Here is a 288,358-nt window from a genome sequence, read left to right as displayed (position 1 = left end):
GCGTGTGAGGAACGTGTTGATCAGATGTACACTGCATGCATTGGATGTAACTGGGGGCACAGTGGAAAGACTGACTGCAAAGGCAAGAGAAAGGAAGGCTTCTTGGTGGTAATGGCTTTGGAACAGATTTTGAAGATGGGTGGGGTATATACAGAAGGAAATGGGGACAAGGGTGCTCACGGAAGAGGGAATTGCCTAAGCCACGGAATGAAGGCAAGAACCCTCTGGGGGTGCTGCATAGTCCCACATGGCCCACAGGTAGCCATAAGTGGCTCGAGGTAGCTGGTTTTGGCTCTAGGCAGACCTAAGGGCCCCTTCCCCACTCCCACAGCCCCTCCCCACCCTCCTTTGCAGTGAACGGGAAATTGTGCTTCCTCTTCTATCTTTCTCCTAATCTGTGAGGATCTTGAAGGCAGGGAAACAAACCTTGTCACCTTTCCATCCCCAGTAAGGACTTCAAGGCTTGGCCCAGATGGACCCTTAAAATCGATAGAGCTGACAGTCCTGTCTGGAGGAGAGGAAGACTGAGCAGTGAGGCAGTAAAGATGGACCAGGTCCTCTGACTATCCTCTCCCTGTCCTCCCTTGCGTGGCTCACAGGCAACCTGAACCCAGCTCACCCAACCTCGCTCATCCCCTCCCCACTGCAAACCTGCAGCATCCCCAGCGTTTCTGTCTCTGGTCTCGGGCACGGGCACTGGCTTCTTCCTATTATACCATTAGAAACCAGAGACCCCTCCTTATCCCTCACCCCCAAGTCCAATGCATCACCAAGGCCTAGCAAACTTACCTTCTATATTTTTCTCAAATCTGTGCACCTCTCCCCACCCCGTCATCATCTTCCTGAGCCAGGCCCCCTCTGGCCTGGCCTAGTCCTAATCCATTTCCTTTCTTCCCCTCTTCCCTCCCTCCAGTCCTTTCTCCATACTAATCTAGGTTGGCATTTTCAAAATGCACACACCACCAACTGCTCCTCTTCTTAGTTACAACTCTGGTTTCAAGACTTCAGTGCCTGTCATTGGCCTCAGGATGAAGATAAAAACAAGGCCCCAAAGAGCCTGACCCTACTTTTGCATCCACCTTCATCTTTGGGCACTTTCTCCCTCATTCTCTGAGCCCCAGGCTCCTGGTCTTTTTCTGTATTATTTTATTTGCTTGAATCTGTCTTCCTCTTCTGTTGCTCACTGTTGCCTAATCATCCCCCTCTCACTCGTAAACATCACTTCCTCGGGAAAGTCCTCTGTAATTCGCGGACAAGGCCAGGCCCCACTGGTGTAGACTCCGGTTACAGAGGCTCTTTTGCTTTCCCACCCTTCATCGTAGGCTCTGATTATATGTATTAGAGTCACCTGTTTAACTGGTTTCTGTTTCCACCCAGCCTGTAAGCTGCAGGAGGCCAGAGACTGAAGAGTTCATGGCGCCCGGCACAGGCCTGGCCCAGAGCAAGCCCGAAATAGATATCTGTGGAATACGTGATTGAACTGTGGCCAGCCCCAGCTGCCTGCTGAATGATGTAAGCTTTATCCTGTTGGCTGTGGAAGACTATTGGAGGGAATCAGGGTTTTAGGACTTTGGGACGATGAATGGATTGGAGGGGAGGAGAATGTGGAGGCCCTGTAGAGTCGAAACTTAAGCAGAAACTTCAAAAGGTAAAAAGAAGTATAATTAGCCCCATCTTCCAGATGGAGAAAGCAAGGGTCAGAGAGGTTCAATAATTTGCCTGACGTCACACACCTGGTGAGTTGGCAGAGTCAGTTCCTCCTCCCAGGTCCCAGCGTCCAAGCTCTTCATCACAAGCCAACCTGACTCTGACCCTCATGGCACAGACAGCTTGTCAACAGTGGTCCATATGTGGGTGAGGGGCAGGCCTGGTGCCTGGGTAATGTGGATGCCCAACCCCTATCAGAGGGCCTGACCTATCATAGGCCTTCAGGTGGTGCCTTTGGAATGGATGGATGGGGCCTGTTAACAGAAACAGCAGAGGCAGGAGAAGCAGCAAAGCTTTGCACCCAACTCATTGTCCTGGGAGCAGCTGCCAAGCAGTCTTTTTTCCACAGAGAGAGAGAAGCACCTTGAACACAAGCGCCATATTGCATTACTCAGGGATATCACCCTGTAGGCCAAGTTCCAGGACAGAGTGTTCTCAGGTTACTCATCTGACCAGAAGGCACGATGTCCAAGCCATGAGGTGGCTGTGCTTCATCACTGTCATCATTGTCACTATTCTTTGTTAGCCAGAGTGACAGCTTTGAAGACAATAAGTCTGGAGTTTATGGCTTGGAGGGAGGGATGTGGTGAGTGAGAAGAAGGGTATGATCACATTCCCTCTTCACCTGACTGTCCCCAGAAGACCAGAGCCACGAGCAGGGACATGTCTAGAGAGGCAGGAAACCTGGCCTGGGTGACTAAGCAAAGGGAAACGGCCACAAGTCAGAGCCTTGCCTGGCGCTGAGGAGGTTATGCAGGACACCTGGTGGCCAGGGCAAAGGCCAAAGGGAACCTACGGGCGATTTGATTTAGGTCATACCTGAATGGTCTAGTGGTTTTCCCAGTTTCTTCAATTTAAGTCTGAATTTGGCAATGAGGAGTTCATGATCCCAGCCACAGTCAGCTCCTGGTCTTGTTTTTACTGACTCTATACAGCTTCTCCATCTTTGCCTGCAAAGAATAGAATCAATTTGATTTCAGTGTTGACCATCTGGTGATGTCCATGTGGAGAGTCTTGTGTTATTGGAGGAGGGTGTTTGCTATGACCAGTGCATTCTCTTGGCAAAACTCTATTAGCCTTTGCCCTGCTTCATTCTGTACTCCAAGGCCAAATTTGCCTGTTACTCCAGGTGTTTCTTGACTTCCTACATGTGCATTCTGTTCCTGTATAATCTAAAGGATATGTTTTTTGGTTATTAGTTCTAGAAGGTCTTCATAGATCTCTTCAACTTCAGCTTCTTCAGCATTACTGGTTGAGGCATAGGCTTGGATCACTGTAATAATGAATGGTTTGCCTTGGAAGTGAACAGAGATCATTCTGTCGTTTTTGAGATTGCATCCAAGTACTGCATTTCAGACTCTTTTGTTGACTATCATGGCTACTCCATTTCTTCTAAGGGATTCCTGCCCACAGTAGGAGATATAATGGTCATCTGACTTAAATTCACCCATTCCAGTCCATTTTAGTTGGATGATTCCTAGAATGTCCATGTTCACTCTGCCATCTCCTGTTTGCCCACTTGCAACTTGCCTTGATTCATGGATCTAGCATTCCAGGTTCCTATGCAATATTGCTCCTTACAGCATTGAACCTTGCTTATATCACCAGTCACATCCACAACTGGGTGTTGATTTTGCTTTGGCCCCATCCCTTCATTCTTTCTAGAGTGATTTCTCCACTGATCTCCAGGAGCATATTGGGTACCTCCCAACCTGGGGAGTTCATCTTTCAGTGTGCTATCTTGTTGCCTTTTCATACTGTTCATAGGGTTCTCAAGATAAGAATACTGAAGTGGTTTGCCATTCCCTTCTCCAGTGGACCGCATTCTGGTCTGTGACATTGTACAGGAGACAGGGATTGAGACCATCCCCATGAAAAAGAAATGCAAAAAAGCAAAATGGCTGTCAGAGGAGCTCATACAAATAGCTGTGAAAAGAAGAGAAGTGAGAAGCAAAGGAGGAAAGGAAAGATATACCCATTTGACTGCAGAGTTCCAAAGAATAGTAAGGAGAGAGGTAAGGAAGCCTTCCTCAGTGATCAATGCAAAGACATAGAGGAAAATAATAGAATGGGAAAGATTAGAGATCTCTTCAAGAAAATTAGACTAGAGATACCAAGGGAATATTTTAGGCAAAGATGGGCTCCATATAGGACAGAAATGGTACGGACCTAACAGAAACAAGATATTAAGAAGTGGTGGCAAGAATATACAGAAGAACTGTACAAAAAAGATCTTCATGACACACATAATCATGATGATGTGATCATTCACCTAGAGCCAGACATCCTGGAATGTGAAGTCAAGTGGGCCTTAGGAAGGGTCACTACGCACAAAGATTGTGGAGCTGATGGAATTCCAGTTGAGCTCTTTCAAATCCTAAAAGATGATGCTGTGAAAGTGCTGCACACAATATGGCAGCAAACTTGGAAAACTTAGCAGTGGCCGCAGGATCTGGAAAAATTCAGTTTTCATTCCAATCCCAAAGAAGGGAATGTGAAAGAATGCTCAAACTACCACACAATTGCTCTCATCTCACACACTAGTCAAGTAATGCTCAAAATTCTCCAAGCCAGGCTTCAGCAATATGTGAATCATGAACGTCTAGATGTTCAAGCTGCATTTAGAAAAGGCAGAGGAACCAGAGATCAAATTGCCAGCATCCTCTGGATCATTGAAAGAGGAAGAGAGTTCCAGAAAAACATCTATTCCTGCTTTTTTTTTTTACTATGCCAAAGCCTTTGACTGTGTGGATCCCAATAAACTGTGGAAAATTCTTAAAGAGATGGAAATATCAAACCACCTGACCTGCCTCTTGAGAAACCTGTATTCAGGTCAGGAAGAAACAGAATTGGACACGGAACAACAGACTGGTTTCAAATAGGAAAAGGAGTACGTCAAGGCTGTATATTGTCACCCTGCTTATTTAATAGATATGCAGAGTACATCATGAGAAACGCTGGGCTGGATGAAGCACAAGCTGGAATCAAGGTTGCTGCGAGAAATAACAATAACCTGAGATACGCAGATGACACCACCCTTATGGCAGAAAGCCAAGAACTGAAGAGCCTCCTGATGAAGGTGAAAGAGGAGAGTGAAAAAGCTGGCTTAAAGCTCAACATTCAGAAAACTAAGAACATCGCATCTGGTCCCAACACCTCATGGCAAATAGATAAGGAACAGTTGCAACAGTGACAGACTTTATTTTGGGGGCTCCAAAATCACTGCAGATGGTGACTGCAACCGTGAAATTAAAAGATGCTTTTTTGCTTCTTGGAAGAAAAGTTATGACCAACCTAGACAGCATATTAAAAAGCAGAGACAGTATTTTGCCAACAAAGGTCCATCTAGTCAGGGCTATGGTTTTTCTAGTAGTCATGTATGGATGTGAGAGTTGGACTCTAAAGAAAGCTGAGCACTGAAGAATTGATGGTTTTGAACTGTGGTGTTGGAGAAGACTCTGGAGAGTCCCTTGGACTGCAAGGAGATCCAACCAGTCCACCCTAAAGGCAATCAGTCCTGAATATTCATTGGAAGGACTGATGCAGAAGCTGGAACTCCAATACTTTGGCCACCTGATGCGAAGGGCTGACTCATCTGAAAAGACTGTTATGCTGGGAAAGACTGAGGGCAGGCTGAGCAGGGCACAGAGGGGTCAGTTAAACACATCCAACCCCTCAGGGAACTGCCCTACCCACAGTTGACAGACATAAGCAAGTATGTCTGGAGTGAGCTGATAGGAACACTGGTACCACAAAACACAAAAGAGGCAGCAATGTGTTCATCCTGGAGTGGAGTGGGGGCCGTGTCAGGGAAAGCAACAGAGAAGTGACACTGAAGCAGGGTCGCAAAGGGTTTGTAGAATTTCACCTGGGGAGCAGGAGGGAAGGTGTTCGGCCCGCCTGAGCAGGGGCATGGAGGCGTGCCGCACATGCTGTGTTTGCTGTGCCCAGAACTTCTGGTCCAAGTCAGTGTAACGCCAGATGCCTGGAGCCCAGGCTGAGCAGCATCAGGATAGGGAAGGCCCATCCTGGCCACCTGGCTGGGGCGAGGTAGGGGAGCATGTGCTGATCCAAGCTGACTCCCCTTCAGGGGAAAGGTCGAGGCCATTCACACAGACGATGAAGGAATTGGACCCTGTCCCAGTTCTGTGTTCATTTTTTTATTTTTATTTTTTTAAATAGAATTGGGTATCTGGAGAATCAAAAATAAACCTTTCCCATTGAGACAGGAAGTCTGGACCCCAGGGTTTCAAGGGAAGGGTTGGGAGAAGAGTGAGGTAGGAACTGAATTGAGGGTCATCCAGAAAGGAACAGGACGGGAGGGAAGAGCGGCAGGTGGTCTGGGCCCTGCGCTAGCTGTTCTGGAGAGCCACACATGTCCTGCCCTGCCCTCCCCAGGCCAAATCCTCACCTCATTCTCTGCTCTCTCCACAGCTCTGGAGGCCTGTTCTCTGAAAGGTGCTAGAAAGAAAGCCTGTGAGTGTGGTCCGGACTCCAGAGCCCCTAACCCACCACCACCATGGTAGGAAAAGGTGCCAAAGGGATGCTGGTGAGTACAGGGAGCAGGCTGCTGCAAGGGAGTGGGGGTCATGAGCGCCGTCCGTCCCTTCTGGGGCCTGTTGTGAGCTGCTGGCCCCGACAGGAGGGCCGAGGAGGCTCCATGGGGCCCAAGTCTGGCACTGCCAGGACTCCTGAGTGCTAGGGCTATCGCAGGCTCAGGCAGGCAGCCCCTCACCCAGGAGGTTAGATACTAGTGTGGTTTGCAGCCCACAGCAGGCAGATTCTGCTACAGAGCCCGAAAGTCATGCTGGGAGGCAGGAAGCACACTCCCCACCCTCATCACAAGATACCCTGGAGATCAAGCTGCAGTGGATCCTGCCGGGAGGGCTGTCCTGTAGCTGACACCCGGACATCCTCATCCTGTGCTCTGCCTGCTGTGGGGGGCATTCAGTAGGGGCTGATCAAGGAGTCCTCAGAGACTGATTTTTCTCTTCTTCCACTCGAAAAATAGTATAGAGCATTTCATGTTGAATCCTCTAGTGAGGTCTTTCAGGAAACATCCCTCTCCCCTTTCCCCAAGACACGGCTCTTCACTGCCCACTGCCTCAGAGCACAGGAGAGGCGGTGCGAAGCAGAGGGCAAGAGCAGGGCCAGCTCATGGATGGATGGCTCATGGATGGACAGAGCTGGCCAGCTCTTGATTGGGAAGCCAGGAAAATACCCCAAGGGTGGTCGTTGTATTCCTTCTCTGGGGATACTGCCTAAGAACCAGCGAGACTGGGCAGCTGCCCGGAGGAATCCAGTGGCTAAGCATGGCCCTTCCCTTGGCTCCTTCCTTCCCCACAGGGATTCTCCTATTGCTGTTCTGATTCAGTGAGTCTGATTGACACAGAGTCTCTTGCTGAGCCCTCCCCAAACAAGTCCTGTCTCTCACCAGGGATTTCTGGGACACTGAAGTCCTTGGTCCAGAGAAATGCTGTTGGGGAGGGAGCCAAACAGTTGGGCTCCAGGCTGAGGACCCTCTCTCCTGCCTGGTCCTGAACTTCTAGCAACCCGCCCCTCAGGCCTGCTCAAGTCTGGCCCACTCCTGATTGGAACAAGTCTGAATGAATTAGGCTTCTCAAAGTATTCCTGAGCCATCTTGAGCTCGTGAGTGCTCAGATGTGGGCAGAGACAGAGGTCTCCAGACCCACATACTTGCTGGGGGGAGTAGATGCCATGATAGTATCAAGACTGGCTTCCTTCATGCCAGAAGTGTTGGAATTGCCATGGGCCTGTAGCAGAAAGTGGAGTGTGGCTCTGCTCCTCCCTCCATGGAGATTCTGAGTTCTGTGAAACCTAAGAAACCCTCTGAGGACTCGCTGGCTGCTCTGCTTTCTTTGGAGTGACCCTGAAAGGACTGGGGCGGGCAGGCAGGGGTGATGTGGGACCCACGTGGGGAGCACAGACAGCCTGAATCCCAGAACCCCTAAGAGGAGTGCCATCCCTCTTAGCTGACCTGGGCAGCTGTACCTGGAGTTCATTAGCTGCCCGTGGTCCCCTAAGGGCAGATCATGAAGGATGCTCCTTCTCTAGAGGCCACGGTGGGGCAGAGCAGAGGGAGCTGAGGGCCATGCGTGTAAACCAGGGGCACTTGGACCCTCCAGGTGTGTGGCTTCTGTCGCCATTTGTGTCCTGGTATTGGGAGCAGGCAGCTGGCCCTGGCCACGAGGTCCTCACTTCCATCTCCCTTTGCCCCAGGCTTGGGTGTGAAGACATGGGCCCCCTGGGGCTGCTCAGTGTCTACCAAGTGTCACCCTTGGAGCCTCTGCTGGGCTCTCCATGCGGCAGGTGCCCCGTGGAGGGCAAGCCACTTCCCAGCCTGTGCCCAGGCCCACTGCCTGCCGCACGTGTACCTCCCCACCACTCCCAGCCCAGATGGTCTCTGCCAGGCCAGCTCAGCTGCCTCCCTCATGCCTAAGCAGCTCCTAGGACAGGGCCATGCAGGAACCCAGCTGGCCAGGGCACTTCCAAGCCTGGGAGCAGCTGGGATGCTTGGCGGCACCAGGGGTGGTGCGGGGGGTGGTTCCTTTCATGGAGACCTAGTGCCTCTATTTATACACATGTAGGGCCAGGTTTCCTGGGGCTCAGAGGACAGGGAGCTGGTAGAAAGGAGCCCGGGACAGGAGAGCCCCACTGCTGCTGCTAAGTCGCTTCAGTCGTGTCTGACTCTGTGCGACCCCATAGACAGCAGCCCACCAGGCTCCTCTGTCCCTGGGATTCTCCAGGCAAGAATACTGGAGTGGGTTGCCATTTCCTTCTCCAAGAGCCCCACTGGATCAGCTTTAACCCCGCAGTCTCACACGAAGTCCAACTCAGTCCCCTCCCCTGTGCCTGCTCCCCACGTGGATAGCATCTTGGGCAGATAGGCCTTGGTGAGTCTTACCGGTCTCTCCCCACATCTCGGCTGCCTTGGGTGCCTCTGCTACTGGGAAGCCTCATGATGAATAGAGCAGAGTCACCCAGGCCAGGGCTCCAGGTGCTGGAGCATCTAAATCGTCCTAGAAGGCTTTGAAAGCACCACAGGCCCCCTGGGGCTGTTCCATCCTGACCTGTTTTGTTATGCTTTGACACAAGTGTTTAGATACTTCTTGTCTGCAGCAGCCATCACAGAGCCTGGGGCACAGTGGACGCTCACCCAGCCCGGGTCCTGGCATGTGGCAGGTGCTCAACCAGTAGGACGTGGCACACACTGGGCACTCACCTAGCACAGTGCCAGGCGCACAGTCCATGCTCACCCTGCTCAGGGCTGACCATTTCCTGGGTCCTCACCTGGCCCGGAATTTGACATACATGGGGCACTCATCTAGTGCAGGACCCAGGAAACCACCGGGGGTCCCTGGCATGGGGCTGGCACACAGTGGGTTCTCTTCCAGCACTGGACTTGGGACACACTGAGCACCGTCTTAGTGTGGTTTGACACACAGTAGGTCTTCTCCTATCTTAGGCACCAACACGCAGTGGGCACTCTCCTTATATGACAAGGACTAGCACAGAGGAGGTGCTGTCCTAGCCAGGCCAGCCTGCACAATGACTGGATGATCCTAGACTCACAACTACAGCCTCCCCAGTGAAATGGACAATATCTAGATCCAGAGCAAAAGGCCCAACCTCCTCAGGCTTCCTCTCTGGACCTAGGACCTACCCTCCATTCCACTTGGCCTCCCACCCCACCCTGGCCCCCCTGGAGCCCACCGACTGAGCTCTGTGGCCTCCCCTCCCCTCACACAGCTTCCCGGCAACCCCAGCACCCCAGCAGGTACAGTCCTGCCTCAGCAGGACCTTCCGTCAGAGTCACAGGTTGCAAACAAAGCCCCTCGACTCCTTGGCCCTCTGGAGGAATGCCAACTCTTATTAAGAAAAGTCAGAGGCGGGCTTGGGGGAGCCGGCCTCCCTGAGTGGGGCTAGAGCAGCTGGATCCCACTAATGAGGCCTCATAACGGCCAGGACCCAGCAGGGCTGCTGCCGTCTGCTGTCCCCATATGGCCAGAGCCAGAGAAAGCTGTCCAGCCAGGGCTGCCTGTTCTAGGCACCTGGTCCAGGCCAGGGCAGCCAAAGCCCAGAGCCCACCCTGGGTGGAAGTGAGCATTTGGGCATCATGGGTGACTGGGCCTTCCTGGAGCTGGTGGCCCAGCCAGGGGCTTGGCCCTCAGTCTGGACTCTCAGGAAGTCAGCAGAAGTCAGCAGAGCGTGTCTGGGCACCCTGCTGCATGAGGCTGGCCTGGAAACAGCTCAGTCGCTAGGGTCCGAGGCCATTCTCTTGGGAGACTTGCTTGAGCCAAGATCACTCCCCATCTTCTCTCCCAAAATGAGCATAGTAGCATATCCACCTCGAGGGGCTGTTGGGAGGATTAAATGAATTAATTTATATTAATATGAAGTGTTTAGGACAGCATCTGGCTCACAGTAAGCACTTCATATATATTATCTATTACTATTATTTATAATGCTTACTAGCTTCAAAGATGGGTAGATATGATGCCCATTTTAGAGATAAACTAAGACCGGACAAGTAAAGTAACTTGCCTAAGGAGATACAGAGAGGGAGATCCACCAGCGCTGGGGTTTGAATCCAGGCCTGTCTGACTCTAAAGACTTTGCCCTTTAAAAATAATGATATTGGGACTTCCCTGGTAGTCCAGTGGCTCAGAACCCACCTTGCAGTGCAGGGGACATGGGTTCGATGCCGCTGGTCAGAGAACTAAGATCCCACATGCCACGGAGCAACTAAGCTGTTGCACCGCAACTACTGAGCCCGTGCACCACAACCCAAGAGCCCATGCGCTGCACTTAGACCCAAACAGCCCAGTAAATATTTTAAAAATAATAATAACAAAAAAGGTTAAGATAGTGTCATCCTTCCATGTTCCCACTGGCGTCAGCACACTTACCAAACTCACAGGGAAGCTGTCCTTTACATTAGAATTCATGCTTGATCTTAGGTGACTAAGATCCTACTTTGTACTAAACCCTTTGGCCACCCATCAGTTTCTAAAAACTGGAAGTTGTGTCCTCCCGACGACAGAACACTCGTGCCCACCGTCCTGGTCACTGGTTTCTGGTGTCCCAGCACCCACTGGAGACTGACCAGTGAGTGTGGCCTCAGAGAAGAGGGATGGAGGGTCTGAGTGACAGTCTGCCCAGACCACTCAGCACGATCTTCCAGAGGGACCGCCTCAGGTTCCAGGTGACACGGTGCTAATCCTCTAGTCGTAGTTCTGCAGCTGCCCTCTTGGCTAATGCTATCTTTCTTCAGACAGGTGACAGCGCAGTTCACCAGGCCACAACTCTTGCACAGTCAGTCACATTCTTCTATGAGGACACACTCTACCTTCTTGGCTGGCTTGGAGATCCCCAAGTCCCGGGCGGATTGCGCCAGTGCCCATCACCCCTCAGGCCATAGCACTCTGCGAAGCCTGAGATGCTCTGGTAGTGCCCTGTGGCTACGTCCCCTTCTCCCTGCCGTTCACCATCTCTAGTGCCCAGTGGTACCCAACCTCTTTACCAGGAGCCCACCAAGTGCCAGGCCTGTATGCTCAGAAGCATCTGGGCCCCAGACCCCACTCTAGAATGGGAATGAGCCGCCCCCCCCCCCCTCTTCTGTGCCTGCTCTGCCCCACCCTGTGGTTGTGAGTGTGTGTGTGTTTTGTTCCAATACCTTGCTGGGAACAAAGGAGAAACACAACAAGCCCCATGCCTCACTCTAGCTGTGGAGCATCCGCGCTGGGCTGCATGGGGACTGGCCGGAGGGGGCGGGCCAGGGGAGGGGGTAGGTAGAGCTTCGGGAAGAGATGAGGTGAAAGCGACTGATGCTGCCCAGCAGGCCGTGGAAGAGGCAGGGGATGCGTCAGTGTCGCCCGGAGCTGGCAGACGTGTGAATGAGCGGAGGAGACGCACGCTCTCCACTCCAAGTGTTCACCCTGGGATGGCGGCGGCTCAGGAACCTGTGGACGCCTCCTCCCCAGAACAGGTCAGTCGTTTTCCAGGAGGCTGAGGCCGCTGTCTGGTGCCAGGCAGACTGGGAGGCAGGACTGGGGGTGGGGAGAGGGGCTGAGTGGTCTGTGCCAGGGAGGGGCAGGCACAGCCAGCCAGAGAGACAAACAGCAGCAAAAGTGACACAGAAAGTTGCACCTGTGCAAAGGAGCAGGAAGAGTTAGCTGTGTGGCGGGGGCGTGGGGGAGGAGAATGGGGGTGTGAGGGCTCCCCCAGCCCAAGGACCTGCCGAGAATCTGCTCTGTGTATCAAAGCTGCATTGTCCTCGCTCCCGGGGAGACGGGCCGGAGGTGCCCAAGAATTGTACTAATCGATTCGGCCCCACTGTCTGTGCCACGGCAGTTACTCCTATGGGGAGAGTGGGTGAGTTGGCAGGGGGACTTGGTACAGGGGCTGCGTGGTGAGGATGGCAGAAGAGGGTGGGCAAGCATCTCAGCTGGGAGGCGACAGACCCTGCGGAATGTTTGCCAGTGTCCAGGACTAGGGCCCGGGTGGGGTGGGCACCACCAGTATGCCCTAATCCCTGGAAGCTGGGGATGGGCGGGGATGGCAGCAACAATGTGGCTGATGGCAGTGGTGGGGGGGTGGTGGTGACTGGGACAGCCACCTTCTTTCTCTGTAGCGCATCCTGACTTGACCTCCAGCAGGCAAGAGAAGGCATGTCCTCTAGGGAGACCTGGGTTGGGTTTGGGAGTAGCATTATGCAGGCTGCCCTCCACCCTCAGGACTGCCAGGGTCAGCAACCAAAGCCACTTCCAAAATGCCAGCCCGCTGCCAGCCGACTGGGGCAGAGGCTGCTCACGGCTGCCACCGTGCGGGGCAGGACTGCTGGGCTCCAGAGCAGAGACAGAGGCCACCCAAAGGTCGCATCACTACTCCCAGGGAGTAGAGCCTGGAGTGGAGCCTGGCAAGCCTGGGCTGCATCTCCTGTCTGCCATCCACAAGTCTGGTGGGTCAATACTGGCAGAGCCCTCTGCCAGTCAGGGCTCTGGGATGAAACAGCACCAGGCACGTCCTTGCCTCTCTCACCTCCCTATGAGGGTCTGGTCTCCTGAGAGGTGCCGTGAGGTTTTCCTTGAGGCAGGAGACACTAATAGCCCCTGCATGCGCTCGAGTCTGGGGTAGGTTTTCCCATGGTCCTGCTCCTCCAGCCCGGCCTTGACTCTTTCCCGTGTCTGGATCAGGAAGCCAGCTGAAGGATGGAAGGCTCTGTCATTACAGGGCAGGTGCTGCCTCAGAAGACAAGTTGGGGAACCAGGAACCAAGGGGTGTGAGGTCCCGGGCTTTCCCGAGGCAGCCACGCCCTACTGTCATGGCTGTGCTGCCTGAATTCCTGCTCTGGAGCTCAGAGCAGGCTGCCAGGGATATGGGTTTGGCGCAAGGTCAGTCTAGGATGTAGGGTCTTGCCTGTTCTCTGCAAAATTTGTCTTGGATAGGACTTCATCCCTTGAGCAAATCCTGGGGCTTCAGCGTCCTGGACAAGAAGCCTGCCGGCTCCCAGCAGGGCCTGCCCGCCTGGCCTGCTCTGCCTGGCCTGCTCTAGGAGTCCTGAGTGTCCACCGCAGGCAGAAGAGAGAGCTCTCAATCCACAGAAATATCCAGTGGACACTGCTCCTGGAGGGTGGGAGTTGGCAGCCTGGGCACAGCTATCGCCCAGAGTAGAAACCTGGGCTGCCTCTGAGTCTGGACGCGGAGCAGGGAGGGGCACCTCTGCGGTGCGGGTGGGGATGTGGGGCTCTGTGGTGTGGGGTAGGGGGAGCTCTGGTTTCTTGGAGCTGAACTGCCTGAATTCCAGCTCAGCAGAACAGTGAATAAACAGAGGGCAGAAGGCTAGGGAGAGGACTTACATAAGCATCTGCTCAGTGTGGCTCACCCTCCTGGGCAGGGATGGGGTGCGAGGTTGTGAACCCAAGACAGGTCACAGATCTTGTGCAGGCATGGACAGTGCTGCCTCAGTGACTTCTTCTTAGGACAGGGGCGCTGAGGGTCTTACGTGTGTATGTCTTTGCATGGGAGATGTCATGGAGGATGATCAGCCAGCCCATCCACACAGCCGTGGAAGGCACGTCCCATAGCCTGCATCCTGCTGAGCCTGGGGAAGCTTGGGCACGGAGTGAGGCAATCCCCACCCCGGACACCACCCATGAGGCCCATGAGGACGAGTCAGAGGTGAGGGTAGGGGCTATCCAGGGAGCCTGAGGAGGAAGGACCAACCCAGAAGGGCACCAGGCCACTCTGGTTTAACTCACCACCCAGGTGTGAGTGAGGGAGGGACGTTGGGAGGGCAGCGAGGGGCAGCAGACAGTGGGAGATGGGTGATGGGCAGCAGGAGCCTGGAGCCTGGCCAGTCGGCGGTGCTGAGCTGGGTTAGGCAGACAGACGGGCCAGCAATCTGGGCCAAACCCATGAGCGCAAAGAGATTCTTTTGTGGGCACCTCAGAGCCAATAACCTCTGCAGGGACTGTTACTATCTGTGACGGGCCTTCAACCCAGCCGGTAAAAAAGAATGGAGGGCTTAGAATGAGGAAAATTATGCAAGGAGAAAAACACGTGTGCAGCATTAGAACAGTCTCGCCGGCTTTGGGCATTGCTGTCCAGGAAGGAAGTGGAGGGGAGTCCCCAGAGGAGGGCTGGAAGGGAACTAGAGCCCCCAGGAAGCCCCACAGAGGGACCCTTCCCTCCAGTGTCCTTGGAGGAAGGTGGGCTTCCTCTGTGCTTTGCTGAGCGCCATGCCCTCACCAGTCAGACTGCCTGCACATAGCTTGCACTGGAATGAAAAGTCGGAGGCCTAGCTGTGGAGCAGGCCCCCACCGCAGCATTCCCTCTACACCTCCTGAATGGGGCACTGAAGGGCTGGGAATCAGGGCCAGGGAGCAGCGGCTGCTGTTGCTTCTGCTGGAGCTCCTCCCAGCGCTTGCAGGGCCTCATTGCACCTCCTCCTGCATAGCGGACCCCTTGTGTTGTCTGTTACTTCCTGCCACAGTCCCATCCCCAACTCCAGGCCCCCAGGCTCGGGCCTCCAAGGGGCACAGCCAGCAGGGCTGAACTGCTGAGCGCAAGGCTCAGTAGTGTGCTGCTCATCAATGCCACCCTGACTCCCGAGGGCTCAGTCAGCCTGCGACTCGCTGCTGGCCACCCTCCCGGGCCCCTCCACACCAACGGAGGAGCAGAGACCTCAGAGGCCCAAGTCTGGTCCCAATGCACTTGGTCAGGCCTGGAACATCAAACTTTAGGACCTCGGTCTCTGCAAGAGGCCTTGCCCTTGCTCTACCCGTGAGGCCGCCCTGGATCCTCAGTTGTCTCTCTTAGGGCTGTAACTGCTGCTTCGTGACCCCACCCATGTACTCTGCAGCTGCTACAGTCCTCCATTGTGCCCCTAAGTAAACAAGCCTCAGACAGAATAAATCTGTTATTGTAGGATCAACATATAGGAAGCCTATTTGGCTGGGCTTTGTTTGGGAATGGATAAACTATGCCAGGCAGGCCTCATGCCCTCTGAAAAAATGCCCCCTGGCCCCCACGCTATTGCTAGGCCTGTCCCCAAAAAAGGTCCTAGGAGGTGGTGACAGGCTTAGCCGGGCTTCTGTAGGGACCTGTCACACCAGGACTAGGAGCTGTCCTCTCCCAGGGCCAAGGTGGCCTTCAAGCTTCTTCATCAGGGCAGCCTTCTGTGACCTCACCCTGCTCCTACCCCAACCCTAGTCATCCTTTCACGTTCTCGTTGTGGTCACTTTGAAGTTGCATGTAAAAATTATGTGTTTATCTCATTAATGGCTTACTTCCCCCTAGACTTCGAGCTCTGAGTGGGTCGGGGTGTGTTTTGTTCCCTTCTGAATTTCCTGAGCCTGAGATAGGGCCTGGCACATAGTAGGTGCTTGTAAACCTCTGTGTGCGAATGAATGCACACAGGCTCTGCTGGTCGGCTCTGGGTGCTCTGTGCAGGGTTCCTGGTACTGGGCCCCAAATGTCCCAGGATCATGTGAGGCTCAAGGTCTCCTCTGGGCAGTGCTGGGTGGGAGGTGACACCTTTGGCAAGGACAAGGGTGTCTATGCAGTAGTGCCCACGTGCTGTGCAAGCCCGGAGCAGCCCCCCAGATGTGCCCTCTGAGAGCAAAGAGTGCGTGGCTAGGAGGGCCACCATCAGGTGCGGGGGCCTCTGGGCCTGCCTTCCCAAATAGGCCTTCCTGGAAGGCGCAGGCCCGGTGAGACCATTCCCTCACTCCGTGCCTGTCGGTCAGTGTCAGAGTCCAGCAGCATGGCAAAGCACCAGGCCCATTTGTTTGTTTGTCTGCGTGCCTTGAATCTGTCTCTTTCAAACTGAGGGTCAGTGTCACTACTGCGACGTACCTCATGTAGGTCAAGCGGCTATGTCTCTGATCCAATGTCCTCAGGGACCCTGGCCATTTCTCTCAGGAGAACAGCCCACCTCTGGGAGACTGTCTGTGTCACTCAGGGAGTATCTGGGCTTCTCTGTGGGTGACTCTCCGGGTCCTCCCTTGCCTCTGAGACTCCTCTGACCCCGCAGGCTCCGGTTCAGGGTGGCTGACTCAGTGGGAGGGGTGGAACAGACATGGCATGGGGGGATGGGTCTGCTCACACTTACAAAGGGACTTACTGGGTTAATCCCAACTGTGGGGTTGGGGTCCTCAGTGGGGCTTCAGGCCACCCAGCCCAGCCCCACAGCTCCCCAGGTGAGCCCACATCCTTCCTTTGGAGCAAACCCCCTCATCAGCCCTTCCTGACCAGCGCCCTCTTCTGCAGCCCATGCTCTCTCAGCTCAGAGACCCTTTTCCAGAGTCACTGCCTAGTTCCCCTGAGGGAACTGGAACTAGAACTCCCCAGAGTCTGTCCTCCAAGTCTGGCACGGTGCCTACAACTCTGGTCTCCTCCCCCAACTCATGGCCTGCAGCTCCCCCGCCTCTGCCCAGGTCAGCTTCCCCAGGGCTCCCCTCCCCAGTCATGGGCAATTAGCGATGGCTCCCCTGGCCCTCCCATCCGGAGTTCCAGAATGCCTTCCTCAGGTCTGGCCTAGCTCAGTTGCTTTCCCCTTCTTGTACCCTACAGCCCTGACCACCAGGTGCCCCCTGGAAAAAGCCTTCAGCTGGGGAGGGGCCCAGTGTCCCCTCCCCACAGCCACCTGCCATGGGCAGCATGCTCAGCCTGGCGATATCATGGCGGCGGGTTGGGGGGCTGTCTGGACACAGGTCCTTTTGTGCCCAACCCAGCTTGGCTGCTTGGTATGAGGCTCAGCTGCTCCCAGATCCTCACCCAGAGGGGACAGGGGAGGCTTTGGCGGGGCTGGGGCTGGGGGGCTCTCAACTCGAGCTCCCTCTCAGTGTCCCACCTCTCAGATGCTGGCAGCAGCTCCTCAGGTGGGCTGGTTCCCCCAGCACAGGCTGCTGGGGTTTGGTGAGGGAGGCCCCGCTTGGTACCCTCTGGCAGCCACTCTTCCGTCTGTGCTCCTCTGCCAGGCCTGCCTGCAGCTTCTGCCAGCAGAGGGGAAGCCCAGGGTGGGGGTGGGGGCCTGGAGGGTCCATGGTGTCCCCACTAGGGGAGGCCTGAAGCGTCAGGCACCTCATGCCAATGCCTTGCTGATGTGGCTTTTCTCTTGTCTGCACAGAATGGTGCTATGCCCAACGAGGCCATCAAGAAGGACCACAGCCTCCAACGGGGCAACTGGGGCAACCAGATCGAGTTTGTACTGACGAGCGTGGGCTATGCTGTGGGCCTGGGCAATGTCTGGCGCTTCCCATACCTCTGCTATCGCAACGGGGGAGGTACCCAGTGGACACAGGGCAGGGACCACCCACGTGGATAGAGCCCAGCCACCCCCTCTGGCACAGACCCCACTCTAGACAGGCTGGCCTCTGGCCCTGGTCTCCTTTGCCACCCCCCCTCAAGCTTAGGTACCCTTTACCCCCTGACCTTGGCAGCCTGATCCCTCGAGGGGAGAAAAGGTAGAGAGGAAAGCAACCCAACCTCCCAAGTCTCAGTTTTATACCCCCAGCATTTCAACAGCCGCCCCAAAATGATGCGGGGGACAGTGTGGGAGACCCGGGTTCGATCCCTGGGTTGGGACGATCCCCTGGAGAAAGAAATGGCAATCCACTCCAGTACTATTGCCTGGAAAATCCCGAGGACAGAGGAGTCTGGTAGGCTACCGTCCATGGGGTCGCCAAGAGTCGGACACGACTGAGCGACTTCACTTTCAGCTAATGTATGTGAAATTGCTTGGTTAAGTCATCAATTCCCACCCAAACACAGCAGCTCTAGGACCTGGGTTCAACTCAGAGCAGATTTCCTGGGAACCCCTGTCAAGTTCAAAACCAGGCCATGAGCAGTGGTGCCTCAGACTGAGGCTCCAGTCCAGGGCGTGGCGCACCCTCCTGGAAGCCCAGGTTCCGCTGTCGAGTTCTGAGCAGGAAGAGGGTGGGATTCCCCCAGAGCCGGCCCTGAGCCAGCCCTCTCCCTGCCCACCAGGAGCCTTCCTGATCCCCTACTTCATCATGGTCACCTTCTGTGGGATCCCTGTCTTCTTCATGGAACTCTCCTTCGGCCAGTTTGCAAGTCAGGGCTGCCTGGGGGTCTGGAGGATCAGCCCCATGTTCAAAGGTGAGGCCCGGATAGGGTACACACACATACACACGGGCCCCTGGGGGCTGTGCTGACTCACCCATCTGTACAAAGACTGCCAACCCCTATGGAACCTGGGTGTTGACCCAAGGTCCACATCAGTGGCCAAGGCCAGGGGCACATGCTGGGATCCATTGTTTACTTGGCCTCCACCCTCTCCTCCTACCACGCACATACACAAAAGCCCTTCAACTGCTCTCCCACTCAGCCCCCAGCTCGCTCCTGCCAAGGCTTTGACCCGCCCCTTCTGTGGCCCTCCACGAAAGCCTGCCTCTTAGGCCCTTCAGAATTAGCTTCTCATCCTTCAGCTAGGTGTGTGAGGCTGCTCCTGCCCCTCTCCCCCAGGTGTGGGCTACGGCATGATCGTGGTGTCCACGTACATCGGCGTATACTACAACATGGTGGTCAGCATCGCCTTCTACTACTTCTTCTCGTCCCTGACGTCCGTGCTGCCCTGGACCTACTGCGATAACCCTTGGAACACTCCCAGCTGTGTGAGCATGTTGGATAACCCCAACATCACTAAGAGCGTGCAGCCTCCTGCCCTGCCTGGCAACGTCTCTCAGGCACTCAGCCAGACCCTCCAGAGGACAAGCCCCAGCGAGGAGTACTGGAAGTGAGGCCCCCATGGGAACTGGGCTTCTGGGGGGTCACCCTGGGAGCCTATCTTCAGCCCTCCCTCTTCGCCAAAGGGTAGTGGTCTGCAGTCTAGGGAGGGTGCCAGGAGTGGAGCCCGGCAGCGGTGTGGGAAGGAATGTAAGGAGCTCGCAGCCCACTTCAGGAGAGGCTGACGCACGGGCTCTGTGAGTTTGTGAGCATCCTTACACAGCAGCATTGAGGCCCCAGCAGTCAGGCAGGTCAGATGAGGAGGGTCAGGGCAAAGAGGGGTGGCTTCCTGGTAAGCAGAAGAGCATGGGCAGAGGCCCTTAGTTGCAGATGAGCCTGAGGGAAACCCATTGTGACGAAGGGTAACAGGTGTGTGGGGAACTCACCAGCCATGTGGTAGCCTACAGGGAGTACGTGACTTCGTGGAGGGCTTATAAGAATGAAGCATAGACCTAACCCTGCAGAACCAAAGAAGAGCTGTGGAAGTTTCCTGAGCCCAGAGCTGTCATTATCAAGCTGTGTTGGGAAGGGCAGCCTGGCACCCCTGAGCTCTGTGCTGACAGAGAAGGAGTCCCCAGGGCTGGCTTGAAGAGAAGCTGTTGCTGGGGTTGTTTGGAACATCTTGTCCCAGCTGGGTGGGCATGAGGGCCCAGCAGGACATCCTGGAGGGAATTCCCCACGTCCTGTGGGGAGCTCATGGGAAGAGGGCTTGGTGGGCTGGTAGGCAGGCCTCGTTCATTCATTCCACAAACATTTATGGCGTCCACTCTGCCAGGCCCTGTGTGCCCATGGGGTATGAACGGCCCTGAGACCATGCCCCGAGGAGGTCACAGTCTAGAAGGGAGATGGGCAGTTAAAGCTATTTGGGGCAGGGGCCTCAGTGCAGGTAAATGCAGGGATGTGGTGAGGGCAAGAGCAGGTGGTCGAGGATGCTTCCCCTGGACTTCCCTCAAGGTCCAGTGTCTAAGACTCCAAGCTTCCAGTGACTCCACTGCAGGGGGCACAGGTTCAATCCCTCCTCAGGGAACTAAGATCCCACATGCCAAGCATGACCCGGTCAAAAAACAAATCATAAAAAACCCAAGACTTCCCAGAGGAGGGAGAAAGGAAGTATAGAAGGATTGGGAGACATGGACAGGTGAGCTGCAGCCCGGAGGTGGCAGGCTGGAGCTGGGGTTGGGAGCAGGTAGGACAGAGGATTAGGACAGAGGAGGCCAGGACATCAAAAGGCACAGGGCTTCCCCTGCCGGTCAGAGGGTTCGAGGCCTTCTCCACGCTGTGATGGAGAGTCAGGGCTGAGCGGTGGAGGTCCCAGTGTCACTCATAGTCCTAGCAGGTCCACCTCCTCTGAGCCGAGGGCCAGCACTCAGAGCCTCAGGGCCCAGTGTCCCTGGGCTGCTGCTGATGCATACGTGCTCAGTCGTGTCTGACTCTTGGCAACCCCGTGACTGTAGCCTGCCAGGTGCCTCTGTCCGTGGAATTTTCCAGACAAGAAGACTGGCATGGGTTGCCATTTCCTACTCCAGGGCACCTCCCTGACCCAGGAATTGAGCCAGTGTTTCCTGCACCTCCTGCATTGGCAGGCAGATTCTTTACCACTGAGCCACCTGGGAAGGCCCTGTGCCGCACTGTAGATGTTCAAAGACGGTTAAGATGTGGTCACCGTCCTCAAGACCCGTGGTGGAGACCATAGAGCCATTGCCTCCCAGTGAGGTTTGGGCAAAATTAGCTCTGGGCAGATCCAGTTGTTCAGTCATTGGATGGGCCATTTCCTGAGCACCAAGTAGGGTGCCGAGGACTGTACTCAGAGCAGGGACAGAGCGGGGAGTAGGAGACTCCTCCCACTCAGGTATTGTGCTACATTTGGGGCATAGTGTGGACTGGGCAACTTGATCTAGAGAGAAGCTTCTGGAAGGTTCCAGAAGCACAAAGCCTGGAGAGGCTCCAGAAATTATCACCCCAGGGGCTGTCTTCCAGGGTGGGGCTACTGCTTGGCAAAGCCCAGGAGATTTTATCTAGTGCAATTAGAGGGGAATTTCCCTCCAAGAGAACTAGCCACGGGTCAGGAGGTCCACAGGATGGCCCGCTGAACTCCACTCCTTGTCTGAGGCTGGAGCCAGGCCTCCCTAAGGAGCCACAGTCCCAGGCAGGATTCCTTCGCTTCAGGGTGGCTCGCTCCCTGCTGCCCTCTCCTGGAGAGCCTAGGGGAGTGACCTTTGAGAGGGCTGCCCAAGCTGGCTTCCGCAAGATGGGGTGAGCAAGCCCCCCATTTCTGGGCACCTACTATGTGCTTATTGTTGTTTCGTTGCTCAGTCGTGTCCAACTCTTTGGCAACTCCGTGGGCTGTAGCTCTCCAGGCTCATCTGTCCATGGGATTCTCCAGGCAAGAACACTAGGGTGGGTTGCCATTTCCTTCTCCAGGGGATCCTCCCAACCCAGAGATCAAACCCAAGTCTCCGGCATTGGCAGGTGGGTTCTTTGCCCCTGATCCACCAGGAACTATATGCTAGGCATATTATATGACATCACCCCCGTTTTCAGATTCAGAGACTGATTCCCCGATGTTAAGGAACTAGGCCGCAATGCTGTGTCAGGATATACATATGTCAGGATATGCATGCCCCACTGTGCCTGGGGCCTAGTGAGAGTTAGGCCGATGATACTCTGCAGGCATTCTGGGTCCATAGTCTCCAGCGACCCTTTGGAAAGCTGCACAATCTCATTTGAGCCCCATAGCAACCCTATTAGATAGTGTGTGCCGGTTGTATAAAATATTCCCATTTTACAAGTGAACAGAGCAAATCAAGAGAAAGATGGACTCCTCTAAAGGGAAAAGAGTTCCCAGGACAGATTTCTGAGCCCACGTCTGCCTTTCACCCACCCTTTGGCCTCCAGCCTTCCCTGTCCTCACCGCATCTTTACAGAATTACCTTACAGTCCTCTGAGAGCTGATCTGATGCCTGCCAGGCAGGCCCTAAGCTCAGGACCATGCCCTCATCTCCCCAGCAGACACCTGACATCCAATGGGACTTGGATCCCAGCACCCCTCTCTCAGTGTCTTCATGCCAGCTCTGGAGCCACCCAGCCCTCACTCAAATCCTGGCTGTGCTACGTACCAGCTTGGCCTTGTGAGGTCACCAAACCTCTTTAAGTCTCAACTGTTCATCCTTTAAGTGGGAGTGGATGCAACCTCATTCTTGTTATTATAAAGAGGTAGCAGAAATCACTAAGAACAGTGATGGGGCTCAGGAAGCACAGTGATAGCCACTGCTAGAGATGCAGTGAAATAGATGAGAGTGTCCTGCTCTCAAGGCATTTACCATCTGGTTGGGGAACTTAAAAAATAATGCAGAATAAGTCAAGAGATGTTATGTGAAAGCCAACTTGTAAATATGTGTGGTTCCAAAAGTTTTTCAGTTAGTTGCTTGGTCTCAAAAGCGCATGGTCCAAAACCAAAACCAAACATTAAATATGGTGCCATAAACGAAAGACAGAGTTCAGCAGATTAGCCTTCCAAACTCTTTAAACCCTTGTATTGTATGCAATAAGAAAACAATACAAAGCACTACCAGTGTAACATATGTAACTAGACAAAGTTTTTAGAGAGTCTTTTGAGCAAGGAATGGGTTCTTTACTTTGAATGCTGGTGCTTGACCCTGTGGCTATTCTGGAAGGCAGAGGCTCCCAACACGATGTGTCCTAAATACTGTGACAGTCCAGCTGGGCTTGGGCAGCCCAGAATCTCCAGCCCTGCTACCTTCAGCTTTGAGTGACCTTGTCTATTTGCCCCATGTGCCCAGATTATTTTTCTCTGCATGTCCCAAAGGGAAAAGATTGGAAAGCACAGCCTCAAGAGTCCAGGAGCCACTCCTGGGAGGAGGGGGTGGATCTTATTCATCCCTTTATCTTTGGTTCCCCCATGGACTGAGAGCCTGGAAAGTTTCTGACCCTGGTGCCTGTTGAGCAAACCAACACAGAGGCAGGAGTTTGGCAGAAGAGGGATGTGTTGGTCAGCGCCCTCTGCAGGTCACAATATGAAGGGCAGCCTAGGAGAAGATGGAGGCAGAGAAGGCCTACTCAGTTGCTTGCAAGTCTGACAGTCCGGTGGGTTGAGCAAAGAAACAAATCTCGGACCTGGCAACATTGTCCCATGAGACCAGGGTGACCACCCATCACATGGTATTAAACATGTTTTCATGAGGTTTGATAACTGAGTTAGAAAAAAAAAGTAAAAAGAGCTAAGATTAGAGGACAGCCTATGAAGCTATGCTGAGAAGTTTTCACTGAAAGAGGGGAAAGAAAGGAGCCTGTATTTTTCTAAATTTATCTACAGATTATCTTAGGTTGAAGTTATGATGCCCATTTTAAAGATGAGGAAACTGAGGCTCAATAGTTTGTGTCTTGCTCATTAGTTCTAGCCTGGACAACTCCAACAGCCAAGCCAGTTGCCCTCCAGATACTCCCCTTTATACTTCCCAGTCCATTTTCCATGATGTTAATTCATTCATCCATTCAGCAAATGCTTATTGGGCATGGCTCTGTGCCAGGCACTTTGAGAACCACTGGAGGGATACAGGAATGAACTAAACAGACAAAAACCCTTGCCTTCATAGAAGGCAGATAACAAACTGAATAGTAAAATGTACAGTATGATAGAAAGAGACGTACTCTGGAGGAAAATACAGCCAGGAATGGGGTAAGGTGAGCCAGGCTGGGGCTAGGGTTGCAGTTTTAATCTGGGTATCCAGAATAGGCCCCTTTGCAAAGAGGACACCCAAAGAAAGATTTGAAGGAAGCAAGGAAGGAAGCAACTATGTCGACAAACCCAGCTGTGTAATTTGTGGGGCCCAGCGCAAAATGAAAAGGTGGGGCCTCTTGTTCAAGGGTGTTCAGAATTTCAAGATGGCAATGGCAGGACATTAAACCAAGCACAAGGCCCTTCAAAGCATGGGGCCCTGTGTGCCTGCACAGACCTCACACCCATGTGGACACGTGGAGGTCTGGGGAAAGAGTACGCCAGACAGGGAAGAGCATGTGTGAAGGCCCTGAGGTGGGAGAGGGCCTGGCACATTTAAGGAACAACAAGGGACCCCATGCAGCTGGAGCAGCGAGTAAGGGGGGAGGGAGCCGGAGGAGAGGAGACCTGAGAGACGGCAGTTAGGAGATAGTGGGTCATGGAGGGCTTTGTAGCCACTGTATGGACTTTGGTTTTTCCATGGCCAGAGATGGGAGCTGCTACAAGGTTTTGAGCCAAGGAGAGGCCCTGAGAGACCTCTTCTAAAAACCCTCCAGAAGCTTCTCATTGCTCTCAGAATAAAATCCAAACTTCTGCATCTTGACTTCACAACTTCTCTTGACCTTGTTCCTTCCTGTCTTCATCCTTCTCTGCTCCCTTCCCCTTCTCCTCCAGCCTTCATGAACTGCTGACATGCCAGGCAGTTCCTGACCCTCTCCTGCTGCGTCATGACCTGGCCCTGACCCGTGCCCTTGGCCTGGCATGTGCTTTCATTTCTCTTCACCTTCTTTCTCCCCATCCTTCCAACTTTGGCTCAAGCCTCCCTTCTTCCAGGAATACTTCTAGTGTGTTCCTCCCCATGGGGTTAAGACGCTCCTGGCAGGGCCCACAATACCTGATTTAGGTCAATATGCCCAGCATCCAGCAAGGCCTTGGCACATCAACATCCAGTAGGTTGAAGAAACAGAACTGGCACGGCAGAGGGCTCCAGAGAGTCATGCACACTCAGGAGAGGAATCCAGGTTCAAGTCTAGGCTTGTGTGCTCCAGTGTGTGTGCTAAGTCACTTTAGTCATGTCCAACTCTTTGTGACCCCATGGACTATAGCCCTGCATGCTCCTCTGTCCATGGGATTCTCCAGGCAAGAATAGTGAAATGGGTTGCCATTTCCTCCTCTAGGGGATCTTCCCAACCCAGAGATCAAACCCATATCTCTTACGTCTCCTGCATTGACAGGCGGGCTCTTTATTACTAGTGCCAGCTGGGAATCCTCCGTCTTTTCTCAGTACTCCACTGCCTCCTTCTGTTCATCAGAGTTGGAGGACTAGTGTTTGTGAAAAGATCACAGAAGGCTTCCTGGAGGAGGTGACACGAGACAGGGTGCGTCCAGTCTGGAGGAGAGGGGCTTCCTAAAAGAAAGGCCTAAGCCGGGTCTGAGCAGGGACAGGGAGATCTCCACACCCCAGGGGCTGAGGAAGCTAGCCCAGGCCTGGGGTGTGGCCTGCAGGCACCCTCGAGGATCCTGGGAGAGGCAACAGGCAGAGAGGCCTGGGCAGGCTGGGGCTCGGGCCTCACCAAGGCTCCCATCCCAGACAAGCCAGCTGCTGGGCCTCCGTGAGAAAGGAGGGAGCTGCCAGGCTGGGCCCTGGGCCTTGGGAATGTGTTGCTGGATGGTGTGGCTGGCCCTCAGTGCCAGAGTATCCCCTTCTAGGTTCTACGTGCTGAAGCTGTCAGATGACATCGGAAACTTCGGGGAGGTGCAGGTGCACCTCCTCAGCTGCCTCTTTGTCTCCTGGGTGGTCGTCTTCCTCTGCCTCATGCAAGGGATCAGGTCTTCAGGGAAAGTAAGTCCCTTCCCTCCAGGATCCGTGCCCACCCAGAAATAGCCTGCCTCCCTGCCTGGGTTTTATGTGTGGAGGGGTGGGTGGGGGCATGATGAAAGCATGTAGGAGGGAAAGAGGGACCAGAGGACCCATGGTGGTTGAGGGGGCAGGATGAGGGGTGGAGTGGGAAGAGCCCACAGGAGTCCAGTGGGGCCCCTCTCACCCACAGGTGGTGTACTTTACGGCCACATTCCCCTACGTGGTGCTGACCATCCTGTTCTTCCGTGGCATGACCCTGGAAGGAGCCTCCACGGGCATCAAGTACTACCTGACTCCACAGTGGGACAAGATCCTGGAGGCCAAGGTGGGCTGTGGGTGGAAGGTGACCTGGAGGGACGGGGAGGGGCAGAGAGGTGCCAGCCTCTGACTACAGCTCCTCCTGCAGGTCTGGGGGGACGCCGCCTCCCAGATCTTCTACTCGCTGGGCTGCGCATGGGGAGGGCTCATCACCATGGCTTCCTACAACAAGTTCCACAACAACTGTTACCGGTGAGAGTCTCCCCACCAGCGCTGGGGCTGCCCCCTGTTCCTGCCCTCTCTGCAGCCTGACCCTGCTTCCCCCAGACCCACCAGATCCAGTGCAGCCTTCTGGCCCGCCAGCACCCTCCCTTCCACTCACAGCCTGGAGATGCTGGCAATGCCGGGTTTGGTTCCAGTCACTGCAGAACAGAGAACACTTGGGCAGAAGAGAGAAGGGGTGACAATAGTGATGCCCCAGGGTCTGTAAGGACTCAAGACCCTCACACCTACTTAAAGAGGCCCAGAACAGACCAGAGAGGAGATTGGGGGTACTTTTGTTCCTAGAACTTTCCCTGTCTTCAAGTCTGCTGGCCCAAATTGGGCAGGAGGAACTAAGCTGTGTGTCCTGTTCATGTGTTTCCCTCCCCATTAGAGACAGTGTCGTCATCAGCATCACTAACTGTGCCACCAGCATCTATGCCGGCTTCGTCATCTTCTCCATCCTGGGCTTCATGGCCAATCACCTGGGTGAAGATGTGTCCAGTGTGGCAGAACACGGCCCAGGCCTGGCCTTCGTGGCATACCCAGAGGCCCTCACACTGCTGCCCATCGCCCCACTCTGGTCCCTGCTCTTCTTCTTCATGCTCATCTTGATGGGGCTGGGCACTCAGGTATGAGGCACGTGACCTGGGCCAGTGGCTTAGGGTGGGAGGAGGCAGGGCCAAGGGTAGGCCCTGCTCTGATGGCCGTGTCCTGCAGTTTTGCCTCCTAGAGACGCTGGTCACAGCCCTTGTGGATGAGGTAGGGAACGAGTGGATCCTACAGCGAAAGATTTATGTGACCTTGGGCATGGCTGTGGCTGGCTTCCTTCTGGGTATTCCCCTCACCAGCCAGGTAAGAACCAAGGCAAAGGCTGGGCCGAAGTTGCCAGGGTAGGGGGTAGGGGGAAGGAGCAGAGAAAAGGGGCCCGTAGCCTCAGGCACCCCCGACTCAGCTGCCCACTGGCCCATAGGCAGGCATCTACTGGCTGCTGCTGATGGACAACTACGCGGCCAGCTTCTCCTTGGTCATCATCTCCTGTATCATGTGTGTGTCCATCATGTACATTTACGGTAAGTTCCCAAGCTTCCACGGCCTCCCGTGTCCCAGCCCTTTGCTTGCTCATGGTGTCCTGTGGACTGCTGACCTCCCTCTCTCCAGGGCACCAGAACTACTTCCAGGACATCCAGATGATGCTGGGGTTCCCACCGCCCCTCTTCTTCCAGATCTGCTGGCGCGTAATCTCACCAGCTATCATCTTTGTAAGTTCCTCGCTGGTCCCTCCCCTGCTGTCCCTGTGGCGAGCGTCCTTCTCTTGGGAACCAGCCGAGGAGGAGCACAAGCCCAACCATTAGGCCAGAGCTCCCCCTGGGGCTCCACACCCACAGCTCTGGTCACTGGAAGTCTGAGCGAAGCTGTACAGAGTCAGACAGGTGTGGAGACTCAGAACCACCTAAGCCCTGGCCTTGGGTTAGGAAGGGAGCACAGGGCCCTGTATTTGACGGAAGACAGTGCGAGCTTCAGAAGGGGAAAATAGGCTGGCAGCAGCTGAGAGCCGGCCCTCCCTCCCTGGTATTTCCACCTGGCATCTCCCCAGAGGAGCCTCGGGAATCATAACTCACCTTGGTGTTGCCCTCTGACAGCTTCACTGAGCTCGTGTCTCTAGTCCCTCATAGCCGAGGTGCTTGGAGTGCTCAGGGTATGTGGTGTGAATGTATGTTCCAGAAGCAGGGTGTGCAAGTCAGGTATCAGCTCAGGATCTGGGACACCCTCCCAAGCCACCCTGGGATAGGATAGCTTGGGAGGGGGAGTTCTGGGTTTCCACCAGTATTCAACACCTGGAAGACAGACCCCCCAGCAGGGAGTGGAAGTGCTGGAGGGAAAGCCCACCATGACCAGGAACAATATTCTAAGTCTTGTGATACAACTCCCATGGTTTCATTATTATCCCCACTTTACAGACGAGGAAACTGAGGCCCTGAGATGCTAAGTAATTGACCCAATGTTACATAGCTTCTAAGAGTCAGAGCCCTCATGTAAAGCAGGTGGTCTGATCTGGAGCGTGTGTGCTGGCCCTGCTGCACTAGAAACAAGTTTAGGAGGAGGAGTGGTCTGTGGACTACAAACCTTCTGATTTTGTTCCTTTGTGATTAGGGTGAGAAGTCGGGGGCGGGGGCGGGGGCGGGGGTCGGGATTTGCTAGTGTAATGGTCCCTCCACAGGGAAGAGGCAGGGCTGTCTCTGAGTGACAGAAAGGTCAGCCTGATGGTCAGGGCAGTTTCTGGAGTCCTGCCCCCACCCCCTCGTGCCAGTTCCTCTGTGCCCTGGAGAGGTCAGCACCGGATTTCCACATTGGCTCATATTCCTGGAAAAAAATTAAAAAGGCCCCTGAGGGCTGAGGCCTCTATCACATGGGGTGTGGGATCTTCCCAAGCCTGGCACTGGCACCAGCTCTGGCCACTGGCTCAGCTTCGAAACAGGAGAAGAGGAAGTATCCTGTAAGCGGTGGGAGGCAGGGGAGGGCAGACACCACAGCCAAGTGCTGTGCCCTTGGGGGTTATGGCTTTGGCCCAGGACCTGCCCTGGGGGAGTTCATCCTCCAGGGCTCCCAGGAAGCTGCCACCCTGTGGGGAGACCCAGGGCACCACCCAGGCAGGGCAGGAGGAAGGAGGCAGCCTGGGTCCAGTGTCTCCAGGAAACTGAGGCAAAGCCTGCACCAGCCTCTCTGTGCTCAGAAAGCCAGGCTGGAATCCCCTCAGGTCAGGTGCCAGGCTCTGTGGACCATGTGCTTCTGGGCTGTTAGCTTTCTTTTGGAGGCTTTACTTCTTTGTAGTGCTGAAAAGTTTTTTTTTTTTTTTTTTTTACAAACTCCATGCTTCTATCAGTTCAAATAAAGAATTTGTCCACACATTAGATCAGGCTCTAGTCCCATTCAGGAAACTTGTTATAAGCTCCTCTAAGTGCGCCATCCCCCGGGTGTGGGTCTTGACTTCTGGAATTTAGTCCCTAAAAAGGCTGGTGGGGCCTGAGCTCCATGATGCGGCTGAAGGCTTGGGAGGTGTATGCTGAGGCTTCCTGCCAAGCAGCACCCATTGTCCCAGGCCCTCCAAGTGGCCCATGAGCCACCTGCCCATCTTTCTGCTTCCTGTAGTATTTTTGTTGCTGCAACCCTAGGCTTTATCTCTGGTGTCCCTCGGCTCTTTCCAAAGCGTTTCCAACTGCTGTCTCTGCAGCCGTAGACTCACAGGACTTCTCCCTTTCTTTTCCCCCATTGCTCCCACCTCCCTGCATAAGTCAGTTCAGATCAGCACATGAGATTGTGCCAGGCGCTGTGCTGGGCGCTGGAGACCTAGAGCTGATACAATCCAGGAGCTCCCAGGTCTGGAGGAAACATTCAAAAATGTTTCAGCTCATGAGTGGCTCAGTCATGTCCGACTCTTTGTGACCCCATGAACCGCAGCACGCCAGGCCTCTCTGTCCATCACTAACTCCTGGAGTTTACCCAAACTTATGTCCATTGGGTCGGATATGCCATCCTACCATCTCATCCTGTCATCCTCTTCTCCTCCTGCCCTCAGTCTTCCCCAGCATAAGGGTCATTTCAAATGAGTCAGCTCTTCGCATCAGGTAGCCAAAGTATTGGAGTTTCAGCTTCAATATCAGTCCTTCCAATGAACACCCAGGACTGATCTCTTTTAGGATGGACTGGTTGGATCTCCTTGCAGTCCAAGGGACTCTCAAGAGTCTTCTCCAACACCACAGTTAAAAAAATGCTTAGTAGATGGAAAATGCCACTAAAGCCTTAAAAGCCACGGATTTGGCTTTACTTCAGCAGGCAGTGGGGGGCTGCTGCAAGTCTTTGAGTATAACTGACTTCCAAGGGCCACGGCAGCTGAACAATTTCTTGCCTGCTTCAGGATTCTCCAGAAGCCAGACCCCTCCCCTTCCGCAGTGCCCACCTGCCCATCATACCCTGGACCCCTGGTGCCATCAGCTTCTTCTGCTATGCAAACGTTGATGTCACCCCTGCCCTCCCTGAAATGCCTCTTTCTAGTCTGGGAAACTGGAGAGGGAGGGGAGCAGTGCTGATAGGAGGCCTAAGGCCTGCGTGGGGCTGGGCAGGACTCACGCCCACTCCCAACCCCCACTCTTTGCAGTTGATTCTCATCTTCCTGGTGATCCAGTATGAGACAATCACCTACAACGAATACCAGTATCCAAGCTGGGCTGAGGCCATTGGCTTCCTTATGGCTCTGTCCTCTGTTATTTGCATTCCACTCTACGCCCTGTTCTACTTCCGGAGAACAGATGGGGACACCTTCCTCCAGGTGAGGGGTGGGGGCAGGGGCAGCCAGGTGAATCAGAAGGGGGTGGATGGATGGATGGATGGCGCTCCAGGGCTCCCTCCTGATGCACTCTGCCCGCCCGTCCCTCCCTCCCCCATGCCTACCTCTCCTGCAGCGTTTGAAAAACTCAACAAAGCCAAGCAGAGACTGGGGTCCCGCCCTCCTGGAGCACCGAACAGGGCGCTACGCCCCCACCATCCCACCCTCCCCTGAAGATGGGCTTGAGTTCCAGCCGCTGGACCCGGACAAGGCCCAGATTCCCATGGTGGGCAGTAATGACCCCATCCGTCTGCAGGACTCCCAGATCTGAGCACAGCTGCTGGGGCAGTGCCCCACCCCCACCCTGTGCTCCCAACTCAGAGCCTGGGGAGACAGTGGAGAGGCGTCACCACCTGCCCCCACCACGCCCTGGCCAGGGGTGGCCCCTGTCACCTTGGCCACCACTGCTAGCACGGTCATTTGTGCTCATGTCCCTAGTGTTTACAGGTCCTTTGGATGCCAAGATGGCAGCTGGGGACTGTGGGTGATGTGGGGGTTGCTGCGGGGCCCAGTAGCACTTTGAAGGGGTCTCAGGTCAGGTCCCCAGATGCCTGCTGGGCTTCACATGGCCTCTGATGCCCCCACACTTTGCCCTGAGCTGAGGTTCTGGGTGGGTCCCCTACCTGTCCCTGACCCTGAATCTTTGGCCTCCTGACCAGTGTTCCTGCCCTTGGGGTGGACCCCAGTCTCTGCTCAGGCTAATTCAGATCTTCCTACCTGGAGGCAGGGGGGTGGCGCTCTGAGTGTTACGTACGGGTCAGGCTGTGTGGCCCGGCCCTTTTATCTTATCTGTGGTTGCTACCCCCTTGCCTTGGCTTCGGGCCCAATCTGTCTTCCAGGCCCGCCTGCATGTCACTTGGCAGCTCTGAGGTCCCTGAACCTCCTTCCAGCCCTGGTTGTCAGGGCCTGCCCAGCAGAGGCCCATGACCCAAGAACCCACCCAAAGAATTCATTTCTGGTGGGTAGGGATGGGGTGATGCTCAGCAGGAGGTTTGAGCCCAGAGCCCTGGGGAAGTGGACTCTAAATGACACCCCGCTGCCCTACCACCACCAGGCTAAAGCCCAGTCTTCCCGAACTGGGCTACCCTTGTTCACGTGCTAAATTGCCCCAGCCCGTGTGTCCCAACCACTCTCTGGAGACAAAACTCCTTCCCCTAAGCCCTGCAGTGTCTGTGTGTCCGTCCTCTGTGCCCCTCTGTGCAGTGACAGTCCTGGAAGAGCCGCCTCTAATCCTCTGTAGCAATAACAGTGTGCCTCCCACCCCCAACCATATGTGTACCACTAGGATTTTAAAGTCCATAGGTTTTAATGAAATTTCTATTCCTGTTTCTGAGCTGCTGCTGTGCTTTGTCTGGGTCCTCCAGGGGGACATGAGTCAGGGTTGGGACAAGACCTCCTCCTGCCAGGCCTTTGGGGGGATGCCTGGGAGGAGAAAGGCCAGAGGCTGTGACAGTCAGGACCGGACACTGAGGTCCTGGTGAGAAGGTAGGGTGGGGGCCAGACAGACAGACAGACAGCAGTGGAATCCTGGGGAGGGCTCATCCTAGACTAGATCTGAAGTGGGCTGGACGCTGGCAGCTGAAAGAGAGCAGTAGCAGACAGGACGAGTTCCATCGGAAGCTGAAGCCTCCTTCCTGAGCAGCCCTTCAGGTTGGGGCCTGGGGCGCTGCACTGGACATCAGAGTATAAACTGGCCTTTTCCTGAGGAGGCACTGACTCTTCCATCCCCAGTGGCAGGTTTGGGGTGGCGCTCCAGAGGGGGAGCAGGCAGGCAGCACTGGAGAAGCCTGGCCCAAACTCCAGCAGCCCCATGGAGGCAAGGCAGGAGTCGGGTGCCCCGGCTGGAGGACTCCAAGAGCTGTGGCCTGAATGGGAGGGAGTAGCTGTGAGGGGATTGTGGCCTGCCCTTCAGCCTGCCCCATCCAGCTGTCTGTCTGCTCTGGGTTACCTCTGCCTGGGGGAGAAATAGGAAGGCCTCAGGGGTGCCTGAAGCTGCTGTTGCATGGCTGCCTTCTGTCCCTTTAGCTCTGGAGGAGAGGTTCTGCCTGAGACACAGCACCCAGTCTTCCAGGCTGTGTTACAATAGCAAGGTGGGACGGGGTGGGGGCAAGTGGGAGTGGAGCGCTGGGTGCTCTGGGGCCTGCTAGGGTTCTCACCTGCCAGGGTGGGCTCTAGGTTTGCCTCAGAGGGCTGAGGGGCCCCTGAATACTCATCTTCCAGGCAGTGCTGCAGGGAGAGCTGGCTCAGTACCTGGCTTTATGGCAGGGACAGGGCAGGACTGGGCAGGGTGCCCAGGCCAGAATCCCCATGGTGGGGTGCAGGAACCAGCCCGTGCAGTCTCTTCCTCCCAACCACCTGGGGGGACTCCTGAGAGGAACACCAGCCTCTCCCTGAAAAGCTGAGCTTGGCAAGGGAGTGGCAGGCCTGAACCCAGACTTGGGGAAGAGAAGGAGGCAAAAGACCTAGGCAGACCCAACAGTTGATCTAAAAGTGCTGACCTCGGACTTAGGGACTCAACTGGAATATGGGTTCACGTACTTAAGGATCACACACGTAAGTGTACACACAGGAAAAACGGACCCAGGGTTCACACAACCTCTGCAGGCAGAGACACACAGAGACACATGTGTGTGAATCTCACACCCTGGGTGAGACACTGGGGCGTCTATGCTCAGCAGAAGGGCTGGGGGCAGGGTGGCCCAGGATTGCAGCTTACCTGCAGGATGGGAATCTCCCTCTCTAGAGCATGGCACTCTTCCTCTAGGCGGGCCCTGGGACATGGACAGTGCAGCACCGGAGGCAGCGCTGCAGACCCGGGTCTCAGCGGAGCCCTGCATGCGGTCCCCACCCCTGGCCTCCCCAGGAGCCTCCTCTAGGCCCTCCTATCTCAGTCCAACTCTGCCTCTGCTCCCCGCATGCTGTTCCAGCACAGCCTTGCAGCCCTGCCAGCCTCTTCCTGGGCAGGGTGTGTCCTCTCTCCTTGCCCGCCTCCCAGGGCCCACCCTGAGGAGCAGCATTCTCTCTTCTACACGATAGGACTAGACTTGTGGGTCCTCCTGCCTCCATTCTCTCCCGCATCACAGCCCTGCCCCTGCTTTAAAAACTCTTCTGTGTGTCATCTCTTCCCTACCTCCCAGGATAAAAGTCCTCAGGCCAAGGCCCCTGTAGGCATCTGTACTTGACTGATTCCTGGCAGCAACCTCATCAGCATCCTGCCCTTTCCACCTCAGCTCCACTCTCCTGGGTCTCCCAGCCAGGTGTGTTCCCTCCCTTCTCCTCCCAGTAGTCCCAGTACATCAGGGTCCATCCACAGTCCCACCCTCCCTGTCTCCACCCTCACTGCACACACTTGGGGGCCTCACCGCAGGTGTCCAGCAGCCTGGTCAGTGTGGGACACGTTCAGCTGGTCCTTGATGATGCTGAGGTCCCAGTGACAGCTGCTGGCAGATGAAGTGAACCTCACTCTCCCATGCTGCTTCACCCCAGGCCTTCAGGACACAAACGCCAGTTCTCCTAGACAATTTTGTGCTTTCTCACAAAGGCAACACAACATGGCACTAAAAGGAGATCTGGAGCCTGGGATTGCGCATGGGTTCTGCCACCTTTTCCTTTGTGTGAATCTGGGAAAGTCAATCATCCTTTATGAGCTTTAGTATCCTCATCTGCAAAATGGGACATCACCCCCTTCATAAGGACGTGTGAGACATAAGTTGCTACCATTCAGTGATGAACACGCTGCTGCTGATTTATCTCATTCAGTCCCTGGCCCTCTTTAACCCAGTCCTCACAGCCTGGCTATCCCAGCCTGAGGGACACCTGACCCCTGGATGAAGTCCTTCCTTCCACTCATATCTGCGTGTACTTCTCCCTCTTCCTGCAAAGCGCTTCTCTTTGTATCTGTCTGGAAATCTGTTCCTCGTACTCTAAAAGCCAGCTCGAACCAAGCTCCCAGGATTGACACGTGTTTCCTGGGCCTCTGCAGCCCTCATGGGCTGACTTCTACCACAGGTGGCTGTAGAAGTGTCAGTCCCAGACCAGGAACTCCTCCATGCCCGCAGGTGGGACCTACCAGCTGGCTGGGGTCCTTTGCCCAGCAAGGACAGATCCCGCCTCTCCTACTACTATACCTGGGTTCACCAGCTCTCATCTGGAATATCTCCTGTTCTGGCAAATCACACCTGGGCTCCTCCAAGGCAAAGCGCAGGACCCTGGGGCTATACTGGACCCAAGCTTGAGTCTGGTCCCTGCAGAAGATGCATAAAGGCAATTCAGGGGCTCCTTCCAGGGAACCACAGGAAAGGCGACCCTGGCCCCCAGTTGCCAGGCTAGCCCATCTGAGTTCTGGAGACAGGGCCCAGACCCAGGTCTGGAGCTCCAACCTGCCCTCACAGATGGCCTTCCGGCGGAGACCTTGGAGCAGCTGCCGCAGTTCCTGGCACACAAGATCTCTTAAGAGGGGCGGTGGTGCCAGAAGGGAGGAGAGGTCAGAGGTGGGGCGCGATCCAGAGGCTTGGATAGATCACTACCTGCAAGGAGAGCTGGGGCACCTCGGTGACTGCGGAGGGAAGTGAAGGGAGGCAAGGAAGCTGGGGGAATGAGGGGCCGGGCAGTTAAATTGGAGAGGACTGGGCGGACAGTGAGATCCGACAAGAGCTCGAGAGTTACTGGGCAGGACTAGGGACCCCTAGAAGGTGAGAAAAGCATCCGAGTCGTGGGACAGGTCTGCCGTGGGGCCCACCTTCCTACGCCCCGCCTCTGCCCGTAGCTCCAGGCTCAGATCCACTGTCGTCTCCCCTAGAATCCTCTTCACTTCGGGCCGCTTCGGGAGCGGAACATGCTCTTCCACCAGCTCCCACAGCGACTGGGAGTCCCCAGGCATGGCCCGCCAACGCCGCTGCCCCCCAGACGCGCGGTCGCACCTTGGACCTGCGGGACCCACAGCTCGGAGCGCTGGGTTACTGGTATACTACTGGTCGCCCAGGGCCGGGCACACCCCCGACGCCTCGCCAGCTTCCGGGTCTCACAGGCCAGCCTCCAGCCTGTCCCTCGGACCGGCCTCTCCCAAGCCTCATTCCGTTCCGTCGCCCGTCCCCACGACTAGAGTTGCTCGGTCCGGAGCCGCTGGCCTCTGGCGCCCTCTTCTGCTCTACTACTGATCGACTGTCGGAGGCCCTGGTTTCAGGTCGCGGCCCCGGGAGCCAGGAGGCCCTAGCCCCGCCTCTTCCGCGCGGCCGTCTCCCGGGAAACGGGGCCCTCAACTCAAGCCCCGCCCCCAGAGGGACCCGGCTCCGCCCATTCCAGGGCGGTGCCGGCTGGCAAAGCCCAACCCACAGCCGTGGTAGGTGGTTTCGCAGTCTCAACCGTGCACCACCCAGACTCCAAGCACCTTTCATCCCTGGGCACCTTTAGACTCCAGGGCAGGTGAAAGAACCGAGAAATATGAGCCCGGTGGGTTTATTACTTCCGTGCCTTTTCTGGGGCAGGAACGGACTAGGCTGTTCAAGGAAGACAAATAAAGGGGGGAGTGTGGGAGAATCCGGAGCGGGGGAGGAAGGCGGTAGGTCCAGGGGGACCAGGGGCCAGATGAGCAGCGTCTCATGGAGCCCCCGTTGCTTGAAGCCAGGGTTGCAGTGTGAAGTGCAGGGAAGCCTGCGGTGAGCGCCTTGGGGTCTGGGCGGGCTCTCTGACCCTCGACGCCCCGCTCCCCCTGCCCCCCTGCCCGTTCCCCCTGCCCCAGCGCCCCACTCGGTCATTTTCCTGGCTGCTCCTCTGCACTTTTCCTACCTGGTCTGTTTTCCCCGGGAGAGCTGCAGAATGGGTTCATTTCCTGGGCTTTCCTTTCCTGAGGTCTCTGAAAACAAGCACTGAAGTTTGTATAAAAAAGATAAACACAGGGGCCCAAAGCAGGTTCCCCAACAACATGGATGACAGGAGAACGCTGTAGCTTTGCCAAACACTGAGACCCCAGAGTGCTAGTGCTTGGAATGACTGGTCCGGACTGCTGTATCAGGGAGCAGGAGGAGGCTGGTCTCCTCTCTGACTCAGCCTCAAGCCCAGGACCGAGACTGTCCAGAGCCACCTCCTCCATAAAGAAACTGCCTCCCAGTTGCCAGGACCTACCATTTTCCAAGCGTTTGAGTCACGGTGACCAGTAACAGCTGTTGTTTCAGCCGCACTTAGGAGCTGGCCCCCAGGTTGGTCCTGCAGCCCTCGCCGGTCTGGCTCAGGCCCCCGCGAGTCTGGTTCAGGGACAAGCAGCAGAGCAGGCACGTGTGACTCTGCCAGGGGTTCTTGCAGCCCCAGGAGTGAGCTCGGCCCACACACTGGGCAGGCTGGCAGTACTGGGGCTCTGAGAGTGGCCCTCATCTAGAACGGTGATGCCCAGGTGCATGGACTCCCCAGCTCTCTTGCCTCTCTGTTGGGACCACCCGGAGGCTTGTTGTACATGGTCTCCAGTGGGTGTCAGCTGCAGATGCGGGTGGAGAGACCCACTCATCCCTGTGGCCCAAATGGGACCCCTCCTCTTCTGTCCCACTGCCTACTTCCCTACATAAAGATGATTCCTTCCAAATAAATGACTTGACCTTGACTCCTGTGTCAGAGTCAGCTTCTGAGATGGCTGGTTGGCATCTGCCCAGCAAACACCCCTCCCTCCCCACTGCTGGGCGGGGGCAGCCCTGATCTTGTCCTGAGGAGCTGCTCCTTCACACAAGTTACAGCCCTGATCAGACCCACGAGACACCCCGCCTTCCTCTCACTGTGGGTGGGCAAGTGTCCCAAACCAGACCCACTGTTGGAATAGGAGATCCAAGTCCAGTGGAGCCAAGATGAACATGAAGGGGCCGCCCTGTGATCGGGGAGTCCTGATGTGGTCCCCATGGTCCGCACTATGCCTCCCGGTCCTGGGGCTCGCTACAGCCTCTGTCCCTTTCCAGGCTGGTTCAGGCTGGCTCTTTAGGCTTCCCTTCAGTTCTGAGTGCTACACTGCCTGTTTTGGACATGCAGCTTCCGTGTCTTTATGAGTCAGAGTTCGTTTCTGTTCTTGCAACCCCAGAGATCCCCAAGAAAACCTCCAGTGAAGGAGGTTTGGTATCAAGGTGGGGATTCATGGAGGTTTCAGTTAGGTGGGATTGCCCCCAGGCAGACCCTAAACAAGATCTCAGGTGCTGGTGGTTTATAGAGTGGTGATCACAGGGCCTGGGCATGCTATTAGAAAGCCCCGGCTCTTAGTGCCAAGCCAGCCTGTCTATGCTCCGGTGGGTGCCAGGGGTGTGGAGCTGCAGTCTTATCCCTGATATGCCATCATCCCCCTGGTAGGGGAGAGGGAAGGCGAGAAGAGAGAGACTGTGGTCCTCATTTGCTACTTCATCCTGGTCATGGCACTTCCTTCCCTGAGCAACAGCTGAAGCCAGTTCCCAGTCTTTCCAACATCTGCAGAAGCGGCCTCACTATAGTCTCCTCAGAGGCCTGGCTCTTCCAGGGCGTCCTGCCAGGGATGCTCACGCTCCACCTCTGGGTGGCACCCCCTGCCAGGGGTGGTGATGTCTGTCCCCCACATCCAGCAAGCCTGCTTGTTCAGTGCAGGTGCTTGGTCCATGTGGTGCATTAGTGGTCTCTTCTGCTTTTCTAATTAAGAAGATAATGCTTCTCTATACTCTGCTTATAGTGCTTTTGGAGAAGGAAAAGGCTACCCACTCCAGTATTCTTGCCTGAGAAATCCCATGGACTGAGAAGCCTGGTGGGCTACAGTGCATGAGATCGCAGAGTCAGACATGACTTAGCAACTAAACAACAGCAAATAGTGCCTTATACTCAGTTCTGTCTGTTAATATCACCAGTGGTGTTTCAGGCTGCACTAACTTCAGGCTATTGCTTTGTGCTCCACTTGGAGGGAAGAGGCCAGGTAGAGCATCATCAGTCATCCCTACAGGAGATGAGGAAGCTGGGGTGTCTGTGGACCAGCTCCCCCTCCTTCTCCAGGTGAGCATGGCTCTGGGGCACTGATTCTCTGGCTTTTCTGCCTATTGCACGTGAGGTCCTGTGCACCTCTGCAGCCAGAGGACACCCCCAACAGAGAGAGCATGCTTGGTGTGAATGGTGACCTATGGGGCTGTCCGAGGAGAGAGATACAGGGTAAAGGTTGGAAAACTGTTTTTTCTTCTGCCAATTATAGGCTGTTCAGGCTCTTTTGCATTAATAACTACTCAACTCTGCCATGTTAGCCTCAAAACAGCCACAGACAACACAAAAGCAAATAGATGTGATGGCTTTCAATAAAACTGTATTTGCAAAACAAGAATATTTACATTTATATACCAGGCAGGGGGCTAGATTGAGCCCTGGTCTGTAGTTTGCTGATCCCTGCTGTAGGGCACACGCACCAACAAGGTCTCATAAAAAAGTCAACTTGCATCAGAAGATACGGCTTACCTGGCATTGCTGCTGGTTTTGTCCCTTTCTTTTTCATGTTGGAAAATTCCATTTAGGTCTCTCCTTGACTTGAAGCTTTATCATAAGAAAGAATCTCCAAGCAACCATTATGATCAAGTTTATCCTAAAGTACTGCATCCTGGACTTGTAGTTGGACCGTTGGTGGTGAGTAAAGTCACCTCAAAGCTTGTATGGCACTTGGCACATTGATGATGAAGAGCATCGTTCAAGTACCACAGTTACTGCAAATGCTTGGCTCTGATCCCTCGTGCTTGGATGAAAGCAAATAAATGCCACAGAGAAACCATGCGGACCTATGTTTTACTCACATAAATGGGGTTTTGAGTGGAGATGTATATTCTATCAGGAGATACATCCTTCGTCAATAACTCACCTTCACCTGCATGCTAGCGTGCTTGTGACAGGGAGTTACCTGGCAGCTTATCTGTCACCTGTGGCCAGTTCCAGGACATAGGGTCAAAAAAGAAAAAGAGAAGTTGCAGTCTCTGTCTTCCATCCAGCTTGGAGAAGCCCATGGCTGTCCTCTTGGGTGAACCAGGACATCTTTCAGGGCACTAGGACCTGAGACTGCCACGCTGGGATTGTGAAGGTGGGGTGGCCTGAAGCCATCCAGGTGGGAACTGGTGGAACTTAGTTCACTTTAGAACTAAGGAATTCCCAGCCTCATTTGGCTGTTTGGGCATCTAAAACCCTGTGGGCTGAGATTTCTAATCACCGCCATCCCATCCCAAACTGCCCAGGACTGAATATTAGCGTCTTCATCTCTGGGGCTGGGCGCATTTCTCCATCGTCAGTTTATTCTATCCCCAGATTGACAGTGCATGTCTTCTCAGTTCTAGAAGAAAAATGAAGCTGGCAGGCTAGCTTGGGAAATTTACCTCAGGTCAGATTTTGATTCCTGGCCCCTTGTAAGCTCAAAACCAAATTCAACAGAGAGGTGCTTGAACCCAAGGAAAGGAACTCTTGGCAATGAAATGCACAAGAGACCAGTGGACCAACTCAAGTAGGAGTTGATTAATTTGTAAAGCAAAGAGGGAGCCTCTTTCCTAGACGTCCAGGTGCTGGTCACCCTCTCGCCCGGTGCCAGTGTCCTTGGGAAGCTGAATAAGGTGTTGGGAGGCTGTGCGTGGGCTTGGATTCACCGTTGGCAGGTGGAGGGGTTTCCAGGAGCTCGCCTAGGGCTGGCCTCCCTGTGCCCGGTCCTCAACTGACGTCAGTTCTTCAGAGGCTAGAATCCCCCTTTATACCGGCCTCTGTGTTCCCCTACACTGAGCACTCAGATACTGTCCCCAGCTTCCATCATGACTCTGCACTTCCCAAGCTCTCACGTGCTGCATGCCCGCCGCTCCCCCGCTGCTCCCCTGCCGCCCCACCGCAACTGCAACTGGTCCTTCTTTGACAGAAGACCACATGGCAGCTACAATCAAATCACCTTCGCTGGCCCAAGACCCAGCCTGTGCTTGTGTTTACGGCAAACTCCCAGTGTTTTACAGCCCCCTTGTCCTCTCTCACTGCCAGTGTCTCTAATCTTGGCATTCTGAGTTCTAGAAATTTCTATCAAATTAGACTCTTGGCATCCAAAAACTTACTCTGGCTATGAGTTCACCAATCCTCCTGATGCACTTTTCTCTCTAAATAGGAAATGCTTGGCTGCGTTTCCTAAAGGTTTTGTAACGTGTGGTTCTCAGGTGATGCCAACCCATGAAGGCATCGCTCTCATGAAAACCACTCTTCGTAATTTGTAAGTGACAGCAACAATGATGCATGGTAGTAAGTCTGTAAGAATTATCAGTCTTTTAAAAAATATTTTTTGATGTGACTATTTTTAAAGTCTTTACTGAGTTTGTTACAATATCACTTCTGTTGCATGTTTTGGTTTTTTGGCCCTGAGTCATGTGTGGTCTTAGCTCCGCAACCAGAGATTGAACCTTCAGCCCCTACACTGGAAGATGAAGTCTTAACCACTGAACCACCAGGGTAGTCCCAAGAATTATCAGTTTTTAAATTTTATCTTTGGAAAATCATTCTTTGGACTTAAGTGTTGAAAAGCAGCATTCAGTCTGACAAAATATCAGATTGAATTTTATGCCTTTCAGTATGAAATTAAAAGGCACTTACTCCGTGGAAGAAAAGTTATGACCAACCTAGATAGCATATTCAAAAGCAAACACATTACTTTGCTGACTAAGGTCCGTCTAGTCAAGGCTATGGTTTTTCCTGTGGTCATGTATGGATGTGAGAGTTGGACTGTGAAGAAGGCTGAGCACCAAAGAATTGATGCTTTCGAACTGTGGTGTTGGAGAAGACTCTTGAGAGTCCCTTGGACTGCAAGGAGATCCAACCAGTCCATTCTGAAGGAGATCAACCCTGGATTTCTTTGGAAGGAATGATGCTAAAGCCGAAACTCCAGTACTTTGGACACCTCATGTGAAAAGTTGACTCATTGGAAAAGACTCTGATGCTGGGAGGGATTGGGGACAGGAGGAGAAGGGGACGACAGAGGATGAGATGGCTGGATGGCATCACCGACTCGATGGACGTGTGTCTGAGTGAACTCCGGGAGTTGGTGATGGACAGGGAGGCCTGGCATGCTGTGATTCATGGGGTCGCAAGGAGTCAGACACGACTGAGTGACTGAACTGAACTGAACTGAACTGGTGTGTTTTTAGCCACAGGTTTTTTTAAAGATTTTACTAATTGGGTTTTGTAAGTAGTGGATCACAGGACAAAACTGAAAATTGTTTTTACAACAAATATGATAAATGTAAGATGTTTGTATTTTTATGAATAACTCTCCAGATTTGCTGGAATAGTGTGTGGTCACATGGGTGGAGCCATTTGAGAGACTTTTCATGAACAGGTTGCCATGTAAATCAATATGTAAGAATATGTTTTAAGGGATTATCAAGTCCTCTCTGTGGTAGAGACCCCGGTGCTCACCGAGGATTCTACTAGTTGTCCTGTTATCTCTCAGTTGCTTCCTGTGTAGCAGCGTCATTGACCAGGACTGGCCAGCGCACACTATGTCAAATGACTTGTGCGTCTCCTCCATACTGAATGTAGAAGAGGGTGTGAGTGTTCATGGGTTCTTTCTCTTGCTCACTGACCGTCACAGCCTTGTGCTGTTATGCCAAACCTAAGGGTGAAGGTTGGAGCAGCCTGAATCTCTGAGTCACTCCATGGCAATCTATGGTCTGGGGGAGTTACCCAGATCCTCCTTGAAATTTATGTAAATGTTAAACACACCTTTGTTGTGTGAAACCTCTGAGATCTGGGGCTGTTTTACTATAGTAGAACTGGTCTAGCTTGGCGAATATATTCTAGAAGAGCGTTCTGAAAGATCTTCGGCCATGACTCCAATAAGAAATGTAGTACAAATACACTCAGACACACACACACATTTCTGGAAAAAAAATCAGGAAACAATTGTTATCGTTAATATGCATATCTGTTATTATGCTATCCTACTCTACTCCAAAATGCTGGTTTTAACTTCCTAAATTTATATGACAACTGCCAATGTGGTATAACCTGAGTGTGAAAACTGCTGCTGTAGATCATAATTTGTGTATGGTTTATTTGCTAATTTTAAATCTTTCATGCATATTTATGAAAGCAAGCTTCTTAGCTCTTTCTCTGGCAACTTTTAATTTTCTCTCCCAGAATGGATGGAAGTGTTGTTATGTAATACATATCACATCCCACATAATTTCTGGAAGGTAATGTTTTATTGTTGAATCTCCTAATTTATATCATGTATTTTTAAATTTGCTTATAAAATGTTGTCACAGGGAATAACGATGTCAACGTTGAGTATTATTCACTTATTTTCTTTTTTTAAATAAATGACTATAAATAACTATCTCTTGCATTAGAATCAGGATATCATAAAAACCTCACTAGCTGAACATATTTTAGTGTTAATACTGATGCAAAAAATGGAATAGAGACCAGATATTTTTAAACAGCACTATATATATTTTATGTACTGTATACTCATATCAAAACTTGCCATATCTATTAAGAAGCTGATAAGTTACTCTCTAATTTCATAAATTAGACCACAACTGTGAAAATATGGACAACCATTTTGTATCTGTGCTGCTATATAAGATACTTAAAGTTTATACAGAAAGGTGCAAAATCACAGAGATGAAGTAATGGGAATTCATGAACATTTCACCTGAATTTCCACTGGCCTTTTTCTTCAGCCAGAATCATTTATTATCCTCTGAATATGCTTTTAGAAATGAATGTGTTTCTTCAGTAAATACACATACACACTTTAGGTATAGGTGTGTATATACAGTTATACAAGTGTATATAAAGATATATACACATATATACACACATATATTAGTCTACATATGTATATATATTTCTGTGTGCACTTAAACATACATGCACACTTAATGTCCTTTGGTTTATTTTTAGACTGTTAATGAGAAATGAAATTTTGATGATTTCCATTTATTTTTGCTTTAAGTCTAAACTGGTTTAAAAAGACCTTTGCAACATGTAATAAATTTCTTTTAAAAATCATAAATATTATTACATCATAAAGCATTCTGTAGAGAAGATCATATGGTGTTAGAGAAGGTAGAAATCCATGCCAACATGGGAGAAAAGAAAGAACATGGGTTTTCCAGGCTTTTCCGCCTTCAAGCAAGGGCCCTCCTGCTCTGTGTTGCCAACTTAGAGGTGAGGAACTCCAGGCTGCTCCCACGGGAAGGGAGAAATGTAGCCAGAAGGGGTGGATCAGTTCTTGGGAATCAAATCAAACCAACACATCAGTTCTGGGGTGTCGGGTGGGTACTGGTGAGCTATTCCTTGGGTAGGAGAACAAAGTGACAGCCTCTAAGAAAGCCTTTCTACTTGGTGATAAGATGCTGTCTCTGGGGGTGACCGGGGGAAGGGGGCATGTCACCTTTGGGTTGCAGGTTAAAGCCCTCCTGGACTGCTTGGCTGCCACAATTGTAGCTGACTGTAGTGGTTTCCGTGCGAAGGGCTTCTGCCTCCTTTGGGTCTCAAGTTACGGGGAGATGAGCTGGTTTTTCCCCCTTCTGTGGGAAGGGGCTCCATACAAATGGGGGTTCCTGTGAAGTGGCTGCCCACCTCTCCAAACCTGACCCCTTGCCTTCACATACCTCTTCCAGAACAGAGGCCATTTCCCCATCTCATCAACTGCAGAAGCTGTTTTCCTCCAATTATGTATGGAAAGCTCTAGAAAATGCTCACCTTCTCTCCCCTCCATCAGATTAAGAAGCCCCAGAGCAGCGTCAGAAAGGAACATCCCTGTGCTAAGAACTACTAAGCTACTCTTTCCTGGATGTGTCTCCATCCTGCCTTCCTTTTTTTTTTTTCTTTTGCATAACTATGGGAGGAGCCCATAGTTATGGGGGTGGAGAAAGGCTAGGCACATGGAGAGTGAAGGGGGCATCTCCCAGAGTTTACCATAACTCAGAGCAGCGGCTGATGAAAAGGCAGCCAGGCCACTGAGACCTTATGCCTATTACACTGGCGAGCGAGACAAGCTACAGTGCTGACTGTGGTGGCGCGATTTCCTGTGTCCATGCTTTTGGACTCTCTCCTCCCCATCTGGTAACTAGGGGACCTTGTGATTCACGCCACCTTCATTTACATCCCTGGAAAATCTTGCTAAAAGTCAGCACATCTTTCCCCGAAGGATTTACAGCATTTGGGCTTGAAGAGACTCAGAGCTCACCTCTGTCATAAACCTGGCTCCTCCTTTTACATAACGGGTCCTCCCTTGAGATCGTGAATAAAACATCCTTGGAGTCCCCAGGCCTGGCTTATTATTCTCTTCTCTTCTATGAAAGAAATGGAGGGGGAGAGCTGTCCTGGGTTGGTTGGCACAATATCACCTATCTGAAGGATAGAAATGAAGACCTTGGAGTCACAAACAGGACAGAGGTGTGGGTGGGAGCACTGTATTTAGGGCACAGAATAGAAAAGGTTGCTTCCATGGGAGTGAAAAGAATCACTGACAGTGAGCAAAGCTTCAGATCTAGACGTGGGCATCGCTGGTGTAGGGAGAGGGTGACTGCTAGGCGCCTGGAGGGGGCGGTGGGGACAGGGGAGGGGGCCCGGGAGCTAGTCCTTGCCAAGGATGCTCTTCAGGCTTCTCTGCACCGCCTCGTCCAGCTCTTCCTCCAGCTCCTCCTTCTTGGACATGGCCAGCTTGGACTGGTAATCCCGCACCACCTGGTCAATGTAGGGGGCACTCTGCGTGCCGTGCAGCATCAGCGTCCACTCCTTCAGCACCCCCTTCTGGGGTGCACTCCCCACAAAGCCCAGCTCTAGGGTCCAGGTGCCCCGGGCATCCTCCCCCCAAGTGTGGGTGGTCATGAAAGGCCACTTGTCAAAGCCCACCTTGGCGTCGTCGTCCCGGGGGCGCCGGCTCAGCAGGATGGACTTGGTGCCCATGGGGGACGTCATGTTGATGTTCAGGTCCCCTCTCCTGGTTGCGTTGACCGTGACAACTGCTTGGACATGCTCCAGGTAGCGGACAAAGTTTTCCTTCCCCTCGCATGCATCGGTCGTGAGCGTCAGCACCAGCTTGCCAGTGGTTGGAATTTTCCTGAGGGCAGAGTGGTGAGGGGACACAGTGAGGGGTGGGGACACTATTCCAGGGTGTTTTGTTGTTTTCTAAAAAAATTTTGGCTGCATCCTGGGGCATGTGGGACCTTAGTTCCCCCACCACGCCCCCTGCATTGGAAGTTGGAGTCTTGATCACTGAACTGATTGGGGATTCCTAGGGGTTTTGAAGGCCTCTCTGAGCAGTGGGGAGAGCAGGGACTCTGGGGTTAATTAAAGTCACCTGCAGTCTCTGATCTGTTTGGATGTGGGATGTGGCCGATGCAGTTGAGCCCCTTCCCACTTTTCCCAGGTCTCTGCTGGGTTCTCTTGCAGCCTAGGCCCCTGTGGACCCTGATGGCAAAATGTCAGGGATTTGATCTGGAAGGGAAAATCCTAACGAATGATTGACAGGAGGCGGTGAGTCAATATAGCCTGCGTTCCTCACTGCTGGTGGGGACAACTCAGTGTCCCCAGTGGGGGGGAGCCTAGTTGCCCAGGGCAGCGAGGTGACAGTTAGTACATCCTCAGTGTCTTCTCTATTGGGTTGCGCTCTCTCCCTGTCTACATCACCTCCTCCTCACCTGTGTCTCCTGAGATCATCTCTCCAAGAAAACAAAAACAACTGTCAGAACCTAAGTCCCACCAGGGCAACTGAGAGTGAGACAGGAGCTCAGAACTCTTTCTTTCACAGCACTAAGTACTTTGATAAAGAGAAATTATTGCTCAAGTGATTGCTATGATTAGCACAACAATGTGACTGCGGCTCAGAAGGGGCTGGTCATGGCCACACCTGACTGGTATGCGGTTCAGCATGCCCTCCACTCTCTATAGAGCGGCTTCTGCTCTTCAGGTTAACGCTGATTTCCAAACTCACTTAAAATTCAGAGTTTGTTACGACCTTCAGGGGCTTCCCTGGTGGCTCAGATAATAAAGAATCTGCCTGCAATGCAGGAGACCCGGGTTCAATCCCTGGGTGGGAAAGATCCTTTGGAAAAGGGAATGGCAACCCACTCCAGTATTCTTGTCTGGAGAAATCCCATGGACAGAGGAACCTGGTGGGCTACAGTCCATGGGGTTGCAAAGAGTCCAACACCACTGAGCAACTAACACTCTGCTCAAGGAGCTGAGTGGGCAGGGGAGGGTGGGGGCTGAGCCGGACAGGGTGCTGGGGGAACATGCTGTTGCGGGGGCGGGCCAGGCTGCCTCTGCTCACTGACTTGGATGGTCCAGCACAGATGCCTCACAGCCAGTTTTATTTTTCCCTTTTATTTTAGTCAAGCACTTTTCATGGATTCTCCTGATAAAGTCTCTTTAGAAAATTGCTTTTCGAGTTGACTGCTTCTCTGGGAAGATGAGCGCTGAGGAGACTCATAAACCCGACAGTTGCCACTCAGTGGCTCCCAGACCGTTTCTGCACAGCCCAGTGTAGACTTGGCTGCTGCCGGGAGTAGGGGTGGGGGTGGGGTGGGGGATGGTGGGGGTGGGGTGGGGGGGGTCATGGAGCCCTGCGGCTGGCCCCAAAGAAGCTTGATTCCTGGCAATAAGGGCTGCTTCTGCCAGAGGCCCAGCTGGCCTGGGCGCTGCCCTTGGAACCTCTCTACCCAGCCTCTGAGTTCTTCCAGCATGGCATCTGCCCCAGACCTTGCTCATCAGCCCCTGAGATCAAGTTCAGGTGGGGGGCAGGTGGGCGAGGGGGCAGAGGGCACCCAGGAGACCAGAGCCCTTCCAACAAGGCCCGATCTCCCCCACCCCAAATTTCCCTGGCTGGTCTGACAGCCCTATTGCCTAACACCACTGTTTAGATGCCTTCCTTGTGCCCAGGTGAAGCTGGCTGAATAGTCATTCATTCATTCATCCCACAAATATTGATCCCATGACTGCTAAATTCCAGGCGCTGTTCTAGGCCCCGAAGACACACCAGCAAACAGGAAAGGCTAGGCTCCTGTCCTCGGGAAGCCCAACTGAGTTCATGGTGAAAGTGCTCTCAAGGGAGGGTATATATATATATATACATATATATATATATGTATATATATATATATATGTATATATATATATAGTTATGCCTGACTTGGGGCTTCCCTGGTGGCTCAGATGGTAAAGAACCTGCCTGCAACGCAGGAAATGTGGGTTTGATTCCTTGGTGAAGGGAATGGCAACTCACTCCAGTATTCTTGCCTGGAGAATCCCCATGGACAGAGGAGCCTGGCAGCCTATAGTCCATGGGGTCTCAAAGAGTCTGACATGACTGAGCGACTAACACTCACTTTTCATGACTGACTTGCCTTGATGTATGGCAGAAACCTACACAACATTGTACAGGATATATTCTCCAATTAAATAAATTTTATAAAAAAGAGCTCTCAAGTTTCCTTTCATTAAAATAATGCTTCTGAGACCACCCACCAAATTCAGTCTTCTGGACCTTATCCAAAATCTCAGAAATCAGAACCTCTGAGGAGTAGGGCCTTGAGAGATGTATTTTACCACACAAACCGACACATTCCTATATACTTTCTTTTTCTATTATTTGGGCACACTGTGTGGCTTGTGGGATCTTAGTTCCCCAACCAGGGATTGAAACTGGGTTTCCTGCAGCAGAAGCGCCAAGTTCTAACCATGGATGACCAGAGAGGTCCCCCTTTTTTTTTCTAATAAATTTCTATATATTTTAAAGTTTAAAATTGCTGTCATAGTATATGTGTACATGTGTATTTTGCTGAGAATAAAACTGTCTCAACAGAAGATCACTTGGGAAAGGTAAAATTCTTGATGAATTCGTATAAAGCCCTGTAAGAAACATATACGCAAGAACATGTGTATATTTAGTGAGATGAATTTAACCTGAACAACTGAAACATAATAAAAAGACTTCCAAATTAAAACAAATAACAATAATGCTGCTAACACTGGGTAAGCCCCCAGCTGGCTGTGAGCCTCTGGGACAGTCACACTTCAGGGCTTCAGATTCCTTAACTAACATGAGGGCATTAGACGGCCTATTTCCAGTGTTGCTTCTGGCTCCAAATTCCAGAAAGTATCTGAATTAGGACAGAGCGCTCAGTGCACTTGGACCTGGGAGGGAGACGGTCATTCATCCTGGCATACGCTCTCCGTCTCCCTCCCCCCTCTCCCCAAAAGCACAGAGTGCGAGGATCAACAGAAACCCAGTCTTCCTGTCCGGGGCCATCGCCGAGAACAAGGTCTGATGTCAACACAAACCACGACTAAGTGGAGCCCCAGTGCTCACTCTCCTCGACACTGCGGTTGTGCCACCTTTCTGCTAATTGGGAACGTAAGCCAAGACGCAGCAACTGCACCCTGCTCTCCTCACGCTGCCCACGGCCCCCACCTGCTGTGGCCCAGAGCCTGCAAAGGCACAGATGCTGCAGGGCTTCCGCTTAGCAAAGTCCCTCTTTGTAAATCTCTCCCTCTTGGCAATAGGGATGGAAGTTCCAGGCCCTAGGACTCTGGAGACTAGATACTCTGAAACTGCCCAAAGCTACAGCTCTGCCTGGAAGCTGGCCGTCCCCGAATCAAACCCAGTGCATCTTGGGAGGACACAGAGAGGGCATCTGACACAGCCGCCAGCGCGCTGGCAGCGTCTCCGGGGTATTTTCCACTCACTCTGGGTCCTGCACGGAGCCGCCCACGCAGTGGAACCTCTCGGGCACCGTCTTCCAGTCTCTGGCCATTTTCACCATGGCACCCGCGTCTAGGACCCCATAGCCAAAGAGGTGGTTAAACTCCAGGCCGACCCCATTCCTCCGCCACTGATGGACCTCGTCGTGAAGCTGGTTCCGCTTGGAGGTGAGCACAGTCAGATGCTGCATGTCTCTCCAGGTCAGACCCAGGCTGTGGACCGGAGGCAGGGAATTCAAGGACAAGGGCATGGGACAGGGGTGAAGGGAAGGAAAAAGAGACGCAATGACTAAGAGAGCACGTAGACCTCCAGTAAGAGTTTGGAACATGTATGGACCCCCAAGTCAAGGGAGGAGTATCCATGTATTATTTATAATATAGCTATAGCTGTACATCAATTAAAAGTCTTGCCTTTCTTACTTAAATATATTTCCAGTGCAAAAGCTGACACACACTGGGATGGCTAAAATGAAAAAGGCTGACAGTACCAAGTGCTGACAAAGATGAGGGACAACTGAGTATTTTGCAGAAGGGAGTGTAAATTATTGCAAATACTTTGGAAAATAGTTTGACTCTATCTTTTAATGTTGCCCACATGCTTAAGCTGTAGCACAGAAATTCCATTTCTAGGTATGTAGCCAACAGAAATGTGTGTATATATTCACCAGACTATATGTACTGGAAATGTCCATAAGCCCGAACTATGAAGCCCCCGAATGCCTATCCGCAGTAAAGTGAATAAGCCCACTGAGATGTACTTATTGGACATGGAACACTGCACTGCAGTGAGAAGGAACTACAGCTACTCAGAATAACTGGGGGGAAGGGAATGTTGGCCCAGAGAAGGCAGACACAGCGGAGAACACACGAGATGATCACAGTCACTTAAAGAAGGAAACCAGGCACAACGAATGTGTGCTGTCGGAAGTCAGGTTAACGGTGGGTCTTGCCCGGTGGTGTTTGGAAGGGACACAAGGGGCTTCTGGGTGCTAGCTGAGCTTTGTTTTTGGACCCGAGTGTTGGCTACTTGCAAGCATTCCATATGGGAACAGGGGCTGTCAGTTCTTCAAGAGCAGAGACAGCAGCCACAACATCTGTCTCCCCAAGGCCCAGGATGGCCCTCCTTGGCACACTCTTCATTCAGCAAAAAACAAGTTGGCTTGCAGAAGTGTCTTTGGAAATTAGTGTCTACTATTACTCAACGTCTGTGTTTTTGAAAATATCAGCCAGACTGACTGCATGGGCTATGTATCTGGGTTGCACAGTAAAATCATTTGTGGGACACTTAAGACCAAACCACTCTGGCCACATCTTAGACTAAGTAAATCAGAATTTCTGGGCAGGGGACCCAGGCTTGGGAAATTGTTACTACTTCTCAGGTCATTCCAGGAGACAGCTGAGGTTGAGAATCAGGTTCTTTATGAATGAAGCTGTCACGAGTGGAAGAGAACAGAAAAGAATGCCAGTGTGACTGTAATATGGGGAAAGTGTGTGTGTGTGTGTGTGTTATGTGTTGGGTTGGAATGCAAAACGTATTTCTCACTGACAGTCACGGTCAACAATGTTGGAAAAGCCTTGCACTACAGTTCTCCTCAGAATCAAATGATTCAAAGAACATCACTCATTTGATAAAATCTCATCACGGGCAGATTTCATTGGTTCAGAGCTTTGAGTCAGAGCCAGAAGACACTAGTGATTCATACACTCTTGAAATGTAGACTTTCAGGTTTTAAGGAGAAAGTTTCAAGGAAAGTCAATGCTTATTTGAGAAATTTAAGAACATATTTATTTTTGGACATATGGTCCCCTGGACATGTGGACTAGGTTAATAGTGTGAAATTTCCTGATGTTGATTGTGGCTAAAAGCTCAGTGCTTTGGTGGAACAGGATTCTGAATTCATTTAACCCAAAAATGTTGATAAACCCAAAAAGTGTTGATAAACCCAGAAAGTGTTGATAACCCCAAAGTGTGGGTAAACTGCTAACTTCAGGGTGATCAGAGGGCTGGCTGGCAGGTGGAGTAGCTCTCACCTTGGCAAGGGGTTCTGCCACAGTAATGTGCTATGCTTCCTGAAGGACCCCGTTAGACCTTTCTCCGTGCATTTACTCTCATGGGGCACATGAGAGAGAGAGAGAGAATGTGTTAGAACAAGGATGTTCTCATGTCTAAACTAAATCAGAGTAAGGCCCATACTCCAGCGTCAGAATTTGTGACACCGGTTGAACAACCATTTGCTTATGCCTGAAAAGTAACACTGAGTCCCTCCTATTTTTGCATTCTGAGCAACTTCTGAACTGACAGGCGATATGCATATATGCTAAGTTACTTCAGCCGTGTCTGATTCTTTGTGACCCCAGGCTCCTCTCCATGGGATTCTCCAGGCAAGAATACTGGAGTGGGTTGCCATGCCCTTCTCCAGGGGATCTTCCCAACCCAGGGGTCAAACTCATGTCTCTTATGTTTCCTGCATTGGCAGGCGGGTTCTTTATCACTGGCACCACCTGAGAAGGCCTGACAGAGACAGTGTGTTAGTAGCTTAGTTGTGTCCAACTCTTTGGGACCCTGTGGACTGTAGCCTGCCAGGCTCCTCTGTCCATGGAATTGTCCAGGCAAGAATACTGGAATGGGCTGGTAGTCCCTTCTTCAGGGGGATCTTCCTGACCCAGGGATCGAACCCGTGTCTCCTGCTTTGCAGGCAGATTATTGACTGTCTGAGCCACCAGAGAAGCCCCATTGTGTAAAACAGGGATCTCACAACCTGCTTCAAGCTTTAATCCTACTACAGCAGCTCAAGGGTTGTAGGTGACACCTATTAACTTATACAAAATAAATGTACAGAATACCTACAGTATGGAAGTCACTGTGTTCAGTGTTATAGGCAAGGAATGGTCATGCTTTTAAATACTTTATGTAAGAGTTGGAAAAGTAAGGCAGACCTACGGAAAAGCACTGCACAGTGAAGTGATTCTATGAGCATCTATTGAGTGTGTATCATGTCCAGGCTCTGCACTAGTTCTGAGCAGGCTGTGGAAAGGTCTCAGAGCCTATAGGCTGGGGGGCAGACAGACAGACAGCTCAATATTTAAAAAGGAGGGAGCTGAACTCCCTCCCTGTCATGCCGAGGGAGCCAACAATGGGGTCCCAGAGTTATCCCAAGGAGAGCATCTCACAGAGTGTGGACCAGCTTTGGAACCATGTAGGGGCCTGTGACAGACATGGATTCCTGGTCTCAACCTCAGGTCTCTGGCATCGGACCTCCTGGAGGCTGTGGGCCTGAGGATGCACACTTAGGACAGCACCCGGGTGATGCTTCTGTACACGGGGTTTGAGAACACGGGTCTGAGATGGTGGTTCACAGCCTTGGCTGCACGTGTGGACAGCGTGAACACAACAATGACGTCAGACAGGACCCAGAATTGTTGCTTCCGTGGACCTGTCCATACATCTGCCAAAGGCTTGAAGGATCCAGAGGCGGGAGAAGGCAAGCATTACTCAGGTGATAAACTTTAAGAAGCACAGGAGGTCAGGAGCCCCGAGTGTCAGGGAGGGAGAGCCAGGGACTGAGGCAGGAGAGAACCACATGTTAGAACATCAGAACTTTATCTGAGGCACAGATATGAAGGCAGAGGCGCTTGAGCCGATCTTTAGAAACATCACCCAGGGAAGGAATTAAGATGTGTGGGACTGGAAGGAAGTAATATTTAACAGCAGTATGGAGGAATCTCTCAGACATAATGTTGAACCAAATTGCCCAGACTGATACTTAGGTGATTGTCTGTTTCCTAATTTGGGTGCTGGTTACATGGATGTGTAAGGCCTCCCTGGTGGCTCAGATGTTAAAGAGTCCGCCTGCAATGCAGGTGATATGAGTTCGATCCCTGGGTGGAGAAGATTCCCTGGAGAAGGAAATGGCTACCCACTCCAGCCTGGAGAATCCCATGGACAGAGGAGCCTGGTGGCCTACAGTCCATTGGGTCTCAGAGAGTCAGACATGTCTGAGCGACTAACACCAATACTACATGGATGTGTTAACTTTATACGGAGTCTTTGAGCTTTCCCTAACATGTGTGCACTTGCCTCTGAGTCTATTATACTTTGATGGGGCTTACATGAGAAAATCATTCCTTGGAAGTCACTTTCGGAAACACTGCTCTAGCCGGGAACATGGGCTGCTTTACTATTGATGGTTCTCCTGGGCCATAATTTTGCCTCCTTATGATCCCCTCAGAACCCCAAGTAAGTCTGGGGTCATGGAGAGAACCCCACAAATGGGAAGGTAGCTGTGTGTGTGTGTGTGTGTGTGTGTGCTATGTCACTTCAGTTCAGTTCAGTTCAGTCACTCAGTTGTGTCCGACTCTTTGCAACCCCATGAATCACAGCATGCCAGGCCTCCCTGTCCATCAACAACCCCCGGAGTTCACTCAGACTCACGTCCATCGAGTCGGTGATGCCATCCAGCCACCTCATCCTCTGTCATCCCCTTCTCCTCCTGCCCCCAATCCCTCCCAGCATCAGAGTCTTTTTCAATGAGTCAACTCTTCGCATGAGGTGTCCAAAGTACTGGAGCTTCAGCTTTAGCATCATTCCTTCCAAAGAAATCCCAGGGCTGATCTCCTTCAGAATGGACTGGTTGGATCTCCTTGCAGTCCAAGGGACTCTCAAGAGTCTTCTCCAACACCACAGTTCAAAAGCATCAATTCTTCGGTGCTCAGCCTTCTTCACAGTCCAACTCTCACATCCATACATGACCACAGGAAAAACCATAGCCTTGACTAGATGGACCTTAGTCGGCAAAGTAATGTCTCTGCTTTTGAATATGCTATCTAGGTTGGTCCTAACTTTTCTTCCAAGTAGTAAGCGTCTTTTAATTTCATGGCTGCAGTCACCATCTGCACTGATTTTGGAGTCCAAAAAAATACAGTCTGACACTGTTTCCACTGTTTCCCCATCTATTTGCCATGAAGTGATGGGACAAGATGCCATGATCTTGGTTTTCTGAATGTTGAGCTTTAAGCCAACTTTTTCACTCTCCTCTTTCACTTTCATCAAGAGACTTTTGTGTTCCTCTTCACTTTCTGCCATAAGGGTGGTGTCATCTGCATATCTGAGGTTATTGATATTTCTCCTGGCAATCTTGATTTCAGCTTGTGTTTCTTCTAGTCCAGTGTTTCTCATGATGTACTCTGCATTTAAGTTAAATAAGCAGGGTGACAATATACAGCCTTGACGTACTCCTTTTCCTATTTGGAACCAGTCTGTTGTTCCATGTCCAGTTCTAACTGTTGCTTCCTGACCTGCATATAGGTTTCTCAAGAGACAGGTCAGGTGGTCTGATAGTCCCATCTCTTTCAGAATTTTCCACAGTTTATTGTGATCCACACAGTCAAAGGCTTTGGCATAGTCAATAAAGCAGAAATAGATGTTTTTCTGGAACTCTCTTGCTTTTTCCCTGACCCAGTGGATGTTGGTAATTTGATCTCTGGTTCCTGGCCTTTTCTAAAACCAGCTTGAACATCAGGAAGTTCACGGTTCACGTATTGCTGAAGCCTGGCTTGAATATCTTTGAGCATTACTTTACTAGCATGTGAGATGAGTGAAATTGTGTCATAGTTTGAGCATTCTTTGGCATTGCCTTTCTTTGGGATTGGAATGAAAACTGACCTTTTCCAGTCCTGTGGCCACTGCTGAGTTTTCCAAACTTGTTGGCATATTGAGTGCAGCACTTTCACAGCATCATCTTTCAGGATTTGAAAGAGCTCAACTGGAATTCCATCACCTCCACTAGCTTTGTTTGTAGTGATGCTTTCTAAGGCCCACTTGACTTCACATTCCAGGATGTCTGGTTCTAGATGAGTGATCACACCATCGTGGTTAACTGGGTCGTGAAGATCTTTTCTGTACAGTTCTTCTGTGTATTCTTGCCACATCTTCTTAATATCTTTTGCTTCTGTTAGGTCCATACCATTTCTGTCCTTTATTGAGCCCATCTTTGCATGAAATGTTCCCTTGGTATCTTTAATTTTCTTGAAGAGATCTCTAGTCTTTCCCATTATGTTGTTTTCCTCTATTTCCTTGACTGGGGATAGAAGCAAGGTCCAATGCTGTAAGGAGCAATAAGTCATTTCAGTTGTGTCCAACTCTCTGCAAGCCTGTGGACTGCAGCCCTCCAGATTCCTCTATCCAAGGGATTCTCCAGGCAAGAACACTGGAGCGGGTTGGCATTCCCTCCTCCAGGGGGTCTTCCTGACCTGGGACTGAACCTGCATCTCTTGCATCTCCTGCATTGGCAGGCGGGTTCTTTACCACTAGCGCCACCCAACCCCCACTAGAGATATCCTGTGAAACTTCTCTAATATTGGACTCCCTGGGAAATGTGAGCAATGATCGCTGGGGAATCAAGAAGGTATTTTCTGGCATTTGACAGAAAAGCATTTTATGAGATTAAACAACAAGGTGATGACTGGTCAGGACAGAGGACTGGGTTCCCTTTGTCCCCTGGAGCCACAGAGATGGTCCTTCTCCCTCTCTCATGGTCCTGATGGGCAGATGTTTTAGACAGGATAATTTGTTTTCTGCTTTCAGGTTGTTTTGGAAAAGCTTTCCCGTTGGCCCTCCGAGTGGGAAACAGCCCTGACTGCTGCCACATATGTTCCCAAGGACTCCCAGGTGCCTCGTCTGAACACAAAGAGAGGTGAGCTGCAGGAAGTGTTCACAAAGAGAGCCTTCTGGCCTCCTTCCTCTGGGCTCTCTCCCGGGGCTATTTCATGCTGATCAGAGGTTTTAACTCCTGGCTTTGTTGTTGTTCAATCGCTCAGCGGTTTCTGACTCCTTGCGACCCCATGGACTGCAGCACGTCAAGCTTCCCTATCCTTCACTATCTCTGGGAGTTTGCTCAAACTCTTGTCCACTGAGTCCGTGATTCCATTCAGCCATCTCATTCTCTGTCGACCCCTTCTCCTCCTGCCCTCAATCTTTTCCAGCATCAGGATCTTTTTCAATGAGTCAGCTCTTCGCATCAGGTGGCCAAAGTATTGGAGCTTCAGCTTCATCCTTCCAATGAATATTGGAGTCCTTTTGCCCACTGAAAAGTCTTGGGATTTACCACCCCAGGAAGGGCTTATGCAGCCCACTCCCTTGTCTTGATTTGGAATAAACTCTGAGGCAAGATTTGCATTCCCGAACTACCCCCTGGAGTCAGGCTGAGGCCAGAACCTTTGGAATAGCATCCTTGCTTAGATCCTTTCCCATCTCTAACTTGCTTCCTCTCTTTCCCAATGGTCTCTGCTGGGAGCCCATTCTTAATGAATTGCACCAAACTCTATTCTCAGGGTCTCCAACCCAGGTGGCTGGTGTTCTAAGAAATCTGAGGACTGGCTTCCAAGATGGGTTTGAACCACCTACTACCAGGTATCATTTTTTCCCCCTGTTTATGGCAAGAGAGTGCTCAGTTGATGACCACTGCTCCAAAATGAAGTATGCCTAAGCAGCGACTGCATTCTTTTCTGTAAGGAAAGCTGCCCAGTGTGGTGAAGAATGAGGAATAACTGCTGCAGAGCCCACAGATCTGTTGAAAGGTCCAGCAGCCTGCTCAAGCACGTTGATGGATCTGGATGTCACTTGGTTGGCATATAGGATTCCTAGGTAGCTCAGTGGTAAAGAACTCGCCTGCCAATGCAGGAGACATAAGAGATGTGGGTTCGATCCCTAGGTCGGGAAGATCCCCTGGAGGAGGAGGGCATGGCAACCCACTCCAGTATTCTTGCCTGGAGAATCCCATGGACAGAGGAGCCTGGTAGGCTAAGCTGTTGGCATATATGCCTGGGCAAGTGCCTTTTTGCTTGTCAGAATCCAGGGAGACTTTAAGGCGAGTTCTACCCTCTTCGATTTAAGGGGAGACAAGAAACTCCTTCTTATTCCCTGTCCTCTGTGAGACTCTGTGGCAGGAGCAGCCTCCCTCTGCTTGTCTGCTCCCAACCAGAGTGAGCGAGACCAACTCAGACTTTAGGACCCGGCAGGTCCTGAGAAGAAGAGTTTCATTTTTAGGAAATGCACATAATATATAAGTTTTTTTTTTGTCTTGGTGCTTAATAGGAAGAGAGTGTCCGTTTCTTCTTTTTAAAATTTTCCACCTGAGTTTTGTTAACAGAATCAAAGTTTGGCTTGGCCCAAAGACAGAAGGCATCCCCAATTTGGGGCCCAGTTTGTAAAAGGAGGATAACGATGTCTTTTTCTGCTTGAAGGCATGGGGGTTGGACTAGTTAATCTTTTGAAGTCCTTTCCTATTCTAGGAATCAGCTCTACCTCCTTTGCAAGTCAGAAAAATGCACTGAAACTGTGGAGAGTCAAGCAGGGCTGCCTGAAGATTGATGCTAGAAGTTCTGGTTGCCTAGCAACAGCCAACAGGGATGGGAACTCAGCTTCCCTTTCCCAGGAGCCAGAATCCAACTTCTTACAAGTTTCTGGTTCTATATTCTCAGATAATTCCTTGCACAGTGGGCATCTGCACTTACACCACATGGATGTTGCCTGAAGCCACAAGTTCATTGCTCATACCAAAGGCGAGTCTCTGGTGTGCACTAAGTTAACAAATCTGGAGCGAGAGCATCCTGTTTCCATGACATGTTCTGAAAACCTTGCTAGATAACCAGCTTGGCAATGATCTTTCATTTAGCTGATTGGGAGGAGTATTAGAGTGAAACAGCCATGAAATCCACAGATGAAAGAAAATATCTCTGTGCCCCCATGTGTGATTGGGTGTTGGACTCTTGTGCTCTCTAGGGATGTAGTTTTGTGGGATGTATGTGTGTGTGTGTGTGTGTGTGTGTGTGTGTGTGTGTGTATCATTAGCAACACCCAGCAGAGTTCATTGGCCCTGACTTTTTACTGACTCTCACACCCACTTTTGCCTCCATGGACACTTGGTGTTGGGTTGGCAGACTTGTGTTAGTTCACCCTGCAGAGCTGGCCCTTGGTCCCGAGCTGGAAACATACTTAGCCTCTAAAGCCAGTGCGAACACTCCAGCTGCTTCGGGAGCAGCCGCAGATGTCCCAGAATGCCTCAGGGTGCAGTTGCCATATAAATCTGTGGTTGCCTGGAGGGGAAGAGAGTGAGGAATGAGTGAAGAAGCCCCACTGCTTTAAACCCAAAACAACACAGAGCAGATCTTCTGTTTCTTTTACTTAAAGTCTCCCTTGTTCTGAAGATGATTTAGATGGAGGCAAGAATAAGCTTAGCACTCATGTATTTATTTTGCCAGACGTTTTTATCTGAGCTTCCTAGTAGCCTATGCAAAAAGGGAAACACAATAAGTTATAGTTACAGTGTCCATAAGATACAAGCAAGTCAACTGTTTAGAGAGGCAACTCTGCAGCTATTCTAATAAAGAGATATTTATTTTCTGGACCCTAAAAGGAAACATTATAGGTGAAAAGTGACAAGCCAATACCACCACCATACTCAATACAATGGTGCTGCTGCTGCTGCTAAGTCACTTCAGTTGTGTCTGACTCTGTGTGACCCCACAGACGGCAGCCCACCAGGCTCGCTTGTCCCTGGGATTCTCTAGGCAAAAATACTGGAGTGGGTTGCCATTTCCTTCGCCAAGGCATGAAAGTGAAAAGTGAAAGTGAAGTCGCTCAATCATGTCCGACTCTTAGCGACCTCATGGACTGCAGCCTACCAGGCTCCTCCGTCCATGGGATTTTCCAGGCAAGAGTACTGGAGTGGGGTGCCAGTGCCTTCTCCAATGGTGGGGTTTGTTAAAATGAGATTGGCTCAGAAAGCTCAGGGCCACTTCATCAACAAATTATTTTCCCTTCAGGAAAAAAGGGTGGCATTCCTAAAGAGGAAAAATGAAACAAGTTCAGCTAAAGTTTGCCTAGAGGGACAGCCATTAAAGAGAAAACGGTACATTCTCTACATCTAAAATCCACCAAGAGATTCTGGAACACAGTGAGCAAGACCACTGCTACATCAGTGATTACCCCGAGTGAGGAGGCTGATCAGCTGAGTTTTAAAGGATTTTACAGAGAAAATCCTCATCTTCGATGTTTGTGAGAGACAGGGTTTTCATTAAGATTGTTTATAAATCATGCGAATACTCATTTCTCCTGCTTGTCTGTAGGCTCCTTGAGTGGGTCTATTATTTTGGGGACAAAGCATCAGGGCAGTTTAAAGTCGTCTCCTGGGGAAAGTGACTATATTCAAAGAGAATTCAGTGCTCCTCCCCAGCTGGAGTGGAGTCACAGACATGGGTTGAGGACAGAGTGATACTCCTGAAAGGCCCTTGGGGCAGGGAGGGGAGCTTCTGGGGGAGGGGGTGTTTGGGAGAAGGCTTACAAGCAGAGCAAGATTGGGGCCACCCTTGCTTGTCCCTTTCTGCCCACACAGCTCAGAAGATGAGAAAGTGAAGCCTCTTTCCACTTGGGAGGAGCTGACACATTTTCCATCCTCCCCAAGACTAAGGGGAGCTGACGGGGCTCATGGGAGAAGTCAGGGGGGTTCATGGGGGAGCTAGGCTAAGGTCTGGGTCTCTTGCAGGGAAAGGACTTCTGCCAGATCAGGTGAGAGCTGGTCGGGTGGAGCCCAGGCAGGACCTTGGGACTGAAGGGCTGGCTGGTACTGATGACTGCATTCTTGTTCCTGCCTTTTTCCCAACCCTGGAGGAGGTGGTGGCCAGGCAGAATGTAGCCCAGCCCGACTACCGAGTCACCCACTAAATTCCTAGCTTGGAGGACTGAGAAAAGGCTGTATGCCCAGCGGACTTGGAAATTCACTGTTAAACCTAGGTGCCCAGGAAGGAAGAGTTGCTCAGAAGAGTGCAATAAATGTCTATGATTCTTAACCTTTTGGTTTTCTCAACTGTGGACCCGGTTTAAACACACTACTCTTCCTTTGCAAAAACACACATGTGCCCACTTCTGGGGAGGTCTAGGGACCGGGAAAAGTCCATCCCTGGATGCCATTTCTAAATTACACTAAAAAATGGATGTGTTCTTGGCTCAGATGGGGTGCAGGTGTGATGCTCCAGTTCTTAATATTAGTTACCTTACAAGCAACGTGCTGGGGCAACATCTTGGTAAACTAGAGTTCATCATCATTTGTAAGCCAGAACAACGAACAGGAAAATCTATGGACCATGAGCGGGAAGGAGGTCACGGTGCTCTTGTTTTTCGTGAGGCCTCGACCTTGATAACAAAGCATCACCAGCCTAGAAGAGGGGTGCATCTCCCCTCGGAACAGGGGCTGACTCTTTGAAGGAGGGCCCTCCTTCCATGACGCCACCGTGTCTGTGTGTGACGTCACTAATGTCCTCGCGCACCCCTGGCCCTCACTCACCACGCCGGCCTCGGGGTTCCGCTTGCGCCCGTTGCTGAAGGTGGAGGCCAGCGTGGAGGAGCAGCTCTCATCGTAGAGCGCGGTCCTGCCGTCGTTGATGGCGGAGTTGATGGAGATGGTCCACATGCTCGAGGCGTAGCCGTCGCAGTTGCAGTCATCGTAGCTGCCGCCGTCGCCCGAGGCCCACACGTAGATGCTGCCTTTGCCCCCGCGGCCCTGGGGGTGGGGGACAGAGAGGGATGCGTGGGCTGCAGTGGGGTCCACCTGGCCTCTTAAGCAGTTGAACCCAAGGACTGGCTTGATTTCTATCTGGTTTGAAATCCACTGTCCTTCTGGACAGGCAGCCTGAGAATTTTTCTTTTCAGGAAGGATTCAATATAAAGTCACCTAAATTTACATTTAATCTGGGAATAACAAGGTGGGAAAGACTGGAAGAATCTCTTTAAAACCGACAAATGGACTGGTTTTTAAACGTTGATAATCCTCATGGTAAAAAGTCAAAGTATATGGAAAGGAAAATGAAGAAAACAAATCCTTCTGCATGTAATTCTTACATATTCTTTCAGACATTTTTCAGTAAAAATGCAAATGTACCTGTAAATTTATACTTATCTACGTAAGATGTAAAAGATATTTATATAGAGCTTCCATTTTATAGGTATGTATTTTTACATAAGTTTACATATATATATTGCATAAGTTTACATATTTATATTGGAGAAGGCAATGGCACCCCACTCCAGTACTCTTGCCTGGAAAATCCCATGGACAGAGGAGCCTGGTAGGCTGCAGTCCATGGGATCCGGAAGAGTCGGGCATGACTAAGTGACTTCACTTTCACTTTTCACTTTCATGCACTGGAGAAGGAAATGGCAACCCACTCCAGTGTTCTTGCCTGGAGAATCCCATGGACGGGGGAGCCTGGTGGGCTGACGTCTATGGGGTTGCACAGAGTCGGACACGACTGAAGCGACTTAGCAGCAGTAGCAGCAGCAGCACATATATATATATAGATATTGTGAGTACAAAATACACATTTACTTACAGATTATATATATATATATGTATATGATACCGATCTCTGGGTTGGGAAGATCCCCTGGAGGAGGGCATGGCAACCCACTCCAGTCTTCTTGCCTGGAGAATCCCATGGACAGAGGAGCCTGTAGGGCTACAGTCCATAGGGTCGCAAAGAGTCAGACAGTCTCAGCAACTGAGCACGCACACAGGCCAGAGGAAAGGAGATGTCTGAATTACCTCCAAGGTCTAAGTGACATTCTGATTGCTTCTAACAGGACTTGGAGTTAATTAGCCTGTGACTGGCTGAGTTGATACATCAACAAAGATCGATTTAGCCACTAGCTGAGAAGTGTCCTCAGTGTCTTGGTAAATCTGTCCTGGAAAACTCCATCCAAACAGGCAACTGCCTGCAGAAACCAAGACACAGAAGGAACCGTAGCATCCTTACAACTGAGAGGGTGCGAGAGGGTGCAACCCTCTCAAGCAGACTCAGATTTGGGCTCAGTGTCAAGGATGCCGCCCTTGGAAAGTGAAACAGACATGAATCAGCATCAGTGAGTGAGGCTACCCACTGGGGAACCTTCCCCTGAACCAGCCCACAGGTGGGCTGCTAGTGAGACAGGCAGCCTTTGCTAAAAGGAAACCAATGCTAAAAGCATTCTCACCTTGATGTGGGGAGACTGGTTGTGACTCTAACCTGTCAGGTTTCTCTGTGTTCATGACCCCTTTATATTAGAGTTTGTAGCCTTGCCCACCAAGGGGAGGGGCCTGTTTCCCACCCTTGAGTCTGGGTTGGCTTCCTGTCTTGCTTCAGCAAACAGGATGTGGTGGACAGTGGTGCTGGGTTGATTCTAAGCATGAGTCTTAAGGAGCCCAACCCATGTCCACTTTCCCTCAGAGACCATGGGAATCAACCTGAGTTAGCGTGCGGCTGATGACAGACAGCCTGGTCAGGTTCACTGCCACAGCTAACAGTGACCCCACATGGGAGGCCACCCTAGACCAGGCGGTCTGTGGCTCACCCTCCAGCTGACCACAGATGCATGAGTGAGGCCACCTGAGATTCCCCACAGATGGTCCAGGTTGGCAGAGCAACCCAGCTGACCTGTAGATCAGAGTTAAGTGGTTGTTACTTACCGAGTTTTGGGGAAGTTTGTTATGTGGCTTTGCTCCCTGATACACAGAGAGCAGTATCAGCATGCTTCTGAAGAGTCAGCAGCAAACATTAGCTTTGTTTTGGATTGTAAGACTTAACCCACAGGAATATTTTGATTGCTAGGAATTTTAAACTTCATTTTCCTAAGCTGTTTGTGTATGTGTGTTTATAAGGGCGATAATAATTATATTGTTGCTTCTAATGATTGGGTATCAGTAGCAAATAGTCCCTGACTTCTGGGCAAGATGGGCCACTAAAGAGAAGCCCCTAGTTCTGGGAGCAGTTGAGTGGGGAAGGGGCATCTATAAGACGGCTGAGAGCTGACTGTGGGATGGGTCTGTCACTGGCACACCACACTGTCCTGTTTAAACGACACCCCAAGATCCAGTTCTGCTCCCCAGCTTCACCTGAACCACAGCTGGGATGAAACTGAAACAGAGCAACTGGGACTCACATTCAAACAATCAGTTGGCAGGTACAGGGGAGAAATTAGGATGATAATCCCAGCATACGCTTCTAGGGCACTTAGTGTGAAGCAGGGACCACTCTGAATACCTTACATTGTCATTCACTGCATCCTTACAGCTGTCCTGTGTGGCGATACCGTTCACACCAGCCACGGGGAAGACAAAACACGTAAGAAGAAACACAACAAACAAACAAAAGAGCTAAGTAGGACTTTGAAATTCTGCGGAGGGACACAGATGAGACTATGACCAGTGGAGAGAAAGACAGCATCACAGGGTTGTTGGTTTTCCCCAAGTTAACTTACATATTTAACTTGGTCCCGACAGATGCACTGTGTCGTTTGGGACTTAATCACAGATTCTGCCAAGCTGGGCAGGGAGTAAGTAGTACTTACTACTTACTAAACCCCAACTGGGGTGTGAGGGTCACCCAGAGATTAGGCAGGAGGTGGCCTAGGAGCCTGCACTGCGCAGGGTGGGCTGCCTGCCGGGGTCTCCCGCCCTTACTCTGCAGCACGTGCTTGGAGGAGACTGGCTGTCTACCTGCCTCCGTGTTTATCTGGTTTAGGCTGGAATTATCTTCTCTGCCTCTCCTACCCCTCTGCTCTTTTTTTTTTTTCCCCTCGTTTTTTTTAAGGCAAGTGCATTTAGATGAAATTTAAGATGTGGTGCAACTCCACTTTGAATTCTCTCTTTGTATTAGTCTTTGGAGGTTAGTGGGATTCATCTCTCTTAAAAGATTTCACGAAATGAGAATTTGTCACCGAGGCACTATTGAGGGTATTTCACCACTGATGTTCTCAACCAGGGGTGATTTTGTGTCGCAGGGGGCATTTAGCACAGTTGGAGGCATTTTGGTGCTCACTACCAGCATCTAGTGGGTGGAGACCAAGGATGCTAAACTTTTAACGCAGAGGACAGCCCTCTGCCTCTCCCCCTGCCCCCACCAGCTACAACTAAGAATGAGGGGGACTAAGTGTCAACAGTACAGAGGCTGAGTCTTTGCTCTAACCTGTTGGCAAAGGCAGTGATTTTAAGAGAATAGCCTAAAGCAGCCTTTCACAGGGCCCAGTTTCTTAAAAGTTCATATGGATTCTGTAGTGTTTGAGAGAGTCACAGGCAGGAAGGCTAAGGGTCTCCAGCCAGAGGGAATAGGCTGCAAGTGTCACACATTTTTTGTCTCTCTTAAGCGGCAGGCATTTTTATCTCACTTAATCTAGTGTCAGATTTTTTCCCTTCTCTATACAAAATTAAAACGGGGCTTCTCTTAAAATTCTGTGTTGCCACGAAGATACCTGGTTCCACCTGAACTTAACTTTTCTTAAACCTTGAGCTAACTAATGGGTTTTAAAGATCTTCATGACCCAGATAATCATGATGGTGTGATCACTCACCTAGAGCCAGACATCCTGGAATGTGAAGTCAAGTGGGCCTTAGGAAGCATCACTATGAACAAAGCTAGTGGAGGTGATGGAATTCCAGTTAAGCTCTTTCAAATCCTGAAAGATGATGCTGTGAAAGTGCTGCACTCAATATGCCAGCAAATTTGGAAAACTCAGCAGTGGCCGCAGGACTGGAAAAGTTCAGTTTTCATTCCAATTCCAAAGAAAGGCAATGCCAAAGAATGCTCAAACTACTGCACAATTGCACTCATCTCACATGCTAGTAAAGTAATGCTCAAAATTCTCCAAGCCAGGCTTTAGCAATATGTGAACCATGAACTTCCAGATGTTCAAGCTGGTTTTAGAAAAGGCAGAGGAACCAGAGATCAAATTGCCAACATCTGCTGGATCATGGAAAAAGCAAGAGAGTTCCAGAAAAACATCTATTTCTGCTTTATTGACTATGTCAAAGTCTTTGACTATGTGGATCATAATAAACTGTGGAAAATTCTTCAAGAGATGAGAATACCAGACCACCTGACCTGCCTCTTGAGAAACCTGTATATAGGGCAGGAAGCAACAGTTAGAACTGGACATGGAACAACAGACTGGTTCCAAATAGGAAAAGGAGTACGTCAAGGCTGTATATTGTCACCCTGCTTCTTTAAGTTATATGCAGAGTGCATAATGAGAAATGCTGGGCTGGAGGAAGCACAGGCTGGATCAAGATTGCCAGGAGAAATATCAATAACCTCAGATATGCAGATGACACCACCCTTGTGGCAGAAAGTGAAGAGGAACTAAAAACCTCTTGATGAAACTGAAAGTGGAGAGTGAAAAGTTGGCTTAAAGCTCAACATTCAGAAAATGAAGATCATGGCATCCAGTCCCATCACTTAATGGGAAATAGATGGGGAAACAGTGGAAACAGTGGCTGACTTTAGTTTTCTGGGCTCCAAAATCAGTGCAGATGGTTATTGCAGCCATGAAATTAAAAGATGCTTACTCCTTGAAAGGAAAGTTATGACCAGCCTAGAGAACATATTGAAAAGCAGAGACATTACTTTGCCAACAAAGGTCCGTCTAATCAAGGCTATGGTTTTTCCAGTGGTCATGTATGGATGTGAGAGTTGGACTGCGAGGAAAGCTGAGCACTGAAGAATTGATGCTTTTGAATTGTGGTGTTGGAGAAGACTCTTGAGAGTCCCTTGGACTGCAAGGAGATCCAACCAGTTCATCCTAAAGGAGATCAGTCCTGGGTGTTCATTGGAAGGACTGATGTTGAAGCTGAAATTCCAATACTTTGGCCACCTGATGCAGAGAGCTGACTCATTGGAAAAGACCCTGATGCTGGGAAAGATTGAGGGCAGGATAGCATCTCCGACTCAATGGACATGGGTTTGGGTAGACTCCGGGAGCTGGTGATGGACAGGGGGGCCTGGCATGCTGTGGTTCATGGGGTCGCAAAGAGTCGGACACAACTGAGCGACTGAAGTGAACTGAACTGAATGAGCTATGTATTTACCCTAGACTCTGTCTTTCTTCAAGTTGGTTCCGCTTAAGACTTAGAATCGATAAGGACTCCACAAACCAGTTTGTTTTACTCATACATTTTTCTCCTAATCTATGTTAATGAAACTATATGTCTACTTGGAAACCTGCCTTTCTTCAAGATTCATGTCAATAGTTTTATGGCCTGGGATGACTCACCTTGTGCCAATGTTATTCTCTAAATGCATGTTGTGGGTGAAGGGCCTGGTTCCAGCTTCTGAGTTTTGAGACATTCCCTTTCTCTAATTAGCAGACTGCTAGTAGCTAATGACTGAAAGTTGCTCAGTCACGTCCGACTCTTTGCGATGCCATGGACTACATAGCCCATGGAATTTTCCAGGCCAGAGTACTGGAGTGGGCAGGCTTTCCCTTCTCCAGGGGATCTTCCCAACCGAGGGATCAAACCCAGGTCTCCCACATTGCAGACAGAGTCTTTACCAGCTGAGCCACAAGGGAAGCCCAGTAGCTATAAAACATCTGGCTAAAGACTAGCAGGGGAATACTCTTCTGCCCTCTTCTGATGTCTGTGTCAGAAACTTTATCTCTTTTATACTTTAATGAAATTCTATTACACAAAAGCTCTGAGGGATCAAGCATTGTCACTGGCCCCGGCTTGAATTCCCCTCCTCCAGAGGCCAAGAATCCCAGCGTCTTTCATGGCTCAGTAACAAGCTTTAACTTTTAATGTAAAAATATCCAATACAATATTGTAAAATAATTAGCCTCCAATTAAAATAAAAAATAAAATAAAATAATAAAAATTTATTATTATTAAAAAAATAATGGCACAAATTGCTTACCATTGGCTAATGTAAATTTCCAGCTCAAGGCTGGTACATTGGCTCCGTGTACTCTCAGCACATCACCTGTGCCAGGAGGTGGAAATCCTGCTCTGAGAAGCTTGAGGCTGAAGTGAGTTGGTCCCTTCATCCTACCCAATGCCTAGTGACCTGGAGGAATGACTACCCTCCGTTGTGGTCCCCCACCGCCCCCGCCAGGCCCTGGCCCAGTGGTGGTATCTGCTTGCAGATACTGACGAAGCCAGCCTGATACAGCTTGCCTTTTCCCAGACACTTAATTACACTAATTTTTATTTTCCAGTCACCTTGACATCTTAATAGAACACAGATATACTTAAAAAGTCATTGTATTTGTATTATGAAAATCATATTCTTTGTAGAATGACTGGAATCTAGACTGTGAAGAAGAGAATAAAAATCCTATGTAATCTTCCATGAATATAAAATCACTGGTAATATTTGGTGGATTTCTGCCAGTTATATATATATATATGCGAAGCATAAGAACAGGTTTAAGAATGAAAATGGGATCATAAAATCCATCTATCTTTGTGGCCCTGCTTAAAATATATTTCTCACTTACAATTACATTAACATTTCCTTACATAATTATATACCATAAGTTTTTATTAGTCTTCTTAGTTTTTATTAGTCTTCTTAGATAGCCATTCCATAGTTTACTTACTCTTTTTCTTAGATATACATAGAAGGCTGTTTCTAAGTTTTAAAGTGCTGATGTGAACATGATTCTATATATGTCTTTGTATTTCTATTTATTTCCTCAAGCAGAGTCTTTAAAATAGGGAATGTAGAGTGAAAAGGAACAAATGTTTGAAGATTTTTGACCCTTGGTGCCATATTATTGGTTTTATAAGGCTTAATAATAATCTATATTTTCATCAGTACCGCATAAGAACTCAGTATTCAGCCCATCTGGGTCAAGATTTAGAATCATTAAAAAAATAGTTTTGCCAACTTAGTGAACAAAAACAAAACTCACTGTTTTGAGTTTTGTATTTTTTCACTATCAGTTGAGTTTTTCTTCCTCTACATTTACTGCTCATTTGTATTCTTTATAAATACCTTAGCAAAGCACCATGTCTCCAAAGATAATGTCCTATGCATATCTTTTCTTTCATATCTTTTTAAAAATTGATTTGTTAGAGCTCTTCCTATATTAAAGAATTTAACGAAATTTTTGTCATCAAATATTGCATATGTATTCATATACATATGTAGATGTACTCTTTTCTTTTGTATTTTGCCTGCATTTTGACTTGTAGAAAATGTTCTCTTTAATTACTTTAGTCTGTTTTTTCACACCTAATTTAAATAACATAAAAAATGTATTGATTTACAAGTACTGCTTTTTTGTTCTCACAGTTCATGGAAGAATTATATTCAAACTACTCATAAATACCTTTGACATTTGTATGTTTCCTCACAAGATCACTGGTTACATCTTGGGTCACCGAGCAGTTTTTCTGGGCACATTATTGTTCTTTTGAATTGATTGCCAAGTATTTCTAGCTGCCTGCTGTCTGGGCCCATGATAGCATCCCCTTGTGGTTGGATGGGATCCTGTAAGATATCCTGAACCATTTACTGGCCAATGCCAGACCCACAGAGCTCTTCCTTCCCTCTGCACAGTAAGCAGCAATGTTTCAGATATCAGCTCTGACCTCCAGGAGACTGTGGTGAGCAAAGCCTTCTACTGACTGATGGATGAGTCACTGATTGAGTAAAAACCTGTGTGCTTTCAAACCTCTGAACTTTGGGGGCTGTTTGTTATTGCAGCATCAGAGAGCCTCTCCTGACTGATACAGTTAGCCAGTTTATATAGATGTAACATTAAAAACATACAGCATTTAAAAAACTCTCTGGGGACTTCCCTGGTGGTCCAGGGCTCAGGAATCTGTGTGTCCAGTGCTGGGGGTGAGGGTTCCATCCCTGGTTGGGGAACTAGGATCCTGCATGCTGTACAAAAACAGGCTCCCCCCAACTGAAAAACCCATCTGTATAATGCAGTCTCTGAAAATTTTATCCTGAGCCATAAGTAACCATTTGTATAATATTAGCACAGTTCCTATTCTCACTTTTCCCTAGATGTATATTCTGACTCTTGACAACTTAACCACCTACTGAATTGCCTTTTTTTTCTTTTTAGTGTGAATAAAAACCTTTTAATCTGAAAAACATTAAGCGTCACAAAAATTAGAGTACCTAGTATAATGAATCCCCATGTATCTATTGATCAGCTTTGACAATAACCAGACTTGCAGAAATTTTGAAAGGTTTTATGAGTAATATTTATTACTCTTTATTGGGGGTAAATATGCTCTCTTGTATGTTCAGAAAGTCCCTCTCTGGCATAATATCAGGGACTGAATTATATTTCTGTGTAGCTGTTTTATGTTTTCATACTTTGTTCACTTCCTTTCTGTACATGGAGTGTTGGGGGTGTGGGGTGAAGTCACACAGTGCTTTAAATGAGGATGATGGATGAGTGGTCCCCTCCTGGGAGCGTGGTTAACTTCCAGAGAACAGCAGGCCATACCTATAGGGAGAAGTGGTTGGTCCCAATTTATGTGGCTTCAAAATCAGCTGCTGAGACCAGGACTTGGGGGTGACCTCAGGAAGCACACATGAGTACAAGGTGGGAGTTGAAGGAGTGGGAGAAAGGCCAACCACGGGTGAGCTGATAAGGAGCCCCCCCCCCCCCCCAGCCTCTGGAAACCCCTGAGAACCTTCCCCCATGATCTGGGCTGTGTGCACGGGGCCTGGGACAGCCCCCACAGTGCTATCAGGTCCCAAGTACAAGCAGCACTGGGAGAGGCCAGCTAGTGATGGGTAGGAAGCCACACCTGGGCAGGTGCAGCCAGACCACAGGACCCTAGTGTCTGCATGGTGCCCCATGGGTTCCTCGGAGTTCAGCAGGAGTGGGTGGGGTATCTGAGTCCCAAGAAAGCCAGACGAGGATGGCACTGTAGCCTCTGCTTGTAGCCGTCACTCGAGCCTGTGTTTCACTGCACCTGCGGTTGCCTCTAACTATGGCTCCTCCTGCTGTACGTCCACCTTGGAGGTCAGGCTCCTAGGCCATCCTGTCTCTTTCTAACAAGATCCAGACACACTGTGATGAGCCTTTCTGATGTCATGGGGGCTGTCGAAGGCTGACATTCACATCAGTCTGTGAAGCAGGTAGTTGGGTTTCTCCCTGGGTGCAGGTAATCACCACCATCAAGAAGGCTTATTTAAGGGGAGTGGTAGCCGCCTTGGTTTGTCCAGAGTTGGGGAGTCCCCAGGAAGTGGGGCTCTCAGTGCTAAAACCCGGAAAGCGTTGAGCAACCAGGGTTGTTGACCACTCCATCTGAGGCCGGCTGGCACTTAGGAAAGCTCACTAGAAACCCACCAGCTTCTGCTCCCGTTTCTCCTTCTCAGAAATGAAAGGAGGGGTTGTAACTGTGATAAGCATTCCACACAGCAGCAGCTGCCACTCAGTTGGAAACCTCTGTCTGAAACCTTCATTTCAGAGCCTTAATCAGGGCTTGGGGAGGAGTCCTGAGAGCTCCTTGGCACGAGGCGTCATTGTGGCCAGGGGCCCGGCACTTGCATCTCCATGTCCACCCGCTGCTCTGATTAAATTTCAGCAGGGTCACCAGGCTGCTCCTTGCTCATCCTGATTAAGCACTGTCTCCCTGGGAAGCTGGCCCGCACCCCACCACCACTTCCTGGAGGGTGCCTTTCAAGCCAGGGTCTTGCAAGTGACCCCATGTACAATTCAGTTCCAAGATCTGGGACCTGTGTCTGTGCTCTTTGCAACCCTCCTTGCCATGCTCAGGAAATAAGCATTCAATGCTTTGCCTCATTTGGGCCTCAGACCTTTTCTGTGGCTTCATCTTTAAATATTCCTAAGGTGTTCCCTCTGGTAGCAACCCTGAGGTGTGATTAATAAGAGGTTGGGGTATAGTCATCAGAGCCAAAGATGGGCCAGGGTTGCCCTGGGTACATTTCCTTAAGATGAGAAAAGAAGTTCGTGAGTCAGTTGTCACATTCGAGAGCCTCCAGTGGTCTCTGAATTCCTCTTCTGGTTGTCAGAGTGATGTCACATGCTGTGCTCTGTATCCACAGCCCTTTGTTCTCCACCAGTCTCTCTGCAAGGGCTACACCCTTTTCTAACCAACAAGTGCATTACGTTGTTGGTCCTTTATTACCCAGAGAAAGATGACTCCAAGCTCAGCTAGGCTTTGCCCAAGCTGCACTCTGGAGATTGTGGTAGATGGTAGTGGTTGTCGCCCACAGTCCTTCTACCTTATGGCTTCTTGCGCACTGGGGGTCTGCAGATGTCAGCGCAGTCAGGTCTTGGTGTAAGGGATTTCTCCCAAGAGGCTGAAGGCTGCCTTGCACACCTGCCTCTGGGCTGAAGGTACCACTTGGGAACCACCTCAACCACTGACTTTTCTGCCAGCTACCGTGCTGCTAGCTTTGGCGTGTGTTATGCAAAGTTTCCCAGTTTTCCCGTGGGATTAAGCTCCAGTTAATCCAAGCTGGGTCCCAGCTTCAGTGGTAGCTGACTCGAAGACAAATCCTTTATTGGCCCCTTTCTTCCAGGTTACACCTCGCGCTCACTTCTGGCGTCCCATTCACCTCCCAAAGTAACCACTTGAACTCAGCTGTTGTCTCAGGGTCTGTGTCTGAGTTACCCTGAACTGAGAAGTCAGTTCCTGGCTATCATAATTCAGGGATCTCTGTCTGTCACCTACTCTCATATGTAATGTGAAGAATGTCTTTACTGGAAATTCAGCATGTAGACTATAAAGAGGAAAGACGGGAAATAAAGGGGGAAAGGCTTCCCTCTCTTCCTCCCTGCCTGCTCCTTGCTTCCTCCCTGAAGTGTTTACTGAGCAAATTTAGGAAACACTGACTTAAATCCCTAAGGAGCCAGGTAGGTGATGTGCATGTGAGAAGAAGGTATCATATGACTGGGAGTGGTGTGGTTTGTGGCACATGGTACATTCCTGAAAAGTTCTCTTATCCTCTGTTTCCTGTTTTTTAAAAAACAAATTTTTAATCTATTTTTGCATTTGGCCGCCCTATGCGACCCACAGGATCTCAGTTCCCCAACCAGGGATTGAACCCACGTCCACTGCAGACTCCCACCAAACCCCGGGGTAAGTCCCTCTTCTTGCTTTTCATCATTACGATATTGGTGAAACAAACCTGTCTGTAAGATGCTAAAATTCAAAGACAAGCATCAGAACTGCTTTAGTGGAACAGGTAATTGTCTGACACCTTTGTTTAGGTCCAAGTGAAAGTCGCTCAGTCATGTCCTACTCTTTGCAACCCCATGGACTATAAAGTCCATTAAATTCTCCAGGCCAGAATACTGGTGTGGGTAGCCGTTCCCTTCTCCAGGGGGTCTTCCCAACCCAGGGATCGGACCCAGGTCTCCTGCATTGCAGGCAGATTCTTTACCAGCTGAGCTACCAGGGAATTTGTTTAGGTAGAGATCATCTTTCAGAGGGTGCTTTCCTTTAGACTGGACCAGACAGCTGAGTAAGCGGGAGAAAGGCTGTGCTCATGTGTAACACCCCGTTGCTCACACAAGTCTGTAAACTTGTCCAAAAATATTTTTACCTTGAAACAAGAAAAGAGTCTTTCCCACAGTTTGAGGGAGATTCAAATGAGAAGCTGTGTGTTTTTCACCACTCTCCACTTTGTAAAATATTTACATGCTGTTGTCTGACGGTAAGTCATAACAATCTTTTTTCTCTAAGTTTCGGCGTACTTGGCATGCTTTGCAGAAGGATCACACTTGAAAGAGCCTCTTTAATTGCAGCAGGGGACATCGCAGATGGAAGAGAGAGAACTCCCCTGCCCGGGGATGTGATGGAGCCATTCAGAAGCTCCTGGAGAATGACAGGAGCCGCCCCAGGAGGTATCCCACTGAGCCCATCTGCGTTGTAAATTCTGACTGAGGCCAAATGTCACCTCCTCCTTGACTCTCTTGGCCTCTGGGTGTCAAAAAAAATGCTTCTCAGTGAAAATCCATGTCTGATGGGGAGGGGGGTCTGTTCCCCTGGGTCCCTGCTGTCACCTGATCCTGGGCTTGATGGGCAGCCTTCTCTCTCCTTCACACCGTGAATAACTCAATAAGGAAGTAGCTGTCTATATGTCAGAAGTCTCACCCTGTAAACTCCTAAGGGTCTGGGCACTGAGATGGGGTAGCGGCATCACTTCCTGCCCCACTACCCAATGCTATCAGTAACCCCCTCTGTATACTACACTGTGCCATTCCAGTGTCAGGGACCTTCGTGGCGTCTCAGGCCAGCCAAGAGCGGGGACAGGGCACCACATCAACCCGAGGGCAAGTCCAGTCCTGGGAAAAGACTAAGATGACTTAGACAAAACGATCAAGTGCCCTGAGGAGCGGCTGCAGTGGGATCAAGGGTGAGTAATCCAGTCCCTTTCAGGGACAGGTGGATACACCTAGTCTGAAGATCCAGTCCCCTGCCTTCTAGCCAAGGCCCAGGGATTGGAGCGGAGACAGTCTCTCCCCACGATCCCATCTGAATTCTCGGACCACAGAGTCCACAAGCCTAGGGAAACCTGCTGCTTTATGCCTTGGAGTTTGGGGGCAGTTGATTAAAGGTCCCTAATGACCCTGACAAACTGGTGGTTTGCAGGGCACCTCCCAGGGCCCAACACTTTCATGTCTATCTCACATCTGATGGTGACCCCAGGAGAAATGCACCATTGTCACTATTTTACAGGCAGGCACACTGATACGCTGTGAGGTCGGGTCACTTCGGACAGACACTCAGACCCTGAGCAGCAGGCCAGGGGCCTGAACCCAGGGAGACTCTGCCCCGGTGCCTGGCTATGTTAAGAAGCAGTGGACTCTGCCCTGAGATCCCAGAGGTCACCTCCTTCCCCTCCCCAGGGGCTGCTGACCTGCTCAGTGACCCCAAGGCTCTGGCTGCCTCCCTTTGAGATGCTGCTTTGATCCCTTCTCCGTGGCTCTGTCCATTCCTGGGCTGATCCCTGGGATGGATGGCTGAGTCCAGCCAAGGGAGCAGCTGGATGCAGCTCCCCTGCTGTGCCCTGAAGTCCCCTGGTTTGCACAAAGATCCATCTCCTGGGGCTGCTTCCAGCTATGCCTGTACGGTGGGGGCGCTAACCCAGCCCCTCTGCGACACCCTTGTTCCCCACTCCTCTTTGCAGGGGCCAGGGTAGCCTCGCCCTCTGAAGGGCCTCATAGCCCCCCTTTGTCTTTCACAGGCGACTCCTCCAATAAGTCTGCACCTTGAACCCCATTTGGGGGTCTGTTTCTCAAAGGACCTGAGCGATGGCACAAGGTGTCAATTCCCAGCTCCACCCCCACCCTGCCCCTTGTTCCACTCCATCATTACTTCCTCTCCATTCCCCACCCCCACACACCTCATCCCACCCGGTCCTATTCTGCCCCATTCCCGTGAGGACACAGGAGTGATCTTACCTTGTTCACGCCATCCGCCATCGCTTGGAGCGTGAGCTCCCGGGGCCCGTCCACCGTCTTCCCGTTGTCGGTGGGGCCCCAGCTGGCGCTGTAGATGTCGATCAGCTGAGGCATGTGGCTGATGGAGGAAGCCTCGATGATGTCTGTCATGAAGGGCTGGTCCAGCATCCGGATACCTGTGGACACGCGGGGGCAGGGAAGCACTGTGGGCGGGTCCTGGGTTCACAGGAGACAAGGTGGGGAAGGGGGCTAGGTCCTGGATGTGGCTGAGGGGTCTGCCACAGGTCCCTGTGCCCTGGAGGGGCAACCCTGAGTGCAGCCTCACACAGTGGGGTGATCAGGGGGTCAGGAAGGTGCACAGAACCACCCACCCCATCTCCTTGCACCTCACCCACCCCTTTTCTTATGTTCCTATTGGGAGGCAATTTTTTACCCTTGACAAAGGTTGCTAGAATTCCTAAACGAGGCCAGTTTCTAAGTGGAAGCTTGCTCCAAGGGACTGGGGGGCTGATGGAGGACACCTTTCAAAGGAGAAGTAAACCTACTGTGCATGACAGTGTGGCAGGAGGCAATTGCTCTCAGATATTTGAGGACAGATTCTAGAGGGCAGAGGGCAGAGTTCAGGGGACAGGGGGCAGAAGAGGGTCAGGTCTAAGAGGAACTCTCAGTTGCATCATAACTGAGAAGGGGCTTTGGGGTGACAGAAATGTCCAAGAGGTAATTCTAAAGTATATTTGAAATGGGTGCAGAAGACACCCCTTTCCCCCCCGGGTCACCTTTGTAAAGTTTGTGCTACCCAGATGCCTGGAAGGAGTGACTTCCTGCTGGGAGCTTTTCTTTGATTGTGTGATTGTGTGTCTGTGTGTCCAGGGACTCTGGAGGAAGAGGTCCTCTGTTCTCAGGCCTGAGCATCTGGGGAACTGGGGTTCACAGCACCCTCCCTCTCTGGGACTGCTTAAAAAATACCTCTTGGGGGTTCACTGAGCAGCAGCCAGCAGAAAGGGCTTTTGTTCCTTCACCGTTACCCTCAGAATATCGGCTGTTGGAAGCAGTGTTGTTCTCTGCTCCATACACTGTTTCTAGTCAAGGAGCCTAGAGTGTTGGTGAGTGTTGGTCAGTCTTCTCACTGGAATTTGGAGTGAAGGCCTGAGCTGTATACAGGCGGAGCCTGGCTTCCCACAATTCTTACTTGTCCCCAGTGGTCCGAGGACTTTATTACACAAGGGCCAGCCTGAAACGTGGTGTGTGCACCAACTTAAAGAAGGAAGAGTCATGTATGTTGGCTACCTGTGTACATGACACCACTTCCTAAAATCGACAGACAGTTCCTGAGAACTAACTGCTGAGAGCTGAACAAAGTTAGAGGCCCGCCTTGATTTTCCTTTCTAGTTGCAGGGAACAGCGCTACCTATCTTAAAGCCAATTACAGGGTCATCTGGAAAGTATTTCCTAAACACCGTGCCTGGGCCACCGTTTAGTTGATTTTCCCCCAAACAGAGATAACAGGTCCAGACTTTTCCATCCCCTACGCATAAATCAGGTCACCATTTTTGCCAGCGTTAACTAATTATTAGTTAACATTCTTTCTCCTGGAAAAAAATCTCCTACAGAATAAGCATAGTCTTTGGTTTGAACTTTCCAGAAGCTAAGTTTTACGGTTCATTTCACTAGGGATAGAAAATCCAATATTCCACATTTTGCTCTTGGTCCAACTATATTCTGCCCATTAGGAAAAAAAAAAAAACCTATTTAACAAAGGTGGCCAACAGTTTACGGAATCAACTGAATAGCACAGCTTCTTCTCCTAAGTCATATCCACTTTGTGAAGGGGGAGACTTTGTAGGGAGACGGGATTCACTGCCAGGAAAAGGCTCAGATGGTCTTGAAGTCATCCAGTGCCCAGATGACCAGCCCTGAGCAGCCTGCTTCCACAGAAAGAGAGAAGTTCAACTCCGGCCAAAGTGGGCCTGGACTGTCCCCCCTGAATCTTGTCACCAGCTGGTGCCCTTTGCCCTCTCTCTGCAGCTCCTGTCCTTTGCCTCTTTCCCTCTTCATCCCACCCTGGCTGCCTTTGTGCCACCCAGAATGCCAGCCTGTTGTGTGTTCATCTTCTGACTGCTTGGCATCTAGGCAGGGATGGCCACAGGCTGGGAGCCAAGTTCTCATTTGTATTCAGGGGCCAGGGCCTGGGCATTCTTTTAATCTCATTAAGCCTGGGAGGAATGAGGTATGCATGAATTGAATGAGATACAGATTAATGTTTGCAGGCAACAGCAGCATTAGGGGCCAAGACCAAGGCTCAGGGTGACCCAAGGGTTTTTAGGGAGGGACTCTGTCCAATGGTCTAGGAACTACCGAGTCCGGGCCGGGGGAAGGGAGAGAAACAGGGAAGCCCAGGGAGCCAGGACTCAGCATCCTAGCATCTGCAAAATGCTCTGCTGGCTGATGCGACGTGATGGCAAGACGACAGGCACGTCAGCATTTCTGTCCCCACCATCATGACTCGTGGTGACTCGGCGGTTCCCTCCTCCCTTTCAGAGTCTGAGCCTCTTGCCTGCTGCACTGCTCAATTGCAGTCCTGGGCTCTAGGGCCTCCACAGCCCAAGGATTTGTGCTAAATCCTCTGCCTCTCCTCTTGTTATGGAAGGTGAGCTTGTACGGAGACCACAGCAGGTGCATAAGCCTACCTGCTCTGCCTTCAGAGGAAGGCAGGTAAGGCCAATGCCACCTGGCCTGGCCCCCTCCCGGGGCTGCTCTGAGGGGCTCCGCAGAAGTGATGCTACAGGACTCACCCTTGAATCATCCCCCTGGCATCATGATCTGATATTATTGTGTCTGTTTGCTCCTGGTCTGGGTCTGCCCCTTAGACTCGAAGCTGTGTGAAGGCAGGCATCTTGTCTGCTGGCTCATGGCTGCATCCTCCCACCCTCAGCAGGACTGGCATCTGGTAGACCCCCTGGTCATGACTGCTGAGTCCTGGAAGGGACTGGAGGCAAGAGACAGTATCTCCCAAAAGGCTTGATGCAGTTTGAGCATGTTTAATACTCCTAGAAGTAAATATCTGACAAACTTGCAAGAAATATCAATTGAAGAGTTCATTATATTTCATGTCCATTTATTGGACTTTGTGAAATCGTATAAGACTTTTTCAGTTTTGATTATTTTGTCTCGATCCCTTTGACTGAAGATGCCAAACGTTGGTTTAAATGCTGAAACTAAGGAAAGAAATAGGCTGTCTTCTTAAAGAGTTACTTTGATAAGTGCGTTAGTCGCTCAGTCGTGTCCGACTCTTTGGGACCCCATGAACTTGGGGTCCTGGTGGAAGCCCCACCAGGTTTCTCTGTTCATGGGATTCTCCAAGCAAGAATACTGGGGTGGGTTGCCACTGCCTTCTCCAGGGGATCTTCCCGACCCAGTTATTGAACCTGGGTCTCTGGCATTGCAGGCAAATTCTTTACTGTCTGAGACAGCCATGTTTAAAATTTTAAAAAATGGAAATTAACTTTACTCTTCAAAATTTATAAAGTAAATAAGTGGATAAGAAATGTAAATAATTAAACTTAAAAAAAATTGAAGTTGGACAGCATCGCTGACTCGATGGACATGAGTTTGAGCAAGCTCTGGGAGTTGGTGATGGACAAGGAGGCCTGGCACGCTGCAGTCCATGGGGTTGCAAAGAGTCAGACATGACTGAGTGACTGAACTTTGGGGCATCTCAAATGTACAGGTCTGCATGTTACAGAGAATGTATAGGAGTTGGACTGATTGGAATTTTCCTCCCTTCCTGCCAAGTGTTACCTAGAAGAGGTGGAAACAACTGTGCTCATGGAATAGGCAACAAAAATCAAAGAGAGAGCTCATCTTCAGGAAGACGTTTCTAAGAGTCACACGTGCAAAGGCAGAACAGACTTCCTTGTGAGGGAGTGGCTTCCCCATCACTGAGGGCATGCAAGCTGTTGCTGCATGTTAATGCAGGGGCCCAGGCTGCTCTGGGTGCTACGTTGTTCTACAGTTTACTAGCTGTGTGGCCCCATGTTCAATAGGGATAATAATAGATAGTAAACATGTTCATGTTCTACCAGGTGGTGCTAGTGGTGAAGAACCCGTCTGCCAATGCAGGAGACCTAAGCAATGCAGGTTTGATCCCTGGGGTGGGAAGATCCCCTGCAGGACGGGGTAGCAATCCATCCCAGTATTCTTGCCTGGAGAATCTCACGGACAGAGGAGCCTGGCAGAGGAGTCCATGGGGTGGCGAAGAGCCATGCAAAGAGTCAGACATGACACAATCATGCAAAGTCAGACATGACGGAAGCAACTTAGCAGGAACACATATATAAAATACGCAACAATGTGCGATAAAGTTGCAAAGAGAGTAAAGTGAGTAAAGGGTTTTGCATCCTGCCTGACTTGTTGAAAGAGTCAAAATGCTATTACTGTTGTTGTTATCATTATGTAAATGCCAGTGGGTCTTCAGGATAAGGCAGCTTAGAGCCCCTACAAGGAAATGACAGTCTACCTCAATATTCTTGCCTGGAGAATCCCATGGACCGGGTAGCCTGGCAGGCTACAGTTCATGGGGTCGCAAGAGTCAGACACGACTCTACAGTCCATGGAGTCGCAAGAATCAGACGTGACTTAGCGACTACGAGAGAGAGAGAGAAAGAGAGAGTAGAGAGCAAGCGCCAGAGCCCCTACAGTCCAAAGGGTCGCAAAGAGTTGGACACGATTGAAGCAACTTCGCACACACAGAGGTCCTTCGGGACGTTGCCCCGATAACTCAACTCCTTGAGACTTGTGGTGATCTTGGTTGGCCACCAGGTGGCGCCCCAGACCCCAGCTCAGAAAGCTCCTGAAAAGATTCTCTAGAGGGTATAGCTCATTTAGAATGAAAAGCAGCCAGCTTTCGGAATTGATTCCTTATTTAGAATGAAAACCAGCCAACTTTTGGAACTGATAGCCAGGATGAGCAAAATGTTTCCCCAAGTCTGAAAGGCAGAATTCTGCTTCTGCTGTGATTCCTGAGTACCTAGGGGTTCGTCAGCAAGTATTCCTTCTGCTCCTCTAGCGGAGTCCAGAGGTCCCTGGGATGTCTAGATGCACACAGGATGGGACTAGACCTGCCTGGCTCTGAGCACTTAGGACCCATAGGAATGGATACAAAGGAGCCAAGCTGGGTTAAGGGAGTGGAAAAAGGCGGCTCCTTTGCTCAGGGTCTCTGTGTGGCTGCAGTGCCTCCCACTGGCTCTGGGCTTCGTTTCTGGATTTTCAGAGCATTGTTGTGAGACCTGTGAGCTGTCGGGGTTCACAGACACCAGTCAGGTTCTGTCTTTGAGGTGCCAGGCTGCACTCACTTGCCTTGGGGATCGGAGGTCAGTCAGAGGCTGGCACACCCCACCTGGCCCTGCTGGCCCCCTCTGGGGTGAGTGGAGGGGGGGCTCTTTGCCTGGGCGTGTCCTCTGCCTTGAGGATGGAGCTCAGTCCATGTGAGCTGCAGGCTGGAGAGGCCAGGGGTTCATGGCTGAGGACCCCTACCTCTCCACTGAAGACAGATGGGAGTTGATGGTTAAACTCCCAGCCTCTTCCCCTCAGGGAGGGCAATGCTGAGGGGGTGTCCCCACAGTCCCCTGAAGCCCCAGCTCACCTACACACCTTCTGTTGGTCCGTCTTCCCACTATCTTCCTTTCTCTTTCCCTCACTGGCTTCCCGGGATTGCCTCCTAAATAAATTCCTTGCACCCAGATCCTTGCCTCAGGTTTGCTTTTAAGGAATTCAAACAAAAAGAGCCAGAGAATTAGGTACTTTGGGGCTTCCCCGGTGGTTCAGATGGTGCAAGAATCTGCCTGCACTGGAGGAGACCAGGGTTCAATCCCTGGGTCAGGAAGATCCCCTGGGGAAGGGAATGGCTACCCACTCCAGTATTCTTGCCTGGAGAATCCCATGGACAGAGGAGACGGGTGGACTACAGCCCAGTAGGGTTGCAAAGAGTTGAACACAGCTGATCGACTAACACTCAAATGCTTTCAGAGCACAAATTATGAGAGAAAAAGAAGCCAATGGAGAAACAGACCCCAGTGGATCCCCGAATGCCGTGAACTAATCGCAACTCTTCATTTTTGCAGTAAGTAGTTTTAAGAATCCCTTGTTCAAAAACCCAGTTACTGTGGGCATGAAGAAAATTTTAAAACTCTTTGGAAAACCTCCCTGTGAGTGAGGAATCCAGGTTTGAAATTTTCCATTGCTTCCACCCTGTCTTGTGAATAGGAAACCGCCCCTCCCCCCATTCAGATAGCAGCCGACGTGTGAGCCTGGCTTATCAAATATTAATTGGGTGCTATATTTTTCCCTGAGCTCATAGCAGCCTCTGACGTTTTGCTGCCAGCTTTTTGGAGGCTCACCAAACACAGATCGCTGAAACCCGAGGGGCAAAGCCTCCCTAGTTACATTTCAGAATGCTCCGGATGTATTCTTCTGTGAAATTCAGCACCCACCTCAGGCAGATCTTAGCAGACAGTGCTGAAGGAGGTTAATGATGGATTTGAATAGGTTTCTCTTGCTTTATTTAGGTCCCTGGAAATGCAAGTGTCAGCACAAAGTATGTTTATGGTTCCAGTAAATCACCAGGAAAAAAAAACACACACACACACACACACATAGAGCTGGTTGTAAAAAAAGAAAAATAAGGTTGGATGACTCAGCCTGAATAAATTAAGAATCAAATTTGATGCAAAACTTGGAATGAATGAGGAGCCACTTCCTTCTCTAGCATCTTATCCCCTCATTCGTCTTCTCTCTCCCTTTCTTTTTTGGCAGGGGGAAGGTGTTGCTTTCTAAGTTTCTAGTGAACTGCCACCCTCGGTTTCTAAAGACCCCATAAAGGGGAATTTGTTAAACATCTTTCCTGTAGAACTTAATAAAAAGATTCTTCTAGGTAGAGTATTTTCCCTTAAAAATGAGATGCTTGGTACAAACAAAACAAGCCACCAAAAGCATTTTGAAGAGTTTGGAGTATGTTTGCAATAATTTGTGCATTCCTCCTCATTTTCTACCATCTTTATCTGAGTTCTATTTACATCTTATGGATACGTGGACAAAACTATACTTTGAAAATATAGGGAGCCCTCTTCCACTGTGGGTGGGAATGTAAATTTGTGCAGTCATTATGGAAACAAACTAAAACTCAAACAACTAAAACTAGAGTTGCCATATGATTGAGCAATCCTACTCCTGGCATATACCCAGACAAAACTATAACCTGAAAAGATACAGGTGCCCCAGTGTTCATAGAAGCATTATTCACAATAGCCAAGACATGGAAACAAACCTAAATGTCCACTGAAAGTTGAATGGATAAAGAAGATGTGGTGTATACATATATATACACAGACATACACATAGACGGGACTACTACTCAGCTATAAAAAAGAATGAAATCGTGCCTTCTGCAGCAACATGGTGGACCTAGAGGTTATCACGCTAAGTGAAACAAGTCAGAAAGAGAAAGGTAAGCGTAACATGGGATCACTTATATGTGAACTCGAAAATAGAAATTAACTAATTTATGAAATAGACACAGGTTCGCAGACGTAGAGAACAGACTTGTGGTTACTAAGAGGGAGGGTATTGGGAAGGGGAAGGACTGGGAGTTTGGGATTAGCAGATGAAACTATTATATATACAATGGATGAACAACAAGGTCCTGCTGTATAGCACAGGGAACTATATTCAGTGTCTTGTAATAAACCAGAATGGAAAAGAACATGAAAAAGAATATATGCATGTGTGTGTATATGTATATGGGCTTCCCTGGTAGCTCAGATGGTAAAGACCCCACCTGCATGCAGGAGACCCTGGTTGGATTCCTGGGTCGGGAAGATCCCCTGGAGAATGGATAGTCTACCCACTTCAGTATTCTTGCCTGGAAAATCCCCGTGGACAGAGGAGCCTGGTGGGCTACAGTCCATGGGGTCGCAAAGAGTTGGACACGACTGAGCAACTAAGCGCTCATGCATGCGTGTGTGTGCGCGCGCACACACACACACACACACACACACACACACACACACATATGTGTAACCAAATCACTTTGCTATACATCAGAAACGAACAAAACATTGTAAATCAACTACACTTTGATAAAATTTTTTAAACGATATTAAGGATACTGATACACAAATAGTACAGACAGGACAATTCCATTCACATAAAGTTCAAAAACTGGGAATAACCTGTGTTTGCTGTTAGCAGCCAGAGTCATGACTGTTCCTGTGTGTATGGGCAGCAACTGAGGGGTGCACAAGGAAGGCTTTGGGGTGCTGATAATGTTTTGATTCTTGATGGTTAAGTGTGTGTGGTTGGCTTGTGAAACTTCATTGACCTGTGGGCTCATGATCTGTGCACCTTAAAATTTTTAAAGTTTACTGATATTACCATACAGTTTAAATTAAAATATATTTTTTTCACCCTTGCTAAATTGTACCAACTCTGCTCTCTTGCCCCACTGGGAGTTTTTGCTGGGCCCTGGGCAGACGGAGACTGGGTGTGACGCCTCCTGGGGATGTCTGGCAGGGATGGGCCAGCCTACCTGCGACCTTGGAGCCGTAGGCCACGCCGACCCCGCAGATGTTATTGTTGGCAGCCGCAGAGACCTCCCCGGCACATCTCGTCCCGTGGCTGCGGAGAGAAGTGAAGATGGGTCAGACAGAGGGTCAGACGACTTGGAGAAGGTTTCTTAAATTGTCAGTTGAAGCAGTTTGATGCTTTTGAGTGGTTCTGTTAGCCTGGAGCTAGTCCAGGCCACTGCCTCTTCTGTCTGAGTCTCTCCTCTCACCCTTTCCACCTCCCAGCCTGTGAAGAGTCTCCTCGGAACATTTCAACCTTGAAAGGTGATCTCTACTTTAAAATCTAAAGTGTCTTCCTGCAGAAGGCAGTCATAGGCTTTCTGCGAAAAGGGAACATGAGATTCACAGATTGGTGCTGGTCTAAATACCTGACTTTGTTTTTTTTTTTTTGAACAGCTTGAATTGTGGGCTAGTGTTTATTTTCAAGGCTGGTTCTGGCCACCAGGCAGTGAATGCTGCCTGTCAGCTGTGGGACAAAGATTATTTACTTTGTTGGATTCTAGCCTCCTTTAAAGCTTCCTTGGTGGTTCAGACAGTAAAGAATCTGCCTGCAATGCGGGAGACCTGAGTTCAATCCCTGGGTCGGGAAGATTCCCTGGAGAAGGGAACTGCTACCCACTCCAGTATTCTTGGGCTTCCCTGGTGGCTCAGACGGTAAAGAATCTGTTTTCAATGCAGGAGACTGGGGTTCGATCCCTGAGTTGGGAAGAACCTGTGGAGGAGGGCATGGCAACCCACCCCAGTATCCTTGCCTGGAGAATCTCTTTGGACAGAGGATCCTGGTGGGCTACAGTCCATAGGGTCGCAAAAAGTCGGACATGGCTGAGTGACTAAGCACAGCACAGCTCCTTTAAGATATGTGCTACAGACCCCCACCTTCCTCTGGGAACCAAAAAAGCACACACCGGCAACATTTCACGTTCAATTTCAAGGGCTCCACAGAAACTTTGAGGCTGACCAGATTAAGAACCCGGGACAGTCATTAGTTCCATCTTTCTGAAGTTTGCTGGCCTGCTTACAATTCTGAGCAAGGCCTTCTTAGGGCTCATGTTCTAGACACTGTCATATGTCCAAAGGCAGAACAGACTTTGTTGTGAGGGAGTGAGTTCCCCATCACTGAAGGCATGCAAGTTGTTTGCTCATGTTAGTGCAGGGGCCCAGGGGGCACTGGGTGCTACATAGTTCTGCAGTAGGCACCGTAATTTCATTAAGCTTCTCCCTTCTGCTCCCTTTTCCATTAGACCAACGGGATCCAAACAGTTCTCCCTTCTGTGAGCACTTCCCCTCCACTGAGCAAGGCCACATGGTGGCTGGCCTGGGCCCACGGGATGCAGTGGAGTGCACAGAGGAGCTTGGGCACGGACAAGGCCCCGAGGGGAGCATGACCGGACAGCACCTGAGGGGAGGCCCCTGGAGGTCTTCTTCCTCCAGACCCAGCCAATCGCCCCATCAGCAGCACATGGAGAGAGACAGCTGCCCCACCTACGTTAACAGCATGATGAGCAAGCAAGCGTTTGTTCTCTTTTAAGCCACTAGGTTTGCGGGCCTTTTGTTAAATGGCAACAGAACCAAGCGTAAGCTTGAAGTCAATCAGAATGTGTGTTTGGACTCCCAGCTGTGGAGGAGCCTAGTGTTCATGTCCTTGCAAGCCACCAGCCCCAACCCTGCAAGGCCCTCCTAACGCTCCAACAAGCAGCCAAATTTGAAGTCAGCTGGAACAGCATCTGCTTGGCCTGTGGAGGTGATGGCAGTGAGGGCTGCCTGCTTGCTATTTACACGGCGGGTGCAGGAGGGCACGTGGGGAAGGGGCTTATTGCCTGCATAGCCCAGAAAGTCCTGATTTCTGCAGTGTAGACTGGTTGCTACATTCTCCTGGGACACGCAAACCTACCACATCAGTCCATTAAAAGAAATCACATCTGAGGATTGAAATATACATATTTTCTTTCTCTACATGAACAAAAGCAAATTCTGCCTCCATGAAGGTTACACACCACAGGGACTCCGAATTCCCTCGGGAACAGAATGACTGTGGTGGAGGAGACCTCAGCATTGCCATGGAGGGAGCCCAGCTCTGAGGGGTGAGAGGACGACCAGCCCCTGCCGTGGACTGAGCGTGATGTGCTCACTGCCTCTGTGGCCTCACCGCCTTTACTCCTTGCGGGGGCAGGCACTGTTCTACTTCGCAAATGTCCAAGTTGAGTCTCAGCGGACCTGGGCCAGGTCTGAGACCAAGGCTCCCTGAAGCAGTGAGACTGAGACTGGACCCCCCACCACCCTCCCACCCAGGAACAAACCTTCTCTGCCCTAAAACTGCTCATGGAAACCTGGAGGACGAAATTGTGCAAACTTCCTTGAGCAGACTAGAGACACTGAAGGCTTCTGTGTCTTTAATTTGGCTTTAAAATGGGGAGATGCCGGTCATGGTTCCTCCACAGGAACATTTGGGAAGAAACACGTTTGACTGCTTGTGACCCCGTGGACTCCAGCCTGCCAGGCTCCTCTGTCCTTGGGATTCTCCAGGCAAGACTACTGGAGTGGGTAGCCATTTCCTCCTCCAGGGGATCTTCTCAATTCAGGCATCAAATCTGCATCTCCTGTATTACTGGTGGATTCTTTACCTGCTGAGCCACCGGGGAAGCCCCCTGGATACACAGTCCATGGAATTCTCCAGGCCAGAACACTGGAGTGGGTAGCCTTTCTCTTCTCCAAGGGATCTTCCCAGCCCAGGGATTGAACCCAGGTCTCTCGCATTGCAGGTGGATCCTTTACCAACTGAGCTATCAGGGAGATCATTGCTAAATTAGGCGATGACAATTAATTACAAGTGGCTGTGGCTCCCTGTTGGTGATACCAGGCCTCTTCACCAGGCCCCGGGCCTCTGTGGACTTCATTCCCACAGCCTCAGATGTCTTCCCCTCAGTCCTGTTTTCCTGATCATCTCAGGCAAACATCTTCGCTCCCCTGAATGTTGGGAAAATCATTTTCCAATTCCATATTCACCTGGCCCCTCGGCTTTCAAGAACATTCAGTAGCTCCATTTTGCCTCTAGAATAAAACATGATCTGTCAAAAGTGGGAATAGCTGTTGGTGGGGGTGGGGGACACCTATGGTGGCTTGTTTGGCCTCCTCTGACAAAGGTCACTGGGGGGCAAGTGACAGGAGTCAGGGGTATGTCATGTTGCCAGAGTAGCCCGTTCTTCTGCTCCCCCATGTCCAGGCCCCTGGCAGTGTGGTCTTCTTGCTCCTTCATGAAGAGATGAAGCTCATTTCTCTCTTGAGTCTGGCCTCATGACTTGTTTTGTCCAAAAGGATGTGGTGGAAGAGATGAGCCTGGCCCTCAAGAGGACCACAACTGTTGTTTCTCCTGAAACTGCCCAGGTGCCATGGGGACAAGCCCAGGCTGCCCCATTGGATGATGAGAGACCGTAACCCTTCATGCTGGTCACCCCAGCTGATAGCCAGCCATCCCCCAGAAATGTGAGAGGCCAATCTAAGCTGGCCAGTCCCCAGCCCACCTGCCATCCGACCGTGGATGCACAGGCAGCCAGATCAGCAGACCTGTCCAGCTGACCTGCAGACTTGTGAGCAATGTCGGTGCTTATTCATTTTGGGATTTGTTATGAGGCATTATTAGGCAATAGATAACTGATACGCTGGACAAGCAAGGCTGGAGGGATAACTGATTTAGCTCAGTTTATTATTTTAAAAACAGGAAATATTGAAAAAGTATAGACAAATTTGGTGAATAACAGAATGAATCCCAGATGGCCAACACTCAAGTCTATCAAAGTCAAGGGCTTCTCATAACTTAGATTTTTTGTGAGTATACTATGGTTTATTCATCAGAACCCTATTAATAATAGACATTTGGGTGTCTGTTTTCTTCTGTTTGGAGAAGGAAATGGCAATCCACTCCAGTATTCTTGCCTGGAGAATCCCATGGACAGAAGAGTCTGGCGGGCTCCAGTCCGTGGGGTCTCAAGAGTTAGACAAGACTTGGCTACTAAACCATCACCATTCTTCTGTTAAATACAAATGATTAATGTTGTGTATACAAGCACGGTCAATATTTTACCATATTTGATTAATCATTTTTGTGAACGAGTTTAAAGGAAAATATAGATTTTCCCCCAAACTGTTTAATATACATCTCTAAAACATGATGATATCCTGAATAACCACTAGAGCATCATCACACACATAACACAACTGACAAAGTGGCAGTTGCTTTTCTGGGAGAGCAAAGAGAGAGTCATTCACAGCAGAGACTTCTCTTATAGACTGTTCATGTCTGCTGCCTTCATTTACATTTTATGTATCTTCAAAAAAATTGTTCTGAATTCTGTAACTGGTTCTCTATTTATCCTCCGTGTTGCTGATTCAGTAGTCTGTTCTATTGCATCTGCTTTCTGATGCTTCAAAATTATTTTGGCTAATGTTTTGATTTTAAACAGAATGTGCTATTTAATCAATAAAATATTTTCTTTTCTTTTTTTTTAAAGATGAGAAGGTCATTGCTGAGGTGCAAAGGATGAAAACTAAGGCAATGGTGGTGTGCAGAGAAAACAGGAAATGGATTCAGAGGACAGTTAGGGATGTTGTTCAGAGAACTTTAACTTATAACGAGCACTTCTACTGTGGCTCTTTTAACACACCTTCAATTCTCCAGGGAGGGTAAATGAGCTCTTTTGATCATGTACCCACCTGTATCCTATTGTAGTCCATATGGTTTTAATTTTAAAGCATATGCCTTGAGGAAAATGAACCCTTGAGGGAACAAAGGACAGGTAAAGAATATTTACCTTATTTGTCATGGAGACACTGGTCACAGAAGAAAGTTAAACAGCAGAGCAAATATGTAGTGAAGTTATGGTCCACAGCCCAATTCCCACTTTCCTGAGCAAAGCAAAGTGTGTGGTTCTGAACACAACCCGTTAGGGCATCCTAGACTTCATTGTGGCCAAAGGAGTCAGTAATTACAAGGGCACATCCCTCTGTCTTATACTGGCAGAGATTTTTTAAAGAAAAAATTTGGCCTTGCTGTGTGGCTTTTGGGATCTTAGTTCCCCAACCAGAGATTGAACGCACACTCTTGGCAGTGAAAGTGCCAAGTAAGTCCTAACCTCTGAACCTCCAGGGAATTCCCTAGATTTTTTATTTTTTATTTTTAAGAAATAACAAACCTCAAAAGCTCAGATGAGAGAATGGATGTCTGAGAAAAAATGGCAGGAACATTCATTTATCCCTTTGGCATAAACTTTCCTCACTTTCTGTCTAGGTGGAGAACCTCTGATTTAGATCCTATAGAAATTCTCTCCGTGAATTTCACAGTTACATTTTCTGGAGCTTAGAGGATGCCTACCATTTGCCACACTGTATCAAGTCTGTATGCATATCCTAGTACCTCAGGCAAACCTTCAGGGTGGAGTTTAGTCGCATTTTACAGATAAGAAAAACTGATTCAATTCAGGGATCTCTTATTTCATACCAAGCAATTAATAATATACTACTGCATTTGTCCATTATAATCTACTGAATTTTTCTCTGTTAAGAATAATTACCACCTGGGGACCATAAAATCCCCCTAATATGGTAAAGAGTTTCCAAAGCAGAAATGATTATTCCGATATATCTCTATTGCAATCCATATCACTCTCTCCATTACTCCCAAATCTGCATTGTGTCTGTTTCTTTTAGTTGAAGGGGAAAATTTAAATGATGAAAACTCATATAATCCTGGTAGGGGAATAGAAAAAGAAAAACTTGGAACTTTGTGGTACTTCTCCAGTGACTCAGAAAGTGTGAAATTATTAGTCGCTCAGTTGTGTCCGATTCTTTGCGACCCCATGGGATGTAGCCCACCTGGCTCCTCTGTCCATAGGATTCTCCAGGCAAGAATACTAGAGTGGGTTGCTGTTCCTTTTTCCAGGGGATCTTCCTGACCTAGGGATCGAACCTGGGTCTCCTGCATTGCAGGCAGATTTTTTACCGTCTGGGTCACCGAGAAGTCCTAGTGGAATTTCTTCAGTGGCTCGGAAGAGCTCTCCACATTAAACTGTGTTGGATTTCACTGTGCTTTGGTTTGGATAGAGAGAGGGTTGATTACAAGCAGCAAACTTTGAGCTAATATCAGCTTATGAGGTAGTCTCAATGCTCACATGAAAGAAAAACTTAGATTAGGTCTTTGAAGGCAGTTTGGATTTTATTATCCAGGAGGTGATTTCAGAATTAGTCCATGAAGATGAAAGGGAAAGATGTTCATCTATTTCTAAACCATTAGATGTCACCAGGGTCAAGTATTGGTTTCTATTACTGTGCTAATAGCCAACCAGAGAGGACATTTTTCTCACATGTTCTTTTTTGGCCTGTCGCATTGGGTTCTTCAAAATGAAATATGACTTTTAATTTAGAAAAGTTAATCACTGAAAATCGTTCTTATTTGAAGGTTTAACTAATGCTATCAATCAAATACATTCACCTAGAGATAGACGATCCTTCTCATCCATTTATCCTTCCTTCCCTTCATTTTGGTTGTTTGAATAATAAATATCTTCTCTCTTCCTGAATTTATAGTAAACTTTTTGTAACCAGGAATTGCATCAAATCCAGAATCTCTTACTCTTTAGGACGTAATGGATAGAGCACGCTGCACCCGGTGATGCTCCATAAATATTGCCGATGGTGGGGATGACATTTCAGTGGTACACGCCTGTCAAAGAAATGCTATGCAAGAGAGATTTTTATGGACAGCAGCATGGTAATAGACTTCGGATCTGCAATGCATCACCAAACACTGACCTAAAACCCAGCAGGGTTGGAAGATTATTGACAAAGCATGGGCTGCAAGCCTAGGGAGAAGCTGGCAGCCCTCAGATGGACAGATGTCAAGGCCACTCAACATCTTGGCCCGGCTGAGAAGGTGTGCCACCCATCCATCAACCAGCCAATCAATATTTATGGAATGCCAGCAAGAAAAAAATGTGATGCTGGATCCTGACCAATCAGCTGTAGCTGGGTTGCGTATTATGGAGGCTTATTAAATGTGTTATTTCTGCCTTCTTGCGGTTCGGGTCATTGTTGCTGTTGTGGCTACTATTATTATTTTGCTTGGCCCAAGTCTGTATTTCTCTGACTGCAAGCGAGGAGGAAATTATACTCCTTTTCCAAATTCCTCAACTGTGTTTCAAATACATCCCTGGAGCGCAGATGCCACATGTAATTATTAAATGGTTTGCAGTAGAATAAATACACTTTCTCTGCTGAAAAAGGAAGAAACCAACAAAATCAAATTAAGCACAGGGCAAGGGGTTCTAATACACATCTCCTCTAAAAGCTGTCCTGCACATGTATGAAGTTTGCCTTCAGAAAAAGTCCTTGGCTGTAAATTCCCACTGGCTATCTATTTTACACGTGGTCATGTATATGTTTCCATGCTACTCTCTCCATTCGTCCCACCCTCTCCTTTACTTTCCACGGTGGTGAGGAGACCGTGATGGAGAGCATGAGCTTTCCTGGGCAGCTACTGCCTCGGAGTTCTGACCAGCCTCTGTGGCCAGGGGGTTTGGCTGGAGCTGCGACAGCAGCAGCAAGCCCATTGCCGGTCAGTACCTGTCAGCCCTTCGTGGCCGTTTTGATGCTGAAACTGTCTTATCCAAGAGCCCGAGTCTGCAGAACAAAGATGGGGTGTTGGGTTTTATGCCCACGCCCAGAAGACAGCGAGTGAGTGAGTGATAGTCGCTCAGTTGCTTCTGACTCTTCGCGACCCCATGGACCATGGCCCATCAGGCTCCTCTGTCCATGGGATTCTCCAGGCAAGAATACTGGACTGGGTTGCCATTTCCTTCTCCAGGCCCAGAAGAGAATGCCTGAAGAAACTGGCAGGTCTCCGGGCTGCACAGCTGACCAGAGGCTCATGCCTCCTGGACAGGAAACATTGCTCTGGCCAGAGACAAGGGCTCAAAGCTCTCAGAACCTCAGGCAGCAGCATGCCTGGAGGGTCCTTTTCTGTGCCCACCCCATGCAACCACAAGAGCTCTTCTCTTCTCCTAGCAAACCAATTGTCCAAACCTCTCATGCCTGCCTCCTCCACAGAGCCTTCTCGGATTGCTAACCTGTGCGCCTCTAACTCCCGGACCAGTTATCCAGCTACTGAACACATCTGTACCCCTTGCCTCTGCTTCTTTGCCTAATTTCTGTTAATACCCTATTCACGCCAGAATGCACTCACCCCTCCTCCAAAGTCTGCCTAGTACCTTCGTTTAGATCCGGGACCAAAAGCCACCTCTTCAAGGAGGCCTGTCCCCATTTCCCCAGGCAGAGATGACAAGAGTTTTGCATTTCTCCACACTCTTCTTTACTATGAGGCAGTGCTTGTAACCATCCCCCTCACTGGTGGCAAGTCCTGTCTCCTGTCTCACCAGTTGTGTGACCTTGCACACATGACTTAATCTTGCTGTGCTTCAGTTTCCAAAACGGGGATTATAATGTCCACACTTATTTCAGGAGGTTAGGTTGAGAATTAATACACACAAAACATGAACACAGTGCCTTAAACACATGTGGGTGTTAGTCATTCAGTCGTGTCTGACTCTGTGCAGGCCCAAGGACTGTAGCCCACCAGGCTCGTCTGTCCATGGGATTCTCCAGACAAGAATACTGGAGTGGGTTGCCATGCCCTCTTCCAGGGGATCTTTCCAAACCAGGGATTGAACCCAGGTCTCCTGCATTTCAGGCAGATTCTTTACTGTCTGAGCCACCAGGGAAGCCCAAGTGACTGCTTAACAGGCGTTATGCTTCCTTGCGTTGTATCAACCTTGGGTATACTTAGCACTCAGTGATTCAGGCTTCTCTGGCCTCCTCACGGGACATTGCAGGCTCCTCAGAAGCTTATCCACCAAAACTAATAGCTTCATGAGCACCACACTAAAGCCCCAGTTCTCTTTATCTCTTTTTATGCCCTGTGACTTAATTTTAAAACTTTATTACTATTTTTAATGTTTTTTATTTATTTGGCTGTGCTGAGTCTTAGTAGCAGCAGTGGGATCTGGTTCCCTCGCCAGGGCGAGCCCTGGGCCCCCTGCATTAGGAGTGCAGAGTCTTAGCCGCTGGACAACCAGGGAAGTCCCTGTGCCCTTTGCCTTTAAAATCTGCTTCTTGCTATAGGAAACATCAGAATACACAAAACTAGAGTGAAATCTCTTGTAAATATCATCATCCAGCTTCTACGATTATTAACTCATGGCTAGTTTTATTTTCTCTAATCCCCCTTACTCTGTTCTCCTCTTCCCCAGGCCCCTAGCTATACTGAAGGAAACACTAGGCATAACATTTCTCCCAAGGGTGACTTTTTAATGAACTTATCCTATACTCCTGGGAAGGATGATATATTCACATTCTCCTTCTGCCAAGCAGGAATCACCTCCAGGATTCCAGCACCCTACTGTTTGGACCACAGACCCTCCCAGTGCTATGGGCCTGAACTTTGACTTGCCTTCCTCCCATAATCACTCACAATAGTAGTTTTTATTTATTATTTTTAATTAATTTTTTAAACTGGTTTTGTAAACCAGTAAGCAAAGACCATGATCTGATCTGTGGTACCATCCAGGCTTTGTAATAACAAGCCATGATGGATGAGGATTTTTGAAAATCACTTGATAATTGTGAAAAATCTCATTTACTAGTCAGTGTCCACTGTGTCTTGAGTCACTGGTGCCTTAGCAGGCAAGGACCATCCTTGCCTGACTCACGATGACTGTGCCTGAGGCAATTGGACACTTGGGGATGTCACCGCTGGCAATGAAGAATTTCATTACCCTGAGCACTCATTAGTCCTGGAGGACTTTAGCCCATTTAAAATTGAACTTTCAAGAACAAGTTTGCACATGAAATTATTTAAGATAGAGGACACCTCCACTTTGCTTTTGTTTTTGTTTAAAGAATATTATAGCTCATTACACGGGAAGACTTACTTGGGAGGGTGGTCGTGTTCAGGTTCAGAAAATGAGTTGGGGGGAAACCATTCTGTTGTTTATATTTTTGTGCTTGGATCAATCCATCAAGATGAATTTAGTATCTACTAGCTGTAGAGGTGGAGAAGGCAATGGCAACCGACTCCGGTATTCTTGTCTGGAAAATCCCATGGAGGGAGGAGCCTGGTAGGCTACAGACCACGGGGTCACTAACAGTCGGACACGACTGAGTGACTTCACTTTCACTTTTCACTTTCCTGCATTGGAGAAGGAAATGGCAACCCACTCCAGCGTTCTTGCTTGGAGAATCCCAGGGACGGGGGACCTTGGTGGGCTGCCGACTGTGGGGTCGCACAGAGTCAGACAGGACTGAAGCGACTTAGCAGCAGCAGCAGCTGTAGAAGGGGAGGCAATAGCTGGCACATGTAATGCTACTGCTCTTTGTTTTTTTTAACTTCTTATTTTATATTGGAGTACAGCCCATTAAAAACATTATGATAGTTTCAGGTGCACAGTAGAGCAAGTTAGCCACTCTCATACTTGTATCCATTCTCCCTCAAACTCCCCTCCTGTCCAAGCTGCCACATAACATTGAGCAGAATTCCCTGTCCTATATAGCTACTGCCTTTTCTGATGGCTTGTGGACAGCTGGTGACTGACAGTGCAGAAATCAGGCCCACGCTCATGGTCCTTCTTAGAATAAGGTTCCAGGCACCATTTATAATAATGTCTTGTCTGTGGTTTAGTGACTTCTATTTGGTGACTTCACATCCCTGTGTCTGAAAGTGGTTTATTAGCAAGGATCTAGGGTTGTAAGTCACAGGGAGTAAGAGACACTTCAAATCAAAAGTTCTCCAACCTTTTAAATACATCCTCCCTAGTAGTTCATATGGTAAAGAGTCTCCCAGCAATGTGGACTCGATTCCTGGGTCCCGTTGATCCCTGGGTCAGGAAGATCCCTTGGAGATGGCATGGCTACTCATTCCAGTATTGTTGCCTAGAGAGTCCCATGGACTGAGGAGCCTGGTGGGCTATAGTCTATAGGGTCACAAAGAGTCGGACATGATTGAGTGGCTAACACTTTCAAGCTCATACACTTTTACCAATCCTAAACACACACTTACCAATTCTGCATGATGACTTTAAACTGCAAGTAAGGTTAATAGAGAGTGGGGACTATGCTTTTGCATATTAGCAATGATCTTTTTAAAATGTTCCAAATTGGACCCTTTACTCTTTTCTGCCTTTTCTGTAATTACCAAGCCCTGTGTGCTTTGTCTATGCCCCAGACAGTCTCTGGTCAATTCAATAATTGTAGGAACACAGTCTAATCTACCTGGTCCACTCAGGACCTGTCCCTGGCCATTCTTTGTTCTTTTATAATACACTTCTGTCCTTTATAATAAAAACGATGCTTATAAAATAATGGTACAACTTGGACTCAGACACAGAGCTTGGGTTCCAGTGTTGGCTTTGAGATTTACTGGTTGTTTGACTAGGTAAGTCAGGCAATCTTTCTGAGCCTGTTTCCTTATCACTAAACTGAGGAGGACAGTATTTATTTCAATTACCGTAAGTTTGTCATGAGAAGTAGAAGAGATAAGTAAAGTGAATAAAGAAGCAGAAGTGATTAAAGTGAGCTTCAGTCATTAATTGAAGTTCATATGGTCTATCAAGTTCACTCAAAAACATCAATAATGGGGAAGTATTAGGTTTCAGACTTAATTGATATTGATTGACAAGCCACTTGTCTCAATTTCTTGATATTTCTTACCTGTGAGAAATTAGGCATGAATTTTACTTGGAGAAGAAAGAGCCTATGTTTTCATGTTTAGTAGCAAAACAGGTTGAAGAAAAGCCATACTACCATTGGGTAGTGTTGCTTGATAGTATATCAAGCAGAGCATCAGACCTAGAATTAACAATAGTGTATTATGTATTTGAAAACTGCTAAGACAGTAAATCTTCATCACAAGAAAAAAATTTTTTATGTGACTATGGGTGGTGTCAGATGTTAACGAGCTTATAGTGGTGATCATTTTGCAGTATATACAAATATGGAATCATTATGTTGTATGCACGTGTCCGATTCTTTGCGACCTCATGGACTGTAGCCTGCCACTCTTCTGTCCGTGAGATTGTCCCGGCAAGAATACTGGAGTGAGTTGCCACTTCCTCCTCCAGGGGAGCTTCCCGACTCAGGGACAGAACACGGGTTTCCTGCATTGCAGGCAGATTCTTTACCACTGAGCCAGCAGGGAAGCCCTGTTATGTTGTACACCTGACACTAATTATGCCTTAGTAAAAAATGCTTCCAACCTATGCCAATTACATGTACGTTTTGTCAAAAGGGACTACATGAGCTGTTATGAGGTCACAGCAAAAACACTTTCCAAAAACATACAGACACAGACCGAGGGGCAAAAATGTTCTCTGCAACAGTTTCAAGAGATCAAGTGAAACTCATATGTTTACATTCACCTTGTGGTGTGTTAGAAAGGATTTCTTATTACTCCTATTTTATCTTTAATAAGGTGGCAAGTAATTCCTATTCAACTGAACAATATGGTTGAAAGAAATTTCTAGAATGTTGCCATACTAAAAAAATTCGAGAATTTAAAAAATATAGCCACAATAAAGGAAAAAGTCACGGTATAATTTCGTGGAGCACTGAGATTATTTTTCTGGTGATATTCAAGCCTTAAAACACAGAAGAGAGTGAACTAAAACCCCATGCCTGATGTCGCAGACATCCCCAGAGGCCCAGCTTACCTGTTAAACCAGTCATCTGTGTATCTAGGATACGGATAGGGATCGTTGCTGCTGAAGTCGTAGCTCGCCTCAGCGTTCTGCAAAACACAAGGTGCGTTATTAGGTCATAAATCCAGAGCACGGGCATGAGAAGATGCTAAGAGGCGCGACTGCCTTCCGTGGGCGGCCCCTCACCCAGGGCTATGGCAGCCTGCTTCCTGGGCCAGCCCTCGGAGAGGTGACAGAGCAGGTGCGCGTCCACGGAGGCTTCTATCCTCTCCCGGTATCCTCTTTTCCAAGCTCCCTCACCCCAGCCTGTTCCAGGTTCTCAAAGTGTTAGCAAATTTGGTGCTACCCAGGACCATCTCCATTTTAAGTTGAGGGACTGCTGTGGGTCAGTGGGGCTCACTTGGAGTCAAGACTCACATTAAGCTTCCCTGGACTGATGGCCAGAAGGTTCTATTTCTCATGTCGCAAGTGAGGAAGCCTGTTGCTTTATGTACAACTCATTCCCAGCTCCCAGCTTTGGGCCGACAGAGGCTTGCCTCCTTTACGATTATGAGTGTTAAACCCAAGACCCAAACACTGGCCACAATATCAACCTCATTTATTTACTCAACACATATCACTGAGTGTAATATATACCAGGCCTTCCCTGGTAGCTCAGCTGGTAACCTGCAAGGCGGGAGACCCCGGTTTGATTCCTGGGTCTGGAAGATCCGCTGGAGGAGGGATAGGCTACCCACTCCAGTATTCTTGGGCTTCACTGGTGGCTCACACAGTAAAGAATCCACTTGCAATGCAGGAGACCTGAGTTCAATGCAGATCCGCTGGAGGTGGGATAGGCTACCCACTCCAGTATTCTGGCCTAGAGAATTCCATGGACAGTCCACGGGGTGGCAAAGAGTTGGACATGACAGAGCCACTTTCACTTTTCATTTTCATATATCAAGGACCTTTCCAAGGATGGGAATACAGGGGTGACATCCCTGCCCACATGTAACTTACAGCCTAATTGGGGGGACAGATATCAATCTAACAAGTAAATACAGGATTGCAAACAAGGGTCTTCTTAACCCTACAGGTTATAATGAAGAGTTTAAATTCTATGCAGTCGAGCACCTCCATTTTTCCCACTGAGAGTCTTGCCCCTCAGAAGTCAATTATGTACTCACTTAATTTGTCTCTAAGTAATTTCATGTTTTAATTTTTTCCATCTCGGTCTTCAACTGATCAGCCTTTTGTTTTGGTCCATGATGGGAGATAGTCCCCCACCACCGGGTGGCTAATCCCTTCCTTCCTCCTCTCTGCCTTGTAGGCTGCCCAGGGATGCGCAGTTCCACGAGGCTCCTCTCTTTTCATCCCACCCTCCCTCCTTTGTTTTTGAGGTCTGCAACCAAGATCCCAGAAGGTTTCCTGGTCCACAGTATCCACTTGGCTGGGAATCACTGGGTTAGGTGCGTATTCCAGCTTGGAGATGTCTCAATTCCAAGGTACTCTGAGACATTTTCAGGAGTTGTGCTCTTTTATGAGACAAAACACTATAGTTTGTAATAGTGTTACATGACATTTGCATGATGTTTTTAAGAGCAAATTGACCAGTTCCATGAGTCTGGGTTTCCATTTGTTGGGTGGCAAAGGGCCATCAGTAGCTGGAACGACCTGAATTGTAATACTAATGTATTAAAATAAATGTGCTTGGGGCAGAAGTCACCTTGAAATTTGTTTAAAATTTTTTCATTTAAAAGGTTTTAGCTTTACTGAGGTATAACTGATACACAAAATACCCCATACATTCAATGTGTGCATCTTGCTGAGTTTGGACATGTGTATATACTCACGACACCATCTCCACAACCGAGGTACTCGACATCCCCATTACCTCTAAGAATGTCCTTGTGCTCTTTTTTTTTTTGGTAGGAACATTTACCATGAAACCTATCCTCTGAACATATTTTATAGTATATAATACTGTATTGTTGACTGTTACATGACAGAGGTCTAGAATTTATTCATTTGTATAACGGGAACATCATATTCATTGAAAAACAATTCCTCATTCCATTCAAAATTTGGACCAGTCATTGTATATTGGGCACTGAACATGGCTGTGTTCTAGAATCTAGGTCTTCCTTCAGTTCCTGGCTCTAGAGAGGATAACGTCCTGTCTCCACTGGTCATAATTATTGGCAAATACCCAAATCACCTGCATTCACCATTAATATAAGCCCATCTTTGGAAGATCCTCTCAGATTCCGCGTTGTTTTTTTTTTTCTTGACTTTTCTTGAGCTATTTAGATTCAGTTCTTTCAAGGGATACTATCTTAAAAGTAACTTCTTCCTCTTCCCTAAGTATGTTTGGTTACCTCTAAACTTCCCTGAATTTTTGAGACAAGAGCATCCTTAGGTAGGGTTGGTGGAGTAGGAATATCAAGAGGAATACAATCTTTTGGGTTTCAAAGCTGAGGTTGAAACTGTAAACAGTTGATTTGGAAGATTATTTGCTAAGCTTCGTTTGTTTCTATGTAAAAGAGATTAAAAGGCCCCATTCTGAGGTGAGCTGAATGGAAAATTCATGGACTAGCCCCCCTGAGGCCCTCAGAGGGGACCCTGAGTGCTACCTCTTTCTTCTGAGCTGGGTTCCTGGAGTGGGAAGGGGATGCACTGGAATGTTGAACCTCAGAGAGGTCTGGGACTCATCCTAGGACAGTAGCTGAGGACCAGAAGCAGCTCTGTGGGGTGTCTTAGCTGAGGGACCTGGGGTGGCCCCCCTCTGTGCTGTGTGATGCACAGCACCAAGCAGGAAGCAGCGGAATAGTCTTGGGAGGCTGAGATTAGTGAAGTCCAGGGGTGAGGACAGTGAGGATCCAGGGTTCAGAGAGAATATACGAGCAGGGATGACTGAGGCCCATGGGGGTGAGGCTGCAGCTGTTGGTTCTAAGGTGGAGAGGTGATGAGACATGAGCTCTAGGACCCCACCCCCTCTGCTTGATTCTGTGCTAGTCTTTTGAAGCTTGAGGGTGGAGGCAGGAGGGTGGGGGCACAACTTGAGCAAGACAATGTCAAATTTCTACCATCGGTAGAGTAGCTTGTTGGATAGAAATTAAACAGTGGAAAATTCTGAAAGAGATGGGAATACCAGAACCCCTGACCTGCCTCTTGAGAAATCTGTATGCAGGTCAGGAAGCAACAGTTAGAACTGGGCATGGTACGACAGACTGGTTCCAAATAGGAAAAGGAGTATGTCAAGGCTGTATATCGTCACCCTGCTTATTTAACTTCTATGCAGAGTACATCATGAGAAATGCTGGACTGGAAGAAACACAAGCTGGAATCAAGATTGCCAGGAGAAATATCAGTAACCTCAGGTATGCAGATGACACCACCCTTATGGCAGAAAGTGAAGAGGAACTCAAAAGCCTCTTCATGAAAGTGAAAGAAGAGAGTGAAAAAGTTGGCTTAAAGCTCAACATTCAGAAAACGAAGATCATGGCATCCAGTCCCATCACTTCATGGCAAATAGATGGGGAAACAGTGGAAACAGTGTCAGACTTTATTTTTTGGGGCTCCAAAATCACTGCAGATGGTGACTGCAGCCGTGAAATTAAAAGACGCTTACTCCTTGGAAGAAAAGTTATGACCAACCTAGATAGTATATTCAAAAGCAGAGACGTTACTTTGCTGACTAAGGTCCATCTAGTCAAGGATATGGTTTTTCCTGTGGTCATGTATGGATGTGAGAGTTGGACTGTGAAGAAGGCAGAGTGCCGCAGGATTGATGCTTTTGAACTATGGTGTTGGAGAAGACTCTTGTGAGTCCCTTGGACTTCAAGGAGATCCAACCAGTCCATTTTGAAGGAGATCAACCCTGGGATTTCTTTGGAAGGAATGATGCTAAAGCTGAAACTCCAGTACTTTGGCCACCTCATGCGAAGAGTTGACTCACTGGAAAAGACTCTGATGCTGGGAATGACTGGGGGCAGGAGGAGAAGGGGATGACAGAGGATGAGATGGCTGGATGGCATCACGGACTCGATGGACGTGAGTCTGAGTGAACTCCGGGAGCTGGTGATGGACAGGGAGGCCTGGCGTGCTGCAATTCATGGGATCGCAAAGAGTCGGACACGACTGAGCGACTGAACTGAACTGAGCTGAGAGGAAAAATAATATCAGGATTTTCTGTCCTTTTGTGTTTGCTGCCTAAGCAGTTGACCCATTTCTCCAGGTTTCTCATTCACAATTGTCTCCTGAGGTCTGGGCTGAGGTCTTTGGCTCTAAGTCCTTGTCCTGTAGGAAATGGCTTGCAGTGAGGCGGGTTTGGGGCAGAGGGAGGAACTGGAGAATTCTGACAACAGAGTTTGGTTCTGAGAAGCCACAGACTCTGAGACCACTTTGATAGCAAGAAGAAAGACCATGTATTGTCTGAGGTCAGCTTTACCTCTGAAGGTGGGAATGGATGACAATAGAGGAACTTTAATTTGTTGTCTTTACAATTAATTTGATGACTAATGCTAACTCCTTGTATAATAGTCTATGCTGAGACTGTGTATTAAGGAAGGCAAATGGTTGTTTTTGTTTGGTCATATATTTTCTGGCTAAAAGTCAAATGGTTTATAGCAAGAAAGGATGAGCAACTTTTTGCAAGGGTTCTGTTTATAATTTTATAGCCCAAATTGAATCATTTATTGATCTGAACTACAATGCTGTCATCCATAAAATTGTCTGTGTACAGGAATAAATTAAAGTGGCCTTGGATTATACTGGAATTTTCTAAAATATCCATTAACATGGATGTTTGGGAGGAAGTAGAGTCTCTGTAGATTTAATACTTGGGAATCCAAGGCTAAGCCAGAAGCTTGTTTTGGTTTGAATTCTGTAACATTGTCCAAAAATACATTAGTCTATTTTCCTTTAGAAACTACTAGCTGTTTAGTGAACATTGATGATTCAGGGTCAGGCTGATTCAGAGTCACCATTAAGAGTAACATAGCAGAGAAAGTTGGAAGATTGGGTTGAATCCAAAATGACCTCAGGGCATCTCTGCAAGTTATTTCTGGAAGAAATTTCTGATAATGGCTCATTTTTTCTTTAAGAGATGAGTGCAGGGAAAAAAATACATCCAGTAATTAGTTATCTAAGTCTTAGTTTCTGAATAGTTGAATGCATAGTCAGAAAGCAACGCTAGATTGCTGAGATGCTTGTGTCTGACCCTTCGCGACCCCATGGACTGTAGCCCACCAGGCTCCTCTGCCCAAGGGAATTTTCCCGGCAAGAATTGGAGTGGGTTGCCATTTCCTACTCTATGGGATCTTCCCAACCCAGGGCTCTAACCCTCACCTCGTACATCTCCTGCGTCGGCAGGTGGCTTCGCCACCACCAGTGCCGCCTGGAGAGCCCCAGTACTAGACTGCTGTTGGTGCACAGTCGCTGAGTCGTGTCTGCCTCTTCATGACCCCATGGACTGCATGCTGCACACCAGGCTTCCCTGCCCTTCACATCCCCCGGAGCTTGCTCAAACTCATGTCCATTGAGTTGATGATGCCATTCAATCATCTCGTCCTCTGCTGTCCCCTTCTCCTCCTGCCTTCTATCTTTTTCCAGCATCAGGATCTTTCCCAATGAGTCAGTTCTTTGCATCAGGTGGCCAAAGTATTGGAGCTTCAGCTTCAGCATCAGTCCTTCCAATGAATATTCAGGACTGATTTCCTTTAGGATTGACTGGTTTGACCTCCTTGCAGTCCAAGGCGGGGACTCTCAAGAGTCTTTAACACCATAATTTAAAAGCATCAATTCTCTCTGGCACTCAGCCTTCTTTATGGTCCAACTTTCAAATCTATACATGACTACTGGAAACATCACAGCTTTCACTATATGGACTTTTGTAAGCAAAGAAACGTTTCTGTTTTTTAATATGCTGTCTTGGTTTGTCAGCTTTTTTTCCAAGGAACAAGTGTCTTTTAATTTTCATGGTTGCAGTCACCATCTGCAGTGAGTTTGGAGCCCCAAAAATACTAGATTAGCTCTCAGAAAAGAAATTTAATAATTACCAGTTTGCCTGTTTACACTGTGCATTTCCCATAAATTTGGTTTGTCTGCCCTCTTGGCTTAGTAAGGACAAGGGACTTACAAATTTTCATAAAATCTTCTGACCCCATTATATCTGAGGTACTGCCACTAAAGGCATGTCTGATGCTTGGGCGGGTCTCACTGTGGAAGCTGGTGGTGGGCCTGGCAGCAACCATGTCTGAATAGCTTTAACATTTTCAGAGAAGCTTCTGAGACCTTTGAGACTGAACTCAGTTCTGGCATGGCCACCCTGATCTCCCAATCTGGACTCTGCCTGCTCTGGGACCACTGGATTTTCCTTGCTGGGTTGTACAAGTGGATGTGTCTGCAGGTGTCAGCTTGGAGTAGGGAAAGGAAAAGAGGCATTAAATCAGACAGATCTGGTTTTGAACCAGGCTATTTGGTCTTGGCAATATTCATATTTTCCGGAAACTGAAATTTTCCTCATCTTTAAAAGGCAAATGACAAAATGGTAACTGTTTATTGCTATGAGGGTAAAAGGGAGGAAGGAAGGGATATGAACCAGGAAGCACTCTATGGATGACCTCGCACTTCTGCTTTTATCATCTGCTTTACCTTCTTTTGGGAGAAGGCAATGGCACTCCACTCTAGTACTCTTGCCTGGAAAATCCCATGGATGGAGAAGCCTGATAAGCTGCAGTCCATCGGGTTGCTAAAAGTCAGACATGACTAAGTGACTTCACTTTCACTTTTCACTTTCATGCATTGGACAAGGAAATGGCAACCCACTCCAGTGTTCTTGCCTGGAGAATCGCAGGGACGGGGGACCCTGGTGGGCTGCCATCACAGCAGCAGCAGCAGCAGTTACCTTCTTTTATCATCTACGTCAAAAGTCACAAAATATGAGTCCTGAGCCACATTCAGCCCACCACTTGTTTTTCTAAATAAAGTTTTATGGGAACATAATCATGTTCTTTTGCTTATGGGTTGCATATGGCTGTTTTCACACTGTAACAGCAGATTTAAGTAGTTGTGTCAGAAGCCTACAAATCTTAAAATATTTACTATCTTTTACAGAAAGAATTTGCCTGCATGGATCACAGTCTTGTCATGGAGAAGGGATTGTGTAATTCAATGAAGCTATGAACCATGCTGTGCAGGGCCACCCAAGACAGATGGTCATAGGACCATTCTGACAAATCGTGGTCCACTGGAGGAGGAAATGGCAATCCACTCCAGCATTCTTGCCTGGAGAACCTCATGAACAGTATGAAAAGGCAAAAAGATATGACACTGGAAGATGAGCCCCCCAGGTTGGAAGGTGTCCAATATGCTACTGGTGAAGAGTGAAGAGAAATTACTAACAGCTCCAGAAAGAATGAAGCAGCGTGGCTGAAGAGGAAGTGATGCCCAGTTGTGGATGTGTCTGGCAATGAAAGTAAAGTCCAATGCTGTAAAGAACAATGTTATATAGAACTTGGATTGTTAGGTCCACGAGTCAAGATAAATTGGATGTGGTCAAGCAGGAGATGGCAAGACTGAACACTGACATCTTAAGAATCAATAAATTAAAATGGATGGGAGTGGGTAAATTTAATTCAGGTGACCATTGCATCTACTACGCAGACAAGAATCTCATAGAAGAACTGGACTAACTCTTATAGTCAACAAAAGAGTCCAAAATGCAGTCCTTGGATGCAGCCTCAAAAATGACAGAATGATTTTGATTCATTTCCAAGGCAAACCATCCCAACATCACAGTATTCTGGGTCTATGCCCCAACCACTGATGCCAAAGAAGCTGAAGCTGACCAAGCTGACCATGAAGGCCTACAACATCTTCTAGAAGTAACACTAAAAAAAAGTCTTAAAAAAGAGTCCTTTCATCATAGGAAATTGGGATATAAAAGTAGGAAGTCAAGAGATACTCAGAAGAACCAAGTTTGGCCTTGGAGTACAAAATGAAACATGGCAAAGGATAATCGAATTTTGTCAAGAGAACATCCTAGCAAACATGCTTCTCCAACAACTCAAGACATGACTCTACACATGGACATCACCAGATGGTTAATACCGAAATCAGATTGGTTATGTTATCTGCAGTCAAAGATAGAGCTCTATACAGTCAGCAAAAACAAGACCTGGAGTTGACTGTGGCTCAGATCATCAGCTGCTTATTGCAAAATTCAGGCTTAAACTGAAAGTAGAGAAAACCACTAGGTCATTCACGTATGACCTAAATCAAATCCCTTATGATTATACAGTAGAGGTGAAAAGTAGACTCAAGGGATTAGATCTGATAGACAATGTGCCTGAAGAACTATGGACACAGGTTCATAAAACTGTTCAGGAGATGGTGACCAAAACCAGCCCCAAGAAAAAGAAATGCAAGGCAAAGTGTTGTCTGAGGAGGCCTTACAAATGGCTAAGAAAAGAAGAGAAGCAAAAGGCAAGGGAGAGAGGGAAAGATATACCCAAATGAATGCAGAGTTCCAGAAAATACAAAGGAGAGATAAGAAGGTCTTTTTAAATGAACAATGCAAAGAAATAGAGGAAAACAATAGAATGGGAAAGACTAGAGATCTCTTCAGGAAAACTGGAGAAAACAAGGGAACATTTCATGCAAGGATGGGCACAATAAAGGGCAGAAATGGCAAGGACCTAACAGAAGCACAAGAGATTAAGAAGAGGTGGCACGAAAGAAGAACCATACAAAAAAGATATTAATGACCTGGATAACCATGATGGTGTGATCACTCACCTAGAGCTGGACATCTTGGAGTGTGAATTCAAGTGGACCTTAGGAAGCATCACTATGAGCAAAGCTAGAGGAGGTGATGGAATTCGAGGTGAGTAGTTAAAATCCTAAAAGATGATGCTGTTAATGTGCTACACTTAATATGTCAGCAAATTTGCAAAACTCAGCAGTGGCCACAGAACTGGAAAAGGTCAATTTTCATTCCAATCCTAAAGAAGGGCACTGCCAAAGAATGTTCCAATTACTACACAATTGCACTCATTTCACATGCTAGCAAGGTTGTGCTCAAAATCCTTCAAGCCCTAGCTTGTACGTGAACTGAGAACTTCCAGATGTACAAACTGGGTTTTGAAGAGGCAGAGGAGCCAGGGATCAAATTACCAACATTTGATGGATCATGGAGACAGCAAGAGATTTCCAGAAAAATATCTACTTCTGCTTAATTGATTATGTTAAAGTCTCTGACTTCGTGGATCACAATAAACTGAAGAATTAAGAGATGGGACCAGACGACCTTACTTGTCTCCTGAGAAATCTATCTAGGGATCAAGAAGCTATAGTTAGAACAGGATCTGGAAGAATGGAATGGTTCCAAATAGGGAAAGAAGTATGACAAGGCTGTATATTGTCACCCTGCTTACTTAACTTCTATGCAGAGTACATCATGCAAAACACTGGGCTGGATGAATCACAAGCTGGAACCAAGATTGCTGGGAGAAATATCAATATACTCACATATGCAGATGACACTCTTCTAATGGCAGAAAGCGAAGAGGAACTAAAGAGCCTACTGATGAAGGTGAAAGAGGAGAGTGAAAAAGCTGGCTTAAAACTCAGCATTCAAAAAATTAAGATCATGGCATCAGGTCCCATCACTTTATGGCAAATAGAAGGGAGAAAAGTGGAAGCAGTGACAGATTTTATTTTCTTGGGCTTCAAAATCACTGTGGACAGTGATTTCGGCTATGAAATTAAAAGATACTTGCTCCTTGGAAGGAAAGCTAAGACATACCCAGACAGTGTATTAAAAAGCAGAGACATCACTTTGCCAGCAAAGGTCCCTAGAGTCAAAGTTCCCCAAAAGAAGGTGTTGTTTTGCAACTCACTCATCGGTAGGGGGAGCTTTTTTTTTTCTATTTCACAAGAAAGCAGGTAAGGACTAGCATGTGTTTGAGCCACAGAAAGAAATACGTCTGTCTAGTTACAGTCATGTATGAGCCAAGACCGCAGAGGAATTGTACCAGGGAGACAATGTGTCCCTGTGAGATGTCAGGTAATTCCAGACTCAAATAATACCTCACGCAGTGAGAGTTTGTGCTAATGGTACATCATGGCATGTGATTAGTCGCCAGTGTAATTTCACAGCAATAGGCACTCAGAACAAGAGCGTAGGTTGCATTTGTCCCTTTATTCTGGCTTGCTCTTTTCTCTCAAGGCATTTAACCACATAACCCAGCTAGGAGCTGGTAATAGTATCAGCTGAAATTGCTCTGTGCTTAGGGACTAATGAGACAGGAGCAAGCTTCCCAGATAGACTCCCAAACTGCAACCTTATCGTCCTAGAACCAAGCTCATCTGTATGGAAATTGAGCAGAAAAGTGCCCAGGCCACTAGAGTCTGAAGAATTTTGCTCTGCGCCTTCTTGCATCTGATGTGGTCATGTTGGAAAGTTTCCAACGGCGCATATTTGAATTTTCCTCAATTCATTCTCCCACATGCACTGGTTTAACGATCATATTCAGCTCACTTTTGACTGAAACCAACATTAAAGAGATTTATGTATATCTTAAGTCTAGCAGTAAAACTTAATGAAATTTAACATTTCTCTAGCACTCAAAATTTTTTTTTAAAGATGAATAGTCAGAAAATTGTTGGAAATCTTTCTTCTATACTCCGAAGATTTCCAGAGTCATGTGTTTTTCCAGTGACAGAATGTTCTCTGTGGATTGGACACTTCCTACTATCACCAGGAGATTTCAGCAGCATGTTAAGCTAGTCACTGGACTATGCACTGGAGATGGCAACTCACTCCAGTATTCTTGCCTGGAGAATCCCGTGGAAAGAGGAGCATGGTGGGCCACAGTCCATGGGGTTGCAAAGAGCTGGACACAACTGAAGTGAATTAGCATGGCATGGACTATGCTCCAGGTAAGAGGAATGTAGGTCCAAGCCATGTCTGGACCATTGTGCTTTTTAGTTTCCAAAGCTGTTCAGTTCCATCCTTTGGCCCTAATGTCACTCTCAAAAAAATTTTTTTTTAAATTATTTATTTATTTGGCTGTGGTGGGTCTTAGTTCATGCAAGACCTAGCTCCTTGACCAGGGCTCAAACCTGGGCCCCCTGTGTCGGGAGTGTGGAGTCTTAACCACTGAATCACCAGGGAAGTCCCCCTAATGTTACTCCTATTGGCAGATGTAAGGGAGGTTCTGGCCACCAAATATTCTGTGCTGTGCTGTGCTTAGTTGTTCAGTCTAGTCATCCCCTCTGTCCATGCGGATTCTCCAGGCAAGAGTATTAGAGGCGGTTGCCATGCCCTTCTCCAGGGAATCTTCCCAATCCAGAGATCAAACCCAGGTCTCCTGCATTGCAGGAGGATTCTTTATCATCTGAGCCACCAGGGAAGCCCAGGAATGGTGGATTGGATATCCTATCCCTTCTCCAGGGGATCTTCCCGACCCAGAAATTGAACTGGGGTCTTCTGCATTGCAGACATATTCTTTACCAGCTGAGCTACAAGGGGAGCCTGCACTAAAGATAAGAAGAGATAATCATAATATTAATTCCTAATGGCTAACATAGCACCCTAAGTTTATGCTGCTGCTGCTGCTAAGTCACTTCAGTCATGTCCGACTCTGTGTGACCCCATAGACGGCAGCCCACCAGGCTCCCCCGTCCCTGGGATTCTCCAGGCAAGAACACTGGAGTGGGTTGTTATGTCCTTCTCCAGTGCATGAAAGTGAAAAGTGAAAGTGAAGTCACTCAGTCGTGTCCGACTCTTAGCAACCCCATGGACTGCAGCCTACCAGGCTCCTCTGTCCATGGGATTTTCCAGGCAAGAGTACTGGAGTGGGGTGCCATTGCCTTCCCCGCCCTAAGTTCATAGAGTGCCTTTAAGTTTTTCAAAGGACTTTAAGTTCTCTTACTTTAATGTGCTCCAAAACTCTGTACAGTAGGGGAGCAGATATACTGACGGCAGAAGTGGGTCTGTTACTATCTCTACGACACACTCAAGGCAGCACCTCTGGATGGCCCTTTAGCAGTGTCTCCACCTGCTCATGCCTGCTTTCTCTCCTCTCAATGCTTTAGAAGGTCTATGAAGCCTGTCTCAGGCTAGATTGAGGCTAGCTCCCACACATGAATTTTAATAGCTCCCTAAAAGCAAGAATTCCTGGGGCTGACCCGAGGAGAAGAAGGGGAGGAGAAGCTGCCACTCATTGGAATAAGTCTCCAAGAGCTGACTCTGCCCAGGGCCCAACACTTGTTTGGAAAAAAATGACATCTTTTTTTTTTCACCAGCTGTCAACTCAAAATTAGTCTTTCCTTCAATTGTGGGTGTAGACTGTGAGTCACAATATTACTAGCAGGACCTGCGAGTTTGTTACCAATATGTACTTTCCTACCAGGTTATAACTGTTGTAGATTTGCTGAAATATCTTTTCTACTCACTCCTATCTGGCACTAGATTTTTTTTTTAATATAGTACATATATAAAGAAGGATACACAGTACCTTGTCACAAAAGTGTATTTTACATCTTTTGATAACTGTTTCAGTATAATTGCTTTTCCTTGATTATCCTATGGATTTTATCTTATGCATTTAAAATATTCCTGAATATGAGAAGAAAGACACACTGTGTACCTCGGTAGGTGGTATGCAAATGGGTGTAATCTTTTTGAAGAGAAATTGGCAATTTCTATCAGAATAAAAGATGCACAGACTTTTTGATCCAGAAATCCCACCTGTAAGAATCTATCCTAATTTAGAAAGATGACCCTATATGTGAGACAGTGAAAGAGATACAGAGATAAAGAACAGATTTTTGGACTCTGTGGGAGAAGGCGAGGGTGGGATGATTTGAGAGAATAGCACTGAAACATGTATACTACCATATGTGAAATAGATCCCCAGTCCAGGTTCGATGCATGAGACAGGGCACTCAGGGCCGGTGTACTGGGACGACCCTGAGGGATGGGATGGGGAGGGAGGTGGGAGGGGGGCTCAGGATGGGGGACACATGTACACCCATGGCTGATTCAGGTCAATGTATGGCAAAAACTACTACAATACTGTAAAGTAACTAGCCTCCAATTAAAATAAGTTAATTAATTAAAAAAAAAGAATCTATCCTAATGGTATGAAGTGAAGTGAAGTGAAAGTTGCTCAGTAGTGTCCAACTCTTTGCGACCCTGTGGACTGTACAGTCCATGGAACTCTCCAGGCCATAATACTGGAGTGGGTAGCCTATCCTTTCTCCAGCGGATCTTCCCATCCCGGGAATCAAACTGGGGTCTCCCACATTGCAGGCAGATTGTTGACCAACTGAGCTATCCGGAAAGCCCCGGATGTATATACCCTAATGCTATACTTGTATGTTTATAAAATTCAAATTTTTTAGTGTGTTCATGGCAGCATGATTGTAAAAGTGAAAACCCAGAAATGGCTTCTGTCCCACATGAGGGATGAACTACATCAGCAACGGTGCAGCCACACAATGCAAAACTGCAATTCCAGCAAAGAGCAAGGGAAATGACCTGCAAGGCATCATTCCTTCCCATGATATGCTAAGTCAAAAAGGCAATGTGGTGAAAAGAGTGTGTGGTGAGCCCCCATGAGCATAGAAGAGGAAAAATATACTTGATAATAAATGCATAAATAAAGATAGATAAAAGCTTTTTTATTCTGTTTTGTGTCTAGAGGGAGGCACAGGGGTGGAAGACAGATTTCATTGCATAACCTATTGTTCTGTGTATTTTGGGGCATAATAATAACAATACGAAGGTAATAAGAAAAAGGTAACACATGTTGAGTGCTTGTTTTGTGCAAAGGACTCTTTCAGATTCTTTACTCTTCCTGTGATGTCCTCAGGTGGTGGTACCCTTGTTATCACTCACATCCTCTGAGCAAGGAAACTGCATGAGGCACGGAGAGGTTGAGTATTTCACCTGAGGCCACACAGATGGAAAGAGCGCAGAGCAGGGACTTAGACCAGGCAGCCTGGTCCCAGAGGCCTCCCTGCTAACTTCTCTGTCTTGCCTCTGCATTAGAATCATAATGTCGCATTCTCCATGTGTTGTTTAAAAGAAAAGCAACCCGCAGATAAAAATGAATCATTTAGTGGGTTTATTCCCTAAAATGTCAATGGGTCAACCTGTCAAAATCCAAGTGTATGAACATAACAATTTAACCCCCACCCTGGGACACCCCTCACTAGAGAGCTACATTGTCTGATCCATTCATTCGATAACAGCATGATTTTATTTAGTGAATTTTTCTTATCCAAGGCTTTAAGCCAACAAATATGCCTTCAAAGAGAAAGCTAATTCCCCTGATTTTGATAGCAAGGTCCAACCTGTTTTGAATTTCTCTGTTGATTATATTGTTCCTCTTGGAAGTAGGAAAACAAACATCACGTTATGTACAGACAAATCAAATTGATGACTCGATTCCCCAGAAACTGAAATCTTGGAAATACTTCCTTTTATCTCCCAGAGCCTCTTCAGCACTAGTTGGTGGCCCTTGCATTCCTGGGCTCAACTTGAATATCATTGGCCGAGGTCGGTATTCTTTGAGATGCTTGTGCATGGTGGCTTCACTAACATGGCATTGCAGAATTTGACTGTGACTCCTTGCAAAACACTCCTTCGATCCTTCTTACCACGCCAGTGACAAGTCTCCATGAAGAGTGCCCTTGTCTTTAATATCATCCTATTCCTGGCTAATCCGTCTTCTTATCTGGCAGAGGCAACCGTTGGCAGGCAGCAACATCCTTCTTGAGTTGCTCTCACTGTATTTATTTTGACAGATACTTCTATTTATGTCGAGGGATATTGGTTGTTTTTCTATATATTTGAAATAGTGATTTATAGTTTCCCTTTAAAATACATCCATTTGTGAAAAAAGTGAGTCAATTTAAGGAAGAAAGCTAGGTAAATAATAGCACTGAGAGCAAAAATTGTGCAAGTGTGTTACGACTAGTGGATGGTTAGGAAACACTGGAATAAAGCAAAGGTGATATTTATGGCTTGGACTTCTCCAGTTGTCAGCAGAGTCATCCTTAGGAGTGGCCGGACAATTGAGTGTCTGTTTGGGGTATTTGAAGGAGCCATGGAAAAAACTTCCCGTCTTTAAATTTCAGCCTTGTCAATTTTCATTTCAATGAGAATTCAATCCTTGACATTTTGTAGACTGTCGGCATTCAAAGGTCTTCAGTCATTCATGCATTCAGTTGGTCATTTATTTTTTCATGGGACACACTTATGTCTATTGAGTACCAACTGCTGGTCACCCTGCTTATTTAACTTATATGCAGAGTACATCATGAGAAACACTGGGCTGGTTGAAGCACAAACTAGAATCAAGATTGCCGGGAGAAATATCAATAGCCTCAGATATGCAGATGACACCACCCTTATGGCAGAAAGTGAAGAAGAACTAAAGAGCCTCTTGATGAAAGTGAAAGAGGAGAGCAAAAAAGTTGGCTTAAAGCTCAACATTCAGAAAACGAAGATCATGGCTTCCGGTCCCATCACTTCATGGCAAATAGATGGGGAAACAGTGGAAACAGTGGCTGACTTTAATTTTTTGGGCTCCAAAATCACTGTAGGTGGTGACTGCAGCCATGAAATTAAAAGACGCTTACTCCTTGGAAGGAAAGTTATGACCAACCTAGACAGCATATTCAAAAGCAGAGACATTACTTTGCCAACAAAGGTCCATCTAGTCAAGGCTATGATTTTTCCAGCAGTCATGTATGGATGTGAGAGTTGGACTATAAAGAAAGCTGAGCACCAAAGAACTGATGCTTTTGAATTGTGGTGTTGGAGAAGACTCTTGAGAATCCCTTAGACTGCAAGGAGATCCAACCAGTCCATCCTAAAGGAGATCAGTCCTGAAGATTCGTTGGAAGGACAGATGCTGAAGCTGAAACTCTAATACTTTGGCCACCTCATGTGAAGAACTGACTCTTTTGAAAAGGCCTTGATGCTGGGAAAGATTGAAGGTGGGAGGAGAAGGGGACAACAGAGGAAGAGATGGTTGGATGGCATCACTGACTCAATGGACATGAGTTTGCGTTAACTCCGGGAGTTGATGGACAGGGAGGCCTGGTGTGCTGCAGTTCCTGGGGTCACAAAGAGTCAGACACAACTGAGTGACTGAACTGAACTGAACTGACTGAACCGCTTGCCAGGCATTGTGTGATAGCAAGCTCCCACTGGGGAGGAAGACGCCCTTGACTGGGGTATCATGCCTTTAGCCCTCATGAGCTGAGGGTCCAGTGAACTTATCAGCTAACAGTGGTTCTCAACTCAGGCTGCTCAGCAGAATAGCTTGGGGAGCTTTCAGGAATATAAATACTTGAGTGATCCCTAGATTTTTATTTAATTGATATTGGGTGGAGCTCAGGCACCAGTAGTTAAAAAAACATGTTAAAACTCGTCAGGTGATTCTGTTGAGCCAAGATGGAGAACCACTGAGCTGACACCTTGTTCACCATTCTAGTTCCCGCTTTCTTGCTGCGTAAAGTGCTGTGGACCAGAAGTACTGACATCATCAGAGAATGTGTTAGCATTGCAGAGTTTCAGGCTGCACCCCAAACTGGCACAATCTGAATCTGCATTTCAGCAGGATCTTCGGGCAATTCATGTGTGCGCATTGATTCTTTTGTTTATAAAATACTTGCATAGGGACATGTTCGCCTTTGGCCCATTCTTCCCCCTTAATAAACATATCCATAATTTCCTTGTTAGAATCTTCTCCTGCTTTCCTTCCTCCCTCTTCTGCCTAAATTCTACAACAGAAAGAAACTGAATTTGATAAGCCATTCAGACTTCAGTATGGATAAGTATAGTACATGGCCCTTCCCAATATAATTTGCTTTAACAAAAGAGAATGGACACTGGAAAACGCTACAGGTCTCAGTCCCTAATAGCAGAGATTGAAGGGTAGGATTTGGGAGCATCAGGAGAAGCTTCTTGGCATCTAGACTGAAGTTCTTCCAATGGAGAAGATCAGTTCTAGGAACAGAGTTGTTGCTACGGATTCCTTTGGTTCTGAAGGAAGGACCCGATGAACCAAAGAAAACGAAGCAAGATAAAGTGTGTGGCTGGGATGCACCATATTTTTGGATTCTCTGTGCTTCTGGTAGGTGAGAGCTCTTGAGGGGGGTGGTTGATTTTGAAAGAAAGAATGAGTTCAGAGTGAAGGGTCTCCTGCTGTTAGATACATTTTGATGAATATTAACATTTGAATTATTTTTGCCTCCTGCTGCTTAAAATACAGTTCCTGTCAAAACTTAAAAAACATATCCAATTATAGACAAACTAAATGCTAAGCTGCCTGAACAGCAAATAGGAGTTAAAAACTTTAAGAAATGTGTTTGTATCACAATGCATGCTTATCTCTATGCCCTGCCTCTGTTTCTGAAAAGAAATGATATGTGTTTCCTGGATTCTAACACATGATATAAACAAGCTAACATGAACAGTGTTGTAAGATCTAATTTGGATTTAGTATAAAAGAGGGCACACATAGATAACCACAGGGGTGCAGACAGTCTGTGCTTGGTCCTTGCTTGGCCTCACAGTCCAAATCTGTGCTTGGATGCAGCTCGAAGCTCATTTGAGCTCCTAACTGGTTTCACTCAGGCAAGGGCCCTAGCACCGGTCAGTCCTCCCAGCTGTGGACCAGCCCTGCTGGGTTCCCCATGGCCTTTACTGCCGAGGTCTCTGTGCCCCGCAGTGACGAAGGTGACCTTGAGCGAGGTGGATAAAGCAGCTCTGGGTCACGCTGGGAGACTTTATACTTCAGGAGAGGCAGCCACAGAAGCAATGAATAATTTCAGGTGTAATGAAAAGATGGTTTTCTTTGATGGGTTTGAGAAAGGCAGCTGAATTTAACAGTAATGATATCCTAAGAGGATAAGGACAACAGTTAGGTTCTGGGACAGAAAGGGGCAGCCAACAGTTGGGCTCAGGTAGCTGTTCTCATGGCTTCCCAGGTGGGAAACTGGTGGTAAAGCACCTGCCTGCCAATGTAGGAGACCTAAGAGCCAAGGGTTCGATCCCTGGGTGGGGAAGATCCCTGGAGGAGGGCATGGCAACCCACTCCAGTGTTCTTGCCTGGGAAATCCCACGGACAGGGGAGCCTGGCGGGCTACAGTCCATGGGGTCGAATAGAGTCGGACATGACTGAAGCAACTTAGCACCCACACCTGCTCTCACCACTTTCCTGGGTGGGAGGTTGCAGGGCTGGCAGCGTCTGGCTAAAGGCGGTTCAAACCCGTTTGCTCAGTTCCACAAAGACTGAGTGTGCTGTCGAGGGCTTGTGACAGCCACCCTAAAAATCAGACAGAGACCCAGTTTTGAGCAGGGAATTGGGAGATAATGTAGCCGCCGGGGTCTCGAGGGCGAGGTACAAGGCAATTCGTGTCTCCCTCTCCTCCTCAGACCGGGTCTCTACAGAGCTGCCGAGATGCTCATCGTGGCCACTCTGCTTCCTCTGTGAAGGGCCACCGAGGTCAAGGCCACCGCTTTTGAGAAGCCGCCCTGTGTGACTGGTTACACAACTTCAGCACCACCAGCCTCTCCTTTTCCAGCCCTAAAAATAGCAGAGATGAGTTCACTGATAGCTGAGTCACCTCTTCAATGGAGTTGTTCTGTCCAAATATTATTTATTGGAGACTTTGTCTTAAACACACTTACACAATGTTTTTCCTTCTGTCAGAAGCATAGCTCTGTGAATAATGACTATACCACACAGGCGTCTGTTGCTATTACACATCACACGTCAGTTTTACGTATAAATTAAGGCGTGTAGAATTCAAAACAAATTGAACTCAGTTGAGCCTCAGGTGTGTGTGTGTGTGCTCAGTCGTGTCTGACTGTTTGGGACCCTGGGGACCGTAACCCACCAAGCTTCTCTGTCCATGGGATTCTCCAGGCAAAAACCCTGGAGTGTGTTGTCATGTCTTCCTCCAGAGGATCTTCCTGATGCAGAGATCAAACCTGTGTCTCTTGCATCTCCTGCATTGGCAAGAAGATTCTTTACCACTAGTGCCACTTGGGAAGTTTATTTCTTTTTTGATAAATTTTTGTTGAAGAATAGTGGATTTACAATGTTGTGTTAATTTCTGCTATACAACAGACTGACTCAGTTATACATATATATATATATATATATATTCTCTTTCATATTCTTTTCCATTATGGTTTATCAGGGTATTGAATATAGTTCCCTGAGCTGTACAGTAGGACCTGGTTGTTGCCTCACAACAGTTTTGAGAACTGAGAATAGTAAGTTCAGTTCAGTTCAGTCGCTCAGTCGTGTCCGACTCTTTGCGATCCCATGAATTGCAGCACGCCAGGCCTCCCTGTCCATCACCAACTCCCGGAGTTCACTCAGACTCACGTCCATCAAGTCCGTGATGCCATCCAGCCATCTCATCCTTGGTCGTCCCTTTCTCCTCCTGCCCCCAATCTCTCCTAGCATCAGAGTCTTTTCCAATGAGTCAACTCTTCACATGAGGTGGCCAAAGTACTGGAGTTTCAGCTTTAGCATCATTCCTTCCAAAGAAATCCCAGGGCTGATCTCCTTCAGAATGGACTGGTTGGATCTCCTTGCAGTCCAAAGGACTCTCAAGAGTCTTCTCCAACACCACAGTTCAAAAGCATCAATTCTTTGGCGCTCAGCCTTCTTCACAGTCCAACTCTCACATCCATACATGACCACAGGAAAAATCATAGCCTTGACTAGATGGACCTTTGTTGGCAAAGTAATGTCTCTGCTTTTGAATATGCTGTCTAGGTTGGTCATAATTTTCCTTCCAAGGAGTAAGCGTCTTTTAATTTCATGGCTGCAGTCACCACCTACAGTGATTTTGGAGCCCAAAAAATTAAAGTCTGACACTGTTTCCACTGTTTCCCCATCTATTTGCCATGAAGTGATGGGACCGGAAGCCATGATCTTCGTTTTCTGAATGTTGAGCTTTAAGCCAACTTTTTCACTCTCCTCTTTCACTTTCATCAAGAGGCTTTTAAGCTCCTCTTCACTTTCTGCCATAAGGGTGGTGTCATCTGCATACGTGAGGTTATTGATATTTCTCCTGGCAATCTTGATTCCAGCTTGTGTTTCTTCCAGTCCAGCGTTTCTCATGATGTACTCTGCATATAAGTTAAATAAGCAGGGTGACGATATACAGCCTTGACGTACTCCTTTTCCTATTTGGAACCAGTCTGTTGTTCCAAGCTCTATTTTAAAATGAGAAAACTGAGGCTCAGTGAGGTCATGTAATTTGCTCAAGGTTTTCAGCTAGAAGTGGTTGAGTTAGTATTAAAAGTTAAGTATTCTGGCTCAGACTCATCCTCTCCTTTCTTTAGTACATGGCATCAACAGCTCTTTCTCATGATGAAAAGTAAAGAAAAAAAATTATGAGACTTAGCACTTTGTTTGTCCCAATGCCCTTGGAGCTGAGTGGGAGCATTAAGACCTCAGACACATGAAATGGTAGAGAGATGAGGCATGGGAATGCAGGACGCTGCATTGTCACACAGCTTCAGATCCACAATAAATCAAACTCAAAAGCTTGTCAGCAACCTTCTTGCTTGTCTCTTTTTGCTTCAAAACAGCTAATCTCTGCTTTGGTGATTCTTTTTAGGATAACCTTGCTAAGAGGAGGAGATGGAAAGAGAGCACCTTGACCTTGGGAAATAAGCAGAAAGGGCGGCATGGCACGTTGCAAGTATCTCTGTTTATGGATGAGAAAAAGGCCAAGCGGATCTGTTCCCTTTCATGAAGATGTTGTTTGAATCTTACCTTTGAATGAGACCAGGTTTATATTCCCAGTTGATGTGAAATGTGACACACACAAAAAAAGGACAGATCCCCAACCATTCTGGAGAAAGATTAAATGTGCTTGTTGTTCCTTTCACAGCTATTCATCATTTTAATTGGTTTTGAAACCAAAAAACTTTGACAGCATTTGTGATGGGAATCCAACTTCATAATTCATAAGCTATGGAAAAGTGATCACAGCGTTTATTCGGAGTCTGTGCACATACCTTTGTGAAGTTGCTACAAGGGTGGAACAGCACACTCCATGTTAATCATGCAGTCTGTGCACGGGGGTTGCTGCAGTTGAATTGTGGACACTGGTCACTTGGAAAGAAAATACTCTGCTCTGGTCCTTTTGAGGACAACATGCCCTTGACTCATGTTCCTCTGACCATCCCTGTTGCCGGCATTTCTAAGAACCATGGGGGTGTTCATGTGGCCTCCTGGCCTTCCAATCTCGTGGCCTCTCCCCCAAGCTCCAACGACTCCCCTTCGATTTCACCCCAGCACCTTCTTTCATCTTGTCATAACCTAGAACAGTGACTCTGTTGAAATCACAAAGCCCTCATTTCATTCTCCGCCTTCTGCTGTCTGTCCCCTCCTTCACTTCTCCTCTAATCATCCAGCAGTCTCTCAGGGCCTGCAAACCTCTTGCCCACTCCACTTCCTTCTTGCCCTATCTCCGTCTCATTTTGCATACTTCCTATCAAGACTGGACTGCATCTCCCAGAGTTTTGGGGGTCAAGTTCTCACCCCTTAGTTTCACCTCCAAGGCAGATTATAATCAGTGCTTTACCAGTTTCTCTCTAGCTCAAGAGTCACCAACCTTCTCCTGGAAGGACCAGGTGATAAGTGTTTTAGGCGTTATGGTCTTTGTGCCAAAGACCCACCACTGCCTTTGAAGGGGCAGGGCTCCCTCAGGGATGTGTAAACTGGTGGGTGTGGCTGTGTCCCCATAAACCTTATTTACAAACAACAGCAATCAAAAGGAGTGAGTTGGCTGTAGTTTGCAGAGCCCTTCTTGTTGTGAGTTAAGCATGTCTCCCAAAAAGGTAGTGTTTATTGCTCAGCTGTGTCTGACTCTCTGTGACTCCATAGACTGTAGCCTGTCAGGCTTCTTTGTCCATGGAATTCTCCAGGCAAGAATACTGGAGTGGGTTGCTATTCCTTTCTCCAGGGGGGATCTTCCCCACCCAGGATGGAATTGAGGTCTCCTGTATTGCAGGCAGACTTTTTACTGTCTGAGCCACCAGGGAAGCCCCTCCCCAAAAGCTATGCTGAAGTCATAACTCAGGTATGGAAAACCTAACCCCCTATCTCCACCATTTCCAAATAAAGTCACATTCTTTTCTGTAGTGCCTAGCATCTACAACTGTTTTCTATGATAAAAAGAAGAAATTATGAGATGAGCACTTTGGGTGTCCCATGTGAATAAGACTTTATTTAGAAATAGCGTCTTGGCAGATGTAAAGAAGTTAAATGAGGTTGAGCTAGATTAAGGTGGACCCTAAGTCCCAAGGCTGGTATCCTGCTAAGAAGGTCAGTGTAGAGACTGTGTCACAAATATACACACACATGGAGGAGGATGGCAGGGTTAGATGGGCCCCTGTGATGCTGAAGTGATGTCTCTCAATTAAGAGCTGGCCACAACCACTGGAAACCAGGAGCGAGGCTGGGGACAGACTCTTCTTCAGACATTCCAGGAGGACCAGCCCTGCTGCCAGCTTGATTTTGGACTTCCAGCCTCCAGAATCTCCAATGCGGTTCTCAGTTGGTGGTGTTTTTACAGTAGCCCTGGAAGCTCACACATGGCTGTAGTGTCAACTTCTCCGTCCGTGACTGAGCTCCATGCTGATCATGGCTGGAACTCTCTCCTCCCTCAATTATGCTCACCTAGCAGCTCAGATGTCACCTCATTTAGGGAGAGATCCCCTGCTACACGACACTCTGCTGTAGGTGGAAGTCCCTCCACAGCCCTCCTCTCACTTGCCACCCCCTCCAGTTCATTGTAAGTGGTTCAAGGAGGCGGGTTCTTTTGGTGCTATTGGACAAAGAGCGAACATTCATTACATGTTGAAAAGTGAATGAACTAAAGACAAGAGGGCTTCCCACGTGGTGCAGCAATTAAAGAATCTGCCTGCAATGCAGGAGACCTGGATTCGATCCTTGGGTCAGGGAGATTCTCTGGAGAAGGAAATGGCAACACACTGCAATATTCTTGCCTGGGAAATCCCATGGACAGAGGAGCCTGGCAGGCTACAGTCCATGGGGTCTCAGAGTCAGACATGACTGAGCATGCGCACACAAAGACAAGAACTGTCTAAATCATTTTGTTGATCCAGTATGGTTTGACATCACAGGACTAATCAGGTGGAGTATGCTCAATTTCTGCACATAAACAAAATGATTAAAATAAGATCATTTGTTTATGGAATTGGACAAAATAGCACAACTATGCATCCAAGGGTTTCTAAGCCTTTAAATAGTCACCTTTTCTTTACTTGCATTTTTGTACATTAAATATTGATATTCCCAGACCTCCTTTTGTATGCAGTGTCATACCACATTTAGCAATGATGGTGTTGTTAGCAGCACTATTTGCATATTTTAATTGCATTTTGCCCATATTATTTTAGAAAAACAAGTGGAAAATGGAAAAATAAAATAAGCTGATGCTAGAGATAAAAATAGAGGTCTCATAAACTTAATTCAATTGAAGCCAGATAGAAATCATTAGCTGTGCTACAAACAGCAGAACTTCAGTAAAACTTTAGCTTCGATTGAGCCTTCACTGGATTTAACTCAGTGAGCCTTCACTGTGTTCAGTTGTGACAGAAAAGAAATATTTGAAATACTTATCTTTTTGATGACAAACCATCAAAAATTAATGCTTAAGAGATGAGATATAATAACGATTGTATAATTATGGTGATTTAGAATTTTTTTAGCTTTCTGGAAATATATGGCATAAATTCCCATTTACTGTTCCAATTTAGGGAATGCATATATTAAAAAATTGACCAACTTCTATTTAAATTTATTTCATTCAGTTAAAAATTCCAGTATATGTGTGTAAATCTTAATGAAACTTTTAAGATACAAATGTTGATGGGAAAAAGAAAGGAAATGAAAGTGTCTTGGTTTAGCTTGACATAGGGCCTAAAACAAGAATGGGCAATTGATTTTCTGAACTAACTGGACTGCAGGCATCGGAATTCAGATCCTAGGTTCTTTATCTTGGCTGGAATGGATGTCCACCCCCAGACCCATGCTATGTGATGGCAGTTTTCGTGAATAAGAGAATGCTCACCCCAGAGGTAACTGAATTGTTTCCAGGCTCCTTGCAGTCTCAGGATAGTGATATTTTCTAGAGATTAAATAGCAGTTGGGTTAGCATATGACACAGCAATCTCAAGATAAAGGCAGTCTTAGTTTTGTACAAAATTCTGTATGTGAATGTATATGGTGACTTGATTTATAATTGCCAAAACTGGGAGGCATCCAACTGTCTCACAAGTGAAGACTGGATGAACAAACTGTGGTACAGCCACACAATGGAATACTACACAGTGATAAAAAGGAACAAATGCTGAAATACACAAGTGTATGGATGGATCATAAATGCAGGAAAACAACCAGACTCAAAAGACTTATTTAAAAAAAAAAAACAAACTGTAGAATTCCTTGTATATGACATTCTCTAGAGAAGACAAAACTACAGGGACAGAAAATAGATCAGATCTGTGACTGCCACGGGCTGAGAGTGGGTTTGCAGTGGACTGACCAAAAAGGGGCAGCATAAGGGAGCTTTGAGGGGTGATAGAAGGGTTCTATCAATGGTTGTGGTGGTTACATGATTTTATGCATTTGTCAAACTCATAGGATCGTGCACCAAAAAGAATAAATTTTATTTTCTGTAACCAAAAAGTGAATTGGAAAAAATAGCAATTGGCTCCCAGACTAGAGTGACTTTAAGTGATAATAAGTGAACTGCTCTTATGCTGGTGGAGTATACAATATGACTTGTAGTTATAGCTTTGGAATGGACCAGTGTTTCTCTCAAATATTTTTTTCCCCTATTCTTTATGTTTTAAATATGTAAACAATTCTTTATTGTAAGGTTGTTAAAAATATATGGTATTCTCAATCTCATATGTTTACTTTTAAAAATTTATTTGATTGAAGTTTAGTTGCCTTCTAAAGTTTTGTTATTTTTTGCTTTAGAGCAAAGTGAATCAGCCATACGTGTACTTATACCCCCTCTGTTTCAGATTTCCTTCCCCTTTAGGTCACCACAGAGCACTTAGGTCCCTGAGTGATCTAGTCGGTTCTCACTAGTTATCTATTTTATAAAGAGCATCAGTAGAATTGTTTCCAACATGATTAACTGGGTGGGTCGTGAATTCACTCTGACGGCGTGGGCAGATGTGGAAGTGCTGCCTCTGGTGTTTCCTGTTTATGCATTTCATCACTGAAACAGGCTCCATTTCCTTCAGGGTCATATTCTTTCGGGTTCAGAAAGAGTTCAACTCTATTTTAGGAAGAAAAACACCTTGGGGATACAGCCAAGAGGAGTTTATCACCTGAAGGGCTAGCTGTATGAGATGAGGGTTCTCTGGGAAGCCGAGGTGGGATGGAGCCCTGTGCTTCTGGGAACCCATAGTACATTTTGGGGAATGAGAGCCTCATCCTTTTCTCAGCTGGTCCAGTTCTGGCCACTCAATCCCCAACAGCAGCTCATTACTCAGCATTTAGATTGAGGTTTGGCTGGCAAAGGAGGGTCCCTTCAATTCATCTTCATCTCTGATTAATTACTGTAATTGACGCAACTGTGTTTCTATCTCTAAATCTATTAACCAGCAAATGTTCAAGTCATAGCTCTCAACCCTCATTAATCTCATAGATTAAGAGTTGTTTTTAAATGATGTTTAATGTCCTCATTATGGAAATTTCAAGTCAGCAGTGAAAACAAAGATGTGCTGACCTCTGCATCACCTTTGTTTTCCAAGGGTGTTGGAGAGCCTTTCAACACTGAAAATATTCTCCTCACTTGATTTTCCCTCTCTTAGAGATCAAAACAAGAAATGATCCTCTTGGGAGGATTGTAAATTCATTCAGTCTTTTCAGAGGATAATTTGATAAGCTTTATCAAAATTAGAATCGCATATACTACTTGACCCAGAAATTTTACTTTTAGGAATTTGTTCTACAGTGATATTCACACAAGAATTCAGAGATCTATTTCAAGGAAATATATTCATTCCACAGTTTATCAGAGGCAAACATTACAGGAGACTCAAAAAGACAATTTTTTAGGGGATTGATTAAATAAATTATAGTATATCCATTCTATGGGAGAGAAGATATTGGTACATTAACATTGGACTGCACAATAGGATATACGGTGATTCCAGTTTGAGGGAAAGAAATCTAGAAGGATCCACATAAAATAGTAACATCACCCAAACTGAGAAGTGAGTAGGCTTTATAGAGGATAGATGGGGGGGAGAAGGGAGAGAAGAGGAACTAAAGTTTAATTTTATTTACGCTTCTGTACTGCCTGAATCTTATGATGAGCAAGCCTCCATCTGTATTAAAAAATGCAAATATGGAAAAAAAACAAGAGTGATGCAGTTCTTTTTAAATTAAAAAAAATTATACAATTTTAAAGGTTACTTCCATTTATAGTTAATACAAAATATTTGCTGTATTTTCTGTGTTGTACAGTACATCCTTCAGCCTGTCCTATACCCAGTACTTTGTTTGGGTACCTCCCACCTGTCTGTTTGTTCTCTATGTCTGTGTGTCTCCTTTTTCATTTTATTCACTAGTTTGTTGTATTTTTTAGATTCCCCATATAAATATTATACAATATTTGTCTTTCTCTGTCTGACTTACTTCACTAAAGCATAATGCCCTCCAGGTCCATCCATTTGCAGCAACATTTTGTTCTCTTTTACGACTGTTCAGATGCTCAGGCATGTCTGACTCTTTGGGACCCCATGGACTGCAGCACACAGGCCTCCCTGTCCATCACCAGCTCTTGGAGCTTGCTCAAACTCATGTCCATCGAGTCAGTGATGCCATCCAACCATCTTATCTTCTGTCATCCCCTTCTCCTCCTGCCTTCAATCTTTCCCAGTATCAGGGTCTTTTCCAAAGAGCCAGTTCTTCACATGAGGTGGCCAAAGTGTTGGAGTTTCAGCTTCAGCATCTGTCCTTCCAATGAATATTCAGGACTGATTTCTTTAGGATGGACTACTTTGACCTCCTTGCAGTCCAAGGGACTCTCAAGAGTCTTCTCCAGCACCACAGTTCGAAAGCATCAGCTTTCTTTATGACTGAGTAGTATTCTATACAGTAATGTTCTAAGAGTGATCATTAAACTGCACCCCTTGCAGTCTGTGTATCGAATGGAGGATTTCCAAGTGTCTTGGCATGTGTTACTCTCTGCTGCATCTGAGATGACCTGGGGAGGAGGCGGGGCATGCCACCTCCCAAGGGATGACCTCTCTTGGGAGGCCAATGAGAAAGCACATCTCCTAGGAGACGAGCAGCTTCCCCTCGGCTTCTTTTCACATTCACTAGACATTTTCAGTAATACCTCATTTATACATTGACTCTTTTGCTAATAGCTAATTTTAAAAATTGAGGTATATTTTACCTCTAGCAAAATATGTAACGTTAAATACACAGCTCAAAGAGTTTTGGCCACATATGCCCCCATGTAATCATCGTGGCAATCAAAACCCAGAATATTTTCACCTCTTTGGAAAGTTCTCCGAGTCTCCACCCGCCTCGGTCCACCACCGTTGTGCTTTCTATCTCTGTATCTTAAGTTTGCCTGTTTCAGAACTTGATGTAAATGGAAACAGAGAGCATGTACTTTTCATGTTTGCCGTCTCTACCTGACATAACATTTGCTGTCTGTATCAGTGGCTTGTTCATTTGGTTGTGTGGAACCATATTCCATTGTATGACCATGTTTCAACTTTATTTGTCCTTTCACATGGGCATTTGAATTATTTCCACATTTTGCAAAGATGAATAAAGCTGCTGTGAACATTTTTGCACATGTCTTTTAATGAACATATGTTCTCATTTTCTCTTGGGTAAATGCTTAGAGTGGGCTTGCTGGTTGTACGGCAACTGTGTGTGTGTTTAACCTGGTAAGAAATCACCATGCCTCTTCTCAAAGGGATTGTCCTATTTGACCTTTCCACTAGCAATGTGTGAAGTTGAAGCAATGTTTTGCCCCTGAAAAAGCCTACATTTATGTACATTTGTAAATATTTTTTAACACAGTAAAGGCTAAAGGAAACTTTCAGCAGCAGTAAACACGACCCTGAGCCCCCGCCCATTTCTGTCCCTGCCTCCCCAGACAACTGAGTTCTGGTTCCTGGAGGTGAGTCCAGAAGACCCGTTTCTCTCTGTCTTTTAGCTGGTGCTCCCAGGAGCTGCAACAGATCTTCACTTCTGTTCACTTGAGAAACTGTCCCCTTCTCCTTCGTTATCCCTTCCTCGTATCACCTGCTGTGAGTGGCAGACTCACACAACTGTGGAAACACATGACCTTGGCTCTTTATTCTGAGTTCCTTTGCTGCAAGCCCATCCCAGCCCAGCAGTTCTTGGGGTGTGGCACACCCACCATGGGCCACACTCAGGGGATTAGGGGTGGACTGTATCTGTTTTTAAAGACTGTCCTATTTGCATGGCAAGTGAGGTTTTCCATTATAGTGGAAACATAAAATTATCCTTAAAAACAATCTAATAAGTGAGTCAATTAAGTAAAGATGGTTAAATAAATAATAGTAGAGTGGGTCATATTTAGAACACCCCAGCTCTGGTCCAGCTCCTCACTCGCTGTTAAAGACACTGAGCAATGTGGTTAATCATCACAATCAAGAGAGATTTGCTAAGCATCCACTGTCACTCAGGATATAATGAGCCCTAAAGTGGATGTGGGTCTCTGCATGCGATGGAGCATCAGTGATGCTGTTACTAAATATATTCCTGTCAAAATCTTTGTAATATCTAACTCTCCACAGTGTGTGAAAAACCCGAGCATCCAATTAATTTCCAGATCAACGCTGCATGCTTGCTGATTAAGGATCATAAATGCTATTCAGAGCTCTCTGTGGGCTGGTCCGGGTTCCTGCTGACAGTGGAGCAAGGCGTTCCAATTGCTGCTGAATTCTGTTCCCTGTTTCCAAGACAAGGCTCCTTCTGGACCCTGAGCTTCCAAGGTGGCTAGTGAGGCTTTCAGCTGAATGATGGTTTTGTCCACTATTTAAAGATAGCTGTCTCGCAGATGGGCTTCCCAGGTGGTGCTAATGGTAAAGAACCCATGCAGGAGGCCTAAGTGATGTGGGCTTGATCCCTGGGTCAGGAAGATCCCCTGAAAGAGGACATGGCAACCCACTCCAGTATTCTTGCCTGGAGAATCCCATGGAGAGGAGCCTGGTGGGCTATGGTCCATAGAGTTGCACACAGTTGGACACGTCTGAGTGACTTAGCATGCACACACAGGTCTTGAAGATACCACCATATTTTAAATGCTCCCAAGCTCTTTGTTTTTTAAGAGGAAGAGAGAGGTAACATTTGGTGAGTGTCTCCTAAATTCAGAGTATGTTACATTTTCTTTTGCTCTCTCTTTAAAAAACAAAAAACACGACAGCTTTTTTGCAAATAACTTATCCTAGAAAGGTCCCCTCATGCGGTCTCCTTGCTTCCATTCCTTCCCACCTCCAATCCATTTCCAAAGCAAACAGATCTTTGAAAAATTTCAAACCCAGTCATATAATTTGATGTCACACTCCCATCCCACACTGTCACCCAAAGGAAAAAAAATTTCCTTTGCTCTAGGATGAAGCAGAAAATCTTTACAGCTCTTGAAGTCCACATAATCGGGCCTCTTTTTATGTCTCCAGTGTCACTCAGGCTGTTTCCTCCCTGGATTGATATGCTCCTGTCTTCTCCTCCTGCTTACATACACACTGGCTTTCCTCAGATCCTTGAAAGGGCGGGGCACATTTCTGCCTCAGGGCCTTTACACAGCTGTTTCCTCTGCTGCCAGACACCTGACTAACTCCTCCTCATCCTTAAGGCATCAGCCTAAGTGTCTCTTCTGCAGGGAACTCTTCCCTCGCCCAGCAAATGAGGTCAGATTCTTCACATAAAACACATTTTCAGGGCTTCCCTCATGACTCAGTGATAAAAGAATCTGCCTGCCAATGCAGGAGACATGGGTTTGATCCCTGGTCTGGGAAGATCTCACATGCTTCAGAGCAACTAAGCCCTCATTCACAACTATTGAGCCTGTGCTCTAGAGACCAGGAGCTGCAACTACTGAAGACCATGTGCCCAGAGCCCGTGCTCAGCAACAAGAGAAGCCACCACAATGAGAAGTTTGCGCACTGCAATGAAGAGTAGATTCCACTCTCCACAAATAGAGAAAAGCCTGTGTGCAGCAATGAAAACCCAGAACAGCTAAAAAAAAAAACCCCACACACATTCACAGGACCTAGGGCTCTTGAATCATAGGAAAGTACCGCAGTCGTAAATAAACAGTGATTTCTGTATCTATTTGGAGTCTATCTGGGGAGACACTTTCCGTCAAAAAGGTTTTTGAGGGTGGGGACCACATCCACTGTATTCGTCAATGTATCCAATTGGCCCCCAGGGATTCCTGCCTCTTGGCATCATGACCTAGCACACAGACTCCCACAATGAACAGAACTGACACATACGACGCAGAGGATTCTGCGAGGTGGCAGTGGGTGACTTCTGAGGCTGGGTCATGAGAGACAGACCTCTCAGATCACTTGCTCCAGGGAAGGTGAGCTGCCCAGGCGTGAGGATACTCAAGCAGTCCACAAAGACCCACACGGCGGCGGGGTTGGGGGGGGGGGCGGGGTTGGCGGGGGGAAAGGAGGTCTCCTGCCGGCAGCCCCATGCCATGCAATCCATCTTGGAAGCAGAACCACCAGCATCAGTCAAGCCTTCAGATGACACAGCCCTGACTGCAGCCTCATGAGAGACCCTGAAACAGAGCCATCCAGCCAAGTTGTCCCAGGATTCTTGACCCAAAGATACTGCATGTCCAAGTTTGGGGAGTAATTTTTTAAGCAGCAAATACAATATAGGTGACTAACATACCAAATATTATAGACTAAATATGACATCATGAGAATTGGACCATAAAGAAAGCAGAGCATGAAGAACTGATGATTTTGAACTGTGGTGCTGCTGGAGAAGACGCTTGAGGGTCTCTTGGACAGCAAGGAGATTAACCGAATCAATCTTAAAGGAAATCAACCCTGAATACACATTGGAAGGTCTGATGCTGAAGCTGAAGCTCCAATACTCTGGTCACCTGATGCAAACAGCTGACTTATTGGAAAAGACCCTAATGTTGGGAAAGATTGAAGGCAGGAGGAGAAGGGGGTGACAGAGGATGAGATGGTTGAATGGTATCACAGACTCAATGGATGTGAACTTGGGCAAACTCTGGGAGATGGTGAGGGACAGGGAGGTCTTCTATGTTGCAGTCCATGGGGTCACAAAGAGTCAGACACTACTTGGTGACTGAATGACAAAATATTACATTAGGTAACAATATACCACAGATCTTGTCATAGTATGCTGCTGCTACGTCACTTCAGTCATGTCTGACTCTGTGCAACCCCATAGACGGTAGCTCACCAGGCTCCCCCATCCCTGGGATTCTCCAGGCAAAAACACTGGAGTTGCCATTTCCTTCTCCAATGCATGAAAGTGAAAAGTGAAAGTGAAGTTGCTCAGTCGTGTCCGACTCTTTGCGATCCCATGGACTGCAGCCCACCAGGCTCCTCCATCCATGGGATTTTCCAGGCAAGAGTACTAGAGCGGGGTGCCATTGCCTTCTCCATGTCATAGTATAGCACTCAATAAATAGTTGTTGAATGAATAAATGAAAACCCGTTACTATCTTTCTTTTACATTTGAGGGATGTATTGAGGTGGCCAAAAGTTTGTTCTGGTTTTCCCATTACATCTCATGGAAAAACCAGAACAAACTTTTTGGCCAACCCCATACAACTCAGAGAGGCTGATTAACTTGCTTCAAATCTTAGTAACTAAATACTAGAGGTAGGATTGGACCTGGTCCCCCTGTTTGCGTGGACCTCCTCAGCATCGCTTCTTTTGTACTCTTTTATTTTGCTTGAAGAGAGAAATCTTCACATCTAGCTGACCAATGGAGCTTTCTCCCCATAAATTTATTTATTTATTTTTGGCTGTGCTGGGGCTTTGCTTTGCAGCCTTTCCCTGGCTGTGACGACCGGGGGCTGCTCTCCAGGTGTGGTGAGCAGTTTTCTCATTGTTGTGGCTTCTCCTGCTGCAGAACTTGGGCCCTAGAGCCAGCGGGCTTCAGTAGTCACGGCATGTGGCTCAACGGTTGTGATGCACGGGCTTACTTGCTCCGCGGCATGTGGGCTCTTCCCAGACCAGGGATTGAACCTGTGTTTCCTGCACTGGCAGAAGGATTCTTCACCACTGAGTCAACCAGCAAAGACCCCAAAGGAGTTTTTATTCAGAAGCTTTTACTGACCACACTGTGGACTGTTGAGTGCAATGTTCTTCAAAACGGGCACACCCAGCACAGAGGATGTGCAAAAAGATCCTCTGTGGGGAGAAATATAACTTCCTTATTTTAGCCTGGTTTTAAGTTATGTATTTGTCTTCAGTTATGGCAAAAAAAAAAGGCATTGCCTAAATGAATCATCTTAACACTTGCATAATAAACAGTTTAGCAGTGTTAGGTATATTTACATTGCTGGGCAACCAATCTCCAGAATATTTCATCTTCCAAAACAGTCTAACTATTAAGCAATAACTTCCTATCCCCAGTTCCCTCAGCTGCTGGTTGATATTCCATCCTATGTACAGACCACTTTGTGTCCATTCATTCTTATTCTTTTGTTGATGAACGCTTGTGTCACTTCCACCTTTTGGCTATTATCACCAGTGCTGTTATGAACATGAGTGTTATTTATTGTTATTTTATCTTTAAAAAATTTCTGTCTTGAATATGTTTTATAATGTACATGCATGTGCTATGTCACTTCAGTCATGTCCGACTCTGTGCAACACTATGAACTGTAGCCCGCCAGGCTCCGCTGTCCATGGGATTCTCCAGGCAAGAACACTGGAGTACATTGCCATGCCCTCCTCCAGGGGATCTTTCCAACCCAGGGATTGAACTCACGTCTGTTATGTCTCCTGAATTGGCAGGTGGGGTCTTCGCCATTACCACCACCATACACAATTAGGAAAAGGAGTACGTCAAGGCTGTATATTATCACCCTGCTCATTTAACGTATATGCAGAGTACATTATGAGAAACGCTGGGCTGAATGAAGCACAAGCTGGAATCAAGATTGCCGGGAGAAATATCAGTAACCTCAGATATGCAGATGACACCACCCTTATGGCAGAAAGTGAAGAACTAAAGAGCCTCTTGATGAAAGGGAAAGAGGAGAGTGAAAAATTTGGCTTAAAACTCAACATTCAGAAAACTAAGATCATGGCATCTGGTCTCATCACTTCATGGCAAATAGATGAGAAAACAGTGGCTGACTTTATTTTTTGGGGCTCCAAAATCACTGCAGATGGTGACTGCAGCCATGAAATTAAAAGACATTTACTCCTTGGAAGGAAAGTTATGACCAACCTAGACAGCATATTAAAAAGCAGAAGCATTACTTGCCAACAAAGGTCTGTCTAGTCAAAGCTATGGTTTTTCCAGTAGTCATGTATGGATGTGAGAGTTGGACTATGAAGAAAGCTGAGCATCGAAGAATTGATGCTTTTGAACTGTGGTGTTGGAGAAGACTCTTGAGAGTCCCTTGGACTGCAAGGAGATCCAACCAGTCCATCCTAAAGGAGATCAGTCCTGAGTATTCATTGGAAGGACTGATGCTGAGGCTGAAACTCCAATACTTTGGCCACCTGATGCAAACAGCTGACTCATTGGAAAAGGCCCTGATGCTGGGGAAGATTGAGGGCACGAGGAGAAGGGGATGACAGAGGATGAGATGGTTGGATGGCATCACCAACTCAATGCATGTAAGTTTGAGTAAACTCTGGGAGTTGGTGATTGACAAGGAGGCCTGTTGTGTTGCAGTCCATGGGGTCACAAAGAGTTGGACATGATTGAGCGACTGAACTGAACTGAACACAGTTAACTATTACAGTAGCACATACACTGTGTGAATAAATAACTGAATATATTTGGAGAGCCTACTTAAAAGTTTTATAGATGGGGATGCATGATTGGAAAGTTTGGAGACATGGTTTGTGTGAGCAAATGCTGTTGGAGATCCCATTCATGACTCTTGCTTTTAGCTTTCCAATGCATATTGACTCAACCTTCCTCTGTCACATTTTCATCTCCGTATCTCCAGAGCCCAATCTACCATGACTGTGGCAGCCCCGAAGAGGAGACTACTCTCCTCCCAATCCTGGCAGCAACCTGCAATCAGTGACTGATGGGAGCTACTGTATTAATACCCCAACTCTTCCCCTCTCAAGTTCTAATCTGCAGCTCAGCATTTCCCAGCATATCTGAGTTCCACGGTGGTAACTAACTTGATACACACACTGTCTGGACTCCTTCTCCCACCCCTGCTTCCTTGGACCATGATAAATAATCCAAGCCTCAGGCTGGGTTTCCAGAGGAAGCCAAACTAAGATAGTAAATGAGTGCAAAACTCTCTGAAATCACTCAGGCACAGTGGGGAATGCAGACAGCGTTATGCGTGGGAAAGGAGCATAGCTTTGACTTTATGTCTGTCATTCTCAAAAGCAAGTTAAGGAGATTCAAACTACTTGACAATTTCATTTCCTTAGAAAACCAATTCAGCTTGTTTCTTAATCAGTGATTTTATTGGAAAGGGGGAGAGTGTTATAAGATTTTAGAGTTATAGCAGGCAAGAGTCCAACTTTCTCAGCTTACAAATGAGAAGGTTATGCTTCCAACACAAGTAGCATTTTGTCAGATTCCCCACAGCTAGGAAGTGGAACAGCTATGATTGGTCCCTCATTGCAACTCACTGGACTGGTGCTTCTTTAAAAAAAAAAACAAAACTGTTGATACACAGCTAGTTCCATCAGGGGGTTTTGGCAGACTTTTCCTAAAGAGTCAAGTAGTAAAAATTGCAGACTTTGCAGGTCGGATCATCTCTGTCCCAACTCTCCCACGTGGCCGTTGTACCATGAAAGCAGTCCTCAATAATCAATCAACAAATGGGTATGTCTGATAAAAGTTTATTTGCCAAAAGAGGTGGGTGATCTATGGATGGTAATTTGCCAACCTCTAGATGCGATGGTAGAGGAGACAAAGGTCCTTTTTGTTTTAATGTTTAAGAGAAAGATTTTAATTCTTTAAATTTAGCTCTTTAGTATCCCTGGAATAATTTATTCTTAAATATCATGTAAGCGGGAATTCCCAGGTGGTCCAGTGTTTAGGACTCTGTGCTTCCACAGAGACACGAGTTCCATCCCTGGTTGGGGAGCTAGGATTCTACATGTTGCATGGTGTGGCCCGAACAAAATAAAATAAATGAATAATAAAAGCAAGAGTGTGTGTTCTTTGGATCCAAGAATAGCTAAAATGTATCCTTGCCATGTGTCTCCTGCCCCTCCTTTCTGTTGTATTAATCCCACAGATTAGCCCTGCCGGGCATTGCTCACAGCGTATACAGCAAACACAGACAAGTCTGCTCCGCTTCAGAATATCGAAATAAGTGTATTTTTTTTCACAGTGTCAATATTAATTAGTCATAATTTAGTGTTCAAAATTATTTTCTATATTAATTTCAACACAATAGAATGAGCCTCATTTGGAAAGATAAGATTCATTTGCATTTAAATTGATATTTTAAGCATTCCCTGTGAGAAACAAATAGCATCTGTGATTATAATTATGAGCTCTGTTTCTAGGGCAGGTTTGTTTTCCTTTGGACGGCTTTGTATATAAGGTGCCTGGAGTTTAATATTAATAATGAGAACACGTGACACCACATATTAATAGAGTCCTGCGTGTGCTGCTGCTGCTGCTGCTGCTAAGTCGCTTCAGTCGTGTCCGACTCTGTGCGACCCCATAGACGGCAGCCCACCAGGCTCCCCTGTCCCTGGGATTCTCCAGGCAAGAACACTGGAGTGGGTTGCCATTTCCTTCTCCAACGCATGAAAGTGAAAAGTGAAAGTGAAGTCGCTCAGTCGTGTCTGACTCTTAGCGACCCCATGGACTGCCGCCTACCAGGCCCCTCTGTCCATGGGATTTTCCAGGCAACAGTACTGGAGTGGGGTGCCATTGCCTTCTCTGAGCCCTGTGCGTAGCATTCCTATATTTCAGAATTCCCTTCTCCTGGTGGAATGGTGGATAAGCAAAGTTGTTAGCTAAGAACGTGTCCACGGACAGCTTTGTTTTCCAATTTTCAAAACCTTTAAGATACTTAACAGAGTAGAAAGAAGCTAGGTTGATTTTTTTTTTTTTTTAGCTTGAAAATGCATGCTTGCTGAAGTTGATTGGCTATGTTCATTGCCTAAAACAAATGGATGAGTTAAACATCAAGACAATCATGGCTGTCCCTTTTTCTAGTTCCTCTTTTAAGAAACATAAGTCAGCCTGGATAGAGGGGTCTCCTGTGGCTGGGATTGTGGCTATGAAGATACAGCAGTTCTCCCCAGAAGCCAGCAAGTACTAATGCATGTTTATTTGCTGTGTAGACCACCCTCCTGGTGGTCCTGGCTAGAAGCTTCCTGTCACGGTGTTTATGAAGGTGCACATAAATAATTTCTACTATAAGCAGGACGGCAAGAGCCTAACAAAGCCATGGAGAGGCGTTTTGTGAGGGGAAGGCATGGCCAGAAGAAATTAGGGATGAAGGCTAAAGAAAAGGAAAAGGAAAGCATTTCTTCTTTAGCCTGTCATCCAGCACATACTGGTCATGGTCGTGGTGCCTTGTTGAAGACGAAGAGATGAATGAGACAGAGAAGGTCCCCTTGCTCCTAGAGCTGACATTCCGGTGGAAGGCACAATAAACAATCACTGCTTCCCTAGTGGCTCAGCTGGTAAAGGATCCGCCTGCAACGCAGGAGACCTGGGTTCAATCCTTGGGTTGGGAAGATCCCCTGGAGGAGGGAAAGGCTACCCACTCCAGTCTTCTGGCCTGGAGAATTCCATGGATTGTATAGTCCACAGGGCACAAAGAGTCAGACAGGACTGAGTGACTTTCACTACAAATGGCTTTAGGAACTAGGAAGGGACTAAACCAGAGGTTGAAACAGACTCAGGGTATGAGCCTTCTAAGTCTCGAATCAGGGCAAATCCTGCAGTTGTAGAGTTTGAGAAATAGCGAGGGAGGAGGAGACAGGTTGGAAGGGTGGCTGGAGCTGGGAAGGAGGGGTGTGACTTCCTGGGTGCAGGAAGAGCCTCCAGATGGTCTAACTGGGACAGTGACATGGCCTCTTGTCAGTTTTGTCCTCTATAATAACTCCGGTGATTTGGGGGCGAGGGCACTGTAGAGGGAAAAGTGGTGGCAGGAAGCTGGGGCATCTGTGAGGTCCAGGAGGCAGGTGATGCTGGCCTGGTCCAGGATGCCTGTGGTGGAGCAGAGAAGCAGGTGTGCTGCAGAGTGTGGCTAGGAGCAGCTGATAGGAGACGGGAGGAGAGAAGAGGCAAGGACCACTCTCGTGCTCAGGGCTTTCATCACTGGGTCCAAGGTGGTGCCATTTGCTGACTGGTGGGAGACTGGAGGGGAGCTAAGTTGAATAAAGTTCAACGAAGTCGCGTGACAGATGGTAAACTTCACATCTCACTCCTTGCCGACTGTGTGAGCTAGGGCAGATGACTAACCTCTCTGACCTTCAGTTTCCTATCTTTGAGAGGTGGGTAAAAAGTGCCTGAAAAAAGTGAAAGTGTTGGCTGCTCAGCGGTGTCTGACTTTTTGCGACGCCATGGATTGTAGCCCACCAGCCTCCTCTGTCCATGGAATTCTCCAGTCAAGAATACTGGAGTGGGTTGCCACTCCCTTCCTGAGGGGATCTTCCTGATCCAGGGATTGAACCTTGGACTCTCACATTGCATGAAGATTCTTTTACCGTCTATTCTATTATTTTAACATGCAGATTAATTGTGATAATACATGTAAAACACAAAGCCAGGCACACAGCACTTTCTAACAAATGCTGGGTGGAGAATCTCTGCAGTTCAGAAGAAGCTGCTCAATACCAAAGGATGGACATGTGAGGACTGAGGCAGCGAGAAAAGAGGGCTCTTACCCTCTCTTACCAAGAACCAACTCTCCAAATAAGGATGTGTGAGCCAAGATCAAACAAGCACGTGTCAGGCAAACGTAAGACCACCACACTAAGGAAACCACATGGAAATAAGTAACAGTGAAAACTCCCAAACCAAACCATCCTGTAGGACAGAATAATTGCAATAGCTTGCAGGTGACTCGTTTTTGAAGTGTTAATGAACTTGAGCTAGTCTTATTCACAGGAATATGAATATATATATATATACATATTTGTAAGGTGCCTGGGAAGAATCCCAACATGGTACTGACTGTATCCAGTGACTCATTGCCTGCCTGGTCACCATGCTGGCACCCACAGGCACTGGCTCCTTCCTGCTGAGTCTTCTGGAACATTTTCTACAAGTACAAGAGAGAACATGTGTGCGTGTGTTTGTGGGGGATGGTGGAGATAGGCCAAGGTTCAGCACCAGATGGGTATCCATGCCTGCAGCAGCTCTGAGGAGTTCAGTGTATACTTTTGGATAGATGGGCAAAGACCCACTGTTCTTATCAGTAATATGGACAATCACTATAACCCTTTGATTCTGAAGCAGGGAAGATGGTCACCCCTGATTTACAGAGGGTGAAATGGAGGACCACAAAGATCGAAGGAGGCATTATTTGCTCACAGTGATTCAGTGGGATCCCTCAAGCTGGGGTTCCTTGAATAGCTGAGATTTACACTAAACCTCTTACTTTAAAAAATTGGCAACATTTGAGCTATAAAACATAAGCCTCCTATTTCCATAGCTTAATGAAAATATCTCCCACACACTGTAGTACATCCTATTCTTCCGCCCAGCAGAGCACTCATGTGTGCCCGATGTTCAAGGTACAGACCTCCCTGCCGTCCAGGGGACGGTGGTGAGCAACACGACTCCAAGCCAAGCCCGGCGTCCTGCACTTGGCTTCAGGTTTTAAATATCTGTTAGTAATTACTGGTTCTTTCTTTGTGAAAAATAATTTCCCATAGATCAGGAGCCAGCAGGGTTACCATGGTTGAGAAGCTAATCTTATTGCTACGTCAGAGATTCCCTCTGCCTTGGCCATGCAGGATGGAAAATGCTGTTTTGCCTGAAGCTCCAGACTGTTCAAATGTAAGCAGGTCAGGATTCCAACACAGACTCTGAGATGAAGGCTTGTGGGCAAGTGATTTATTAAAGATGTGCTCCCAGGGGAAACCAGTGATGGAGAGTGGGAGTGGGAAGCAGCCTGGAACAGGCGAGGAAGCCAAACCTGGGTGCGATTTCAGGCGCGTCCAGCAGGGGGCCCCGGAGGGTTGGTTACAGCCCAGCGTTTTCCCAACCTGAGACCAGGCCTTTAAGCTCCTGTAGGCAGCTGAGGATTAACGGGTGTGCCAAGACCAGATGGACGGACATTCCCGGACTCACCAGCTCTCCACGTATGAAGGGCAGGGCAGGTTCCAGGAGCCCCGGGGCAATCCTCCAAAGAAGAGCAACAGGTACCGGAAGCTGAGGCAAGACCAGACGGCTGCCAGGGTCAGGGCACGCAGAAATCAGGTTCAAAGGGTGGGAGAGGCAGACTCTGCTCCCGAGGGCCCCCTCGGGTGGCTGAGGCAGGGGCGGCAGTGGCAGAGGGTGGGGCAGGAGGACTTGGCAGGGAAAGACTTGGCTGGGAGGGGCCGAGGGCCTTGAAGCTCCAGCAGAGGGACTCAGAGGGGCTTCCCCAAGTGGGGCCAGATTTGGCCGGATGTGCGCCTTGGCCATGCGGTGTGAACTGTGAGGTTCACAGCATTGGGGCCCGAGTCCAGGACTAGCTCTTCTTGAACCTGGTGTGTGGCCTCTGGCCATTCACCTTCATCCTGGGCCTCAGTTTCCTCCTGTAGTAAGTGAGGAACTTACACAAACACCTCTCAAAGCCTAATAATATTAGCATCTATCCATCCAACCATGCATCTATCCACCCACCCATCGATTCAGTCATTCATTAACAGAAGAGTTTCTATTAATGATCTCCTTGGGGAATGAAGCCTTTAGTTGAGTCTCTCATGAACAAAAGAATAAGAACATGTCTTGTTCTTAAAGTCACTTACATTTAGTTGAAGAGGCTGTCACAGGCCTTTAGGAAATTTGGGGATAAGGAAATGATTTTAACAGGTTACTTATAGTCTAGGCTTCTTGGTAGAAACAGAACTCCAGATGAAAAACCAATTAGAAGCCAATGACCCTTTGCTCAGTATCATGTAGATAAAGCTTCTAGATGAGTTCTCATGCTATATCGACTCAGGAAAACAGTCTTTAAATGCATTCAAGCCTCTTCCTGCCTCTTGCTTTCAGGGCCCACTTGCTTGTTCTCCTTTCTGCTTCCCCACTGTGGGTGGTGTTTTTCCTTCCGGGTCAGCACTGCACATGTCATGATGTCATGATATCATGTCACATGTACAGGTGTGCCTCTCACACTGAACTTTGAGCTCCCCAAGGGCTGGGACCAGATTTTTCATACAACCATTCAGGCAACTTGCACAGTATCTTCAACACAGTAGAAAGTCAATACGATTCTTTTAACCTTTGACTTGGTTCAATGGAAAAAAACTAGTCAACTGAGCAATACAGGAAAATTAACCAGATTTTTTTTCCTCTTGGCTTTTGCCTGGAGTTGGAAATCTAGGTCCTAGTAAGTAACTTTATTTCTATTAATCAAGATTCTATTTTCTCCCATTTCTATGTCAAAGTCTGTTCCTGTAAAAATGGACAGATTCCTCTAGTACATGGGTTGAGTCAGATCATATTCATTTGACTGATGGTCTGTCCAAAGGACTGAAAAAAAAGGTTCTTACCCCCCAGTATTCAGTCTGGCCTCTTGGTGATTGAGTGCTCATGGTAATCTGGCCAGCATTAATGAGTACATCAAAAGAAACCCAGCTCCTTCTTCCAACAAGGTTGTTTCAACCTCAATTGCATATGCAATATTAATGTGCTTTATTTAAATATTAATCAGCCTAAAAGCCTGAAGTGATGCATGCAATCAATACTTCATAGCATCTGAGTCATTCAGGACTGAGGCCTGGTCACTTCCGGCCGCCACCCTTTTATCATGGCGGCTTCCCAGCAAGCACAGGGCCCGAGCTCAAAGCTACCTGCTGCAGGCTGCGTTCTGACAGCCCTTCAGGGCGCTCCAAAGGCCCCTCTTCAAAGCCAGTCACAGTCAGGAGCCCATCAAAAGAGTGGAAAAGTACAGGTCCTAGGGGGTGGCCTCTTTTCTTTTCCAAGAACTTCCGTTGGTGAAATTACAACCCTGGAGCATAAATAATGTTCCAAATTTTGAACTGAAACAAAGAGCATAATTTGTCTTCTCCCATCTGAGAACTTACTTTCATTCCTACCAACCTCGAGAGTTCTAAGCATTACAGAAAAGAAGGAGCTCTTGGTTATCTGTAGGTGGATTATCCATGCTGAGAATCACATTCTCTCCAGGTCTTCAGCCACGGGGGTGGGTGGGGGGTTGGGGGGAAACCTCAGTTAACCTCTGTGGTCCTCTGTGCCCCTCACCAGTGACACAGGTGATGCAGCACGGGGTGGAGGTGGATGAGAGCTGCATACCAGGGTTCCCCATCACCACTAACAGAGGCCCAACACATGATTGAGGTCCTGATTTCATTTGCAAAAGGATTGATTCATTAATATGCAATTGTGATTGATTAATATGCAATGAAATTTGACACAGATTTATTAAATGCCCGCTCAGTGCTGTGCTAAACGTTAAGAAGGACACAAAATCGAAAAGGTACTCACTTCCCTACAAAGAGCTTGTGATCTGGTTGCAATAGGGTCATACATTTGTTGGAAATAGCATTGTTGAGTAAATAACTGGATTTGTAAATAAATGAATGAGGAAAGTGTCAAAACAAATGATGAGGTGAACCATCAGAATCTGGCCGTTGTTTAGTCATCGTGTCTGACTCTTTGCCACCCCATGGACTGCAGCACACCAGGCTTCCCTGTCCTTCACCATCTCCTGGAGCTTGCTCAAACTCCTGTCCATTGAGTCGATGATGCCATCCAACCATCTCATCCTCTGTCGTCCCCTTCTCCTCCTGCCTTCAATCTTTCCCAGCATCAGGGTCTTTTTCAATGAGTCAACTCTTTGCATCAGGTGGCAAAAGTATTGGGGTTTCAGCTTCAGCATCAGTCCTTCCAATGAATATTCAGGGTTGATTTCCTTTGGGATTGACTGATTGTATCTCCTTGCAGTCCCGGGACTCTCAAGAGTTTTCTCCAACACCGAAGTTCAAAAGGATCAATTCTTCAGCACTCAAAATCTGGGAATATTGTCAAAGAAATACATATGATGAGGCTTATTCCTAGAGATTTTGTTTCTGTAGGTCTGGGATGGGGCCAGACAAATCTGTTTTCTCTTAGGCTGGGATGGCCTCGGTCACTGTGAGAGGACCTGGAAGAGAGTCTAGCGTGGGAAACTGTAGAGCTGCTGCATAAAAATGACCCTAATATGTCACTGGGACCTCTTCCTTCCATCTTGGCTTCAAGCAAAGGGTCCTCTCTGCCTGTTTCTTCTGTTGGCTTGGATGTTCTTTTTCAAATCCATCTCTGAGATTGACTTGGGTAACCTTCACCTTTCACCCTCTGCTTTCCTAGCCTCACAGTCTTACTTTGAGTCTGGAGGCGCCCTGTTTTCTCTTTTAATAACACTAAGCTCGTGTCCCTGTTTATCTATCAGGACCGGCTGCCTGTGTCATCTCAACTTTTTTCAGAAAGAAATGGACGTTTATTGAGCATCTGTTATCTTTCAGGGGCTTCCCAGATAGCTCATGATAAAGAATCCACCTGCAATGCAGGATACTTGAGTTTGATCCCCAGGTTGGGAAGTTCCCCTGGAGAAGGAAATGGCAACCCACTCCAGTATTCTTACCTGGGAAATTCCACGGATAGAGGAGCCTGGTGGGCTACAGTCCATGGGGTTGCAAAGAGTTGGACACGACTGAGTGACTGAGCACAGACATTATCTATCAGGAGATACACACACAGTCTTTCAACGATACCTCACAGCACACCTGCTGGGAAATTAAAGTTCACAGAGGTTTACTTGGTGAGTCTAAGTTTGCACGTCTGTGAGCCGGGAAGCCAGGAGTCGCGCTCAGGGTTCACTCAGTTTCCACGCTGGCCTTGGGGGTGTGCTGGCCACTGCCCCAGTGTCAGCCCCACGCCCTACCTGGCCCTGTTCTGTGTGGGTGGCCAGCAAGTTGGGGAGAATTGGCCGACACCCACTCTGGTCTCCTCCCTGGTAAACTGCTTGCCTTCAAGTCTTTGTTTCAGGTCTGCCTCTGAGAAACGCCACCCCCCCAAACCCCCGCCACAGATGGAGGCCCTTTCTGGATTTTACAGAACTGCCAGCCATCACTTCACCCCATCAGCTTCAGCAGAGCGGGCTTGGGAACAAAGTGGGAGATGCTTGGCTTCACCTGTCCCGCACCCTGAAAGCTGCCACCTCGGTCACACCTGCCTGTCCTTAAACCAAAGTCTCCCTCTATCCTGCAGGCCTGGGAGGACCCCAGGCGTGGACCTGCACTGTGAACACATGATCATTGCTGCAGGGGACCACCCAGCACAAAGGCAGCGACCCCCGCTGCCTGCCCACCCCTCACCTGCAAGTCATGCCCCGGGCCTATGTCATTACAACCACAGGCTCCTCTGAAGGACCTCTGTGTCTGGTTTCTCTTTCTTGGGGCTCACCACAGTGGGCCCAATGTATGGCCATCTGATTGAGTTGGAGCCCATATCCAGACTGTTTCTCCAGAGAGGCTGGTAAAGGAACACTGATTTCAGCTTGGTCTGAAATAGGGACTTGGCCAAGACTCATTTCATGTTGTTACTATTGAGATGAAGAGAGATAATTTATTTATTTGGAATAGTGAGCGTTTACCAGGGAGAGTGGATCCTCAGGTTAAATTCAATCATAGAACAACAGAGCAACAGTGGAAGTGGCCACTATCATTTCTTGCTCCTAACACTCAACAGATCAGGGTGGAGTTGTTGAATTAAATTAACACTAACGACTTACATTTATATATTAATTTTCAGAGGATTCAAATTCTCAGTTTAAATGGAAAGAATGCTGGCCGACCAGCCTACCTTGAGTCTTGTCTTTCGATACACAGAATAAACAAGCTTTGATAGTAATTCTGCTCTGGGAAACGTTTTTCCTGGTTTGATTATGAAGAAGTTTTTGTCCTTTTGTCTAAGAGCCTCTGATAGGGGCTTTTACTTCTTCCTGAGCACGTTTCTGTTTATTTTAACCTTTAATAAGTTGCCAAGTCACCCTCCCTCAGGCAGATGTTGCCAGGACCCAGCCTGTCGTTTCCACACCCTTGATGGGCTCCAGCTGCCTGTTCCCACTTCTGTTTGTGGAGGGCTCTTCCCGAGATGTTGGGGAGGGCAGAGGTGGTGGGGTCTTAACGTCCCCTGGGAGCAGCCCTCAGCAATGACTGATGGGAGCTGCGGTATAAACACCCCAGCTTCCAGGTGTCCCATCCCGTGTGGGAGAACTCTGGTGCCCAGCATGTGCTCACAGATGCCGCAGTGGGATTAAGTTCCAGCTGGTTTGCCATGGTGACTTGCTTGAAATGCACCTCCTGCCGGCTGCCTTCCCTCTCCCATCTCATTCTCCCTGTCTCTCGTCTTGCTTCCTAAGGTCACCTCCCAAATAAACCACTTGCCCTCAAACCCTTCGGCTGGAACCCAAACGTGGACCTCCCCAAAGTTAGTACATTTCTCTAGAAGAGCGCTGGCTAGCTCTCGGATCCACGCCATTAAGTCACCTAACAAGGTGTGAAGCTGCCCGTTAGTCCTTTGCTCAAACAATTTTCGAGTTTATCACCATCCGCTGACTTCACTGCCCTCTTCGGCAGGTCTGCTCCACTTGCCATCCTTATTCTGTTAATTGTAGTGTAAAATTTTTAATTAAAAATAAAGAGGATAAATCTGGCAGCATTAAAGTTGCTTTAAAGTAGCTTTAAAGTTGTCACTTTCAACTCTACCCAGAGTGAAGGAGACGCATGACTAACTGGTGAAAACTAGCTGGTTCAAGTTTTCCGCTGAGGAGGTAAGGATAAGCTCTTTGGGTGTTCAGTTTTCTCACTTCTACCAAAGACAGAGGACATGTTCGAAGGCACGTATAGTTAGATATACTCACTCCATAAAGTTAAAAGCGTTTTGGTGAGTGCTGAAGACATGGACCCTTCCTCTGGTTGGAAGTTGTTGAATCATGCGGTTCTGTCCAGAGCTCACAGTTTCCATTTGGGTCTTAGATGTCATCTAGTTTAAGTCATTTCTTCAACAACCCTGCCAAATGGCCATCAATGCTCTTCACGAACATTCTCAGGTAAGGAGACTCATTACTTCCTGGGAGAGCTACTGCTTTTTATTTCTTCTTTAATCATTAGTTTTTGCTTTAACTGAACTGAAATCCTCCTGCAATTGGTCACTCATTGGTGGGAATTTTCATGGGAGAAACTGCTGAACAGGTTGAATGCCTCATCCATTCTAGAAAACTGGAAATATTTGGAAATGTATTTAATGTGCTTCTTAAGTTGTGTGTGTGTGTGAGTGTGAGTTCCAATTCTTTTCACTCTCCTTAGCCTGTTGTGGTTTGGAGACCCTCAACCACCCTTGTCACCATCTGTCACTACCTCTCTAAGAGTGAGATGCCCATTGGAGGCAACCTAGTTGTCCAATTATTGGGGATGGGAGAGTTTAAGTAAATTACCACATGAGGCAATACTATATAGCTTTTATAATCAGGTTTTGAAGATTATTTGATAATATAAAAATATGACATAATGCATGGAAGGGGGGATATTGTATATGCAACAAGAGCCCAATTTTATTAGAAATATACACATAGAAATGAAGTCCAAAATATGTCAAAATGTTAAGAACAGTAATATAGCTAGTTCTGAATCTGTTTTATGTTTTTCTGCATGTTCTATAGAGGACATGTATGTATTTTCTAATTAGAAACATTTGTTTTGGAAAGAAACAAAGGAAAGAAAAGGAAAAAAGAAAATGGCACTCAAAGAACTCATAGACTTTTCAGATGTGTTCTGACATTGCAGATTTGAGGGGAGCTGACACCCCTCAATGTGTATCTTTCACTTTCCCGATTTCAGATGAGGGTTTTTGGCAGGTGAATGACACTGTCCACTGGCATTATTCCTACCATTCACCAGAGCCCCAGAAGACTTTTTTTCCCACTTGAATTACTGTCTCTTTTTAATCTGGTGATTGGTGTTGAATTACTATCTCTTTTTAATCTGGTGACCGGTGTTGGGAACAGCTGTCACAGAAACACCTGGGCTGAGCAGGGGTGGCCAGGTCAATTTCCAGTAAGGGCAGTATGTGGCCTTAGAAAGAGAGAGGCATGTACTGTCTGCTGTCCAGCCTTACTGGCAGCCACCCCGCACTGATGCTCTACACGTTGCAAGAGGAATTCATTCAGAGAGGAAAATAGAAGTGCCTCAGTTGCAAGGGCAGCCCTGAAGCCGAACCTCCGCCTACAACTGGTTGTCCCTACCATTTCTCTGTAAGGAAGGGCTTCCAAGATCAGAAACTGGGAGAGAACAAGGCACATGCATCTCCCCACCTCTCCTTGGCAAACTCTCCATGGTTCTGCATTTCTGGGGGAGGCAGGTCTTTGGAGTAGTCCAGGTGGCAAAAGTGGTAAAGAATCCACCTGCCAATGCTGGAGATGCAAGAGATGTCTCCATCCCTGGGTGGGGAATATCCCCTGGAGGAGGAAACGGCAATCCACTCCAGTATTCTTGCCTGGAAAAGTCCATGGACTGAGGAGTCTGGCGGGCTACAGTCCATGGGGTCGAGAAGAGCTGGACACGTGAATGCACACACGAGGCTTTCAAGGAGACAGACAAGGCCCTGCGTGGGGCGGTCCCTCTAAGGAAGTGGAGGAACAGCCAGGCAGTGGCTTCATGTGCCAGCAGGGAGGCTGGAGAGGAGGAGTGCCTGCTGTCCTTAGACTCTGCAGATGGTTGGGAGTCTGAATCTATTGAAACAGCTCTTAGACAGTTCTTTCCTTTTTTTGATCTATTTTTTTAAGTCTTTACTGAATTTGTTACATTATTGTTTCTGTTTTACCTTTCGATTTTTTGACCCCAAGGCATGTGGGGTTTTAGCTCTCCGACCAGCGAATTGAACCTACACCCCTCGTGTTGGAAGGTGAAGTCTTTGCGACTGGACTACCAGGGAAGTCCCAGTTCTTTATTGCCTGATCTAGCAGAGTGGATTCCCATCCATCCAATGAGCTTTGGATTGATGCCTGTTGTTTCTCTCTGGAGGCACATTGGCTGGACAATGCCAATGATTAATTTAACTTTTTTTTTCCATTAAAAAAGATTCTCAGCCCGGTGTACTCTCTTCTAGGTTTATAAGACCCATGAGATCAATAGAAACCCAGCATGTCTGTGTTCTGCTTCCTGATTTCCTGTCCACCGCACGCATGTAAAATCTCCCTTCTTGTTTTGCTGTGTGGACACATACCTTCCAGGAAGAACGTGGATCCCCAAATATTTCTTCTTGTTAATCATCTTTCCTCTATTTAAATCTATATTCTCTAAATATATGAGTCTTTTCAGCAACCAAAATACTAAAAAGAAAAATACCCAGATCTGGAAGTTGTAGGAGAAATAGAGCTTAGTAATAGTTTGGGTTATTTTAAGTGACTACACTGATGCTTTAATGGTATACTCCCTGGGTAAAGTGATCACATAAGTTTAAAGGGTTTGCAGATCTTATCAGAAATCAGCAGGTGACTTGCTGGGTCAAGAGTCAGAGCCCAGACATTTACTATGATTCCCTGTTAATATTTCTCCTCTGTCAAGGGATGCTATACGCCATATTTGGATTTGTGGGGAAAGTCATCAGGACAAAGATAATCTTAAGAAGGTGGCGTGCTTGCTCTCATAAAGCTGTGGGTTTTGTGTGAGTTGCTGCCCTTTGGGCTTTTTGCCATCGGTGTTGTCCAGCAAGAACCCAAATGGCTCATTTCCATCCTCCAGTCAATGTCCTCAGCTGGAGCTGATTTTAAACTTTGCCAAGGCTCTCTCTCCCTGCTCCCTCTACCTTTTCTTTCTTGACACTTTATCCTTTCAGACCTCATTTCCTTGTTTTTCTCTCCAAAGTCACTCACCTTTGCCTGCTCCCGGCCCCACGCCTCGTCTGTCTTTGACTCATGTGCAGGGTACCTGTGTGCCCTGGGTGTGGCCTACGTGCAGGCATGTGTGTGTGTGCGTGTGTCCTCCCACCACCAGGGGCATCAGAGCATTTAGGACACGTGCGATTCCCCACACAGGGCAGCTTACACTTACGTAGTTCGAGGCCAGATCCGGGTGGAGATAGTCAATTCCTGCGAAAAGACAAGAGCACAGGAACAGAGGGTTAATACCTGCCATGCATCCTCAGGAAACCTGCTCAAGAAGGTGCCTTCTGTGCGGTGTTGGAAGATGGGGATGGGGTGAACGCTGGGCCCCTGCTTCATGTACCCCTGGGGGAGGGCATTGCCCCCTCCCCCCAAGATGCAGAGCCAGTGGCCACCGGATGTGTCAGAGGAGTGAAGCCAGTTACAGCTCGGGGCCCTAGCATAACACTTCTGACACAAATGTCAGCTTAGTGGCTCCAAGATGGATGTCTCATCCGAGAAGTGATCTAAGAGATTGTGGAAGTTCTGACATTTCTAAAGCATCAGCTGGCATTTCTTCTGCAGTGAAGCCTGCCCTGGGGAGGAAAAGCAATGATTATTTAACGGGGCTCAGACAGCAGTGGATTAGGAGAGCATTGCCAGGCACAGAAATAACAAGAGAAACATGGCTTGGCAAGAAAAGCCATTAGGCAAAGGGCAAGTGGCTTCCTGGAGGTGTCCCAGGTGGGAACTACTTCTTGTTTTTGCAGAAAGCTTTCCAGGGAGCCCGAGACCATGAGTCTTCTGGTGGGAGTCCTGTGCTTTCTCCTGCCTGTGGCCTGTCTCATTGTCCAAGGGTCATTGCAGCGGTAGGATTATGGTCCCTGACGCTGCTGGCTTCCATCAACATGTAGATCTCAGAAAGCACTGTGGAACTTCAAAGGGCAAATTGCAAAGCTCTCATCCAGGTCTGTAGTATCATCTAATCATTGAAAAGCAGCAACAACATCAGAGCATCCAGCCCTTTCAGAAACTGGCTGGGTTCCTGCACTACCTAGTATCATGGTTATGAGTGTAGACTTTGGAGTCAAAGACCAGAGTTTTAATTCCAACCATGCTGCTGACTGGCTGAGTGACTTCAGGCAAGGTACTTGGCCTCTCTGTGCTTGCTTTCTTCTCAACCCGGTAGGGGTGAAAACAGTGCGTCTTATTCCAGAGGCATCAGTAACTTTATTGGGTTGCAATATTTGCAAGCCAGAGGCATCATTAAGTCTTGATCATCATTAAGTGTCGATCATCTTTGCTACATGCATAACAAGGCCGGGCCACCTTGTAGCTTTGTCCTGCAAAAAAGAACTTGCATCCAAATGTATATTTTTAAAAAGAAGTTTTCCTTTTTTTTTTTTCTGGTTGCACAAGTAATTCCTGGACTGGGAGTCACTCATCTACTGATGTTTTCACATCAGAAACAACTTCTGTTGTTACTCTGCTTTCTACAGTTTGGGAGACGTTAGCCAGGCCCTTCTCTTTCACCTCTTTACCCTGCTCCCCAGAGCTGCAGGAAGACAGGGGGAGGAAGATATAAAGGCTAATATTTTTAAAGTTTCAGACCCTTGTTCTGGACCCTGATTCAGAGATGTCAGTGTAGGCTGTGGGATGGAGCTGGGGATAAGCACAGGCTGTGAGACTACCAGATCCAGTTCTATCCGGGCTCAGGCACTGAAATGTTTGTGTGACTCTGGCCGCATAGATTCAGAGTCTCAGCTTCCTCATCTTTGAAACGGAAGTACTGTTCTCCTCGAAAAGCGGTTTTCGAGGTTGGAGCCAGTTCATTGAAAGTGTTCAGCTTACAGTAAACACATAACCAATTACATTTCTTGCATCCTCATCAGTACCTCCATTGACCACATTACTAGAGTTTTGTGGATGGTGCAGAAAGAAGAAATAATTCAAAAGTCTACAGGCTTTATTTTCTTGAGCTCCAAAATCACTGCAGACTGTGACTGCAGCCATGAAATGAAAAGATGCTTGTTCCTTGGGAGAAAAGCTATGACAAACCTAGACAGCATATTCAAAAGCAGAGACATCACTTTGCTGACAAAGGTCCATCTAGTCAAAGCTATGGTTTTTGCAGTAGTCATGTATGGATGTGAGAGTTGGACTATAAAGAATCTGAGTGCCAAAGCATTGATGCTTTTGAACTGTGGTGTTTGAGAAGACTCTTAAGAGTCCCTTGGACTGCAAGGAGATCAAATCAGTCAATCCTAAAGGAAATCAGTCCTGAATATTTACTGGAAGGACTGACGCTGAAGCTGCAGCTCCAATATTTTGGCCACCTGAGGCAAAGAGCTGACTCATTAGAAAGGACCTTGATGCTGGGAAAGACTGAGGGCAGGAAGAGAAAGGGGTGACAGAGGATGAGTTGGTTGGATGGCATCACCAACTCCATGGACATGAGTGTAAGCAAACTCTGGGAGATAGTGAAGGACAGGGAAGCCTGGTGTGCTGCAGTCCATGGGATCACAAAAGTCCAACACGACTGAGACTGAACGACAGCAACAACTTGGTTTTAGAGTGTTGTGTTGAAATTAAATTGTCCTATATGTTTGTTGAAATTGGTAACATTTTGTGCACTCATTGTTAGGCAAAACATGTTGTTACAAACAGATAAGTTTAAAAGAAAAGATATACACACATGCAGAGAATAAGTTTCTTTTTCCCTAACAGTTAATTTTTAAAATATGGCTTCCTGTTCTGACGATTCAAGTTACTTAGGAGAGGAATTTTCTAAGATGCGGTAGTCTCATCTCTCTGATGGGAAAATATTGAAGCCAAGAGATAATTTGAAGACTGAAGGAAATCAGAATTAAAACAAGATAAATTTAGTGCAATTAAAATAAAGGATCTTTAATTAGGTTAAGTAGAAGACTGAATGTTAAGTTAGAACAGACACAGACTTTGGTCTGAGGAAGAGGATTATTGACAGATGGATTAAGGATGACAGACATGATCCAGAAAAATAATGAACTAAGCATGAAAATGATAACCTGGTAATTAAATAGTATTTCAATGTTTTGGTATATTTGATTATCTTTTGAGGCAGAAGACACTGAATACATCTTCTTAATCAGCTTATTTATTTTTCAATTCTTGTATTATTAATGGATTCATTCTTGTTTTTATTCACAGGTTTATGTTCAGCAATGAATGCCAGGTGCTACGCAGGTCTTGGAAAAACACAGACCATTTAGATAACAGAATCTGAGCTGAACAGCCACCTAAGGCTTGCAGTCTACAGGGGGCGCTGACTCATCGCCAATCATGATGCAATATGGTGCACAAATGATAAATATTTGGTTATACTTTTGTTGAGAAACCATTAGTATCCTGTCATTCGTTTGCAAGTCTATGCTGCTGCTGCTGCTAAGTCGCTTCAGTCGTGTCCGACTCTGTACAACAGTCCAAATCCTCAGGAATCGCTGGCAGTTCTGCAGCCCTCAGGGAATCAACAAGGGGCTGCATGTGCATATCCTTAGTTACAATGTTAACAGTTCAGTTGAGACTTTGGAGGTTTTGCACGAGCAAGGTGCCTGCCTGTGACCACTTTTAAGGGTGCTGCTCTGATCCCCCAGATGCTTAGTGATGAAATGGTGATTCCAGTATAACCTAGGCAGGTTCCCCCCAAACCTACATGCATCTTTCTCCTAGGTGAGCTGGCCTCAACCATGGTGCTTTCTGAGCCAAAGCGTCAGGAAGGAAAAACAGGTAAGCTGCCCACAATGGCATGAGTGTGTGCACACACATACACACATACACACACTCACTCTTGTGAGAGCTCCTTTATTTTTTTCCTGTGAAAGCCCTCAGCCACTGAAGAAAGCTTTTGCCTCCACTTCAAAACATCTCACACCTCAGAAAGCACTGAGCATTGTTTTCATGTCGATATTTAATTGAGCCCACACAAAGACACACCGATTTTAAGTACCCTGCCTGTCCTTGTTTTCCATCAATTCTGCTTCAAAGGCTTGCTTTAGAGAACATCATATTCTTTGAGGATCTTGAGAAGAGAAAGGCTCCATTGCTTCATTTCTGTACAGACTTTATATGTAATTGGACCAATACTGCCCAGCGGAGCTTTTATGGAGGGTCCAGACGGCTGATGAGAGGTGAAAGTGCATCCCCAATGAGAAGCCTGCAGGGTAGAGGTACTCCAGAATCTCAGCAGAGCCAATGGCACGTGTAGTTAGAAAAACAGCGGTTCATCAAACCCTTTGGTTTTCAAATCATGATATATAAAAATTAAAGCTCTGCTAAATCTTTGTCAGGCAGGCATGTGGGATAGAATTAACATTACAGGGGGGCAAGTATAGTAAACTGTGATCAGTTTGCTTTACCAGGGCTCATTCTGAAAGCAGCAATAAAGTCAAAATGCTTTTGGGGATCTAGAGCCACACTGCCTCATGGAACTTTCTGTGAAGATAGAAATGAAGTGGAATTGAATTGCCACTAGCCCCATGTGGTTACTGAGACCTTGATATTAAGTGAATGTGATTGAGGAATTGAAATTTTAACTGTATTTAGCTTTTACTAATTAAAACTTAAATGTAAAGAGCCACGTATGGTAGTGGCTACTACATTGAACAGTGTGGATCTAGAGACATAGGTCAATATAAACAGGTTTAGAAGCTGTTTCAAGGTAAGATACAAGCAGTGTTTGCTGTTGCTGTTGTTTAGTTGCTAAATCCTGTCTGGCTGTTTCGTGACCCCCATGGACTGCAGCCTGCCAGGCTTCTCTATCTGTGGGATTTCCCAGGCAAGAATGCTGGAGTGGGTTGCCATTTCCTTCCCCAGGAGATCTTCCCAACCCAGGGATCGAACCCACCTCTCTTGCCCTGGCAGGTGGATTCTTTACCATTGAGCCACCAGGGAAGTCCAGTGGCCCCAATGAGGAATTATAGTTCAGTGATGGTCAACTTTCATTTGTTCATTAAAAAAATGTAAACTTCTTAATTCAGTACATATTTGTGAAGGGCTTGGGGATCACTGATGTGAGGAGGGTGAGGATGTCGCCACAGTGTACATGACCATGCCCAGCCTCTGGCCCTCCTACCTCTGACTAGCATCTCCCGAATGATGGATCTTTTCCGTTCCAAAGACATGCAAAAGACACACTTGGTTCCAGATGAGTGAAGCCTTCGGAATACTCACCATCGTCCATAATTCCAATGGTAACACCTTTCCCTGTGTATCCCAGCTCCCAGGCTTCTGCCACATTCAAGTCGAGACCGGGAGTACCATCAGCTTGCCCAGTATTGATCTGGTTCAAGAATGCCAAAGCAGAGGCTCTTATTAGTTCGGTGTAGATGGTAAAGCACCAGATGGTAAGTATTTGCTTGACACACTCTGCAGCCACCTGATATTTCAGGGCCAGTTCAGAGGTCATGTCTGCCATGAGACAGGACTTTGGGGTGTTCCCTCCATCTACCTCTTCTAGTCTGCTCCTTCTGTTTTTTGATACACAGAGCACTGGCATTTTTTGTCTCATGGAAATATTCAAATATTCTGTCTCCCTACCTCTTATTACTGGATCATCATCTTTAAACTCCTGAAGGCCAACATTGCAAGAAATCCTCCCCAGTTTAGAATTAAGTGCTCACAACTCTTGTAGCTCTGTATTTATTCCTCACTTTCAGAAGTTAGTTCATTTTGTCTTGCTTTATTCTGATTGAATAATTTCCTCACTAAATAATAATATCCTTTGCAAGAGGGAGCATGCTCTATTTACCTTTTTAAGCTCAATATCCCCACACCAAGTCTCACTTAAAATTATTTGTTGGACTGAATTAAAGAGAGCTGCCTCACCTTTAGTGCAAGTTCTAATATAAGAAATAAAAAAGCCTCCCCCCTTTAAAAAATCAAAAAAGAAAGAAAAGGTAAAAAGAAAAATTCCATACAAATATGTTCACTACCCTCTTCTTATGCATTTTTGTCCTGCGGAGATTCTCTCAAAGATAAATCATTTAAAAAAAAATAGGCAAGTTAGAGCTGGCATTGACAGATGCCCACCATGACAAGTAGCTGGTACGATGCTGATGCTGCTGAAACATGTAAATATCATTCAGTTCAGTTCAGTTCACTCTCTCATTCGTGTCCGACTGTTTGCGACCCCATGAATCGCAGCACGCCAGGCCTCCCTGTCCATCACCAACTCCTGGATTTCACTCAAACTCATGTCCATTGAGTCGGTGATGCCTTCCAGCCATCTCATCCTCTGTCATCCCCTTCTCCTCCTGCCCCCAATCCCTCCCAGCATCAGAGTCTTTTCCAATGAATCAACTCTTATTAGGGCTCTTCACAGAAATGACTACTGTTCTCATAGGCACATGTGAAGATGACACCTCATGCCCTGGAAGTTAGAACCATGTGACTGGTTTTGGCCGATGGAATGTGAATTTACATGCCATTCATCATGTCCAGGCAGAAGCTTTAGAAGCCAGTGTGTGATCTGCTTTTCTCCCGCCATTGAGTTGCTCGTGTAACCAGGGGTTGGGATGCAGCTAAGATGAAGCCTGGGTACCTAAGGCATTTCAAAGTGTTGGATGCATAACGTGAGTGAGAAACAAGCTTTGATGTTGTTATTCCACTCTGATTTGCGGGTTGTTTGCTATTGTTAGACACCTAGGCGATCCTAACACACATAAACTCATTCAGTTACCCAGACTGGATTTGTAGAATTCCCTGCCTTGAAGCCTAGAGCATAGTCCAGCTCTGAAACTCCAAGGGAAAAATTGTGATGCATTCCTACAATGGGCTGTTTATAAATTACAAACATTTACAAATTAGTCACCCCTTCCGTTCCATATACCCTGTGGTTTGGGTTGGTTTGGAGGCACGTGAGCCCATCTCTTTTAAACGTAACCCAACCCACCCAAATAGGTTGTGAAAATATATTCGTTTCACCAGACAGACTAGGATTCCATGCCTTGACTCCTGCATCAGTTAAGCTCTACTGAATTGACTGCCATTATTGTAGGAAGCACCAATAGGTGGTACTCCTGCAACTCTAGTCTCTGAGTTCCCTTGCTTGTCCCTTGTGAAGTCATCCGACTCTTTTCTCTTACTCCTGTGGCCCCATCCTGGCCTCCCAGTCCTATACCTTCTGAGGCCCTGGTTACTCCTCCCAGAACTTTGACTTGACTTTCACATGTTTCTGCAAGTCTTCACTTATACACTGGTCTGGGAGGAACTGAGCAGCTCTTGGTAGTTGCAGGTCATGGCTGTTTAGTAGTTCCAGAAAGAAAGCAGATGTGTGGAGTGTGATGGAAAATCAATACTGATCAGAGGGGACAGAAAAGTTCCCCCAAGCTGGTGCTGGCTAGCATCCCACAGACTAATGAGGAAATAGAAATGCATCTTTTGTCTGAAGTCCCAGGATGAGAACCATTATGAAAGGGACCGAGATGCTTACCAGGTACCATTGCTTTGTGAAAAGAGGGTCGTTCACGTTGATGTCGATCTCGTTGATGTCTCTGTACCCTCGCTTTTTCCGGTTGAATCCTTCCTGCTGCAAGGCCCTCTTTACCTGGAATGACAATGCTTGAGTATTATCTGACTATTGGCCGAACACCTCTCTTCTAGAATTCATTTCCACAAATTCAAATTCCGTTTGTATATAATGTGTGTTTTTTTTTTCTTTCCTCAGTAGAAGCTGAGCTCATCTCATGAACACTCTTACTTTCTGATTATTTCCCAAGATAATTTACTGTTGTTTGCATTGAACAAAGGCCATGGGGATGGCCTTCAGTGAGTTTTGAGTTTTTGTGAAAATAAGAATTATGTGGAGATAAGGTGGTCTGAAATTGCCAACGTCCCCTGGATCATCAAAAAAGCAAGAGAGTTCCAGAAAAAACATCTATTTCTGCTTTATTGACTATGCCAAAGCCTTTGAATGTGTGGATCACAATAAACTGTGGAAAATTCTGAAAGAGGTGGGAATACCAGACCACCTGACCTGCCTCTTGAGAAATCTGTATGCAGGTCAGGAAGCAACAGTTAGAACTGGACATGGAACAACAGACTGGTTCCAAATAGGAAAAGGAGTACGTCAAGGCTGTATATTGTCACCCTGCTTATTTAACTTATATGCAGAGTACATCATGAGAAACGCTGGACTGGAAGAAACACAAGCTGGAATCAAGATTGCCGGGAGAAATATCAATAATCTCAGATATGCAGATGACACCACCCTTATGGCAGAAAGTGAAGAGGAGCTAAAAAGCCTCTTGATGAAAGTGAAAGAAGAGAGTGAAAAAGTTGGCCTAAAGCTCAACATTCAGAAAACGAAGATCACGGCATCTGGTCCCATCACTTCATGGGAAATAGATGGGGAAACAGTGGAAACAGTGTCAGACTTTATGTTTCTGGGCTCCAAAATCAGTGCAGATGGTGACTGCAGCCATGAAATTAAAAGACGCTTACTCCTTGAAAGAAAGGTTATGACCAACCTAAATAGCATATTTAAAAGCAGAGACATTACTTTGCCAACACAGGTCTGTCTAGTCAAGCCTATGGTTTTTCCTGTGGTCATGTATGGATGTGAGAGTTGGACTGTGAAGAAGGCTGAGCGCCAAAGAATTGATGCTTTTGAACTGTGGTGTTGGAGAAGACTCTTGAGAGTCCCTTGGACTGCAAGGAGATCCAACCAGTTCACTCTGAAGGAGATCAGCCCTAGGATTTCTTTGGAAGGACTGATGCTAAAGCTGAAACTCCAGTACTTTGGCCACCTCATGCGAAGACTTGGAGAAGACTCTGATGCTGGGAGGGATTGGAAGCAGGAGGAGAAGGGGATGACAGAGGATGAGATGGCTGGATGGCATCAGTGACTCGATGGACGTGAGTCTGAGTGAGCACCGGGAGATGGTGATGAACAGGGAGGCCTGCCGTGCTGCTGTTCATGGGGTTGCAAAGAGTCGGACATGACTGAGCAACTGAACTGAACTGAACTGAAGGTGGTAGGGGGCATTAGGTGAAATGAAACAGCGGAACACTTGCATTAAGGGAATGAATGTGATTTAGAGAGGGAGGGGGTGGACCCATCACAGCCTAGTTTTCTGGAGGCACCATACTGAAGAGGAAGATTAAAAATTTTACATAATCTCCTGCTTCTTCTGCCTCTGTAACCCAGCTTGCTCCTTACAACGTCTGGATCATGTAGGTCTCAGAAAGTGGGGACTCACAATACTAGGAACTGGAGCTTATCTCACCCGCCCTTGTCCTGCTCTTTGCAATCGCCCTAGCCCCTGCAAGCTCCTCAGTCCATGGGATTCTCCAGGCTAGAATAGAGGAGCAGACTGCCATTTCATACTCCAAACCTGCCTAATCATGCCTGTCTGTGTATAAGAAACTCTGTCAGCCCTTTGTTCAGGGCTCAGAGCTTGGAGTGTTAGCTCTTCTGGAAGCTCGACAGTGTAATAAACCTGAGTTCTCCAACTCTCCAAGTGTGGCGCTTGGTTTCTCGAGTACTGGTTTTCCCGATTTTGCTGACAGTCCTGTACTATCACATTTGGGAATCAGCCAAAACAAAACATCAAAAACAACAACAAAAAAAGAAAAACCTGCCTGACAAGCTGGCAAGTCCACAACAAAGTTCTAGAAGGTGAGTGAGGGAACCTCGAAGATAAATTGGTGCTCTCTTTGCAATGATGACACTTCATCTGGAGACAGTCAGATTGAACCCCAAGCCCTTGGATGGAAATGAAACTTAGGAGCTGAATCAGGAGGCTCCTGGCAACAGCTGGGCTTTGTCCCAAAAGGGAAGCTTTCTTTCCACTTGGGCAAAAATGAACTCACCATGCAGTAGCTGTAGCTGAACATCTACCTGCTCCAGAACTATGCAAGCGGGTAAAAGGGTATGTTCTGGATGCTGTTAATTTTTTACAATTATATTTTGTTGCCAAATGTTCATTTCTCCTTCCGCCATGTTCCCCAGTATCTTGGGGGTATGACCTCAAGCCTACTGGGTTCTGTGTTTGTGGGAGTGAAATTCCAGGCACCAATCTCTTGTAAAGGAACCGAAGCCTCTCTGCCTTAGAAGGTGTCTCTCTTCCAGGGTCTGAATCATGGGGGAATGGTGTGAGGGCAGAAAGGACCCTCGGATGGTGTTTATTCAGAGGCTCACTCACCAGACCTTACCCCCTAAAGGATCCTTGCCACTGTTGGCCACAGCTCAGCCTGGAGCCCTCCAGGACCAATCCTTCAGCCTCCCACAGACCATGAGCTCTGCACCACTTTCCAACAGATTCACTTTCACTTACATGACCCAGAATCAATTTCTGTTGCCTACACCCATGAACTCAGATACGGGACAAGGGAAAACAGAAGATTCCATGTTAGGAGTGAAGCTGGAAGAGGGTGAATAGAGAGACCACAGGCGTGACTGAAAACCCTCCCATTCCTTGCTGCCCTGGGAGGTGAGGGAGGCTGCAGCTGAGCGGTTCCTCACTTCCCTGCTTCACACGTGGACACAGGAAGGCCCGGGCTTATTTGCCAGAAAAATTCTTAATTCTGCAAGAAACTGTCCATGTAGAGAAGTAGTGGGTGTGCCATTTGCTCTGTGACTTCTTTGTGGGCAGTGAGGAGTCCAACAAGAGACATTCCCTGTGATACAGTTAACCCCTACCCCTTGAAAGTGAGGTGAAAGTGTTTGTCGCTGTCGTATCCAACTCATTGTGACCCCACAGACTGTAGCCGGCCAGGCTCCTCTGTCCATGGGATTCTCCAGGCAAGAATAGAGGGGCAGACTGCCATTTCCTACTCCAAGCAGTCTTCCCCACCCAGGGATTGAACCTGCATCTCTTTACCACTGAAACTCTGGGAAGCCCTTAATTTGCTACCTCAAGCTTCAGTTCTATTTAGATTCTTCACAGATTGGGCACCCCAAACCTGAATTTCTTCGTCCTGACAATTCTTCACGAATTTATTGTTTCTTTGTCTAAAAAGTATAAAAGCTGCCTGCTTTGGTCACTTCTTAGGTCCTATGGGTTCTATGAGACCTCCATGTGCATGAATTAAATTTTGTTTCTTTTTCTGCCATTAATCTGCCTCATGTCCATTTCAGTATTAGGCCAGCCATGGGAACCTGTGGGCAGCACAAGGGAGGTTTCTTCCTCCCCTACACTCTCAACCTGTAAAGAGCCACCAAATGCCCCCTTTCAAAGCTTCTGATTACTGGAATTTCCAGTACAGGAACTGGAGCTTGCCTGCCCATCTCGAATGCCCATCTTTCCATTTTGGTCCCACACCCAAGTCTTCACCTGCTCTGCTCTCAGATGGGGGTCTTGCCTGGCCTCCCGTGGTTGGCGGTGGCCCCATGATATAGACTTATGTTGGAAAACTCTGCAGGTTGTTCCCAGAAGCATGAGAACAGGAAGACTATCTCAGATTTCATCTTTTCCAATAACAGTCAAGGAATAGCTGTCACAACGTCACTTCAAACTCAGACCAAGTGCATTCTAATGAAAAGGCTGTCTAACTTCATTTCCATAAAATTAATTTTTAATTTCATAAATTAGTTTTTAATGGAGACCAGCGATGCTTTGGAATGCCATGCTCCCTGGACAGCATCCTCCTTGTAACTCAGAAGCACCGCAGCGTGACTTGAGAGGTCTATAGTTTTGCACCGTGTGTTATTAAAAACCAAGAATTCTAAGACTGTAGAGTGCTTTCTGAATCATGTCCTCAGTGAAGATCACAGTTAGAGTTCCAAGAGGGATGAACACCTTTAAGACATATATTTTCACTTGTTACTCAAAAAACTAGATAACAGCGTCTCCCCTACAATGGTACCATATACTGCCATCAGTCGCTTTTGTGTTTTGGTTCTTGTCCAATTCTAACTTGCATTTAAACCTAATTTTTACATCATAGTAATCACATCATTCATAAAATTGAGCACCCTTTCTTTATTGAGTATCTGACCATAAGAATTTGAATACATTGCTACATAGCTCTCATCTTTTAATTTTTAATGGCTTCCTAAACATTCCATAGAGGAATGTACCATAACTTACACAACGAGTTCCCTCTTAGTGGTCATTTAATTGTTTTCTATTATAAGTGAAATTGCCATGAGCAGAGAGATGAGGTTATAAACTATTTTTAAAGACCTCTGGGGAAGGTTTCAGTGTTCCAATTCTACGTGTGATAAAGCTCTTAATGTCAGAGAAGTATTTCCTAGCATCTATAATCTTCCCTCACATTATAACTAAAAGACCATTTTTCTTCTCTTTTCTTCCTCCTATGAACTGTAACCTTTCACAGATGATTCCTTTCATTACCACTTAGATGTAGGACCAATGACATGCATAAAACTTAACCATGGCTTCTCGCCTTTCCAAAAAAAAAAAAAAAATATATATATATATATATATATACATATAACATACAGTTAGCTACGGTATTTAGTTTTAGAATGCTCCCCCAAGTTGGTTCATTGACTTAAACATTTATACAAATAAAAAAATATGAGAAAGCAGGTGTATGTGTTACTGGGTATTATTTTATTACAAATGAACAGATGGATATTCTACGATTCAGGTTCAGGTTTTAAACCTTAATTGGAAACATGTACAAACACAGATTTTGCTGGAACAACTCCACCTACTGCCTTCCCTTCCTTGTGTCTCCCCTCAATGAAGAGATTTTCAGTCCACAAACGTTTTTGTGAATCTACAGTATGCTAGTTACAGACGGTACTAGGGTGAGGCAGACATCCCTGCATGTTGGCATACTCTTTTACAAGCTGCATTAACAAGGTACTTTCACTACATTTAATTTTCCCTGGTGGCTCAGATGGCAAAGAATCTGCCTGTTATGCAGGAGACCAGGGTTTGATCCCTGGGTAGGAAAGACCTCCTGGAGAAGGGATGGCAACCCACTCTGGTATCCTTGCTTGGAGAATTCCATGGAGAGAGGAGTCTGGTGGGCTACAGTCCATGGGGTTGTAAAGAGTCAGACACAGCTGAGCAACTAACACTTTTAGTTTCAATCTTCCCCACTTGTGTGCAGGCACAGTTCCAGTTGAGGAAACAAAGGTTCAGAGACCATTGGCCAAAAATTGAAAACATGGCAGTCACCCAAGTTGATCAGTTCTAAATGGTGTGAACTTTCCGCTAAAGCACACAGCCTCTCCCTGAGGCATGAAACACAGTCGACCTTCACCTCGTATAACTTCCTAGGGATCAGGGCGGGGATCACTTCCCTGCTGCGCTGACAATTAAATAGCTGATAATTAGCACTGACTGTGCTGGGCAATGGCATCTGGAAAAGGCAATGGCACCCCACTCCAGTACTCTTGCCTGGAAAATCCCATGGATGGAGGAGCCTGGAAGGCTGCAGTCCATGGGTTCACTGAAGGTTGGACATGACTGAGTGACTTCACCTTCAGTTTTCACTTTCATGCATTGGAGAAGGAAATGGCAACCCACTCCAGTGTTCTTGCCTGGAGAATCCCAGGGATGGGGGGCCTGGTGGGCTGCCATCTATGGAGCTGCACAGAGTCGGACACGACTAAAGTGACTTAGCAGTAGCAGCAGCAGTGCTGGGCAAGGGAGAGGCCAGAAGAAAGGGGGGCAATCTAGGGATCTGCCTCCAAAGGGTGGGAGAGCATCTAGGCTTGCCATGAGCCTGTGAAGAAAAACCAGAAAACACGGAACTAACGTGGTGCTGAGGGCACTGGTTTGTGATCTGTGATGCTACTGATCGTGTCACACTATGCTTTTCTGTGTCATGGGCGTGCTCAGTTGCTCAGTTGTGTCTGACATGTTGTGACCCCATGGACCATAGCCCACCAGGCTCCTCTGTCCATGGGATTCTCCAGGCATGAATACTGGAGTGGGTTGCCATGCCCTCCTCCAGGGGAACTTCCCGACCCAGGAATTGAACTCAAGTCTCTGGTGTCTTCTGCACTGGCAGGCAGATTCTTTGCCAATGAGCCTATTATAGGTTGACCTATGTCCCCTAGAAGATATGTTGAAGTTGTCACCCCTGGTAGCCCTGAAAGTGATCCAGTCTGGGGACAGGGCCAGTGTATATGTGATTAGTTCAGGTGAGGGCAGCCTGGGTCCTAATATAGTTCAGCTGGTGTCCTCATAAGAAGAGGATGAAGACAGACACACACACTGTGGTGATGTAATAGAGTAAGTCATCAGGATAAACTCATTGCTGGGTAGGACTTTAAATTCTCATCAGGCAGTTATTGCCAGATGCCCCCCAGAAGGCTTATACTGAATTGCATGCTCAGTGACAGTGCATGAGAGTGTGGGGAACTTGAAAATGTGTGGCCCTCAGACACCCTAACGTGGCTATTCTGTTTTGGGGGCCTGGGGTGCCACCTGGGAACCTGTTCTTGAAGAACTCCTAGAGGATCACGCCGTGTGTCCTGGACTGAGGTCTCTGGGAGACTGCAAACTCCAAGATCCCCTCCTGATTCTCTGGTGCCTCAGTGATGCAGGAAGCAGAGGTTCTGAGCCTGGACGAACAGACCAGTAAACTTGGCCCCGGCCTCCGTGTCTCTCGAACTTCCCAGGTGATTCCTAAGAGCCCCGGGGCTTGGGCAGCTGTGTGCTAGACTCCTCTATCCACTTCTTGTCTCTTGACCCCGTCAAGAAAGGAAATCGAACTATGGATGAGAGAGGGACAAAGTGCATCTACACCAAGCAACTTCAAGGGTGTGTTCTCTGGAGGAGACCAAGCCCAAACCCATAAGAAAATACATTGTATTTGCTTACAAAAAATTAAATCTCTCCTTATTCATCTCAGGCTGCTTGCTGGGAGGTGGGGGAGGGGAGGCTGGGAAGGGGTGGGGAGTGGGAAGAATATCCAGAATGCAGCAAATTGTCCAAAGAACACAGCTCTTAAAAATAAAAATTAAAACTGTCTTAATTTGTATGGTAAATTACCTAGCCTGTATCAGCCGAGGACTTTCTTTTCCTGATAGGTTCAGACAAAACAAAAATAGCTCTTCCAGAAACATTGTGCCCAATACATCAGCTAGAACATCTGTGGGTGGACTTGACATTGAGTCCGCATGGGGTGCAGGGTGAAGGCTGGAGTCAGACGGCCCTCTGGCCCCTGGCCTGATTATCGGTCATGGCTCTCCTGGGGTGGGAAGAGGACCCTCCTTTCTGGTGCATGAGATGCCAGAACCATGCTGGGGGGCTGTCCTTTTAAGTTTTGAGCTGCTGGGGAGAATTGAAATGTATTGAGTTGGGCTTCACCTCATGGGAAGGACAATATAGCTTGACTTTCATTGAATATAAAACGTGGAAGGAGAGGCTGCATGGCATTGTGGACAAGAGCTGGCCTTTGGGACAGACAGGTGTGAATTAGAGACTCTGATGTACCTACTGTTCACTATCATGAGATCTCAAGCAAGCTACAGAAACTATTTGAGGCTCAGTTTTTTTCACCTGTAAAATGGACGTGAGACGTAGTACCCACTTACACTGATTGAGCTGACTGTGTGCCAGGAGGGGTTTTAGTCCTTTATGTACATCATCTCAGATAATTTTCACAACAATCTTGGGGCAGAAGAAAGATTAGGAGTGAAGGCACGAAAAGTATGCAGGGAGCCAAAGGAGGAGCCATGAGTCAGATCTGTTACAGGTTGAATTATGACCCCCTGAAAAATTCACATGTTAGTGCTCTAACCCCCAGTGTGTCAGAATGTGATTGGGTTTTTTTTTTTTTTTTTTTTTGAGGAAGTGTCTTAGATAATTCTGTTAAAATGAGGTCACTAAGGTGAGCCTTAGTCCAGTATGGCTGATGTCCTTGATAAGAAGAGGAAATCTGAACAAGGACCCATGGAGGAATGATGTAAAGGCATAGGGTAAAGATGGCTACCTGCAACTCTGTGCAACTCTATGGACTGTAGCTGCCTGGTTCCTCTGTCCATGGAATTCTCCAGGCAAGAATACTGGAGTGGTTTGCCATTCTTTTCTCCAGAGAATCTTCCTGACCCAGGGGTCGAATCTAGGTCTCCTGCAATGCAGGCAGATTCTTTACCATCTGAGCCACCAGGGAAGCCCCTCAAAGCAGCTCAGGGTGTCTTTAATTCACTCTTCCTGCTCTTAGCTAGTGGAAGACAAATCAAGTTCAACATGGTGAGAGTAACCAGCTGAAGTCATTCCCATGAGTGTCTTAACTGCAGAAGACCCCCTGCAGGAAAAGCACATAACCACCTCTCTTCCTGTGAATTTCCAAGGCAGCATGTTAGCTCTGTGTTTGAACCAAGGAACTGAAGGCAGCTCATCAAACAAGAAACCCAGAAAGGCCATCACTGCTGGATGAGGTGAGAGATTAGGGAAGAAGGAGGCCACATAAACTCAGATATTCCAATTCACCGCTTTCCACCAACCATTGGCCTTGGCTGTCAAGATCCTGAGGCAGAGGTCTGTGGAGGGAAGACGACCCAGGGGCGTCCTTCACCTGAGGTGGGAGCAGGGAGCTGGCAGAGAACATTCAGAGAGTCTGGCGGCTTAATTTCCTCCTTGAGTAGGCAGGTATGACTTCTCTGCAAGTCCAATTATAGGCAAATCACAGGGCTTAACTTTTCAAACAGAGAGTTAAGCCTTAATGATGGCTGAATGCACGATATTGATCCCCCTCATTTAGAGAGGTTTGCCCATTTTTCAAGAATGAAGACGATCAATTGAGAAGAGAGGATACGGTTGTGTGCCTCCGGCCACAGTTCCAGTCACTGCCTCTTGGTGACAAGATATTAACAAATTGCTATCTATCATCTAAAGCTGTATATACAAGATATACTTTGAGCTAAGTCAATGTAATTAGGGAAGGATCAAAAGATGCTTCTAGCAGAGCCAAGGACAGAGATCACAGATGGGAATGCCTGTAGGAGGTAAACTACAGCTGGAAGGTGTGTGTGACGTCTTGAACGTCACAAGTAGGGTTTTGGGGATTCTATCACAAAAAATAACATTAAAAGATGGTAGAAGCTGTGCCAGGTGTTGGGGCAGGGCTGGTTAGACTGGAGTACACTTGAGAGGATGACTTTCTGGGGATGCCAGGAACCCCTAAATGCTGTCTGGGATCACAATGATGTGACCCTTTCATTGAGGTTTTCCTGAGAAATGTGGAAAAGAAGCAAAGCAAGGCTCAGTGGCTTTAGCATATTAATAGTTTTCGGCTACACACATAATGACTTGATGCAGAGTCTGCTGGCCAGGAGGTCGGCTCTGATTCCCACTGCAGGAGGGCAGAAGGACCTCAGGCTAACACAGAAGGCTCCCAGGAGGTCAGATGGAGGGAGGAGGAGTGAGGCAAAGGCTCTGCCCTGTCCACGCCAGCTGCGGCCCCTCCCAGTGTCCTCACACACGACTCACCCACTCAGTGCTCCGTCTTCCTGGAAAGGCACCGAGGTAAGAAGTGAAGACAAGCCAGCAGGGCCCACAGAGAAGTTGCTTGTGGCACCCAGCTAGGAGGGAGTGGCTGCAGCTGAACCTAGAACACACAGCTTCCAGAAACTTCCTCCCTTGCACAGCCTCCAGAGTGATGATGGTACCTGGTCCACTTCTGCTAATGGGCCAAACAGAGGATGCTGGGTAGAGTGTCCCCAGGATCCCTAGTCCCCATTCTACATTTGACTAGGGGTTCAAGAGTGTGCTTCTGGAAGGAACAGGTGAATCTGACAGCAGGTACAATGCAAGTCTCATGAATTACGTCTACTCCTGGTCACCTCCTTAGGCAGAACTGCAGTGCCAGGGGCGCCGGGCTTGGTCCTATGGGTTTGTCACCTTAGCTTTGCTTCCATGATCACAGGGTACTGATGATATCCCAGCCCAGATGCTGCCCCACAAATGTGTGTAGGGAAAAAGGGGATGGGTGGGGGGGTGGGTGATTCCGTTCAAGACATGGCTTTGCTGCTGCTAAGTCACTTCAGTCGTGTCCAGCTCTTTTTGACCCCATAGATGGCAGCCCACCAGGCTCCCCCGTCCCTGGGATTCTCCAGGCAAGAACACTGGAGTAGGTTGCCATTTCCTTCTCCAATGCATGAAAGGGAAAAATGAAAGTGAAGTTGCTCAGTCATGTCTGACTCTTGGCAACCCCATGGACTGCAGCCTGCCAGGCTCCTCCATCCATGGGATTTTCCAGACAAGAGTACTGGAGTGGGGTGCCATTTCCTTCTCCAATACAGGAAAGTGAGAACTGAAAGTGAAGTTGCTCAGTCATGTCCGACTCTTAGCAACCCCATGGACTGCAGCCTGCCAGGCTCCTCCGTCCATGGGATTTTCCAGACAAGAGTATTGGAATGGGGTGCCACTGCCTTCTCCAAGTCATGGCTCTACCTGAGTGCTAAAGACCATGATTGTGGTGCAGTGAACCAGCCCTAGGACTCAGAACCAGAAAGAACAGGTGCAGTCCTGGTGTAAGGGGTTAGCTTCTTATTTATGTGTTCTGAGGTAGGTCCCTCAGGTCTCTGAGTCATGATTTCCTCATCTAGGTCAGCGGTGTTTTGTAAATAAAGTTTCTCGAATGCTGCTGTGCTCGTTTGTTTATCTCCTGCCTCTGGCTTCTTTTACTGCAGTGGCAGATTTGAGTGGTTGTAACTGAGGGCATGGGCTTCCCTGGTGGCTCAGATGGTAAAGAATCCACCTGCAATGCAGGAGTCCTGGCTTTGATCCCTGGGTCGGGAAGATTCCCTGGAGAAGGCAATGGCAATCCACTCCAGTCTCCTTGCTTGGAGAATTCCATGGACAGACCATGGGGTGGCAAAGAGTCAGATATGACTGAGAGACTGAGCAAGCACGAACAACTGAGGCCATGGGGCTCACAAGTCTGAAGTAGGTGCTCTCTGGCCCTTTACAGAAAGTTTGTGGACCCCCCAGTGTATAGCATGGAGATGGTAGAATTCTTGACCAGACAGGTTGATGGTGAGGATCATATGGAATGACTTCCTTTGTGGACACCAACTGGCACATGTTACATGTTACTGTCTATCAGAGGATGGATAACGTGTGTACGGGACCCATCTCCTCTATGAGTGTGGAAGCAGGGGCAGAATTCTGGGCAGTGGTGCAAATGGTGGGATGTGAGTGGCACAAAGAAAGCTTCTGGGGATGATCCAGATCACCTCCCCTGAACATGGGCACACTGACTGGGTTCCAGCCATGAAGGGTTAAGCCTTCAGCATCCAGATTATGTCTCTGCTTGAAAAGATTTGGAGAACAAGTCCTCTGGGGACGGCAACACATCCAGGTGTTACCACTTAGCAACACGTGTGCAGGAGCTCATTAGTGAGACAGCTTTTCTTGATGATGCTGATTGAGATTGGTGCAAGGAAGGAATGGGAGTTTATGAAAAAGGTCATTTTCAAATTCTTGGGCAGTTTCTTGCAAGTCAGGGAGAAGTGCTTGCTGAAAGCAACAACAAAGGATGCAGGGCTTAGAACCGGGAGGCCCTGGAAGAGGGAGGAGTAAGACAAAGGAGGTGGGAGGGCAGTGAAAACCCTCTAGACTTGCTTGCTTCCTGAGACATTCTTTACGCCCGGTGTGTTTTCAGTGTGGAAAGATATGCTGACTGTTAATTAGCTATAATATAGGTTGCATTGTTTCTTTATACATTTTCAGTTGGTGAACAAGCCAAAAAGTAGTCTGCTACAGAACATAAGCGGATTCTTGAAAGTTTACAAGCTCCTTTTCTTAAACTCACACACACTGAAGGTTTGATTTTTGGGGTTAGGACCATAGACCAAAGAATTAACGAACAGGGTTCAGTCCTGGCAACAGGGGACTGAATATTCCATTTCTCGGTGGGTTCTTCCTAAAGGGCATGTATTTTTCATCTTCCTCAAAGGCTAACCTCTTTGTCAATAGCAATGCCCTGTCAGTTCTTTCCTCTTATCCATATTTCATTAATTGCCAGTGGAACAATCCCAGATTGGCAGAGTAGAAAAGGAGATGTGTGTAGAAATGACAACTGGCATATGTCTAAAGTATACGGGGGCTGGTGCCTGTGCATCCCCCGCACCAGGTGGCTGGAGAGTAATTCATATGTCAAGCCAAGCAGCCCACGAATGACGAAACACCAACAAAGAATAAAGGTCAGAGTGATCGATTCTTCTACTTAATGCACAGAGCACCCAGTGCGCGGCATTAACGAGCCCCAGCCCACCAATGCAGAACAAATGAAGAAAGTCACGCGCCGACTTTGCAGTTGTGCTCCTGGAAGGTACAGAAACCATCACTGCTTAGATCTGCACTCTGAGAAATGCCAGGAGGGAACAGCCTCTCATTCCGCAGTCTCCTTTCCTATGCTTGCTGTAACACATCTCCAAACTCAGTAGCTTAAAGCAACATGAATTTATTTTCTTACAGTCCTGAAGGCTAGAAGTCTACAACTGAGCTGTGAGCAGGGCCGTATACCTTCTGAAGGGCCCATTTCCTTGGCTTTTTACGCTTCTACAGGCTGCATGCACTCGTTGGTTCACGGTCCCCCTCCTCTAGGGCTTCCCGGTGGCTCGGTGGTGAGGGATCCACCTGCCAGGGCTGCAGATATGGGTTTGATCCCTAGGTTGGGAAGATCCCCTGGAGAAGGAAATGGCAACCCACTTCAATATTCTTGCCTGGGAAATCCCATGGATAGAGGAGCCTGGCGGGCTACAGTCCTTGGAGTTGCAAAAGAGTCAGACACGATTGGGGACTAAACCACAAACTCTTCCTCCAGCTTCTCTGGGAGCAACAGTGGATCAAATTCTTCTTACACGGTACCCCTCTGACTTCCTCTTCTGCTTCCATCTGATGAAGTATTTGTGATGATAGAGCTCTGGATAACCCAGGATAATTTCCCTATCTTAAAGCCAGCTGATTAGAAACTATAATTAGCTCTCACCATGTACCATAACATATTCATGGGCTCTCATGAATGACCTAAGGATTCATGACCTAAGGATTAGGTCATGGACATCTTTGGGGGCCAGTATTTTTCCTACCACATGCAGGACTGGAGCTAACATCTATGGTGGGGAAGTGAGGCTGAGTGTAGACCAGTTCTACTGAAGACACCCATACAGGAAAGAAGGAAGTTTGATGGAGAAACTGAGCACCCAGAATTCATCGGAAAAAGAAACAAAGCAGCTACATTATTGGATGAATCAAGGTGCTGATGAAACTTATCTAGTAGTAGAAGGACCATAGTGGAGTAACTGGAACTCTTTCTATCAACAGCTGAGGCATGATTCTAATTCAGGAGGAATGGTCCAGTTCATGGATGAGGATCTTCACCCCAGAGGATATTAGCAGGTTGAAGTGATTGGCTTAAATTGACTAAATAAAATATGACAGTGCAAATGGACATACAATGCTATTCTTCGGTTAAAAATAATCAGTTGTACAATTACAGGGAAGAGAAGAGTGTCTTGGAGGGAGGGGAGGGTTTCAGATGTCTCCGTGGTGACTCTCTGATAAAGAAAGTACCTGCCAATGCAGGACACTTGGGTTCAATCCCTGGGTTGGGAAGATCCCCTGGAGGAGGAAATGGCAACCCACTCCAGTATTCTTGCTGGAAAATCCCATAAACAGAGGAGCCACAGTTCATGGGTTGCAAAAAGTCAGACATGACTGAACATACATGCATGTAGCTTAACATGAAAAAATAATAATAGTTAATGAGCAATAGCTAAAAAAGCAAAGTCAAACTCTGGATGCTTTAGGAGAAGTAGGGTCTTAGGTGAAGGATAGAGCAGATGTTTTTGAGACATCTGGTCCGGTTCTGGAGTCCACTTTCAGCAGGGCACTTTGCAGATTTGGTGTCCAGAGGAAAGGAACCAGTGTGAAGACAAATCTGAGAAACATCACATTAGGCAACTGGAGATGGTTATAGAAACTCAGTTCACAGGGTTGACTGCAGTAGCAGGGGACACTCAGATGGGGAGGGGCTACTGAGTATCCTGGCAGTGACCCAGTTGGGCACAATCTTCCAAGGCCTGATTCAGAAACATCCACTAGTTGAACTATACAATTTTTATTTATTTACCCACCTCTGACCTCCCACCTCATTTAAAGGAGGGATATTTCTCTGTTCCACTGATATGGGTTTGGCCATGTGTATTGCTTTGGACTTATGCTGGAACAAATATCCTTGTCCACTGTGAGATTTCTTGCCTTCCAGTCATGGCCATGAGAAGAATAATGCCCAGGGTGGGCATTTCACTTTGGGAACTGTCAATCCCAAAAGCCGAGTGCCATCTGTGTGGGTAGAAACTTCCAGGAAGAGCCCTAGTGGCAGTTCACACTATTTTTAGCCATGACATTTGTTCAGAGTGTCAGGGAAGTATGCAGGAAGTGTAAGAGAAGATTCCATCTCAATCCTGAAAGTCCTTTAGACATTGGAAATTCGGCAAACTATGTGCTCCCAACACTGTCTGAGAAGGTAGTATAACTGCTAGGTAGGACCAAGTGCAAGCCAACAGTGAGTCGGAGGGCAAATGCTGGATCTGGATAGAGCTTATTTCATTCAGAAATAGCAGTAAATAAATAAATAAACAAACAAAAGACCCAGAAGAAAAGGAACCCATATAGGAGAACTGGAAAGAAAAATACTAGGAACAAGGTAGGGAAGTCATGCTGAGGACTCAGGCAGAAGCATTATATAAAAAAGTGATTCAACATCAGAGCCAGAAGGAAATTCTTTGATATATTGATTAGGACATAAATCAGGATTTTAACGCAATAGCCAGTCCAAATTCATAAGACTGAGAGGAAAAAACACATCAGGACAAAAACAAAAAGTGAATTGAGGAAACATAGAACAACTAAAGGGTTTCCCTGCTGGCTCAGCTGGTAAAGAATCCTCCTGCAGTGGGTTCAGTCCCCGGGTTGGGAAGATCCCCTGGAGGAGGGCATGGCAACCCACGCCAGTATTCCTGCCTGGAGAATTCCCAAGAACAGAGGAGCCTGGAGGGTTGCAGTCCATGGGGTTGCAAAGAGTCAGACACAACTAGCACAAATAAGAGGATACCAAGCACAAAATCAAAATGAAACTTTTCCTGAAAGCAGCAAAGAGCAGAATTGACAATGCAGAAATGATAAAGGTAAATTTTCACAGTTTTATCAGAAAGAGATAAAAATGGTGAAGAGAAAATTGTCGATGTGTATGTCATAGGACATAGGGCTTCCCTTGTGGCTCAGATGGTAAAGAATCCGCCTGCAGTGTGAGAGACTCTGCAATCCATGGTGTTGCAAAGAGTCAGACATGACTGAACGACTAAGCACACACCCAGGAAATAAACAGAGAAACAGATTCAACATAAAAGTTCTAGTTAATGGGGAGATAGGGACATTCCTGAATGCCTGCTCAGTAGCAAATACAACTGATATCTAATGGGAGTAATTTAAGGTCAAATAACCAGTTCCTGGTGCCCTGGAAATTTCCATCTTCAAGCTGCCTGTGTGTTTTTACTTCAGAATCTTCAACTCCTTACTAAAAAGCCTCAAAAGGGGGCGATAAGGGTGGGCTTTCTTATCTTTTATTTTTTAATTTTTAAATAATTTTTTTTTGAGGTGGACCATTTTTAAAGTTTTTATTGAATTTGTTACAGTATTGCTTTTGTTTTATGTTCTGGTTTTTTGGTTGCAAGGCATGTGTGATCTTAACTCACTGACCAGGGACTGAACTTGCACTCACCCCCAGTATTGGAAGGAAAATCTTAACCACGGGATCACCAGGGGGATCCCAGACGTTTTTGTCTTATTTGCATGTATTGATGCCAGCATTCTGGATGGATTTCTTCCTTAGAGTTTATAGCCAGTGAGGCATCATCTCTGAGATCTAAGGGACAGACTGTATTTTATAAGAGGCAGCATCCTGTAGGGGTGGGTTACATGGACGTTAGAAAGGACGAAGGTTGAACCTCCAGTCCTGAGAGATCTGAATGTTAACTAGAGGCCCTTCCACTGCTTGTGTTCACTGTGATGAAGAGTAAACTGAGCCTTCAGTCCAGCTCAGAAGCTGCTTGACTGTCTCCTGCTGCTGGCCCTTAGACCTGGGGCAGTAACAGGAGGCGCGCAGTAGTGGGGAGTTGCTCAGACTGAAGGTTCCTAATTTACCAGGAAGCTGGCTCCTCAGCTTGGCGGTGTTGCTAACAGTACTCCTGCCAGGAGAAACTGTTCGCAGCCACTGGAAGAGACACAAAGCAAAACACTTGACTTTATAATTGGAAAGGCTCACCACATTCTCAGCAAGAGTCATAATGTGAGATCTATATATACTTCGTCATATTCCAGGGAATATTTGCATTGCAGCAATAGAGACAAAGTCTCAGAAGCATCTAAGCAGAAAAAAAAAATAACTATATTAACCACAAAGGTGTGAAAAATCAAACTAGGCTGCAATAAGAAATGCCAGAAGCCAAGGAGGGAATGGAGACAGGTCAAGAGGTCAGTGTTTGTGTTCAGCTGACAAATTACCCCAAGGTGTAGGGGCTTCAAGCAACCATTAATTTATGGATGCTGTGGGTCAGGAATTTGGAGATGGCACAGAGGGATGAGACTTGTATCTGTGACATTATTTCTGGGGCCTCAGCTGCAATGACTCCAATACTGGGTGTGATTAGAGGGCTGGGGCTGCCTCAGGTGTGAAGATGGTCCTTCGTGGGTTAGGCGCTCAGGCAGATCCTGCCAGAAGAACACGTCATTTCCTGGCAGCCTTGCTTGTTTCCTCTCTCTAGCCAGAGCTTTGTGGGTAAAGGCCGAAGTTCAGCTAGGGAAGTTGCTGTCATTCTCTCACAGGTCTACATTCTAGACTTTTCTGTATAGTCACCAGCACCATTTCTGGAGAATGCAGAGGTGCTTTAGTTTGGGACTCAAGGAGCCAGAGCGTTCTCACCCCCGCTGCCCAGCCTCCAGTCCCTCTGCCATGACTCAGCCAGGCTGGTTTCCCTATAAATCCGCACATGTCCTCATGGGCCTCCTGTTTAGGGCACAGGCACTCGTGCCTCAGTGTTCTTGTGTCAGAAAATCCACACACATCCCATTGCCCATAGCCTCCCCATTCTGCAATATCTGCTGTGTTTCCTGATTATAGCCGCATTCCTGATCCGCATTTGTGGTAACTCCCTTGAAAACAAGTTGTTTAAACCACACAGCTGGGACTTGAATAGTCATTTAACACCATCACTCAGTTCTTGAACTTGGGTATGGTACCCGCTGTTAAACTGTAATTTCTTGGGGGAAAACAAAACCAATTGTAAAAGTACATTTTGTCTCACTTTCAGAGAACAAATAGTCTGCCCTTTCCATATGACAGTTTTGCATTTGTGGAACAGTGGGCCTGTGAGAGCTCTGTTACCAGCTCCACCACCACCTCGTCTGCCCTGGGAGCCTGACGTTATCTGATGGGTCATGATTTCTATTCACTTTTTTTTTTTTCTCACTTCCAAACATGAATGCGACCCCATGCACTGTAACTGGCTAGGCTCCTCTGTCCATGGGATTCTCCAGGCATGAATCCTGGAGTGGGTTGCCATGCCCTCCTTCAGGGGATTTTCCTGACCTAGGGATGGAACCTGAGTCTCCTGTGTCTCCCACATTGTAGGTGGATTCTTCACCACTGAGCCACCCAGGGAAGCCCATAATGAGCTCCATCATGTTTTATTTCACATAAAAGAATTTGGACTTTGACCCCTCTCCAAGAAGTTTGCAGGCTGAAAGACACGCCCTCTGCATTGGAAACATAGAATCTTAATCACTGGACCACCAGTGAAGTCTCTCAATCACTTTTACACATTCAATTTATGAAAACTAAAAAGTTCTGTGTACCCTTAAGGTGTCTTTAGAGTAAGTTCTTCTTATTTAATTGTTGAATAGATCTGAAAAATGTGATATTCTTGGCAAAAAACACATGGCATGTTGATGTGTTCTGCAAAATCACTCCAAAAGCAAGATGCTATGTGAACACTGTCACAGCCTTTCTGGGACTGCTGTCTTGAATTTGAAGGAAGGGCAATTTGCTCAAAGTTTTTATTGTCAATTTGGACTCACCTAGACTCCTAGAGTTTTGAGACTGTTTTCTCTTTGAATTGCAACATACGTGCCTGCGTGATCAGTTGTATCCGACTTTTGCGACACCACACCACTGTAACCTGCCAGGCTCCTCCATCCATGTTATTTTCCAGGCAAGAATACTAAAGTGGGATTCCATTTCCTTCTCCAAGGGATCTTCCCAACTCAGGGATTGAACCTGGGTCTCTTGCATCTCCCGCATTGGCAGGTGGATTCTTTACCACTGTATCTATTAATTGCTCTACAAATAAGGTACACTTGTGCCTCCCAGTGGCAGACAAAGGCCCTGGAAGGTATGAACCCTGATCCCGTTTGTTTCTCAGTTCTCAGATATAGCAGGTGCACAGTAGGAAATTATTAAGTATTTATTTGATTTTTTAAATGAAAGATTTATTGAAGAAAAAGGGAATCTTACTCAGGGTTGCTATGCTCCGAAATGATTCCACGGTAAAGGCAAATAGGTCACTTTATGAAGTCTGGAAAGATGGTACAGATGAACCTATTTCCAAGGCAAAAATAGAGATGCAGACATAGAGAACAGATGTGCAGCCGTGGGATGAGGGAAGAAGAGGGTGGGACGACTTGGGAGATTAGCACTGATATATATATACTATCATGTGTGAAATAGCTAGTGGGAAACTGATGTACCGCACAGGGAGTTCAGCTCGGGGCTCTGTGATGACCTAGTAGGGTAGGATGGGGGTGGGTGGGAGAAAGGTCAAGAGGGAGGGGATATATGTATAGCTGATTCACTTCGTGGTACAGCAGACACACAATATTGTAAATCAATTATTTTCCGATAAATAATAACATTTAAAAAGAAAAAAAAAAAAAAAACAACCCAAACAGCAACAAGAATAGCATGAAGAAATCAAGTTTATCTTCAGCAGAATAAGCCTGAGTGCAGAGAGACTGCAGGTGCGGAAGTGTATGGGTTCAGGGAGAAGTCCTGTGCCTGCCTCATCTCTGGTTTTCTGTCCTTGAAGCCAAGGAATAACATACAGAATGGAGACATTTAGACCTTATTCTTTTTTCTTTCTCAACACTTTTAAATAACTTTACCATTCATTTCAGGGAAAGCAAGACTGCCATCTTCGAAAGGTCAGACAAGGTGGCTTTCTTCTTTTGCTCCTTCTAGCAACTGGGCAGAAAAGCAAACTTTGTTTTCGGGCTTGAAATGAAATCACTGCATCCCATTCTTATCTACAGCTGAGAGCAAAACTGATGATCTTCAAACCAAGTGCCAAAAACGTGCTCCAAAGGAGGAGCCTAGCACACCTGTCTTTTTATGGAATTTTCCTTAAAGAATGTCGCAAAAACCTAACACCAAGCCCTTGAATGAACCATTATGCTTTTTACCATATTGTGGAAAGTAATAGTCCATAGAAAATCTGGTGAAATCACTAAAAAGTATCACTCTTTTTTGTGGTTCTCTAGGAATTCATATTGGAAACAGAGCCAGTTAGAATTCGGAGGGACCCTTCTCCATCCTAGTCACTGGTTTCCTTTTCAATGGTGTGAGTAGCAGGTGATTTCTAATCTGCTTCCCCTTGGCTTCCCTGGGGAAACTCTGACTTTTCATCCTAAGAATAGATGACCACAACTCAATTTCCCTGGGTGTCAATGACAATATAGTGACTATGGATGGTTTCTCCAATGTCCTCTATATTAAAGAAATCCCGGTTTATCTGTCACCACTGAGACAGACTAAGACAGACCTTTCTTATCATTTCCAAGGTTATAAGCAATTTTGCCCCGACATCTGGCATGCATACCCTATCCTCTGAAACACACGGCACACCCTGTCCTTCACACTCTGAACAGATGTTCACCTCTCTTCATTTCCGTGGGTTGGTTGGGAACATTTTCCATGATGATACTTAGTACCAACTAGGTGAGTTGTATTATCAATTGGCAGAGAGCAGAGTGTGAATAAAGGTGTGTACTTTCCAACAGAAAACCAGAGTTGTGGGCTTCTGAACTTAACCAGCCTCACGGTCAGAAAGCCATGGATGCCTTCGTTGCTCCTTACTTGATCTGTTTCTACATGGTTTGCTATTTGCCTGATGTTTGCTCAGCACCTGGTAAGCAAAGAGCTTTCAGTAAAGGTAGAAAAGAAAATCAATATCTCTGCCCATTTAGACAGCCTCTCACCATTCAGTGACATTCACACAGTGCTGGGGAGGGACACTAGCGATCCACGCATTGTAAGGACCAGGAGAAGTCATTCAGTCTGGTTATCTGAGCAATCGATGGCATTCAACTAGTCACTAGCCTGCTTTCAAGTGACTAGGTTTTTATAAAACTGTGGCTTGATGAAAGGATACCATCTACCCATGTTTCTCTCATAACATAACGTCTCTCTGACTGATGAGAAGTAGCATCCTGTTATTCTGCTATAACCTGGTAACTATAAAAATCTCAAAAATAACTCAATGTGTAGAATACAATTATTGGATGTCTAGTGATTTCAGTAATCTTATATATAAAAAAAAAGCTAGTCACTCAGTCGTGTCTGACTCTTTGCGACCCCATGGACTGTCGCCTGTCAGACTCCTCTGTCCATGGGATTCTCCAGGCAAGAAAACCGAAGTGGGTTGCCATTCCCTTCTCCAGAGGATCTTCCAGACTCAGAGATTGAACCCAGGTCTTTCTGCATTGCAGCTGGATTCTTTACCGTCTGAACCACCAGGGCAGTGGCAGCTTTAAAACACGTCTGTAAGTTCCTCAGTGCTCCTCTCAGCAACAGGTAGAACCCACATCCTCCCTGTGCTCTGAATGGATTTGTAGGAAGAAATGCTCTCTGACTTCCAATATCACCAGGTGGTCAGAAAGCTCACCTGGTCCTATAGACCTAGGAAGCCAGTTGCATATAAGGAGGTCCAACCACCCTAAGGCTGGTGTACTGGAAGGTCATGCATGGGTCCTGTGGACCCGTGGGTGTGGGAGGGGCCCATCTAACTATAGCCATGTGGGACCACGTGGGACCCTGCTGATGGGAACTGCTGAGCCTTTTCCAAATTCTTGACCCGTGAAACAATGAGCCAAAGGGAAATTGTGATTGTTTCACATATCTAGTTCAGGGGTGACTTATCACAGCACTGGTAACCAGAACAATTACCCACCATTTTATGAGTGAAGGCATTGAACCTCACAAAATTTCAGGAACTTGCCCCACATCACAAAATTTCAAATTGCCATTTTTTTTTTTTTTTGGTCATATTTGTCCTAGTTTGAGACCAAGGCACTTGACTATACTGTAATGCCTTTCTAATTAGTCAGGGAATTGCAGGGGGAAACCCAATAACACTGAGGATGTAAGAATGAAAAATGAAATCTCACTATTCTATATGCTTTACTGAAGATCCAGGTGGTGGAGAGGGTCTTCATCCCAGACCCATGAGTGTGTGAATGAAAAGTCCTTCTCCTGTGTCCTAGGTCTTAGGTCAGAAACCTCAGAAGCTTCCTTTTAGGAACTGCTCTCTACCGGCCCCACCCCCACCCTCCACCCAGGCATCTTCCTCTTGACCCTTGCAAGCTGGATCTTTGCCATCAGCTTCTCTGCCCAAAAGTCAGCCACCCTCTTTTCGGGAGCAAAGAACTCATCGATCACCATGGCCCCAGACACATCCCCCCAGGATCCTTTCATTTGATTTAAGTCACCACACTGAGAGAAGTACTGCCACCCATCTCTTGTGGATGCAGAGATTGGGGCTTAGAGAAATGAAGCCATTTGCTCAAGCTAATTGATAAATTTTAACCCACAGTTTTCTGACTCTAATTGTACTGTGCTCCTTCCCATAGTCCTCAAATATACTAAACATTAAAAAAATGATTTCAGTGTTCCTGAAATACCCGGCCCTTTCTTATTCTGATGACTCGGGTGAGAAATAGTATTTCCACTTCGAGGGGTGCCTCATACTGGAAGTTTAAGCTGTTTCCTGCCTGAAAGCCTTCTCTGGAAACCAAGGTGAAGGTGAAGGTGAAGTCGCTCAGTCGTGTCCGACTCTTTGCGACCCCGTGGACTGTAGCCTACCAGGCAAGAATACTGGAGTGGGTTACCATTTCCTTCTCCAGGGGATCTTCCCGACCCAGGGATCGAACCTGGGTCTCTGGCATTGGAGGCAGACGCTTTAACCTCTGAGCCACCAGGGAAGCCCCTGGAAACCAAAGAGCACCCTTATGCTCTTCCACACCCCTAACCTTGAGAGTGTGTTGGCAGAGGCACGGATGACTTGAACTGGTAAGTCATTCTGACAGGCTGTGTTCCCCTGGGGGGAGAGACTTAACCTCTTGGCTTTCCTTTTCAATAGGTGTAAAATGAGAGAGTGAACCAGATAAACCTGAACATGCTGTGAACTCACTATGGATTCAAAACTGTCTGGACTTGAAGCCACAAGTATATGAAGTGGCTTATAATGGAGACACGTTTGGTAATAATAACTTGAGAGTCTGTGAAATTGGTTGCATGCATATTGTCAGGGTGATTCTAATTGTTTTCCCCTTTTAAACTTTTATTTTGAAATAATGGAAAAAGTTGGAAAAATTGAATTACCGCATATTCTTCACTTAGACATGCCAAATACTTATATTTATGACATTTGCTTTATCATTATTTTTTCTGTCTCCACACATACACAGATACACACACACACTTTTTTTTCTGAACCATCTGAGAGTAAGTTGTAAATAGTATGCCCCTTTAAGTTTAAATATGTCAGCATGTGTTTCCTAAAAATGATTACATTCTCTGACATAACCACATTTCAATTGTGGAAATCAGGAAATTAACATTGAAACACCACTATCATCTAATCTGCACACTTTATTCAAGTTTCATCAATTATCCCACTGAAATTCTTTATGGCAAAAGAAAAAAAAATGATTCAGATCCAATCCAAGATGATTTACATAATTTTCAAAAAGGAAAATGTTGCCAACTTTCCATCTCTAGAGAAACCAAAGCCCAAGATAATACAGAGCGGGGTCCTCCTTGCAGGCACTGGCTAAGACTGGAAGCAAACCCATCCATTGTATATGCAGTAAAATGAAGGCGGAGCTCAGGGAACCAAGAGTGTGAAAGCTATAGTAGAGAAGAAAGCCGTTAACCTTTTTAGCAGGTCAGCGCCTGTAACACTGTGGCAGCTGTGTTTTTCTGTGTGCTCAGAATCCCTTAGAGCAGTGGTTCTTAAATTTAGAAGCAGCTTCAGAAGCCTCTGAGAGCTTGATAAAACACAAATTGCTGGTTCCCGCCTCCGGATTCTGATTCTGTAGGTCTGGGGTGGGGTCTGAGACTGTGTATTTCTATCAAGTTCCCAAGTAGTGCTCGTGGTGCTGATCCAGACCTATTGCTCTAAAGAAACCCACGTCAGGTGATGCCCTTACCCAGGAATTTCACAGGACAGCTCAATCAGCAACCGCCTACTTATCAAATCTAGTGACCTATTCCCAATTCCATTCTATCCTGTGATACAGATGGACATGGTGAAATATCTCTGCTTTTTGGAGGTCTCCCATTTCTGCCCAGACACTGGAGTGACTACAGTTCCCATCCAGGAGCACTGAGAAAATACTATTTATATGTGCAATCCAATGAGTGTGAACCCTTTGCGTTAGACAGACAGATACACGATGGGGGTTGGTTTCTGTGAATTCCTTGACATGACAATAGATGTGGCTGAAAAGATTAAGTAAAGCTGGAAATTGAGATGGCTCACCAGAATTTTTTTGTTGTGCTGATTAATGCAAGAGTTAAGAAAGAGAAGCATGTTCTAGACAGAGTGAGTCTTAACTCATCTTTCAGTTACTTCATCCCAACTCTAGAACTTGTTAGCTGTGCAACTTTGAGAATGTTTCTTCATCTCTCTTAATTTTAGTTTCTGCACTTTAAAGACAAGGAATAATAATAAAATTCTCCTAAAGTAAATTATTGTACAGCAGATAGTCACCCTCTGTCCTCGTCAGCCTTTATGGGTGGAGCATACTTCCCATTCCATTGAGTTTGGGCTTGGTCATGTAACTTGCTTAGGCCATAGGACGTGAGTATAATTATGGGCACCATAGGAAACCTACATATATACGGAATCAGGTGTTTCTGTTTTTCCTTTGGGAATTTTTGACTTCTGTCAGATAACCCATTGGTTATTAAGAGATAAGATAATCAGAACAAACTTGAACCCAGTCCGTGGCTTAGAGCCACATCTAGTTGAGCCTCCTCTAATCAACTGAACGGCAGCCCAATCACATACACGTTAATGAGAACGGAACACCTATTGTAGGCTCTTGAAAGTCTCTTTATGAGAAACAGCTGACTATACACAACCTTATAAAACTACTGTGAAAATTCAGTATGATAACAAATACAAAGGGCTCAGAATGGTGATGAGCACATAGTAGATGCTGTGTAGGTGTGAGCTGTGATTATTACTACATCCAGTGCCTAGACCATTGGGAAGCTTTTGATAATATGAGAAATGAAATGGAATCCTCTCCTCACCACTAGCATCTAAGCCTTTTTTTTATGCTCCAGAATCCAAGACTTGGGTTCCTGCTCACGTATTTGATCTTGACCCTATCACTCTACTTCTCCAAGTCTCAGTGATCACAACTTAAGTAAATTTGGACACTTATGCCAATCTTACAGGTTTAAAAAATTTTTTTTTCTGTTTTTCAAATCACATTAGATGATGAGCACAAAGCACTGTGAGATTTTTATTGTTTATTCAAGAATAAAAATTATCCTGAGCAGATCACAATAGATAGGTCATTTAGGGTCTCAGGATCTGTCTGCCTGGTGCTCAGAAGAGGATTCAGTATGCAGGTTTTCACAAAGGCCAGAGATTATGCTAGAAAGGGACTGAAGCTTACACTGGGTGTTCAGACTGGTCATAAAATTAAGTTTGAGGTTCTGTAGTTATGCATTCAGTTTCCATAAATGATTTTGTCAGGCAGATTTCAGCTGAGAATAGAAGAAGCAGGGTGTCAACAGAAGACCTGGATTTAAGATGTGGTTCTTGGGTCAGTCTCTCCTTGCTATGACCTGGGGAAGTCATCTAACTTCTGGGCAGAATGAAGGCTGTGCTCATAAAAGCATAAACTGTAAAGGGATATTTGAAAGTCCAATCACGCCAGTGCTGCTGCAGATGTGGTGAAACACAGTTTTTTTTTAAATCCATTTTTGGAGGAAGTGTGAATTGGCACAGCCCATGTGGGTTCTGTGTTTAAAGTCTGTCTGACTCTACAGTGAATGTGGGAACTCCACTCCTAGAGCTGTGCTTGATCTCTGGGGGCCCACCTGCTGCCCCTTCTTGACCCCACTCTCCTTGACACCTGTTTACCCAGTTTTCCTGCGATTAGGGAAGGCTATGTGATGTGTTCTGGCCCATGAGCTATACAGGGGGAATCTAGGAGAGGCTTTTCCTTCCCTGAATAAAGGGAGGGCCTATTCTCACTTCCCCAGCCATCCTGCTTCCTGTCTTTGGAGGCTGGTAGATGAAGATGCACTCTCTGGACTCACAGCAGCCATCTCGCAACCATGAGAAAGGTTGAGAGACCTGCAGAGACACCAAACCAGAGCCTTGACTATTAGTTGTTGGCCCAGACTTGGAAATGATAGCTTTGGGAATCTTGATTTCTGTTACACAGGCTAATTAGGGCTTTTACTATTTAAGCTATTATTAGCTCTGTTACTGGCAGCAAAGACCTCTTAACTGATCTACCGTCCCATACCTCTCTCTCTTTCTTTCTTTTTCACACATGCCTGCACACACACACACACACACACAAAACTCTCGATCTATATAGGAAGAAACATGTAGAGCTGAACGGTCCAGTAGATAGCCACTGTCCCATGCAGCTACTGAGTGCTTGAAATGTGATAGTTTGAACTGAGATATTCTGCATGTACAAAACATACACTGGGTTTTGAAGACCCAGTACCAGCAAAGAATGCAAAACATCTCACTATAATTTTATATTGACTGCATGATGAAATGATAATATTTGGGATATAATGGATTACACAAAATATACTATTAATTTCACTTTTACTTTTAAAAAATGTGGCTATTTAATATCATGTAGCCCTTTATAGCTAACATTCTATTCTCTAGAGCAGCATGGTTTCAGAAGGAGAGATAACAATCTTATCATAGTGGTCACCTGTGGAGGTGAAAGTGAAAGATGGGCTTGATACGGAGGGTTTTCTTCCTACCTATGTTTCTTGAATTTTCTACAATGAGCAATACTTTATAGGTTACTTCTGTGAGTTTTAGGAATATAGGACATGATAAAAACAAGTGAATTAACACTTTTGATCATGCTTTGTCAGTTGTGAAGTCATGCATATGCAAGATGAAAGACTTTCAAGCTGGTAATCACCTGTTTTGGAACATTACTTGTGCTTGAATATAGGTACCAGGCATTTTAAATCTCTACAGCTTGAAATGTTGGACAATATGGTGATGAAACAGAGCATGTCTGCTTTTTACCAGAAAACTTTATATGTAAAGTGAGCTTGCTTTTGAATAATTGGGGACATTTTTATGAAATCAATATCAAAAACGTAAAAGATGGCATAAAGAAGTTAAGGTGCTTTGGGGTTAGCTCGTATATATCTAGTCAAATTGATGATCTGTTTTCACTGGTGGAACTCATCCTGGTTCTTGCCTTTTTGTGATGCCTTGGAAGGCATCACATTATTTTTCTCCCAAACCTCCAAGTCATTGCATTTCAGATTTAATATTGATTTATTCTTTTTGAGAGTTTGCCAAATAGAAAGATAAATTGCTCAGCCTTAAGTAATTAAGGAAGAATAATGGTTTATTTCTAGTCAACTCTGTGTTTAGTCCTTTAATTATTATTATTTTTAATTAAAAAGTCAGCACACAATTCTCAATCTGCTCATGGAGCTAGAGAAGAAAGTAACATCTAGGATTCTGGAAACCAATGGTGGACAGCCCCCTGGCTGGCTGGGGGAAGAAAGGAGGGCCTGTGGAGAGCCTGGCTGCTGATTGCTGGGTGCCGCCAAAGCTCTGGTAATTGACTTTGGGTGTGTACAGTGGAGCTTTTGAGTGTTTTCCTGGTTTCTCACAATTCAAGTAGAGATATAAGTGGTTTGGGGATTTCTCTGGTGGTCCAGTGGTTAAGACTGCACTTCCAATGCAGGAGACACGTATTTGATCCCTGGGTGGGGAAGCAAGATCCCATAAGCCATATGGCATGGCCAAAAAAAAAAAGAAGATGAGAATCATCCATTGTTTACTACAGCTCATTCACAGGCAAGCTGGGTGATAGTGATTCCCGCTTTGGACCTCATCTTCCAGGCCAGTAAAACATAATCTCAAAAATCGTTTCCAGCTTTGAATTGGCCTTTCCTACTCTCCTCTTCCTTCCCCTATATATCACCCTCTTTCTCCAAATGTAATTAGTAAAACATGTGCTTTTTCTGACATTTAAAGCCACAGTTAATTGTCTGCATTAGAGATGTCCTCACTTCTAAAATATATACATTATGTATATTAAGTGAAAGTCCCTCAGTTGTGTCCGACTCTGTGACCCCATGGACTACGCAGTCTATGGAATTCTCCAGGACAGAATACTGGAGTGGGTAGCTGTTTCCTTCTCCAGGGGATCTTCCCAACTCAGGGATCAGACCCAGGTTCCCACATTGCAGGAGGATTCTTTACCAGCTGATCCACAATGGAAGCCCTGATAGCTCAGTTGGTAAAGAGTACACATGCAACGCAGGAGACCCTGGTTTGATTCCTGGGCAGGAAGATCCACTGGAGAAGGGAAAGGCTGCCCACTCCAGTATTCCGGTCTGGAGAAGTCTATGGACTGCATAGTCCATGGGATCCCAAAGAGCTGGACATGAATGAACGACTTTCACTTTTCTCTTTTCATGTATATTAATTTGTATGAGCTATATATTTAGTTACACATACTCTATATTTACATTATATATTAAGTCATAGACTAACATTTAAATTATATATAAGTATGCACAATACAAAATATTATTATATCTTTTATTACATTTTAATAATATGATTTATCAAATATGTTATATAAGTTATATATGAATATAAGCAAAATAGAAATATTTACTTTAAAATGTATTTTATATATCTTATATTGTGTATAAAAGCATATGTTATATATAATTACATATAATCATATACTATATGTAAATATATGCATATGTTTACTAAAAAGACACACATGAGGAAGAAACTTAATTGTGGAAAACATGTACAAACTCCCAGGCTCCAAAAATTTCTCTGGGAGAAGTCAAAGAAAAAACTATGAAATTAATTATATTTCTAATATGCAATAAAACCTAAGTTTTAAAATGCTTTATACTGTTGTTTGGAAACTGAATTTTAGGGACTGGATGGTCAGCTTAAGTTCCCTTTAGCCTGCTTTGTTTTTCCATTTCCCCAGCATCTCTAAACTAGAACTCCTTGAAGGATGAAGGAAGAATTCTTTGCTAGCATTCATTCCACTATAAACTAGAATTTCATTACAATTGTTCTAGGTGTATAGTCAGGACCCAACAAACAGACTATTAACAAATCTCTTTTCAACAAGGGCATGGCGTGTGTGTATAAAAGAATGATTTACTTGGACTTACTGAGGCGGCAGTAAATAAATTTGGAAGCGCTGAATTGTATTAGAAAAATATGACTGAGCATTTAAAGCTTTTACTCAGTAAAATAAATGGTATGTTTGCTGACAATTTCTTTCCCATGCATTGATATGGAAAAAGCGATTTACCAAAATATGGTAATAGAAACCAGCAAATACCTTAATTTGTATTATTATCCCAGAAAATATCAAATTCAGGGAAGCAGAAATGGCACTGGTGGAGACCAGTGGTAGCAGCTGCTCCAGGACTCCATGGAGCATGGTCTGCTTGAGGGACGCTGGTTGCCATGGCAGCAGCAATGCTGGTGAGCTGCCTGCAGCCTCAGACAGCTGGTTTTGCCCCAGGGAAGGGGTGCAGAGCATGGTCTTCCTTGGGTGTTTGGCAGGTGGAGGTTCGGGGCAGAGGACCTAGCTTCCCATTAATCTTTGGAGGATATATATTGCATTCAAGTTGGTCCCTTCCTCCAAGGAGCTCACAGTCAGGCTGAGATGCCCTAACACAGGTATGTTATCCTGTAATGTAAGGATGCCATGTGTCCAGAGGAAGGACATATGATGCAGGCTGGGACAATCAAGGAAGCCGTCTCAGAAGGAGGTAGGATTTAAATTAGGTTCAGAGGAATACATGAAACTGAAGTGGCCCTCCTGATCACATTGCAGGTGTGGATTTTTAAGTCAGCCTGTTTGCATTGTGTTATTCCAAAATCTTCAAAGTTTGGTGTTTGGTCTAGAACTTATCCAGTCTGCCTTTATGTAGAGCTGAGGAAATAGGAGAAGAGGAATGACTAGACGGTGCAGGTGCCCAGAGGAACAAGACTGCAGTGGGACAAGGCTAGAGGGAGCCCCAAGGAAGGCGCCGGGGGCCAGGATTAAGATTAGGGTTAGGATCCTCAAATTCCTGGTGGTTCAGAGAGTAAAGAATCTGTCTGCAGTGCAAGAGACCAGGGTTTAATCCTAGGGTTGGGAAGATCCCCTAGAGAAGGAAATGGCAGCACCCTCCAATAATCTTGCCTGGAGAATCCCACAGACAGAGGAACCTGGCAGGCTTCTGTCCATGGGGTCACAAAGAGTCAGACACAACTGAGTGACTTTCGCTTCACTTTAGGGATAGGATTAAGGGCAGGGCAGGGCAGGCAGCTTCAGGTCCTCCCCGGCAACTGCAGGAAGCTGTTCACTTCTGGCAGACGGGAGCCCTCCCCACATAGGTCCAGCGCCTCTCAGGTGAAACTAATCACTGGTCACAGAGTCCCAGAAAAGGGGGTCCCCCACCTCCACCATCCCGCCATTAAGCAGCGAATCTGACATTTGTAAGACAGTAACAAAGTCATGTATTTGATGACTCTGAGTGACAGATTGTTCGTGCTATCACAAACCATATTCCATACCTGACTGCTTTTTTGTTTAAACAGTTTTAGAAAAGTTGGAAGTACAGAGAATGCCCATGTTCCCCACACTCTCTTTCCTATTAACATCTCACATTAGTTTGGTACATTTCTCACAACTAAGCATTTTTATTAACTAATAATAATAACCTGCCTTTGAACACACACATACTTGTATGTGTGTGCTCAGTTATGTCTGACTTTTTGTGACCCCATGGACTATAGCCCACCAGGCTCCTCTGTTCACGGGATTCTCCAGGCAAGAATACTAGAGTGGGTTGCCATTTCTCCCTACAGGAGATCATCCTGACCCAGGGATCCAACCTGAGTCTCCTGTGTCTCCTGCGTTGGCAGGCAGATACTTTACCACTGTGCCACCTGGGAAGTTAATTGAATTTTCTTAGATTTTATCTAACGTCCTTTTTCTGTCCCATAAACCCATCTAGAATTCCACATTTTATATTTTTTTGTCTTCATGTTTCCTTATTCTTTGTTGGCTATAACAATTTATAAACTTTTCTTACTTTTGATTCTTTGACAGTTTTGAAGCCTATTGCTTTTCAAAGGAAATCTAACCTACCTCTGACTGAGAAGATGAATGTCAACTGGCAATTTGTTCTTCTAAATGCATCTCATCATGTACTTGACCTCTGATCTTGGGATTGATTGCCTTGGTGGCCTTGATTTTTCACCCTTCACTGTAAGCACAATGTATTTCCCCACCTCTTGACTTTGGGTTTGATCATCGAGGGCAAGTGGGCAGATGTGACAGGGGACCAAACTGAGCTGCGGCTTCAAGGGGACCCTGACTCTTCTGCTTTTGTCATTGTCACTAGGAGCATGTGTCCAGGATCATCCACTGCTGGCAGGAGCAGTGCCACCTTCATCAGAGCCTGGCTTAGACCAGTTTACCCCACCCAGCTCACAGATGAATGGACTGTATACACCAATTGTTATTTTTAGCCTCTGGGCTTTCGGGAGATTTGTTATGCAGCAGTGGTTAACTGATACATGCCCTGAAGCTGAATACACTTATGATGTAAAAAACTTAACTTAAAAGGTTAGTTAAAACAATTTAAAACAGACAATCAAGAGGGCCTGGAGAAAGCAATGGCAATCCACTCCAGCACTCTTGCCTGGAAAATCCCATAGACAGAAGAGCCTGGTAGGCTGCAGTCCATGGGGTCGCTAAGAGTTGGACACAGCTGAGCGACTTCACTTTCACTTTTCACTTTCATGCATTGGAGAAGGACATGGCAACCCACTCCAGTGTTCTTGCCTGGAGAATCCCAGGGACAGGGGAGCCTGGTGGGCTGCCATCTCTGGGGTCGCACAGAGTCAGACATGACTGAAGTGACTTAGCAGCAGTAGCAATCAGGAGGTCTCACTGGATTATTTTAGTGTCTGTCACAAGAGGACAGGTATCTCACTGAAAATCTGAACTGCCTCAGGACTTCCCTGGTGGTCCAGTGGCTGACTCCACACTCCCAAGACAGCGTGCCTGGGGTTCGGTGCTGGGTCAGGGAACTAGATCCCACATGCTGCAACTAAATATCCCACATGCCACAACGAAGACTGAATATCCCACATGCCACAATGAAGACTGAATATCCCACATGGAGCAGTTAAGACCTGGCACAGCCAAATAAACTACAGAAATGAATGAACAAATAAGTTAGTAACCATTAAAAAAAAAGAGAGCAAAATCTGAGCTGCCTCACCTCCAAGCCCAAAGGGCAATGCTTCCAGCTACTGACAAGCTGTGCTATGGGTAAAATCTAAACTGAACTGTTGAAGAATGTGCTCGTGCATTTCTTCAGCAGCTATCTATTTGGTGCCTAATATGTGCTGGGACTTCTGCTTGGCATTGATCATAGGAGGTGAGCAAAGGTGATGGACACGGCCCCATTTCCCCAGGAGCTGACCTCAAGGAAGGGCTAAGTATGGATGCAAGGGCAAGGGTTGTTGTTCTCAGAGGACAGCCGTTGTGCCTACATTTGTGGGGGATCTGACCTGTTTGCAGTCTCAGGAAAAGCTTCCCAGGGAGGAAGGCTGACCTGAATTCTGAAGCAATGGGTATTGATGGGGCAGAAGAGGGGAAGAGAGAACATCACTTTTGATGGCAGAAGGAGGTATGGGCTGGACTTCAGGGCAAGGAGGGGTCTGGGGGATAGGAGGGCACTGCCTCTGGATCACCCACTATCTGAGTACAAGCTGCCTATTTGGGGTGTCCTCACTCCTGTTGTGGGCTTCCTGGGTAGTGCTAGTGATAAAGAACCTGCAGGAGAAATAAGAGACCTGGGTTCGATCCCTGGGTCTGAGGATCCCCTGGAGGAAGGCGTGGCAACCCACTCCAGTATTCTTGCCTGGAGAATCCCACAGACAGAGGAGTCTGGCAGGCCACAGTCCATAAGGCTGCAAAGAATCGGACATGACTGAGTGACTGACACACACTCGCAGTGCCCATGCCCCTGGAGCATGGAGAATGATGTGTACATCCTGGCACCATGCTGTATGCAGGCCCAAAGCTCTTTTGCAGGCTGTAACTCGAGCATGGGCCAAGAAGGCACGTGCTGGATGGGGACTTTCCCATGGGGGCTGCTGATAGCCAAGCATTCAGTTGTTGGCGGGGGAGGGGGTGTCTGGCCGCAGAATCTGGCCCCAGGAGAGTGATCAGGACCAAGGTGGCAACAGGGTCCCCAGGGGTGTCCTACATGGGTGTTCCTTTTAGCAGCACCTTGGCTGCTTAGCTCTGAACCAGCCTGGTCCCCTGCCTTCCAGCTGATTCTGTATGGGAAGTCCTTCTAATAAATGACTTTTCTGCTTTAGTTACTCAGGGTCTATTTCTGTTGCTAAAGGTGAGAACCGATAAGGACCGGATCATGCTGGGTCTTCAAGGTCAGCCTGAGGAACATGCCTTTAGCCTAAGAGAACTAGAGGTCCACAGAGGTACTGGAGCAGGAGTTAGAGCTTCAAGTCTCTAATTCACATCCTAATGTAGCTGTGGTCCCAGATGGGACCCAAGGCATAAGGGGCCTTTCCCTCCCTGGCTCTGGCCTGCAGGTCCATTGAGAGAGAGACCCTGGCTATAACAGTACTACTCAGCTATGGGTTGGGCACCTGTATGGGCCCCTCCTCCTCCCAAGTGAGCAACTGTCAATCAGAAACCAGTTAATAGTTCTGCTCTACCATTGATAGGGGCCATTGAATGCCCCTTACCCCTCTCTCTATTGTATATAAAGTGAGAAAGTGAAAGTATTAGTTGCTCAGTCATGTCTGACTCTTTGTGACTCTGCGGACTGTAGCCCACCAGGCTCCTCTGTCCATGGGATTCTCCAGGCAAGAATACTGGAGTGGTTTGCCATTCCCTTCTCCAGGGGATCTTCCTGACCCTGGTTCTCCTGCATTGCAGGCAGATTCTTTACAGTCTGAGCCACCAGGGAAGCCCTGAATCCTGAGATGAGATGGTTCTTGGAGACGCCAGTCTGTCATCTGCTCAGTCTGCCAGCCTTCTGATTAAAGTCATCATTCCTTGCTCCAACAACTTGTCTCCTGATCTATTGGCTTATTGCATGGTGAGCAGAATGAGCTTGAGCTTGGTAACACGAAAACAAGGAGTTGAGTGCAAACAGCTAATTTGGGAGGTGATCTAGTGAGCACCAGTAGGGGAGGGATGGCAGCCATAAAGAGGGAATCATCAAGCCAGTTACCTCCATGGGCAACTAGGGGTCAGACCTACTGGGAGCTATGGGAACAGGGTTATTCTGCTTGAGGGAGGACAGTGCCGGGCAATTTATCCACCAACTCCATGGGTCATTGGTTAAGAGCTGCTTCAGGAAGACAGGGTTACCCACTGCCCAGAGCCTCCTGTCTGCCCTGAACAAAGGCCAAATGGGCTCCAAGGCCCTGGGAACCCACTCAGGTGATGAGTTGCAGGTATTGGCAGTTGGAAGTTTCAGAGTCTCTGCACTCACAAAAGGTCAGTGCTGAAGAGGTGTTGGGGGTTGGGATGGGGAAGGGCAGGAGACACAAGAGTGTTCTCACTTTCTGGTCCTTATATCCTGTGAACAGTCAATGCTAACCTAGCCTGAAGGATGTAGGAAAAAAAACCCATGGGCATCCAGTGCTGTTTTCCTGCCCCATGAAACCGACCATCTGATAAAAGGTACAGCAAAGCCCCAGTACTTTCTATTTAGTCCGTATTTATGATTATTTCTGCTTTAAAGTTCAACATAGATGAGAACTTGGTTTTGAGGTCCAGTTGACTGAAGCTAGGATTCTTGGGTTACCCTCATAGCCATGTCATCTTGGGTGTGTTACTTAACCTTCTTCTTTGGAAGTGCCCACTTCTAGAAAAGACTCTGAACCCGCTGTATGAGTTTGCAAGGGCTGCCATAGCAAAGTACCACAGCCCGGGTGGCTTAGACAGCAGGAAATTATTTTCTTACAGTTCTGGAGGCTAGAGTCCAAGGTCAAGTTGTGGCAGGTTTGGTTTCTTATGAAGCTTCTCTCACTGGCTTGTGGATGGCTGTCTTCCCCTTTGTCTTCACGTGGACTTGCCTGTTGTGTGTATCTGTGCTCCAGTATTTTCTTCTTATGAGGACATCAGTCACATGGGATGAAGGCCCACCCATATGACCTCACTTACCCTCTCGATGTCTTATTCAAAGGTGTCCCCACCTCCAAATACAGTCTCATCCTGAGACACTAGCGGTGAGGAGGAGACTCAGGGAAAAGGGAAAAAACAGCCTGCTTGTCACAATTCCCATCAGAATTTTCCCCTTCGTGTGCTTACTAACCTGAAGTAAATAATAATAAATCATAAATTTTGCCCAATTCCAACAAATCCTTTCTCTTGCAAGATCCTCTTCAGTCACCTAACTCAGCTCTAAAACCATTCTCTCTCAAGACTGAGTTTCTTCCTTACTGTAGCAAGTCTAATGGGTGTTCCTTTGCTGATCAATAGCTTTCTCGGGTTCTTTGGGACATCAACAGGAGCAAATAAAATGATAAATGAAGACTCCGTCCTAATATCTGGCCCTTAGAGATGTTCAATAAATATTAGTTTTTTTCTCCTAGCCCAAGCTCATCACAACAGAACGGGATTTTCAAAGCTTGGAAAAATAGTTTATATTTTCTTCTTTTGTCATGTCCAATTGACGAAATAATCTCACTTTGAAAACTTTTCATCTCTCTGTTTCATTTGAATAAATCTATGCCTAATACAAATCAGCAATTTCCAAATTATTTCCAACTCTTTTTTGTAATCTCAGAATGTCAGAATCAATTAGAGCTTATTCAAAGTTTTTTTTTTTTTCCCTGCGTGTAATACAATTCCATCAAATGTGGCAGTTGCTGGGAATTTTGCACACTTCAGCAGCTGAGTGTGAATTATGGAACCAACTTCTGTTATGTAAATTATAGGAAAATAGAGAATAATTTCTCTCTGTAAAATCGGAACATAGCATGCTTTATATTGCAAGTAATACCTACCACTATCTGATTTTATTAGAGTTCTTTATATGACCGCCTTCCTGCAAAGCAGAAAGTGGATAGGAGGAAAGAGTTACGTTTTACTAGCTCTATATTCAGAGAAGGCAATGGCACCCCAGTCCAGTACTCTTGCCTGGAGAATCCCATGGACGGAGGAGCCTGATAGGCTGCAGTCCATGGGGTCACTAAGAGTTGGACACGACTGAGTGACTTGACTTTCACTTTTCACTTTTATGCATTGGAGAAGGAAATGGCAACCCACTCCAGTGTTTTTGCCTGGAGAATCCCATGGATGGGGGAGCCTGGTTGGCTGCCGTCTATGGGGTCATGCAGAGTCAGACATGACTGAAGCGACTTGGCAGCAGCAGCATCAGCAGCTCTATATTTACCCTGGCATCTTCGTTGTTGTTGTTTTTTTTTTGCATATAGTGAAACTTCAATATGAACTGATGGAATAGAATAGAATTTAGTCTTTAGCAATGAGGAGAGTCTTAGAGAGTAAAGCAGGAGGAGGGTGAGCTGCTTAAAATACGTCTTTTCTTTCAGCCCTTAACCACCATTTTGTGCAGGCAGAACTGCTCTTCTCTTTTAACAGATGAGAAACGGAGGCTTTGGAGAGGGTAACCTGGCCCAGGTCATCGGTTAGGCAAATGACTAGGACAGAATGAAGTGCAGGTCTACTATCGTTTTCTAATAGAAAGCAGTGAAAAGAAATCTTTGCTTTCCTGTTGAGTGATTTAGGTAGATCAAGTTGAAAGCAAACCAAGCATGTATTTAAGGCAGTCAGGGATTCTCAGTTCACATAAAAACAATGATGTTGACAACAAAATAAATGGAATCAATGAACCAACCAACATAAACTGGCTCTCGATTCCAAGAGGGAAAAAAATAAAAATAACCCGAAGGGTTGTTGTCGTAAGAGTCAGCTAATTTTAATGCTGTTTTGCTTTTCCTGCACCTCCCTAGGTTTTAGTCCCAGCTTTCATACATTTAAGTTCCTCCTGCCTTTCTGGTTAGTTCGCCCAGAACGGTTGAGGCAGAGGACTTGAGGCTTGCCCACTGCCTTCTGCGCTCCCCTCCACAGCAGGCCGCTGCCTCTGTAAACAGTCCCCAGTGACTCACTACCTGAAGGCCTTTCTCAAATGCTAGTTTCCTGCCTCCAAAAGCCAAATGTGCTGGAGAATTCTTTCTACTGGAAACTCCCAATGCCAGGGACTATAGGCCACTAGGCTCCTATGTCCAGGAGATTCTCCAGGTAAGAACACTGGAGTCGGTTGCTGTGCCCTCCTCCAGGGGATCTTCCCAACCCAGGACTTGAACCTGAGTCCCTTGCATCTCCTGCATTGGCAGGTGGGTTCTTTACCACTAGCACCACCTGGGAAGCCCACATAGAGATGAGAGGTGAGGAACTGGATAGAAGAGCCCAGCTTCTGGACCATCTTGGTGCTTAGACCAGCAGCATCAGCTCTGGCCTGGGAACTGGTTACTGTTGCTACCTCAGGCTCTGCCTCCTGAATCAGAATTGGCATTTTAACAAGATTCCAGGTGATTCATATGCAATTTGAGAAGGAATACAAAGGTCCGTTTAGTCAAGGCTATGGTTTTTCCAGTGGTCATGTATGGATGTGAGAGTTGGACTATGAAGAAAGCTGAGCACCGAAGAACTGATGCTTTTGAACTGTGGTGTTGGAGAAGACTCTTGAGAGTCCCTTGGACTGCAAGGAGATCCAACCAGTCCATTCTGAAGGAGATCAGCCCTGGGATTTCTTTGGAGGGAATGATGCTGACGCTGAAACTCCAGTACTTTGGCCACCTCATGTGAAGACTTGACTCATTGGAAAAGACTCTGGTGCTGGGAGGGATTGGGGGCAGGAGGAGAAGGGGACGACAGAGGATGAGATGGCTGGATGGCATCACGGACTCGATGGACGTGAGTCTGAGTGGACTCCGGGAGTTGGTGATGGACAGGGAGGTGTGCTGCGATTCATGGGGTCGCAGAGTCGGACACGACTGAGCGACTGAACTGAACTGAACTAAACCTTGTGAATCTAAAAGAATAAGAGGAAAACATGATACCTTGACCTTTCAGTTGGTTTTCTCTTATTACATCTAACTATTCACCTGCTGACCTGAGCTACATCTTTTCTTTCCTAAAATATTTTCCAGACTGTCTAGTCCTGATGAAACGTTTTTTTTTTTTTTAACCAGTAAAAACCATTTTAACTTATTCTACACACTAAATCAACTACTGTCTCAGTGATTCCAGATGCTTTCCCATGTCTTCAGAACAAGTGGATTATCAAGTTCATCATGTGATCTTGGGCATAAAGGTGATCTATCTGAATTTAAGTTGCCTTATCTGTCAAAGGAAGGGTTTAGACTCAGAGACACCTAAGATCCTTTCTGTACCATGACTGCCTGATTCTAAGTCCCCTAATTTCAGTCTGATAGAAACAGATAAAAATATTTCCAAGAATACTTCCATGGTCGATTGTCAGAGTGACGGTCCCAATTCATCCCTCTCTATAAACACAGCACTGAGTGTTTCCTGCCTGCCTGACCCTGATCGTGGGCATGGCTGTGCAACAGGTTTTGGTCAGTGGGGTACAACAAATATCCCACAAGCGAGGGTTGAAAAGTGCTTGTATCCTGGGGTTTGTACTTGGGAGCCGTGTGGCCAGCAACCCGTGAACAAACTCAGCTAGCCTCTTGGAGGTGCAGGGCCCAGTCACCCTCACCAGCTCAGCTAACAGCTAGCATTAAATAGCAGACATGTGAATGAGGCCTTCTAAAACAGATCAGCTCCCAGCCATGCCCCCATCTGATGGCACCCTCTTGAGTAACCCCAGTCCAGGGGAGTCCGTCTGCCCAGCTGAACCATCCCCGGTTGCCAGATAATCAGGAGGTTATAAAAGCTGGTTGTCAGGACTTCCCAGGTAGTCCAGCCGCAAGGTTCCCCCTTCCAATGCAGGGGTGCAGCTTGATCCCTGGTTGGGGAGCTAAGAACCCACATGCCTCCTGGCCAAAAAACCCAAAACATAAAATAGAAGCAATATTGCAACAAATTTAACACAGACATTAAAAAGGGCCACATCAAAAAACAAAAAAAAAAACACAAAAAAACCTTGAATAAAAAAGCTGATTTTAAGTTACTGCACCTTGATGGTTGGTTACACAGCAAAAGACGGTTTGCTATGACTTCTTCATCTTGAGTTCTCTATTACAACTTTTTCAATGGGGTTGATAGTTATTTACAATGGAGATAAAATATGTCATTTTTATTATTAGAAATTAGTGCTCTGCCCCTTATGACTGACCTTTGAACAGCCCACTCTAATGATGGATTCTTCCTTGACCGTACTCTATTTAAATGAAAAAAGAAAATAGTTTTTTTTTTTTCCCCCCTCTCAGAGTTAGCAGCATGCTCCTTCCTCAAATACTGGTGCAGAAATAATGAGACGGGGATTTTCTCTCTCTTTTTTCCCTCCCTCCTTTTGATTGCAGCTGAACTGCACTGGGCCTTTCTGATTGTGTGTGTACTCTTCCCATGGGCTCCTCGTCTAAAGTGGCAGCTGTATTTCTCTCTGTCTCTCTGAAGAGATGACAATAGAAGTAAATTGTGGCCCTGCAGCTTATTCAGAGCTCTGAAAGCAGAGGCGGGCTTCAGAGAAAGCCAGCAGAACTCTGACATTTGTAGGCATCCCTGCAGAGGTGGCTGTTGGGTGGAATGCCCGCCCCATAGAGATGAAAGACCACCAGCCCCAAGTGGTTTGGGGCCATAATGTTTAGAAAATGACAAGCGTACTCATTGTTTCCTGACTTAAGTCAAAACAAAGCAAACGAAAACAACTCCCACGCTGCAATCATAGCTACTTGACATCACCGGCTTATATACAATGCAGAATGCATTTTGCCTTTGAAACAGGGGCTGGTAATCTTGTTTTCTGTCTATATGGGACCTGGGCAAAGGAAAAACATGATGACAAACACATCAACTTCGATGCATCTTGAATCTCAAATGCATACTATTCATCATGGTCCAGGCTCATCCCTCGTCTCTGCAGAGGTAGGCATGAAGCCACATCCCTGCAGAAACTCTAAATGGCAAATAATAGATCAGAGTGCCATTCTGAGGACTGTGTTTTTAAGTTTCCACATGGTGGATGGAAATGGAACTGGATGTGTTCTGGGTCCTCAGCTCTCTTCAGCGTTAGGAATTATGTCCTTCTGGGAACTCACTGTCTGCCAGTAAGTCAGGAGGTAACCTGAATGGCAGCTCTTAAGACATATCCTAAGTCGCATCCAAGCGGCTTCTCCGGTGGCTCAGTGGGTAAAGAATCCACCCAGGTTCAATTCCTGGGTCAGGAAGCTCCCCTGGAGGAAGAAATGACAACACACTCCAGTATTCTTATCTGGAAAATTCCATGGACAGAGGAACCTGGAGGGTTACAGTCCATGCGGTTGCAAAAGAGTTGGACAGCACTGAGCAACTGAGCACCCAAGTTGCATCCGAAGCCCAGAATGGACGCCAGAGAAGTCTGGCACATCAAAACAAATTCAAGTGACATGTCATGCTTTAAAGGGCTGTCTGTAAAATAGAATCAGGCAAACATTTTTTTTCCCGCTTCTGATTTATACCCTTCATCTTTGTCGTGGGCTGTCCTCCAGCTCTTTAGTTATTATTCATCTTCCCAGCCATGCCCTAATTGTCCTTCCTGCATCTAGATAATTTTTTTTTAAAACATTCACTTTCTTTGTTACTTCCCAATATTTCATGTACTGTCTATATGTTCTTAAAAAATAAAAACCTCTTTCCATATCTCTTTTACTTAAGGGTAATATTTTTATTATTATTTCTATTTTTGAATTACTTATTTCTCTTCTTTCTAAAATTGGCTGCCCATTGAATGCACAAATGAATAACGAACAATGAACAGAAATGTCTCAAGAGGATGTTGGAGGGAACGGTGGGGATTATGTTGAGGTGGAGAGGAACAGATGGCAGCTGCTAGTGAAAGAAAAACACCTCCAATAAATGAATATTTAGTTGCCCATTTTCCGAACTCAAGTTTGCCAATAGGGGCATGAATGCACACAGTCAGAATCAGCCAGGCAACATGGCAGGAAACTTCGACAAATGATGCCCAGAAATGTCAGTGAGAGACACTCAAAGGAACGGATGGAGCTTCTGAAGAATTCATGTGACCACTGGACCCTGATGCACAGAATCAGCAAGGATGTTCCAGGGAGGAAAGTTTGATGGGGCAAAAGTTATTAATGTGTAAATATTAACATTTCTCCATTTGCGTGCTCACCATTTTCTTCTGAGGATCAGTCAAGTCAGCTCCCAAGCTCTTCTTCATTACAGAGACTTTGGGAACTGAGAGAAAAATTAATGCATGTGGAGAGCCTAAGTGATTTACCTGAGAGCTGGCTGGAGAAAGAGTTTGCTGAGAGAGAAAAAAAAAGCCTTTGGGGCATGGTGTTCAGGGTGTTGGGAGGCATCAGGGCAAAAGGAGAGGACGTGACATCCTTGACAAAGTGGAGGAAAGTAGAGAGGAGAGAAAAGCAGACTAGGAAATGCTCCCATTGACATTCTTCGTGAGAGTTCAGGAAAGACTGGAAAGAATCTAAATTGGATTGGGGATGCAGTGCTGGCTGAGACTGGACTGTGTGGAGCCTGAGAGCTACTGATCTAACAGAAAACCTCCTGGCTCCACTCTTAGAGCTCGGCTGTCCCATCACACACCGCACATCATATATCATAATATCAGAAACAGAGACAACGGAGGGCTGTTCTTCCTTGGATGGTCAATGTAGGTTCACACTATTTTAAGGCCCCCTTTCTCCTGCACAGATACAAGCTTTCTATCACTCTAGAGTCTGGGAAAGGATGCTATGTTGCCAGCCTCTAGACTCCCATGGAATCAGACCCTGACCTGGGGTTCCAGAGGAAAGGAGCTTATTTGGAGGGGAGTAAAGAAGGGCCAGGGAAGGCAAAGAAATCAGGGGAGGGTGTGTCTCCAAGTCTGGGATCTATAGAAAACTGTGCAAAGCCTTGGTGAACCGCTATTTCACCCCTACACACACTGGTATGGTGACTGAAACACAGAGGCTGATATATACAAACAAACATGTTTATGTGTGTTCAGACATATCCACACAACCCCAACAATTTCAAAACCCTTGAATGACCTGGATACAGTACTTTGCCCTCCTGATGTTTTTTGCTTCCATCAGCCTAACTATGGGTCAGGACAGTTCAGCTGGAAGTGGGAATGGAAACGAGTGATGGTCGCAGAGAGCAGGCTGAAGGAATAGGAGCTCAGATGGGAGTGGGAGACACAGGGGAAGGGGGAGGAAAGGTAGCTTGCCTACCACAGTGCCCAGTGTTTTGGGTGCTGTAGTGACCCCGCGAGGTCAGGGTTCCCACCTGGTTGCTGATAAACCAGCCGCGAGAGGATGGAATTTAGGGGTGACACTCAGGCAGCCAGACGTCAGAGGCTGAGTCCTTGAACACCATGAGGCACCTGCTCCCAGGGAAAGAAGGCTAAGAAGTGGAGCTGGGCTGTTCAGCAAGAATGATGGAGCTGTTAACAGAGACCCAGGGAAAGCCCTGTGGTTAATCTTTAATGCCGGGAATGGACATGGCTTTCGTGTCTAGAGAACCCCCAGTTACCTGCCTCTGCTGTGTCCGCAGGCCTGGGTTCATACTGGGGAGGTAACTGGCCATGGGGTGAACCCACAGGACTGCAAGGCCATCAGGGGAGCGGGAGGTCCGACAAGAGGCCCTGAGGTCAATTTATTTCAGCAGCTCCCTGTCTACCTTAAAGCTCGGTTTTTCTTTTTCTCCAAATAGATGTCTAGGGTGTGCTGCGAGGAAGGCTAGCAGCACCGCCCTGGTTCTCGAGCCTGTTGGGGCCTGCAGTGCTGTGTCTGAAGCGTGGATGGGGCAGGAAGGGTGGAGACACAGGGGAAGGGAAGGAAAGGTAGCAGCCTCGCTGGGGTCTCACAGCACCTTTGCTTTGGCCACAGGGATATGAAGCCTTCCCTGCAGTGCTGCCACCGAGGAGCACCCCTGTCTGGAGGCATGAACCTGCTTCTCTAAGGGCGACCTGCCCAGCAGAGAGAAGGGTCAACTGTTAACCAAGTTCACAGCTCACTTAAGTAAATGACTTTGCTAAGACCAACCTTTATTGTGTTTTCCTAGGTTCTGAAAAGACTAATTTCCAGCTCTCTTCCTTCCTCCACTTCTCCAACTCAACTCCTTTCCTTGGCCCTTCCCACCCTCCCCTTCACATTCATAGATGATCACCATCACCGGCAGCATCAGGCTTCATTTTGAGAGGCTGGCAGTTGCATCAAGAACTACCCCTGGGGTACTTCCAGGTTTCAAGCTGTTCCCCAACTTGGGGGACACACAGAGAGCACCATGGGGATTTCTCAGGGAACCTCACTAGAGTGGTCCCCTTGCTTACTTTAGAAAGGATTTGAGAAGCTTTTCAGCATATAATACCTCTTGCTGTAAAGGACGGAGAAGGCAATGGCACCCCATTCCCGTACTCTTGCCTGGAGAATCCCATGGACGGAGGAGCCTGGTGGGCTGCAGTCTACGGGGTCGCTGGGAGTCAGACACGACTGAGCGACTTCACTTTTACCTTTCACTTTCATGCATTGGAGAAGGAAATGGCAACCCATTCCAATGTTCTTGCCTGGAGAATCCCAGCGACGGGGGAGCCTGATGGGCTGCCGTCTCTGGGGTTGCACAGAGTTGGACACGACTGAGGCGACTTAGCAGCAGTAGCAGCAGCAGCTGTAAAGGAGTTCTTCCTTACATCTACTCTAAATCTCTCTTGCTGCAATTTAACAATTAGCATATCCCCAGAGAACAAATTTGCAAACACAAAAGAAACTCAGACACAGCAAACATGAACAGAGTCACATTTAGATCAGTAAATGTTTAAGAAACATCTGATAACATTAGTGGCAAAGGCAACATGTGTGTGCATGCTCAGCTCATGTCCGACTCTTTGTGACCCCACGGACTGTAGCCCACCGGCCTCCTCTGTCCATGGGATTCTCCAGGCAAGAATACTGGAGTGAGTTGCCATTTCCTTCTCCAGGGGAGCCTCCCAACCCTGGGATTGAACCCGCATCTCTGGCATTGGCAGGCAGATTCTTTACCCCTGTACCATCTAGGAAGCCCAAAGGCAACACAGGAAAATTTTATTCTTGAGACCAATGACTAGCATAGACTGGAGAATGGGGAGAGATTAAAAAAAAAATCTATAGAGTCAATCGATATCTTCTATTAGAGGAATTGTTTCAAAAATCATACAAAAAGCAAAAACCATCATCTTTGAGTTTATCTGGTTTAGTGTGCAGTGAAAAAACAAGCCCACCTGTGCAGCCCAGCTAGAAACCCTCCTGTACTCCCCATCGGTCACACACATGAACCCGTTCCCTCCCCAAGGCAGTCACACCCGAGGCAGAGACTGAGTGCTGGAGAGCAGGGACACACACCCTGTTCGTCTACAGGGACGGTGAACAGTCAGAACTGAAGTATTTCACTGCCTGTGGATGTGGAAACCTCTGCCCACTTGTGCTCTAGGTTTGAATGTCAACCTTCTGGCCTTGTTCTCAAACCCGATTTTCCCTTGATATTTCAAAGTTGGTGCTTGATGGAGCACAAAATCAAAAGGCTATGTGGATGGGACCTCCCTGGTGGTTCAGTCCGCACTCCCAATGCAGGGGGCCCAGATTTGATCCCTCGTCGGGGAAGTAGATTCCACAAGGCGCAGCTAAGACCTGGTGCAGCCAAATAAATAGTTTCTTTCTTTCTTTCTTTTTTAAAGCTACACAGGAAGGAAATTAAAGTGATTTGAAATCCTGGAAATTGCTAAATGGGAGGTCTGTCTATCTGGTGAGATGCTGTTTTAAGACAATTTAAATGGCTACAATTGTTGGGTGTTTGGTCACCTGCATTTTGTTTGGCAACATATGTCAGAGCTCAAAGTCATTGGCCTTTCTGGGTGGGGTGGAAACACAGGTCTGTTTTCCCCGGGAGAAGCCCTCAATCTTTGGTAAAAACGAAAGCGAGTCACTCATCCATGCTCTCTTGGCTGAAAAATGGAGTTTTCAGAGTTTACTTTGTGCATGTGAGCTATTCATTGACTATCAGGTACACATGATTTGTGTCTCATTTATCTTTTAGGAAATTTTAATGGCTTTGGGTCCTGGTTTCTCAACGGAGCAAACACACACCTTTTTATTTTCCAGTCTGTCAGCATCAACATTAATGTTGAACCACCATTAGCCACAGTTGACTTGCAGAGAGAAGCGTTGTAAATTACAGTCCACTGTTGGTTAGCTCAACCAGCAGTGACCCAGGAAGGGGCTACGAAGGCCTCCCCCCTCCAGGGGGAACACAGGCTGTGGACATGGTGGGTGAGGGTGAGGGGCTGCCTTGCTCACTAGCCTCTCTCTGCCCTCCCCACAAAGACCCTGCTCTGAGGTCTAATGCTAACTGTTCCCCCACCTCTGGGCTTAGTGCTACCCATGGTCTCCTTAGAAACAACAGTATGAGACCTTTTGGGGTCCTCTCTGGTGATGAAGCAGTCGAGGTGGTAGGGGCAGGGTGGGCACAGCCCCAAAGAGATGAGGAATGGCTCACAAGAACTCTTGAGCTGTTGCTGTCAACCATGGACCACGTCATCTGAGGCTTCCGGCACTTGAGATGTAGCGGCCCCTACTGAGCTGTGCTCTGAGTGCAGAGTACCCGCTTATTCAGACTCAGGATGAAAAATGATAGCGTAACTATTTCATGAATATATTTGAAAAGATGGAGTGCATGGTGACATGATTGTACTTCGGGTGTATTGGGTTAAATAAAACCGATTATTAAAATTACATCTTGTTTTGGCTCCCCTTTTAAAATGTGCCTGCTGGGAAGTGTAAGACCTCCTTTGTGGCTCCCTTTACTTTACTCGGGGACAGTGTTTGTTATACTGGTGAATTCGGGAAAATGCTTTGACTAGAGCAGGGGACCCAAATGCTCCTTCAAGAAATAAAGTTAGTGCTTGTGAGAAGAGTCTGATGGGAGAGGGGAAAAGACCTGAATTTGGGACAAATAAATCTAACAGAGTTAGAGTCCCAGACATGCAGTTGTACCTGCTCCATTCTCTAGTTGAGATGCAGCTCTTCAGGGCAAGTTGATGGCCATTGCTGAGACATTGCTATATTGAAACAGTCATAAGACTGTGCCTCCCCCGTCACAATCTTGAAGAGAAACTGTTCTCGGGAAAGTGGAAAACCTCCTGGTCAGGGGTCAGGTCAGAGTTTTGTTGTTCTGGAGATGCTCTGGTTTTTCTATTCATTTTTGGTTTAATCCCTTAAACACTGGGTCTCATTTACTCATTCACTATAAGTGTTAATATTTGCCCTCCTGACCTCATAAAACTGATCAAAGGAGTTCCTAGTTTTGGAAGTATTTTGGCAAGTAATAAATGGTTCTTAATGAGTGATGATCCAGAAGGAGAGAGAATTTACTCTCTGAGAAATTACGGGAAATCAGAAGTCCTCTGTTTCCCTGCCTTGAGGTTGTCGTCACTCTGATTTCAGAATTTACGCTTGGCCAGAGGACTGGCCCGGTTGGAGAGCTGATGTCTGAATTTGAAGTTCATAAAATCTAATCTCTAAAATGGAAAAAGGAGAGACGGCATTTCAATGTCAACTGCTTTGTTGAAATGACGTGTTTGTAGTCGAAATAGATAATTCTCAAGAAAAAGAGGTTGCAGAGAAAAGCAGCCAGGTTATAGCATCTGAATGAAATGTCTTTTATTTATCTGGGTCCCTCTGTTTAGTTAGCCGTGGGTGAGTACTGAATAAAGAACCAGAAAAAACGCTATCTCCACAGATCTTTTGAGCAAGCTGTTTCTGATGGCATTTGGAGTATATGCCAGTTACAGAGCAGGGAGAGAGGAAGAGAATTATTCCCTCGATATATTGCTAACCCTATAAAACCTGGTTTGGAGCCATTGTTTTCTGTCTTGTAAACCCACAGCCTGTTTCACTCCAGTCCAGATTCCTTGCAGGATCATCGATGGGAGTGATGCTTCCTGAAAAGAGATTCTATCAGACTCCGAAGTCCTGGGTTCTTGTCCCAGGCCTGATCTATCCATATAAACTACACAGATGAAGGATCATCCATCACTGTCAACGTGCTCTTTAATGACCCAAGGTGCATCCAAAAAGCCAAGAACTTCTTCTCATTCCCCCAGAATGAGATGATAAATCACCACTTTTAGATCCAGTCATCCACTTTCTGGGTCACCTTGTGAAGACCAGGAGCTTACAGCGTCAAGTTAAATGGTGCTGACACCACCCAGCCCTTCACTGCTCCTGTTGGGAAGACAATCTGGTTATGTATGTTTAAGCTCTTTAATGAATACATACACATGAGATATTTCTGTAATACTTATCAGGAAATAAATTATTCCACATAAGTGACTTCTCCAGGAACTGAAACTCACCTACTTATTGTTAATGGGATATAAAAGTTAGGTATTTTTCAGTGGAAATCTTTCCAAAATCTGTTAGAATGCACAATGGATGCTAAGGCTTTTTCTTCCCTTTCTTAAAGATAGACTGTCTTCATTAAGACGCTCAAATAATACACAGTGATGAAATCTCAGTTTCTCCAAGGATATTTGCCCTGTACTTAATGACCTCAAATTACTCTGATTGTTGAATCTTTCTGATGGCTTAAATTTTTTTAAATTTATTTTTTAAATTGAGTTATAGCTGATTTACGATGTTTCAGATATATAGCAGTGATTCAGCGAATCTTTTTCAGGTTCTCGTCTGTTATAGGTTACTGCAAGATAATGAATATAGTCCCCCATGCTATACAGCAGGTCCTTGTTGTTTATTTCATGCATGGCAGTCTGTATCTGTTAATCCCAAATTCCAAATTTATCCCTCCCCATCTTTTCCCTTTGGTAACCATGCTTGTTTTCTATGTCTGTGAGCCTGCTTCTGCTTTGTAAATAAGTTCATTTGTGTTATATTTTTAGACTCCACATAGGAGGGATATCATGATATTTATCTTTCTCTGGCTTACTTCACTTAGCATGATAATTTCTAGGTTCATCCCTATTGCTGCAAATGGCCTTAGTTCATTCTGTCTGATGGCTGAGTACTATTCTATTGTATATACGTGCCATATCTTCTTTTTCCATTCATCAGTCGATGGACGTTTAAGTCGCTTCCGTGTTCTGGCTGTTGAGAAGAGCGCTGCTGTGAACATTGGAGTGCAGACGGCTTTTTATTTTTATCTCGCCTATTCTCTAGGAAAACTTCATTCATTTATTTTACAAGTATTTTCTGAGGACCCAACTGGGTACATGAAGATGTATGAGACCTAGTCCCTGACCTCAAGGAAGTTGAGACCCAGTGAGGAAACAGACCAATTTTGAGAATTATGTTTCGATAAAAGAAAATCTGGTTTGAACAATCCCACATGCATGGATTGGCATTTATTTTTGGCATTTTAGAGGTCAAGGCAAGATGAACAAGGCAAATTCTCAAGCAGTGTTAGCAATCGTCATGTTATTATTTCGTTAGCTCTTTTAAATGGTGAGGATATCAGATGATAAAATTTCCACATAAAGGAAATATTATCAAGTTTGTTTATTACCATCAATGTTTTTCACTTTCTGATAGCAACCAAACTTCCGGACATAGTGCCCAGGGGGAAGAAGGTCAAACTTTAGACGCCGCTTCCACATTTCCCAGCCTATTAGGTGGCAGCAAACACTGCAGAGTGTCTAATTAAGCAGACAGAACGGTGGATGGAATGAGTCCTGGATGGAAATTAGGGGACCTGCTTTTCAATGTCAGCTCATCTGTTAACTCTTTGGAGCTCAGTGAGGAGGAGAAAATTGCATTTATATCAACAAAGCTTCTTTCAGCTTGACAATTATATCATGATCATCATTGAGGCTTCTGTCTCTTCCTTTCCATAGTCTTAACTTTCATTTTACACAATAAAGGCAGAGTCTCTCCGTTCATTGACCGCCTTCTCTGATGGTCGTGAGTTGAGCAGCAGAGGTTGCTAAAGCTTTTGTGATCTGTCTCTGGCCAATCTTTTCCATTTTAGGGGATACTGTGTGAACCCAGCCACAGTCCTTCACTTCTCTCTGTACACTTCACTCTCTGTACACCACCACCCATTGGCCACACTGGGCCCTGTGTCACTTTCCCTAATGGCTCATTACTTCTGACCAGGCCTCCACTCCAAAACGGCCTTTGACACACTCCTATCCAACCCTCAAGGATCTGGGGTCACCTTTCAGTTTCTTCCTTTACTCATCTCTTGTCACCAAGGAGAATTAATTATTCTTTTACATTTTTAGAGCTCATCACAAATGTTTCTATGATAATTTTCTCCAATAGCCTGAAAATCCACTGAAGTTAGGAACTGTTACTTATTTAACTTTGCATTCCCAGTGCTTGGCAAGAAGGCTGTCCAAAAATATGCATTTGCCAAATTAAACAATATATAATCTGTGAAATAACTCTGCATGGCAGAGGGGACTGTAGTCGTACAATTTAACGTGGCTGTTTCTAGGGCTGACCTAGCTGGGTAAAAATATTTTAAAAATTAACATCTCACATCAGTCTTAATGTAATGAATGAGTGAGCCACATTTAGAACACTTTTACTTCCAAATTAGCTATCTAAATGAGTGACACATCACATTTAGACTTCAAAGTTTTTTCTAAGTATCAATACAGTTTTAAGAGAGACTTTTCTCTAAGACTTATGGCAGAGTTATAATTATTCTGACAGCAATTTCTCCAGGTAAGGTATGAAGACTGAGAAAGCTTGTATGCCACTCACCTCATATTGCTCTGAGCTCTTTACATGGGACTTAAGGATTCTGAAGTCACTGAAGGTTTTGTTAATGAACCCAATGGTCCAGCTGGGCCTTGTATAGATGGAGTATTAATGAGAAACACTGATGGGGTAGGAGGACACTGTTCCCATGGAACATACATTCAAATTTAGAGGAAAGCAGTTTCACTTTCAAAATGCAATGCCCTGTAGACACAGTAAGTCATCACCTGTCTGGGGCTGTCTGTTTGAGGATTCAAATAGTTCTCTTTAGGAAGCTTCCGCCTTTCATAATCAGTCAGTATGTGGGTCACTCACCAAAGGGCTCATTTTAATTAATTAATTTATTTTGGTGTGTGTGTGTGTGTGTGTGTGTGTGTGTGTGTGCATGTGCACTTTAGTCATGGCACTTCACTCACTTAGTGTCAGTGCCAAGTTGATAGCAAATCATCTGTTTCACATGAATAATTTAACTGCAAATTAAGAAAGAACAGTGGGACTAGAAGTTCATGGAAACTCTGGAGAAATGGTATTGACTATCCTCTTAGCTAAAGGGGGATGAGACTGTATTGTCCATCTTTATGTCCAATCACTATGTTTTAGAAAGCTCTATATAAATAGTTCATCTTCAAAATCTAATGGTTAGTATTAAAATGCTATTCATGCAAATTCTGCTTTTATTTTGGAAATGACACTTTTGCAGAAAAATGTCTGGCTAGGACAATACTGTGGCAGTTACAAAAGGAATGTCTAACAGTAATGGAATGCATCATGTTCAGTTTAATGACAACAGTAATATTCTTTTCAATGTTTGTGTATATGGCATCCTGCTAAACTTACAAAGGTTTGATGAATTACCCATTCAGTGAATTAATAAAGCTTTTCTGTTCATTTATTTATTTTAACAAAGATTTAATAAATGTCTACTATTATAGATGCCATGTCAAGCGCTAAAAATGCAAACAGTAAATTAAGTAAATAAAACAGCTTTCTGTACTTATTTTATGTTTTAAGTGTTCTTTCTTGTCCTGAATACACATTTAATAGGCTGTGTGCTTCATCTTTTTCTGATTAGGTTCTTATAATGATCCTTTGAAGGATTTTGTATCATAGTTGTTGAGAAAAAAAGAACAAAGCTAGCAGTATCACATTCCCTAACTTCAGACTATATTATCAAGACACAGTAATCAAGACAGTATGGTACTGGCACAAAAACAGACTTATAGATCAATGGAACGGAACAGAGAACCCAGAAATAATATACCTGGAGTTATGGTCAATTAATCTGCAACAAAGAAGGAAAGAATGTATGATGGAGAAAAGACAGTCTCTTTAACAAGTAGTGCTGGGAAAACTGAGCAGCTACACGTAAAAGAATGAAATTAGAATATTTTCTCACATCACACACAAAAATAAACTCAAAGTGGATTAAATACCTAAATCTAAGACTGGAAACCATAAAACTCCTAGAAGAAAACATAGGAAAAGCACCCTTTGACATAAATTGTGGCAATATTTTTTTTGGATCTGTTTCCTAAAGCAAAGGAAACAAAAGCAAAAATAAACTAAACCCAATTAAACTTAAAAGCTTTTGCACAGCAAAGGAAACCATCAACAAAAGAAAAAGGCAAACTACTGAATGGGAGAAAATATTTGCAAATGATGTGGCCAATAAGAGAATAATATTCAAAATATGTAACTAGCTCATACAACTCAATATCAAAAATACAAAAAACCTGATTAAAAATTGATCAGAGAACTTGAATAGACATTTTTCCCAAGAAGATATAGAGATGGCCAAAAGGCACGTGGAAAGATGCTCAACATTGTAATTATCAGAGAAGTACAAATTAAAACCACAATGGGACATCACCTCACACTTGTCAGAATAGCTATTAGTAAAGGTCTATAGATAACAAATGTTGGTGAGGACGTGGAGAAAAGGGAACCCTCATACACTGTTAGTGGAAATATAGGTTAGTGCAGCCACTATGGAACACAGTATGGAACTTCCTCAAAAAACTAAAAATAGAACTACCAGATGACCCAGCAATTCTACTAGTGGATATATATCAAGAAAAAAATGGAGACACTAATTTGAAAAGATACATGCACCTTGATGTTCATAGCAGCACTATTTACAATTGCCGTGATACAGAAGCAACCTAGAGAGAAGTGAAGTCTCTAAATCGGGTCCGACTCTGTGACCCCAGGGACTGTAGCTAGGCTCCTCTGTCCATGGGATTTTCCAACCCATATTGGAGTGGGTTGCCATTTCAACAGAGAAATGAATAAAGAAGATGTGGTACGTACATACAATGGAATATTACTCAGCCGTAAAAGTGAATGAAATGCTGTCATTTGCAGCAGCATGAATAGACCTGGAAGGTATTATGATAGGTGAAATAAGATACATACTGTATGACTTTACTTATAGGTGGAATCTAAAAACTGGTTTTAAAATGTGTATAGCAACAACAACAGCAACAAAAAGGTCACAGATAGAACAAACTAGTGGTTACCAGTAGGGAGACAGAAGGAGGGAGGAAGAGATAGCGGTAAGGGATTAAGAGACATAGATTATTATGCATGAAATAAATTGGCTACAAGGAAATATTGCACAGCAGATGGAATACAGCCAGTAACTTTGAATAACTTTAAGTGGAGCATAATCTATACAAATATTAAATCATTATGCTATACACCTGAAACTAAATACAATATTGTAAATCAACTATGAAAAGCGAAAGTGAAAATGTTAGTTGCTCAGTTGTGTTCAACTCTTTGCGACCCCATGGACTGTAGCCCTCCAGGCTCCTCTGTCCATGGGATTCACCAGGCAAGACTACTGGTGTAGGTTGCCATTCTCTTCTCCAGGGGATTTTCCTGACCCAGGGATCCACCCGGGTCTCCTGGATTGCAGGCAGACTCTTATATTTCAATTAAAAAAAAAAAAAAAAGATGAGAAAATAGTGACGAGCTTCAACCACACGGCTAGAAAGTGGCCAAGGTGGAATTTAAAGCAAGAAGTGAAGGTCTGGAGAGAAAGAATGAAACACAAGAAGCCAGAATGAACAGCAGGAATGAACAATCTGAGAAACGGTCAGTTTAATCATACCCAAGTATGAATGATAAAAAATAATTGATGGAAATTGACATGGATTGGAGGGGAGCTGAGGAGTAGGTATTGAGTCATGAAATTCTAGGATTAAAGAAAATTTAATATCAGAGAGCTGTGCTGACATGAGCAGGGAGCCCCTGTTGGAACCCAACAGGAAGGTTCTTGGTTTCCTCAAGGCCTGGGTTGCCTCAAGTTCTGGGCTTAGCAGAAATGGCTTATGGAGAGAAGTCAGACAGATGTGTGATTTTTTTTTTTTTTTTTTGCTTTCACAGACATTGACTTGGACGTGAAGGTCAAAGCTGCAGTACCCAGTATGTGAGTGAAAGAGGAGAAATCTGAATACATATTTATTTTTGATCTCTTGGCTCTTGGTTGTTTGAAAATGTAGGGTATCTTTCAGCTTGAGGATTCCAAACAACTTCATCATCAGCAATTTTTTTTTTTTTGTGGCCAGCACCAAATAACCATCATCTTTCAAACTCCTTAATTGAAATTAAAATCATCAAGACATATTGCACATTGGGAATATATTGCAACTTGCTAATAAGTGAGGAGGATGACACAGCCAACTATAATATTGTTCATAACCTTGGTATTTTATAAGGTCATGAACAGAATTGGGTTGTAAAATGAAATGAAAGGGCCACTTTTGCCTTGCAATATTTTAGGTTTTATGACAGTGTTTATACTGAATCTGTCCAAATAAAAGGTGACCTCAAATCTAAGGCAAGGCCCCATTTTCACTAGAAGAATCTCCAAAAATGTTTTAAGGGCAATGTGACTTTAAAAGCTTTTTGAACTATAGATGAATCAGTCAAATGTCTCCATGGGGTAATCAGATTATTTGTTTACTCATGTTTAAAATGACACCTATGGAGTATTGATTTAAACCCATTGCTTTTTCACTCCCATTGTCTGTCACCCTGTTTTTACAAAACTCTTTGCAGGTGCCTCGGACATCAGATTCTGACCCTGACCCTCCTCCTCCAGATGCTTTCTGAGTCATCACAGTGTCAGGCAGGGCTTCTAACATCTCCATTGCCCCTGCGAGTGTCTGAGATATAGCACTTTAGAATCCACATAAGATGCCAGTGTCGGAATTTTTATCCCAAGTCCCCATTCCTATTCATACTACATCAAACAGCCTTCCTCTTTTCATTTATCCTGTAGGCCACTATCTCCACTCTAAATGTCTTGCTTTTTTTTTAAAAAAAATTATTTTTAATTGGAGGAAAATGGATACTGGCTTTACAATATTGTGTTGGTTTCTGCCATACAACAATATGAATCAGCCAGAGGTATACATATGTCTGGGGTCCCCTGGTGGCTCAGATGGTAAAGAATCTGCCTGCAATGCAGAAGACCCAGGTTTGATCCCTGGGTGTGGAAGATCCCTGAGAGAAGGGAAGGGCTACCCACTCCATTATTCTTGCCTGGAGAAATCCATGGACAGAGTCCATGGAGTTGCAATGAGTTGGACACGGCTGAGCGACTCACAGTATACAAATGTTTCCTCCCTCTTAAGCCTTCCTCCCAATTCCCACCCCATCCCACTCCTCTAGGTTGTCTCAGAGCACTGGGTTTGAGCTCCCTGAGTCACACAGCAAATGCCCACTGCTATCTATTTTACATATGGTAGCGTATAAGTTTCAGGCTTACTCTCTCAATTCATCCCTCCCTCTCTTTCACCCATTGTGTCCACAAGTCTGTTTTCTATGTCGTGTCTCTATTGCTGCCTTGCAAATACTTTCATCAGTATCATCTTTCTAGATTCTATATACATGTGTTAATATATGGTATTTGTTTTTCTCTTTCTGATTTACTTCATTTGGTTTTTAAATTGATTTTCAAAGGTTTGTTTACAAGTAAGTAAAATCAGAACTGACATTAGGACAACTGAAATATTTTATGAATTATTTTGAATAATATTATTGAAATATTTCATTATTAATCAAAAAAGTATGAAAATAAGAAATGAAAAGAATTAGAATATGTTAATTTTTTTATATAACCATTGAAACACAAGTAAAAGCTCAACTTCCCCCTGACCACCTCTGAACTTCTCAAGTGTCCACAGAGTGGGTTGGACACAGATACCAAAATCTCATCCTTCCCAACTCCTGGGGAGATCACCAGAAGGAATGTAAACAGAGAAACCAATGTGTAGGCTGTAAACTGAGGAACGTTCCAGAAGCTGACGAGCATTTCTGGCAGATTCAGTGTGGATGGGACGGGCAGCAGCCCTCAGGGAGGAGGACTCTGTCGGCCAGGCCCTGGGAGATGCACTTTAATCCCATCAATGCTGCCCACTCGGGAGCAGGCGCCCACAGCAGTGCAGACTCTGAGCCAGATGGGCGCAGATGGCCCTGCCGGGAGGACAGGCCTGCAGACTTGTAATGAGGACAGCTACCTCCAGGAGCCTGGAAGACCCTGCTGGGGCTAATTCGTGGCTGCTCCACCAAAGGGACAGGGGGTTGGCTGAATGACTGTGCCTCCAGCTTGGGCATCTTCCCCTGGGTCTCTGGACAGGTAGGATCAAACCAGAGTGAATCTCAGCTTTTCACTCCTTCCTCCCCTAAGGCCTGAGGTGCATGGACCACAGCCTCTCAGGGAAGCATTTGTTGTGAGCCAGTGAGGATGATACACCTGCTTCCGCAGACCCCAGGAAGCCTGGGTCATTCATGACCGAGACTTAGAGCTGATGCTTTCTGCCAAAACACATCCATGGCGAGGGACGGGAGAGCGAAGTGTTTCTAGTTCCCAACCAGGTTTGTGAAAGAGCTGACAGTCCTCAAAAGGGACTGCTCTGATATCAGGAAAGATTGCATGAAGAGCAGAACAGGATTATTAAATTCAACACTGCCATGCCAAGAGAAGGGCAGATAATGTAGAAAATCGGATTAGGGAGAGAGAAGGTAAATTTGAAAAATTCTTTCTGAACTCAGAGGAAATGATGAAGATATAAAAATGAAGGTAGAAAAGAGAAATGGAAGATAAATCAATATTGCAAAGGGGTCAATGCTTCACACATTAATTTCAAAATTTTAATGCAATTCTAATTAAAGTTCCAAGGGATATTTTTTGGAATTGGATAAAATTACAGGCATTCTTCTGGAAGAATAAATGAGTTGGAAAAGCTAAAAAGGATGGTTGCTAGCAGTGATTGTAGTGAAGTACGACTGGCAGCTATGAAAACATTATACGGCCCAAATAATTAAAACAGAGATTAGCGCAAGAAAAGTTAGGTTTGATGAAACAAAACATAAACTCCAGAAACTGGCCTTTGTGTTCAGCATGTCATAAACGTGGCATTTCAAATCAGAGGGACAAGGATGGATTGTTTACTAGATCATACTGTGAGAACTGTGAACTGTTTGAGATCATTTCATAACAAACACCCGGATGAATCCTGGTAGGTGAAAATTATTGCATATGAACATGTAACTCGAGACAACTAGGAAAATATCTGATCTCAGGGTGAAGAAGGGCATTCTGGGAAGAAGGTAAAGGAGGAGGGTTTCCCTGGTGGCCTAGTGGTAAAGCGGAGAAGTCAATGGCACCCCACTCCAGTACTCTTGCCTGGAAAATCCCATGGACGGAGGAGCCTGGTGGGCTGCAGTCCACGGGGTTGCTGGGAGTCGGACACGACTGAGCAACTTCACTTTCACTTTTCACTCTCATGCATTGGAGAAGGAAATGGCAACCCACTCCAGTGTTCTTGCCTGGAGAATCCCAGGGACGGGGGAGCCTGGTGGGCTACCGTCTATGGGGTCGCACAGAGTCGGACACGACTGAAGCGACTTAGCAGCAGCAGCAGCTAGTGGTAAAGAATCCTCCCGCCAATGCAGGTTCCATATCTGCATTCCATATCTGGTCCGGGATGATCCTCCATGCCCTGGAGCAGCTAAGCCTGTCTGCCACAACGACTGAGCCCTAGAGCCTGGGCGCCACAGCCACTGAAGCCTGTGTGCTACATCTACTGAAGCCTGCTCACCCTATAGCTTGTGCTCTGCAATAAGAGGGGCCATTGAAATGAGAAGCCTGCACACTGCAACTAGAGAGTAGTCCCTGCCCACCGAAACTAGAGAAAAGCCCACAGAACCAAAAATGAACAACCTTTATATAAAAAAAAGAAACTAAAGGAGGAGATCATAAATTAAAAATTAAACGTTCTGTACATAAAAAATCTGAAATGCGACTAAGGTGTCAATGATATCTTAAACATCATAGTTTAAATATTTGTGGTATTAATACATATGTCAGACCTCAGGCTACTACCCATAGAGAATATAATTGCATAAGAGACAACAGATGGGCAAGCATCCAGAAAAGACGAAAACTCTGATTTGAAAAGGTGCATGTACCCCTGTGTTCATAGCGGCACGACTCGCACTCCTTCAGGAGAGCTTGTCTGTGGGAAACACTCCAGCGCTAGGAGCCTCAGAAAACACAGCTCTTCTCTAAGGTCTCTAAAAAAAACATGACGAAAATATTTTCTAGCCAGTCATGGGATAAACAGCAATTAAAAACTTTCAGAATGAGGGTATTAAAATACTGGCAGTAAAAGTAATTTAAGTATGATATGTAATATTAACTTAAAATAACTGTCACAGGAACAAAACCTCTAGAGCCCAGTTTCTCAAGCTCAATACTACTGGCCTTTGTTGGGGTTTGGGTAACTCTCTGCTGTGGGCTCTGTCCTGGGCACCAGACAAGGCTGAACAACATCCCTGGTCTCTACTACTGGATGTCAGGAGCGACTGGACCATCTGAACTGTCTGTAGGCATTGCCTCCTCGGGGCCCACATCACCTCTCCTTCTGCTGGTGAGAACAATTGCTGTAAAGCTAAATTATAAAATGTCCATGATTCAGTGAGGGGTGGGGTAGATTTTAGCTAAGTCTAACCCCCTGCCCCCATCAACATCAATTTAAATTGGAAGGTAGACAAATAGAGAGGAAGTAACAGCAGGCAGAAAGCTGTTATCTGCCTCAGGAATGATCTTAATAAATATGAGTTAGCTGTAGACTTTTTATAACTAGATATTTTTGTTTGTTTGTTTGTTTGGCCATGAAGTATGTAGGATCTTAGTTTCTCCACTAGGGATTGAACTGGTACCCCCTGTATTCTAAGTGTGGAGTCTTAACCCACTGGACTGCCAGGGAAGTCCGATATGTTATAATTAGGGTAAAATGGATCTATATACTTAAAAATTTTTACAGTAACCATGAGGAAAATAAAGGTGGATTGTAGCTTTTAAAGCACAAGAGGAAGAAAAAGGAACAATACAAATAAAACCCATAAAATTAAAAATGGAAAAAAAGGAGCTGTCTAAAAGTCATAAGAACAAATGTATTCATTCTAATAATAAAAATGCCTCAGAGTGCTTTACTGAAAGAAAAATGCTTTCAGTTGAGACTGAAACCCCCAATTGAATTATGCGTTATTTAAAAAAATTACCTAAAAAAGAAATTGACTCAGGTAGGCAAAAAATAAAGAGATTAGCAAAGACAAATCTGGTTCATGTACTCATATGAACAAAGGGTGGTGATACATTAATGTTGGACAAAGTAGACTTGAGGGCAAAAAGCATTGAATGATATGACTTTTTATTGTTAAGGCATTATGTTCACAGTGATGATATAAGAATGGTAACCATGAGCCAAATAATACTAGGTCAAAGTACATAGTCCACTCTTGCCATTTGACATGTGTGATAGACTAAACATTTGTCTCCCCTCCAAATTTATATGCAGAAATCCTAACCCTCAGTGTGATGCGATGGTGTTTGGAGGCGGGGCCTTTGGGAGGTGCTTGGGTTATGAGGGTGGGGCCGTTAGGAATGGCATTAGTGCCCACAGGGTTCTTTGCTCTCCTGGCAAGTGAGGACACAGAAGACACTCATTTATGAAAGAGGAAGCTGACCCTAGAGAGACTGACTTGTGTGGCACCATGATCTCAGACTTTCCAGTCCCCCAAATTGTGGGAAATAAATGTCTGTGATTGTTGATTGTGTATACCGCAATACAAAATAAACAGTTTAATAAATAAATAAATAAATAAAAGTGAATTGAGACTAAAAGAAAGAAAGAAAAAAAAATGTCTGTTGTTTAAGACATCCAGTCTATGGTATTTCTGTTATAGCATCCCCAGCTGATGAAGCACCATGAAACAGTGCTTCATGGTGCTTCAGGGAGGCTCCAGGGAGCCACTAGTCTGGGAAAGAGGGACTCATGGATGGACTTGAACCTAGCCCACAGGCTGAAGCACACAGCCACCCGCCTCAGGCTCACTGCCAGCTAGCACTGGAGAGATGGTGGCCCTGGGTCTGGCCTCCTCCTGACAAATCTGTTCCCAGCTGTCCAGAGAATGCTCTCTCACTGAACAATCTCCCTGTCCTCTCTTCGCACAATGACAACCACAGCACCCGCCACACACCAGTATCTTCCTGTGATTTCCACCCTCTTCTTAAGTCTCAGAGGAGTCAATGAACTAGTCTCCCAAATCCCATCTCTTCTCACTTCCTTCTCCAAAGTAAATCACAACTCACTGCCATGGCTTACAAGATCCCAGGTCTCTACTAGACACTCAGTCCCCTGTCATCCTTTGCTCTCTCTACTCCTGCCAACCTGGCTCTTTCTATGTCTCTAATTTAAACAGATCTTTTTAACTTTGAACTTGACTGTCCCATTGTGTACAACACTCAGCATGTACTCTGCAACTCTGTGTGTTCTAAATTCTCTGCTCAAATGCCAATGCTTAGTTAATGTAGCTTGTGTGTGTGTTAGTCGCTTGGTCGTTTTAGACTCTGTGACCTCATGGATTGTAGCCTGCCAGGCTTCTCTGTCCATGGAATTCTCCAGGCAAGAATACTGGAATGGGTTGCCATTCCTTTCTACAGGGCATCTTCCCGACCCAGGGATTGAACCCAGGTCTCCTGCATTGCAGGGGATTCTTTACCATCTGAGCTACCAGAGACATATGCAATCGTAATTAAATTTCACTGTCATGAAGACATTGATCCTCTAAAATACTCTTATAAATAAGTATACAAATACAATGGAGCCACTTCAAGTATCATTTAAGCTAAGGTCATTCTCTCAGTATATTACTGCATGATCTGCAACAAAATATATTTTAGCTTCATGCAGCATCTTTGGGCCAATGAACAGAGCTTTTTGAAAAACACATGAACATGTTAGAAGCTGTCATCAGTGGGCCTGCTGTCTACCATTTAAAGTAAAAGTGAATTCACCAAAACTATTAGGGTTGAGGTGATTTTGCATTTGGGTGGTAGTTTGCACAACTGTAGTCATCTCACACACTAGTAAAGTAATGCTCAAAATTCTCCAAGCCAGGCTTCAACATTGCGTGGACCATAAACTTCCAGACATTCAAGCTGGTTTTTAAAAAGGCAGAGGAACCAGAGATCAAATTGCCAACATCTACTGGATCATCGAAAAAGCAAAGAGTTACAGAAAAACATCTATTTCTGCTTTCTTGACTATGCCAAAGCCTTTGACTGTGTGGATCACCACAAACTCCAGAAAATTCTTAAACAGATGGGAATATCAGACCATCTGACTTGCCTCTTGAGAAATATGTATGCAGGTCAGGAAGCAACTGGACATGGAATGACAAACTGGTTCCAAATCGGGAAAGGAGTACGTCAAGGCTGTATATTGTCACCCTGCTTATTTAACTTATATACAGAGTACATCATGAGAAACGCTGGGCTGAGTGAAGCATAAGCTGGAATCAAGATTGCTGGGAGAAATATAAAAAACCTCAGATATGCAGATGACACTACCCTATGGTGGAAAGCGGAGAAGAACTAAAGAGCCTCTTGATGAAAATGAAAGAAGAGAGTGAAAAAGTTGGCTTAAAGCTCAACATTCAGAAAACTAGGATCATGGCATCTGGTCCCATCACTTCATGGCAAATAGACAGGCAAACAGTGGAAATAGTGACAGACTTAATTTTGGGGGGCTCCCAAATCACTGCAAATGGTGACTGCAGCCAATAAATTAAAAGACTTTTACTCCCTGGAAGAAAAGTTATGACCAACCTAGACAGCATATTAAAAAAGCAGAGACATTACTTTGCCAGCAAAGGTCCGTCTAGTCAAGGCTATGGTTTTTCCAGTAGTCATGTATAGATGTGAGAGTTGGACTATAAAGAAAGCTGAGCACTGAAGAATTGATGCCTTTGAACTGTAGTGTTGGAGAAGACTCTTGAGAGTCCCTTGGACTGCAAGGAGATCCAACCAGTCCATCCTAAAGGATATCAGGCCTGAATATTCATTGGAAAGACTGATGTTGAAGCTGAAACTCCTATACTTTGGCCACCTGATGCGAAGAACTGACTCATTTGAAAAGACCCTGATGCTGGGCAAGATTGAAGGCAGGAGGAGAAGGGGATGACAGAGGATGAGATGGTTGGATGACATCACCAATTCAATGGACATGAGTTTGAGTAAACTCTGGGAGTTGGTGATGGACAGGAAGACCTGGTGTGCTGCAGTCCATGGGGTCACAAAGAGATGGACATGACTGAGCGACTGAACTGACTGACTGACTGATTTTGCATAACAAAATCTGTCCCACACTTTCTCCTTCTGATTAGAAACATTATGATAATTAATTTTAAAATATGCAACATGAAACATGCCAGAAATACAACAAGACCCACTTTCAAAGCAACGATTTGAGCTCAGGAGTCCTTTTTCCCTCCCTACAAAAAATTTTATTGAAATAACCAAATGAATGTAAATGTAAAATTAAATATGCAAGAGAGCTGAAAACCCGAAAGGACAAACTTGATAGGCCAGGTCGGAAGAATTTCTGGGAGACAGGAAACAGATGGCGTCAAGGGGAGTCCAGGTGAAGGGTGATGGGGCACATATGGTTTGTCTGCCTCAAAGGTGGGGTGTCAGCAAAGTGTCACATTTGGAGCCTTTGAATTTATCATCTATCTTTAAAAATCGGTAATATTTTTTATGCTTTTAGATAAAAATGAGCCTATGATTTAAGTTTCATGATTTCTGCGAATCAGAGGTCTGCCCTGTCTTGCTCTGGGAGGTTGGGAGTCTGGTGTAAGTTGCAGCAGACTCTGGTGCTGTCCTGCTCATTGCCCCCGGCACTAACCCTCCTCACACTGTGTCTCTGCCCCAGGGGAGTTGCCTGCTTTGTTCAGGCAGCCTTGCTGCTTTGCATTGACAGGTGCATTTCTGCCCAGCAGGCATCAGGGGCAGGAGCCGTGAATCGGACAGACAACAAATTCCGGGGTTGGGGGGGGGCGGTATGCTCTGGACGGGCTCTGAGCCCTGCACCCTGGAAGCCGCACAGCTTTGCCCTGGGGCTCAACATCCTTGGAACAAGCACCTCCCAGATTCTCTGGGATCATTTTATCTCGCTTAGGGAGGGGCAAGCATGCAGGTCACACTGCTTATGGATCTGAATATATTTTATGTTTTATTTATGAAAACAAGGCAGACAACAGGAAAACCATTGACATATGTCTATAAAAGCAGCAGCTTGAAAAAAAGACACCTACCTGAGCATAAAGAGCAAACCAGCTTTTCTTGGTGGGTGGTGGGGCTTTCAGGGCTCTGGAGCCAGATGGCCAGGTTGGCACCCAGGCTCTACCTTGCTCTCCTTGCTTGTGAAAGTTTGGTAATAATAACTGCAAGGGTTGTCTGGGATTACATAAATTAACACATGTAAAGCATTTCAAACAACATCTGGTACACATTGCTGTTGTCCCATTCTTTGTGACGCCATAGACTGCAGCTCACCAGGCTCCTCTGTTCATGGGATTTCCCAGGCAAGAATATTGAAGTGGGTGGCCATTTCCTCCTCCAGGAGATCTTCCAGACCCAGGGATCGAACCCACTTCTCCTGCTTTGGCAGCTGGATTCTTTACCACTGAGTCGCCTGGGGAGTCCTCTGGAACACATTAAGCTCTCCATAAATGTTACCTGAATATAAGTGTGGACCTCACTGAAACAAATGCAAAAGCAGGGGAGGTCATCCCAATTTTGAATTCATAACCTCAGTGAAATCTGAGGAGTATTTCTATCAAAATGATAAGAACCATTTGCTATGAGAAAAGAATTGAACAGGAAAAAGAGAACCTTTTTAAAAATTTGAAACAATTACTGTCCCCGATTTAATTTAGGAGTAAAATAGACATTGCTAAAAGCCAAGTTAATAAATAAGTAGATGAACTGAAAAAACTTTCTCAGAGAACAGTGCAAAGAGAGAGAAAGAAATAAAGAAAGTAGGGGTAAGAGACATAGACCCAGAGTATCTCACATCTGTAACATATCACTGAGAAGGAGAAAACAGAGGCAATGGAATACAGTAAGAAAAATATTTTTGATCTCAGAAACTTTGTTTCACAGAATGAAATCTCACTGAATGGTAGACAGGATTACTGGAAATAAATCATGCCATGGGAAATTTCTAAAGTTTCAGGGTAAAGATAAACTTATGTAAACTTTTAGACAGAAATTATGCCAGGGAGGGAGACTCAATATGGACCTAGATAGTCTTAGATTCTAGAATTTTTTATTTGAAATATTAAATGCTAGGACAAGACAGAATAAGGTTTACAGAATTCAGAGGAAAAGAGATTGTGTACCTTGGATTCACTCAATATGTCAGCAAATTTGGAAAACTCAGCAGTGGCTGCAGGACTGGAAAAGGTCAGTTTTCATTCCAATCCCAAAGAAAGGCAACACCAAAGAATGTTCAAACTACTGTATAGTTGTGCTTATTTCCCATGCTAGTAAGGTTATACTCAAAATCTTTCAAGCTGGGCTTTAGCAGTACGTGAACCAAGAACTTCCAGATGTACAAGCTGGGTTTCGAAGAGGTAGAGGAATCAGAGATCAAATTGCCAACATTCATTGGATCATGGAGAAAGCAAGGGAGTTCCAAAAAATATCTGTTTCTGCTCCACTGCCTATGCTAAATCCTTTGTGTGAATTACCTGTGCACTCAGTCATGTCTGACTCTTTTGTGACTTCATGGACTGTAGCCTTCCAGGCTCCTCTGTTCATGGGATTCTCCAGGCAAAAATAGTACAGTGGGTTGCCATTCCTACTCCAGGGGATCTTCCTGACTCAGGGATCAAACACACGTCCCTGTGGTTTCCTGCGTCTTCTGCATTGGCAAGAGGATTCTTTACCACTGTGCTACCCTGATTGTGTGGATCACAACAAACTGAGAAAAGTTCATAAAGAGATGGGAGTACTAGACCACCTTATCCACTGTATCTGTCTCCTGAGAAACCTGTATGTGGGTCAAGAAGCAACAGTTGGAACCAGACCTGGAGCAACTGGCTGGTTCCAGACTGGGAAAGGAGTACAACAAAGTTTTATATTGTCACCCTACTTATTTAACTTCTGTGCAGAAGACATCATGTGAAATGCCAGGTTGGATGACTCACATGCTGGAATCAAGATTACTGGGAGAAATCAACAACCTCTTATATGCAGGTGATACCACTTTAATGGCAGAAAGTGAAGAGGAACTAAAGTCTCTTGATGAAGGTGAAAGAGGAGAGTGAAAAAGCTGGCTTGAAACTCAACATTCAAAAAACTAAGATCAGGGCATCTGGTCCCATCACTTAATAGCAAATAGAAAAACTTAAAACAGTGACAGATTTAATTTTCTTGGGCTCCAAAATCACTGTGGACAGTGACTGCAACCATGAAATTAAAAGACTTTTACTCCTTGGGAAGAAGCTATGACAAACCTAGAGAGTGTATTAAAAAGCAGAGACATCAGTTTGCTGACAAAATCCATACAGTCAAAGTTATGGTTTTTCCAGTAGTCATGTACGGATTTGAGAGTTGGACCATAAAGAAGGCTAAGTGCCAATAAATTGCTGCTTTTGAATTATGGTTTTGAAGACTTAAGAGTTCCTGCCTGGGGCTGCAAAGAGATCAAACCAGTCAATCCTAAAAGAAATCAACCCTGAATATTCATTGGAGGCCCTGATGCTGAAGCTGAAGCTCCGATAGGATACTTTGGCTGCTTGATGTGACCCTGATGCTGGGAAAGACTGAAGGCAAAAGGAGAAGCAGATGGCAGAGGATGACATGGTTAGATAGCATCACCAATTCAATGGACATAAATTTGAGCAAACTTTGGGAAAGAGTGGAGGAAAGAGGAGCCTGGCATGCTGCGTGTGGTCCATGGGGTCGCAAAGAGCTAGACAGAACTTAGCATCTTGGAACTAAGCTTTGTGTGTGAGGGTAGAAGCAATAAAATTAAAGTTGGTTTTCTAGCAAATGATTAGAAAGGGAAAAAAGGAAATAATAGAAAAGTATAATATACAGGTGACTTAATATGAGAGGAGTAAGATACATCTAAATCAGTGATCACCATAAATATGGATGATTTAGATACCTAATAAAAGAAAAGTTTGTCCAGCTGAATAAAACAAAGGGAATGCCAGTTATACACTCTCAGCAACAGACACATCTACATGAGAAAATCTGAAGACAGATGATGAAAGACTTGCCAAACAAATGCAAAATGATCACCCTCTCAAAAACAGAGCTGGTGATGTTAATATCAGGAGAAGAGAAGCTATGTGAAAAGGACTAAAAGGGACAAGAGGAGATATTTTCATATTAAAAGGAACCCTGATCTAAAAGCTATAATCAAAAACTTTTACACATTCATCATAGCTTTGGGATTGCAAATCAACATTCCTAGCAATAAAAGGAAGGGTCACCTGGACCTCAGTTACAGTGGAGACTTTACATACTTTCTTCAAAAACTGGCAATCTAGGAAGAGCCAAAAACCATAAGGATACAGAGAACTTCTGTATCACAAGGAACACATCAGATTTTATTTTACTATTATATTTTATTATGTGGAAAACTGCAATTGTCAAGGAGTTACTGCACATTTTCTTCAAATATCACTTTCAAAATAATTGTAGGCTACGGAGAAGGGAATAATGATGGAAGATCACTTTACAAAGTCTGTGAGATGAACCCAAATCTTGATTCAAAGGAAAGCACTTTAATAAAGTATATTTATAAATAGGAAATATGCACCTTTTACTGGAAATAAAATAATAAATAAAACAAAATAGCAATAGCTCAGAAAACAAGAGCAATAATTTTAAGAATAATAAGGAAATATTAAGATAAAATAATAATATAAAACATTATCAAGATAAAAACAGAAACCAAATCCTTCTCCTCTGAGAGTTGTATTGATAAATAAACCCAAGGTTTGGTTTTCTGTAATGGCTAATGTAATTCGACAAACATTTTGAAAGTATAATAAAAAAGAAAATGAAAGAGAAAAAGTAGCAATACAGTACATTAGAAATAAAAGCATATAATTATAGATACTAAAGGGATTTTTAAATGATGAAATATACAGGTTTACAGCAACAAATTTGATAATTAAGATGAATAAGTACTCTTCAAGAAATATATAAATTACCAAAATGGGCTCAGGAAGTGGTAGAAAGTCTGAATAGACAATATGCATTTAAAAAGAAGCAGAAAAGCTGTCAAAGATACATTTCTAAAGACTGACAAGAATAACCCTATTTTAAAATGAGTTACATTAAATTTCAAAGAGCATGTTGTTCTTTTGTTAGGAAGCAATACAAAACAGAAAGCTTCCAGTTCATTTAATAGACTTAACAGTTCTTAAGGAAAAGATTGACAAAAAGGGAAACCACAGACAAATACCTTTTAGGAATATACAGATTTCAAAAATTCTAAATAAAATATCAATAAATTAAATCCAGAGCATAATAAACATAATATTTCATGACAAAGTAAAATTTAATCTCGCAATTTGGGTGTGCTTTTATATTTAGGAAATCTGCCAATATAATATACTTTATTAAATTAATTGTTTAAAGGAGAAACAAACACTGTAATCATACAGATAAATATTTCAAGTATATTTGATATATTTGATAAGGTTCAAAGGGTATAAGGGCTTTCCTAGTAGTTCAGTTGGTAAAGAATCTGCCTGCAATGCAGGAGACCCAGGTTCGATTACTGGGTCGGGAAGATCCACTGGAGAAGGAAATGGCAACCCACTCCAGTATTCTTGCCTGGAGAATCCCATGGACAGAGGAGCCTGGCAGGCTACAGTCCATGGGGTTGCAAGAGTTGGACATGACTTAGTGATGAAAGCACCACCAAAGGATATAAAAAAACAAAACAGAGGCACTCTCATTAAAATCATGAACAACACAGGGATGTCTCAACTGACAGTTCTTGTTCATTTCTCTCTGGAGGTTGTAAGCAAAATGTCAAGAAAAACATATGAGATATAAATATTACAAAAGATATGTCAAATGATCATTATCTATATACTTCATCTGAGTTTCTTTCTAGAAAATTCAAGAGAACCATTTCACAGGCTATCATAGTAAGCTTCAGCAAACTGGAGAAAGTCGACATTTAAGAACTTCATAGCTCTCCTGCACACTAACTGTAGTCTTTGAGAAAAAATAGTAAAAAGAAAGTATTCATACTAGCAATCCAAATGATAAAAGCCCTGGGAACAAAGGAAATATGTAAAAACTAAATACCTAAAACTATGACAATTCATGGGGTCGCAAAGAGTCGGACATGACTTTGTGACTGAACTGAAATGAACTGAACTGAACTGTGACATTTTACTGAAGAACCCACAAAAAGATGTAAATAAATTGGGAAACATAGCGTGATCTTGAAGGGGAAGACCCAATATTTTAAGGATATGAATTTCAACTTTCCCCAGTAACGGCTAAGCTTAATGTCCTGGTTCTTCTAGCCTGAAGGGGAAGAAACTGATAACTAATATGGTGGAGGAAGGTTGGGGGAGGGCAAAGAACCCCTCTTGCTCAGCGCCTTTCACATGCCACACACTTGCCATCTCACCCACATTCTGCAGGTGAAGACACTCAGGCCAGAGGGGTGAGCACTTCCTGAGAGGCACGCAGACTGTGGGAAGCAGAGCTGGGGTCCAACTCGAGCTCCTTTAGCTGAAATGCCCTTGTTTCAAAAGCACCCACCTGCCTCTCTGGGATTTCTTTGTGAGAGGAGGGGTCTACACAGGTGGGTTTTGTGCCCTCTGTGTGACTCGTATGTCACACAGGACCCTGCCCATGGTTTAGTTGGTTCCATTGAAATTCTTAATAATTTTTGAATAAGAGGCCCTGGAAAGTGTGTGGCTGGTCCTAGGTCTGGGCTTCCCAGGTGGTGCTTCGTGTGCTTAGCTGCTCAGTCGTGTCCGACTGTTTGTGAACCCGTGGACTGTGGCCTCCTCTGTCCATAGAGATTCTCTAGGCAAGAACACAAGTGAGTTGCCAGGCTCTCCTCCAGGGGATCTTCCCCACCCAGAGATCAGAGCCAGGTCTCCCGCATTGCAGGCAGATTCTTTTACCATCTGAGTCACCAGGAAAGCCCATCAGTACTGGAGTGGGTAGCCTATCCCTTCACCAGGGGATCTTCCCAACCCTGCAGCTGAACCCAGGTCTCCTACATTGCAGGTGGATTCTTCACCAGCTGAGCTACCAGGGAAGCCCAGGTGGTACTAGTGGTAAAAAATCTGCCTGCCAGTGCAGGAGACGTGGGTTCCATCCCTGGGTTGCAAGGTCCCCTGGAGGAAGGAATGGCTACCCACTCGAATATTCTTGCCTGGAGAATCCCATGGACAGAGAAGCCTGGCAGGCTACAGTCCATGGGGTCACAGAGTCGGACACGACTGAAGTGACTTAGCATGTTCGCACACAGTCCTGGGTCTATGCAGAAACAGCCGTGTGACCAGTCATCCCTAACTGCAGAGGGCCCTGGGCCAGTCTCTTCCACTGAATGTCCTTGTCTGCACTGTAGGAGACTGGATGAAAGGTCCAGGTCTTTGGAGCATCATGTTTCCCGATCTGAGCCTTGGGGAGGACCTCTTGTGGATAGAGCACATTGATGGAGACAGAAGGTAGGGTTCAGCCTGGGAAGACCTGCTACTGGCAGAGCTTTAGCATGACTGACAACTGCTGGAGACCAAAGGTAGGGGACACAGGAGCCCTTGTGGATGCTATGGGCAGGTGGAGGACCCTCATCAAGAACCCAAGCTGCTTTGGGTGGAGGACCCTCATCAAGAACCCAAGCTGCTTTGGGTGGAGGACTCTCATCAAGAACCCAAGCTGCTTTGGGTGGAGGACTCTCATCAAGTACCCAAGCTGCTTTCAGCCTTCAGAACCATGAAAAATAAGTGTCTGTTGGTTAACCCACTGAGTCTGGTATTTTATTACAACAGCCTGTGCTAATCAAGACAAAAGTTAGATTTTTAAAAAATACGTATTGATTTATAAATAAATAAAAGTGTTCCTTTTTTAATAGTAAAAGTATTTTTAAATTGTTACTATGTTGGTACTTTTTAAAAAATTAGTAAACTTTATTATTTAGAGAGATTTTAGGTTCTTGGCAAACAGGGTGGAAAGCTCAGAGGGCTCCATGTATCCCCACTCCCACCACACATATGTCCAACTTCCCCAGCTATTAACAATTGGCAGAACATTTCTTATAATCAGGGTGTTTCTTTTTGAGAGAGGGTCATATCGACCCTCCAATATGCATCTATTACCTCTTGTATTGTTGTTCATTCACTAAGTTGAGCCTGACCCTCATTGCCAGCCTCTTCTGTCCTCCACTGTCTCCTGGAATTTGCTCAAATTCACATCCACTGAGTCAGTGATGTTATTTAACCATTTCATTTTCTGCTGTCCCCTTCTCCTTTTTCCTTCAATATTTCCCAGCATCAGGGTCTTGTACCTCTTCTACACAAAATTAATTAGGGCTCATTTTAGGTGTACATATTTAGGGGTCAAAAAGACTAACTCTACCACCCATTTTGCTCTTCAACCTAAACTTGATTAAGCCAACCAGCTCATAAGATCAAGCAAGGCTGAAAGGCAATAGCACTGCATAAATTTATCTTCAAAAGAGTGAAGAATGTGATCACTGTTCAGCACTGTCTGGGACTCTGCTGCTGTTCTTCTGTTGCATGAAATGAGATGTCTCCTTCTAGGCACAAGGTGTTCTGTAGAAACATGTGTATGTTTTCCTTTTACAGAAGGAAATAATCCTTCTATGATCCAGTAGCACAGCCCAAGAACCCAGCTTTTTATTTCTTGTAGCCTTTTAGGACAGCTTCCTGCATTCTTCTTCAACTGTTAACTGTAATCTGATTTAGAGTAAAACTGGGTGTGTTGGTTTGCTAGGGTTGCTTCCCAGGTGGCTCAGTAGTAAAGAATCCGCCTGCCAATTCAGGAGACACAAGAGATACAGGTTTGATCCCTGGATTGGGAAGATCTCCTGAAGTAGAAAATGGCAACCCACTTTAGTATTCTTGCCTGGAAAATTCTGTGGACAGAGGAGCTTGGCAGTTTACAGTCCACGGGGTCACAAAGAGTTGGACATTACTGAGCATGCATGCACATATGCCATAACGAAATACCATGGATCGGGGTGTCTCAATAACAGAATTTAATTTCCTGCCATTCTGGAGGTCAGAAGTCTGAGGCCAAGGCGGCGACAGAGTTGGTTTCTTCTAAGGTCTTCCTCCTTGGTTCGTAGGTGGCTGTTTATAGATTCCTTCTACATAGTCCTATATCTGGGTGTGTCTGTGTCCTAATGGCCTCCATTTATAAGGACACTATTCCTATGGGAGTAGGGCCCATCCAATGACCTCATTTTAACTTAAGTAGAACTTGGAAGACTTTATCTTTAAATAGAGTTATATTCAGATATACTGGAGTTAGGACTGCTTCATTAGATTCTGCTGTTGTTGTTGTTTAAGTCACTAAGTTGTATAGGACTCTGTGGCCCCATAGACTGTAGCCTGCCAGGCTCCTCTGTCTATAGGATTTGCCAGGCAAGAATACTGGAGTGGGTTGTCATTTCCTTCTCCAGGAGATCTTCCTGACCCAAGGAGTGGAACCTGGGTTAACTGCATTGTGGGCAGATTCTTTACCAAGGAACCATTTGATTTTGGCAGGATGGTTTAGCCCATAACACAGGCACATGTTGTGGCCTGTGTCGGGGAGAGTGGAGGGTAGTGGAGAGGATGCTGAGCCTCCCCTGGTTTCCCTAGGCCTCCTTAAGCCTTCCAGGCCTCCCTGCAAGGTGTCTTGAGGAACATAGGGTGGCCACAGACAGGAATTTTACCTACAAGGAGCTGTGGGTTTGGTGCCTGGCTACCATGGAACATGGCTTCCCTTGTGGCTCACCTGGTAAAGAATCCACCCACAATGTGGGAGACCTGGGTTCGATCCCTGGGTTGGGAAGATCTCCTGGAGAGGGGAAAGGCTACCCACTCCAGTATTCTGGCCTAGTGTATCCCATGGACTGTATAGTTCATTGGGTCACAAAGAGTCCAGCACGACTGAGTGACTTTCACTTTCACTTTACCATGGAACAGCACCAACTATGGCTGCTAGTGGCACTGCTGCTCCGGAAGCTCCTGATTCTTGGAGAATTGAGGCCCCCCTGCTCCGGTGAAGGGAGTGGCTACCCACTCCAGTATTCTTGCCGGGAGAATCCCAAGGACAGAGGAGCCTGGTAGGCTACAGTCCATGGGGTCACTAAAAGTCAGTCATGACTGAGCAACTAACACTTTCCCTCTTTCACTTCCAGTAAGTATGGAGATTCCTAAGCCACTTGTTAAAAAATATCCACCCACATTTGCTTCTATGCCTGAGGAGCAAATCACAGTGGACACAAAAGGATTACCCTCCTCTTTCTTGGCCTGCTACTTCTTCAGGGTCATTTGCATCACAGGAGTCCATTTCCCACTTCAGCATGTGCAAGCGCACGTGCACACACACACACACTCCCTGTGACATAAATACATGACCAAGTGTAAAATAGCTAGCTAGTGGGAAGCTGCTGTACAGCACAGGGAACTCAGCTCAGGTGTTCTGCGATGACCTAGTTGGGTGGAGTGGAGTAGGGAAAGGCTGTCCAAGAGGGAGGGGATATATACACATGTTAAGCTGAATCACTTTGTCCTACAAGAGAAACTAACACAGCATTGTAAAGCAATTATACTGCAATAGAAAAAACATTCTGAACCTGAAAATCCTTGAAATGCCCCTCTTGACCCCCTTTCTGCTGTGGTTTACTCTCCAGTTCATCATCTTTTCTTGGCTACCCTCCCAACACTCCCGCACATCAGTTGCTATTTTGATTTGCTGACCTTGCCCACTGGACCATGTCACGGTTTTTAATTTTGTGCGTCAATTTGGCTACGTTACAGTGCTCGGATATTTAGTCAAACACCAGTCTAGATGCTGCTGTGAGAGTATATTTTAAGTGTGATTCACACTTAAATCAGTAGACATTGAGTAAAGTGTATTACTCTCCACAATGTGGGTGGGCCTCATCCAATCAGTTGAAAGTTTTGAAAGCAAAGACTCAGGTCTCTTGAAGAAGAGGAAATTCTGCCCCCAGGGTGCCTTCAGACTCAAGATTGCACCATCAACTCTTGCTGGAACTTCCAGCCTGCCATCCTGCCCTTCAGATTTAAGACTGTGAGCCCCCTGCATCCCCACAGTCACATGAGCCAATGCCTTAAGATAAATCTCTGTCTCTTTACATATGCAGCCTGTTGGTTCTGTTTCTCTGGAGAACACTGACATACATAGACTACGTACATGACCTCTCCAGCAAGGTGGGGACAAAGGCTGGGAGTGCTAGGAAGTGAGGCCAGGACCAGTCTGCAACCCAGGAAGTAGAACAGGTGGGCTTAAAGACACTGCAAATTCCTATTGAATTTTTGACAAAACCAGGATTTATATGTTAACGTCTGAGATATGGCTGAAGGGTAATATTCAAAGCATTGCAGCAACTGTTACATTTTTCTCCCTTCAAATGCATCTTAGTGGCTTTTCTTTTTTTAAGCCTACCCTTCTGGAATGGTATTTAGTACATTTCTTATAAAGCATCTGACACATTCTAAGTGTTAAAGAAAAGGTTAATTTCCTTTAAAAAAAAAAAAATTCTGTGCAGAGAGCTTGCTCTCCAGTGCATGGAGGCTGCACCTAATTTTCCCATTTATCTTCAACATTCTTCCTCCTGCCTTTGAAGCTCTTTCATTTAACATTAGCATTTGATTAACCTTTTATTCAAGAGACGTCTGGGTTTTGTTATACACTATTATCCTGATTCTGGCTTGTTTTTATTTCAGATAATTTTTGAGTAGCCGCATGTGCCAGGTAGTGAGGTCTTCTTTTATTGCTAATTTTTGGCAGCGGGGCTCCAGCAAGCACGGTTCCCTTATTATGCAAAGCTTGTTCACAGTGGAGAAAACAGGAACAATGGCATGGAGATTTTTTTGGGGAACAAAGTCTTGACCATCTTTGCTTATATGTATGCGTTTTCTGCAGGCTTTGAAAATTATATTTTCTATCGATTAAAATTTATATAAAATGCAATTTAACTGAAAAGATCAATGATAAATCTGCAGCTGCTGCCATATGGGAATATTTGCAGCAGTTCCTGTGTGTTCTGGTAGTAAGATTATTTTTCAAGTGTCCTCTGAGGACTCTGAGCTTCAGGTGGGCCTGTGATGTGCTTGAGCCTGGGTGATGGACACCATGGCTTGACTTCTAGATCCAGAAGAAGGAAAATTCTACTCCTAATTCTTTCATTGTAATGATGGGTCATAGCTGCCAGGGACCAAAGAGGTCCAGCATTTGCGCCTGGCTTTGGAACTTCCCCAAAGTGTTGGTCTGAAAGGTTACTCTTCTCAGGGGGCCACTCTGTCCACTCTTTCTGAAGGGGGAGCTCAGAACACAGTCTACTCAAGAATTCAGCACCATGGACAGACTTAGAGCTTGTGTGAGCTTGCTCTTTGGCACGAGGAAGGGACAGGGAAAAAGCAGAGGATGTGATTCCTGGAAGGAAAAGTCAAATGGCCATGGTAGCAAATAGGAAATGGCTCAGGGAAAACTGAGAAATGCTTTCATGGATAGGATGAAAACTATTGCCAATAAGAGCATGCTGGACCTTATAGTTTGCCAAGTATGAGGGGCAGTCTCAGGAGATTAGAGTCAGTCCTGTTAGCTAAGAAGTAGTCATAGGCCAAGACTGGTATCACAGAAAACCTGCATGCTATTCTTACTCCTTGACTTGCTGGTTCCACAAACCTCAGTTTCTGTCTAGCGGGAACAATGTTCCCAAAGTCGGGACAATGAAACCTCCTGGCTCATCTCACACAGTGCTCAGGGAGATGAAGAGCTCTGTAAACTCCTAAACTCACCGAGATGGTGATGGGGGTGGGGGCAGAGCTAATACTATGGAACGCCCAAGAGAGGTAGGCCTATGTGGCTGCTTCATGGATACTCTGTGAATGTACCATGGATGCGCCGTGGGTATACATGGATGCCTGCCAAGATCTAAATACCAACTGAGAACACCAGTGGAGCCATACACACTGGAAATGGGAGATATGAGTTCCAGCTGTGGAACCAGCAATGGCAAACTGGATCATCTCAGGAAAGTCATAAAATTTCTCTGAGGCTCATTTTGTTGATTTGTGCCCATAAAGAAAGACTTCCACAGAACTAAAGTAGATTAGCAATTTCTCAGCCTGCTGATCCTGGTCCGGGTATAGCTTCTAATTCAATTTAGGGAGCGGTAGCAGCTGGAGAAGGAAACGGCAACCCACTCCAGTGTTCTTGCCTGGAGAATCCCAGGGATGGGGGAGCCTGGTGGGCTGCCATCTGTGGGGTCGCACAGATTCGGACACGACTGAAGTGACTTAGCAGCAGCAGCAGCAGCTGGAACGAAGGCAATGGCAACCCACCCCAGTACTTTTGCCTGGAAAATCCCATGGACGGAGGGGCGGGGAAGGCTGCAGTCCATGGGGTCGCTAAGAGTCGGACACGACTGAGCGACTTCACTTTTATTTTCACTTTCATGCACTGGAGAAGGAAATGGCAACCCACTCCAGTGTTCTTGCCTGGAGAATTCCAGGGACGGGGGAGCCTGATGGGCTGCCGTCTATGGGGTCGCACAGAGTCAGACACGACTGACGCGACTTAGCAGCAGCAGCAGCAGCAGCTGGAACGGAGAAGGCAAAGGCACCCCACTCCAGTACTTTTGCCTGGAAAATCCCATGGACGGAGGAGCCTGGAGGGCTATTGTCCATGGGGTCACACAGAGTCGGACACGACTGAAGCAACTTAGCACAGTACGCAGAGCAGCTGGAAGGGCTACACCTGAAATCTAATTGTCCTCTGCCTTTTTCCTTAGTGTGACAAGATCACTATAGACTTCATTCTTCAGCCCAAGGAACTGAAGGCTTAAACACCTGTCAAAAATTGCTTAGCCTTAAAATCATACAGTGGTCATCTTCTGGCTTGGTAGAGAAATAGAAATTAGGCTTGATCTCATGCCTAGGTACTCAATGTGAGGCAGTCCGCCTCAGCATCTCTTCCTTTGGTCAAGTAGCGACTGTGCTCATTAAACTGGCCAGTTTCTTCTGGAGATTCCAGGGCTGTTTCTGGGTGTAACCATCATGATGGGAGTGGGGTGGTGAAATGAAATCCAAATGCAATCTCCATTTACCCTGCAAATACTAGACATTACTCCCTACCCCCTTGAAAGCTCCTTAAGGATTCACTCACTCTAAGCTCCCTGACCTGTGAATATCCTTTTTAAAATTATAGGTCTTCTACAGAGTTTATTCTCCAATTATTCTTTAGTTTCTTTATCTCTATATCTATATCTCTGTATCTACCTATACATGCATTCATACATTTTTCTATTGTAGCATCTTTTCCTTTCCTGTTTGACTGTAGCATCTCGAGCGATGAGATCAGGTTCCCTTCCAGTTGCTCAGTGGGGCAGGACCCACAAAAGACGCTGTTGGCAAGTGGTTGATCAGTTAACAGGGATGACAGAGTCAAAGCCCCCACACTTAGGTTTGACTCCCTAAAGGGGTCCCTTGTTCTAACCATCCTTCAGGCGAGGCCATGAGCAGTGCAGAAAAAATTTCCCTAAGAATAGGGAGAAATAAGTAACCTGGGATGTGAATAATCTTCAAGTAATGGTAGCTTATCTATATCTACGAGACTCACACAGATTCATTTTCTCCAACCTGTGTGATAAACAGGAAAAAGGCAAAAGGTCTTACTTCATTAAAAAACAACAACAACAACAACTGGCATAATACTTTTTTCACAGCATGTATGCCCTTTCAAAGGAAATATTTCCTCTAATGAGTCTCTTTTGCTGGTCCATTCGTTATTAGACACTTCTTAGAAAAAAAAAACACACACACACAACTTTCCTTTAATTAATGTGGCTGTTCTCTAGGCCTCCTTTGGAGATTTTCTTTTTATCCTGAGCTACATAAAAAAGATGAGGCAGAGGTATTATCTGGTGTGTGCTTATCTGCATTTGATTCAACAATGGGGCGCATCCCTCTTTCTTTCCTTGAGCAAGCTTGCCATATCCTGGAGATTATATTTGGGCCAAAAGCAAGCAAGCCAAGGGAAGAAATCAATGTTCCATATTTAATGTCACTTAGGAATCAGCACAAATACCAACCTGAGAGCCACTTCCTTCCCGCCTCCTTCAAATCCTTAAGTATTATAGGATGATAGATAGATAGATAACTTTTAAAAACCCTTAACTACATTGGAAAATATGAAAATATTCCCTTCCCTCGGTAGAGCATATACCATGGGAAATTTCTGAAAGATGAAGCCAGAGTAATAAAGAACATTACAGGGCAGGAGAGTACTGTTATGGGCTGTGCACACAACATTGGGAAGCTCAGACTTTGAGAACGGATACAGGTATAGGGTAGTGTATCCAAGGACAATAGTCAAGTGGTTTATTTGGGGCATCATAATAATAACAGTCAAGTAGGATCATGGAGAATTTGCCTGTAATTCCCAGAGAAAGCCTCTGTCCATTGGCAGGGACAGTATACGTGGGAGTCAGGTAAGAGTGGCAGGGCAAGGGTCAAGGTTCAGAGACATTTCAACATTCAGAAAACTAAGATCATGGCATCCAGTCCCATCCCTTCATGGCTAGATGGGGAAACAATGGAAACAATGACAGACTTATTTATTTGGGCTCCAAAATCACTGCAGATGGTGACTGCAGCTGTAAAATTAAAAGACGCTTACTTCTTGTAAGAAAACCTATGACCAACCTAGAAAGCATATTAAAAAGCAAAGACATTACTTTGCCAACAAAGGTCCATCTAGTCCAAGCTATGGTTTTTCCAGTAGTCATGTATGGATGTGAGAGTTGAACTATAAAGAAACCTGAGCACCAAAGAACTGATGGGTTTGAATTGTGGTGTTGCAGAAGACTCTTGAGAGTCCCATGGACTGCAAGGATGTCCAACCAGTCCTTCATAAAGCAAATCAATCCTGAATACTCATTGGAAGGACTAATGCTGAAGCTGTAGCTCCAATACTTTGGCGACCTGATGTGAAGAAGTGACTCCTTGGAAAAGACCCTGATGCTGGGAAAGATTGAAAGCAGGAGGAGAAGGGGACAACCGAGGATGAGATGGTTGGATGACATCACTGACTTGATGGACACAAGTTTGAGCGAGCTCTGCGAGTTGGTGATAGACAGGGAAGCCTGGAGTGCTGCAGTCCATGGGATTGGAAAGAGCTAGACACGACTGAGTGACTGAACTGAGCTGAATAAAAGGTATTTAAATACCCTGCTTGGCCAACAGACACAGTAGGCATTGGGATTCACAGCAACCTGCAGAGATTAGCTGATTTAAAACTGAGTATATGATAAAGACTGTCCAAAGATATGAAGCCATCCCAGCCATGTTAAGTGGGCAGATGAATTAGAACAAAGAGGAACATTGCACAGGGTCACTTACATACCTGGACCAGCCGCCCCACCTGGTAGAATAATGAACTAGATGGGAAGTCTCTGAGACGTTCTCGGCATCACTGTGGGGACACAGGTACAACAAAGGCTGGAACTAGTTTTATAAAAGCACCCAAGTCTGGGATTCTGACCTTTCTAAGGCTTTCCTCCAAGGGGACGTGCACACCTGACGTCAAAGTTCATTGGCTTTTCTTCTGGCCTGCACTCATCATCAGGGCCCAGGGAAGTGTCTAGACAAGAAGGGTGTTCCAGGAGGACTGACATTGGGTGTGGATTTACTGCAGGCTGGGGAGATGTCTAATTCCATTGCACAGTTAGGAGGATAAAGAGGTTTTCCCCAAAGTCTGCCTAGCAGATGGGTCTTCAACATGGTGGTCAATCAGCTGCAGGGGTTGGACCAAAATCAAGAGGCTTGATGGTGAGCTTCACCAGGGCCACTTCACATTCAAGTGAAATGGTTTTAAAAGGCTATAAAGAAAGTCTCCAGGGAAGAGAGAGAGAAGGCAAAGGTGGCAGAATATCAAAGTTGACTCCAAGTAGTGTTTGCATCACTTGCTAGGTGTAAGCAAGTTAAAGTGCAATGTGTAGAGAGGAATAATCTGGCCAGATTACTTAGAATCAAATGAGAAAACAGTTGAGTTTTGCAGGAGACACAGGGTCTCCCAACTGTTGTCTTGGGAGTTTATTATTTGCTATGCCTTACTTGCAACTATTTGGATGACTAGACAGCCTCACGGGACATAGAGAAGGGCAATTATTTAGGTATATTTTTCACCTTAAATACCTGACACTAAGTGTACCTCATTATCACCTCCTGAAGGGAGGAATGAATAAATGAAGAATCTTCTGTTTGTCTTAGAATGATTTAAGATGTTGGAGTATTTCCCCAACCAAAGGATTCTGGAGCAAAGTCATCTATTTATTATATATGCTTCACAACATTCAGGTGTGGGTCCCCTCTGACTTTTATAACTCATTACTCTATTCCATTGCTCACGATGCTGGGCGTAGTGGGTGTGGTGTTCAGCCTAATGGACAGCAGTAACAGGTGATCACTGATGCTGGGGACATCGGAGACCAAGTATCTCAACAGCTGGGAAGTGAGTTCATTGCAAAATGGGATAAAGTTAAATGGGGACAAACAAGAAAGAAAGGGGGGAAATGAGGACACGTTGTAATGAGTAAGGCCACCAGCGAACTTCCTCTGGGTGACTCCAAGGGTGAGAAGAAGGCTCTGTCACACTTTCGGAAACACAAAGGACCCACGTCCACTTCCTGTGGGATGAAGCCTAACCCTCAGTCCAGGGTCAAAATACAGCTCTGACCCATTAGTTCTGTTTCTGCTGGCTATCCCAAAGAAGCAATAGTGCATGTGCACATAGCGGCATAAAACACACAGTGAAGAGTCTAAAAAAAATTTTAAAAAGAAGGAAATCCTGTCATGTGCTACAACACAGGTGAATCTTGAGGACATTATGCTAGAGAAATAAGCCCCTTACAGAAAAAGGCTGCCTGATTCCACCCATAGGCATCTAAAGTAGCCAAACTCATAGAAGCAGAAAGTCAAATGGTGGTGGTCAGAGGTATGGGGAAGAGGGAAAGGAGAGTTGCTATTCTGTGAGAGTTTAAGCCACACAAGACGAAAACATTATAGAGATCTGCTTATAGTTACTGGCACTGTACTGCACACCTAAACGTTTGTTAATAGGGTCAACTTCATGTGACGTGTTATTTACCACGTACAGAATGTGTCACTGATGTAGCTGAACTGAGAAGCTGGAACTGAAGTGAGTGCTGAGCGAGAGCCAAGAAGATGAAGCTGACTCAGACTGCGGCATCCCAGGAAGATTCCACAATCATAGGCGCCAGCTACGTCAATGGTGAGGGGAGGGACTGAAAGTCTGCACGAAGAACGCCTGGGGTTACTATTCTGGTTATTGAACCAGAAAGTTTCCATATTGGAGATAGCAAACACATAAAGAGTTGGGAATAGGTGTCATATTAAAAGTGGGGATTCAGTAGAATGATCTAATCTCTGTACCATAACATTCTCTTCCCATAACCAAACCCCAGAGTGCAAGAAGCAAGACGCTGCTTTCCAGGCTGGATGTAGGTGTATGCCCCTTTGGGAAACTGGTATGATCAAGAGATGGGACCTGTAACTTCTTTGGGAGTTACTCGTCACAAATGGCTGTGTCTCCATTCAGGCACGTAGAAGTTCAAGTCAATTTTTAAAAATGAATGGACAGTTAAAGATAGTCAGGCATTTGAAAAAGTAATCTAAAAGTTTAAGCAAATATATACTAACTAAAACCATAAAATAGTGAATTCAGGGGAAAGAGAAAATGCAGGGTATAGAACGAAAGTTTAAAAGAACTAGGAGGAAAACTCTACAGGGAATAGAAGTCTCATCAATGAAACAAGAGCATGATGCCATACAAAAGGAACAAGGAAGAGATCTTGCTTTAAAAAAATAATGTATATATATACACATACAACATGGGCTTCCCAGGTGGCACTGGTGTGGTAAAGAACCTGCCTGCCAATGCAGAAAACGAGGGTTCGATGCCTGGGTCGGGAAGATCCCCCGGAGGAGGAAATGGCAACCCACTCCACTATTCTTGCCTCGAGATCCCATGGAAAGAGGAACTTGGTGGGCTACAGTCCACGGGGTCGCAAAAGAGTCAGACACGACTTAACAACCAAACAACAACAAATATATCCATATACATGTTATCTATATGCATACATGCATGCTAAGTTGCTTCAGTTACATATATGTATGCATACAGATAACATATATATATGCATACAGATAACATATATATGGATATATTTGTTGTTGTTGTTTAGTTAAGTCGTGTCTGATTCTTTTGCAACCCCATGGACTGTAGCCCACCAGGCTCCTCTGTCCATGAGATTTCCCAGGCAGGAATACTGGAGTGGGTTGGCATTTCCTTCTCCAGGGGATCTTCTCAACCCAGGGATCGAACCTGCATCTTCCGCATTGGCAGGTGGATTCTTTACCACTGAACCACCAGGGAAGCCCAGATGGATATATGGGCACACATAAATCTTCTCAAAAAGTAGAACAAAAAGACAAAGAATAAGGAAAGGAAACAAGGAAAAACAATAAACTATAAAGATTAACCCTATAATTTGCCCAACAGCTAACTGATAGGTCTCCAGAAAACAGAGAACAGAGAAAGAAATTATTAAAATCATCATCATTATAACACATAACAGCAGTAGCAATAATAATCTCACACCATCTCACTTTATCCCAGGTCTGTCCCTCAGTCATTTAGTTATCAAACTGACTGTCAAGGTATCCTGGTGGTTATGTTTAAGTAATTTTTGTTTTATTTAATAAGGCCCCAAATCACATGAGTAGTGATGCTGGCAATTTGAATATGCCAAGGAGAAGCCACAAAGTGCTTCCTTTAAGTGAAAAGATGAAAGCTATATACTTAATAAGGAAAGAAAAAAATCATATGCAGTTGCTAGGATTTCCGGTAAGAACAAATCTTCTATCTATGAAACTGTGAAGAAAAAAAAAATCTGTGCTGGTTTTGCTGTGGCACCTCAAACTTTATAGTTTATGCCCAGAGTGACTGATAAGATAGAAAAGGCATTGAATTTGTACAGTAAGATCTTTTGAGTAAGATAGAGAAGAGAGGCCACTTAACTTTTATTAAAGTATATTGTTATAATTGTTCTGTTTTATTACTATTGTTAATTTACTGTGCCTAATAAAATTTATCATAGGTATGTATGTATAGGAAAAACATAGTATCTGTAAGATTTGGTACTATCTGTGGTTTCTGGCATCTACTAAGGATCTTGGATTGTATTCTCCAGGTATAATGGGGACTGTGGTATTCAAAAACTGGAATACAAACCTGTGTGTGTGTGTGTTGAATCTGAAGAACTTAAATTCTCATCCTCCATAGAAGAAAGCCAATAGACTATATCTGAGATGAAATAGCACATTCCAGCATACATAGATTATTTTAAAATATGGAGTTAACACAGGAACAGCTAAGCATTGATGAATAATGCCTCTGAGGGGCTGAGACTTAGTAGAGGTGGGGCAAAACATTGGCATCGATGATGTTAGGGCTTGCATTTGATTTTTAAAACTGTATTGTTTTGGCAAAATTACAGGGAAAATAAAAATCACCTACTCAACTAAATGTGTTCATGACATATGTATAAAATTGTTAAAGGACAACAGTGAATAAGAGAGCTAAAACAGGTAATTTTCAGAAATCAGTATCAGTCACTTTGTAATTATATACTACAGAATGAAATATTGCTAACCACGGCTATCATCTTTTGATCAAAAATTAGCACCATCTCATTATATGCTCACACCAACCCTTGCGATAGGTGCTGTTAATATTAACCAAATTTCATAGAGGAGCTTATGAGAGGCTAAACAACTTATGTAAATTTATGCAGCTGGAAAATGAACTAGTGGATATGTGATTGAAACCTGAACCTACCGAAGTTCCTAAACTTGGCCACGAGTCTACACTCCAGATAGACTAGGAGGATACAGGAATTTCTAGAATGGCCCAGAACTCCGGATTCACCCTCTATTCCACACCAAGCATCCCAGCAGAGGGCAAATTTCTTTGTACTTCAAAGAGCATTCAAATCCAATGTAATTTGCTATTTGATAAAGCACTGGTTTGCATTTTAAAAAATAATTTTGACATTCTTTTAAGCTTACTTCCTACACGTTTTTCATCAAGTTATTTTTAGATTTTTCAGCACAAAACTTAAAATGCTACCCTGAATCTCTGTGAACAACATCAACATCTCCCATCTTTCATCTCTGATTGCAAAACGAGCAGGGTGGTTGTCATTCATCATATCACAGCTGGGGTATGAGGACCATGAAGCCAAGTGGCTTTCTGTAGCTCTAGACGACAGATGACAGAGTTGTGATCAGAACTCACAGCTCCTGATCCTCTGTTCACCACTCTCCCCACCACACGTGCAGCCTCTCATATGGCCGCCACTGATGCTCTGCCCCGAAAGGGCCATTTTGCTTTTGTCTCACGCCAAAGTTCATGCCTTTGAGAAGCCCACCTCTCTGAAATCTTCTTCAGATTCACTGATTTCTTAAACTTGAATACACCTGAACAAAGAATGGACTCTTTTAGAAAGAAAATCATTTCTCATTGGCTTCTCCATCTTGACATGTTCTTTAAAATATGCACAAAGTAGAATTTGCTAGCAACTCCTAATGCTTATAGCTCCTACATACCTGTGAAACTAACACTAGTTTACAAGTAATATACAGACAGCACCACAAGTATAATAATACCCAAAGAAATACCATTAACTAAAAGACCCTTTGGATAAGATACAGACCCCCGGGGTGTAGTGGCTCTGACTGTCCATCCACCGTAACATGCTGCACACCTGATTTAGTTCTCCACATTTCATATAGCCTGGTGAGAAAATTGACTATTACTGCATAATAAATACTCCAAGAGTTAGTGTCTTGAGTCAACTATCTTATTTGGATCAAGATTTTGTGAGTCATAAGTTGAGAAGAGACCTGGGTAGCAGCAGATGGTGTGGCAACTGGGGCTGAAAGGACCACTTCCAAAAGTTTCTTCATTCCTACAGCTATATCTGGATTCACTTTGGCTATCTTTTTCTCCTCATGGCATCTCAGCCTCCCTTCAGAGCAGAGTGTTCTCAGGATAGTCACACTTTCTATGTGGAGTTGGCTTCCAAGAGTCAAGAGTGGAAGCTACTCAGTCAGGTAAGGGCTACATCATAAATATATTTATAAGAATTGGCATAGCATTACTCCTGTCACATTCTACTGCACAAAGTCACAAGCCTCCTCACATTTACAGGATGGAGAAGCAGGACTCTACTTATTGATGGAGAAGAGCCAAGTCATGCTGCAGAAGAGCACACGTAATGAGAGAGGTTGTTCTAGACATCTTCGCAAAATGTAAGTTCCCCAGTTTGGCACAAATGCCCCATCCTTTCTCATTAACCAGGGACTGCATGGTACTGACTGCTGCCAATATATTTATGAATGTGAGTGCTGAGCTTATAAAACAGCCTCTGTCCCAAGGAGTCCCCTATAAAGTTAGAAGATGCCTTTATTTGTATCTTTATTACTGTTTTGAATAAAACTGTACCATACAGGGTACTTCTACTGTGCCCATGTCCAGTTTTTCTCTGTATCCATCTCAGCTTCTTCAAACTGAGTCACAAACAGTGTCTCCTTCTGGCCTGTAGGTGATGAGGAAACATTATATGTGTCCTTTTCAAGACAAAGCATTTGAGAGTGGGTTGATCTCATCATACTTCTTCTTCCATATTAGAGGCATCTCGAGATGCTGGAATCTTCAACAGCATCAGTTGCTGAAAGATTATGTGAATCAAAGCCCCCATGGACCCATGCCGGACATGCAGTATGAAGGCATGGTAAACATTTGTACATCAAACTGTTGGAACTTAGGGGCAACATGATCCAGCTTATCTTAACTAATATTTTTATTATTCATAACATTCTGGTAGGAAATGCGAGAATCCCAACACAATACGCTTTCAGGAACACTGTTTTAACTCACACTAAAATTTTTCATGGAGTAGAGGCAAGCAAGGAGAATAAATGGAGAATTAAGAGGGAGAAAACACAAAAGTAGTAGGTGGTAATGTTAGCTTTTCTGCTCTGGCAAAAGTCATTGTTATTTGTGAAACTAATACGTATTTTTAAAGATGAAGTCACCCTCATAACTTTGAAATACTTGCACATTCATTTGTAGACACTTGCACTTGCATTGTGATTCCATGATAGAGATGACAAATTGAGATAATTTATTTTAGATATTTGGACTTTCATTGTTATTTAATGCTACAGATGGTAAAATAGAAGCAATTAGTAAGGGTTAACTGACTTGCCCATGTTGCATGAGTAAGTAGGAGATGAGTTTTTTTTTAATGCTCTGAAGAAGTCAAATGACAAGTTATATTTTAGACATGGAGAATATGATCCTTGGCCAAGTTATTCTTTTTCTGAGATGGCTTAACTTACTCATTAAAAAGGAATCACTGTATTAAGTTTTAGAAGAATCTGATTTGGTCTGCACTTGAGTGCCACCTGGTATACTGTCATGATTAGCATTGATGATTGCTCATTGATTTTGGTTTTTTGATTAAAAATTTTCATGATTAAACATCAACCATTTGCAGATGTGTGGACAAATTATCAACTGAATTCAAATTACCTCTAAAGACCAGATTGCAAACTGGTTGGTCTGGTGATTTTGGTCATGTGAACAGCTGAATTAGATTGCTCCCTGGGAAAGAAACTGATTGCTCAGAGAGCAGTGCACACAAACAAATCAACTAGATTCAAAGTGATGCTGTTAAGCTATATAAACCCAGTCTTCAAATAGCCTCGCTGGCAAGACCCTGTTTTTCATTTAACCTGAATGATGTTTGTGGGTTGTGAGTAGTTTATAATTTCCTTTCAATATGAAGTCAGTGTGAGATATTCCGTGGAGTTTATATTAACAGATTTATATCATCCTGGACAAAGGCTTTTGAGCTTTGTCATTTTTTTTTTCTGTTCTATTCAACCTTTTTATTAAGAACTGGTTGAGGATATTGATGTTGATCAAAATCAGACAGGAAGGTCTGTGGGAAGGAATGACAGGAAGGTGGGAAAGATACTGAATCAGGATCTAAGACAACCTTAACAGGTCATAATAAACTCTAATAAGATGAAAAGTTCAAAATTGAACCTAAGTCTTTGCTTTAGGACCAATACACCAGTCTTCCAAGGATGGATTGATTTGCAGCACATCTGAGAAGATACTAGAAGTTTTGACTAGTTGAAAGGTCAGTATTAGTCAACATAAGATCTGTGACCTCTAAAGAAGGATAAAGTGTTCTCATAGGAGAACAGCCTTCAAAGTATGAGGAATGGGACTCCAGGGCTACTCTGACATCATCAGATCATAGCTGGATTGTGTGTTTAGTTCTCAATGTTCAGAGAGGTGGGATGAGGAAGGACAGGAAGTCAAACCAAATTAAAGTGTCTTCAAGAACCAGGAATGTTTATTCTGAAGAAGATCCAGGGTCATAATAAGTATATTCAAATGTTTAAAGGGTTCTCACATGGAGAATGAGATCACTTAGCCTCAGAAAGCAGAACCTGCATGTGTCCCAATGCATTAGGATTGCCTTAAGGAAGAATTTTTTTTTTAAGCTTTCGTTTTCCTGGGAGATTTTTTTTGGGGTGTGGGGGGAGCTGCATCTGGTCTTCACTGCAGTACATAGGATCTTCATTGCAGTGCCTGGGCTCTGTCATTGCCCCATGGCATGTGGGATCTTAGTTCTCTTACCAGGGATCAAACCTGTATCCCCACCTAGGAAGGCAGATTCCTAACCACTGGACCACCAGGGAAATCTCAAGGAATAACTTTTATGTGGACCACCTTGGCAAACTGTGAGGTCGGTGAGGGGTTGCGGGGCGGGGGGGGGGGGGGTGCTGGGGGAGCTTGCATAGAGGTGACTTGTCCAATACTGAGTCATCCTGTTTGGGGAAGTTGAAGTGGAGGGATTGAAAAATGGAGCCCCATGGACAAATGTGCTCTGCTGACTTATTTTTTCATGTGTTAAGAATCCTTGACTAAGCCACTAATATATTCAAGAAGCACAAAGATTTTGTACTAAGGTTGACATTTTCTGATTTTCTTGAAACACTGGCATATCTGGTAGCCATGGATCTCCATTTCTGTGAGATAACAACCATCTGAGGAAGCAGCTCTGCTTCCTCTGGTGAAAGGATTATGTTCCTGGGTTCTCCACACTCCCCACCACTCCCTGTTGTGTCCCCACCTAGAGGAGGAAGAAGAAGTGATCATGTGTCCACTTGCTTGAGTTACTGCTCTGCTTACACCCAACCCATCTCAACTGGTGACTTATTTGCCCAGCCTCTCAAGGCATTCTGTTTGTTATCCTGATCTGACACATTGATTGACTGTGTTGGAGAATAGAATTTAGTTAAAAATCACTGGTTTTCCAACTTTTTTCTTTTCTTTTTTTTTAGTTGAAATAACAATACTCCTGCTCGTTGCCGCCCAGTTTGACAAATGAAATCTCACACCAAATCCGCAAATGTGGAGAAGGGACTTGCAGACACAGTGGGGGAAGGAGAGAGTGGGATGAATGCAGAAAGTAGCATCGACATATATACACTATTATGTGTAAAACAGATAGCTAGTGGGAAGTCGCTGTGTAACACAGGGAGCCCAACCTGGTGCTCTGTGATGACCTAGAGGGGTGGGATGGGGGGAGGAGAGGGAGGTCCAAGAGGGAAGGGATATATGTATAATTATGGATGATTTCTATTGATGTACAGCAGAAACCAACATAACATTGTAAAGTAATTTTCCTCCAATTAAAAAGTGAATTAAAAAAAAAAACAGGAGGAAAATCTATTATCTTTGAAGAGAATGAAAAGCCTCTATCTCATCATCTCTTGTTTCCCTTGAGGCAAGAAATGGAATTTTAGGGCTCTGATGACCTGGTTTGAACAACATATGATGTGAAATTTTCTTCTAAAAGTTGGGGATACTAACATAAGCAGTAGTTCTTCCAAACACTTTACAGTAGCAGTCCCCAATGTTTTGGCACCAGGGACCAGTTTCACGGAAGATAATTCTTCCACGGACTGGAGAAAGGGATGGTTTCAGGATGATTCAAGCACATGATATTTATTGTGCACTGTATTTCTATTATTATTACATCAACTCCACCTCAGATCATCAGGCATTAGATCTTGGAGATTGGGGACCCCCATTTTAGAGTATTGATTTAAAGAGAATTCCCATTTCTCATATGAAAATAAAGATATGCAAAGGAAGGATCACAAACTAGCAGGAAATCTGGGTTTTGGTTTTGGCTTCACATCAACCAGGGCTTGCCTGGTGGCTCAGACGGTGAAGAATCTGCCTTCAATGTGGGAAACCTGGGTTCAATCCCTGGGTCTGGAAGATCCCCTGGAGAAGGGAATGACTACCCTTGCTTGGAGAATCCCATGGACAGAGGAGCGTGGTGGGTTACAGTCCATGAAGTTGCCAAGAGTCAGAAGTGACTGAGTGACTAATACTTTCACTACTTGCACATCAACCAGCTGGAGGAACCCCAAATATAACACCAGAAGGGACCTTTGAAAGCTAACCAGTTTACACTCCTCACTGTATAGACAAGGAAACTGAAGACAGGGGGATAAAATGATTTGACAAGGAAATGTGGCTAGTTATTATCAGAGCTGGTGTCAGAACCCAAGAATGACCTTGGGTGGCACATCCTCCATCATGCTCCTTTTGCCCCTCCCTTGGCAGTTCTTTGAGTCTGTTTACACACAGTCAGTTTGTGAACCACTCTGGTTTTCTTTTTGGAGAAGGAAATGGCAACCCACTCCAGTATTCTTGCTTGGAGAATCCTACGGACAGAGGAGCCTGGCAGGCTACAGTCCCCAGGGTCACAAAGAGTTGGGCACGACTCCTTCTATTCTCTGGGAGGGCTTTCCCCTGTCAATTCTCCGAGGTGTCCTTACAAACTGACATCCATTAAGCAGTCCTTTATATGAGGGGGGCTGCTCTCCTTTTTCAAGGGGAATGGAAAGCAGAAAATTGTTTTGTCTTACCTGTTTTCTCTCAGGCAATTAGCTCTTTATTGCTGACTGGGACACACTTGCCGTAGAAAAGATGGCAAACATAATATTTTCGGTACAGATAATGGGAAACCAATTGGATAATCTCCAGCAATTGGACTGTTATTCAGAAGTGAATCTCTTTGTCTAGCTGCTTCAGTCATTTCCTCTACTCCGCTCACAAGGGTTTGAAGCTACTGGAAATGGAAGGAATTCATTTCCTCTCATTTTTCTAAATTCCTTTGACTTGGACTGAAGAGCACAAGCTTGCTTATGGGTGAAGATGTGATCACAAACACGTCAATGGACATCATAAAAGCAAAACGGCTAAACCAGTTTCAAAATACTCGAAGAAATTTTCAGAGTGGTTGTTTTTTTTAAACCTTTCTTAGGCTTATCCATGAATCTTGATCTTAGGAAAACCCATAGCCAGATAGACATACTTATTTTAACCATTTGTGTCATCATGAAGGAACACTGAGAACCTCCTTCAATGAAGCATTGAATACAGTTCACTCTGGAGCAGCGGTTTGCAGAGTGAGGAAACCACTCAGATCTGTCTACCTTCTAGATAGATTTTTATATCTTAACAGGGAATTATTTTAAGAACTCTACCTTTCTGAAATACATGAAAATGTGATCAAAGCAGAATCAACACAGCTTGGATTTTGCATTTCTGAATTGGTAATTAAGGTTCTTACCTGTGGGTCTACAGTCCAACTTGATCTGTCTCACAGCTTTTACAGTTTCTTAAAATTGAAAAGAAGTGCCCAACTCAGATGTCCCTCTTGCCATGTCAAACAGAGGCTATTTCTGGGTAACTCCACCTAGTAACTCACAGAACTGGCTTGGCTCTGAGATATTGCCTCATTGGCCTTGAGGTTTTAGAAGCTTGGTTCTTATCCATTCGGAGTCAAATGTGACTCCCTGCTTAAAAATACACCATCCATCCCAGATACAGCAGTGTCTGGTTGAGTTAAAATTCATGCCACCATTTTTATTTAATAATCTCATGCGTGCACCATTAATTTCAATACCCTTTCAGAAAAAATAGGTTGGAGATGGAAAAACTGAAGAAACTCATATTCCATTTCTAGGTGGTTTTAGTAAGAAATAATTATAGGGAATTATTATTATATACAAATATAATTATATCTTGATACTCTGATAAAAGTGAATGAGTAGGACACTTTGACTAGATGAGTCTTTGCTTGACCTCTGACCCTTTTTCTCTGGTATCTGTCACTTCTCTATTTCCTCTGCTGGCTCCCAGTCATCTTCCAGATTTCTAACTTTCATTCATAGAATGCGCCGGGCTCAGACTCACACAAATTATCTTTTCTGTTTGCACTCATTTCTCAGATAATTTCAGTTTGTCTCATGGCATTGAATGCTATTAGTAGATGGGTGGCTCCCAAATTATGTCATCAACTCCAACCTCAATCCTAAACTTTTAAATGTGCTTGCTTATTTTGCTTGGATGCTCAAAGCAACTCTCAGATGTTAACATGCTTAAAACTTGTCTCTCGATTCCCTACCCACTCCCAATCAATGTGCTTTTCCTCCCATCTGTCCATCTACATAAAAGTCTACCTACTCCGTGCTCGAGTAACTCAGGCCAACTGCCTTAGTTACCCTGGCGTTCCCATTCCTGATCTAATCCATCAACAAAGTGAAGTTGCTCAGTCGTGTCCGACTCTTTGTGACCCATGGACTGTAGCCTACCAGGCTCCTCAGTCCATGGAATTTTCCAGGCAAGAGTACTGGAGTGGGTTGCCATTTCCTTCTCCAATGGATCAGCAAATTTGAAGACTCGACCTTCACGAAACATTCCTACATCAGACTTGTTTCTCACCACCTCGACCAGCTTCTATCCTGGTTTAAGTTGCCATCCTTTCCCTACCATCATTCCTGAAAGATGACATCACCTTGAACTGATCTCCCAATTTCCAGTGTGCAGCCCCATGCCCACCCCATAGTCTATCATTCATCCCAAAGTAGAGCAATCCCATCTCATTCAGTCAGTCAGTCAATTCAGTCCTTATCCTGACCTATACTGTTTTACGTGATCTTGCTTCCTTGCTGACTTCATTTCTTTTCCTGTTCTCCTTGGGACACATCTTCCCAGTCTTACTGGCATCCTTTTTGTTCACAGAACACATCAAACATGCCCTGGATGGGAGGCAGGTCAGGGGAAATTCACGTTAAAAACACTGAAGATTTTGGTGGAAAGTCCTAAAAGTTTGCCAGCTTGCCTTCTGAGAGTCATCATCTTGTGAATTACTAGGATGATACCAAAGCACTTTCTTCTTTCCATGGTGCTTTCCTCTGTGTTAGAATCTCTTAGAAAGAAAGTTATGCCTCCCTAGAAGTCTACCAGAATGGTGTCTTCCAGAGTGTTCTTCCTTCTCTTTTGGCCGTGAGGCAGTATCAGCATAAGTGATCATTTAAAATAAGCTCACAACATCTAGAAAAAGCCTAACTTACTCCTTAGCAGCTTTCCCTGTGCCTTTCTGAATCCATAATAAACACAGCTCCCCTGTTCCCCACAAAGAGTTAATTATAGCTCTCTCAGCAGCTCTTTGCGGCAGGAAGCCAGGTACATCAGCAGCGCCCAGAGGAGACACAGAAAGTGCTCCCTGCTGAGTCGTGAAGCCAGCAGATTAGGGCAGATTCATTTTCCCTTGGGTTAGAACATCTCTAAAAGTGGCTCTCTTTTGCTTCCTCCCCCAACACATTGTTCCTTCTCCAGATGCTCTCGTCACTCTCAAAAATGTGCACCCCATGAAGGTTTATACTTGCTGAGCCTATCTCTTAACAAGGGGTCTAGAAAATGAATTTGGTCACGAGTTGGGACGCTGAGTCAGTATCTGCTCCACGTGGGTTTCTCAGGCTCACGCTATGGGTTCCAGGTGTGGTCAAAGTTGCGTGTCTACAGATTTACTTTTCCCTCTGAGCTCATGCAGTTCCGGGAGGAGGGCAGTGAGGGAAGCTTGGCTGCCTAGAGAAAGCTGCCGACCCTAGAGGCATGCCAACATTGCTGGAAAGGCAAGGCTTGGGGCAGAAGGTTGGCCCCCATGCTCTCCAGACCCTGGTGTCACTCTCGTGACTATGCGATATATCACATGGTAAAAGGGACTTTGTGGATGGAATTAAGGTGACTAATCTGCTAAGATGAAGAGAGGGGGATTACGTTAGGTTATCTGGGCGGGTCCAGTGGAGTGCCAGAAGCCTGAAGCAGAAGAGAAGCAGAGGGATGTGAAGACAAGAAGGATCAGATGTGTGTTGTTGATCTGAGAATGAAGGAGTCATGGGATAAGACACTGCAAGCCCGTTCTCAGAAACATCTTTTATACACTCAACTCCCCACCTCAGAGTCTGTTTCCACAGAATGCAAGCTAAGACCTGATCTTGGTTTGCTCTTTTGTAGAGAAATCACACCGTAGGGACAGAGTTCTGACGTAGGTAACATGTAAACGATGCATGGTCAAAATGAACTTTGGACATTTCTTAGGAAAGTTAGAAATCAAATATACTGTGTCTCAATGCATTGCAAATGTGTGGAATTTCCTTCCACGAGGAACCCAATCCTGTCTCATTGTTCACACAGCAGATGAACACACTAGCTTGTACTTAGGAAATATTTTGTGTCAGAAGTATTATCTTTATCATTATTTTTTAATTTATTTTTAACTGAGGATAATTGCTTTACAATGTTGTGTTGGTTTCTGCCATACAACAACAGGAACCAGCCATAGATATACATATGTTCCCTCCCTCTTAAACCTCCGTCCCATCTCCTATCCCTTCCCACCCCCTAGGTTGTTGCAGAGCATCACTCTGAGCTCCCTGTGTTATGTAGCAACTTTCCATTAGCTATCTCTTTTACATATGATTAGGTACATGTTTCCATGTTACTCTCTCAATTTGTCCCACCCTCTCCTGCCCCTGCTGTGTCCATAAGTCTGTTCTCTATGTCTGAGGCTCTATTTCTGTCCTGCAAATAGGTTCATCAGTACCATTTTTCTAGATTCCATATCAGTACCATTTTTCTAGATTCCATATCAGTACCATTTTTCTAGATTCCATATATATGCATTAATATCCATATATATGCATTAATATATGATATTTGTTTTTCTCTTTCTGACTTAAGAAGTATTATCTATAAATGCTAGAAGTTCTCACCCAGAAAGGTGAACCGCTCCCACTTTGAACTGGGAGGGAACGATCCTCAGATGACTGCTTATTCTGGCCCCTGGAGGGCACACATGGGTTAAGCAGTCTCCTGAGCAGAAGTGCCCACTTTCTTGTTATTTCCCTTCCTTTTTCACATTTGCATTTATAACTCAGTTCGTCAAATTCACATAAATCGCATAAGCTGATGATATATCTTCATATTTTCCCATTACACTACTTTTGATTGAGGGAATCCAATTATTCGTTAGTGAGAACGAGTTCTTAAAGAATCACAAGTTTGTAAGCAATATCAATCCTCATTTGAGTGCTATCTAAATCATCTCTGGTATTGAGAGGCATCATCAGTTTTATTATTTCTTCCCTGTCAGTCATGACTGTGTGACCCCAGAGAAGTCACCCTCTTAGGTTTATTTTATCTCAATGATATGTTAAAGCTTGAAGGCAGAGTGTTGAATCAATGTTTCCTGTGGAATCTTCCTATTCTACAATTCTCTTTGTGCAAAGGACCAGGGAAATTATGAAATCTAAGTCAGTGACAGAGCAGCACCATGCAGTGTGGGGACCCCTTACAAACCACGGGATGGTTAGTACGTCATGAGCCTCCCTAAGCCCCTGTTTCCTCGCCTGTAAACTCAGGATCCGATGCCCCTTAATGCACAGGAGATCTCTGAGGATTAATGAGATGATGCCTGCTAATCCTTAGCATGGGTTGGACAGCAGGATTTGTAGTGAAAGATCAGCAGCCACTGCTGACAGCTTCTTCCATGAAGCATCTTCATTTCTACCTCTGCTTGGGGACTTTCTCCCGCATTCTGAGGCTCGTGCACAGGATGTGCCAGGGGTTTAACATTCAGATCAGCTCAGAAACAAGAGACACCAGAAAGGGCAACTGTCTTTCTGCAGGGACAGTGCTGAAGCGTGCACGTGAGACCGAGGCTCAGCTGTCTAAATGCAGACCTGCTGTAAATCTCACCTTCTGCTTACTTTTGTCACTTCCCTCCATCAATTTACTCTTCCTCTTGTGCGTCTGAGGATCAGCCTCCCAAATAAGCGATCCTCTTCCAGGTCCTTGTCCCAGGGTTTGCTTTTTGCAGGAACCCAAACTAAGACAGCAGCCTTCAACAGACACGAACCAATCTTAACAACCGTTATGAAATTAAACTGAGAGGAGGCCCTGGAGAGATTCCCCTCTGGGCTCTTCTTCCTCAGCCATCTGGGTCCTGCAGAAGTGTCATGAGCAGGATCTTGAAGGACTGTTTAAGACCGTGTAAAGTGCTTTCTCCTCACTTACGTACACAAGGTCACTGGCTGGCTGGCTGGTTGGGTGTGGAGAAGTGTAAGAGTTAACAATGGAACCCAGATTTGTCCGAATCCAGAGCCAGAGATTTTAATTGATGTGATACAGCTTTGGCATGGAATAATGGTCGTAATCTACTGTTAAAAAAAGAAGTGAGTATCCAAACTTTATGAATCATTAACATGATTTCCTATGTATAGAAAGTGCATGCACACGTGTGTGTGTAAAGTGAAACCTTGTGATAAAGCTTCTGTGGCTGTCAGTTGATTACCAGACCCTCTGCTCTCCTGTTTAGATAACTGGCTGTGCTGGTTCATTATCCTGTCTTTTTGTTACTGTCACAATAAAATCCATCTACATTTTATGCAATTGAAAATTTCAGACCCCATTTATAGTGTGTGGCAGCATTTTAATGTAAACACATCATATGCAAACAAATAAATCTACCTGGTAAAACATAAAAAAACAAAAAGCCCAAATGCCTTCCTACTAGATGTTGCTGTAGTGGTTCCCTTGCACTTGTGGTTCATTTTTTGTAAAGGAGCTTTGCTTTCGAACCCTGAGACCCACATTCTAAAAGTGTGTGTTTGCTTCTTCAGGGTTCTTGAAGAGAGGACACAAGGTGCAAAGGAGCAGGGAGGACAAACCCAAGGAAAAAGGGAGAAATGATGCTAAATTTTTCTGTGCACTCCTTGAGGAGTGATTTGCCTCTTCAAAGTGGTCAATGTGATTCCTTTTTTCATGATAGAAATTTGAGCTGATAACAGAGCAAGAAAGGTCCAGGTCCCTGAAGGGGTCACATGGCTCAAGTGTTATTGAGACAATCCTTGAGGGGTGGGTTTGGGCTGGGTCTCATCCAATTTTCACCAATAATTAAAAAATGTGTTTCTTGGGCTTCATCTCACCTTCTCTATCTTCCTCTGGCATCAACTTCACTTTGTTTCAGTTTCCCATGTCCCCAGTTTACTATTCTCTGTTTGCAGTAGACATCCCAGAGACACCCATGAATCCTGTTGTCCCACTCAGGAGTGTCTCTTGGGGATTCCAGCTAATCTGTGTCTCTGAGGCCCCAAGAGTTCAAGGAATTTCAAACCTCACCACTAGCTAACTCTCTTCTTGCATGACTCTATCAATGGACCACGGGCTTCCCTGGTAGCTCTCCTGGTAAAGAATTCACCCGCAATACAGGAGACCCCAGTTTGATTCCTGGAGGAGGGATAGGCTACCCACTCCAGTATTCCTGGGCTTCTCCGGTGGCTCAGATGGTGAAGAATCTGCCTGCAATGCAGGAGACCTGGGTTTGATCCCTGGGTTGGGGAGGTCCCCTGGAGAAGACATGGTAACCTACTCCAGTATTCTTGCCTGGAGAATCCCCAGAAACAGAGGAGCCTAGCAGGCTAGAATCCATAGGGTCACAAAGAGTTGAACACAGTCATATCCATGGACCACAGAGCTCTTATAATCATGCATCCTCGATGGTCCTTTCCCTGTGAGAATCTCAATTCCAAATAAGTTGCTCCCTTGTTGACCAAGAGACCTAAATCCAGGGTGGAAAAGATGAGGCCAATATTGGGGACCTGAGTCAGTTTTCAGCTTTCAAACTCATGTGTGACTTAGGCACACACCCGCCTCTTTGTTACCTTCATTTCAAGAAGGAATGACAACTGTTGGTCCAACCTTGCAGAACCCATGGATATGGATGGCCAGCTTCTCAATGCCACTTACATAAGGGGCTTGAGCATCTGGAATTTGGTATCTGCAGGGGTCCAGGGACCAGTTCTTCATGGAAACTGAGGGACGGCTGTGATCAAATAGTTAAATTAAAGGAAAGACATGAAATATACTAGTGGGTTGTCATTATCATTACAAATTACTGTGACTGATGCTAGGTATTTGAAAACGCTTGGAAGCTAAGAGCTTAGTGATTACGACAAAATTTCATGTAACTCATGGAGGAAGAAGGTAGATGAAGTTTTTTGCTTGTTTGAATTGCTGAAGAACCCAAAGCACTTACAAGCCATTCCCAGCTTCTGTCAACCACCTGAGTTTCAGTTACCATAATGGATCCATTAAAAAAGCAATATCAATTATGGTGTTATGAAGTACCACAAACAAAGAAAGCCTGATTCCCTCATTATTCAGATTTTTACAAACAGATCACAGCAGACATGTCCAGTTAGTTTTAAAGAATAGACAAAGTTCTCTTTTTTTTAGGTTGTATGGTCTATGAGATTTTTGAAGGACTACCCAGTGAAACTAACTTTTGTAGGTTTTTGCAGTGCCCCTAAAACTCACAAATATGCTCCGAATAGATCCTTAAAGAACAAAACTGACTCACTATGGGGTCATGTGCTGACACCTATGGTCATAAGACTTGTCAACACTCTTGGATGGGGAAGAAGCTAGGAAGAAATAGCTCCCATGTAAAGAATGCAGAGGAAACATGTAATATTCTTTGAGACCAAGGGAAATAAGAAAAGGTTTCAGTGGACTGATAGGAGTTTCTGACTTGAAACAGGTTTAAAGAGAACCCCAAGGGATAATTGGATGGTCTAGTATCATTGCTGAGAAAAGGAAATAAATGGTTGAAATTCTTAAATCAAATATAACTGTCTCAAGAAATGACATTCAGGTTTTTTTTTTGTTGTTGTTAAATTATCTGGCTTCCATATGACTAGTGGGAGTTTCTCATTGAGTAACTGAGTCTTTAAATTTTTGAACGTATTTCATTTCAGTGCTCTCTATGTCAGATGAACAGATGTGAAGGACTGTGAAACAAATGTTTGAAATAAATCTATTTCCCAGAGCTTTTCAAGCACTTGTTGAATGTATGGGGTTTGATATGTAGACTGTGGACCACAGTTTGGTTTGACTTTAAGATTTGTTGATGCTGCTCTTAGCTGAAGTTTGATCAATGTCACAGAGGCTTTGAACGTGGATTAATTGTTCTTGACCTTGATGCTGAGAAGGAATTTTCAGTTTTCTTATTTCATTCTAGCTTTGGGTTTATTTATTACATTTTCAAATTATTTTAGCTATTTGCACTTTCCAAACACATTGTTTTGCTTCAGTGGTTGCACTGTGACTTTGAATATGATCAGGAACACAGAGTGACTTTGGAAATTAAAAGCTGGCTGTTCATGGGATTGTCAGTGACAAGACTTGAAAATGATGAAATGAAGTGGTTTCTTTCATCCACAATTAAGAATGTATTTAAAGGAGGCCCTGGAAAGACAGCAATATTTCTGTTCCCATTTTAGAATAATAATGAAAACATAAGATGAGAAGAACAATATTATTTCATGGATTAAAACCCTGAAGAAAAAATATTAACCATCCATCTATTCATCTGACAGTCATTTATCGAGCATCTACTGTGTACTCAGAATGGTACTATAGAAAGATACCTAGAAATAATTTTTGCTTTTTAGCATCTAAATAATGTTACACAGCATTATGCTAATCCTCTTAGCAGAAAGAAATGGGAAGACAAGGGAGCACCTTTAAAACAGTTTGCATCAGAATATTTTTCTTAGCTACTTCCCTCCATATTGATGAACAAATGTAAACATACTGGAAGTAGCACCATGTTGGTGTGGGCAAAAGCCCGTGTTATTCCTTTCCAGTGTTTTTCTTCTTTTCCTTTAACAAAAAATTTTGTAGTGAAATGAAGGAAAAACATCCTTAAAATTTCTGATCTGAAGCCAAAACAAAACCAGAAGTTTGGTCCTCTGTCTTTGTCTTCCTTATTTCTTGGGTGGATAGGAGAGCTTGGTGGTTTCTTTTGTTAAAAATCTACTTAGGTAGATGGAGCCCCGAGAGCCTGTAGAAGCTAAAACTATCCTGGGAATATGTGCACGGCTCCTTGGACTCTGTATTTGCCTTAACAAGCTCGAGAATATCAAGTGAGGGTGGCCAGGAAGTATTGCAGAGACGGGGTAAGAAGGAAGCTGGGGCAGCAAACATGATTCACGTCTATTGGTCTATGAGCTAACATGTTCCACAGAAGGATGAAATAACTCGGTCTTTTTTTCCCTTTCATTAAGCCCTTTTATTTTACCTGTGCCCTTTTCCACTGAAATATCACCAAGTATTTTAAATAATCAAGCTTTTTTTCTTGGTGGGACTGATTTTTGGTGTGGAAAAGCGATGAAATAGATATTTTGTTCTAGTGTTCAAATAACTATAAAATTTTATTTCATTTATTTATTAATATTTTATGATTCTAAACATAGAATATTTATTCTTGTTTCTAAAACAGTCCTGGTAGGGAACTCAGGCCAGTGCCTTGTTTCTCCTCCATGTGGTAATTCTGGGACCCAAGCTTCCTCCATATTGTGGCTCTGTTATTCTTTATTATTATTATTATTTACTTATTTTTTAATTGGAATATAGTTGCTAAAACAACTTGCTCTTAAGATCTTGATTCATGAAAAGTAACTTGCAACATCTGCAAGAGACAAAAACATCCTTTTCAGCTACCCGGTCCTTCCCCTCTCCTTTCTATTCTTCCAGTTTCTTCTCTTTCTGCACCTTGTTTGAATGTGCTTGGGAACCCCCAAATTGAGGTGTCCTAACTCAAAGTATTTGTCTTTTGTTGAAGTCTATAAGTCCACAGGCCTCACAGCATCCTTATAATATGGCTGTTGTACACTCCATTGTCAATGTTTTTTTGTTTAAGAGCAGTCATCCTCATGTTTTGGTATCAGCTGATGCCAAAACTAGGTGACCACAAGCATGTCATGCAGAAAAGACTCAGGCCTTAATCTAACATTTGGGAACAAGGCAATCATTACTAGCAGGGTTTTTTTTTTTTTTTTTTTTTTTCATTTTGCAATGAGTTATGAGATTTTATGCTTTATTTCTTTTCCTAAAATGATTTTATTAATGACAGCAGCCCTGACATCTAACCTGTATGAGAAGGCAGATAAAAGATACAGGAGATTTATGACCTTCAGTATCACTGTTATCTTCTCTTGTTCTTTGCGGACAGGGCAGATGGATACCCCCAGCAGGCAGAGGCAAGTGGCTACCAGGAGGACCCTTATAATGGGCAATGGAGGGAAAATGGATGCTCCATTTGGATAAAATAGATACTACTTTGGAGAAAGACAAGTGACTGGAATCACCAATGCAGGATTTCCTTCTTTATTCCCCATCCCATCATACTGTCTTCTCTTTCAGAAACATCTCTGTACCCTTCAAGAATCAGCATTTCAAAGATCGTTTCAAGTAAGTGCAAGAATAATACAATCTTAATCTAATGGGCTCAAGGCATCTCTCTGAACCAAACGATGGCTTCTTAGTTTCACTATTTCTTGGTTCCCTTTCCCGATCCAAAGCTCTTAAGCATCATTTTCCTTCTTTCCCAGTTTCTTTTATGTGTTTCTCTCTGAATGATCTCAGGGCACTGTCTTTAATCATGGAAGAGGAGAGAAACACAAGGGACTTTTAAGAATTATATAAATAAAAGTAAATAATTGACCATAAAGGGTGAGACCATGGGGCAGGCATGAAGCATAAGGAAAACCAGTGTCACATGTACCAGGGTGGTCATGGTCCACTGGTACCTTCTCTGGGTACACAGGTGAGACAGGCAGGATTCCCTGCCCATGAGCTTCTCAAGGGCATCCCCAGACACTGAACTGGCACAGTCAAGGTCAAGGATGTGAAGACAGAAAAGAGCTTCTCTCTTAAGTAATGGTGCCAGCTTCTACAACAGGCCCTTTAAGAATGCTTGGCCTGGGTTGACAGTACAGACATCTTTAAACCTACTGCAAAAGCAAAGATAAAGTGGATTCTCAAAGCAGTGTTTCCATTCTAGGGAATGTGGGATCCCTGGGTTGAGGAGTTCCAGGAAAATTGCCTGTGGCATGTCAACTGGTGATCGGCTGGGGGAGTCTGCTTCATCTGTATTCCTAATTAAAGTCCACATTCAGTGCAGTCACATGTTTCCATGAAAAGCCCCACCAGAATGATTCTAGATTGCACCAGCTCCAAAGGAGTCTCATATGTAATGTCTAATTCAAACGTCTGCCCTCTTTACATCTGTGTCCCCCATGTCCTGGGCAAGAGGGCATGAAGCCTTCAGTGTACAGATAGCAAGCTGCCTGGATGATGACTTTCCCTCTTGGTGAGCTGTATACAAGAAATCAGAACCTCCCAGTTGAATGAGTGTGGGGAGAGCAGAAGGGATTAGAAGGGGGAGGGTTCAACGATGCCCAAAGTTTCTATTCTGAGAAAACAGGAAGTGGGAACATTGGAGAAGGAGGCTTATGGACAGGGTGATGAGTTTGGTTGTAAGAAAATTGGATTTAAATTTCTAGGGAGGGTAAGGGAGTAGAAATTGAGACCTAGAGTCCAAGAGAAGGTAAAGATTGGAGTTCAAAATGGGAGTCCTGAGCATCAGGAAGACAGGGGGCCTGGGTGACATAGATCAGAAAGTGCTGTGATGGGCAGACGGGCAGAGGAGGCCGAGGATTCAGTCATGTGTGGACAGGAGAAGCCAGCTGTCTCCTGCAAGCTGATGGCTTGCTGGCCCTCTCGTGTTCCCATTCACCACACGGGGCATGGCAGTCTCCTCAGGGCATGTGGATTCACCAGGAGAAACCTCCCATAAAATGACTCATTAAACTGCTGGTGTCTTCCCATCCATCAGATGCCAAAGCACATCCCCTGGCAACCCGAAATCCTCACACAACAATGCAGAAGGAAAGGCCAGGAAAGGGGTGGTGTCCCTGTTTACTCCCCTCCCTTGGTCTCTCGACGGTAAAATTATTATGTGTAAGACAGAGCAGCAGAGTCCCCAGGACCACTCTGCAAAGGGTCCATGTGGGTGATTGCAACACACCCACTGAGTGCCTTTACTCCACGGTCCTGACCCCCGCCCCACCCTTGCACACTCCCTCCAAAGGCTCATCTGTGGCCGCAGAGGTTAGAAGGCAGGTTTCTAGGAAGACTCACCCTGGGGTCTCTCTCCAGCTGCTGTTGATGCTGTAGGCTGCGTCTTCTCTTGGCCTTGGCCAGGCCATTGTGATAAAAATGATACAGGCCTTCAGCAAAGGGGAGCTGTGAAGAGTCAGACAGACACAGGCAAGGTTAGCTTCTGGGGGTGCCCCTGGACAGGGATGCCAGAGCCGGGGTGCATGCTGGGGTTCCTGGGATGGGACTCCACATGTGACCCTCTGGTTTTCTGTCACTGTTCTCCTCTCCATCTCCCTACTTTTCTGATGTAATATGTTCACCTCCCTTCTCCCCCAAACCCATTCTTTCCTCCACTACTGTAGTTTTTGTCTATCTTTTCATCTTCTCTTCTCAGCCATAGAGACTTCCCTTTATGTTCATCCCCACACCAACTTCTCTAGTCTCTTCTCTTAGGTATCACAAGAAAAGGAAACTGCAGGCCATTAGCCATTAAAGTGGAACCCATGTGGAGCATCCCCAGGTCCCCCCATTGTGCCTGTATGAATCTTTGATCCCAAGTCCATGAACATAATAAAGTAGTTGTTGTTTTATTAACAGATTCACAGACTTGGAGAACAAACTCAAGTTCCCAGAGGGGAAGGATGGGAGGAAAAGAGAGGGAGTTTGGGATGGACATGTACACAGTGCCATATTTAAAACAGATAACCAACAAGGACCTACTATTATATAACATAGGGAACTCTGCTCAATGTTATGTGACAGCCTGGATGGGAGGGAAGTTTGAGGGAGAATGGATACATGTAAATGTATGGCTGAGTCCCTTTGCTGTCCACCTGAAACTACCACAACATTGTTCATTGGCTATAAGTTCAGTTAAGTTCAGTCGCTCAGTCATGTCCGACTCTTTGCAATCCCATGGACTGCAGCACACCAGGCCTCCCTGTCCATCATCAAATCCAGGAGTTTACTCAAACTCATGTCCATTGAGTCGGTGATGCCATCCAACCATCTCATCCTCTGTCGTCCCCTTCTCCTCCTGCCCTCAATCTTTCCCAACATCAGGGTCTTTTCAAATGAGTCAGCTCTTCACATCAGGTGGCCAAAGTGTTGGAATTTCAGCCTCAACATCAGTCCTTCCAATGAATACTCAGGACTGATCTCCTTTAGGATGGACTGGTTGGATCTCCTTGCATTCCAAGGGACTCTCAAGAATCTTCTCCAACACCATAGTTCAAAAGCATCAATTCTTCTATGTTCAGCTTTCTTTATAGTCCAACTCTCACATCCATACATGACTACTGGAAAAACCATAGCTTTGACTAGATGGGCCTTTGTTGGCAAATTAATGTCTCTGCTTTTTAATATGCTGTCTAGGTTGGTCATAACTTCTCTTCCAAGAGGTAGGCATCTTTTAATTTCATGGCTGCAATCATCATCTGCAGTGATTTTGGAGCCCCCCAAAATAAAGTCTGACACTGTTTCTCCATCTATTTGCCATGAAGTGATGGGACCAGATGCCATGATCTTAGTTGTCTGAATGTTGAGCTTTAAACCAACTTTTTCACTCTCCTCTTTCACTTTCATCAAGAGGCTCTTTAGTTCCTCTTCACTTTCTGCCACAAGGGTGGTGTCATCTGCATATCTGAGGTTATTGATATTTCTCCTAGCAATCTTGATTCCAGCTTGTGCTTCATTCAGCCCAGCATTTCTCATGATGTACTCTGCATAGAAGTTAAATAAGCAGGGTGACAATATACAGCCTTGATGTACCCTTTTTCCTATTTGGAACCAGTCTGTCGTTCCATGTCCAGTTTTAACTGTTGCTTCCTGACCTGCATACAGATTTCTCAAGACAGAGGTCAGGTGGTCTGCTATTCCCATCTCTTTAAGAATTTTCCAGAGTTTATCATGATCCACCCAGTCAAAGGCTTTGGCATAGTCAATAAAGCAGAAATAGATGTTTCTCCGGAACTCTCTTGCTTTTTTGATGATCCAGCAGATGTTGGCAATTTGATTTCTGGTTCCTCTGCTTTTTCTAAAACCAGCTTGAACATCTGGAATTTCATGGTTCATGTATTGTTGAAGCCTGGCTTGGAGAATTTTGAGTGTTACTTTACTAGCATGTGAGATGAGTGCAGTTGTGTGGTAATCATTGGCTATACTCCATTATTAAATAAAAAGTTAAAAAAAATAGTTGTTGCTTGATACTAATAAGTTTGGGGTTGGTTTGTTACTCAACAATGGAATACAGGAACAAATGGGTAGCTGAAAAATAAAGTCTTCTTCCTTCCATTTTTAGGACTGTGCAGATTTGGAACTCTACAATAGCATTGGGTCTGTCTGTGAGTTGGTGACACCAGCCTGGAACAGCCCAGATAAGGGCCCTCAAGGGATGTTCCTGGCACTGGAGGAGGGGACCTGAGGCCAAGGAAGCAGATACTGGATGAACTTCAAAGGCACAGCAAGTTTGGCTAGGGGTCGGGTGTGCGAATGAAAATTTTTTAGAACATGGTAGCATTTGTGATTTAGTTTCTGTTCATTAAAACCACCTTCTTCAGGGCAAATTAAACATAAATATTTTATGTGCATCTTTCCAGGCTCAGACATTCTTGAATGTTTTCTCTACTTAACCCTGCTGATGTACTCAGGGAAATATTAAGGTTTATCAAAAAGGAAGAGGGAAGAGGGAGAAGGAAAAAATGTAGGCGTGCTCATCTTTTGCTCTCTAAAGACTTGTGCCTGTGACCACAGTGAGGTGGTAAAAATTTGGGAATTTTATTTCCTATTCTGGAGGGCATGAAGAATCTGTGAATTTTTAACAAGAAAGGAAATTTGGGGTTATCAAGCACCATTAAGCTTTGGACAGACATTGTTCTGGCTCTGTTTTACTGATTTTTTAAAAAATTAAATTTGAATAGAGGCAAATGGAAAACTCTTTCTTACAGTAGAATTCCAATGAAGAAAAGTAGAAGTCATGAAAGGAAGCTGAATATCACCATTTGGAAGCACCATGAATAATTATGATGGTAGACACAGACGTGGGGAATGGACTTGTGGACACGGTCGGTGGTCGAGGAGGTGGGATGAATTGAGAGAGTGGCACTGACGCATATCTGCACTACCCTGTGTAAAGCAGCAGTTAGTGGGAAGCTGCTGCATAGCACAGGGAGCTCAGCTTGGTTGCTCTGTGATGACCTAGAGGTGTGGGATGGTGGGGTGGGGGGGAAGAAGGCTCAAGAGGGAGGCGATATGTGTATACTTATAGCTGATTCCTGTTGTTGTACAGCAGAAACTGACACAACATTGTAAAGCAATTATACTCCATTTTAAAAAAAGCACACAAATAATTGTGGCTGGCCAGTGTCACCAAAGGATGCTTAAATTAGTGGGTCATATCAAATGGTAAACAAAGAGAAATAATACCTTTATGGTGGAGAAATCTGGCAGAGACCCCCTCAACCAAGCGATCTAAGTTAATCTCACCATGGATGAAACACATCAAAATCACATGCCTCCTGATACGATACACTGAGAAGGAGACATCACTTATATGATTTTCTTGCCAAAAAAGGTAATCTGTGTTCAGCCAGAGGAAGCATCAGGCAAACCCTTAGCTGGCTACTACCCTTCCAAATCTTCAAGTTCACGAAAGTCAAATCAGGACAGTAGAAATTTTCAAAACTGGAGGAGACTAACAAGACAGGACAACAAAATCAATTCCTATCTTGGATTGGGTCCTAAATCAGAAATAAGGACATTAGTGGGACAACTGGAATAATGTGAACCAAATCTGTAGATTAATTATCAGTGTTGTAGCAATGTTTCTCCTGGCTTTGATAATTGTCCTATGGTTTTATCCGATGTTGACTTTGGAAAAGCTGGATAAAGGGTATATGGGAACTTTGTGCTATTTTCAGTTCAGTTCAGTTCAGTCGCTCAGTCGTGTCCGACTCTTTGCGACCCCATGAATCGCAGCACGCCAGGCCTCCCTGTCCATCACCACCTCCCGGAGTTCACTCAGACTCACATCCATCGAGTCCGTGATGCCATCCAGCCAACTCATCCTGGGTCATCCCCTTCTCCTCCTGCCGCCGATCCCTCCCAGCATCAGAGTCTTTTCCAATGAGTCAACTCTTCGCATGAGGTGTTCAAAGTACTGGAACTTCAGCTTTAGCATCATTCCTTCCAAAGAAATCCCAGGGTTGATCTCCTTCAGCATGGACTAGTTGGATCTTGCAGTCCAAGGGACCCTCAAGAGTCTTCTCCAACACCACAGTTCAAATGCATCAATTCTTCGGTGCTCAGCCTTCTTCACAGTGCAACTCTCACATCCATACATGACCACAGGAAAAACCATAGCCTTGACCAGGTGGACCTTAGTCGGCAAAGTAATGTCTTTGCTTTTGAATATACTATCTAGGTAGGTCATAACTTTTCTTCCAAGGAGTAAGCATCTTTTAATTTCATGTGCTATTTTAAAAAGAGTAATTTTTATTGTGGTAAAATATACATAATATAAAACTTTTCATTTTAAAGTATTCAGTGCACAGTTTAGGGACACTAAGTATCTCTCCACTGTTGTGTAACCCTCACTACGGAGCTCTTTCCATCCTGCACATTGAACTCTATGTTCATTAAATGATAACCCCTCATATCTTCTCCCCCAGGTCCTGGCTGCCACCATCCTACCCTCTGTCTCTAAGAATTTCACTACTCTAGGTATTTCATGTAAGTGGAATCATACAATACTTATCTTTTTGTGGCTGACTTATTTCACTCAGCTGAATAGCTTCAAGGTTCATCTGTGTGAAGCACTGTCCGAATTCCCTTCCCCTTTTTCTGGCTGAATAATATTCCATTGCTTGTATGTACCACGTTGTGTTCATCCATTCACCAGCTGATGGATGCCTTCCACCTCTTGGCTATTGTGAATCATGCTGTTGTGAACATGGGTGTATCTGTGTGCAATTTTTTGCAATATTTTTAAGTCTAAAATTATCCCCAAATTGAAAGTGTTTACAATGTAAAAATATTTTTCTAAAATTACATTTGAATGGCCTTAAGAGGGTCATATGTTTAAAAAGTTCAAGCTGGAGGTCCCACCACTTCCCATTATCACATCCTGAAGTCCTTCCACGTGATTATAACTATGGGCAGTTGAATGGCACCCTGGCTTGGTCTAACTGCCTCGTTTTATAGAAAAAGATACTGTGGCTCATGGAGGAGCAGGACTTCCTAGTTGAGGGGGAGCTTTTAAAGGAAATCCTCGGTCTCTGGACTGTTCCTCCAGACCCTCCCCACTACACAGCTTTCACTGCAATCTCTTGCTATGTACGTCCCATCCGCTTTGTAACCAGCGCTATGAATTCACGAGATTGCAGGCTGGACTTCCTGACAAAGATGAGTGTGACTCAAGCACAGCGAAGCTGGTGAGTGACCTCTGCTGTGTCCTGGGGACCCATGACCCCAGATTCTTCGATTAGAAGCACTGTTGTGGCTATAGAAGACATGGAGTTACTAATACTTGGTCTCATAGAGAAGACATGGAGTTACTAATACTTGGTCTTGTAGAGCTGATATTGGAAACTTGGGCAATATACAAGTAAATTGACTGATCACAGACTAAACAGAAGACTAACCTGCAGGCATTGGCTATTTTTCTGAGCCCTTTTTGCCTCTTGTCTTTGGAGTGTAAAGCCCAAATCCACAGGCCTCCGAGCCTCTGAGAAGTGACTGAGGAGATTATGAGCAAGTTTGAGCCTATGTCAGGCAGGAGACAGATGCCATGCCCATTTCAGTAGTGCAAGGTACCTGCCGTCCACAGAGACCTCAGTGCATTCCTCCATTTCTTAAGTAGAATGCTGATCTTCCAAATAGAAATGATATATTAAAAGCAATCTTAAGTCCTCAAACCTTCACTTGCTTCCCAGTAAGATACTTCTCATATATCTCAACTCTCGTGTACAGGCTTAGTCATGTCACTTGTGTTTGACTCTGCAACCCCATGGACTGTAGCCCACCAGGCTCCTCTTTCCAGGGGGATTCTCCAGGCAAGAATACTGGAGTGAGTTGCATGCCCTCATCCAGGGGATCTTCTGGACCAAAGTTATCTTCATTTAAACACACATACACCCCCACACATAGCCTTCTTTTCTTCTTTTACACCATCACCTTTGTCTCTTAGGGCAAACTATGCATGGTTCCAGAAGGAAGGAGAAAAAAGAAGTGAAAGAAGAATTCACAGCAAATTGTCAGCTTGAAGGTTCAGGCTGGGTGACAGTATAATAACGCTGCTAACTCAGACTTGCAGTTTTTAGAAATTCTCATTATGCCACGGAATGTTATGGATCCCAGCAACGCTTCTCATTGCCTCTCTTCTGGCTCTCTTGCCTCCTTTTCCCACGGATAACCATGGCTCCAAGCTAAAGCTTCTCTTTGAACCCACACGCTCACTTTCCTCAACAGCAGGAACTGGCTGCTGATTGTGAACAGATAAAAAGGCGTGCTAAATCCTCCTGGAGCCCACATCTGTCTCCCTTTAGACCAGAGTCCCTTCCCCTTAGGCACCCACTGGGACGCTGGTCTGCGAAAACAGTCTCCACCTCAAATTTTGTGCTTCTGTGCATTTGCTGTTTTAGGAATGACCACTGCTTCTCAGAGGTTCTCAAATGGGACCAGAACTCCCAAACATGGTGGTGGTGGGAGGTCTCTGGTCCTGACCCATCCCTTTTCCTTTGGCAGGTTTGTCCCTTATGCTGATTTTCATGATGCTTAGTCAAGTTTATTTGAGCAAGTTTGGTGGAATATTGGACTTCGTTCCACATATAAAGAATTTTGTGATTCTATTGGCAAGGGGAGCTCCTGTACGGGGTTCAAGGAATAAAACCTGGGAAATAAAACATCAAGGATTGAAAACCGGCTCATCTGATAACAGTTCCATTTGGGGGGTGGGATTCTGCATTTCACAAGGGGGCCTAGGTTCTTCATTTTACTGACATTTCCTGAGACCATGCTTAATTTCCTGGGTTGCATGCACTCTCTTATGGGTGGGGGACTTCGCTTTGCAGTAAGGAGGAGGGAGAAAGGGAACTGGGGGGTGGGGGCAGGGACAGGGTCCCAGACTCTGCTCAACTGGCACTTATAGGCCAATGAAGAAACACACAGGAAAATTACAATGTTCAATTGACAAAAACATATAATATTATAGAAACAGAGATGGACAGAAATAGGGAGATTGCAGCTTTACAGCCACAATTAGATAGGAGAAGGTAAGGAAAAGAGAGAAGGAGAGAGGAAGGGGTACCCCGAGAACATTTTGGAGAGAAGCAAGGTCAGTTGATATGATTTAGCATTAAAAGGCCTCTCCTTGCCTCCAAAGTTTCCCTCTCAACTCCATCCTAAATTTAATTCATTTTTTTCATATCAAACACTTGTGTGAAAGTCCAGTTATCTCTGGGAAGGGTGACACCCTAAGCCATGGTCAGCTAAAGGCCTCACTGAAATTCGCTGATGGGATGGAGGGTTAGAGGTCCAGAAAGGAAGAGAGGAGAATTTATGGGGATGGGGGACGAGGGGCAGGGGGTGCAGCAGGGTTGGTACCAAAGCATATTCCTGCCTATGTTATACCCATGCTTCGGCCTGAATAGTCTCTTGTGTATAGGTTCTCAGGGCTCATCTGTGCTGACTTGTATCTTGTCCCCCAGTCAAAGTTCCTCCTCCTTCAAGTCTGGACCCAGGGTCACGCACCTCAGCCATCTGAATACTCTCACCTCTTTCTGTCTTGTTTTGGGAAAAGAGATGGGCAGAAAGTGGGTCTGGAGAGATACAGGTAAAGATCACCACCTCTCCTGCATGAGACTTCTTCTCTGTCTTCCACTTCCCCAGGATCAACATAAATTGTATCTCTTGTCAGGCTCTCGGGTGATTAACAGAAAAGCTCAGAGAGCATGATGAGTGGCTGAGCCTTGGAGACAGCAGCAAACCCAGGGAGACAGTCTGTGGCTCTGATGGCTGAGGAGAGCCGGGAGTCCTCATTAAGGTTCTCTGATCTTGGAGAAAGCCTGTCAGCCACAGGGGTTTCAGTCATGTATCATCATGATGATGTGTGTTACAAACCACGGAAAGTCTTATTGCTGTTGTTTTGCTAAGTCGTGTCCGACCCTTTGCAACCCCAGGGACTGTAGCCCACCAGGCTGCTCTGTCCCTGGGATTTCCCAGGCAAGATTACTGGAGCGGGTTGCCACTTCCTTCTCTGAAATCTTAGTAGCTCCAAACAGAAACCGATTATTTAGCTCAGTTTCCTGGATCAAAAATTTAAGCTTACTGAGTGGCCCCTCAGGTATTGACTTCATAAAATTAAAAACTTCTGTGAAAGACCATATCAAGAGAATCTAGAGCACTAGTGACAGGGAGGAAATATTTGCGAAGGATACATAAAAGATTGCTATCCAACATACACGAAGAGCTTTTAAAATTCAACCATCAGAAAATAAAGAACTTGATTTAAAAGTGGTCCAAGGGGACTTCCCTGGTGGTCCAGTGACTAAGACTCCACGCTCCTCAATGCAGGGGGCCTGGGTTCAATCCCTGGTCAAGGAGCTAGGTCCCACATGGTGCAAATGAGAGTTTGCATGCCACAACTAAAAGAGTTCACATGTGTAAATTTTTAAATTAATTTTTATTGGAGTATAGTTGCTTTACAATGTTGTGTACAAAGAGTTTTTACTGTACAGCAAAATGAATCAGCCATACATTCCCTCCATTTTGGACTCCCTTCCCATTCAGGTCACCAGAGTGCATTAAGCAGGGTTCCCTGTTGTTAAAAACAAAACCAAAAACAAGCATTATTTTTCCTGCAAAAACAAAAACAGAGAGAAAGCAAGAGGGATCCTGCAAGTTACAATGAAAGATCAAAGATCCTGCAGCCTCAACTAGGACCCTGTGCAGCCAAGTAAATTTAAGTATATATATGTTCTTTTAATTGTTAAAAAGTAAATGGATCAAGGACCATAACATATCCCTCGCCAATGAAGACACACACGTGGCAAACAGGCATATGAAGAGATACTCCACATCATATGTCCTAAGGAATTGCCAATTAAAACCACAGTGGCATGTCACTACACATCTATTAGAATGACCCAGATCTGGAACACTGACAGCACTGAAGGCTGGTGAGAAGGTGGAGCAACAGGGTGTCTTATCCATTGTTGGTGAGGACGCAAAACGGCACAGCCACGCAGAAAGACACTTTGGCAGCTTCTTAAGAAGCCAAACATACTATTTCCATATAATCCAGCAACTGCACTTCTTGGTATTTACCCAAATGAGTAGAAAACTCATGTTTAGACAAAAACCTGCACAGATGTCTAGAGCAGCTTTATTTGTAAGTAACTGTCAATATTTGGAAGCTTCCGAGATGTCCTTCAGTAGGTAAATGGGTAAACAAACTGTGGTATATCTAGATAACGGACTATTATGCAGTGCTAGAAAGAAATGACCTATCAAATCACAAAAAGACATATTACTAAAGCAAAGGAACCCAGTCTGAAAAGTCTGCATACTATATGATTTTAACTATCTGAAATTCTTGAAAAGGAAAAACTGTGCAGAGAAAGAAAAAGTTCAGTGTTTGCCAGAGGTGGAGGGGGCTGAGAAGAACAGGTAGAGCACAGAGAATATGAGGGAAGTCCAAATATTTTGTATGATATTATGATGATAGATATGTCATTATACTCAGGTCCAAACCTACAGAATTTGCACCAAGAGTGAACCCTAAGGTAAACTATGAATTTCTGGCATTATGATGTGGCAATATAGGCTCATCCTTGGTAAAAAAAGGTGCCATTCTGGTGAGTAATGTTGAAAAAATATTGATACAAGTAGACAGCTTATGTGTGTAGGGGCAGGCATATATGAGAACTATCTGTACCTTTCTCTCAGTTTTGTTGTACACTTCAAATTGCTTTTTTTAAAAAAGAGCAGTATGCTTTTGTTTTAAAGATTTTTTGATGTGGACCTTTTTAAAAGTCTTTGTTGAATTTGTTACAATATTGCTTCTGTTTTATGTTTTGATTTTTTGGCCATGTGGCGTGTAGGATCTTAGATCCCCAAGCAGGGACTGAACCTGTACTTCCTGCATTGAAAGTGTAGAGTCTTAACCACTGGACTGCCAGGGAAATTCCTTAAAGTTGCTTTTAAACAATAGTCTTAAAAATAGACTTTTGGGCTCAGTGAGAGTAGGAGAGGGAGGGATGATTTGAGAGAATAGCTTGAAGCATATACATTACTGTATGTAAAATGGATAACCAGTGCGAGTTTGATGTGTGAAGCAGGGCACACAAAGCTGGTGCTCTGTGACCGCCTGGAGAGATAGGGTGGGGAGGGAGGTGAGAGGGGGTTCATGATGGAGGGGACACGTGTACCTAAGGCCAAATCATATTGATGTATCGCAAAAAAAAAAAAAAAAATCACAATGTTGTAAAGTAATTATCCTCCAATTAAAAGAAATAATCTTAAAAATAGTCTTAAAAAATAATATAACCCATTTAAGAAAGAAAGCGTTAGTCACTCAGTCCTGTCTGACTCTTTGTGACCCAATGGACTGTAGTCCGCCAGGCACCTCTGTCCACAGAATTCTCCAGGCAAGAATACTAGAGTCGGTAGTCATTTCCTTCTCCAAGGGATCTTCCTGATCTAAGAATCAAACTTGGGTCTCCCACATTGCAGGCAGGTTCTTTACTGTCTGGGCCACCAGGAAAGACACTCATTTAAGTGGATTTCAATTGCTATAATTACCCAAACAGAGCAGCATGTTGGAAATGGGATATAAAGTATGTATCTTTCTTTTTTTCAATTTTTATTTATTATTTTTATTTTTTTGATCATTCTTTTCCTTTTATTTGTTTGAGGGGGCATGTTTGGGCAGTGAATAGCGTGGAGAGGAGGACTTGGGCATTTTGAATAAATTCAGTGATTCTAAAACTATAAAAGGAGATAATAACTGGAACTATTCAATAAGAAGTCATTCCACTCTTAGCAGACTGGCATAGGGATGCACGGCAAATGATATGCTATCTCATAAAAATCAATCAACAAGAAACAGATCAAGACAATTTCATACTGAAGGCAAATAAGCCACATTATTTAGATGAATAAAGTAAATATGATTTCACTAGAGGAGCGGAAGGCTTGACAGCTCCTTTGAACAGATGCCGCTCAAACAGCGGAGGAGCCTAACTGTTTATTTGTGCCTTCAGCTCCTCTGTCAACAGGAGGAGGCCTGTGGTGTGACTATGTCATGTCTTTTAGTAACCAGATGTGACAGAAAATCTTACTCAGCCCGAACTTATCAGGGCATATTGTAAGGGTCACCTGATCTGAGAAAGCCCTTTGTGTGTAGAACCAGAAGCCAATTGTTAAACAGAGCTTTCCACACTTTAACACATAAAATAGGTATTTGTAAGAGCTGGATGAAGCCATCAGATCAAGTGAAGTCTTCTAAGCTAGAGAACTATAATATGTTTTTCTTTGCACATAAATCTGAGCAATGTCACATTGCTATCTGTAGAACCCAGCCCTTTTAAAGCACTTTGTCTCTGCAGGGCTCAATAAAAACTTGTCAATAGAATATACTTTATGGATGGATGCTCCTTTGGAGTTAGCTATTTGTAAGAGGAGGGGATCAGCTCTTTGAGGGGAAGATAAAGGAGAAAGGGGAAAATCCTTGATCTAGCACTCAGGACACCTGGTTCTATATCCACCTAGCTCATTTCTAAGCTTCTCCTAAGTATTGTTCTCCATGAACAACACTCAGTTCTCTTGTGTCATGCTAAGAGCTTCTCTTGCCTACAACTAGGAGCACCAAAAGGCTTGGGATGTCCCTGATTGTTTGTTTCTGTAGGACTGAGCTACTAGTCCACAGTGGGATTCAAACTCTGATTTATTCCCAAGAACTACACAACTAATTTATATCAAGCCTAAAATGACAGACAACGAGACAGGTGAAGAATAGCTGAGTCTTAGCCTTATTCACACAGACAGTTCCTTTCTAGACTAAGGAAAAATTTCCATGTATCATCTCAGAAATGAAAATCTAGTATAGGCACTGTTCCTTTGGAATATCAGGGAATAAGGGGCTTAATCCAGTGTGCTGAGATGACACTTCTGTCCTGGCTTTTCTGCTGGATTTGTAAGTTAGGGGGCTAGTTTTAGATTCATGTATTTGTGTATTGGGGAGGAAGTGGGATGCATTGAATCATTTTGTTCTTAGCTGGAATAAATTTCATGGACGGAACTGGCCACCTCTACGAGCCATTCACTGTGGCTATTAGTATCTCTGATGTCCTCATCCAGTGGCAATGGGATAAGACAGGTAACCAGATTCCCTAATAGCAGCATCTGTCAAAAGGGATGGTGCTACCTGCTTCCAGGATATGAATGGTTTCTCAGGACAAAGGAACAAGGCAGCCTCTACCCTCAACTTCACTATCAGCTCAACTTGTTATCCTAGGGTTTCCTGTATGTGGCCACTTGGTTATACTTTCCAAGAACCTTTCGATGATCCCCTTCTATTTAGGCACACAATTCCAACACCTAACATGGTGTGGGTGACCCTTCGTGAACTGTCCTCAGTCCACTTCTGTGGCTTCATCTCCCCTCTTTCTTAGCATCTAGTCAGGTGATACGAATAGTAAACCTTGTACAATTCCAGTGCATTTTGTTTCACCTGCCTCACCATCCTCTATAAACCCCTTTTCACTTTAACTTGCTGAAATTCTGAGCCTCACTCAGAAATCACCTCAACTTGACCTTGCCTGCCTTGTGAAGACTCCCCTTCTGCTTCACATGTCGGATGTCACAGATCCATCACAAAATACATGGTCAGGACTCTGGTTGCCTAAGACAAGCACTCCAATTTATCTGGGATTTCTGTGTTTCTGTATTTCACTCATGCTCTCTGTGCAGCAGATGATTTTTTTTTTCTTTTTAGTTTATTTAGTTTTAATTGAAAGATAATTGCTTTATAGTATTGTGTTGGTTTCTACTAGACATCAACATGAATCAGGCATAGGTTTACCCATGTCCTCTCTTACCTGTACATCCCTCCCACCTCCCTCCCCATCCCACCCTTCCAGGTTGTTACTGAAGCCTGGTTTGAGTTCCCTGAGTCATACAGCAAATTCCCATTGGCTCTCTATTTTACATATTGTAATGTATGTTTCCATGTGACTCTCTCCATACATCCCACCCTCTCCTTCCACCCCCCTGCAGCTGTGTCCATAAGTCTTTTCAATCTCTGTGTCTCCACTGCTTGTGCAGCAGACACTGTTTTAATGCCCTTCCTGTATTCCCTCTCCTTGCCCTGGAGGTCACTGTAGACAGTGTCTCTCTGTGCCAAAGTCTTCATGCATCTCTCTGCTGAGGGGGTACTCTGACTGTGGATGCATGCTTGGTCTGCTTGGGGTGGGCAGAAGGACAAGGGATTTGCTGCCCCTCAGGTGTAATCTGATGAAGAATGGGGGCTGGTGGCTACATTTTCTGGCTTCCTCCTCCTTGGATGGGATAACTCAGAGATGCTATAGCTCCCAGAGTGTCCTGTAGGAGAATGTTGCAGAAGTGGTCCTCATTTTTTTTTTAATGTGGACCATTTTTAAAAAGTCTTTATTGAATTTTTTTACAACACTGCCTCTGTGCTATGCCTTGGTCTCTTGACCACAAGGCATGTGGGATCACAATCCCCCAACCAGGGACTGAACTGGCACTGCCCATATCAGAAGGTGAAGTGCCAACCATTGGACCACCAAGGAAGTCCCCCTCACTTTGCTTATGTCTCTCTGTATCAGTTCCTTTGGATGGTTCCCTCCCACACTGACTTTGAGCCTGACCAGATGGCTTTCTTTGGCCAATGGGACTTAATAAATGTAACACAACCAAAGATTTAAAAAGCGTTTGCACACAAGAGTTTGATCTCTTCTCTATATCTGAAACCTTTCTTCCTTGTTCCCAAGTCCGTGTCTTGGGGTCTGATATCACACTTGCTTGAGTATTCTAGGTACATATTTATTGAATGGACTAAACCTTCTGCTTGTATGCTTACCCTGCTGAGACCATGGCTCCTGTTACTTTCTTTGTCCATTAGTTTCAAACTCCCATAACTTTTCTTTGGTCCCTTCCTCCTTTCTAAGTTCATGGCCAGAACGGCTTGTTTCAAGCTTCAGCGTCTGCGTTCAAATTTGGCTCACACCTTGCCTCATTGCAGACACAACTCTCTGAAGTTCCCTTGGCCTGATTCTGCATCCCTCTCCCTGATGGTACAGCTCCTGGACTCCAAGAGACCAACAGTGGCTTGTTTCCCAAACTCTTCCCCACATCTTGGGCTCTGCAAGGTCTTACTTGGTCTCCTATTCTTGGTTGACACTCCCTAGAAACACAGGCAACAAGAACTGACTAGAATCAACTGTTTCATGCCAACTACCTTTTTAACATGCAAACTCCATCATTTTTTAAGAGAACTGATAGCGTCCTGATGAAACTGACATTGCTCCCCCATCTCCAACCCCTGCCCTCACAGACGTGGAGAACAAGCTAGGGCAAGGAAACAGAATTTGTGGATCTCCTTGCTGTTTTCTGCTGCTGGCTTCTTAATTTCCCCTTAAGTCCCAAGATTTTAGATTATTAATGGTAATTAATTAATTGAAGACATTTAACACAGGCACAAATTAGGATATTCTTATAACTGTTCCTAACATGCTTGATTTTCCTGATTACAGTATCTCATAACACATCTGTTCAGCATTTACTGAGCATCTAATGCTACTGCGAACCTTTTGAATTTTTCCTAACCACATATTTTGATATTTATTGAGTGCTTGCTAAATGCATGGCACTGTGTTAGACACTAAGGAGGCAGTCAAAGAAATACAAAATTTCTATTCTACCTTTTATCAAGTATAAATCCAATAGATTGTTGTTTTAATCTCTGCATCTATGAGTAGTTTTGTTTGGGAACTTGGAATCCATAAAAAATGTAGGAGCAAAAATGAAAAGCAGACCAGGAGGACCTGAAATGAACTGGCAAACAAGTTGGTTCACGTGCTTAATCACTCAAAGAAATCTTGTTCAGTCTGGTTCTCTCTCTCGTCTAGTGTGAAGGCATCGTTTGAACCACAGCAGGAAGCTCACAGCAAATTTCTGGGAAACATAAACATCACATTTCATCTCCTTTTCCTCGTGTGTAAAATTTGGGGTTAATCTAATGCCTTTCCAAGATCTCTTCCTGCTCTGACAGGCTGTAATTCCATAACTTCAGTTATTGGTTGTCAAAATTTAAATGAGTCTGGATAAACCAGTTAGAATAACCAGCAGGTATCTCACAATATTTTGGTGGGGTACCAATTGCCGAGTGGTCTGACAAATGTTTAGAAATCATTATCATAAAAGTCATTAAAAGCATATAAGTTTAAGTCACCATAATAATTCTTTTCCTCTTTCTTGAGTTTTTAAAAATTTTTATTATTGGAGTATAAGTGCTTTACAATATTAGTTTCTGCTGTATAACAACGTGAATCAGCTCTATGTGAACATATATGCCCTCCGTCTTTAGCTTCCCTCCCACCCCATCCCACCCCTCTAGGTCATCACAGAGCACCAAGCTGAGCTCTCTGTGCTATACCGCAGCTTCCACTAGCTGCCTATTTTATAGGCAGTATATATATGTCAATGCCGTTCTCTCAGTGCACCTGAAATGTCCACCAACAGATGCGTAGATGAAGATATGATACATGTTTACAACAGAATATTAGCCATAAAAAGGAATGAAATTTTGTCATTTGTGGTGATGTGGATGGACCTAGATAGATCCTGTCATACAGAGTAAAGTCAGAAAGAGGAAAACAAATATCATGTATTAACACATACAAATGAAACCTAGAAAAATAGGACAGATGACCCTATTTCCAAGGCAGGAATAGAGACAAAGACTTAGAGAACAGATGTGTGGATGTGCTTCGGGGTGGGTGGAGGGTGAGACAAATTGGGAGAGTAGCAAAACTTTTCTTCTTGTCCCCACTTTATATGAAGGAATTGTCAACACTTGATACTTCTACTTCATCTTACTGATTGCAGCCTCACAGTTTGGCTTCCCTCCTGTAGCAGACACTATCAATTTCCTGTTCAAATCCCTTTGGACCTCAGCATTTAGTGCATGCAAGCCTCTGGACCTACTTGTCTGAGAATTTTCTCTGGCGACCAAATTATGCTCTTTTTGAGCATTTGCCAAGTCAAAATGCTGCAGAGTCAATGCCACCTAGGAGAAACTATCAATCATGAATCAGTGTCTCACTGCAATTGGCGTATAAATACCCCAGTTCCCTCCCCACTCAGGCAGTCTAAACCAGCTCCCAGAGTTTCCTACTGGGACTGAGTCCCAGTTACTCATAGTGACAACTTGTTATACGATATGCCCTTAGTTCCTGCCTTCCCTTCCCTTTCTCAATTGCCCACTCTCTTGCCAATATTTACTAGAATCACTCTTTGAATAAACAACTTGTATTTAATCCTTATCCCAAGGATAAGGGGACCCAAACCAACATACTTTTCTTCCCATGTGCTAAGGTGGCTCCTCCAATTTTAATAATGACCTCATCTCTAAAGCCAGTGGCCACTGTTGCCCCATCCCTCCTTTCCTAATCCTCAACTCCATTCTGTTCACAGTCCTGCACTCTCTCAATTATCCTTCCATATCCCTTACAGTCCAAGTTCTGTCTCCTCTTTCTCCCTCCACGTCCAAAGTCCCCTGAAATTTTGTGCTAGAACCTCTTCACTTCATTTTCTCTCAACACTCTTCCTTGGTGATGCTGTTTAGCTATGGCATGACTGAGGTGCATGTGGTTGGATGCTTGTACATTTGACTTTCAGCTTGTTGATCACCTTCATCTCTTCTTGGCTTTGGTAACTCACCTCCATGGACCTTATCATTGTCTGAAAGTGCTCAATTTGGGGACTCCTGAGTTTCAATACCCTACTCACCATATCTTTCTTCCTTTCAGCTCTCTCACTACTAATCTTAATTAACCTTTTCTTCTACTTTTTTGATATTCCACTTTTTAAAAACTCCATTGCTTTTTCTCCCCACTTCCATCACCCCCATTTGAGTGCTATTTAAGAAAATGACTCAGTTGGTAATACTATATCCTGCTTGGCCCCTTGGTACTGGCCAGAAGTCATTGCTGGCCCTCTGTCAGCATCTTCTCCCATTTCCATTTCCACAGCACAAGACTTTATCTCTTTTGAAGCCCCCATCCCAGCCCTGCTTTCTTCACTCTAAACATTGACCTTGCCTCCTACATCTTTGAAATAACTGTGACTCCTAAGTGGATATTCTTCCCATATCCTCCTCTGTGACCTAAAAACTGAACTTCATCTGCCCACTCTTCTCTTTGTTATATCAAAGAAAGAAGAGTTCCTTTTTCATGTGCTGGCTCATCCCTTCACTTTTAAATAAAACCCAGCTAACCAGGAGATGCACGAAAATGAAGAGCTCGGGATTGAGGAAGTTCTGGTAAAAGGACTTGTGATGAAATTGGATTTTAAGAAAAACTAGAAGAATTGGATGTTTAGGGGAGTCAATGCCACATTCAAAGTTATAAATGAAGGGCCATTCTAGGATCCTACAATTTTCTTCATTTTCTTATCAACTTTATAATGGGGGAAAGTGTTAACATGCTGTAACATTCTTAAGTTTATTTCATTCTATGTCAGAAAATTAAGGGTTTGTGTCAATGTTTCATTTGCAACCTAAGAATTTATTATTTCCAATTATTCTCATCAGAGGACATATCACAACAATATCCAAAAAAATCATGGACAAATAGCTTTAGGGACAAAAATAATTTGTCAAGAGAGTTTATTACTTTTTCTATATGTAGAAAGCCATGTAGAAGCCATCAACTAATATCCAATCATTAAATGGCAACCCACTCCAGTATCCTTGCCTGGAAAGTCTCATAGACAGAAAAACCTGGTGGACTGCAGTCCATGGGGTCGCAAAGAGTCAGGCATGACTGAGCGACTAACACACACACACACACATGTTTAGGTTAGAAAAGTTAACTCAGATGTAATTTTTTGATTCCCTGACCATCAGAGGATTTTAGCCACCAAATCATCTTTAGCTATAACAGATACATTTCAGTAGAAAAAGTCCAACTAAAATTCTTGTTTTTCAACTGCCCTGTGGTTATTTGAATCTCAAATAATACATCCCAGAAATTTTGTACAGGGTTTCTATCAAAATGATGAATCTGAGCTCTAATATAAAATAAAGTTTCTGCTGTAGCCAGGGGAAATCATTTAAACATCAGGTTTCATCTTTTATTTTTAAAGCTTGACTTCTTTGAGTAGTTACACTTGAATCTATAATTATTGCAAACTTACCTATCAGTATCACTCTCTGATAACATTACTATAACATTATCCTCTACAGCTAATAAGACCTTTTGAAATAGAAACTGATTTCTAGATATTCACTCATTTGAGAAAAAGAGGTATAACTTCTCCCTTCTTATATATTTATCAGGTTTTAACTGCAGGCTTTATTTTCTCTGCTCAAAGAACTCATCTATTCTAGTATTGATAATTTCTAAGTTTGGAATTTCAGGGAAACACTGGAGTCTGTCAGCCAGTGATTTGCTGGTTGTTAACAACTTCTATTTTCTAAATTTCTGCCTATAAATAAATGGGTACTATAGGAATAATTTCTTAAAGACTAGTTCTTCAAGTACCTTCTCTCTGAGTTGGTGACTAAATCATTGTTTTGTGACCGAAGTGCCTGTATCAGTCAAGAAGCACATAAGGAGTATCTACTATGAGCAGGCATACTGGTTGTCAGTAGGAGGGACAAAGTGTTGAGTGGATTTTATATTCTTGGAGAAGACAAGTTACAAGGACCTGAAAAGTTGGTTGACATTATGAGATGAAAATCTAAGAATTCTTATATAAGTCTTTAAAAAATACTATTGTTGCTGTAATTTGGCTTGGTTTGGTTGCAAGGCTTAGAGAATCATTTCAGCAATAAAGGGACATTTATTGAGAATGTATTGGTTTGAGTAATGCTGGTTGTTCTAGAGATAAAATCCTGAATCTCAGTGCCTTAATATAATAATTTTTCATTCACATAAGGTCATCTAAGTCAAGAGTCAGGGATGTGGGCTCCTCTCATCTTTTGACTCTGCCATCTTTTGCTTTTGCTTTCAAAGTTACTGTTCTTGATCACATCAAGCCTCAGAAGAGAAAAGAGTGTGGAAAATCAACCTGCATGTAGTTCTTTATGCATCAAGCATAGAAGAAATGCACACCACTTCTGTTTATAATACCTTGTTTGGGGTTATCATATGATCACATCTACCTGCAAGGCAGTCTGGGAAATGAGGTCTTTCTGTAGCTCATGTGGAAGAGGAAGTTAGTTTGATGATTAGCTTTAAGTCTCTGTCACAGAGTTCTTTGGCTGAGAAGTTGAGCAGGAAGTTATTAGAAACTCAGATGAAATATTTGCATCTCCCAAGACCTGGGTGGGTGCTCTCATGCTAACTACACTCTATTCTCCATTCTATAGCAACTAGTGAGTCAAATTTCCTAAGGAATCCGGTATGATTGGTGGAGATAATTACCATGGTCTATAATGAATTACAGATCACTGAACTATTTGGGCCAGGCCATCTCATGGACCATGGCTGATTCATGGATATGTTGCCATTGGGTTGAGTGTCTAATTCTTCACTTAATTAGATTGTCACTCCTGAGAAGGTACAATCCGCAAAAGCTTTCTTGAGTAAAAAATATGGCTAGGCCATCATCTTATTATTATTACTACCACCAATAATAGGCCTTTATTCTATGTACTCAGCACTGTGTCTAGAACTTGACACGCACTATATTATTGATCTTGCACAACCCCCATATTTTCTTAACCATTTCAAATAAAATGAGCCTCTGAGGGATTTCATTATTGAGCCAAGTCTCCAGTGCTGTCTAATCCCAATCACATCATCTTTTCCTTTAGACATTACTGTTCTTGGTTTCCTTAAACTATAAGAGGGGCATTGGGCATGGTGATGTCTGTGACAGATGTGACTGGTGATTGGTCCAAAGAAAGGAACAAATTATGTGCAATGCAAATTCCCAAGAGATAAATGCTCTGTTCTAGAACAATCAGAGAAGGTGTGAGGGAAGAACTTGGACTTGACCAAAGTCATAATGTATTAAGTTGGGGTCCAAAAGGAATTCATGGCAGCCATGTTGGAGAAGTAAGGCTCTGGGCTCTTTTCCTTTAGCAAGCTTGGGAGTAGATCTTGTAGTCAGAAAAACTATCCCTTAAGGGCTTCTTAAATAGGAATCCTTTTGGAAACACTTAGGATCAAATCTATTTCCTGTTGTTTCTGTCTTCATCCCCCAAACAGAGGAATATGGCCAGAGAATTCTTTTGACTGACAAAATTACTTGCATTGGAAGTGAAAGTAAAGTTATACAATATGGATTCAATATCATTGGGGTATTAAGACACTATTAAAATGGTGAAAATAAATATTCAAAATACATGTATCTGACAAAAGAGTCCTATCCATAATAGGTAAAGAACCTCTACAAACCAAAAACTGAGACAGATAACCCAAAAGAAAACATTTTAAGGGCAAAACACCTGAACAGATACTGCATTAAAAAAAAACCCAAAAAATCCAGAACACAAATCAGCATACAAAGAGGCATTCAGCTTCAGTGGACCATCAGGGAAACACAGAGTACAAACCACAACTAGACACACTACGTACCCATCAAAACAGCTAAAAGGAAAAAAGGGATAAAATATCAAATGTTGCTGGGGATGTGGAGCAATCGGAATCTTCACACACGGCTGGGAGGCGTGCCAACCGGCACAACTGCTTTGGAAAACTGTTTACCGGTTTGTCCATGGCAAGTAGAACTCTGGGAGGGACCCTAGTGTTTCTGCTCCCTGTGTCCTTGTGCCCCAAATAATCCCCTCCCCTTGAGTAAGAGCAGGATCGTGTCTATGACAACTTTCCTTCTGTGATTAGATTACATCACATGGCAGAGGTGAAGAAGTTTATCAAATGTAGTTAAGGCCCCAAATCAGTTTAGTCTGATTCAAAAGAATCAAAAGAGAAATGTTCCTAGGTGGGCCTGACCTAATCAGGTTAACGCTACCCAGGGACTGTCCCTTCCAGAAAGCAGAGATCTGAAGGGTGAGACTGTATGAAAGTTTATGGAGGAGGCCATGTGGCAAGGTCATGAGGGTCACCTCTAGAAGCTGGGAGTAGTCCTGGTCCTACAGCCAGCAAGAAAATAAAGATTCCAGGTCTGCAACTACAATAAGTTGAACTCTCATTAAAATCTGAATGTGCCTGGAAGAGGATTTTCCCTTAGTTGTGCCTCTAGATGTGGACATAGCTGGTTAATATCCAGAACTCAGTCTGTGAGGCTTTAAGCAGAAGCCTCTCTAACCAACTAACATGTGCCAGACTCTTCATGCAAGAAAATGAAGAAATAACCAATTTGTGTGGTTTTAGGTCACTAAATTTGTAGTGGTTTGTTATACAACAAAGGAAAACTGATATTCCTAAGAATATTCCCAACGGAAAGGTATAAATGTATTTACCAACAGACATATACTACAATATGCACAGAAGCAATATTTTTTAAGCAATTTAGCCTAAAGCTAAAAACTATCCAGGTGAGTAAAAGGGGGACTTTTGGAATGCTGATAATAGTTTATCTCTTGATTTAGATGCTGGGTACATATGTGTGCCCATTTAATGAAAAATTTTCAAGCTGTGCTCTTTGCTAAATTCAGTTCAGTTGCTCAGTTGTGTCCAATTCTTTGCGACCCCATGGAAGCAGCACACCAGGCTTCCCTGTCCATCACCAACTCCTGGAGTTTGTTCAAACTTATGTCCATCGAGTCGGGGATGCCATCCAACCATGTCATCCTCTGTCGTCCCCTTCTTCTCCTGCCTTTAATCTTTCCCAGCATCTGGGAAAGAAATCGTTCCTAAATTATACTTCAGTAAAATTAAAATGACCAGAAATTTACTCTTTCATTACCTAACAGTATAATTACTATTGGACTAGAAAATTTTTTAACAATTATACATATAAAGTGGTCACATGATTTTACTTGTATAATCATCCTAGCCTCAGTCCTTCATGAGCAAAAAATAAAACATTATAGTAAAAGAAAAAAACTTAATTGTCAGCTGTTTGGATTTCTACTTTAATTCTCACATACTTTTGGTCAACCCTCAACACATTACTTTGATAGATAATTTTCATCTTATTTTTCAAAGGAATTAAAATTGGCAGCATATTGAAAATTTTAAAGCAATCTTTAGAATAATTTGTCATTGTTGTAAACTTACTCACTCTCCTGGACATATACATCTCTCTCACAGATCTGAGCCACATCATGATAAAACAGAAAACTTTAGTTTCAACACACCTTTCTGAGGGAAAAGTTATAGGTACTTTTATTCCATTTTCAAGAGGAAATATAACTGCTCATGGTCTTGTGGAGTTAGGCAAAATAATCGACAAACATTCATTGAGGCTCTTACACATAGGCCACTGTGCTCAACATAGACACTATAAAAAGACATAGTATATTGTCTTTTGAAAGATTTACAACCTACCTGAAGAAGTGCCTGCTCAAGCACACTAATGACATATGCTCACATAATACCAAATAAGCATTAAATATAGAAAAAAGTAAAGAAAAAATAACTGAATTCTAAAACGGTGCCCAAAAGGCAAAGTATTTATTTGGCAGTCGGGGAAAGCTTCCTAGAGGCAGCATGATAGAAAAACAAAACTATTTTTCATTTGGCTTTAAATCTGAGGGTACTTTTAACCTCTTGGAACTTTAAAGATTTTCATCTGAGAATTAGAGCTGATGCCAATAATTTCTATCTCACCAATGCATGAGATGAAATAACTTAGTAAAATAGCAGGCCCTCCCCCATCCTTCAGATGAATAACTGCTGAGAATCTCTGCTGTCTTACACTGAGTATCTAGAAGGATAGGGTGATAGGGAGAGGAAGGAAAAGGAAGTGTTGAGGGTTTAAAATGAAAAATAGATAAGAAATGTTGACCAAAGTACAGTACAGCATGATGAAAATAGGACTGAACAGTATTTGGGAAACCCAGAGGAGTAAGGAAAGAAGTTTTCTTACAGGCTGGCAAATCCAATAATAGCTGGCATTGGTAAGAAAACCAGAAATACAGAAGATTCCATCCCTGAGTATTTACCTTTTAAGTGGGAAGACACTACTTACTTCCATGTTTACTTACATGTATGAACTGACTGGGCTTCCCAGGGGGCACTACCAGTAAAAAAAAAAAAACCCAAATGCCAATGTAGGCGATGTAAGAGATTGTGGGTTTGATCCCTGGGCCAGGAAGATCCCCTGGAGGAGAGCATGGCAACCCACTCCAGTGTTCTCGCCTGGAGAATTCCACGGACACAGAAGCCTGGGGGTTATGTCTATAGGGTCGCAAAAAGTTTCATGAACTGACTAGAGAACAAGTAATGAAACGTTACAGCTTAAGTCATGTAGTCTTTGCTTTTTCAGTCCACAGGAATCTGGAGACGGGAAAGCTCATAGCATCAGGGAAGCTTGGGGACTCAGTCTAGGAGGATGGGTGGGCATGTATCCAAAGAAGGAAAAGAACGTTTATTCTCAACAAGTGTAGTTTCATGCAACAATTCATCGGAAGTATCTTGCCGTAGACTGACTTTTACTTAAACATGTCTCAGAGCAAAAATCATTGGATAAGAGTACTTCTGAGAGATCGTGGAAAAGTAAGGGGGATGTGGCAAGGTAAAAAGTCCATCTTTCCTAGATGGGAATTGCAAGTTTGAGGCTGTAATGCAAAGGATGGGAAAGAGGCTGAGGTGTCTGATTTCGCCCCGAAGTAGGAGTTCCTTGAAATTCTAAGGTAAGTGTACGCAGAGGATTCAGATTCTTTTATGAGATTGTTTTCTACACCTCATTGCTCAATTCCCATCACCAAAACTGTAAATCCCTTGTTGAGCTGTTCACTGCCATACAAAAAAGAAATAACTTTCTTAGAAAATTAATATGTTAAGCCATGATCTGTCTCAGCTACACCTGGGTTTGCTTACATTGCTGAGATCAAATGCTAAGGGCACAATTTCAAAAAGGAGAAGTTAACAGGATAATGTCTGCGCATCCCATGGAAAGGGCCTTGTAGGGGGTGAGTCGGTGTTTATTCGCTCAGTTGAGTCCCACTGTTTTGCAACCTCACAGACTGTAGCCGGTCATACTCCTCTGTCCATGGGATTTCCCAGGCAAAAATACTGGAGTGGGTTGCCATTTCCTTCTCCAGGGGATCTTCCCCACCCAGGGATAGAACCCGAGTCCCCGGTGTTTCTTGCAGTGTAGGCAGGGCTTTCTACCACGGAGTCACCTGGGTAGCCCGGGTGCGGAGGGCGGGGAGAGAGTTAGATTTTCCCCACCAACTGCAGCTCTTTTACGAAGGTGGGGTTTTTAAAGAGCTTGCTGCCACATCTCTTCTCATACCCTAAAGGCGAGCATGCCCTGCAGAGCAGGTAGCTTGGAGTGCTGCATACTAACAGGTTCAAGAGCGGAAGTTCATCTCTGCCTCTTGCCTTGTGTCCCCAAGTCCGTTTTCTACGTCTGCATCTCTATTCGTGCCCTGCAAATATCTGGGTTTAAATTCTCAACAGTTTTCATCCCGGACCTTTATCTGAGGCAATTTCCTTATCAGAACCATAGGCTTCATAGTAACAGCAGCTTCCCAGAGTTGTTGAGAGCATTAAATTAAAGTGTGTATAGAGATTCCATCACCCCCCCCCCCCCCGTGACTGTCAGCTAGTAATAATCACTACTATATTTATGCGCCTGGTTCCTGGATCTTGCCAAGTTTGGGGGCGTGAGGGTGGGAAGAGGAGGGGATGCTTGCTTGTTGTGTTGGCGGCACACTGGAAACAGCCCCCAGACCCCGGGCCCCAGGGGCGCGGGATTCCTCGGTCCGCGTCTCCTCTCCTCGCTCCACCCACGCTTCTTCCTCGAGCAACAAGTTCCCCCGCAGGAGCCGCCCGCGCGCCTCCGGCAGCCCTGGCGTCTCCTCCCGGACCTCCGTCCCACTCCCTGGCAGACCCATTTGGGGGTCAGAACTGCGGTGGCCAACGCCCTACCGAGGCAGGAGAACCCGCAGCAGGTGGAAGGAGCCTGAGCCGCGGCTGAGAAGGAGGCGCCACGCGTGGGAAGTCGGGACCGAGTCCCCAGCTCGCGCTGCCCTGGAGACGCACAAGCATCACCCGAAGCGCCCACCGCTCAACTCGAGTCTTTCCTGGGGTCAGGACGGAGGACTGGGACTCGGAATCCCACAGACTTTCCACCCGGCCAGCGCTCAGGTCGCTAGATCGCACGCAGCCTCCTCCAGATTCCGCTCGCCCCGGTTTCTCTCTGCCCTCTCACCCCACCCCACCCCACCCCTCGTCAGGTGCCCTAAGGACACTTCAGATCCCTGGCAGGACATTTCGCAGGAAGCAAGTAGATCAGGCGCGGCCCCCATCCAGTGCTCTCCGATCCCTCGCCCTCGCGGACTGGGGACTCTGGAGTCTCCGAAGCAGTCCCGCGGCATCCCGGCTGGGAAACGGCTGAACTCTGACAACTTCTTGGATGGGGATCCCCGCTTTCTGGTGGGAAAGCCAAGCCGGCTGCCCACATGCAGGGAGAGACACCCCTACTTCTCCAAGGGGAAATCCCCTTAAAATCTACCTCCCCAGTGTCTACCGCCGGAAGTTGAGATTTAGGGAGCCGACTGAGTGCGCTTCGAGGTGGGTGGGCAGGGGCGAGGTGGGCAAGTTTCAGCCCTCGATTTTGAAAAGAAAAACCAGTTTTGTTTCCAAGTCTCCTGGAGCAGGGGGCCGTCTTCCCTGGAAAAGAGCCGGGACCAGAGTCAGGCAAGGGAAGTCCTCCTGGCGCGGGGTTCGAATAACAAGCAGATGAACTGCGATGTCCAAGCTTCCAGCCCTGTCCCTCGGAAACTAGCCTTTCTCCGCGAGATGGGGGCGGGGGGCACATCCCCGACGGGTCTGCCACGCCAAGCCCAGACGGCCTGCACTTCTTGCCTCACCCCCAGGCTGCCTTGAGAACTTGGTCGCTCGGACAGCAGCCCGGGCGCACCGCATTGTTTGAAAGGTGTTATCCTGTTTTCTCCACCAAGTCAAAGGGCGATCAATTGTTTTCATGACCTTCCGAGTAGAATTTGAAGGGCATTTTAATTACATAACCCGTGAAAGATCACCGGAGGCGATGTCGTGTGAAGAGCCGATGGCACAATATCTGCATCGCACAAGAAAGAAAACTTGCGAATCTGCAATGAGATTGCGCAGGGCTGCCACCGTTTAGAAACAAACATGCGAAATCCAAGGGAGATGCTTACCTTTCGGACTCCAAAGCCGTGCTCTGCTGCAACTTGGCGAGCTTCTTCCTCTCCCCCTCTGTGCAACTCCACAAGAAAATGATTCGTGAAGACCGGTCTCTCGGCAGATGCGAAAACCATGACACAGAAGAGGAGCCCCGCGGCCGCCTTCCCTTGGGAGATACAACCACCTCTCATCTTTCTCTGGGAGTGAAAAGTGGTGTCAGGAGGCGCGCAGGATGCCGGAGCAGGGTCCCGCAAGGAAGGTCCAAATTAAAAAAAAAAAAAAAGATGTAGTTTTTGTTGTTGGTGTTTGTTATTTGAAAAATCTTTGTGTAGAGGAAAACACTGATTAGGGGTTTGGAAAGCAGCAAATCAGTGTGTGTTCTCCAGCCTCTGGCCGGCGGGGAAGCCGTGTGGTCGGGCAGCCCGGCTCGCTCGCAGAGGTGCTAACGTGCAGAGCTGTGTGTATCTCAGAGAAAGAGCGAGTGTATCTGTGCTTGATGCTAAATCTGCATTTTCAGCTCCTCCTAGGCTCCAGTTCCATCGGGGCGGGAGGAAAGCACCAGCCTGAGTGACGTGCGCCCGCCGGCAGCCAATGAGGGCTGTAGAGGCGGCGGGCCTCGCCCCGGGCCGCCCCGGGCCCGCCCCCGCCCGCCCCCGGCCCGGCCGGTCCGCCTCCGCCTGCTGGGGGCGCCGCGAGGCGAGCCCGCGCCCCCGCCCCTTTCAGCACCCTGGAGAGCGCCCCCATCTCCGCCCGGGCCGCGCGCTCCCGGGAAAATCCCCCCAGCTGTAATCCGGTCGGCGGCGCCGGAGTGATGTCATTGTTAGTGGAAATCTGTGGGGCTCTGCAAAGGGAATTACGGTGTGCGCCGCTCCCGAGGCCCCGAGGACAGCTGGGGCACCGGCCTCTCCCTTCTCTGCTTCCCTGTTTATTTTCTGCTGCAAAACAACTCTCTCGGTCTCTTTCCCTCCCTCTTTCTCTCTCACACACTCACGCGCGCGCGCGCACACACACACACACACACACACACACACACACTGAAATCCTACTCGCTTCCCCTTCTCTCAAAAACAAAGCGAACATTAACTCTCCTCCCGCCACTTTGGGCAAATCCCAGGGCAGGCTTAGCTTCCCTTACAGGCAAGGAGTAGGGGGGCGGGGGAACGCATCCTTCTTGGGGTGACTCTTGGGGGCGAGAGTGCAGGAGCGAGCTATTTTTTAAATTTTTTTGTAGGCTCCAGGCGAATCTGAAACGAAACAGCTGGGCAGCCTGGCAGGAGAGCAGGCTCGCCCCCGCCAGCAAGTGGGATCAGATGAGACTCCTCCAGAAGTCTGGGCTGCTCCTCGGAGACCGCCTTCAAGACGCCTCGGCCGGGACTGACGCCTGGAGGTGCCTTCTCAGGCTTGGGGACATGGCGCAAGGACAAGGAGGGTGCGTCTTGGGGAAGGCACAGCCACAGATCCAGGCACTGGGATGACACTGTCTGAGTATCCTCGACTGGGGCAAATTCAGGCCAAGTGGCAGAGGGTCAACTAAGTTATCTAGTTAAACAATGTGCACTCACGTCCTAGGAACTGCTTACTGCTGGCTTCTTTCTGCCCTAGTGAAAGGAAGCAGGGAGGCAATGTCTGCAATAACATGAGTGCGATTGTTTTAAAGCAACTCAAACAATATTGAGTTACAGAGTGTGTACACTGATCACAACTGTGTAGCTCCAAAGTTCAAAATCCTGCCTTACTTGAATAAGAAATAAGAGGGTTCCCCCCGCCCCGCTAGACACTTAACTATATGCAATACATCCAGAGCAGGGGAGGTGGGAAGGAGAGAGAAAGAGATTATAATAATCACACATTACATGTATGTGTGTGTGTATTTCAGACTTCCTCCTTTTCATTTTAGCATGAAGTTGGAATCTACATAAGAAAGCCACTAATGGTAGAAATGAATACACAGTGCCATGGGACACACTGTCTTTGAAGCAGATCTCATTGTTGAAGAAGTTGGCTCCCCAAAAGCCTGTTCAGGCATTACCAAATAAAATTATAGGTGTTACTGAAGATTTTGATAAGAGCACAAGAAATCTGTATACAGTTATTATTATTACTATGACTACTACTGCTACTTCAATTCCTTTAAGAAGTACTACTTGAATTCCTTTAAGAAAACCTAAATAAGGTGCTGAGAAGGTGCTAAGACACAGGACCAGAGTAGAGACAAAGTTTCTGGAAAAGTGTCAATAAAAAGGAACAGAGCAACTCTCATTTCCTGAGTTCTTTACTGCTCAGAGGTTCATTTCTGCTAATATTTAAGGAAAAAAAACCCAAAAGCACCCTATCTTACTCCATCCCTTATCACTGATAGTCCATCTGCTTGATTTTAACACAAGGTTTTCTTATCTAGAGACTGTCAACTCTTCCTTTCTCTCACTTCCTTATATTTTACCCTATTTTGAATCAAAGTATGAGACCATAATGTGGGAGACCTGGGTTAGATCTCAAGGTCAGGAAAATCTCTGGAGAAGGGAATGACAACCCACTTCAGTATTATTGCTTGGATAATTCTATGGACAGAGGTACAGTCCATGGGGTCAAAAAGAGTCAGACACGATGGAGGGACTAACACTTTCACTTTCACATGAGGCTGGGAAGAAGAAATACTAAGTGGTTCTTCCTGCCCTGTATTATCATTTGAGAAAAATGGCACCAAATGTGAAAATTACATTAGATGGATTCACAATCATGGAGAGCATTTCAAAAGCAGCAACAGAGATAAAAATCTAAGTCTTTAGAAAAATAGATCTGAAGAGCATTAAATAAGTCAATTTAGAAGATTATGGGTATTGGGAAATAGTGCTGCTAATGTAGCTAACTCTTTCTGAAAATGAGCATGAAATTACCATCCATTCAGAGATATTTATTAATTTTTTTCTGCAACCACAGAGCAATACTTCGTTTCCTAAATAAATTCTAAAAATGAAATGCTAGTCAGTGTTAAATCTTATGTATCTGCATTTTAAATAATTAAAACCATGTAAAATTGGATACAAGCTAAATAAAGCCTGGGCGGTGATTAGAATAAGCCATTTTTAGTGGTTTATATAGAATGCAGCTCATCGTAATATTGTCAGAACAGCATAGCGAATGAAAATAGAAATTTTTGTGGTGCAAGTACTAAATTTCTAATGTATAACAATGTAGTAAGCAAGTGGAGGAAATGCACTGATATTATTTGAAATACAAATACACATCCATGTGCATCATGTGTTTTATATAACTATTTCTACCTTTTTTTTATTAACAATAGTAACTTTGTTGTAAAAGGTGAACAGAAGATGGCAGCGGACTGTTTCAAGGACTGAAGTGGAATCCCATTGACAAGAAAGCTATTGTAGCTTCTGCTGTCACTGGCTATGTGACTGGGGCCAAACCGTTGCATCTTTCAAAGCCTTTGTCTCCTTATTGGTAAAAGGAGACAGTTGAATTAGACACCTTCCAGATCTGAAAGTAATTTCAGAGATACCCAAGTACAGACTTTGACATAGAAAACATCATCAATAGCTTGAGGAATGTTGAAGACAATCATGCCTTTTCAGTAACATTAGGTGGCCAATAGACCTATTTATTGTTAGGACAGAAATGGTCTGGACCTAACAGAAGCAGAAGATATTAAGAAGAGATGGTAAGAATACACAGAAGAGCTGTACAAAAAAGATCTTCACGACCTGCATAATCATGATGGTGTGATCACTTACCTAGAGCCAGACATCCTGGAATGTGAAGTCAAGCAGGTCTTAGAAAGCATCACTACGAACAAAGCTAGTGGAGGTGATGGAATTCCAGTTGAACTATTTCAAATCCTGAAAGATGATACTGTGAATGTGCTGCACTCAATATGCCAGCAAATTTGGAAAACTCAGCAGTGGCCACAGGACTGGAAAAGGTCAGTTTTCATTCCAATCCCAAAGAAAGGCAATGCCAAAGAATGCTCAACTACCACACAATTGCACTCATCTCACATGCTAGTAAAGTAATGCTCAAAATTCTCCAAGCTAGGCTTCAACAATACATGAACCGTGAACTTCCTGATGTTCAAGCTGATTTTAGAAAAGGAAGAGGAACCAGAGATCAAATTGCCAACATCCGCTGGATCACAGAAAAAGCAAGAGTTCCAGAAAAACATCTATTTATCCTTTCTTGACTATGCCAAAGCCTTTGACTGTGTGGATCACAATAAACTGTGGAAAATTCTTCAAGAGATGGGAATACCAGACCACCTGACCTGCCTCTTGAGAAATCTGTATGCAGGCCAGGAAGCAACAATTAGAACTGGACATGGAACAACAGACTGGTTCCAAATAGGAAAAGGAGTACATCAAGGCTGTATATTGTCACCCTGCTTCTTTAACTTCTATGCAGAGTATATCATGAGAAATGCTGGGCTGGAAGAAGCACAAGCTGGAATTAAGATTGCCGGGAGAAATATCAATAACCTCAGATATGCAGATGACACCACCTTTATGGCAGAAAGTGAAGAGGAACTCAAAAGCCTCTTGATGAAAGTGAAAGTGGAAAGTGAAAAAGTTGGCTTAAAGCTCAACATTCAGAAAACGAAGATCATGGCATCTGGTCCCATCACTTACTTCATGGGAAATAGATGGGGAAACAGTGGAAACAGTGTCAGACTTTATTTTTTTGGGCTCCAAAATCACTGCAGATGGTGATTGCAGCCATGAAATTAAAAGATGCTTACTCCTTGGAAGAAAAGTTATGAGTAACCTAGATAGCATATTCAAAAGCAGAGACATTACTTTGCCGACTAAGGTCCATCTAGTCAAGGCTATGGTTTTTCCAGTAGTCATGTATGGATGTGAGAGTTGAACTGTGAAGAAGGCTGAGCGCCAAAGAATTGATGCTTTTGAACTGTGGTGTTGGAGAAGACTCTTGAGAGTCCCTTGGACTGCAAGGAGATCCAACCAGTCCATTCTGAAGGAGATCAGCCCTGGGATTTCTTTGGAAGGAATGATGCTAAAGCTGAAGTTCCAGTACTTTGGCCACCTCATGTGAAGACTTGACTCATTGGAAAATACTTTGATGCTGGGAGGGATTGGGGGCAGGCAGAGGAGGGGACGACCGACGATGAGGTGGCTGGATAGCATCACTGACTCGATGGACGTGAATCTGAGTGAACTCTGGGAGTTGGTGATGGACGGGGAGGCCTGGCGCACTGCAATTCATGGGGTCGCAAGGAGTCGGACACAACTGAGCGACTGAACTGAACTGAACTGAACTGAACCTCTCACAGGGCTGATCTCCTTCAAAATGGACTGGTTGGATCTCCTTGCAGTCCAAGGGACTCTCAAGAGTCTTCTCCAACACCACGGTTCAAAAGCGTCAATTCTTCGGTGCTCAGCCTTCTTTGGAAGGAATGATGCTAAAGCTGAAACTCCAGTACTTTGGCCACCTCATGCGAAGAGTTGACTCATTGGAAAAGACTCTGATGCTGGGAGGGATTGGGGGCAGGAGGAGAAGGGGACAACAGAGGATGAGATGGTTGGATGGCATCACTGACTCGATGGACGCGAGTCTGAGTGGACTCCGGGAGTTGGTGATGGACAGGGAGGCCTGGCGTGCTGTGATTCATGGGGTCGCAAAGAGTTGGACACGACTGAGTGACTGAACTAACTGAACTGAACTGAACCTCTCTCAAAGGGCTTCCCTGGGAGAGCAGCTGGTAAAGAATCTGCCTGCAATGCAGGAGACCCTGGTTCGATTCCTGGGTCAGGAAGATCCCCTGGAGAAGGGATAGTCTACCCACTCCAGTATTCATGGGCTTCCTGGTGGCTCAGACAGTAAAGAATCTGCCTGCAATGTGGGAGACCTAGGTTCAGTCTCTGGGTTGGGAAAATCCCCTGGAGGAGGGCATGGCAGCCCACTCCAGTATTCTTGCCTAGAAAATCCCATGGACAGAAGAGCCTGGTGGGCATAGTCCATGGGGCCAGAAAGAGTCAGACACGACTGAGCAACTAAGCACAAACACAACCTCTCTCAAATAGTCCTATGTTTACTAATTTTGCAAATTTGAGGAAAGAGTAAATGATCCCAGGGCTTCCCACAGGGCTCAGTGGTAAAGAATCGACCTGCCAAAGCAGGAGATGCAAGAGACACGAGTTTGATCCCTGGGTCAGGAAGATCCCCTGGAGCAGGAAATGGCAACCTACTCCAGTATTCTTGCCTGGAAAATTTCCATGGATACAGGAGCCTGGTGGGCTACAGCCCAGGGGGTCACAAAGAGTTGGGCATGACTGAGTGCACACGCACGGATGAACTGATCTGTCTGACACCTAGTATCAGACATGAAAACCATCAGTTCTGAGATTCTGACTATTAAAGATACTGTTGTATATGTAGAGAAAACATGGGCATTTGGTTCTGGTTCAGATGGGACACATTCCCCCTCGAGTCTCTCTGAAGAAATTGTCCTGAAAAGACCAGAATATTTCATTTCATGGCTTCTTAACTGTAAGTCAACAGCCCTCTGTGTGATTAAAAGTGTCTGAACCTCCCAAGATGTGATTGGGATCCTCTCATTCAGATGTATTTGTGGGGAGAATTTTGGCCCCAGGGAGTGTCAGGTGAAGGAAAATCTATCACCGTGGAGGAGAGGAAAAGGTAGAAGCAATCCTAGGAGAGGATGCTGGATCTTTGAATAGTCTTTGGACCATTAGCAGAAAGATAATTCTGTTCATGTCTCTTCAATTGGATGGATGCGTAATCAAATTGGATGAGGTGAAGGGGAGTAAGGTATGAAAAGCAGAAGGTACCATTTAAAATACCTCCTTGTTAGAAATCAGGTTGGGCTTTTCCATTTCTGTTGACTTCACTCTGAGCTCTTTAAGAGCGGTGCCTGCATGCTCAGTTATGTCTGACTCTTTGTGGCCCCATGGAGTGTGTAGCCCGCCGAGCTCCTCTGTCCCTGGAATTTTCCAGACAAACATACTGAAGTGGGTTGCTATTTACTCTTCCAGGATATCTTTCCGACCCAGGGATCAAACCTGTGTCTCCTGCATTGGCAGGCAGACTCTTTACCACAGAACCACCAGGGAAGCCCTTAAGAGCAGTAATAATATAATTTCTCAGTGTGCCACAGTGCTGTGTGATCACAGTGTGTTACCAACCTCTTCAGTGAATTCTTCCTAATGACACTGTCCTCCCCCTCCCCCCACCAAGTCCATATTTAGGCTTTCTGAAGTGCTGTTGTCACCTTATAGATTTCTGCCAAATTTTGAACTCAATATTGATCAAGCTTTTAAAACATATTCTCCAGATAATTCTTATTTTCTAAGATCTCATTTCATTTCCCTGCAGTATTTATTTACATTCTCATATTTGCTCTAACTTAAAATTCAGGTGCTTGAAAAATTTAATTAGCTATTTGGCATGCATCCACTCCTTTTATTTATTTTTTATTTTTAATTCATTTTTAAATGGAGTATAATTGCTGTACAATGTTGTGTTAGTTTCTGCTGTATAACAACATGTATCAGTTATTCGTACACATATATCCCCTCCCTTTTGAGCCTTCCTCCCACATCCTCACTCCTTTTAAATCATTGGGACTTAGATGGTCCCTTATCCCATTCCTGTAACTTTTACCAGTTTATACCTTTTCCTTAAATGACCTAGCTCTGTTTTTTCCTTCAGTTGTGAAGTCTCAGCTGACTTTTGTATCTAAGCTGTCTTAAATTAATACAATGGGGAGGACTCCTGGGGTTTTAGTGAGAGTTTTATTATCAGCAAGGCATTAAATCTAGAATGGGTTGTATTCATTTTATAACTTCATCAACAAGCCATCAAATTTATTCAGACTAATTGACTGTTCATAAACAGAAGCTACTCATTGCTTCCTTATTTTTCAGGACAGTAAAAATTTATTTTTTGTGCTAATTTAGGTTCTATTATTTTGCTAGGATTTGAAGAAGCTAAACAATGAGGACCAAGGGCCTTCTTCATCTTCTTTTGAAAATTAGGAACACATTGCTATTCATTATCTTTAGATTCCTCTTTAGGTCTACAGGACTACAAAATAATGTTTGCTCACTTGGAAAATTAATTAGTTATTTCTCAGGGCTTATTGGAACATTGCTTATTGTCTGTAGAAAGTGATTACCTATTCATGAATTCTCTACCTTGTATTATTTCCTTTTCTGTTTCATGGTCTTTAAAAAAATACAGCAAGTCTTCAATTCATTTTTTTGTATGATTATGGAAATTATCTTTAACAGGGAGATTTTTTGAGCTTTTCAAACTACCCCTCACATAGAAATAATTCAGAGAGAACAAAGCACATGGCTTGTTAGAAAATATAAACTGGAATTTGAAAAGATAAGAATTTTAGGTATAAAATAAAAGTTCAAGTATTAAAATGTATATACCAGTTTTTAAGGGCTAATTCTGCCATTACAAGAAGCATCTGATTCTAAGAAAGTCCTTCAGTTCAGTTCAGTTGCTCAGTTGTGTCTGACTCTTTTTGACCCCATGAATCGCAGCACGCTGGGCCTCCCTGTCCATCACCAACTCCTGGAGTTCACTCAGACTCATGTCCATCGAGTCAGTGATGCCATCCAGCCATATCATCCTCTGTTGTCCCCTTCTCCTCCTGCCCCTAATCCCTCCCAGCATCAGAGTCCTTTCCAATGAGTCAACTCTTTGCAAGAGGTGGCCAAAGTACTGGAGTTTCAGCTTTAGCATCATTCCTTCCAAAGAAATCCCAGGGCTGATCTCCTTCAGAATGGACTGGTTGGATCTCCTTGCAGTCCAAGGGACTCTCAAGAGTCTTCTCCAACACCACAGTTCAAACGCATCAATTCTTCAGCGCTCAGCTTGCTTCACAGTCCAACTCTCACATTCATACATGACCATTGGATAAACCATAGCCTTGACTAGACGGACATTTGTTGGCAAAGTAATGTCTCTGCTTTTAAATATGCTACCTAGGTTGCTCATAACTTTTCTTCCAAGGAGTCAGCGTCTTTTAATTTCATGGCTGCAATCACCAAAATCAGTGATTTTGGAGCCCCCCCAAAACAAGTCTGACACTGTTTCCACTGTTTCCCCATCTATTTCCCATGAAGCAATGGGACCAGATGCCATGATCTTCGTT

At 45.6% G+C, this 288,358-nt stretch overlaps 3 protein-coding genes across 3 annotated transcripts; 1 reads left to right on the top strand and 2 right to left on the bottom strand.

Annotated features, from left to right (window-relative positions):
* Window positions 1-5,505: 5,505 nt before the first annotated feature.
* LOC128058800 (sodium- and chloride-dependent glycine transporter 1-like) lies at window positions 5,506-31,404 on the top strand. The gene is made up of 17 exons (XM_052651271.1): window positions 5,506-5,559; window positions 6,142-6,256; window positions 11,570-11,716; window positions 13,756-13,908; window positions 17,360-17,516; window positions 18,220-18,351; window positions 18,718-18,988; window positions 25,424-25,556; window positions 25,765-25,899; window positions 25,981-26,084; window positions 26,488-26,725; window positions 26,814-26,948; window positions 27,067-27,166; window positions 27,255-27,355; window positions 30,250-30,420; window positions 30,554-30,744; window positions 31,317-31,404. Exons 2-17 carry the CDS (start codon window positions 6,227-6,229, stop codon window positions 31,402-31,404), a joined length of 2,286 nt encoding a protein of 761 aa, XP_052507231.1. The 5' UTR covers window positions 5,506-5,559; window positions 6,142-6,226.
* Window positions 31,405-32,155: 751 nt separating this feature from the next.
* On the bottom strand, window positions 32,156-35,356 carry LOC128058805 (coiled-coil domain-containing protein 24-like). The gene is given in 8 exon segments (XM_052651275.1): window positions 32,156-32,342; window positions 32,426-32,504; window positions 32,634-32,703; window positions 33,194-33,248; window positions 33,840-33,917; window positions 34,605-34,721; window positions 34,857-35,015; window positions 35,196-35,356. Coding segments are annotated over 8 exon segments (906 nt in total).
* Window positions 35,357-45,042: 9,686 nt separating this feature from the next.
* LOC128058509 (neuroendocrine convertase 2) lies at window positions 45,043-279,392 on the bottom strand. The gene is made up of 12 exons (XM_052650991.1): window positions 279,216-279,392; window positions 252,752-252,856; window positions 151,534-151,647; window positions 149,274-149,382; window positions 144,256-144,293; window positions 95,745-95,821; window positions 82,962-83,050; window positions 74,381-74,556; window positions 60,510-60,725; window positions 58,163-58,263; window positions 49,156-49,383; window positions 45,043-45,529 (listed from the first exon to the last, which is right to left on the bottom strand). Exons 1-12 carry the CDS (start codon window positions 279,390-279,392, stop codon window positions 45,043-45,045), a joined length of 1,917 nt encoding a protein of 638 aa, XP_052506951.1.
* Between the last annotated feature and the right edge of the window lie 8,966 nt (window positions 279,393-288,358).

The sequence above is a fragment of the Budorcas taxicolor genome, chromosome 13 (genome assembly GCF_023091745.1).
Source record: "Budorcas taxicolor isolate Tak-1 chromosome 13, Takin1.1, whole genome shotgun sequence".
NCBI lineage: Eukaryota > Metazoa > Chordata > Mammalia > Artiodactyla > Bovidae > Budorcas > Budorcas taxicolor.
The sequence above is the reverse complement of the archived record's forward strand: the minus strand, read 5'-3'. Positions and strand labels throughout refer to the sequence as shown.

Excerpts from the sequence above, each read along its gene's own strand:
- LOC128058800 (XM_052651271.1), top strand. The coding sequence starts at position 6,227 with ATGGTAGGAAAAGGTGCCAAAGGGATGCTG. Across the intron at positions 17,517-18,219 it reads CTGCTATCGCAACGGGGGAG|GAGCCTTCCTGATCCCCTAC; the intron begins GTACCCAGTGGA and ends CCTGCCCACCAG. Across the intron at positions 25,557-25,764 it reads GGATCAGGTCTTCAGGGAAA|GTGGTGTACTTTACGGCCAC; the intron begins GTAAGTCCCTTC and ends TCTCACCCACAG.
- LOC128058509 (XM_052650991.1), bottom strand. The coding sequence starts at position 279,392 with ATGAGAGGTGGTTGTATCTCCCAAGGGAAGGCGGCCGCGGGGCTCCTC. Across the intron at positions 144,294-149,273 it reads CATTGGAATTATGGACGATG|GAATTGACTATCTCCACCCG; the intron begins GTGAGTATTCCG and ends GTCTTTTCGCAG. Across the intron at positions 45,530-49,155 it reads GGCTCCGTGCAGGACCCAGA|GAAAATTCCAACCACTGGCA; the intron begins GTGAGTGGAAAA and ends CTCTGCCCTCAG.